This window comes from Oncorhynchus mykiss, chromosome 18, assembly GCF_057628025.1.
Source record: "Oncorhynchus mykiss isolate SJ-2025 chromosome 18, ASM5762802v1, whole genome shotgun sequence".
NCBI classification, from domain to species: domain Eukaryota; kingdom Metazoa; phylum Chordata; class Actinopteri; order Salmoniformes; family Salmonidae; genus Oncorhynchus; species Oncorhynchus mykiss.
Window position 1 is genome coordinate 32,832,762 of NC_143039.1, and position 288,358 is coordinate 33,121,119.

General features: G+C 42.7%; 12 protein-coding genes, 2 long non-coding RNA genes, 1 other non-coding gene and 2 pseudogenes across 36 annotated transcripts in view; 5 read left to right on the forward strand and 12 right to left on the reverse strand.

Moving 5' to 3' along the window:
* Positions 1-2,815: 2,815 nt before the first annotated feature.
* On the reverse strand, positions 2,816-6,107 carry LOC149975474 (uncharacterized). The gene is made up of 2 exons (XR_016488400.1): positions 6,004-6,107; positions 2,816-5,129 (listed from the first exon to the last, which is right to left on the reverse strand). It is a non-coding gene; the product is annotated as an uncharacterized LOC149975474 (long non-coding RNA).
* A 523-nt stretch (positions 6,108-6,630) lies between these two features.
* LOC149975475 (uncharacterized) lies at positions 6,631-8,515 on the reverse strand. Of its 4 annotated transcripts, none has more exons than XR_016488396.1 (4): positions 8,121-8,506; positions 7,531-7,862; positions 7,213-7,394; positions 6,631-6,869 (listed from the first exon to the last, which is right to left on the reverse strand). It is a non-coding gene; the product is annotated as an uncharacterized LOC149975475 (long non-coding RNA). The 4 variants fall into 4 exon arrangements; XR_016488397.1 differs by having other exon boundaries at positions 7,531-7,830; positions 8,121-8,441; XR_016488398.1 differs by having other exon boundaries at positions 6,707-6,869; positions 7,692-7,862; positions 8,121-8,515.
* Positions 8,516-8,809: 294 nt separating this feature from the next.
* On the reverse strand, positions 8,810-26,075 carry LOC110495898 (CD99 antigen-like protein 2). Of its 6 annotated transcripts, XM_036952406.2 has the most exons (13): positions 25,500-26,075; positions 20,706-20,735; positions 20,191-20,253; positions 19,811-19,849; positions 19,267-19,311; positions 18,989-19,045; positions 18,302-18,340; positions 17,654-17,704; positions 17,404-17,505; positions 14,803-14,835; positions 10,764-10,886; positions 10,504-10,557; positions 8,810-10,136 (listed from the first exon to the last, which is right to left on the reverse strand). In XM_036952406.2, the coding sequence occupies exons 1-13, from the start codon at positions 25,558-25,560 to the stop codon at positions 10,108-10,110; spliced, it is 726 nt and encodes a 241-aa protein (XP_036808301.2). In that variant the 5' UTR covers positions 25,561-26,075; the 3' UTR covers positions 8,810-10,107. The 6 variants fall into 6 exon arrangements, with proteins under 6 accessions (XP_036808301.2, XP_021427087.3, XP_021427088.3 ...); XM_021571412.3 differs by lacking the exon at positions 19,811-19,849 and having other exon boundaries at positions 25,500-25,867; XM_021571413.3 differs by lacking the exon at positions 19,267-19,311 and having other exon boundaries at positions 25,500-25,867.
* A 468-nt stretch (positions 26,076-26,543) lies between these two features.
* On the forward strand, positions 26,544-58,515 carry dhrsx (dehydrogenase/reductase X-linked). 2 transcript variants are annotated; one of them, XM_036952408.2, is made up of 7 exons: positions 26,544-26,928; positions 38,660-38,767; positions 39,219-39,287; positions 48,742-48,843; positions 50,189-50,396; positions 53,033-53,240; positions 56,063-58,515. In XM_036952408.2, exons 2-7 carry the CDS (start codon positions 38,713-38,715, stop codon positions 56,243-56,245), a joined length of 825 nt encoding a protein of 274 aa, XP_036808303.1. In that variant the 5' UTR covers positions 26,544-26,928; positions 38,660-38,712; the 3' UTR covers positions 56,246-58,515. The 2 variants fall into 2 exon arrangements, with proteins under 2 accessions (XP_036808303.1, XP_036808302.1); XM_036952407.2 differs by lacking the exon at positions 26,544-26,928 and adding an exon at positions 33,945-34,161.
* LOC110495899 (E3 SUMO-protein ligase ZBED1) lies at positions 33,942-37,886 on the forward strand. Its single transcript, XM_021571416.3, has 2 exons — positions 33,942-34,161; positions 35,420-37,886. The coding sequence occupies exon 2, from the start codon at positions 35,472-35,474 to the stop codon at positions 37,551-37,553; it is 2,082 nt and encodes a 693-aa protein (XP_021427091.1). The 5' UTR covers positions 33,942-34,161; positions 35,420-35,471; the 3' UTR covers positions 37,554-37,886.
* A 26,521-nt stretch (positions 58,516-85,036) lies between the features above and the next one.
* LOC110495901 (ankyrin repeat domain-containing protein SOWAHC) lies at positions 85,037-91,797 on the reverse strand. Its single transcript, XM_021571418.3, has one exon. It carries the CDS (start codon positions 90,841-90,843, stop codon positions 89,098-89,100), a length of 1,746 nt encoding a protein of 581 aa, XP_021427093.2. The 5' UTR covers positions 90,844-91,797; the 3' UTR covers positions 85,037-89,097.
* Positions 91,798-91,834: 37 nt separating this feature from the next.
* Positions 91,835-100,723, forward strand: LOC110495902 (septin-10). 6 transcript variants are annotated; one of them, XM_090208226.1, is made up of 11 exons: positions 91,835-91,897; positions 92,048-92,178; positions 93,433-93,547; positions 93,810-94,005; positions 94,294-94,480; positions 95,178-95,339; positions 96,331-96,427; positions 96,553-96,721; positions 96,871-97,003; positions 98,885-99,069; positions 99,650-100,723. In XM_090208226.1, exons 2-11 carry the CDS (start codon positions 92,092-92,094, stop codon positions 99,663-99,665), a joined length of 1,347 nt encoding a protein of 448 aa, XP_090064352.1. In that variant the 5' UTR covers positions 91,835-91,897; positions 92,048-92,091; the 3' UTR covers positions 99,666-100,723. The 6 variants fall into 6 exon arrangements, with proteins under 6 accessions (XP_090064352.1, XP_021427095.3, XP_021427094.2 ...); XM_021571420.3 differs by lacking the exon at positions 91,835-91,897 and having other exon boundaries at positions 92,115-92,178; XM_021571419.3 differs by lacking the exons at positions 91,835-91,897; positions 92,048-92,178 and adding an exon at positions 92,343-92,571.
* Positions 100,248-107,039, reverse strand: LOC110495903 (centrosomal protein of 70 kDa). The gene is made up of 15 exons (XM_090208227.1): positions 106,438-107,039; positions 106,199-106,298; positions 105,558-105,714; positions 104,230-104,410; positions 103,766-103,941; positions 103,572-103,631; positions 103,342-103,444; positions 103,076-103,230; positions 102,835-102,925; positions 102,562-102,731; positions 102,201-102,351; positions 101,838-102,006; positions 101,214-101,328; positions 101,035-101,114; positions 100,248-100,939 (listed from the first exon to the last, which is right to left on the reverse strand). Exons 1-15 carry the CDS (start codon positions 106,516-106,518, stop codon positions 100,878-100,880), a joined length of 1,851 nt encoding a protein of 616 aa, XP_090064353.1. The 5' UTR covers positions 106,519-107,039; the 3' UTR covers positions 100,248-100,877.
* Positions 107,040-113,851: 6,812 nt separating this feature from the next.
* On the reverse strand, positions 113,852-173,548 carry LOC110495905 (double-stranded RNA-specific editase 1). 5 transcript variants are annotated; one of them, XM_090208229.1, is made up of 13 exons: positions 173,253-173,548; positions 162,361-162,447; positions 147,496-147,545; positions 133,379-133,405; positions 123,811-123,885; positions 121,042-122,015; positions 119,874-119,988; positions 119,402-119,570; positions 119,075-119,229; positions 118,825-118,993; positions 117,721-117,902; positions 116,243-116,421; positions 113,852-116,048 (listed from the first exon to the last, which is right to left on the reverse strand). In XM_090208229.1, exons 4-13 carry the CDS (start codon positions 133,386-133,388, stop codon positions 115,872-115,874), a joined length of 2,205 nt encoding a protein of 734 aa, XP_090064355.1. In that variant the 5' UTR covers positions 133,389-133,405; positions 147,496-147,545; positions 162,361-162,447; positions 173,253-173,548; the 3' UTR covers positions 113,852-115,871. The 5 variants fall into 5 exon arrangements, with proteins under 5 accessions (XP_090064355.1, XP_090064356.1, XP_090064357.1 ...); XM_090208230.1 differs by lacking the exon at positions 133,379-133,405 and having other exon boundaries at positions 173,253-173,522; XM_090208231.1 differs by lacking the exons at positions 133,379-133,405; positions 147,496-147,545 and having other exon boundaries at positions 173,253-173,431.
* Positions 173,549-178,902: 5,354 nt separating this feature from the next.
* Positions 178,903-207,612, reverse strand: LOC110495906 (ribosome biogenesis protein SLX9 homolog). 2 transcript variants are annotated; one of them, XM_021571423.3, is made up of 6 exons: positions 207,274-207,612; positions 206,887-207,007; positions 193,581-193,649; positions 185,282-185,450; positions 179,845-179,913; positions 178,903-179,617 (listed from the first exon to the last, which is right to left on the reverse strand). In XM_021571423.3, the coding sequence occupies exons 1-6, from the start codon at positions 207,469-207,471 to the stop codon at positions 179,488-179,490; spliced, it is 756 nt and encodes a 251-aa protein (XP_021427098.1). In that variant the 5' UTR covers positions 207,472-207,612; the 3' UTR covers positions 178,903-179,487. The 2 variants fall into 2 exon arrangements, with proteins under 2 accessions (XP_021427098.1, XP_090064358.1); XM_090208232.1 differs by lacking the exons at positions 206,887-207,007; positions 207,274-207,612 and adding an exon at positions 203,671-203,957.
* A 782-nt stretch (positions 207,613-208,394) lies between these two features.
* Positions 208,395-221,438, reverse strand: LOC110497105 (1-phosphatidylinositol 4,5-bisphosphate phosphodiesterase delta-4-like; annotated as a pseudogene). Its single transcript, XR_016488177.1, has 13 exons — positions 221,434-221,438; positions 220,949-221,082; positions 216,992-217,150; positions 215,748-216,205; positions 215,307-215,508; positions 214,966-215,110; positions 211,857-211,867; positions 211,269-211,422; positions 210,851-211,130; positions 210,507-210,685; positions 210,228-210,360; positions 209,941-210,090; positions 208,395-209,180 (listed from the first exon to the last, which is right to left on the reverse strand). The product of XR_016488177.1 is annotated as a 1-phosphatidylinositol 4,5-bisphosphate phosphodiesterase delta-4-like (transcript).
* A 905-nt stretch (positions 221,439-222,343) lies between these two features.
* Positions 222,344-225,169, reverse strand: LOC110495907 (CCR4-NOT transcription complex subunit 9). Its single transcript, XM_021571427.3, has 8 exons — positions 225,036-225,169; positions 224,405-224,584; positions 224,172-224,287; positions 223,945-224,054; positions 223,654-223,763; positions 223,431-223,529; positions 223,247-223,338; positions 222,344-222,997 (listed from the first exon to the last, which is right to left on the reverse strand). Exons 1-8 carry the CDS (start codon positions 225,051-225,053, stop codon positions 222,829-222,831), a joined length of 894 nt encoding a protein of 297 aa, XP_021427102.1. The 5' UTR covers positions 225,054-225,169; the 3' UTR covers positions 222,344-222,828.
* Positions 225,170-226,511: 1,342 nt separating this feature from the next.
* LOC110495908 (formimidoyltransferase-cyclodeaminase) lies at positions 226,512-233,723 on the forward strand. Its single transcript, XM_021571428.3, has 13 exons — positions 226,512-228,243; positions 228,626-228,809; positions 229,199-229,327; positions 229,628-229,716; positions 230,041-230,220; positions 230,435-230,572; positions 230,726-230,919; positions 231,011-231,140; positions 231,270-231,431; positions 232,047-232,090; positions 232,626-232,764; positions 233,078-233,173; positions 233,373-233,723. The coding sequence occupies exons 1-13, from the start codon at positions 228,190-228,192 to the stop codon at positions 233,454-233,456; spliced, it is 1,623 nt and encodes a 540-aa protein (XP_021427103.2). The 5' UTR covers positions 226,512-228,189; the 3' UTR covers positions 233,457-233,723.
* A 1,906-nt stretch (positions 233,724-235,629) lies between these two features.
* LOC110495909 (uncharacterized) lies at positions 235,630-238,637 on the forward strand. The gene is made up of 3 exons (XR_016488401.1): positions 235,630-236,905; positions 237,009-237,136; positions 237,615-238,637. It is a non-coding gene; the product is annotated as an uncharacterized LOC110495909 (transcript).
* Positions 238,638-240,424: 1,787 nt separating this feature from the next.
* Positions 240,425-257,108, reverse strand: stat1-1 (signal transducer/activator of transcription; the record flags this gene model as incomplete). Its single annotated transcript, NM_001124707.1, is given in 21 exon segments — positions 240,425-240,545; positions 240,694-240,769; positions 241,216-241,404; positions 241,495-241,634; positions 245,600-245,691; positions 245,795-245,850; positions 245,973-246,108; positions 246,303-246,401; positions 250,244-250,327; positions 250,671-250,712; positions 250,834-250,945; positions 251,061-251,120; positions 251,225-251,317; positions 252,870-253,028; positions 253,149-253,300; positions 254,193-254,284; positions 254,386-254,464; positions 256,134-256,220; positions 256,373-256,468; positions 256,634-256,778; positions 256,981-257,108. Coding segments are annotated over 21 exon segments (2,238 nt in total), but the record flags the coding sequence as incomplete, so codon positions are not given.
* Positions 257,109-267,816: 10,708 nt separating this feature from the next.
* Positions 267,817-270,290, reverse strand: LOC110496923 (growth/differentiation factor 8; annotated as a pseudogene). The gene is made up of 3 exons (XR_002469620.3): positions 269,847-270,290; positions 269,369-269,688; positions 267,817-269,129 (listed from the first exon to the last, which is right to left on the reverse strand). The product of XR_002469620.3 is annotated as a growth/differentiation factor 8 (transcript).
* A 13,588-nt stretch (positions 270,291-283,878) lies between these two features.
* LOC110495910 (glutaminase kidney isoform, mitochondrial) overlaps positions 283,879-288,358 on the reverse strand; it is a 20,899-nt gene continuing 16,419 nt past the window's right edge. Inside the window, exons 12-17 of the mRNA XM_036952416.2 lie at positions 287,823-287,999; positions 287,354-287,485; positions 287,145-287,237; positions 286,847-286,908; positions 286,472-286,612; positions 283,879-286,106 (exon numbers count right to left, since the gene is read on the reverse strand). Of these exons, the coding sequence (XP_036808311.1) occupies positions 285,950-286,106; positions 286,472-286,612; positions 286,847-286,908; positions 287,145-287,237; positions 287,354-287,485; positions 287,823-287,999 (762 nt within the window). The 3' untranslated portion in view covers positions 283,879-285,949. The remainder of the gene's footprint in view (positions 286,107-286,471; positions 286,613-286,846; positions 286,909-287,144; positions 287,238-287,353; positions 287,486-287,822; positions 288,000-288,358) is intronic.

A 288,358-nucleotide genomic window follows, 5' to 3' on the forward strand; every position in this document is an offset into this window, starting at 1 on the left:
CATATGCTGATAATGTTGTTGATTATGACGTACAGCCACTATGCTGTCATAAATGCGTTAAACTCTACGGTCTGCGCATAAACTAAACTATGATTTTATAATAACTCAAACTGTATCGTACAGGCAGCATGTGTTATGCCGAGTTCCTGTGCTAGTCTTATCTAGGAAACCCGTACATTTCCGACAAGCTAACTGAATGCGGCACGTGTATAACTACAACCAGTTAGCAAGTCTGACATTTCAGAGTTGCCTAGTTTTGACCAGCAAATAATTATTACTAATTTATCGTTTTCACAGAGTGAGGTAAGCATACTGTAACTGAATGCACATGGATTTAACCCTTGTCCACTCTCTGATTGTGACCTCATCTGTGAAAACCTCATCCTAGAGCAGGGGTATTCAACCTGGAGCCTGCTGGCCCTCTAGTGGTCAGCGAAAATATATCAATACAGCAACAACAACAACAAACTCGATAAAAAAATGTTTTTATGAGTATTGCTAGCAACGACAGAATAAACACATTTTGAATTACATGCCTACAGTAGGAAATAGGACAATATCTTATTTCTAAGGATGTCAACTTTATTTCTCAGTTGCCAATTACATAGGGGAGAACTGGGACGAAAGTAACACTTTTGTTTTTGTTTCTAATTACTCAGAGATCGATAGAGCTAGAGACACCATACTGTATGACAAACAACGTATGTGTCCTCTACCATTAGCAACTGAAATTTCATTTCTATGGTAAATTAGTTTAAATTAAATAGGCCGAGAACAGAACTACCACAATGTTACTTTTGTACCTGCCGGTGGGGCGGGAGTAGCACAGCCTTGGGACAGAAGTAACAGTTGGCGAGAAGTGCACAATATTTGTCTCGTCTCCATGTTTCTGTGTTGTAATGCTCGTTAATTTCAACCAATGTACTATCAGCCATCATTTCATATTTGTGCCAATTTGAATAAGTAATGCTATAGGTTCGACATTTATGAAAATTAACCATGCGTCAACATCGTAATGTTGCGAAACCACAATAGTTTACCTTACAATATGAATCGGACTAAAATGGATCACATAATAGCTCTAATAATCATAATTTTCTAATCTCACTTGAATGAGAATGTAGTAGAATATGTTTTTCACCATTTTAATTACTAGTCCTGCTATGCTCCAGTTGTCCTTGTCATGCGCGCTCCTCGTGTCTTGATAGAATAAATGTCTTTATTCTCTTCTAAAATGTTCTTCCAAAAAACATTGGAACATTGCTGCAGGGACTTGCTTCCATTAGTGAGGTTGGGCACTGATGTTGGGCGATTAGGCCTTGCTCGCAGTCGGCATTCCAAATCATCCCAAAGGTGTTCGATGGGGTTGAGGTCAGGGTTCTCTGCAGGCCAGTCAAGTTCTTCCACACCGATCTCGACAAACCATTTCTGTATGGACCTCGCTTTGTGCATGGGGGTATTTTCATGCTGAAACAGGAAAGGGCCTTCCCCAAACTGTTGCAACAAAGTTGGAAGCACAGAATCGTTTAGAACGTCATTGTATGCTGTAGCGTTAAGATTTCCATTCACTAGAACTAAGGGGCCTAACCCGAACCATGACAAACAGACCCAGACCATTATTCCTCCTTCACCAAACTTTACAGTTGGCATTATGCATTGGTGCAGGTAGCGTTCTCCTGGCTTCTGCCAAACCCTGATTTTTCAGTCGAACTGCCAGATGGTAAAGTGATGGTAATTCATCACTCCAGAGAACTCGTTTCCACTGCTCCAGTCCAATGGTGGCGAGCTTCACCACTCCAGCCGACGCCGCTTGGCATTGCGCATGGTGATCTTAGGCTTGTGTGAGGCTGCTCAGCCATGGAAACCCATTTCATGACGCTCCTGACGAACAGTTATTGTGCTGACGTTGCTTCCAGAGGCAGTTTGGAACTCAGTAGGGAACTCAGTAGTGTTGCAACCGAGGATAGGCTATTTTTACGTGCTACGCACTTCAGCACTCGGCTGTCCTGTTCTGTGAGCTTGTGTGTCCTACCACTTTGCAGCTGAGCCATTGTTGCTCCTAGACGTTTCTACTTCACAATAACAGCACTTATAGTTGACTGGGGAAGGTCTAGCAGGGCAGACATTTGACGAACTGACTTGTTGGAAAGGTGGCACATTGAAAGTCACTGAGCTTTTCAGTAAGGCCATTCTACTGCCAACGTTTGTCAATGCAGATTGCTTGGTTGTGTGCTCGATTTCATACACCTGTCAGCAATGGGTGTGGCTGAAATAGCCAAAACCACTCATTTGAAGGGGTGTCCACATACTTTTGTACATATAGTGTATAATTTTGGGAGGTCAAAATAATGAAAAACTATCAACCAAATCTATTCATTCTAAAATGTTGATTACTTGTCCTTTACATTATCATTCACCTAACAAGATGTGGCATTTGTTTTTGCTAACGTATGATGGGGGTCCCTTGGTCGCTAATTTGCCTAGGAGGGGGTCTCTGGGCAAGGAAAGGTTGAAAACCCCTCTTATAGAGCCATCTATATGAAGCCATCTTCATAGAGGGTTCTGATTAATCAGATTGTCAAAGTCACTGATTATGATGTCACAGTAGCATTGAGTGCATTATGTTTATGGCGTAACAGTCCTTTATCCTGCCTTCCACAGGAGGAGATGGGAAACTGGGCCCCCTGTGCAAGGAGGCTGTCACTGCTGTGCAGAATGCATACTGAGATACACCCACACTCTACCAGGAGATTGGTCAAGGGGATGAATCTAGGCTAATCTTATAGTAAACCTGAAGAGAAACACAGCAAACAAATACTTTTGTATTTTTTTTATGACAAGCATTGCAGTACCATACAATAGTCTTCTCCAGCATTAAGTCAAGTGTTGTTGTATTTATTGCTCCATAATCTCGGGGACCCCGAATCAAATCTGGCGTGTATGCTGGTCATCTCAACAGTCTGACGTGAGAGACTGCAACATGTTAATTGCAACATGCAGTCATTATAGTTTCATATGGTTTTTATTTTATGGTGATTAACTGTGTTATAGTTAAAATATAATTGTCGGTATTACCTCAGACAATGTTGTGTCTGGTCCCTGTCTGAGAACGTACTTTAAAAAATCCATAGAATTCCCTTAACCTTTGGCATACTACCCTTCTTAGATCTGCTTCCTGTGGTCTCTCTCCTCATCTGAATATGATTACTTCTGCAATCTATTCTCAATTAGCCTTATGGGAGGGATTGTGCACTAATAGAATCATACCCTATCGGTCAAACCACAGATCAAATTAGCAGACCAAATTTGCACTGCTAGCAAAATCCAAATGGTCATGCAACCACTGCCACACAGTCACAGTCTGGATGTGTCCCAAATGGCACCCTATGCTCTATGTAGTGCACTATTAAGGGAATAGTGGGCCATTTAGGATGCTACCTCTGAGGTTAGGCTCAAAGTCAGCTTCAAAGTTAACCAAAAACATATGGAGGTGCTTCTAGGGGTTCACGGCACTTATCATATTTCATTTCAATGCAATCAAGGCGTCCCCCACACACACTCAAAACACACACATTTAAAAACAGTATGCCTTCTCTAGGCCTACGCGATTGTCCTCTAAACTTTATTAATGCTTTATTACTAAAAGCAGACAGCTTAGAGCACTTTCTTCTTGGGAGAATATCAGACAACCAAAAGAAAACCTTGTCCCCATCTCCTGAAAGAGCAGAGAGATGATAACCTCAGTTTCTTCCTGTGAGGCACTAGTTAATGCATCCCAAATGTCACCCTATTCCCTATATAGTGCGCTACTTTTGACCAGAGCCAGTAGAAGTAGTGCACTACAAAGTGAATAGGCTGCCATTCGGGACGAAGATGTGCCTCGCACTGAAATATATTTAAGGGAGCGTAAACAAATGGAAAAACTGAAATATATATGTTTCTCTCCTCACGCCTCCACCCTCTAAGTTATTGCCTGAAGCTCCTGTTTTTAACGGTGCATGCAGTTTGCTAGAGTTTCAACCTGGCTAGGTGGATAGCACAGTTAATGTACCTGACAGCAAAGCAATGGGATTCTGAGAAAACATCTGGGTGTCAAATGAAAGCAAATTGTCAAAGCAAATAGACTCAGGCAGTATTGAAACTCTTTAGGAGTGTTATTGTGATGTCAAAGCTATTGAATAACTGGTAGAGAATACAGCCAGCTGGCCACACTGATTAGTCCATTTTACTGCAGCCTTAAGTTATGTAAGGCTGCTGCTGTTCTCCAAATGGGAAGATGAAGGACTGGAACAGACTGGACAAGAGAGATAGTGAGCTGGAAGGCGGAATGGGAAGGTGGGCTTGTTCATGTGAGTAGCCTATATACGTTTTGGAAGAAGTTATTATTCTGTTAAGTTAGAGGTTGTGTTTAGTCTTTCAGGATAGCGTTAACAGTTCTGTACTGACCTTATATCTCCTTAGCCTTGGTAGGACTACACATCCCTTCCCAGACCCTCTCAGTGCGGTCTACCATTCTCTCATAGGACAATAGTGGTGTACAAGCCTATGGATGAATGTTGCTCCAACAACATCTATGAATAGGATCCCTGAGGCCAATACGACTTCTTCTTTCCCTAGCTTCCCTAGTCTCTGGAGTCTATGCAAAGACTGGCATGACCCCTATAGGGCTGCTGGAGTTGAGTGTGACTTTAACTTTGACCAGGAAAAGTGCGTTATTTAAAAAGCCACAGTACCCTCTAGTGGCAACATAAACACAATTTATTTAAAATCTTCCAGATATTTCCAGCGTAACATCAACATATGGAATGCATTTCAAGTTGAATTCAATGGACACATTTTTTTAATGAAATTGGAATCAAGTTTATTTTGATTTATTTTTACAACAAAAGGACAAACTTGATTCCAATTTCATTTTTTTAAACTATTAGAGTGGCCTACACTACATAAATAACACACATAAGCATGAACATGAGAATACAGTACTATTGCTACAATATCTTGCCACACAAAACATGCTTCTAATCTAAGAATCGGTTTTTTCGGGATGTTGTCGAAGGTGTCTTTGCCAAGGTAGTCCGCCTGGCCCTCCTCCCACAGCCAGCGCTGCTCCAGATCATCCTCCTCTGTCTCTGCAGCAGTCAACAAGGAAATAACCGAATGTTAAAAACCAAGATGATATAATAGATGAGGATCCAAGATGATAACAAAAATAGATTAGGCAGCCATTCCATTCACCATCAGTCGGAAGAGTAAAGAAAAATTAAAGATGGAGACATGAGGGACAATAAAATAAATCGCTAAGGAATGGTTACCAGGAGGCCTTGAAGCAATACCATGTGTGATATTTTGTTGTAAGGTCAAAGATGTTAATACTGTTGTGCACCGGCAGAGGGTGTTAGTACAGTAGAATGTGTATTTTGCCATCAATTTTTGTAATGTTGACCATTTAAACATGGAAGATAGATCGATCATTTCTTAAATCAGTTCCTAATAGTAGGTTTTAAATATACACTGAGTGTACAAAACATTCGGAACACCTTCCTAATATTGATTTGCAAAAACAACCTCAATTCATTGGGGCATGGACTCTACAAGTTGTTGGAAGAGTTCCACAGGGTTGTTGTCTCCAATGCTTCCCACAGTTGTGTCAAGTTGGCTGGATGTCCTCTAGGGCGTGGTCCATACTTGATACACATGTGAAACTGTTGAACGTCAAAAATCCAGCAGCGTTGCAGTTCTTGACACACGCAAACCAGTGCGTCAGACACTTATTACCATAGCCCGTTCAAAGGCACTTAAATCTTTTGTCTTGCCCACTCACCCTCTGAACGGCACACATACACAATCCATGTCTCAATTGTCTTTTACCTGTCTCCTCCCATTCATAACTGATTGAAGTGGATCATAGCTTTCACCTGGATTGACCTGGTCAATCTATGTCAAGAGCAGGTGTTCCTAATGTTTTGTACACTCAGCATATGTTAGTGTAGACAGGTGACGTACAGGTTCAGTGGCAGGATCCTCCATGGGGTTGAAGGCTGTGTCAGTGACCTCTGACTCCTCCTCACTGGGTCCACGTGGGTCTCCAGCTCCTCCCTTAGAGTGGGTAATTATTACCCACTAATTGGTTTACACCAGGTTACAAGTATTGACTAAAATGGCCTTAATCATATAGGTCCCTGATTTAGATTTCAATAGGGGTTGATAAAGCATTCTAGTCACCTTCTCACACTGTTCCTTCCTATGACGCATTGACATTGACAGGGCGTGCACAGCCTCTAGAATCACAACCTTAGTTGTGCCAGTGCGATAACCTTCATTTCTCTCAATTCTTACCCGTTGAGCAAAATCCCTGAAGCTGATCGGAATTCTTAACCAGGTTAAAGAGATATCAGAATTAACAACTAATACTTATCACTTCCAAAATCCCTCAGACACCTAAGTCATAACTACTTAATAATCATAATGAATAGATAATGCATAGGCAAAAGCTCAATATCACATTTTGTTAAATACTAACCATTTCTCCTGGCTTTGTGGGTAATCGGGCCTCTTCTCCCTTTCCTCTGTGAGCAGAGTGACTTCTCGGAGTAATGATTCTTTGAGGTTCTCTATCAACGACACTGTAGCTTCTCTAACCTTTGGCTTCTCCTCTCCCCTTTGGGTTTTCTTCTTCTCTCCCCTTTGGCTTTTCTTCTTCTCTCCCTTTTGGCTTTTCTTCTTCTCTCCCCTTTGGCTTTTCTTCTTCTCTCCCTTTTGGCTTTTCTTCTTCTCTCCCCTTTGGCTTTTCTTCTTCTCTTCCCTTTGGCTTCTCTTCTTCTCTCCCCTTTTTATTTCCCCTTTGCCTTCTCTTCTTCTCTCCCCTGGCTCTGTGAAAGAGAGTGTGTACTGTTGAGAACCACCTAAGGTACGTTGGTAGAGGTGTGTAGAGAGGAGAAGAGAGAGGGGACAAGAGTACTGGACTCTCGTCTCTCTCTCTGGTACTTTTGCGTAAGAACAACAGACATGGGAAAATACATATATTCTCTATAGGATGTACATTTGAAGTCCAACTATGCAGTTGGACTACTACTTTAAATCAAACATTAAAATGTATTTGCTGTTAAGGATCAAGTTTGCCATTGTAAGACTGGTTCCTTGGCTTTAAAACAAACTGATGATTGAGTGGGTGTTTATATCAGAGACAAGTGGTGTCTCGGGAGATTTCCGTACATTCACGAGTGTGTCTGCATCCAGGAACACACATTTGCTGTATTGGGTGAGGGTCCAACAGTGGAGCTTGGTGAAAGTGACCCCCCAGTTCTGGTTGTCCCAGCCAAGATAGATGTGCTTGGTCTCCACTGTCCAGCACGTCCACTACCAGGACCTGGTCAAACCCATGGCCCAGGGCAGCCCTATGGGGAGAGAACACAAGATTTCCTACAGCTACAATCAGATTTTACATGACTTCAATACACAAAAAATACACTAGGTCCGCAGTGCACTCAGGATTGCAAAAGACTCCATCCAGTGAATCTAATACCCCCTTACCGATGAGAGACAACATACTGCATTTGTCTGATTTTTCAAGGACCTCTGTCACAGACACAGAGTATAACTTTCATTCCAATTCGAATAGGTCATGCATCACTCTCCAATGATTCAGCGATATCATATTATATTTCTGTCCGAGATGCAGGGACTTCTCTCACCGTGCCTGGCTAGAGACACTAGTGGAGAGTATCACAACAGTCTGGCGTGTGGTCCTGTGTCGTCGTAAACACTGTCCTACCACCAGAGCCCCCATGCAGTAGCAGTCTGTGGTGGCCAGGAAGACAAAGGCCTGGTTCGCTGGTGGCACAGGAAGACAAAGGCCTGGTTCGCTGGTGGCACAGGAAGGAAGAGTGGGTGGTGTTGTTTATAGAAATAGATGACTAACACCCAGCAGGGGAGTTTCGCAGTTTTACAGTGCCATCAGCATTATGTTCTTTAAGAGTTAAAAGTAGTTCATTTCTCAAGTTCTTTTACAGAGAGTCAAGCACTTCCTTTTTTCCTCTTGCATTAAATTAGAGAGTGATGTCAATCAACTTGACACTGACAGGTTATATTAAAATGGTTATGATATAATGATGAGAACTTACCTGGCATGGGGTGTGACAGCGACTCCTCTAAATGAATGAACAACTTGAGGCAGAGGTAAAAGTGATAAATGGTAATAAAAGTGTCAAAGTGATCGATCAGGTCCCGCACCACTGGCAGAGAGGACTTGGCAGAAAATGCACTGGTTTCCCCTAATATGAAAGTCCAATATGTTGATGATACTGTAATCCGACAGTCCAGCGAGTCCAGTCGTAGTAACTGTCCCACAAACAATAGATACAGAATGATCAGTATAAAGTAATCCATTTGTATTTTTACAGCCATTTCGATTGGCTTTACAGCCGTTTCGATATTTGTAAATGCACTATGAGAGTTTATCTAAAGCCAGGGAGTTTAACCTCAAGCTGGTAGCTACACAAATACATCTGATGTTTTTAGAGCAAGAGCCAATCAGAGTGAGTCTATTTGAGTTCTCGGTCATGTGTCACTGGTCATTTGACTAAAATGAAAACCTGCAGGGTTTAAGCAGGACCTTCAACAACTGTACTCTAGAGTCTGCAGTAGTCCAACCCCTGGAACTAAGTGCATAGTACTATGTGCAGGTGCATTCAATTCACTGTAGAACCATTGGTCGATCTTCATGATATACAAATTAATGGTACTATGGACAACAACACTGATGTTGAAACCTGATGGAAAACAACATGAAATAAAAAAAAATACCAATCAATTGTAAAAAGTTAACTTTATTGATAACAATAATGTACATTATCGACAGCCCTCCATTGTCTTTCAGAGAAGGAATCAAGCTTCCTTCAAAACACACAAAACTAACTTACTACAATCAACTAAGTCAACAAATGATTTCCTGTATTGGTAAAGAATAAGCAGTAACACTTCTTCAGTTACAGTTACTTAAAAGGTTTTAATTACATGTGCTGAAAGTTAGAGAACAAAAATGGCAGATATCACACAGCAAAAAAATCAGCAGAGCTTTTATATGCATTCTTCATTAGCATTTACAGCACAAGTGACACGGTAGAACATTCTAGTTTACCAGTTTGGTATCAACCCCAGGTATCGATTTCTATTCTTATCTGTTTTGCATCAGAAATCAAGCAATCGTTCATAACAATCTTAAACAAGTATAACTTACAACATACTATAACCACTTCTCAGTATAAATGTTATTTTGTAAATAAACATGCACAATGCATTTAATTTAAAAAAATTGATATTTCTGTCTATTTACCATGTGCACTTATGTTATCTTTCCTCACATAAACACTAACGAGTGGCTTGCACCCCAAAACAATTAACTTACTAGAAGACAAAACGCGACGCAGCTAAAAGTTCAGCCTGAAACCAATCCTCATCCCAAATAGTACCCTACACACTCTTTTCATATCCGCCAAAAGAATACCTTTCTCTACGGCACTTTTTTTTTTCATCATACCTTAATCTATTCAAACATTTCTAAATCCTTTGGTAAAGGATTATATTTAAAAACAAGCGCTGTTATTTGATGAAAAGAGAGACCCTACTTCCAATCAGAATTTAATATATGTGGAGACAGTTAAAGTCAAACAAATAGGAAAGCTATGTGGAATGTAAACACAGTCAAATGTAAAAATGTAGTTGTGGATACTAGCTAGGCCTGCTAAAGTATGAAATGAAAATGAAATGAAAAGTGATGAAAAGTCAGCAAGTCGAAAGACAATTGTTTGGTACTGTACAATATACAATGAAAATGATTGACAGATCGTCAATGCAAAAAAACATGTATTCAAGTTGTATATCTATCTAAGTGTCTTTATACAGCTAGATAAGGCACACACAAAAATAAAACATATAACTAACATTCTCCCAAAGTTAAATTACAAATGAAAGACAAATGAAAAAAATATATAGAGATTTTGTTGTGTTTTTTTTGCCCACTGACGTCTCCAGCAGACAGTTGATACCGGCTGATGGAAGAAGGAGTTTCTTTGCTAAAGGTGAGGCTCCTCTACGATGACCTGATCGAAGTTAGAATGACCTCAGCAAGTTGCTCATCGCTGGAATCAGAGGAAGCACAGAAATAATGGTTATGTCAGGTTAACAAAAAAACAATACATTGGAATTTAAAAGAAGTTAAAACCCTTCTCGGCAGACCTTTTTGCGAGGGCTCCTTTGCCCTAATCTGTAGGAAAGAAAAGGAGGGCAGAGAGAAGTAAAGAAACAGAGGAGTAGCCAGACCCACCCAGAGAAAAGGCAGGAAAACAGAACAGGAATACTAGATGGAGATAGTAGGTAGGGAGTATTTAGGAAGGTAGTAGATAGTGTAAGGTAGTATATTGGAGTAGTGGGTAGTATATTGTAGGAGAAGGGAGAGAGAGAGAGAGAGAGAGACACTAGTGAGATCGTGTAATAGCTAGTGCTTACATTGGGGATCAGACCGAGCTCCACGTGCGTTCTTTCCACTTTCTGGGTCTACACCTGAATGGAGAAATACATAAGCATTTACATCGAAGAACATATGTGCCACAGACAACTTTATAGTGGGACCTCTAGACCCTTGTATCTCGCCCTGAGACATGGTTGTAGACTTGTATAAGATGCCATACAGGGATCGACAGCCAGGGCAACCTTTAATCCACTACTACACATACCGTACTGTACATATCCCAATCCCATTCACTCACCTCCCTGAATCTTGAAACACAGTTTCTTCTTCTGGTAGGCAAAGTAGCTGGAGGCAGCACCAAGGAGGGCCACTCCTATTGCACTCACTACGCCAGCGATCTGACCAGATCCAGCTTCTACATCTACACAACAAAAAATATCCATTGTCGTTGTTGTTTAGTTGATAAGGTTGTTTACTCTCTGATTGATTCTTATTAACCCTCTTGCTTTTTTCCGGTCGAATTTGACCGATTTAAATTTAATCTCTGAAAATTGTAGTTCATTTAATCTGATTGTAATAAGGTTCCATGACTTTGTCCACACAGGACATCTGAATACACAAAAAAAACATTTAGATGATTTTTGATGTTTTATTTAACTTTTGTACAGCTGTGGTATTCCTGGTCAAAAATTACCGGTCATTAGAAATTAATGGGTGAGACTACAATTAGTGTATAAAATTGAGTTCAGGCACATGCCCATTCATCAGATGGACACACTTCCTCTCCCAGACCCCCATATGCATGTGTGTTTGCACGCACACACACACACACACACACCTCACTCCCATTCTTGGCTTCCATGGCAAACCCCACAGGAACCTTTCCCCAACAGGAACCACACCTGTTGGCATTCTCGCAAACAATTGCAACACTGTTTCAATAATATATAGAACTTTTCTCGCAGCTCAGGTATATTACACTTTTTTGAGGCCTTTCTCACAATTCATTCCATGGCAGCACAATGACCAAACGATAACTGTCTGTGAGGCTCTTGATCATATCTTTTATCATGACACTGGTGAGGAGGAGAGAGTCCTTGTTAAACTTTGACACAAAGTAGTCCGTGATGAATAGCACAATATGTTTCATCTGACTATTCATCCATAATTAATCTGTAAATAATCCATACATTATGCTTTCTTTACTCAAAAACGAGTTGTAGGAGCTCAGGTCAATGAGGCCTACAGGCCATTAATAGCAAATAGAAGTTCAAAACGTGTCATGTTCACAAGAACTTAAGTTGATAAAAAGATCTAACACGACATTAGGTGATAATATATGTATTATTATGGATTTATAATCAGCTGTAATGGGGCGGTAATTTTGGACGGGGAACACAGAATTAATTAACATGAAACAGGAGGTTTAAAGTCTATTAAAGAAAGTGGGAGTGAGTGAGGCTATTATTCATGTTGCATAACGTGCCTTTTTTTCCCAAAAAAACATAAGGCTCTAGTCTAGTTGCACACCAACGGAAAACATTTTGGAACTAAACCATCATTCCACAAGGTGGTGGTCGAGAGCCCTTTTATGACGGCATCTGGTTGTAATGTGCTGGCAAAGTATTTCTGGGTAGAAAATAGCGCAACAACAGAACACTATGGGGGCTGAAACACAAATATTCCAGAGTTTCTCTTCAAAAACATCTTAAAACTATCAAAAACTATCGACAAAAAAAAACATGAAACCTCAGAGAAAGCCACCACCCAGTGATACAGTGAAGGACATAACACAAACCCAACTCCAAGGACACAGAAAGTAACAAAGAAAGAAATGCACAATGGGATTAAAGTGTACAAACACTTGAACTGTTGATGAATAAACCTTACATACAAGTAAAAACTGGTTTATCCCATAGAGAACCACTGTGAGTAATAGTGTATCAAGCATTGAAACAGGGCGGTGCCCAGGGTAAAAACTGGTTGACACCCCAACAAACGGTGACTTACTGCTGGAGAATGCAACCTACCGCCTGTGGCTACAATCGTACAGTTCAGTTCAATAACCTTCACTCACAGTCCCACATGCAAGCTATATTCTTCAAGAGCCGGGTGCATGGATTCCATCAACAGAAACCACGCTATGTGTTAAACCAGAACACCATAAATCAGAACACCGTTCAGCAGGCTTTATTAACATCTGAAGGGAAACAACAACAGACAAAGAGACGACAATATCAATGTGTTGATAGCTAACCTCTCTGCTGTAACACACACAAGAAAAAGAGGTAGCACTTCTAACATGGTAAGACACGTTGTAATGGAAACCATATTTTGTATTTGAATGCAAGTGGCCAAAGAAACATACCCCAATGAAAAAGACATCCGTCAACCTTACAGGAACATTCACCATGAGACATAAATCATTTGTAAACGCACAAGATTGTATAACCTCTTCTGGCTGAACAAATATATCCTTCAGTGTTTCAGAATAAGTCATTCATGTTGTCAATATTGGAATCTGAGAGAACCGCATGTCAGTTTGTTCTGGAACACATTAGCGCAAAAAAGTGTTGGATCTTTCAACCGAGTGCTGTGAAGTTTGGCTACGCTAGCAATGTGTGCTGACTAGGCCTCTGTGTGGGGCTGTTAATGCTAGGCTGCAAAAGCCTTCGTAAGTAACAGGCTTAGGGTATAGTAATGATGGGCATGTTATGACAGGATGCGACACAGGAAAAACATTTCAACAAAGACCTTCCGAGACAATGACCCATAATTGTCAAAAATTGTAAACATATCTTCATTATTTTTTTGCATTAATTGACATGTCATCCGGAAAGACTAATCACACAAGAAGGAACACACATATGAAACAACTACATGCAATGCATAAGAATGCCTCAAAAACCACACTAACCGTAGAAAACAGGGGGTGGGGGCAATAAATGGGGGGGGGGGCAATAAAAATAACCTTGATAATATCAGTAACCACTATCTTTAGGCTTATAGCTGTAACATTTTACAAAACAGAATCCCATAAGCTCAACACACAGGGATGATTCAGAGACTGTGACTTCAGAAAGTAAAGAGAAGGGTGGGGTGTCAAAGAGGGGATGGAGAGCACACCCACTCCTTAAGGGATAAAACCTCTGAACTTTGTACTAACCCTAGCTTTAACCCAGTGAAAACTGGAGCCTACACTCAGAAAAAAAAGATCTCTCTAGAACCTAAAAGAGTTATTCGGCTGTCCATTTGGAGAATCCTGTTTGGTTCCAGGTAGAACCAAAGAGAGTTCTACATGGACCCCAAAGGGGTTATCCTATAGGGACAGCCGAATAAACCTTTTGGAACCATTTTGTCTAAGTGTACAAACCATTGCTTTGTAAGACCAGCCCTGAGAGGTGTTTTAAAGCACCTCAAACCTTTAAGACCATGTAAACAACTATTAAGAACACGCCCTCATATCTGAGCACCAATCAGAACATAGGTGGATAGATGATTTCCTGATTCCTGAAAGTCACTGGAGGCTCATTCATTGGCCCACATCCAAAAGCTCCATGGCCTTCTCTAACAGAGGCAACACTGCTTGCTTTATGTTGGATATCCAAACATGGACGCCCTCTGGCATGTTAGCATCTAGCATCTTCAGGAATTGGCCCCACAGTAGGTCTAGATCTGCAACGACACAGAATCGTACCTGGGTTTTAGGCTATGGCCAATAGCGTGCACCCAATCAAGCCAATCAGAGTTAATTCCCCTTTGCATCCCAAACCAATAGTTCCCAATGTTGCCATCGTCAAGCATCCACTTGCACTATTTGATCAGGGAATCCTCTAAGCATTTTTCAACACATTTAGTTTGATAGACCTCATCCGCTCAGCGCAGCCCTTTCACTTTTTTTATTATTCATTCTCAATATCTGTGCTGTGTTTGGATTGAAACAGGGACTATAGAGCAACATAATCCGACCGTGAGGAGCACACAATAAAACCAGGGAAACAATCAGCCAAATTCCTGTGAGACAGGAAACGGATATGACTATAAAAGCACGGAGCTTAGTCCCTCAAGAGGTGTGGGAAGAATTCATTATGACTGAGATTCTTCATAGTGCAGGCCTTTGACACCATGGTAAAGATGAGTGGTAAGAGTTAAATGAAAGGACTGGGTGTGGGTACAGTGGGCGAATACAGACTCTAAAGATTCCACCTAAATCTGGTGCGAAATAGCCCGGGAAATAGCCGTTCAACTTGACAAACGGCACCCCATATAATTCCTCCTCTGAGACGCTTGATAATTAACATTATTTATTGTAGAAATAAATGGATTGATTGTTTTACCTTGAGGTTGATCTGCAGGAGCATTACCTCCTCCTGGAGACGGAAAAAGAGAGCGAGAAAGTAAGCATAAATCCTATAAATGGCGTACCATTGGGATCTGAGGGGGCTGGGTCAGCGGCACGTGCTATATATACAGTGCCTTGCGAAAGTATTCGGCCCCCTTGAACTTTGCGACCTTTTGCCACATTTCAGGCTTCAAACATAAAGATATAAAACTGTATTTTTTTGTGAAGAATCAACAACAAGTGGGACACAATCATGAAGTGGAACGACATTTATTGGATATTTCAAACTTTTTAACAAATCAAAAACTGAAAAATTGGGGCGTGCAAAATTATTCAGCCCCCTTAAGTTAATACTTTGTAGCGCCACCTTTTGCTGCGATTACAGCTGTAAGTCGCTTGGGGTATGTCTCTATCAGTTTTGCACATCGAGAGACTGACATTTTTTCCCATTCCTCCTTGCAAAACAGCTCGAGCTCAGTGAGGTTGGATGGAGAGCATTTGTGAACAGCAGTTTTCAGTTCTTTCCACAGATTCTCGATTGGATTTAGGTCTGGACTTTGACTTGGCCATTCTAACACCTGGATATGTTTATTTTTGAACCATTCCATTGTAGATTTTGCTTTATGTTTTGGATCATTGTCTTGTTGGAAGACAAATCTCCGTCCCAGTCTCAGGTCTTTTGCAGACTCCATCAGGTTTTCTTCCAGAATGGTCCTGCATTTGGCTCCATCCATCTTCCCATCAATTTTAACCATCTTCCCTGTCCCTGCTGAAGAAAAGCAGGCCCAAACCATGATGCTGCCACCACCATGTTTGACAGTGGGCATGGTGTGTTCAGGGTGGTGAGCTGTGTTGCTTTTACGCCAAACATAACGTTTTGCATTGTTGCCAAAAAGTTCCATTTTGGTTTCATCTGACCAGAGCACCTTCTTCCATATGTTTGGTGTGTCTCCCAGGTGGCTTGTGGCAAACTTTAAACAACACTTTTTATGGATATCTTTAAGAAATGGCTTTCTTCTTGCCACTCTTCCATAAAGGCCAGATTTGTGCAATATACGACTGATTGTTGTCCTATGGACAGAGTCTCCCACCTCAGCTGTAGATCTCTGCAGTTCATCCAGAGTGATCATGGGCCTCTTGGCTGCATCTCTGATCAGTCTTCTCCTTGTATGAGCTGAAAGTTTAGAGGGACGGCCAGGTCTTGGTAGATTTGCAGTGGTCTGATACTCCTTCCATTTCAATATTATCGCTTGCACAGTGCTCCTTGGGATGTTTAAAGCTTGGGAAATCTTTTTGTATCCAAATCCGGCTTTAAACTTCTTCACAACAGTATCTCGGACCTGCCTGGTGTGTTCCTTGTTCTTCATGATGCTCTCTGCGCTTTTAACGGACCTCTGAGACTAACACAGTGCAGGTGCATTTATACGGAGACTTGATTACACACAGGTGGATTGTATTTGTCATCATTAGTCATTTAGGTCAACATTGGATCATTCAGAGATCCTCACTGAACTTCTGGAGAGAGTTTGCTGCACTGAAAGTAAAAGGGCTGAATAATTTTGCACGCCCAATTTTTAAGTTTTTGATTTGTTAAAAAAGTTTGAAATATCCAATAAATGTCGTTCCACTTCATGATTGTGTCCCACTTGTTGTTGATTCTTCACAAAAAATACAGTTTTATATCTTTATGTTTGAAGCCTGAAATGTGGCAAAAGGTCGCAAAGTTCAAGGGGGCCGAATACTTTCGCAAGGCACTGTATATATATATATATTATTTATTTTTTTGAACAGAGCGAAGTGAGATGCACTTCTACTCCCTCGTAGAATCTGTAGTATATACTTCTAGACATACTGTACATAGAAGTAGCTAGATAGGCCTGTGTGTGCTATTTACATGTATGTGCAAATGTTCATGAAGACTTCAGAGATTTATTGTATAAAGACTTCCATAGAGTTGGTCAAATATTTCCAGATTCCTTTCAACATGTCGTCTTTAGCTTTCTGAAGCTCTCTTCCAAAGGGGCTCTAGTCATTAACTGTGAGGGCTGAAATCTTCCCCTTACATGGAGTTTAATGACAGGTTATTTCAGTTTGTTTCCAGCTCCTCTGGACTCTCCACAGTATCATGCAGGATAGCATCAGACTAACAGGCATATGGCACTAATTACATCGGTAACCATGAGGGGTTTTTCTATTCCCTATTTCTGCTTTTTTTTCTCTCTTTTGTAAAGAACAAGTAATTACTTCCATTCTAAGTGACTAAGAGGAAAAAGAGAAAGGAAATGCGTATACAGTTTTAAGACAGAACGGTTCTGTTTTAGCCCACAGTGAATTTAGCACTGCAATTCATTTTAATATGGCAACAATGGACCATTTCTGTCGGGTCCCCAGCCTCCCCGACATACTCTATTGTGTGTATTTTGGCGTACCTTAGTCTGAGTAGAAACTACTCTCCCTCAACAGTTTGCAGGCCTACTGTTGGAAGTCAAACCCATGAACTCATTTGTTTGAACAGCACCCTTTGTCTGGCCTGTGACACTGCTTCTAAACTTATTTCATAACAGAAATTCAATAATAAAAGCCCTAAATGTCCTACCTCCTCCTCCTCCTCCACCTCCACCTCCCTTGCCGGGATCAGGCTTGTAGCCACCGTTGTCGCTCACATCAAACAGGTCATTGTCTCCAAAGGACCCGCCACCTTCCAGATGAAAACAGTGTAGCAACAGTGAGTCAGTAGCACTTAGCATTGTTCTCCTGGGAGTCCATAATAACAATACACAGTAGCACACACATAGTATGTGATCATCAAACAGAGGAAATGAATGAATATATCCAATGCTTAGTACCGGTGCCTCCATCTTTAGGTGGAACAACAGCTGGTTTACCCGGTACGGGATCTATGGATGGTAGACATTACAGAACAAGGAAGAGGAGTCGGAAGTTATATTACATTAAAACACGTTATAATAACATTATAATATGTTTTCACACCGGGAAGCATGCCACTAGTCCCTCATACCATTTCCTCCGACATTAGATGTGAAAACATCAGCACCTACAATCACTTAAGCTCTTAAGTGAACGTGACAGTGTGATTTAGCAGGTTTTGAAGGCTCAAGAGGCCCAGCTTCTTATCAAGAGAGGTGAGAGTGTGAGAGTCACTGGACGCAAAGCAGGGGGAATCTCCTTTACATACGCAGCTATCCCCATGTCTCAAGACATCTCAAGACATCTCAAGACGTCTCAAGACAAAAGGTGATTGCTGGGTATGTAAAGGCTGCTGAAGAAAAGCTTAATCATAGAGAGCAGTGGGTATGATTCATCACAAGCCTGGTTGATTGCTTGATTGAATGATTGATTAATTGTTTGTTTGTTTGATTGATTAATAAACAGGGAGGGAGGGAGGGACAAAGAGAGAATCCCCAATATAGACCTGCACCAAATAGAAAGACTTCTTCCCTAGACTGAGAACCTAACAATAACTCTGGCTTTACCTGGACCCAAGGCATCAGACAGGTCAAAACCCATCCCATCTATGAAGAGAAAATAGAACAGAAAACATTCTATGATTGTATCATTTACAATATCATTTACAATGGATGACATCTCCCATCTTGAGGTCAATACTAGGTTTGCTTTAGGAATCAGAACCAGGGCCTAAAATGAACTGTTTGGTCTGCAGCCACTGTGGTACTCGCCACTCTAATTTTTTACCAGCAAAAACATTATTTTTTTTAAATAATAAAACATTTGACCTTGCGTTGTAATGTTTCTAAAACAAGAAATGTATTAGTAAGAAGTAATGTGGTATATTGGGATATAGGATTCATATTTCATTGTGCGATTAGCAGCTATGAAACAAAACAGCAGAAAGACTTTGAAGACAGCTACTGCATCATTTTTCTACAATAAATTGCCACTTGTACTTTTGACTATATTATTCACAAATGTAACGCTCGCACTGTAGAGACCTGCAAATTGAACACTGTGGCAGGTGAAATAGACAGTCCTACCTGCCAATACCTAAATCTACCAGCATTTAGTGGATGTTAATTTTATGCACTGATCAGAAAGTCTTCCTGTGTTCAATAATCTGATAGCTAGAATCCTGATCAAATAGGATGGATACTGTAATTACAAGTGATGGGTGTCACTTCAGCTAGTTGAGTTCATTTACTTACCATCAGCTGGTTTTTTGGGATCTACAGGTGCGGGAGGTGGAGGGGCAGGTTTGGGATCTGGAAAGGGCATGAAGTATATCTACTATAAGAGCATTGTATTCCACATTGGGGAAATGATTGGACAAATGATTGGAGAACATATTTAGTTAAGATCACATTAAATAAACACATTGACGTATCCATGAAATCTAAATCATCCGAGAACAGAAAGAGAATCTTAGCTGAAATACATGTGAGCTATCCATTCATTTGACATTTGTTTGCCGTAGATGCCTTACTAGTTCCACCTTCTTTAGGAGGGATCCCAGCTGGTTTATCAGGCTCTAAGAAGAGGAAAGGTGAATCAAGGAAGATGGATTTCAAAAGCCTCAACTTTAAACCATAATTCCCAGGATTTTCACCTTTGAGTTTAACCATTTTAAAGCCAGGAAAGGAACATTTATTAGAAATATAGCATAATAAAAGAAGGCGATCCAGGCTGCGATTTGCTGAAAGGGATGGGTGTTTCATTTAGCCAGTTATTACTGGTTGAATATAACTGAATACTACAACAGTATAACTATACAATTTGATGCAGTTATAAATCTATCACCCAAATCGCAAACTGGATGAACCCTTAAAGCACATCAGTGAAAAATAAATCAGAGCCAAGAAATGATCCAATCTTATTATCCCAGCACCAACGAGCTGATGAGAGTAAGTCTGTTGAATGGGAAGGGCAACCAAATGTAAGTCTGATATATAGAAAAGTTTGAGAGGAAAACCAACACCAACTTAGACGAAGAGGGAGCTATCTACACCTATTATTGTGTCCCTTTTTACCTTCTGGACCAAGAGCATCGAATAGATCAAGTCCTCCTCCTGGAGATGAAGAAATATAATGACGTTTATTTATGCTTATAGCATGATTATAACACTGTCAACACATAAGAATCTGGTCATGTAGAGGGGTATTTGAAGAAGTGTGACAACACAAAAGGAAATCCTTGCATAAGAGTCCCCTTCGGGGGCTGGGCCACCCTGCAGTCACATGCTGTGCTCATATTCTGTTCCTTCAAAGTGGTTATTGATGTGGTTCATGTTGAGTCATAGGAGTTGTGACTAATGAGATATCTATCTTCCCTTGCTAGTGACTTCTTGTTGACTTCCAGAGTTTGTTTCATCCCACAGTCAGTGTTATATTATGTGATAGGTTTCCCTACCTGGACTGGGATCCTTTGCAGGTTTCTTTGGCTGTTTTGGAATATCAGTGGCCTCAGTGGCCTCTAAACAAAGAGAGAGAGGTTTTTTTTGCCTTTCATAAAATCATTAATCACATTATATCTATAAATCTATATAAATCTATAAGGCTGGAAATGTTAAAAAAACAAACATCTGTATTATAATAACAGGATCATCATGTGTTATGAGTATTAAGAATTATAATTGTAATTTCTAATCATATATAAAAGATTTTCTGAAGGCCTACATTATATTTGGACCTGAAATCCTGTTCAGTAATAACTAACCAATTTGCATTATGCAAAATGCATTCAACTGGTTCAGAGCCAGACAGCGCTGTGAGCAGTGCTACAGATAGGCAGAGGAGGAAGACATACCACCTGAACATGGTGAGGAACAGCCATTACACCTGTTTCATCAATATGAACTACATCTACAGTTGGCTTACCTATCAACAGACATTCAAAAAAAAAATGTAAAAGATCAAGAAACTTACCAAAATCTAAGGCATCAGCAAGATCAAAGTCTGTGGGACAAAGATGAAATACTATTGGTCAGCCACAATTTCCAAGACAACGCCAACACACCCACAACACTGGCTGTCTACGCATCTTAGTTAGCACCCCTTTCTACTCAACTAACTCAACTAGCTTTTTCAACTGTGTCCTAAATAAGTTCCAAGGAACCACCAGTTGCTATGTGCGTGACTTTGATATTGTGACAGTGTTTGTGCTACTTAACAGCAGGTAGTACATCATGTATTGGTTGCCTGGTGAGGTTTTGTAATGAGGGAACTGGCCTTGCTTGGCATGCAGTCTGTTGCGACTACAGTCAGTTATAGTTTGAAGGTTTGGATGACTCATAGGCAGCTGAAACCGGAGAGCTGTCTTCTTGAACACTCTACTTTCTCTACTCTGCCTTGGCTGTAGTTAAACCTTTAGGAATTAACCAGGCCAAGGGTGAACTAGCACACTAACTAATTAACTAATTACCAAATTAGCCAACCCACTTAAAATAGAGGCCTCCCAGTTTGAATACATGTGCTTACTGCGTCGGAACCTTCGACTGTATAAGAATAAGGTTGCAAGTGAAACTGAGCAAAAAAGTCAGATAGTTGCTTCTTACACTGTAAAACCAAGTGTTAATGATCTGAACACATATCTAAACTAACACTTTTCTGAGACCGTTTTTTAACTGCGCATCAAGGTATTTAGAATTGAAATGAAAACACATCACAGTGTTTAGATTGTAACCACACCAGGACATGTTTATTCATTGTAACACTTTTTAACCACATGAACACGTTTATTTAGCACAAGGCGTTTAGGTTTTAAAAACTAAGCACTGGGGGTGTTGCTTTAACACTGCAGGGAGTAAAGCCGTATTTTCATATTCCCAGCATGCCTCTCGAGTGAATGTGAGCAATGCCAACCCATGACTGTGTTGGTTAGTGACAGAGACATGGTTGTTGCAATAAGTTCAGTCCAAGTAACTACCTAAATTAATCTGTAACCCTTATTGACCACATATTATACATTGAGTGTATAAACATTAGGAACGCCTGCTCTTTCCATGACAGACTGACCAGGTGAAAGATATGATCCCTTATTGATGTCACTTCTTAAATTCACTTCAATCAGTGTAGATGAAAGGGAGGAAGGAGTATGGTTAAAAGGTTTTTAAGCCTTCAAACAATTGAGACATGGATTGTGTTTGTGTGCCATTGTAACAGTATAACTTTAGACCATCCCCTCGCCCATACCCGGGCGAGAACCAGGGACCCTCTGCACACGTCAACAACAGTCACCCACGAAGCATCGGCCCTTGCAGAGCAAGGGGAACCACTACTTCAAGGTCTCAGAGCAAGTGACGTCACCGATTGAAACGCTATTTAGCGCGCACCACCGCTAACTAGCTAGCCGTTTCACATCCGTTACACCATTCAGAGGTTGAATAGGCAAGACAAAATATTAAGGTGCCTTTGAATGGGGTATGGTAGTAGGTGAACTGCAACACTGCTGGGTTTTTGCCGCTCAACAGTTTCCCGTGTGTATCAAGAATGGTCCACCACCTAAAGGACATCCAGCCAACTTGACACAACTGTGGGAAGCATTAGAGTCATCATGGGGGAGCATCCCTGTAGAATGCTTTCGAGACGTTGTAGAGCCCATGCCCCAACAAATGAAGGCTGTTCTGAGGGGAAAAGGGGGTGCAACTCAATAGTAGGAAGGTGCTCCTAATGTTTTGTACACTCAGTATACATTTCATAAGGCCTCGACATTGTAGTCTGAAAATCTTGGTTTATGTGCCACATCAGACCTGCAAGTCACAGGACGCTGGTTTATGATGTGATTAGTAATTCCTATCAGAATCCAGCCAGAGGGAGGATATCCAAGAACTTGAAAATTGTATCACCCACAACCTGCAGACAGAATGACTGCTATGGTGAATGACTTAATAAACAAGACAACCTGAACCTGTGGTTCCCAACCAGGGGTACTAGGACCCCCGAGGCTACTTGGCCTAGCCACAAGGGGTACTTGAGAATACTCATGAGACCATAGGCCTACTAATAAAATACTCATGAGGAGGTAAATCAGGGGTAGTCTGGCAGAGCAAATTCTGTTGGTGGTACAGTAACTGCAAAAGACTGCGAACCACTGACCTAAACCATCTAAACTAAAACAACCATCTCAGTAACAGATGCAATAAGTCCAACCCCTCACAGATTGGATTAGTTTTTTTGTTTTATTAAGTTATTTATCTTTGTATAGTATAACATCAATTAATCAGTCAATGTGTATGAGGAAACATAGATTTTAAAACAAACTATTCTAAAAATTAACCTGCAAAAGCATGCTGGGAAATATGATAATGAGGGCCCCTCCCATGTCTTTTTCACTCAGAAAGTTACCAGAAATGAACTCAACACAGCCAAGTAACAACAACACCATGCGATTAAAAAGATTTCTTGAATCAAATGTCCTGTCCAGTAAGGTGACAGACATTCCTAACACTGATCTGAATAAGGCATGGGAAGTCACATCAATTTCTAATAACTAAATGCACTCTAAACAGGATGATGGGAAAGTAAACAGTAGTGTTTAAAAACGGAATACTTAAGAGATATATGCGTTCTCCTGGTTGGAAACTGACTGGAAAAAGCTGACTATCATGTTTAATCTTGCAATCTAAATGCACTTGATTAAGATGATAAGCTTTATTGGCTAATCTAAATGCCTAATGTTTAAGATTTAAACACTGACATTTGGGTTATAAACGTGTCACATGTTTCATGGTTTTACAGTGTACTTTCAGAAGAAAGACCAACAAGCTATTAACTGTATCAACTAACTAAATATAACCCACTTGTACTAATTATTTCACTGTGTACTGGACACTTGAGGCAATGATGGGGTAGTATGAAACAGTCTTTCTTCAGTTCAGTCTGGCTTTTAAATCTAGGCATCACATGTGTCATCATGAAGACAGCGTGCCCATCTAGGTAGGGGTTTGGGGCTGCATGCCTGTTGTCAACTCTAGCTAATCCTGGAGCAGCCTCACACAGGAAGCCAAGAGACAGCCATTCACAGGGTGGGAAATATATTTTGAATGTTACATTCATTGGGTGCTGAGTATAACTCACAGAGGAGCTATAAGTCTGAAAAGTCTTTCAAAGTCCAATATCTTACAGGCCTACAGATGTAAATCTTCCTGCAACAGGGTGATCAAATTAAGATCCTAAACCTTTATTTTTTTTACAAACATTGCATTGTGGGAAAGAGGATCTGAAACATTGGGTTGAGGCAACAGTATCTGATAGTATCTGATTAAAAACGATCAACTAGCAAATGTATTGCCAACTAAGTTTGTTGGAGCTACTGTTTATCTGGATATTTTTCAACTGACACACAAGCTCAGAGAGCCTACAAAAAAAACAAGGTTGGCTGAGCGGGCCTTGGCTTGAAAGTGTCTTGAAAGAAGATAAAACTTCAGTGAGAGTTGTTAGTATGCAGTACAGGGAACTGTTCTGCAAACCTCCCTTACCTTTCAGTAATTAAATCCTGCTAGAAAACAAAAAACACTCTCTCCTGTGCCTTAGACTTGTTTTTCAAAGTTGTGCCCAGTCATGCCAGTTAGCATTGCACGCACATGTGCTTCCCTATGAGCCAAAGACACTACCCTGATTATAAAGGGGAGACTAGACACACCCTTGAGTCATATACTACCACATTAAGATGAGTCAGAACTCTTCTGAGAGCAAGGATTATAACACTGTACAAGAAGTACACAAGTGTTGTAGTAGCCTACACGTTTGTAAGTGTTATACTGCCTTGCTGTTAAAAACTTATTCAGGATCAGAAGGTCCCCTGTGGGACGGTTGAGCTAACGTAGGCTAATGCGATTAGCATGAGGTTGTAAGTAACAAGACAATTTCCCAGAAATTGACAGAAAGCTTACCATATTGGCAGAAAGCTTATTCGTGTTGATCTAACTCTGAAAAAAGTTCTTAATTAACAAATTAGGCACATTTTGGCAGTCTTGATACAAGATTTTTAACAGAAATACAATGGTTCATTGGATCAGTCTAAAACTTTACACATACACTGCTGCCACATAGTTGCCAAAATCTTAATTGCACCTGGTCTGGTATAATACATTATGGCCTTTCTCTTGCATTTCAAAGATGATGGTACAAAAAAACTGTTTTTTTTCTTTGCATTATCTTTTTAACCAAATCTAATGTGTTGTATTCTCCTACATTCCTTTTGCATTTCCACAAACTTCAAAGTGTTTCCAATTAAATGGAACCAAGACAATGCATATCCTTGCTTCAGGGCCTGAGCTACAGGCAGTTAGATTTGGGTATGTCATTTTAGTCAAAAATTTGAAAAAAGGGGCCGATCCTTATTAAGGGAAATGCATGTTATTCTTAGCTGTTCAACTAAAAACTGCATGGGTGAGTGGCGTGCGAAACAAATGCATGCAACAGGCCCGTGCCCTAACACACACATGGAATTTCCCAGTCTATTTTCTTGCCTAAATCTATAAACGTATTTCTACTACTTCTAGGCCAATCTTGTATGTACCTTGTCCAAAGAATAGGCCTAAGGAAGACTTTAAATAGGCCTACGTTACCATCAACATAACAACAAAACAACAAGTAAACAACAACAATAATAGCAATGATCATCATTATCATCATATTATTATCATTATCATAATAGCTATTCATAATAGGCCTAATAATGGTTTAGTTATGTATCCTGGGTGGGGGAAAAAAACGTACCTTGTGTTTTCGTCCCTATAGCAAGAGTTACAAACAACGCAATCCATAAGCAAGATTTCATGTCTGCTGAATAGGAAAGAAAACAAAAGTTTTCCTGAATTATCCGATGCAGGATCGATTTGACTATTTTAACTAATTCCTTGCTCGGAGTTCTTTGTCAAAATAAATCGGTAACTTTAGGGTGTGTCAACGTGCCTACTAGCACTCGAGTGTTCTCCAGTTACAGATTGGCAGTCAACTTTCCAACAGAATGAAAGAGCAGTCGGGGTGGGTGTGCTGCGGTAACTTCATAAAATAAAGGCGTTACCCTGGCCGCGCATCAGGTCACAAGCTGAGAGAAGTGAGGGGCATACGCCTAAATTGACATTACTCTTGTTGTCTATCACCATCAATTGATTGAAAATAAATGTAATTATCCTGACTCAAACGCTATATGAACTGTCTCTATTCAAGGGAAATTATTATTTTCTCAGCATATGCGTATAGGTTACACAAAATCTATTTTGCATCAATTTCATGTTTATGATGTTAAAAAAAATAGAACACTGCAGACACCTACGTTAAATTATGTCCCAAATACTCCTCAGCAGATCCAAATGTGTGGTACTCCCATTACACATTGGCTATTTGAACGGGGCGATTGTGCCATCTAGCGAGATGTCATGGTTTTCACTTTAATTTGTAACGTGCCTTTCCATACCTTGCGGTGTGCGTAAAAGCAAAGAAAATGTGGCAACTGGCCATGGTGAAAATGGTAATGAGAAATAATGTAATTGGCAGCTATGCTACAAACTCTCATCTTGTAAAATAGTGTGTAGTAGGCTATGGCCTAATCGATGTAATGCATAGTCTATAATAGGAAAATGGCCAACATCGAATAACAGAGCACGATATTGAAATAATGTTTGCCTTATTATTTTAAAAATATATAATAATGAAATTTGAAATCGTCTCTGTTTATCAACATCTGAGGATGGTCAGTGTTGTCTATATGTAATGATTTATAATCATATTTGTGTTGCTTCAGTGAATGTTGAGGTCTCTAAAGACAAATGTATAGGCCAGTGGATGCCAGCGAGTCTGACTCTTCAAGTTGGCACGCATCAATGCAGATTCCAAGGAGGACTAGTTCGGGTGTTGTAGAGTGCAGATAACGTGTCCATCATTTCATTCATAAGAGCCGGAGCAACAGAGCCCGCTTATTCGTCCTCGTTTTCTTCGCTGCTGACATGCAGTCTTTCTTGTCTCCATTTAACAAGGCGATCTTAGTGGCTTTGTTTATTTTTGCCATCTTACTCATTCTTTATGTAATACTATGGTATATATGCCGAGACGTGGATTGCGACCACGGTATCTGACGCTTGTCGTGAGAAAAGCAGACGATACCCTGACTTTGGCTTATACGGAGACGCGCCAGGGTGACCCTTTGGTAAGTCCACAGGCGCGTCTTGACCGCTCTGACCATGAGCTCAAGGTGCATCATTTAACCAACGGTAACATGGAATTCGTTTGTATATCTTGGTGATGTTGAGTGCAATATGTGCAGTTCCTTTTATGTGTATCGTGTAGGCTGAATACCCTATTCAATTTGATCTCCAACGTGTTGCGCCACATTCGTGTTAGCATGAGGTAGGCTATTGCAAAGCTGGGGAAATGTTTCCCTTAATTACTATTGGTATTCATAGTAATATTTTATAATTCAGTAAAACGTATATTAGTGGAAAAGCTGCTATCGTGTGACAAAGAAGGCGGGAAGGCGGTTCTGGCTACACGTTTTTGAAGCATCTGTGTCACCCTTTTCCCCCTCGCTCGCAAATGTCCCGTTATTGGTCATCCAACAAAAACACCGTTGACAATTCATAGAGACATGAGGAGGCACCAATAACATTTAAAATTATATTTAATCATTCTGGTTCTGATTCTGATTTTGCTTCATCCACAATTGGAAAGTGTGATGGGGATAGATGGGATTGATTTTATTCTATGAATATTTCAATTCTGCGGAATGTCCTGTAAATGCTTACCTTTAAAACAGCTCTGCTTTTTTTTTTTTTTCATTTGACCTTATACCGTGTCCTGTGTATCCAACATTAGATGTATTAACATTGCAATAACAAAATCCCAACCATCTCTATAAATATTTGCATTGAAATCAAAGATAAGCTTTTTGATGCAGACACTCGGCATATAGCCTATTCATATTGTTGGATAACAATTTAGGCCTACTGCCCCCAGTAGTCTATTCTACAATACATCAAAAATATTATTTAGTAATCCCACTCAGTCTGAACTTCCCACTCATGCTGAAAAAAACAAGGTTCTTAAATGGTTCTTCCTCAGCTTTTAAGGTTCCTTGGATAACTCTTGCATGGATAAAGAACAGTTTACTTAAGCATGGGGTTCTTGATGTGGATCTACTGTTCTTCATAATTCTAAAATCTTCTTGAAATAAATGGAAGCCTGCATACATTTAAATGAGAGTTAAATGAACACTCAGTTGTGTAAAATAACCCCAGTGCTGGTGTTAATAACCAGAGTTTAACCAAAACCATGCAATACAGGACAAAAAGTATGTGGACTCCTTCTCGTCAAACATCCCCCCCCCCCTTTTTTTTTTGCTGCCCCAACAGCCTTCACTCTTTTCCACTAGATGTTGGAACATTGCTGCAGGGACTTGCTTCCATTCAGTCACAAGAGCATTAGGGAGGTCGGGCACTGATGTTGGGTGATTAGGCCTGGCTCGCAGTTGGCATTCTAATTCATCCCAAAGGTGTTTGACAGGGTTGAGGTCAGGGCTCAGTGCAGGCCAGTCAAGTTCTTCCACACTGATCTTGATTAAACCATTTCTGTATGGACCTCGCGTTGTGCACAGGGGCATTGTCATGCTGAAACAGGAAAGGGCCTTCCCCAAACTGTTGATTTTTTTGCATATATTACTTTCAGTTTTGTACAGCAGCTTCAAACAGCTGTAAATACAATATTTTGGTTATGAAAACTATATTTCACAGCTGTTTAGATAGTATAATGATTCTCTACACTATACTTGCTTGTTTTGTCACTTAAATTAGGCGAACTATTTGAATTTTAGCAACCAGGAAATGGCGGTGACATTTCTGCATAGCGCATCTTTAAGGTATTTAATTTTAATGACAAGATATTCACTTAGGATCTCACTTTATGAAGGCCACAGGACTTAATATGAAAGAATGCAACAACTACGTCTCTGTCATTAGCAAAAAAAATCGCTTGAAAGGCACCATTGGAAATATGCAGATCAGGCTTAAAACCATACAGCAGGGCTATTCAATTACGGTCCTGGAGGGCCGAGACATTTCTGTTTTTTTTCTTCAAAGAACCTTCTCATTTATGGTTCTTCAAAGACCCTAAAATGGTTTTCTCATGGCTTCGCTCTCAAGAACCTTATTTGGTTCCAACTTGCACCTTTTATTTTTAATGGTGCAGTCTGAACTGACTGGGTACATCCGAAATGGCACCCTATTCCCTATGTAGTGCACTACTTTTGACTAGAGCTTTATGTAGGGAATAGGGTGCAATTTGGGACGCAGAGGAGAGGAGACCTCTAAAAAGGAGACCTCTAAATAGAGAGAAATGTGTTTGCATAACACTTTAAAGTTGGAGCTTACCCACCTGCTCTGTTCTAGCCTAGCCTACTGCTCTATAATTCCAGTAAAGGTAAACCTGAAGTTTGTCAATCCCTCAGGGGGCCTTCATGGAATGAGCTCCCTGCTGTTTGACAGAACACAAAGACGGTGCACTTTCCTGACAGTGTAAACAACATCATCGAAACACACAACAATGGGTTGACTTGATTTGACTGTAGACTGTCTGCCAGTGATGCTGTCTTGTAACTTTTCAAGGACCGTGTTTAATAACCAAAATCTGAAGCATTCTATCACTATGACACCGGCGAGTCAGTCACTCTAAAATGCTATTTGGAGAACAGTAAAAACAAGCAAAAATGGCCCCAGCCATTATCACCGTGGCTGCTGTAGCTTCATTCAGTCGATCTACAAATACATAGTCTATTAGCTATACAATTAGCCCCTACACATTAACTCACATTAACTCAGCACCGGGATTAAAAACTATAATTTAATACAGAAGGATCTCTTAGCAAAAAAAAAGTATTTAATAAACAAAAGGTTAACAAATTCCTTTGCTTTACAGAAAAAAAGTTTGTACAGTTGTACAGCTAATTTCCTGCAATTCTACACATTTTGCCATTATTTATGCCATGTTAATATGTTATCTGAGTGAAAGTAACTAACAAAATCAGTTGGGGCCCCCTGGAGGTCAGAGGTCCGGGGCAAGTGCTCCCGAGTGGCGCAGCAGTCAAAGGCACTGCATCTCAGTTCTAGAGGTGCCACTACAGACCCTGGTTCAATTCCAGGCTGTATCACAACTGGCTGTGATTGGGAGTCCCATAGGGCAGTGCACAATTGGCCCAGCCTCGTTCGGGTCCGTCATTGTAAGTAAGAATTTGTTCTTAACTGACTTGCCTACTTAAATAAAGGTTAAATAAAACAAGTGTGCCCGGTCAGAATTACGCCATAATTACTACAAGTTTAGATAGCTGACTAGACTATTTAACTACTCAAAAACAATTACTGGTATTGGCTAATTGAGTGAAGGTCATGGCTAATTGAGTGACTGTCAGTGAGTAACAAGTAACAACAACTCATGATACACAACCAATTTTCGAAATTGCACCTTGTGTATTCTATTATTCTAACTCTCAACACTAAGACCTTGAGCGAGTTCCTAAAATAAAATAAAAATGACAGATGTCCAGACCTCTTATGACCTCTATGGCAATGGTTCTCGTGTTTTAATGAGCTGGCTAGCTAGCTAATGGTAGACAGCTACCAAGCTAGCAACAAACCAACACATTGTCTTGAAAGTATATTTTAGTTACATGGCTTGCTACTAAGATATTCTCAATACATTTTTAAACATGTTTATTTTGGTGCAAAAAAAATGTACAGGTAACGTTGCTATTTGGACCAGGCTGTTGCGATGTCATGCAGACTGCCGTTTTTGTGTTTCTAGATTGAATGCGTGCCAAAGACAGTAAGATGAAAAGCAACATTTATACTGAGGACTTTTAAATACATTACGGCAATCCAGTAGCGGTGCATTGGTAAATCACTGCCATATTACAATCTATGTGTTAATTGCATTGTTTGCTCTATAACCTTTTAGTTCATATGCCTTGTGATATATAGGCCTAAGGCCAAAACATATTGCATGTAACAAACCTACATGACCTACAGCCTGGTCAAGCAAGGTAATGTTTCCAACATTTTCAGACCACAAAACAACTGTTTCTTTAGAACCACAGAGAGTCGCAAAGAAAACAGGAGCTGCCTCCACTATTCCAGCACCATTTCAACATCATATAATAATCACCTATGCTTAGTCTAATACAGTGACAACTAAAATATACCAAAAGTGATTTAGTCCAAACAACGTAAGCTAAATATGATGTGGCTATCCATGGTATTGATTTCTGTGTGTGTGTGTGTGTGTGTGTGTGTGTGTGTGTGTGTGCGTGCGTGTGTGCGTGCGTGTCAAGTAGAAAAGAACATGTTGACTCAGCCCACTTGTAGAGAAATGCCAATACCATCCTCCTCTTTCATGTTGTCTGAACAGTCTATGACTCTTGTTATGTATTTCACGCTTTTAGTTTTTGTTGTCCTACGCTAGCTGGCTAAGATACGTGCTCACTAGCCCAACTTCCTTTCATGGGCAACGATACGCCAGTCCAGCTAGGTAACATTAGCATACTACATCTAGCTATATGTTGAACTTCCATTCTCTCAGGCCAGGGGCACAATATATTAATTTATGGTTGGATCAGAACCACCGTTATAATCATTGACCAGTACGGAGAAATAATCCTTGGATAATTTAAGAAAGGGACAATTTTAGCTAGCTAGCTAGCCACCAGAGGACAACAACACAACGAGATGCAACAATTCATGTTTTCTCTGTCAGGAATGATGTTTGGCTTGTGATGTGATTAGCCTTGACACTTTTTTTGTTGGTGCACCAGGACCATTCACAGCTGTACTCACTCAGTTTAGCTCAACACTGATTGGCTATGATTTTATTTGTCACATGCGTCGAATACAACAGGTACAATAGACCTCACAGTGAAATGCTTACTTACAAGCCCTTAACCAACAATGCAGTTTTAACAAAATACCTAAAAAAGTAAGACATTTAAGTAACAAATAATTAAAGAGCAGCAGTAAAATAACAATAGCGAGGCTATATACAGGGGGTACAGGTACAGAGTCAATGTGCGGGGGCACCAGTTAGTCGAGGTAATTGAGGTAATATGTACATGTAGGTAGAGTAATTAAAGTTACTATGCATAATGCTCGCTGACTTCCCTTGCATTCAATGCTATGGGCGGCAACAACGTCATACTCTTTCTGACCTTACAGCAGCCGACAGATACTCTGCACATACTGAGAAAGAGGGACGCTGTTTAATTCGCCCGAATGCTTTCTCCGGTGAGATACATTCAGCCTCTTGTGAATTGAAAGAAATCTATGAAGCACAGAGAGACGAATATTAAATTATTTTGTATGTTTTGTTAGCCTCGCTTCACTTGGCGTCCATGCATACACGCCACTGCCGCAATCATCACTAGGTCAGTAGGCGGAAAGAAAAGTTGGTGGAATGCTACAGTTTGCGGGTTTTTGTCTCTACTGAAAGGGATAAACTAGAGGTACCCAAACATTTTGGGCCCATGACCCCATTTTGATATCAAAATGTTTTCACGACCCACCATGTAAAAAAAAGTGATGTAATCAACGGCCAATGTAATCAACGGCCAATGTAATCAACGGCCAATGTAATCAACGGTCTATTACAAATCAGTTTGACTATACTTTTGACATGACTTCAATCTGAAGGAAGTATGGGGTTGAAGTGACTGAAATGCATCAGAATGGTATTGGGAAGTTCAGAAGACAATTATTTTGTATGACCTTCTTTGTAGAAAAGGACATCATCATTGATAAATTACTTTTTTCCCCAGTCTGATTTGGTGCCTGGTCTTGTCCACTCTGTTCTAATTAGTCCTGCTCGGATTGTGGGCATTGTAGAGGGAAACAGAAGACACATAAGATAGAGCCACATTTGTACTGTAGGAAGAAAGCAGAAACCGCTCTGTTTATTACAACTGCATCTAGTGGCTACCAGAGGTTACTGACGTAACCCTGGTTCTATGAACCATGCGCAATGATTAAAAAACGTATTTTAGAGTTTCTCTCGCAACCCCATTTTCAAATCAGGCAAATCGCGACCCTTAGTTTGGGAAACGCTGGGATAAACTGATAGACTCCTGTGTGATCTCGGCACCAATGTAGGCAAACCGACAGGGTCTATCAGTCCAGGTGGTTTGCTTGACTCAAGACTTTGTTGGACTGAGCAAAAGCCTAAATCTTGGCGTTGCCACAACGCCTTGGGCCTTAGGCAATATTATGTACATGAAACCTTCCTTCGATGATAGTGTGGTAAATTGAGCCATTTTTTGCATTCAGCATCACACCGCCAAGGGAAACATAGTATTCTTTCTAACAAAGATATCTACATATATTTCAGGATGTTATGTATCACTGGATACACCTAACACCTAACAAACACTTTGTACTTTTTTAAAAACACTTTCAACATAGGCCAAGCCCTGTTGTTACCTCATATCCCAGTGATAATGCCTTGCATTACGCTTAGGAAGAAAGCACTTCAATTTGCTCAACTTGCCATTGGCTCAACCATTGGCTCAACCATTGGCTCATTTAGACTATATTAGCCCACACATCTACAAAGATGCACTTTCATGTTAGGTTTAGGACCTCATATAGAAGCTTATAGAGACCCCACCTGATGTATATAACAATCTTAAAGTATCTAATTTGGTTTAGATACAGTACAAGCATCATGAAACCTCTAACACAATACATTCATTTGACATTTGAAAAAAAAAGTTTAATGTGGTTAATTCCTTCGCAGACTCCGTGAAATTATGACCTCTTCCTTAATATTTGGTCAAATGATTAATTTTGTGTATGGTTTCCTTGAAGCAAGGGTGGGTCAATTTACCCATTTGGCTCAATTTACCCCACTCTCCCCTATAACAGAAGTGAACCTCAAGTATTTTCGACTAGTCAAAGCCTTACAATCAAAGCCAATGCTTCATTTTAAAAATGATTTATAAAAATGTATCGGGCTAATATTGTATAACTGGATTTGTGAAGTAAGAAGTCTAAAAAAAATCAATACTGACGATGTTATATTTGATGCACTGTACAGACCGTGAGATGAGATTAATAAGGGTAGGCCTTTTTTTTCTCTCTCCGCCAGTTGCGTGCCCTACTCGTGATACAGATTTGAGGGGGCAGAACTAATGTCAAGGGTCGGAGCGCGCTTCGGCGCACTCACAGAGCAGGAGGAACTTAAGCGAAGCACAAGTGTGCAGAGTAGCACGGAATCCAAGGACTGAAACACACGAAGAGACCTGGCACAGATATGTGGCTACTGTCTTTCATTTTACCAATTTTGAGGCTGTATTTAGTGGGAGTTAAAGTTCTTCTGTATCAACTGTTCAACAAGTCATTTACGTTACCAGGTTAGACTTTTCTGTTCATCCCCGTATTCATTACAGATATTGAATGCAGCTGTGATTATCACTTCTCCTAGCCTATAACGTTAGCTGCTGGCTAGCGCTGCCTGTTAACGTTAGCTACTTAGCTAGCTAGTGAAGGCTTTCAACAACAATAGCCAATTTGACTGAGAATTGACTAGCAAACGAATTAATATCAAAATGCAACCACTGTTTAACAAATTGTTAAGGAATTGAAATAACTGTCATAAAATTAAGCTGTAAGTGTTATGCGATAGTTGACTGCTACTGTAATTTACCTATAGCCTTTATGTTGTTAGGATATATGATCTGCTTTCCATAACCAGTATTTTCCAGCACAAAATATTAATTATATATCAGCATTCCATTTCACAAATGCACACAACCCCAGACCTAGGCTACTTTAATCATACATTTGAGTATAGTGTTTGCATGCTCACGGATTCTCCCACAATAGTAGCCTATGTCTGTAATGGGAATGGGTTTTTGATATTTTCCTATGCACATTTTCAAAATTCATAGTGTGCCATAATACCATGCCTTGTAAAGTGAATCACACGTCATGATAATCTCACTACATGTCTTCATTGCCTTGTGTGAACTATAGTGCTTTTGGAAGGATAGGGGTAATCAATGACCTTTAGCCCAGATTCCCCCTTATTCACATCACATCAGAATGTCGCAATCCTCTCATGTGAACTTGTAGCTTAGCCTGTACTGACACAATAGCAGTGTTGTATTATGTCTTGTTATAGAAAAGACCAATTAGCCTAAACCTCTCAAACATACCTAAGCATGCAAAGAATCCAGTTGCCTCATTTAGGTCCTAAGCTGTACTGAAGTTAGTTTTAGCCTTGGCAAAAGATGCTTGTGTAATTGGACCCTAGGCTTTATGGTGAGAGACTGGGTCAGGCAATTTTCAGTATCCCAATCAAGATAAGACCGGCTAGTAATTAGAGAGATGATTGGATCAACAAAATTGTCAATACTCAAAGCAGATTGCATTGTGTCCCCTAGATTTATGTTTAAGGTGACGCAATGTTCTCCACAGCAGTGGAGAGGCAAGCTCATTCTGTACTGGCTCTTAGAATATTTTATTTAGAGAATAGGTTGAATTACAAATAAGAAAAAACGTAGTTATAGCCTATTAATTACTGAGGTAAAAGCCACTATCTGACATTTTCTTTTCCTGTTGTTGACCTTTTGTTATCTCATGCTACCTTTATCTCACTGCCTTTGTTAGGTACTCAGTAATGAGTGAAGGCACCTAAAAGGATCATTGTCAAAGGAACAAAATGGAGGCCAAAGGTGCTTCCTCATCTAATCTCCACCTTGTTGCACATCCAAGGGCAAAAAGTAAAGTATGGAGGTATTTTGGCTTTGACACCGATGCAGACGGGTGTATACTACACTGGAGGAGGATCTACTGTCGCATATGTATGACTCAGATAGCATATTCCGGGAACACCTCCAATCTCTCGTACCACCTGGAGAAGAACCACCCAGTTGAGTTCTGTGAGTTTGTGAAGAGCAACACGGAGCAGATGCGTGAGGCGGTCGCAACGGCCTACTCCAAGATAAAGACTGAACCTATGCAGCAGCAATGTCAGGAAGCCATCCTGAAGCAGAGCCCAGCGTTTGAAAATATCAACCGACGGCATAATGATCTGACGTCTGCGATCATCAGCTTTGTCTGTGAAGGGATGTACCCTGTGTCTGTGGTGGAAGAACCCACCTTTCAGGCCCTCTTAAGGACTGCAGATCCAAGATACTTGCCCCCTAGCAGAATCGACGTAGCAATGAAGGCCCTACCACAGAGGTACAATCAGATCCGAGATGCAGTGCTGGGTGAGGTGGCAGGGGTGGTGAACTGTGGTGTCTCAACTGACCTTTGGCAAAGCCAAACCCAGAACAGGACCTACATCTCCCTGTCCATGCACTCTCTGAACCAAAACGGACTAGGTTCTGGTTTCTCCATGAGTACCAAATGCCTGAAAACTTTTGAAGTTCCAGAGGACAATACCGCTGAGAATATTACCAGAGCATTGTACGAAGCATTTGTCGAATGGGGGATAACTCACAAAGTCAACGGTGCCACCACTAACGGGTCATTGGACATTGTGAAAGCTTGCTCTCTTCTGGATCTATCCGTGCAGATGCCTTGCCTTGGCCACACTATAAATCGAGGGATGGATGAGGCCTTTCAGCTGCCCAGAATTGACTGCTTTTTGGGACGTTGCCGCAAACTTGTTGATTATTTCCAACAGTCCGTGATGGCTATGTATTTGCTGCGAGAGAAGCAGAGGCAGCAAGGCTTAGCCCAGTGTGTCCTCATCAGAGACAGGGTCCGATCCTGGGTGACCACACTGACTATGCTCCAGCGCCTGAAAGAGCAGCAGGCCATTATCAGTGTGGTACTCATGGAGGACAGTGACAACCATCAGCTGAGTTTCAAGGACAGTGAATGGAACATGGTTGAGGGCTTGATTGGAGTTCTGCAACCTTTCAAACTGGTAGCTGACATGATAACAGACTGTAGGTATCCGACCATTAGTATGGTGAGGCCTGTCCTTCACATGCTGCTGAACACAACCCTCAAGGCCAAAGAAGGGGACGCAAAAGAGGTTGGCATGGCCAAAGAGGTAATCTCCAAGGTGTTGTCCAGCACCTACCCGCAGACGTCTGAGATTGCAATGTTTCTCAACGTTGCCACTTTCCTGGATCCCCGTTACAAGAGGCTTCCTTTCCTGTCCCCCCACGACCGCTCCCAAGTGGAGAGTAAAGTCATTGAGGAGGCCAAAGCCATTCTTGAGAAACAGAGGAATGAGAATGTGGTCACAGATGAATTGGCTCCTCTTTCTGATGAGCCACCCAACAAAAAACAGACTCTTGACAAACACTCTCCTTCATGTAGCAATGCAGGCAACCCTTTGGCTGTGATATTTTGCCAGTCAGGCAATGACGAGAACCAAGAAGAGCTACACGCTCAGGTCGTGGAAGAGCTGAGCAACTTCAAATCCCAGAAGATCCTGGGTCTCAACGAAGACCCTCTCCATTGGTGGTCGGACCGTATGGGCTTATTCCCTACTCTCCCCAAGGTGCTCCAGAAGTACTGGTGTGTCCCCGCCACTAGTGTCCCCTCCCACAGACTGTTCAGTTCCTCAGGGACTTTCTTCTGTGGGAAGAGGAACCGCCTCACCCCGGCACATGTAGACCAACAGGTGTTTCTCTATGAAAACTCACGGCGCTGCAATGAGGCTGAACCTATTGAGGATGACTCAGGGGAATGGGGCTTGGGACTGGAGCAGGACTCTGGGTCAGACCATGGAATAACTGGGCAGGCCACTGCCCACTACCAAACAGTTACAATACCCTAATCCTAAAGGAAATACTTATCAAAATAATATATACTGAGGGCATTTAGTTGTTTACTAGTAAAAAAGGATTTATGTGAGTGTAACATCTGGTCAATTTTCTATTTCTGATCATGCTGCAATTTTATTTAATTAACTATTTGATGTAGGGCTAAATGGCTTTTTTTTGTCCCAATGTTCAAGTAATTTCTGAGTCATTGTTTGCTTTGCTCTTTGAAGTCCTTGGACTGTTTTAGATGTCTTTACAGTACGTTTGAGATTAGCTTTGATGTGCCAAGCTTTGTTATCTGTACTGAACTCTCAGAAGAACATAAAGTATATCCTATATAACTTGAATCTCTGCTTGCTCGTGTTCATTTTGTGTTCAATGTGTCCAATACAACTTCCTCAGATGAGTCCTGATGGTACTACGAAGGTATCAACTTGCATTTATAGGCTTCTCCTCAGTGTTACAGTTTTTTGGAAACTAAATGAGCAACGAACTGCTCATTTAACCACTCACCAGCCGCCACAGCAAATGTGATACAAATCTGATTGGCAGAAATGTAATAGAGTTGAAATCTCAACCGTCCTGTTTACCCTCGGTGCATAGATAAGCACTGTGGCTCTAATTTTAGTAATGCTAAGCTGTCTGGCCGCGTGCAAGCTGTGCTTTGTGTGCTTGTTGCACAAAGTCATTTTATCTTCAGGGGCAGGAACTGTTGTTGTCAAGCAAAATGGATCTATGTGTCATCGATAATGAAGAGCTCTTCCTTCTCCCTTCATGTTTCAGGACTAGAGGTCGTTACGGACTTATTTACCAGTGACTCACTCAACTTCAGTCCGACTCCACACCGTACACTTTGATAACTGCAGATTATAGCCCAATGTAATCTCTGACCCAACACAAATTGCCCCGAAATGGAAGTACTGTGTGTTTTTTTATAATGGGCAAAACAAAATGGAGTCAGCAGAATTATGTTTTGATTGCCCGTAATTGTGTTGTTCTCAGTGATATGTTGGACTGGATGGAATAAATACGCCTGTTTGTATCATCCCATAGATGTTCCATTGTGTTGCAAGGCGATGGCAACATATGGACCTTAGTTTTCTTTCTCTTCCTCACACAGTTTTGCCCAAACAAAATGGAAGGGTTGCCATAGTGACGGGGGGTGCCCGAGGAATGGGTTATGAGACTGCAAGACACCTGGCAAGCCTTGGCATGCATGTGGTTATAGGTATTGTACACACACCCTTTGGTCATGACTCCGTAATCTCCCAAATCATTCTAAATTGCTCAATCCAACATAGTTGAAGCCTGTGTGCTAACATCCTTAGGTTAATGTTTTGTTGAATTGTAGCCTAAGTATAGTTGCACTGATTTTCACTACAGTACATAGGGAATCTTTGATACGTTGTGAACACATTCCTGCCTAAGGCAGTTATTTCCTAACCTAATCAAATTTGACTCCTCAATCAAATTTAATAGGGTTTTGCAAAGAAATCATTATTGACATAATAGTGGCACTGCTTCAATGAAACCCAAATCAGTAGTATAGGTTTAGTCTTTCACTCTGCTCTCCCTGGTCTCTATGATGAGGGAAGGATACTTGCTGCTCCAGAGTACCCCATTCATTCATCCCTCCATCCATCCTATTTTTTTCCCCTAATCATTCCCCTCTCCTCCAGCTGGGAACTCTGAAGAGGAAGGCCTGCAAGCTGTGAAGAAGATCCACGAAGAGGGCAGCGAGGGGAAAGGTAATTTTCTCATGACTGTTTCCCTTATAGCCTCTCTCTCCCGCTCTATCTCTCTCCCTCTGTCTCTCTATCGTTTCCACACAGCCATTGCAGAATAAATAGGCTACCTCTCAAATAGGTCTGCTCGTATATACACAGGGAGTAAGCTATTCAGACATAGGCCAATGTACATGAGTGCCCTGACTTTTAACTGTGTTTTCCGGGGTAAAAAAATTGGGTTCGTGCTGGTAAGAGTAAACCACTTCTCCTGCTTTGTAACAGAGGGAGGATGTCTGTTCACCTGCACCTTGTCTGAGGCGGCTTGGACGCCAGAGTCCATTCCAAAAGCAATTATCTAAAGGTAGCAGGTTTTCTCTTCAATTCCCATTTTTATTCCCCCGTCCCTCCTTCCCTTAAATGTACTTTTTACATTTATTTTGATAAAAGCAAAGCCGTGTCTCGAGTGGGAGCAGGGGAAAGGCGAGGGAGATGTTTGTCTGTGCTTGTGTTTGATGAGTACGAGGAGGAAAGCAAACTGCTGCCAACCAGTCTCAGTTTCATTGTCATGCAGATGTGATTTAAAGAGGCTGTTTGGAAAGAAGGGAAGGCAGCATCTTTTGATCCCAAGCAGGCAGCTTCTCTCTTCCCTTCCTCTCTGGTGCTGAAATGACTGATCATAGCACAGCTCCAGTCAGCCAGGGTAACATCACTGTTATGTACGCCCTGCTACACAGAGTAATGATGACAGACGTGGGAATGAGAAATGGGCCTGTTTGTATTAAGAACAGGAAATGTCGCCCTGGTGCATTGAATCCGCCCCAGCCCTGGCATGCACTGTCAGGCAAGCGGTGTTTAGCAAGCCTCTTAACAAGTTGTGTGGGAGGCAAAATGGTTAGAGTTCCGACATAAACAGGATATCTGATTGTCTTATATAGTGTGTACTGGTAGGCCTGAGAGCCAATAACAATGTCTGCCACAGAGATGCATTTCTGAGCTAATTTTTTTTGTATATGTGTATTTCATGCCCTCTCCATATCTGAGCACGTTTGGTATTAGCTCTATATGTCAGTTTGTCCTCGTCACCCAACATACAATCCATATCACTGTGTTTGCTGTCTAAGATTGGATGGTTGAGAAAATGTTTGTGTGGCATGTCACCAGGAATTCTCCTCTGACTTTTGTAGGGCCAGAATGTCTAACCTTGCTTCATCAGCAGCATACGGAGACAGTAGAACAGATTTGTGTGTTGTCAGAATGTGTTTGCTAAATCGCCAACCAGGCAAGACAATGCTTAGAGACAGTAGCTTCAGGTCCTATTAAGCCTAATTTATTCTGCCCCCTCAACAGTTTAACCCTGTTCCTTATTCAAGACTGTCTGCTTTAAAGACGTCTCTGCATAAGAGGGGAAACGCACCAGGGCCCGGTTTCCCGTAGTGATGGAACGTATTTAACCTTTATTTAGATAGGCGAGTCAGTTAAGAACAAATTCTTATTTACAATGACGGCCTACCCCCGGCCAAACCCGGACGACGCTGGCCCAATTGTGCGCCGCCCTATGGGACTCCCAATCATGGCCGGTTGTGATACAGCCTGGATTCGAACCAGGGCGCCTCCAGCTCTGAGATGCAGTGCCTTTAACCGCTGCTCCACTCGATGTAACATGTGTTTCCCAAAACCCCACGCAGAGAGAACGGTCTACTGATAGGATCAAATGAAAGGCAGCGCTGCTCTCGGATCAGTTTTCTCCCTTTCAAATCTTACCTTAATTGTAGAATTATTCCACAATACTGACAGTTGATCACAGCCTATGAAATACAACCTATAGCAGGGTTCCCCGACTGGCATTCGCACAGAGGGTGCTTTCATTTGTGAGCAAACAAATAAATAAATGACTAAAACCACCAGGAAATCAGCTCCAGGTGATTTTAATTTTAAAAATCTTTTCCCAAGTATTCCCACACATAATACAGAGCCATGGGATGTAAGCAAGGTTTGAAATTATTATGTTTAGTCAAATATATATGTTTGTCAATTTGCAGCATTCAAATGATTTGTAATTATGTTCTGGCCTACGACCATCCACTCAAGAAAAAATCTATTTGATCCCTGACCTATAGCTACAAATATTTAGCCGGCTTATTATAATGCTTACCCTATGTAATCTATGCAGAGATACTCCACCTCAAGAATTGCATTTGGCGACACACATACTCAGGCTGACTGGCTCTCGTTCAGGAAAATGAGAAATAAGTGCACTCACGCTATCCAGAAGGCCAAAGTTAGTTACTTTAAGGAGCAGTTCTCTCTGTGGGTCTAACCCCAAGAAGTTCTGGAAGACGGTTAAAGACCTGGAGAATAAACCCTCCTCCTCACAGCTGCCTGTGTCCTTTAAAGTTGATGTGGTTGTTACTGACAAGAAGCACATGGCTGAGCTCTTTAATCACCAATATATTAAGTCAGGATTCCTATTTGACTCAGCCATGCATCCTTGCCCTTCCAACATTTCCTGATCTACCACTACTTCTAATGCGACTAGCCCCAATGCTCAACCCTCTTTTTCCCCCGATACAAAGTTTTTCCCTGCAGACGGTCACTGAGTCCGAGGTGCTAAAGGGGCTCCTTAAACTTAACCCCCAAAAAACATCTGGGTCAGATGGTTTAGACCCTTTCTTATTTAAGGTTGCTGCCCCTATCCTCGCCAAGCCTGTCTGACCTTTTGAATCACTCTCTCTCCTCTCTGGGGAGGTTCCCATTGCTTGGAAGGCAGCCACGGTTTGTCCTTTATTTAACTTCTTGGAACTCTGGGGGCGGTATTTCATTATTGGATAAAAAACGTTCCCGTTTTAAGCGCAATATTTTGTCACGAAAAGATGCTCGACTATGCAGATAATTGACAGCTTTGGAAAAAAAACACTGACGTTTCCAAAACTGCAAAGATATTGTCTGTGAGTGCCACAGAACTGATGCTACAGGTGAAACCAAGATGACATTTCAAACAGGAAGTGCCCCAGATTTTGAAGGCGCTGTGTTCCAATGACTCCTTATATGGCTGTGAATGGGCCACGAATGAGCTTAGACTTTCTGTCGTTTCCCCATAGTGTCGACAGCATTGTGTGACGTATTTGTAGGCATATCATTGGAAGATTGACCATTTTACACTACATCTACCAGGTGCTCGCTTGGTGTCCTCCGTCGCAATTATTGCGTAATCTCCAGCTGCGTGTATTTTTCCGTTTGCTTCCGAGGAGAAACCCAACTGCCACAATGATTTATCATCGAATGGATATGTGAAAAACACCTTGAGGATTGATTCTAAACAACGTTTGCCATGTTTCTGTCGATATTATGGAGTTAATTTGGTAAAAGTTCGGCGTGGTAGAGACTGCATTTTCAGATTTTTTTCTTAGCCAAACGTGATGAACAAAACGGAGCGATTTCTCCTACAAAAATAATATTTTTGGAAAAAATGAACATTTGCTATCTAACTGAGAGTCTCGTCATTGAAAACATCCGAAGTTCTTCAAAGGTAAATTATTTTATTTGAATGCTTTTCTTGTTTTTGTAAAAATGTTGCCTGCTGAATGCTAGGCTTAATGCTATGCTAGGCTATCAATACTCTTACACAAATGCTTGTGTAGCTATGGTTGAAAAGCATATTTAGAAAATCTGAGATGACAGTGTTGTTAACAAAAGGCTAAGCTTGTGAGTGAATATATTTCTTTCATTTCATTTGCGATTTTCATGAATAGTTAATGGTAATGAGCTTGAGGCTATGATTACGCTCCCGGATACGGCTTTGCTTGACGCTAGAGGTTAAAGGGGGAGATCAAGCTGATCCCAACTGTTATAGGCATATTTCTATTTTGCCCTGTTTATCAAACGTGTTGGAAAAACTTGTCAATAATCAACTCACTGGCTTTCTTGATGTCTATAGTATTCTCTCTGGTATGCAAAGTTTCCGCTCAGGATATGGATGTGTCACTGCAACCTTAAAGGTCCTCAATGATGTCACCATTGCCCTTGATTCTAAGCAATGTTGGGCTGCTATATTTATTGACTTGGCCAAAGCTTTTGATAGGGTAGACCATTCCATTCTTATGGGACAGCTAAGGAGTATTGATGTCTCTGAGGGGTCTTTGGCATGGTTTGCTAACTACCTTTCTCAAAGAGTACAGTGTATAAAGTCAGAACATCTGCTGTCTCAGCCACTGCCTGTCACCAAGGGTGTACCCCAAGGCTCAATCCTAGGCCCCACGCTCTTCTCAATTTACATCAACAACATACAGTGGGGCAAAAAAGTATTTAGTCAGCCACCAATTGTGCAAGTTCTCCCACTTAAAAAGATGAGAGAGGCCTGTAATTTCCATCATAGGTACACTTCAACTATGACAGACAAAATGAGAAAAAAAATCCAGAAAATCACATTGTAGGATTTTTAATGAATTTATTAGCAAATTATGGTGGAAAATAAGTATTTGGTCACCTACAAACAAGCAAGATTTTCTGGCTCTCACAGACCTGTAACTTCTTCTTTAAGAGGCTCGTCTGTCCTCCACTCGTTACCTGTATTAATGACACCTGTTTGAACTTGTTATCGGTATAAAAGACACCTGTCCACAACCTCAAACAGTCACACTCCAAACTCCACTATGGCCAAGACCAAAGAGCTGTCAAAGGACACCAGAAACAAAATTGTAGACCTGCACCAGGCTGGGAAGACTGAATCTGCAATAGGTAAGCAGCTTGGTTTGAAGAAATCAACTGTGGGGGCAATTATTAGGAAATGGAAGACATACAAGACCACTGATAATCTCCCTCGATCTGGGGATCCACGCAAGATCTCACCCAGTGGGGTCAAAATGATCACAAGAACGGTGAGCAAAAATCCCAGAACCACACGGGGGGACCTAGTGAATGACCTGCAGAGAGCTGGGACCAAAGTAACAAAGCCTACCATCAGTAACACACTACGCCGCCAGGGACTCAAATCCTGCAGTGCCAGACGTGTCCCCCTGCTTAAGCCAGTACATGTCCAGGCCAGTCTGAAGTTTGCTAGAGAGCATTTGGATGATCCAGAAGAAGATTGGGAGAATGTTATATGGTCAGATGAAACCAAAATATAACTTTTTGATAAAAACTCAACTCGTCAAGTTTGGAGGACAAAGAATGCTGAGTTGCATCCAAAGGACACCATACCTACTGTGAAGCATGGGGGTGGAAACATCATGCTTTGGGGATGTTTTTCTGCGAAGGGACCAGGACGACTGATCCGTGTAAGGGAAAGAATGAATGGGGCCATGTATCGTGAGATTATGAGTGATAACCTCCTTCCATCAGCAAGGGCATTGAAATTGAAACGTGGCTGGGTCTTTCAGCATGACAATGATCCCAAACACACCGCCCGGGCAACGAAGGAGTGGCTTTGTAAGAAGCATTTCAAGGTCCTGGAGTGGCCTAGCCAGTCTCCAGATCTCAACCCCATAGAAAATCTTTGGAGGGAGTTGAAAGTCCGTGTTGCCCAGCAACAGCCCCAAAACATCACTGCTCTAGAGGAGATCTGCATGGAGGAATGGGCCAAAATACCAGCAACAGTGTGTGAAAACCTTGTGAAGACTTACAGAAAATGTTTGACCTCTGTCATTGCCAACAAAGGGTATATAACAAAGTATTGAGAAACTTTTGTTATTGACCAAATACTTATTTTCCACCATAATTTGCAAATAAATGAATTAAAAATCCTACAATGTGATTTTCTGGATTTTTTTTCTAATTTTGTCTGTCATAGTTGAAGTGTACATATGATGAAAATTACAGGCCTCGTTCATCTTTTTAAGTGGGAGAACTTGCACAATTGGTGGCTGACTAAATACTTTTTTGCCCCACTGTAGCTCAGGCAGTAGGAAGCTCTCTCATCCATTTATATGCAGATGATAGTCTTATACTCAGCAGGTCCCTCCTGGATTTTGTGTTAAACGCTCTACAACAAAGCTTTCTTAGTGTTCAACAAGCTTTCTCTTCCCTTAACCTTGTGCTGAACACCTCCAAAACAAAGGTAATGTGGTTTGGTAAGAAGAATGCCACTCTCCCCACAGGTGTGATTACTGAGGGTTTAGAGCTTGAGGTAGTCACCTCCATACAAATACTTGGGAGTATGGCTAGATGGTACACTGGCCTTCTCTCAGCTGCAGGCAAAGATTCAATCTAGACTTGGTTTTCTCCATTGTAATTCGCTCCTCTTTCACCCCAGCTGCCAAACTAACCCTGATTCAGATGACCTACCTACACATGCTAGATTACGGAGATGTAATTTATAGATCGGCAGGTAAGGGTGCTCCCGAGCGGTTCTTTACCATTCGGCTATTAGATTTACCACCAATGCTCCTTATAGGACACATCACTGCACTCTATACTCCTCTGTAAACTGGTTATCTCTGTACCCGTCGCAAGACCCACCGGTTGATGCTTATTTATAAAACCCTCTTAGGCCCCACTCCCCCCTGTCTAAGATATCTACTGCAGCCCTCATCCTCCACATACAACACCCATTCTGCAAGTCACATTCTGTTAAGGATCCCCAAAGCGCACACATCCCTGGGCCGCTCGTATTTTCAGTTCGCTGCAGCTAGCGACTGGAACGAGCTGCAACAAACACTCAAACGGGATAGTTTTACCTCAATCTCTTCATTCAAAGACTCGATCATGGACACTTACTGACAGTTGGGGCTGCTTTGCGTGATGTATTGTTGTCTCTACCTTCTTGCCCTTTGTGCTGTTGTCTGTTCCCAATAAATAACAAGCATTTTCAATGGCAAGTGTAGTGACGATGGATTTGTGAAACAGTCCCGAGATTTAAAGATGATCCGACAAAGTTCTAACAATGAATTTAACCTCAATGGTTTTGGGAAGCCGGGCCCAGAACTATGGACGGCCGCGTGCCTCTGACCAGAATATCAGCAGTCGATTTCCCGATGATTCTACAAAACGTCAAAAATAGCTCGTTGAGAACCCAGCAGGTGAGCGCGATAACACACCGCGATGTGGGCAAAAGACAGGACATCCACCGCTGCTTTTAGCTGTTTGTCGTCGCCGTGTCTGAGCCTTTGTCCATATGACACATTTTGGTGTGATACTGCTGGACCACAACCACTGTACAATCAACCTGTTGTTTACGGTCATCTAGAAACGTGCTGTATCTGCTGGTGTTTTATGATCATTGCCGTGTCACAGCAATAAAAGTTGGTGACTTTTTTTTTGAAAGTGTCAGAAAGCCCAGCGGTTTAGTTTGCGACACCAGTGGCTGCATCCATCTCCTTTAACAACTTCCTGACTTCCATACCTCCTTTCTGCAACGGAGAGTGAGAGACGAATCTCATGCCAATAGACATCCTGCTGATTTACCATCCAATCTGCCTTCTCCTCCTCCTCTTTCGGAGCAGCATCAATCTATCCTATAAGCTCCTATAAATAATTGTGGACGATCAATCTCTTATCAGAGTTGCAGCCGGACGGTCAAACTAGCAGCCAGCCTGTTTCCAGTCCTCTGTCCTGTTTATGTACAGCAGCAGTTGGAACTGGTCAGGGAGAGAATGTAATTCAGGAAGATGGCAGTATTTCAACACGTCTTTGGATGAGACGTCTTTGTTGATATTCCAGATGGCACGACGCCTTCTAGTCTGTGTCCTCCAGCTGGCTCTTTGGCACTGTGACTAGTCTAGAGGATACCCTACTTTCCTTCATGACAGGTCTGGCACCGTGACAAAGCTCTGGCACTAGAGATGGATTGGAAGAATATTTACTACAGTATGGCTATTTTTTCCAATGAATTATTGTAATCTATGCAAATATTGGTCAATATTGAACAGTGATTAGAATAGAGAGCGCTTATTGGGGATTCACACATTCTCAGTGAAGTTATTTTATTTTTTATGGATATGTTCATTTTCGGAGGATAAATTCACCGTAAAATCCTAAGAGCTTGATATTTTCGAGAGTTGAAGTGTTTGAGAGGAAGAAAGGACGGAGGAGAAAGGGAATAAATATGCATTTGTTGGGATATTTGTACGGTATTAGATTAATTGAAGCCTATAACCACCATATAGTTAGCTTACTCATACAAGGGACAAAGAACAGCCTCTCTGTAGAGCTAGCTTCAGTCATGACATTCTTGTTCCTGTCTCATTATAGCGATGACTTTTAAAATGCTTTGACTTCCTGTAATTAGGATTTAATGTGGCCCTTTTTATGATGGAGCCGTGGTCAAGAAGTGTATTTATTTCCCTTGCACTGTTATGCAGATGAGTAAAGTTCAGTCAAGCTCTCTGTCCACTCTGTCACTTCCTGTGGTGATAAATAAACACGCTATCATTTGGCCCATAAGAATGATTCCTGCATACACAATTAACTCTCCACCTTTTCTTGTAACAACGTTTTGGCGGTTATAGTTTCCATACCAGGGAATATTAGATATACATCTACCCGTGCTTTGTGCTCTTTTATTCAACTGCCGATGAGATCGTGTTTAATTCATGCCAGGTTACTGAGTGTATTGCCATAATGTAATCTACCTTGTGTTTTAGTTTTTGTCTCACGGTTTATAGTGTACTACTGAATGAGACCATAGCTTATCATACAGCTGCTTAATCCTTCAGGGGGAAAGGAAGTAAAAGATTAGGATTTGCATAATTAGGATTCCTGAGATATTAAAAGCCAGGAGAGGACTCTTTTTCCCCACTGCAAAGTTTTTCCCTGCAGACGGTCACTGAGTCCGAGGTGCTAAAGGAGCTCCTTAAACTTAACCCCCGAAAAACATCTGGGTCAGATGGTTTAGACCCTTTCTTCTTTAAGGTTGCTGCCCCTATTATCGCCAAGCCTGTCTCTGACCTTCTTAATCACTCTCTCTCCTCTCTGAGGAGGTTCCCATTGCTTGGAAGCCAGCCACAGTGCGTCCTTTATTTAAACGGGAGATCAAGCTGATACCAACTGTTATAGGCCTATTTCTATTTTGCCCTGTTTATCAAAAGTGTTGGAAAAACTTATCAATAATCAACTCACTGGCTTTCTTGATGCCTATAGTGTTCTCTCTGGTGTGCAATCTGGTTACCGCTCAGGTTATGGATGTGTCACTGCAACCTTAAAGGTCCTCAATGATGTCACCATTGCCCTTGATTCTAAGCAATGTTGTGCTGCTTTTTTAAAATGTACTTCTACTCATTGAAAGTCTTTGCAATAATCTGTCTTGCAGTTTATGGACTGGTATGATCACTTTACTGTCTGTCAATGGTTGATGTAAAACTAAATGAAAGGATGATGTCCTGACCTGTGTTAGTACTACTGTAGCTAACCAGACATAGCATTATTAGCATAGTTAAATTGTAATATTTGTTTGTGATTTGTTGATGCTATAAGTTAGATGCCGGTATATTTAGGAATAGAAGAATGTTAATGTTGTTTGTGTGTTTTTGGGTTCTGTTCACAGTGGAATTTCTGATCCTGGACCTGTGTTCCCTAAAGTCGGTACGGCAGTTTGTCCAAAGGTTTAAAGCCAGGGCTCTACCACTTCACGTCCTTGTGAACAATGGTACTTATACACCAAACAACCTCTTTATTCAATACACCACAATATTCACCTTTAAAGAGAATCGTAGCATAATTATTTCATCTGAAAAATCAAGCAAACACTGGTTGTCGTCAACCCTTGAAAATACAGTGTCTCATGGTCCTAGGGGGCCTCCGAAATGGCACCCTATTCCCTATGGCGCACCGCTTTTGATCATAGCACTATGAGGTAGTGCTCTGCTATAGGAATATGGTGCCATTTCAGGCGAAGCCCTATTGTGTAGTCCTCCAGGGCAGTTTGCTTGAACAAAATAGCTTTTATTGAGAGAAGGTCTTTGGAGACTCCGGTACTGACTGGCTTGGGGTAACAGTCAGCCGCTCTCTGCCCACAAACAGGCTGAATTAATAATTCACCAGTCTGCAAGATGCTCTCAGCAGCTAACATCACATATCACACCCGGCTGATAGATAATGGATAGTAGATGCCGAAGGTAGGACATAGGGCAGACGTTAGTGTCGTCCCATTGAGAGAGTAATGATAGGGAAAGGTCATCGCTACACAGACCCAGGATGGGTCCCAAACGGCACCCTATTCTCTATATAGTGTGCTACTTTTGACCGGGAACCGTAGGGCTCTGGTCAAATGTTCTGTACTAAATACAGAATACGGTGCCATTTGGGACGCAGGACCCTATAGCATTCTGATTTCCCTGAATTCCCCCCCCCCCCCCTCATCACGGTGTGAGTTTTCTCTGTCTATGCCCTAGGCTTTAGTAAGCTAAGCAAGGCCTAATGTCGCCTTGTCTCTCTTTCACTTTAGCCGTCTAATGGCATGTCCAATAGTGTTATTGACAAACACATCGTCGTAACCTCCATTACCATGTAGCCAATGGTGTTGAGGTTTGAGTAATGAGCTGTTTCAATCTGCATTAGGGGAAGCTTGAGAGACCATAGACTGATCTGCAGACAGGTCTTGTTGACCATCGTCTGTAAGTGTTACGGCACACCGAGAGGTCAGTCGTCTATAGAGGGACTGTTTTTAATGATCACGTAATAAGGGAATTTAGGCCTACACAAACTAAAAATGTATGCACTCACTGTACTGTAAGTCTTACTTGAATTGAGAATTGAACCCACGACCTTAGCGATTCCATGAATTTATCCATTCACAATCACTCAACAGAAGTATGTTACTGTATATCGGCATAGGCAGCTGTTATATCTTATTGACATACTGACTGAACATTCCTAGGAAGTTTATCCTAGCCACTCTGCTTCTGCCTCTGCATTGCTCACTCTTTGGGGTTTTTAGGCTGGGTATTTGTAAAGCACTTAGTTTGAAATGTCATATTGCTTGTCCTTCATAGCCGGCATCATGCTGGTTCCAGAGGGAAAGACCGAGGACGGTTTCGAGCTGCACTTTGGTCTGAACTACCTGGGACACTTCCTGTTGACAAACCTCCTCCTGGACAAACTGCAGAGGTCTGGGAGACACGACGCCTGCTCCCGTGTCGTCACCATGTCCTCCGCCACACACCACGTTGGAAGACTCAATATGGAAGACCTACAGGGCAGGTAGGGGACCAGGACCTGAGCCTGTATTCACAGAGCATCTCAGAATAATTTTAGATCAGCACTCCTACCCTGAGACGCTTTATGAATACAGACCCAGATTATTTGGTACAGGGCGTCCAACATTGATCTCAGGTGTCCAATTGAGTGCTGAAATTGAATCAATCTCTCTAAATCAAAATCCCGACATGGTATTGTAATCTCGTTGGTATTAGTCATGGTTGATGGACAGTCAAGAAGCACATTTAAAACCATTACCAATGGTAGTAGTGTTTATCTGGTGGCTACAGGTGAATGTCATTCTCAATTCAAGATACACGCCATATCCAATGAATCTCATTGACCGACAAAGCCTCTTGATTCCCATAACTTCCTTTTTTGATACTCTTAAAAGATTTACCTCAATAAAAAAATATTTACGTTTTCGGAAACGTTCTTACCAGGAAATAATTATTCCTTTTGATGACGGATAGTGTGATAAACCATTATTATACAATCTGTACTGAGAGGCTCCTTGCCTCAAGGGCAAGAACAGCGGTGTCTCTCTTTCTAACCTGCGAATTTAGATGTGATAGATGGCTTCGTCACATCTGGGAGAAATGAGTGGATGATGCTGCTGGCTACAACGTCTAGCTGCAACGGTGCCACCTAGAAACAATCTCACGCTGTAAGAAAAAGAAACCGGGGGGAAACGCATTATAGATTGGGTATTTCACAGTCTGATGCTCTTATGACCTTCACGGTGCGTTTGTACAGACAAGTTGATTTTGCTTTTGAACAGTGTTTATGGTGTTAACAATAAGTCTATCTATTCAGCACAATACAGACACTGTATAATAGTCATTGGGTTTAGTCATGCAGATAGCTTAGTAGGGGGCATTGTTTTGGGAACAACAGGGTCGTAGACAACATACTGAATACGTATGTTACAGTGGGGCAAAAAAGTATTTAGTCAGCCACCAATTGTGCAAGTTCTCCCACTTAAGAAGATGAGAGAGGCCTGTCATTATCTTCATAGATACACTTCAACTATGACAGACAAAATGAGAAAAAAAATCCAGAAAATCACATTGTAGGATTTTTAATGAATTTATTTGCAAATTATGGTGGAAAATAAGTATTTGGTCACCTACAAACAAGCAAGATTTTCTGGCTCTCACAGACCTGTAACTTCTTCTTTAAGAGGCTCGTCTGTCCTCCACTCGTTACCTGTATTAATGACACTTGTTTGAACTTGTTATCGGTATAAAAGACACCTGTCCACAACCTCAAACAGTCACACTCCAAACTCCACTATGGCCAAGACCAAAGAGCTGTCAAAGGACACCAGAAACAAAATTGTAGACCTGCACCAGGCTGGGAAGACTGAATCTGCAATAGGTAAGCAGCTTGGTTTGAAGAAATCAACTGTGGGAGCAATTATTAGGAAATGGAAGACATACAAGACCACTGATAATCTCCCTCGATCTGGGGCTCCACGCAAGATCTCACCCCGTGGGGTCAAAATGATCACAAGAACGGTGAGCAAAAATCCCAGAACCACACGGGGGGACCTAGTGAATGACCTGCAGAGAGCTGGGACCAAAGTAACAAAGCCTACCATCAGTAACACACTACGCCGCCAGGGACTCAAATCCTGCAGTGCCAGACGTGTCCCCCTGCTTAAGCCAGTACATGTCCAGGCCCGTCTGAGGTTTGCTAGAGAGCATTTGGATGATCCAAAGAAGGACAAAGAATGCTGAGTTGCATCCAAAGAACACCATACTTACTGTGAAGCATGGGGGTGGAAACATCATGCTTTGGGGCTGTTTTTCTGCAAAGGGACCAGGATGACTGATCCGTGTAAAGTAAAGGAAAGAATGAATGGGGCCATGTATCGTGAGATTTTGAGTGAAAACCTCCTTCCATCAGCAGGGGCATTGAAGATTAAACGTAGCTGGGTCTTTCAGCATGACAATGATCCCAAACACACCGCCCGGGCAACGAAGGAGTGGCTTCGTAAGAAGCATTTCATGGACCTGGAGTGGCCTAGCCAGTCTCCAGATCTCAACCCCATAGAAAATCATTGGAGGGAGTTGAAAGTCCGTGTTGCCCAGCAACAGCCCCAAAACATCACTGCTCTAGAGGAGATCTGCATGGAGGAATGGGCCAAAATACCAGTAACAGTGTGTGAAAACCTTGTGAAGACTTACAGAAAATGTTTGACCTCTGTCATTGCCAACAAAGGGTATATAACAAAGTATTGAGAAACTTTTGTTATTGACCAAATACTTATTTTCCACCATAATTTGCAAATAAATTCATTAAAAATCCTACAATGTGATTTTCTGGATTTTTTAAAATAATTTTGTCTGTCATAGTTGAAGTGTACCTATGATAAATTACAGGCCTCTCTCATCTTTTTAAGTGGGAGAACTTGCATAATTGGTTGCTGACTAAATACGTTTTTGCCCCACTGTATGTTTGTTAATTAGCTTAGGCTTTTTGGACAAACTAAACTGCCAAATTATCATATTATAAAGGATGACTTAACCCGAGATAAACGGTCTCTCTCTCTCTCTCTCTCTCTCGCCCTCCCCCTCTTTCTCCAATTCTCTCTCTCCCTCTCTCTCTCCATCCCACTCTCTCCCTCCCTCCAGGTCCTGCTACAGTGCGCATGGTGCCTACTCTCAGAGTAAACTGGCCCTGGTCCTCTTCACATACCATCTGCAGGAGAGGCTAACAGCAGCAGGGCTCCCAGTAACATCCAACGCAGTAGACCCAGGCATGGTGGACACTGACCTGTACAACAACCTCTGTATTCCAGCCCAGGCAGCAAAGAAACCTGTTGCCAAAATGCTGTTTAGGGTAAAGTAGAATCTTAATCTAGATTACCATTCAAATATTTAAAGGTCAGCTTAGGGTTAGGAACCTGAGACAAAATGCATGAAATATACTATAGATATGGGCCACGTGATGTGTCACTGTTAAAGTGTAGGTTTCGCCTTATTCCTTCACGAAACTAACAACAGTGTCATAATATTCCACCTAACAGACGTATACTTCACTATAGGGTAACGTAAACTATGCTGACAGTTCTGTAAGACTGTTCAGGGTACGGTGAACGACCTTTACAAGTACTTAGGAATTTGGCGTACTTGAGGGGGAAATAAATGCACCAAAGATAGATATGGTAATAGGAGAAGCTTCTACGCTTGACCAAAGCTTAACAGCGGTGATTGATGAGAATACTAATAAGGTGCAACACATGTGGAATGGTCCAGCCTTTTACTGCTCAGGCTTCATAATGACTTTTTCTGTTGATCATATTGCCGTGGAATCCATGTGTTTTAAAAAAAGGATTATAATTGCAATCTTTGGGTTCTGAGATAATAAAAGCATGTCAATTATAGTCACATCAAAGGGTGTGTTAAATGGGGTGGTCAATTTATTCATAACCACACGTGAGTGAGAGGCACAGGAGGTTGGTGGCACCGTAATTGCGGAGGACGGGCTCGTGGTAATGACTGGAGCAGAATAGGTGGAATAGTATCAAATGCATCAAACATGGTTACCAGGTGTTTGATGCCATTCCATTCCGCTCTGTTCCAGCCATTACTATGAGCCGTCCTCTCACCAGCCTCCACTGGTGAGCGGGTGTGTGTATTTCTGAAAACTACATCACAATTTGTGAGAAACCTGTGCAAATGGCACATAATAATTCTCATTCTAATTTGCAGGTTAGCGTTTCTCGTCATCAATCTTGTTCTGGAGTGGTCACTAGCTGGAACAAAATCATCAAATAATTTAAAACCGAACCCTAACCTTAACCACACTGCTAAACCTAATGCTTAACCTTAAATTGAGAACAAAAATAAACCATTTTGACTTTGCAACTGGACCATCTAGCAGAGATCGCTCAGTTCTGCCTTCAAGACAAGACTCGTTCCAATAAACTTCAACCTGCTTATAATTTTAGGGCAATCAACAGTTTAACTGCAAGCAAAATGCATGTGGCAGTAATGATTTTTTAAAATTATTTGTATTATTTAAATCACCCTTGAATCTGCATCTAAAATGTCACATTACATGGTCACAGATTCATTCTGTATTAGGACATTCTAATAGGGACAGTGTAGCCAATTAGCTTGTTTGCCTGAATAGTTTAAGATGACTGTGTCCTCTTTAACACAGAGAAATGTGCTGGGAGATTAAGCCTTACCTAGTTGGGCTTTAAGTGTTCAAAATAAATATACAGTATTTCAAGGGTGACAATATAAAGATAGCCTGACAAACATCTGAATTTCATTTCCTCAATACTCATATTCCACAAAGATAATGAGAGTTGATATTGTCAGATATTGATATTTATCTCAGTCATAATTTCCTTTTGGAGGTTTTTATCTTGGAACTGGGGTCTAGTGCCGAATCATATTTCATTATCGGTCTGATCGGGTTTTGTGTGTTTGGAAAGATGTCTCATATCCACTGAAGTTTGGATTGTAATTGCAGCATTTGTATTGCAGCATTTGTATTGCAGCATTTGTATTGCAGCATTTGTATTGCCAACAGACTGCATTATGGAGGGCAGCTATGTGATGCCCACTGTCCACAGATGGTTGCGCAATCCTATGTCCATATCGCAAGTGATGATCACCCTAAGAAATTTGAACATGCATGAAATATTGTTTTGTTCAATGTCAGTCACTTTTCCTTTCTCTACGAGTGTTTTATTTTATAAGTGAGACATCTATGTGTGCTGTCTAAGACATGTATACACATTTCCGGACTGGTGGTCGAAGGATTTCATTTGGGGCTATTTCAACATCTGCTGTTTCGAAAATCAAGCCGGCCTGTCTGCCAGTGTGTTCATTCACATTTTCCTTTCAAGGAACATCCTCAGTGTCTAATCACATTGACTCTGTTTTAGGCCATACAACAATTGGGATTACAAAAAACCTCACCTCTCGACCAAATATATTGTGGGGAGCAAATTCTTCTGAACTCTTCGAAGTTCCCATCAGCAAAGACATCAGCAAAGACATTCACAATCATTGTTGATTGTGTTTGTGTGTTTAAACGAGGGGCGTGAACTCAGATTCCCACGGGCAGCGAGTGTAGTGTTTAAATGCTCTGTGTTGCCATTTGTTTCACCTCCAGTGCAGTGGGCCCATTTAGGAGCCGCCATATGCGCCTTATATAAGCTCCAGGCTTTCCAGGGCAGTAGGCATGGCCTGCAATAGATCAGTCTGGCTCTGCTTCCTCCTCTCTAAACCTCTTTCACTTAACCTGCCTGCTGCTGCCCGGCCTGCTGCACATCACTCACCACAGGCTGCTGCTGCCAGACAGACGTGTTAGTTCACCTGAGAGCTCCCAGACGCCTTAGATTGCTGTAACAACTGTTTGTCGTGTATCTAAATAGCCTAATTCTAATCTCGTCCGCCCAGCCGCCTCTCCAGCAATTGAGCCTGGGTACGAGGTGTAACTGACTGAACCTGCTTAGCAAGTCAGATGTGAAATGTACTTGCATCCTGTTTATGAAAGCGTTAGTGTTGCCGTTTCAAATGATTGACAGAACTGGGCTTTCAGTTTACAATTTTGAAAATGGAACAGAGGACCACTATGTTTCTGAAGAACATGCCTGTCCCTGCCATTCTTTTTTTAACGTGTTATTTCTGTGTCATCTCCAGACCCCAGCCGAGGGAGCGTCTACAGCTATCCTGGCTGCCACTGCGTCGCAGCTGGAGGGGGTCGGAGGCTGCTACTTCTATAACGGGGAGAGAACTGAATCCGCTGACATTACTTACGATCACAACGTGAGGGCTGAGCTGTGGAAACAGAGCTGTGCGCTGGTTGGTCTTCAGGAGGCCTAGAGGAGGAACCAGGAACCATGATCTTAGAAATATGCCAAGATCAACGGCATGACACCTCCCTCCAGCGTCAACAACAACCAAGCTGCGTCCCAATTCTCAACCCTTCCCTTCGGCCCTAAGTGTGCGCTTGTTCCCTTCCCTTCATGGATCTAAAAACACTGCTATAGGAAATATGGTAGACCACTCCCTCTGGCCTGACACCAATCCAATGCTTTTAAATTCATGGGGAGGAGAGCACAAGTGCGTACTTTAGTAGTATCGGGATACAGCCCGAGTCAGCCCCAGCCAGCACTATATACAGCGACAGCCTGTGGACTTAGGCTTCCTGATTACTTAGCAACATCTAGCTACAGCACCAACTTTGGTTGTTGCCTCTACTGTAACTGTCCTCTCTTGACCTCTGTCCTCATAGTACTGCATAACACATCAGCATTGGAATCGACTCTTCGTCATATCTTCTCCTCCGCAAAGACAGTTCTGAGGACGTCCATTCTACCATTGCGACAAGCACTATTAAACACATGCTGAACGGCACATTGAGTGATGGAATTTGTTTGTTATATTGCAATACCAGTCCCGCTGCCAAATTGATGAAGCTTTAGTACTGTAGCTCCCTCTTCTGGAATCGCAGATAACAAAACATTGAAGGACGCAAGGAACAACATCAGAGCTAGTAGTGCCTCGGAGCTAGTAATATCGCTTCGAAACAGCACCATCTTTTTTTCTGCCTAAAATAGGACCCTCTGTCCATTCTTCTTTCTTCTACTTGGACTCTCATCAGGGGCGGACTGACCATGTGGCATTTTGTGTAAAGGCCAGATGGGCCGGTCCATGTTTAGTCTAGTGGGCCTATGTAACACATTTTTTCTTATCTGGTTAATAATGGGGGGCCTCAAGGAAAAAAAATAGTCTGTTGCGTTAGAATAATGCCAGAGGCAATTCCTGGTCCTAGTCCAACCCTGACTCCCATCAAGGACTGGACCATATATCTGTAGATGTGCCGCCTCATAGCTGTGATCAAAAATATCATGTCAAATATGCTTTGGTGAAGGGCTAACAATGACAAACATGAGACTCGAACTTGGTTAGCCTTATTCCCGCTTAATTTGCACTTGCCTCGTTTAATGCGTGTGTCCAATCCTTGTTGTTGTAATCATCAAGGACAAGAACTGACAGCAAGCTTCCTAATAGTACAGTAGATGCCTTTGCCTTGTTTGACTTACTGTGCCCAAAGGGGATGTTCTGCCCTGCTATCGCCACTTCACTGTGACTGATGTGAAATGTTGTCGTGATTTTTGATGTCTCTGTGCCATACTGTGATAACAAAACGATGCTCATCTTTAAATGTCTTTGGCATTTTCATCTGACTAGAAGATTCAGAATCTTTAAATGACTGTAAGTGGTTCTCATGATAAGAGGTTTCTAGTGTAGAGAGTTCTAACTTGGGGCGCTACCTGAAATGTGTGCTCGGGTTCGATGGCCGCTTGAATTACAAACACTTGCTATGACATCTTTTTAAGTAAGATGATCTAACTATTTAATTAAGATGATCTAACACCTCTTCTAGGTGTCGCCAATCCATTCTAAGTGTGCGTGTCAACATTCTCACACAGGATATCGGCAGTGTTTTGTCTAAAGTGTTTTGTGTTCAAGCACTGTATGCGTGCCTAAGCAGTGTAAGGTTCAGTTCTGTACATGGCCCAAGACAACAGTGCCAATACTCGAATGCTCCTTAGAATACTAATGAGGAAGGTTTGAAGAGAAGAGGACTCTTCTCCAAGCTTCCATCTGCTTTTGTTATAATACAACACGTGTTATGAGTCCTAATGCTGGATAAAGGCAGACATAAGAGACATCAAATGTTATTTGTCACATGTGTCGAATACAGTGAAACGCTTACTTGTCACAGCCCTTAATCAACAATGCAGTTAAGAAAATAACTATTTAAAAAGAAGAAAAGTAAGAGATAAGAATAACACGTAATAAACACCGTAAACATGAAATATAATACATCAAGGTGTAAACATTTCAGTAGGACGTTTAAATCTGAAGTACTTTGGTTGTTCATTGATTTACCACAATCACTGTGAACGATGCCTTGCTTTCCAAGTTCTCTTTTAGTTGTACTGTACTAATTCATTAAGTAGTTATTCATTTGCGTTTCTAGTCATTGTGTGATTCTTAGATGTGACTGTGTTGTCCTCACTCATAGCATAGAGAAGGATGTCCACATTGGACACAAGTCTAAATAAAAATCTATTGTAAATGAATTGCTATCCCCAGCTTTGTTTTGCCTATTATCTTAAATCTACTGTGTACAGTAATGCGTAATGGTTGACAAAATTGTATTATAATTTTCAACATATTGACAATAGTGTGTGGGGGGGGGGGGGGGTTCTGGTTCACATCAAACACAGGCACTGTCAATGATGGGAGATGATTCATTCAAGGATATTCATTCTGTGTATAGACGTTTAGGTAAGTAAGAAGGATCCAGTTACTCTCATAACCACGGACACACACACACACACAGAGTCGTGGACAGGCCATGACATTTATTATGTTACTGTGTGGAAGTAATACCCCTACAGCTTGCAAGCAGGGCCTCAGTCTTTTCGAAGCATCTGACAAACCAATCTGTCCTTCTTCAGGCTAGCGCGTCATACCTAATGTGTGTCAAAGAGGACGGCTTAGAACACTGTGCTCTTCAGGCACCATGAGTAGAGTTGGCCACACACACACATTGGGGAATGTTTTATTCACGAGTTACACAAGGATTTTTTTTTACCATGTCTCTGTTTCCATATTATTCCTGAGATTGGGTAAGGCTCTTCTATAAATCCATGCTGAGAGAGGAGAGTCTTAAAGCAGTGTGAATCTAAACTATACTGGGGCCGGCCTCAGCAGCAAAGCCCATGTCTCAATGGCCAGAGGATGAAGAGACAATTATCCTCATGTTTTTCCTTTATCTTCCTCTTTTTTTTTTTATGTATTTGGTTTTTTTTTTAAGAAAGAATTGCATCCGGTCTGAGCAAAAAAAAAGTCATTGTGATCCCATGCGTGTGTTACGGAGACACCGCTTCGACCCGTAGCTCTGCATCAGGTTGCGTCTTTTTCTGGCACTTTTATTTTGCGCCAATGCAATTTATTACAGTCTCAAACAGATAGCTAAAGAATTAAGAGCCGCAAGATCACTAACCCTGTGTTCAGATGTGTTTCTATGTTTATGTGTGATATATAGTGAGTGCTGAATAGCATTTCCTTGACTGCAGTGATTTGGGGGAAGTCAGCTATTTCTAGTTATATATGTACAGGACATCCTTATGTTCCCTGCGGTTGTTCCAGCAGACCTGTTAGTCAGCGTACATAAAACCGGGTCCTGGGGCACCTCAGCTAGGTAATAGCTCCATGTGGTCCCATGTGGCTCAGAGTGTGGCGTTAGCAACGCAAAAGGTTGTGGGTTCAAGTGCCGCAGGGATTATACACACATGTGGTATGTATCTGAATAACGATAAAATCCATATGAAACTAATTCAGAGACCAATCGTTTGGCCATAAAGAGTGTCCCCTAGTTAACTATTTAGCAGTCACAGAGTTAACTTGCCTCTGTGAACTGTACTGTAGAAGAGCTTTAAAATGTAAAAATGGGGTAAGTGACAGGGCTTAGGCACTGGGGGCAAGTTAGCATTAGCAATGTAGCCAGGGCCACAGGGAAGCACATCTGGCTCTGTCAGCTTCGTTCATATTGTGTGGTTGAAATAGCAGCCAACTCCAGAGGTATATGCGGGGGAAAGACAGATGTCTTATTAAGAATGCTGTTATTTTCTTATTTCACTTTTGGTGTAGGGCTAGAGTTAAGGTTGAGGGTTAGGGTTGAACCTGGATGTGGACATGGAGCTAGGGTTAGGGTTGAACCTGGATGTGGACATGGAGCTAGGGTTAGGGTTGAACCTGGATGTGGACATGGAGCTAGGGTTAGGGTTGAACATGGATGTGGACATGAAGCTAGGGTTAGAGTTGAACCTGGATGTGGACATGGAGCTAGGGTTAGGGTTGAACCTGGATGTGGACATGGAGCTAGGGTTAGGGTTGAACCTGGATGTGGACATGGAGCTAGGGTTAGGGTTGAACCTGGATGTGGACATGGAGTTAGGGGTGAACCTGGATGTGGACATGGAGCTAGGGTTAGAGTTGAACCTGGATGTGGACATGGAGCTAGGGTTAGAGTTGAACTGAGATATGGACATGGAGCTAGGGTTAGGGTTGAACCTGGATGTGGACATGGAGCTAAGGTTAGGGTTAGGGATGAACCTGGATGTGGACATGGAGCTAGGGTTAGAGGTGAACCTGGATGTGGACATGAAGCTAGGGTTAGATTTAACTGAGATGTGGACATGGAGCTATGGTTAGGGTTGAACCTGGATGTGGACATTAAGTTAGGGTTAGGGTTGAACCTGGATGTGGACATGGAGCTAGGGTTAGGGTTGAACCTGGATGTGGAAAGGAAGCTAGGATTAGGGTTGAACCTAGATGTGGACATGGAGCTAGGGTTAGGGTTGAACCTGGATGTGGACATGGAGCTAGGGTTAGAGGTGAACCTGGATGTGGACATGAAGCTAGGGTTAGGGTTGAACCTGGATGTGGACATGAAGCTAGGGTTAGGGTTGAACCTGGATGTGGACATGAAGCTAGGGTTAGATTTAACTGAGATGTGGACATGGAGCTAGGGTTAGGGTTGAACCTGGATGTGGACATGGAGTTAGGGGTGAACCTGGATGTGGACATGGAGCTAGGGTTAGAGTTGAACCTGGATGTGGACATGGAGCTAGGGTTAGAGTTGAACTGAGATATGGACATGGAGCTAGGGTTAGGGTTGAACCTGGATGTGGACATGGAGTTAGGGTTGAACCTGGATGTGGACAGGAAGCTAGGGTTAGGGTTGAACCTGGATGTGGACATGGAGCTAGGGTTAGGGATGAACCTGGATGTGGACATGGAGCTAGGGTTAGAGGTGAAACTGGATGTGGACATAGCTAGGGTTAGGGTTGAACCTGGATGTGGACATGAAGCTAGGGTTAGGGTTGAACCTGGATGTGGACATGAAGCTAGGGTTAGAGGTGAACCTGGATGTGGACATGGAGTTAGGGTTAGAGGTGAAACTGGATGTGGACATAGCTAGGGTTAGGGTTGAACCTGGATGTGGACATGAAGCTAGGGTTAGGGTTGAACCTGGATGTGGACATGAAGCTAGGGTTAGAGGTGAACCTGGATGTGGACATGGAGTTAGGGTTGAACCTGGATATGGACATTAAGTTAGGGTTAGGGTTGAACCTGGATGTGGACATGGAGCTAGGGTTAGGGTTAGGGATGAACCTGGATGTGGACATGGAGCTAGGGTTAGAGGTGAACCTGGATGTGGACATAAAGCTAGGGTTAGGGTTGAACCTGGATGTGGACATGAAGCTAGGGTTAGATTTAACTGAGATGTGGACATGGAGCTAGGGTTAGGGTTGAACCTGGATGTGGACATGAAGCTAGGGTTAGATTTAGCTGAGATGTGGACATGGAGCTAGGGTTAGGGTTGAACCTGGATATGGACATTAAGTTAGGGTTAGGGTTGAACCTGGATGTGGACATGGAGCTAGGGTTAGGGTTAGGGATGAACCTGGATGTGGACATGGAGCTAGGGTTAGAGGTGAACCTGGATGTGGACATAAAGCTAGGGTTAGGGTTGAACCTGGATGTGGACATGAAGCTAGGGTTAGATTTAACTGAGATGTGGACATGGAGCTAGGGTTAGGGTTGAACCTGGATGTGGACATTAAGTTAGGGTTAGGGTTGAACCTGGATGTGGACATGGAGCTAGGGTTAGGGTTGAACCTGGATGTGGGAAGGAAGCTAGGATTAGGGTTGAACCTAGATGTGGACATGGAGCTAGGGTTAGGGTTGAACCTGGATGTGGACATGGAGCTAGGGTTAGAGGTGAACCTGGATGTGGACATGAAGCTAGGGTTAGGGTTGAACCTGGATGTGGACATGAAGCTAGGGTTAGGGTTGAACCTGGATGTGGACATGAAGCTAGGGTTAGATTTAACTGAGATGTGGACATGGAGCTAGGGTTAGGGTTGAACCTGGATGTGGACATGGAGTTAGGGTTGAACCTGGATGTGGACATGGAGCTAGGGTTAGAGTTGAACCTGGATGTGGACATGGAGCTAGGGTTAGAGTTGAACTGAGATATGGACATGGAGCTAGGGTTAGGGTTGAACCTGGATGTGGACATGGAGTTAGGGTTGAACCTGGATGTGGACAGGAAGCTAGGGTTAGGGTTGAACCTGGATGTGGACATGGAGCTAGGGTTAGGGATGAACCTGGATGTGGACATGGAGCTAGGGTTAGAGGTGAACCTGGATGTGGACATAGCTAGGGTTAGGGTTGAACCTGGATGTGGACATGAAGCTAGGGTTAGGGTTGAACCTGGATGTGGACATGAAGCTAGGGTTAGAGGTGAACCTGGATGTGGACATGGAGTTAGGGTTGAACCTGGATATGGACATTAAGTTAGGGTTAGGGTTGAACATGGATGTGGACATGGAGCTAGGGTTAGGGTTAGGGATGAACCTGGATGTGGACATGGAGCTAGGGTTAGAGGTGAACCTGGATGTGGACATAAAGCTAGGGTTAGGGTTGAACCTGGATGTGGACATGAAGCTAGGGTTAGATTTAACTGAGATGTGGACATGGAGCTAGGGTTAGGGTTGAACCTGGATGTGGACATGAAGCTAGGGTTAGATTTAGCTGAGATGTGGACATGGAGCTAGGGTTAGGGTTGAACTGAGATGTGGAAATGGAGCTAGGGTTAGGGTTGAACCTGGATGTGGACATTAAGTTAGGGTTAGGGTTGAACCTGGATGTGGACATGGAGCTAGGGTTAGGGTTGAACCTGGATGTGGACATGGAGCTAGGGTTAGATTTAACTGAGATGTGGACATGGAGCTAGGGTTAGGGTTAAACTGAGATTTGGACATGGAGCTAGGGTTAAGGTTGAACCTGGATGTGGACATGGAGTTAGGGTTGAACCTGGATGTGGAAAGGAAGCTAGGATTAGGGTTGAACCTAGATGTGGACATGGAGCTAGGGTTAGGGTTGAACCTGGATGTGGACATGGAGCTAGGGTTAGAGGTGAACCTGGATGTGGACATGAAGCTAGGGTTAGGGTTGAACCTGGATGTGGACATGAAGCTAGGGTTAGGGTTGAACCTGGATGTGGATATGAAGCTAGGGTTAGATTTAACCGAGATGTGGACATGGAGCTAGGGTTAGGGTTGAACTGAGATGTGGACATGGAGCTAGGGTTAGGGTTGAACTGAGATGTGGACATGGAGCTAGGGTTAGTGTTGAACCTGGATGTGGACATTAAGTTAGGGTTAGGGTTGAACCTGGATGTGGACATGGAGCTAGGGTTACGGTTGAACCTGGATGTGGACATGGAGCTAGGATTAGAGGTGAACCTGGATGTGGACATGAAGCTAGGGTTAGGGTTGAACCTGGATGTGGACGTGAAGCTTGTGTTAGATTTAACTGAGATGTGGACATGGAGCTAGGGTTAGGGTTGAACCTGGATGTGGACATGAAGCTAGGGTTAGGGTTGAACCTGGATGTGGACATGAATTAGGGTTGAACCGAGATGTGGACATGAAGTTAGGGCTGAACCGAGATGTGGACATGAAGTTAGGGCTGAACCGGGATGTGGACATGAAGTTAGGGTTGAACCGGGATGTGGACATGAAGTTAGGGTTAGGGTTGAACCTGGATGTGGACATGGAGTTAGGGTTGAACCTGGATGTGGACATGGAGCTAGGGTTAGAGTTGAACCTGGATGTGGACATGGAGCTAGGGTTAGAGTTGAACTGAGATATGGACATGGAGCTAGGGTTAGGGTTGAACCTGGATGTGGACATGGAGTTAGGGTTGAACCTGGATGTGGACAGGAAGCTAGGGTTAGGGTTGAACCTGGATGTGGACATGGAGCTAGGGTTAGGGATGAACCTGGATGTGGACATGGAGCTAGGGTTAGAGGTGAACCTGGATGTGGACATAGCTAGGGTTAGGGTTGAACCTGGGTGTGGACATGAAGCTAGGGTTAGGGTTGAACCTGGATGTGGACATGAAGCTAGGGTTAGAGGTGAACCTGGATGTGGACATGGAGTTAGGGTTGAACCTGGATATGGACATTAAGTTAGGGTTAGGGTTGAACCTGGATGTGGACATGGAGCTAGGGTTAGGGTTAGGGATGAACCTGGATGTGGACATGGAGCTAGGGTTAGAGGTGAACCTGGATGTGGACATAAAGCTAGGGTTAGGGTTGAACCTGGATGTGGACATGAAGCTAGGGTTAGATTTAACTGAGATGTGGACATGGAGCTAGGGTTAGGGTTGAACCTGGATGTGGACATGAAGCTAGGGTTAGATTTAGCTGAGATGTGGACATGGAGCTAGGGTTAGGGTTGAACTGAGATGTGGAAATGGAGCTAGGGTTAGGGTTGAACCTGGTTGTGGACATTAAGTTAGGGTTAGGGTTGAACCTGGATGTGGACATGGAGCTAGGGTTAGGGTTGAACCTGGATGTGGACATGGAGCTAGGGTTAGATTTAACTGAGATGTGGACATGGAGCTAGGGTTAGGGTTAAACTGAGATTTGGACATGGAGCTAGGGTTAAGGTTGAACCTGGATGTGGACATGGAGTTAGGGTTGAACCTGGATGTGGAAAGGAAGCTAGGATTAGGGTTGAACCTAGATGTGGACATGGAGCTAGGGTTAGGGTTGAACCTGGATGTGGACATGGAGCTAGGGTTAGAGGTGAACCTGGATGTGGACATGAAGCTAGGGTTAGGGTTGAACCTGGATGTGGATATGAAGCTAGGGTTAGATTTAACCGAGATGTGGACATGGAGCTAGGGTTAGGGTTGAACTGAGATGTGGACATGGAGCTAGGGTTAGGGTTGAACTGAGATGTGGACATGGAGCTAGGGTTAGGGTTGAACCTGGATGTGGACAGGAAGCTAGGGTTAGGGTTGAACTGAGATGTGGACATGGAGCTAGGGTTAGTGTTGAACCTGGATGTGGACATTAAGTTAGGGTTAGGGTTGAACCTGGATGTGGACATGGAGCTAGGGTTACGGTTGAACCTGGATGTGGACATAAAGCTAGGGTTAGGGTTGAACCTGGATGTGGACATGAAGCTAGGGTTAGATTTAACTGAGATGTGGACATGGAGCTAGGGTTAGGGTTGAACCTGGATGTGGACATGAAGCTAGGGTTAGATTTAGCTGAGATGTGGACATGGAGCTAGGGTTAGGGTTGAACTGAGATGTGGAAATGGAGCTAGGGTTAGGGTTGAACCTGGTTGTGGACATTAAGTTAGGGTTAGGGTTGAACCTGGATGTGGACATGGAGCTAGGGTTAGGGTTGAACCTGGATGTGGACATGGAGCTAGGGTTAGATTTAACTGAGATGTGGACATGGAGCTAGGGTTAGGGTTAAACTGAGATTTGGACATGGAGCTAGGGTTAAGGTTGAACCTGGATGTGGACATGGAGTTAGGGTTGAACCTGGATGTGGAAAGGAAGCTAGGATTAGGGTTGAACCTAGATGTGGACATGGAGCTAGGGTTGAACCTGGATGTGGACATGGAGCTAGGGTTAGAGGTGAACCTGGATGTGGACATGAAGCTAGGGTTAGGGTTGAACCTGGATGTGGATATGAAGCTAGGGTTAGATTTAACCGAGATGTGGACATGGAGCTAGGGTTAGGGTTGAACTGAGATGTGGACATGGAGCTAGGGTTAGGGTTGAACTGAGATGTGGACATGGAGCTAGGGTTAGGGTTGAACCTGGATGTGGACAGGAAGCTAGGGTTAGGGTTGAACTGAGATGTGGACATGGAGCTAGGGTTAGTGTTGAACCTGGATGTGGACATTAAGTTAGGGTTAGGGTTGAACCTGGATGTGGACATGGAGCTAGGGTTACGGTTGAACCTGGATGTGGACATGGAGCTAGGATTAGAGGTGAACCTGGATGTGGACATGAAGCTAGGGTTAGGGTTGAACCTGGATGTGGACGTGAAGCTTGTGTTAGATTTAACTGAGATGTGGACATGGAGCTAGGGTTAGGGTTGAACCTGGATGTGGACATGAAGCTAGGGTTAGGGTTGAACCTGGATGTGGACATGAATTAGGGTTGAACCGAGATGTGGACATGAAGTTAGGGCTGAACCGAGATGTGGACATGAAGTTAGGGCTGAACCGGGATGTGGACATGAAGTTAGGGTTGAACCGGGATGTGGACAGGAAGTTAGGGTTAGGGTTAAACCGGGAAGTGGACAGGGAGCTAGGGTTAGGTTTAAGTTAGGAGAGGGATTCCATTTCCCTGTGCTTCTACCGGTTAGGTTTCTTGCACAAGGAAAGTCCAGGGAAAAAAAGGTGATGCATTGTCCATGTGGCTGGATTAGGGTAAGGGATATATAGTTTAAGGTTTAAGTGGTACAGTACATACCTGCAAAGAGTGTGGTGACTATCATGAATTACTCAACCTGTTAACCTTTCACTGCAGTGGGCTAAATCAGGGTCACCCAGAGTGTTTCTTGGTAGTCTTAAACAAATCTTTTTTGAAACAGAAGTATACACCTCACACACACGATTATGGGCTTAAAAACAAGAAGACACCTTTATCACGTCAGATATAGAGTTGAAAGGTATTTCATTTTGAGTTTGCATCCCAATATTACACTTTATATACATCACAGAAGCCTGAAATATAACAAAACCATTTGAAATAGAAACGCTGGATTTTGAGCATTTAAAAAAAAAAAAAAAAAAGAATAACATTTCACCCATGAGGCCACTAGGTCATTTGACTGCAGGAAAGGGGTACTGATGTATTGTGTGGCTGTTGGTTTAATGATTATTAAAATGGCTGTTGTGTCCAATTTAATGTTTTTAATTACAAAACAGCAAGAGCAAGGTTGTATTTGAGCCCTAGTGAGAGCATAGGACTGATTAAACCCTGTGCTATTCATTCAGGCTTTTTATTGATTCATTCCTCATATTTGTCCAAGAGTGAGATTAAAATCAAGCAGAAAATGAAGCAGAGTTGGGAGAAAGATCCCTGTGGGTTTTGAAGCTACCGTGATGTTCTTATTATTCAAACGAGCTTGTGCTAAAGGCTTCAATGATTATATTAATATTTTCTGTCATGGAAAAAAACCAAATCAAATAACCATCTTCTAGCTGCATCGCTCGTAGTACCCTAACTTGTTTTTTGATGACTGAACCTTTAATTTATCTATATTACGATTAATCCCATTTTAAAAAGGGCAACTAAGTACATTCTTGTGTTGGAGACAGCCTAGAGTCATAGGAACAGAATACAGGCCCTTTTAACAGGCTGTGAATGCTAAATTGATGAAAGCTGAAGTGTACCAAAACACTTCGGGGGGGGGGGGAGATTCAGATATAGTAATGTACTTGCTTGTAATGTACTTGTACTTGCTGGCAACAGCAAACCCTCCCACTTGCTGGCAACAGATTTTCTCATTAAGTTTTCATTGAATAGTGGTTCCAGTTCATTTATCTTAAGCCATCCCTTTAAATACGGTGTACCTTTTAGCTGGAATTTTGCCGACAGACTCACTAGAACATATCGAGAGAACGGGTTCAGAGTATGACAATGACAAAAAGCCATCTAAATATATGCATATTCGTCTTTGTTTCAGCACCAATTGTTAGAAGAAGAAAAAATACTCTTATCTTGTATATTATTTAGGTTCAGGAAAGTAATTATGAATCATAAAAAAACAAGTTCGGAGAGCCTTTACACACGAGAGCCTTTTTGATTCATTCTGAAAATGAATCATTTTTTTGCTACTTTCAGTTCGACCCAGGGTAATGTTTGAAAATTAGTGTAGAATTATAATAGCAAGAATATACCCTCGTTTACTGCCTGCACTTACAATGCAACTGTGTGATGACACCGCCATGCATCGGGTTTAAACCGTCATGGATTGGTCTTCGCTCCGCTTCATTTTCATTAGACTACATGTTGTTTTTTATACTATCAACTTTTACTAATAAACCTCATCTACAGTCACACGTCAGTGACCGCGTTTACAGAGGAAGCAAATGAATGTAGGCTATACCAGCTGAAGGGAACTAACAGTAAATTGGCAGTTGAATATGTTTGGTTATTAGGCCTACTGACGGTTGATACTGATGGTGGCTAATACACTGCATTGCGAAAGTATTCGGCCCCCTTGAACTTTGCGACCTTTTGCCACATTTCAGGCTTCAAACATAAAGATATAAAACTGTATTTTTTTTGTGAAGAATCAACAACAAGTTGGACACAATCATGAAGTGGAACGACATTTATTGGATATTTCAAACTTTTTTAACAAATCAAAAACTGAAAAATTGGGCGTGCAAAATTATTCAGCCCCCTTAAGTTAATACTTTGTAGCGCCACCTTTTGCTGCGATTACAGCTGTAAGTCGCTTGGGGTATGTCTCTATCAGTTTTGCACATCGAGAGACTGACATTTTTTTCCCATTCCTCCTTGCAAAACAGCTCGAGCTCAGTGAGGTTGGATGGAGAGCATTTGTGAACAGCAGTTTTCAGTTCTTTCCACAGATTCTCGATTGGATTTAGGTCTGGACTTTGACTTGGCCATTCTAACACCTGGATATGTTTATTTTTGAACCATTCCATTGTAGATTTTGCTTTATGTTTTGGATCATTGTCTTGTTGGAAGACAAATCTCCGTCCCAGTCTCAGGTCTTTTGCAGACTCCATCAGGTTTTCTTCCAGAATGGTCCTGTATTTGGCTCCATCCATCTTCCCATCTTCCCTGTCCCTGCTGAAGAAAAGCATGCCCAAACCATGATGCTGCCACCACCATGTTTGACAGTGGGGATGGTGTGTTCAGCTGTGTTGCTTTTACGCCAAACATAACGTTTTGCATTGTTGCCAAAAAGTTCAATTTTGGTTTCATCTGACCAGAGCACCTTCTTCCACATGTTTGGTGTGTCTCCCAGGTGGCTTGTGGCAAACTTTAAATGACACTTTATGGATATCTTTAAGAAATGGCTTTCTTCTTGCCACTCTTCCATAAAGGCCAGATTTGTGCAATATACGACTGATTGTTGTCCTATGGACAGAGTCTCCCACCTCAGCTGTAGATCTCTGCAGTTCATCCAGAGTGATCATGGGCCTCTTGGCTGCATCTCTGATCAGTCTTCTCCTTGTATGAGCTGAAAGTTTAGAGGGACGGCCAGGTCTTGGTAGATTTGCAGTGGTCTGATACTCCTTCCATTTCAATATTATCGCTTGCACAGTGCTCCTTGGAATGTTTAAAGCTTGGGAAATCTTTTTGTATCCAAATCCGGCTTTAAACTTCTTCACAACAGTATCTCGGACCTGCCTGGTGTGTTCCTTGTTCTTCATGATGCTCTCTGCGCTTTTAACGGACCTCTGAGACTATCACAGTGCAGGTGCATTTATACGGAGACTTGATTACACACAGGTGGATTGTATTTATCATCATTAGTCATTTAGGTCAACATTGGATCATTCAGAGATCCTCACTGAACTTCTGGAGAGAGTTTGCTGCACTTAAAGTAAAGGGGCTGAATAATTTTGCACGCCTAATTTTTCAGTTTTTGATTTGTAAAAAAAGTTTGAAATATCCAATAAATGTCGTTCCACTTCATGATTGTGTCCCACTTGTTGTTGATTCTTCACAAAAAAATACAGTTTTATATCTTTATGTTTGAAGCCTGAAATGTGGCAAAAGGTCACAAAGTTCAAGGGGGTCGAATACTTTCGCAATGCACTGTATATAATGGCGCAAGAGGGGATGGCTGCCGTTTTACGGGCTCCTAACCAAACATGCTTCAGTTTGCTGCCAATATGACTGTTTTCACATGTCAAATAGATCTAAAACAGTGTCATTTATATTTCCAATTCCCTTCTCCAAACAGATTACTAATTTACCTAGCTCTTATCAATAGGTCTTATCAAGTTGTAAATTACAGTGCATGGAGAATTATGTTATTTCTATTGGGGAAAATTAAGTAGATGCTTTTTCCCACTTGAAACGGATACGTTCGCTAGACCTTATTCATGGTTTCCTCACGCGTAAAGGTGGCAGAATTATTAGGGAATTAAGTCAAGGTCAGAATATAGCGTGTCTGTAGACACACCTCCGCCACGCCTTTATTTATTCATTCTCCACCCAAAAGGAAGAGCGGGTGAATAGCATGCATGCTATTCTCACGTTTAAATTCAAGGTCAGAATAAACAAAGGGAAGTATGTTCCATTTGCCTGCACTTAACTCGGGTTGGAATCGGCCCCAATGTGTTTAAAGAAGAGCATGTTAGAAGAGGCCTCTTCATCAATTCTAGTGAAATAAGTTATACCATTGCATGAACAATTATGCTTATATACAGTTGAAGTCAAACTCAGTTCCTCTTCACCCTTAGCCAAATACTTTTATACTCATTTTAACAATTCCTGACATTTAATCCTAGTAAAAATTCCCTGATTTAGGTCAGTTAGGATCACCACTTTATTTTAAGAATGTGAAATGTCAGAATGTCAGTTCTGCCCACAAATGTTCTATAGGATTGAGATCAGGGCTTTGTGATGGCCACTACAATACCTTGACTTTGTTGTCCTTAAAGCCAATTTGCCACAACTTTGGAATGTATGCTTGGTGTCATTGTCCATTTGCAACCAAGCTTTAACTTCCTGACTGATGTCTTGAGATGTTGCTTCAATATATCTACATAATTTCCCCCCCTCATGATGCCATCTATTTTGTCGATGTAGGACTCGTTTTACTGTGGATATAGATACTTTTGTACCGGTTTCCTCCAGCATATTCACAAGGTCCTTTGCTATTGTTCTGGGATTGATTTGCACTTTTCGCACCAAAGTGCGTTCATCTCTAGGAGACAGAACGCGTCTCCTTCCTGAGCGGCATGAGGGCTGCATGGTCCCATGGTGCTTATACTTGCATACTATTGTTTGTACAGATGAACGTGGTACCTTCAGGCGTTTGGAAATTGCTCCCAATGATGAACCAGACTTGTGGAGGTTTACAATTTGTTTTCTGAGGTCTTGGCTAATTTCTTTTGATTTCCCCATGATGTCAAGCAAAGAGGAACTGAGTTTGAAGGTAGGCCTTGAAATACATGCACATGTACCCCTCCAATTGACTCAAATGATGTCAATTAGCCTATCAGAAGCTTCTATAGCCATGACATTTTCTGGAATTTTCCAAGATGTTTAAAGGCACAGTCAACTTAATGTATGTAAACTTCTGACCCACTGGAATTGTGATACAGTGAATTATAAATGAAATAATCTGTAAACAATTGTTGGAAAAATTACTTGTGTCATGCACAAAGTAGATGTCCTAACCGACTTGCCAAAACGATAGTTTGTAAACAAGAAATGTGTGGTGGTTGAAAAACCTAAGTGTATGGAAACTTCCGACTTCAACTGTGTGTGTGTTTATGTTCAAACAGAAAACTCTGTCATATTTGTACAAGCACACTCACACAAACAGCATTCTTTCTCACTAATTACATCAACAATGCATTGTTTCCTATTGCAATTACTTACACACACTCTACCTTAATTGAAACAATCCAGACACAGCCATTCACATGCTTCCTTTCTCATTTATGCAATGTTCTCTTGAACCACTGGAGATTTACTTAACTATGTCAGCTCATGATTCAATTTAGCATACTTAGTCTGTGTAATATATACATCTAAGATGATCCATTATCCATCTGGGTAGAGGGTCTATTTAAAGTTAATTAGATGTGTAATGCAACAAGCAATTCATCTGCTCATGTAAATAATGGGTCTAGTCTATTCTGTGGCTGAAAGACTGTTCTTGGAAATCCCATCCACCACACACACACACACCACTCTCCCTTGTGATGCCTTTCAGAGGAAATGGATTGTGTCTCGGCAGATATTTCAATACGGCATGGCCAGACGGTAAAATAGGATTTCTCGTTATCCAGGGAATAGATGTACACATCATCTGTGACAGCCACAGCATTGTCTCTTCGTGAACATGCAGTACAGGCACATTGCGGGCTTTACGTGGTAAGTCAGCCTCAGAACCTTCTCAAGCCTAGAGGAAAGAAGCATCCGTCCTTCTCATAGCTCTGGTTTCTGCCAAAATCAGTGTAAGAGAACATTTCACAGATAATCCAATATGTCCGTTATGTTCACGACTAAGGTTAAGGGAAGGTCATGGTAGATGTACAGAAGTCTGTGCCAACGAATGATGCCTCTGAAGATACAGAATAATTAATGAACATGGGCAGGCCTGAACACAGAATTGGTCTCATTGTGGTTTGAGCAGAATGGACATACACAGAGCCTAGGTTAGACATTTATGGCCCCCACTGATACTAAACTCAGCAAAAAAAGAAACGTCCTCTCACTGTCAACTGCGTTTATTTTCAGCAAACTTAACGTGTAAATGTTTGTATGAACATAACAAGATTCAACAACTGAGACATAAACTGAACAAGTTCCACAGACATGTGACTAAGATAAATGGAATAATGTGTCCCTGAACAAAGGGGGGGGTCAAAATCAAAAGTAACAGTCAGTATCTGGTGTGGCCACCAGCTGCATTAAGTACTGCAGTGCATCTCATCATGGACTGCACCAGATTTGCAAGTTCTTGCTGTGAGATGTCACCCCACTTTTCCACCAAGGCACCTGCAAGTTCCGGGACATTTCTGGGGGGAATGGCCCTAGCCCTCACCCTCCGATCCAACAGCTCCCAGACGTGCTCAATGGGATTGAGATCCGGGGTCTTCGCTGGCCATGGCAGAACACTGACATTCCTGTCTTGCAGGATATCACGCACAGAACGAGCAGTCTGGCTGGTGGCATTGTCATGCTGGAGGGTCATGTTAGGATGAGCCTGCGGGAAGGGTACCACATGAGGGAGGAGGATGTCTTCCCTTTAACGCACAGCGTTGAGATTGTCTGCAATGACAACAACCTGAGTCCAATGATGCTGTGACACACCTCCCCAGACCATGACGGACCCTCCACCTCCAAATCGATCCCGCTCCAGAGTACAGGCCTCGGTGTAACGATCATTCCTTCGATGATAAACGCAAATCCGACCATCACCCCTGGTGAGACAACACCGCGACTCGTCAGTGAAGAGCACTTTTTACCAGTCCTGTCTGGTCCAGCAATGGTGGGTTTGTGCCCATAGGAGACATTGTTGTCGGTGATATCTGGTGACGACCTGCCTTATAACAGGCCTACACGCCCTCAGTCCAGCCTCTCAGCCTATTGCGGACAGTCTGAGCACTGATGGAGGGATTGTGCGTTCCTGGTGTAACTCGGGAGTTGTTGTTGCCATCCTATACCTGTCCCGCAGGGGTGATGTTCAGATGTACTGATCCTGTGCAGGTGTTGTTTCAATTGGTCTGCCACTGCGAGAACAATCAGCTGTCTGTCCTGTCTCCCTGTAGCGCTGTCTTAAGCATCTCACAGTACGGACATTGCAATTTATTGCCCTGGCCACATCTGCAGTCCTCATGCTTCCTTGCAGCATGCCTAAGGCACGTTCACACAGATGAGCAGAGACCCTGGGCATCTTTCTTTTGGTGTTTTTCAGAGTCAGTAGAAAGGCCTCTTTAGTGTCCAAAGTTTTCATACCTGTGACCTTAATTGCCTAACATATGTAAGCTGTTAGTGTCTTAATGACCGATCCACAGGTGCATGTTCATTAATTGTTTATCGTTCATTGAACAAGCATGGGAAACAGTGTTTAAGCCCTTTATTATCTTTGAAAGACAGAGTCCTGAAAAGGGGATGTTTCTTTTTTAGCTGAGTTTATGATGAATGGGCAGGGGTGGACTTAGTAATTTGGTAGCCCAGGCAGAGGCCAGTCTGAGCCCCCCCCCCCCCCCCCTAAAACAACTGAAAACATGTATTACCTTTGAATGTACCACAAGCACAGCCAGTCATGATGTTTTCATCTGATTGCCAAACAAATAATATCAAAAGTTACCTTCGCACGTTCAACCCAAATAAATCCAGCATCCGAACTGTGCACCCGCCAACTTTCTGTCAATTCGCAAGTGGCTGAAACTATCTCACCGGAGAAAGCATCTGAGCAAGCGAAACAGCACCCCAGTCTTACTATATGTGACCCATTTATTTGATGCTGTCTGGCCAAAAAGAGTGTGACATGCCATACTCTTTTTTGGCCAGACAGCATCAGCTACATGGGTTATACAGTTGAAGTTGGAAGTTTACATACACCTGGGCCAAATACATTTAAACTCAGTTTTTAACAATTCCTGACATTTAATCCTAGTAAGAATTCCCTGTCTTAGGTCAGTTAGGATCACCACTTTATTTTAAGAATGTGAAACGTCAGAATAATAGTAGAGAGAATGATTTGTTCAGCTATTACTTCTTTCATCACATTTACATACACTCAATTAGTGTTTGGTAGCATTGCCTTTAAATTGTTTAACTTGGGTCAAACGTTTTGGGTAGCCTTCCACAAGCTTCCCACAATAAGTTTGATGAATTTTGGCCCATTCCTCCTGACAGAGCTGGTGTAACTGAGTCAGGTTTGTAGGCCTCCTTGCTCGCACACACTTTTTCAGTTCTGCCCACACATTTTCTATAGGATTGAGGTCAGGGCTTTGTGATGGCCCCTCCAATACCTTGACTTTGTTGTCCTTAAACCATTTTGCCACAACTTTGGAAGTGTCACGTTCGTCGTAACGAGGAGACCAAGGCGCAGCATGATATGAATACATTCCTCTTTAATGAAAGAGAACACTGAACAAATTATACAAAACGACCGTGACGCTATACATAACGAGTGCTGACATGCAACTAACCATAGACAATAACCCACAAAACCAACATGGAAAATGGCAACCTAAACAGGATCCCCAATCAGAGACAACGACAAACAGCTGCCTCTGATTGGGAACCAATTCAGGCCACCATAGACCTATACAGTGGGGCAAAAAAGTATTTAGTCAGCCACCAATTGTGCAAGTTCTCCCACTTAAAACGATGAGAGAGGCCTGTAAATTTTCATCATAGGTACACTTCAACTATGACAGACAAAATTAGAAAAAAAATCCAGAAAATCACATTGTAAAAAATCACATTATTTGCAAATTATGGTGCAATAACACATATGGAATCATGTAGTAACCAAAAAACGGTTAAACAAATCCAAATATTTTTCATATTTTATATTCTTCAAAGTAGCCACCCATCTTGGCAATCTCTCAACCAGCTTCACCTGGAATTTTTTTCCAACAGTTGAAAGAGTTCCCACATATGCTGAGCACTTGTTGGCTGCTTTTCCTTCACTCTGCGGTCCAACTTATCCCAAACCATCTCAATTGGCTTGAGGTCGGGGGATTGTGGAGGCCAGGTCATCTGATGCAGCACTCCATCACTCATCTTCTTGGTCAAATAGCCCTTACACAGCCTGGAGGTGTGTTGGGTCATTGCCCTGTTGAAAAACAAAACATAGTCCCACTAAGTGCAAACCAGATGGGATGGCATATCGCTGCAGAATGCTGTGGTAGCCATGCTGGTTAAGTGTGCCTTGAATTCTAAATAAACAAAGCACCCCCACACCATCACACCTCCTCCTCCATGCTTCATGGTGGGAACCACACATCCAGAGATCATCCGTTCACCTACTCTGTGTCTCACAAAGACACGGAGGTTGGAACCAAAAATCGCAAATTTGGACTCATCAGACCAAAGGACAGATTTCCACCAGTCTAATATCCAAGCAAGTCTCCTTATTATTGGTGTCCTTTGGGAGTGGTTTCTTTGCAGCAATTCGACCATGAAGGCCTGATTAATGCAGTCTCCTCTGAACAGTTGATCTTGAGATGTGTCAGTTACTTGAACTCTGAAGTATTTATTTGGGCTGCAATTTCTGAAGCTGGTAACTCTAATGAACTTATCCTCTGCAGCAGATGTGACTTTGGGTCTTCCTTTCCTGTAGCGGTCCTCATGAGAGACAGTTTCATCATGCACTTGAAGAAACTTTCAAAGTTCTTGAAATTGTCTTGATTGACTGACCTTCATGTCTTAGAGTAATGATGGACTGTCGTTTCTCTTTGCTTATTTGAGCTGTTCTTGCCATCCTATGGACTTGGTCTTTTACCAAATAGGGCTATCTTCTGTATACCAATCCTACCTTGTCACAACACAACTGATTGGCTCAAATGCATTAAGAAGAAAAGAAATTCCACAAATGAACTTTTAACAAGGCACACCTGTTAATTGAAATGCATTCCAGGTGATTACCTCATGAAGCTGGTTGAGAGAATGCCAAGAATGTGCAAAACTGTCATCGAGGCGAAGGGTGGCTACTTTGAAGAATCTCAAATTTTAAATATATTTTGATTTGTTTAACACTTTTGGTTACTGTGTTCTTTCATAGTTTTGATATCTTCACTACTATTCTACAATGTAGAAAATAGTAAAAATAAAGAAAAACCCTTGAATGAGTAGGTGTGTCCAAATGTTTGACAGGTACTGTATATACAGTGCATTCGGAAAGTATTCAGACCCCACATTTTGGTATGTTACAGCCTTATTTTAAAATGGATTTAGAATAAGCCTTGTTTTTTCCCTCGTCAATCTACACACAATAACACATAATGATGAAGCAAAAACAGGTTTTTAGAAATGTTTGCAAATTTATTACAAATAAAATCTGAAATGTCACATTTACATAAGTATTCAGACCCTTTACTCAATACTTTGTTGAAGCACCTTTGGCAGCGATTACAGCCTCGAGTCTTTACAACATTACTCGCACCCCTCTTCATGCCACCCTGTTGTGGGGTGGCCAGGCCAAATCACTCCGGGTGCTCATTGACTCTGGGGCTGATGAGAACTCTATCAATACTACCATGGTGTCGGGGCTGGGCATCTCCTCTCAACTCCTCTCCATTCCCATAGACGTCAGAGTGCTGGATGGGCGCTCTATCGGCAGAGTCACCTGCACTAGGATTCCAATCGACCTACGAGTATCAGGAAATCACAGTGTGTGTATGCAGTTCCTGCTCATAGAATCTCCCCATGTCCCCATGGCTTTGGGGAATTTCATGGCTCCAGAAGCACAATCCCTTGATCGACTGGGCTACTGGTTCTATCGTGGATTGGAGCCCGTTCTGCCATGCTCATTGTTTTAGGTCGGCCCTGCCTGCCCCGGGACGTCTTCCTGCATGCTTGAGAAAAGCCACGGATCTCTCTGCCATTCACGCAGAATACCTGGACCTCCGGGAAGTCTTCAACAAGGCCCGCGCTACTTCTCCCCCTCCACATCGACCCTACGACTGCGCCATTGACCTTCTCCCGGGCACCACACCCTTTCGGGGGTGGCTTTCCTTCCTGTCGGGTCCGGTGACGAAGGCTATGGAGGAGTACATTGAGATCTCTCTCACTGCAGGGAGTATTCGTCCATCGGAATCTCCTGCCGGCGCAGGGTTCTTCTTTGTGGAGAAGAAGGACAAAACTCAGCAACCGTGTATCAACTACAAGGGCCTTAATGGCATCACGGTTAAAAACTGTTACCCTCTACCACTCATCTCCTTTGCTTTCAAACGTCTTCTGGGAATGACCATATTCTCTAAATTGGACCTTTGGAATGCCAACCATCTGGCTCAGATACGTGAGGAAGTTGAGTGGAAAACAGACTTTAACACGGCTAGCGGGCACTATGAGTACTTAGTTATGCCATTCGGACTGACCAATACTCCGCCGGTGTTCCAACCAGTTCTTGTTTGTCTACCTCTACGACCTCCTTGTCTTTTCCCTTTCAGTTCAAGTCCTTCAGTCCTCCTTCAGTCCTCCTTCAAGTCCTTCAGCGTCTCCTGGAGAACCAGCTTTTCATTAAAGCGGAGAAGTGTCAATTCCATCTCTCCTTCCTAGGATACGTCATCTCTGCAGGACATATACAGACCATCGGAATCTTGGTCACCTCCCTGACCAAGGCCCTTCTCCCTCGATTGATCAGTTTGGCCGGGAGGCCAGCTCTAGGAAGAGTCTTGGTGGTTCCAAACTTCTTCCATTTAAGAATGATGGAGGCCACTGTGTTCTTGGGGACCTTCAATGCTGCATACATTTTTTGGTACCCTTCCCCAGATCTGTGCCTCGACAGAATCCTGTCTCGGAGCTCTACGGACAATTCCTTCGAACTCATGGCTTGGTTTTTGCTCTGATATGCACTGTCAACTGTGGGACCTTAGACAGGTGTGTGCCTTTCCAAATCATGTCCAATCAATTGAATTTACCAGAGGTAAATTTACCACAATCATGTTGTAGAAACATCCCAAGGATGATCAATGGAAACAGGATGGACCTGAGCTCAATTTTCAGTCTCATAGCAAAGGGTCTGAATACTTTTTTTCTTCTGTTTTCACTTTGGAATGATGTGGTATTATGTGTAGATTGATGAGGGGAACAAATAAAAAAAAACATTTAAATTTTACCCCGTTTTCTCCCCAATTTCGTGGTATCCAATTGTTTAGTAGCTACTATCTTGTCTCATCGCTACAACTCCCGTACGGGCTCGGGAGAGACGAAGGTTGAAAGTCATGCGTCCTCCGATACACAACCCAACCAAGCCGCACTGCTTCTTAACACAGCGCGCATCCAACCCGGAAGCCAGCCGCACCAATGTGTCGGAGGAAACACTGTGCACCTGGCAACCTTGGTTAGCACGCACTGCGCCCGGCCCACCACAAGAGTCGCTGGTGCGTGATGAGAAAAGGATATCCCTACCGGCCAACCCCTCCCTAACCCGGAAGACGCCAGGCCAATTGTGCGTCGCCCCACGGACCTCCCGGTCGTGGCCGGTTACGACAGAGCCTGGGCGCGAACCTAGAGTCTCTGGTGGCACAGCTGGCACTGCAGTACAGCGCCCTTAACCACTGCGCCACCCGGGAGGCCGGGAACAAATAATTTAATCCATTTTAGACTTGATTAAGGCTTTAACGTAACAACGTGGAAAAAGTCAAGAGTCCTGAATACTTTCGAAATGCACTGTGTAAATATATATACAGTGCCTTGCGAAAGTATTCGGCCCCCTTGAACTTTGCGACCTTTTGCCACATTTCAGGCTTAAAACATAAAGATATAAAACTGTATTTTTTTGTGAAGAATCAACAACAAGTGGGACACAATCATGAAGTGGAACGACATTTATTGGATATTTCAAACTTTTTTAACAAATCAAAAACTGAAAAATTGGGCGTGCAAAATTATTCAGCCCCCTTAAGTTAATACTTTGTAGCGCCACCTTTTGCTGCGATTACAGCTGTAAGTCGCTTGGGGTATGTCTCTATCAGTTTTGCACATCGAGAGACTGACATTTTTTCCCATTCCTCCTTGCAAAACAGCTCGAGCTAAGTGAGGTTGGATGGAGAGCATTTGTGAACAGCAGTTTTCAGTTCTTTCCACAGATTCTCGATTGGATTCAGGTCTGGACTTTGACTTGGCCATTCTAACACCTGGATATGTTTATTTTTGAACCATTCCATTGTAGATTTTGCTTTATGTTTTGGATCATTGTCTTGTTGGAAGACAAATCTCCGTCCCAGTCTCAGGTCTTTTGCAGACTCCATCAGGTTTTCTTCCAGAATGGTCCTGTATTTGGCCCCATCCATCTTCCCATCAATTTTAACCATCTTCCCTGTCCCTGCTGAAGAAAAGCAGGCCCAAACCATGATGCTGCCACCACCATGTTTGACAGTGGGGATGGTGTGTTCAGCTGTGTTGCTTTTACGCAAACATAACGTTTTGCATTGTTGCCAAAAAGTTCAATTTTGGTTTCATCTGACCAGAGCACCTTCTTCCACATGTTTGGTGTGTCTCCCAGGTGGCTTGTGGCAAACTTTAAACGACACTTTTTATGGATATCTTTAAGAAATGGCTTTCTTCTTGCCACTCTTCCATAAAGGCCAGATTTGTGCAATATACGACTGATTGTTGTCCTATGGACAGAGTCTCCCACCTCAGCTGTAGATCTCTGCAGTTCATCCAGAGTGATCATGGGCCTCTTGGCTGCATCTCTGATCAGTTTTCTCCTTGTATGAGCTGAAAGTTTAGAGGGACGGCCAGGTCTTGGTAGATTTGCAGTGGTCTGATACTCCTTCCATTTCAATATTATCGCTTGCACAGTGCTCCTTGGGATGTTTAAAGCTTGGGAAATCTTTTTGTATCCAAATCCAGTTATAAACTTCTTCACAACAGTATCTCGGACCTGCCTGGTGTGTTCCTTGTTCTTCATGATGCTCTCTGCGCTTTTGACGGACCTCTGAGACTATCACAGTGCAGGTGCATTTATACGGAGACTTGATTACACACAGGTGGATTGTATTTATCATCATTAGTCATTTAGGTCAACATTGGATCATTCAGAGATCCTCACTGAACTTCTGGAGAGAGTTTGCTGCACTGAAAGTAAAGGGGCTGAATAATTTTGCACGCCCAATTTTTCAGTTTTTGATTTGTTAAAAAAGTTTGAAATATCCAATAAATGTCGTTCCACTTCATGATTGTGTCCCACTTGTTGTTGATTCTTCACAAAAAAATACAGTTTTATATCTTTATGTTTGAAGCCTGAAATGTGGCAAAAGGTCGCAAAGTTCAAGGGGGCACTGCATATATATATTTTTTATTATGTATTTATTTTTGTTCAGAAGACTTGGGGGGGGGGGGGGCAAATAAAATAAAAAACAAAATTCTGTAGTTGGGGAACCCTGCCGTAAAGTCTAAGGACCCTGAGGCTGGGTTTCTACTAAGCTAGCCTCTTCGAGTACCAGGCTTTCCTAATATGGGTAAGCCTGGGAACGTTCATGGCAGAAAAATAACCAGATAGGGGTGTAGACCCGGTGTAAATCAGTGACGCCTCGCAACACGTCAAACCAATCAAATTCCTTGCTTGTCCTGCGCTCTAATAGTGCTCACTAGATTAGTATCGTTGGTGCAACAGTGCGTGACGATTCATTTTACAGTCACAATTTTTTTTCACCCTTATTTAACCAGGTAGGCCAGATGAGAACAAGTTCTCATTTACAACTGCAACCTGGCCAAGATAAAGCAAAGCAGTGTGGCAAAAACAACACAGAGTTACACATGGAATAAACAAACGTACAGTCAATAAAACATAACACAATAGAAAAAAAACACAATAGAAAAATCTATAAATAGTGTGTGCAAATGTAGTAAGATTAGGGAGGTAAGGCAATAAATAGGCCATAGTAATAGGCCATCATTTAGCATTAACACTGGAGTGATAGACGTGCAGATGATGATGTGCAAGTAGAGATGCAAGTAGAGGTGCAATAGAGCAAAAATAAATAACAATTTGGGGAATGAGGTAGTTGGGTGGGCTATTTACAGATGGGCTATGTACAGGTACAGTGATCAGTAGACTGCTCTGACAGCTGGTGCTTAAAGTTAGTGAGGGAGATATGTGTCCAGCTTCAGTGATTTTTGCAATTTGTTCCAGTCATAGCAGCAGAGAACTGGAAGGAAAGGTAGGCAAAGGAGGAGTTGGCTTTGGGGATGACCAGTGAAATATACCTGCCGGAGCGCGTGCTACGGGTGGGTGTTGCTATGGTGACCCGTGAGCTGAGATAAGGTGGAGCTTTACCTAGCAAAGACTTATAGATGACCTGGAGCCAGTGGGTTTGGCGACGAATATGAAGCGAGGGCCAGCCAACGAGAGCATACAGGTCGTAGTGGTGGGTAGTATATGGGGCTTTGGTGACAAAACGGAAGGCACTGTGATAGACTATCTAATTTGCTGAGTAGAGTGTTGGAGGCTATTTTGTAAATGACATCGCCGAAGTCAAGGATCAGTAGAATAGTCAATTTTATGAGAGTATGTTTAGCAGCATGGGTGAAGGAGGCTTTGTTGCGAAATTGGAAGCCGATTCTAGATTTAATGTTGGATTGGAGATGCCTAATGTCAGTCTTGAAGGAGAGTTTAGTCTAACCAGACACCTAGGTATTTGTAGTTGTCCACATATTCTAAGTCAGAACCGTCCAGAGTAGTGATGCTAGTCAGGCTGGTGGCTGCGGGCAGTGATCGGTTGAAAAGCATGCATTTCGTTTTACTAGCATTTAAGAGCAGTTGGAGGCCACGGAAGGAGAGTTGTATGGCATTGAAGCTCGTCTGGAGGTTTGTTACCACAGTGTCCAAAGAAGGGCCAGAAGTATACAGAATGGAGTTGTCAGAGAATCACCAGCAGCAAGAGCGACATGTACAGTATGTGGAATGTGTGTTTCGAGCACACGGCTGACGAAACACAATTACGTTTTTCCTTCAGGTTTTCTTCAATTTTCTGCAATGTTGCAAACTAGCATCTGGACTAACTCTCTGCAAACTGTGTCCTTCCCAGTCTGACAACAATGACGAACATATCATAGCACCAACGGGCGTGTGTGGGGGAGGGTTCTTGAAATGTAACATCCAATCATAATCTTTGTACCATTCAAAGGCGTGAGAGCGAAGTGATTTTGGAGGTATGGCAACGTGAGACTACTAATAAGCTAACGTATGGAATTGTTTTAAGATGGCCATACCAAGGATCATTTTGCTATTTGATTTAGAATTGTAGAACCCCTGTAGATATTTTTTTTTAAAGAAATCATACAAAGAAGTATTTGACGAAACATTGAATTTGGCCTTACTGCTATTAGCCCATAGAAACACATTTAATAACAGATTCACACATGGAAAAACAGATAGTTAAACATGTCATCAAAAGGAAGTATGTTTTGAAGTGTTTATCCTATATTTGAGAGATATAAGAACATTCAGAAAAAAAGTACAATCATTTTTATCCTGGAATTACCTGTATACCTAAATGGCCTTTCACATCCATTCATTTTTCTGCCCAGGATTTTTTAAATGATTTGTTTATTATGCCTCGAGTGGATCATGGGGGAGCCTCAAGCGGAGAAATTATTTTATTTTATGCCCAGCTCAAGAGGCCCCTTGATGATGTGAGGCCTGAGGCAATTGCCTCGTCTGCCAAATGCTAAGTCTGCCATTTTGAATGGGACACATTGGTAGAAGGCAACAAATTAAATTGTATTTTTACCTCAGAGAGACTTGAATCCGATTAAATCAAATAAGGGCATATGGTATAGCTCAGTTAGTCTCCATTGTCTAGTCAGGGTCATAGTGAACATCCTAGATGGCACCCTATTCCCTATAGTGCACTACTTTTGACCAGAGCCCTCAAAAGTAGTGCAGTATATAGGGGATAGGGTGCCATTTGGGATGCAGATCCATCTAGCCAGAGCGGTTGATTCATGTAGCCCACATCCCATTTCAATCCCCAGCAGTGTCAGATTAAGTGTCCTCATTAACACAGCTAGCGACTGTACGTGACAATGTGAAGGCTAAGCCACATAGGATTTATTACACATCCCGCTGAATTTATGATACACTCTCATCTATGATATTAACCAGCGAGAAAGAGGGGATAGAGACAGACAGAGGGAGAGATAGGGGGAAGAGAGAGAGAGGAAAGAGGGGGTGGGAAGAAAGAAACCGAGTGAGAGGGGATAGAGAATGGTTTAGCCATTCAGTGCCATCTAGTGGACTTGCTAGGGCAGTTCAGTGTCTTACTCAGAATGCACCAATTCAAGGTCGGATTTATAACTCACTGTAAATGTCAACTATAACAGTTTCACTTGTAAAATAGGTCATAAAAACCTCTGAGCATAGTAACCTTGGACTGTGCAAAACGAAGGCTGTGAGGTCTTATGGACCACTTTATATGGTAAAGAGTGTTTCAGGGGTATAGAAAAGCAGATGGAAGTCTGTATTTGGAGGTAACCAAAACACATGGTTTGAGTCATGTAGGTGGAGTAGACTATTAAGGTAACGCCCAAACATCGTATTTAACGCATTGGACTGGTAATTCAAATGAGATGTGCAGGCTGAGGCTTGAACAGAGAGCAAACGTAAAATGACGTTCAACATATCAAGGACCTTCCACTGGATCCTGGCAGACCTTATCGGCCATTCAGTGCCAGACCTTATCGGTCTGACAGAATCCAGTGGAAAATGTTAGACATGGCTTAAAACCTGAATCATAAACAGATATGTGGAGAGAGGCTGTGTCACACTGACCCTGTTGGTTGGCCTGTGAGATAATCAGCCTTGAGCTAGGTAAACATACTTTGACAGACAGACATAGATAGTGAGAGAGAAAGAGACAGAAAGAGATAGAGAGGAATACAGAGATAGCAAGAGAGTAGCAAGGGCGCAGTGCCTCTGGTGACTCATTCTGATCCACATTCCACGTCAGCCGTTTCAACTTCAAACTCCCACTCTGTGCAATTCCACAAAGTCCTGTGTTCTCTGATGACCTCCAACTCTCTCTCTGCTGTCTGGGCTCTATCGCCTGGGATACGTCCCAAATGGAACCCTACTCCCTCCCGCTCCTCTTTCTATTCTGGTTAGGGCCAGTTTGCGCTGTTCTGTGAAGGGAGTAGTACACAGCATTGTATGAGATCTTCCGTTTCTTGGAAATTCCTCGCATGGAATAGCCTTCATTTCTCAGAACAAGAATAGACTGAAGAATTTGAGAAGAAAGAGTCTTTGTTTCTGGCCATTTTGAGCCTGTAATCAAACCCACAAATGCTGTTTGCTCCAGATACTCAACTAGTCTAAAGAAGGACCGTTTTATTGCTTCTTTAATCAGAACAACAGTTTCCAGCACAGACTAACATAACTATTACAAATAAAAAAACTGAAATAGCACATTTATGCTTTTACTCAGTACTTTGTTGAAGCACCTTTGTCAGCCTCGAGTCTTCTTGGGTATGACGCCACAAGCTTGCCACACCTGTATCCCATTCTTCTCTGCAAATCCTCTCAAGCTCTGTCAGGTTGGATGTGGAGTGTTGCTGCACAGCTATTTTCCGGTTTCCAAATGATAAAAATGCAAACTACACAATCTTTAGCTTTGCATACATTATTGAAGACAGAGTATTGAACATAGACACAAAATCTGACACCTCACAATCGTTTTATAGGTTAACATTATTTTGTTAGATAATCGAAAAGATTAGAGGGCTATAAAATAATATAATGTAATGTACAGACAGACAAGAGAAATTCGGTTCCAGCCCTTTGAATATCATAATTAGCAGCAGGTGGTTGATTTAAAAACATAAAGAAATTGCAGAATAAAAAAGGTAAGAGCTAATTTGGCAAGACTACAAAACTGTACAATAAAATCAAGTAGCAAAATCAGATGTAAACTATGTAGCATTACTGTAGGCTATTCAGTGATAAAAACCATTGACTGAGAAAACATATTCCCCCAAAACAGTCAATGCCATAAGTACTATGCCTTAAATCTAATCTAGACAAACAATTAGACTAGTACATGTGAGACAACGATTAGCTAAATATGTGAAAATATACACTCCAGTTACAGTAACTTGCGAAAGTATTCGGCCCCCTTGAACATTTCAATATTATCGCTTGTACAGTGCTCCTTGGGATGTTTAAAGCTTGGGAAATCTTTTTGTATCCAAATCCGGCTTTAAACTTCTTCACAACAGTATCTCGGACCTGCCTGGTGTGTTCCTTGTTCTTCATGATGCTCTCTGCGCTTTTAACGGACCTCTGAGACTATCACAGTGCAGGTGCATTTATACGGAGACTTGATTACACACAGGTGGATTGTATTTATCATCATTAGTCATTTAGGTCAACATTGGATCATTCAGAGATCCTCACTCAACTTCTGGAGAGAGTTTGCTGCACTGAAAGTAAAGGGGCTGAATAATTTTGCACGCCCAATTTTTCAGTTTTTGATTTGTTAAAAAAGTTTGAAATACCCAATAAATGTCGTTCCACTTCATGATTGTGTCCCACTTGTTGTTGATTCTTCACAAAAAATACAGTTTTATATCTTTATGTTTGAAGCCTGAAATGTGGCAAAAGGTCGCAAAGTTCAAGGGGGCCGAATACTTTCGCAAGGCACTGTATATTAGCAAAAAACAAAAGTGTTACAATTCAGTGCAACATTGCACAAAAACAAATATTGTTGCCTGCACTGGAGAAGGCTATATCAGTCTGCAAATATAGGACAATTAAAGGCCCAGTGCACTTCTGTGAAGAATACATTTTTCTTCCATTTTTTTATTATTATTTAAACATTTTATTCAGATTTTTTCAGGGGGTGCTGCAGCATCTTTACTTCCCATGGCTATTTATTTTATCTTTATTTAACTAGGTAAGTCAGTTAAGAACAAATTCTTATTTACAATGAAGGCCAAACCCTAACCCGGACGACGCTGGGCCAATTGTGCGCCGCCCTATGGGACTTCTAATCACGGCCGGTTGTGATACAGCCTGGAAACGAACCAGGGTCTGTAGTGACGCCTCTAGCACTGAGATGCTATGCTTGAAAATATGGAGAGTGGTACTCAGTAATGTTTCAGGCAAATCCAATAACACTTTGTATTCAGGACAAAATGTTAATTGCTTAGCCATTTTCTTTGCAGTATTACTTTAGTACCTTGTTATAAACAGGATGCATGTTTTGGAATAATTTTTATTCTGTACGGGCTTCCTTTTCAGACTATCAATTAGGTTAGTATTGTGGAGTAACTACAATGTTGTTGATCCGTGCTCAGTTTTCTCCTACCAACTCTTTAACCATTTTAAATTCACCCATTTGGCCTCATGGCGTAATCCCTGAGCGGTTTCCTTCCTCTCCGGCAACTGAGTAAGGAAGGACGCCTGTATCTTTGTAGCGACTGGGTGTATTGATACCCCATCCAAAGTGTAATTAATAACTTCACCATGCTCAAAGGGATATTCAATGTCTGCTGTTTAATTTTTACGCATCTACCAATAGGTTCCCTTATAGCCCTTAACGGAAAGGTTGCAAGTTCAAATCCCCGAGCTGACAAGGTTCAAACCTGTCGTTCTGCCCCTGAACAGGCAGTTAACCCACTGTTCCTAGGCCGTCATTGAAAATAAGAATTTGTTCTTAACTGACTTGCCTAGTTAAATAAAGGTTTAAAAAAAAAACTTGAGCACAAGGCCAAATCTAACCTGGAGTTGCTTACCAAGATGAGAGTGAATGTTCCAGAGTGGCCGAGTTACAGTTTTGACTTAAATCTACTTGAAAAACTATGGCAAGACCTGAAAATGGTTGTCTAGCAATGATCAACAACCAATTTGAACAGAGCTTGAATAATTTAGAAAATAATAAATGGGCAAATGTTGTACAATCCAGGTGTGGAAAGCTCTTTAGACATTTATCCAGAAAGACTCACAGCTGTAAACGCATCCAAAGGTGCTTCTACAAAGTATTGACCCAGGGGTGTGAATACTTTTGTCATTGAGATATTTATGCATTTAATTTTCAATATATTTGCAAACATTTCTAAAAACATTTTTTTCACATTCTTATTATTGTGTGTAGAGGCTCTCCTGGGTCAGCAAGCTGGAGCTTGATAGAAAACCACTGGTGCATAACAGATCAGAGGGTAGCCTACAACTTAACACCAGACAACTGCAGCCTTAGACAACTCAAAATAAGGAGCTATGATCAGAGGGTCATAAAGTGAGTATAACTGCATAGCGTAATTCAAGGTGGACTGAGAATTGTTATGAAACCTGATCTTTCGTCATAGCACTACACACAGCAGGCCTACCATACGCTCAACAAAAAGCGCACCTTGTGACACAGAAGGCTCCTCTACTGATCCCGATTACAGACTTAAAGGACCAGAGGCCTTTTCATTGGCCTCCAATCCTCCACTTGAAAACAAAGAGGAAGTAAATTCCCATCTCAAGTCTTTCAGCTGGACTGAATGGCATCCACCGCAGGAAAGCTGGATCAATAACGCTTTCAAATCAAAGTGCTTTAAAGCAACTTTAAATATAAAAGGGAGAATAAATTCATAGCATCACTAACAGTCTGACAGTAATAAGATAGAATTGCTCCCAAGCATTGTGAAATCAATTACATTGTTTCTACCATGTGGTCAAATAACTTGGAAGTTTAAACACTTCCCACTTGGCAAAAACAGGTTGAGTCAACCTTGTTTCCATGCCATTTCAACCCCCAAAAATGTAATATGAAGACGTCAAATCAACGTGGGAAACTGATTGGATATGAAAAAAAAAAATGTTTTGTTCTGATCTCCTTGGTTCTGATCTTCAATGGAAGATAATGTCATATTTAAAAAAAGAATATTTTTAAAATCACCCAAATTCTAACCCAAATCCAATGACATGGTGTCATTTTTTTGTCGATTTCACATTGAATTCACATTAGTTAAAAACTCAACGAAATGTAAATCAAAACTAGACGTTGAACTGACATCTTTGCCCAGTTGGTTGCAGGCAGCTTTACATGTACGTTAAGGGTTAAAGCAGACGAACTGTAAAACCTCCTTGGCTACTTCTGGCATGATAAGAGGATTAAGACAGAAATATTTAGCCTAACCAGGGGTAGCAATCTGGCCAGTTACTCAATAGATCATGTAATACCGTACTCTGTTAGTTCAGCATATTCATATAATGCCTGGGGTAAAAACCATTAAGTATGTGTAACAACAGACTTGGCCTATGCCACAAAAAAACAAAACACTTGTAACATCAGACTATACCGCATTGTGTCAGTCATTCTGCACTGTAGTAGTTGATTTGCTCTTTGTCGAGTGTACTTAAAGGCTATTCTTCAGCCAAACAGATTTGACATGGGTCTGGATTTAAATGAGCTTTTCCTGGACCCGTTAAGCTCCTCTGTCTCACAGTGTGCTGGGAACGAAGTGCTGTGAACTATCTGCGAAGATCTGAAGCGGATCTTCTGAAGTTTGGGCCTCATCTTGCTAAGGGATGATTTCCTTCGCAAGGGTTTCTGCCTGGCCTGCCCTGCTCCATCACCTGTGTCCTCCTCACTGTGATTGTGCAGTTTGAGGGGCATCAGATTAGACTGGAGAACTTTAGACAACCGCCAATGCCCCCCATCGTCTGTGTTCTCTGAGTCCGAGTCGGCGCCACCACCCGCCCCGATGATGTCACGGATATCAACGGCCACACTGTTCGTAAGATACTGACACGCCCTTTTCCCATTGTAATCTCTGGCCTCTACGTCTGCGTCATAGGCTCCTACCAGTAACTTCACCACTTCAACATGGTTGTGCATTGCTGCTAGATGTAGTGGTGTGTAGCCGGCACTTGACCGGGCATTGATGTTGATGGGTACTGTGTGTTTTTTGGCAAAGTTCATGATAAGTGCCAGCAGTTCTTGTTTGCCTTGCTTGGCAGCCCAGTGCAGGCAGGTGAACCCAGTCACAAAATCTTTCTTCATGGCAAGGTTCGGTTCACAGGAAAGGAGGCGGTGGAGACTCTCCCATTGGCCGTCGGATGCACACATCATCCATTCGTGTTCCAACGGGTCCAGAGTGACTGAAGCTCTGTCTTCGTCTGTAGTAGAAGAAAACACAGAGGCAGAGTCACTGTCGCTCCGGGCACAGTCCCTGTACTTTGTAGACAGGTAGACAGAGTTCCTCAACACCATGCTGCGTCGCACCTGGGGGGAGCTGTTCATCATGAGCTCAATAAAGTTGTTATGGCTACTTTTAGGTGTGTTGCTGTCACTCCCCGATTTGCTCAGTAGCAAATCATAATTATGGCCTTCGTCTGCCCCGTCCTCTGATGAAGGGTGACTGGACAGCAGGCTGTCCTGTGCATTAGTTGGGAATTGACGTCCTGGTAAGTGGAACATAGAGCCACCCGCGGCTGTAGGTAAAGGTGACCTCTCAATCACTGCAATTTGCGGTATGTCGTGCGGTTGCAATGTCTGAAGGTCCTCCTTGGTCAATTTCTGCTCTCCATTGCCACCAAGGCCTAACGCATTTCCCATAATGTCTGGTAAACTATTGTTCTGAACTACAGACCTTGTTGACGCAGCTCTTTCTAAAATGTTACCTTCCAATATAATTCCTGAAATGTCAGGCGGTCTCACTCCTGCGGCATTGTCAGTTCCGTAACCCGAGCCAGGTGAAATTTCTTGTTGTGCCTCCTCGTTTGCAGTGGTTTCACAAGAGCGCACACCCCCAGCAGAAGATGCTGACAGATGCAGTTGTGGTGCACAATCTTCTATCAAGTTCTTATATGATTTTGATAGGACAGGGGTGCTCCTATCTTGTTCCAAAAAGGTGCCGGTTTCGTTGCCATTGCACGCGCTGTCTTTTTCCACTCGATACTTATTTTTTAAACATACACATTTCACTCCATTCTCCAACTTTACAAATGCGACGTTGTCCACGTATCCCTTGAATTTCTCCCGAACAATTGCTTTCTGGTCAGGGTCTTCCGGGAAAACAGCTTTGAAATAGTCAACGAATTCCTGTTTTTTCACTCTCCCTCCTCGCTCGGTCAGAAATTGTACGACCGCTTCTTGGGTGCACTCGGTCGCCATTACGTTAGATTAGCTGGTTAAAACAAATACATACAAGTAGCCTTCGGCAAACCACTAATATACCTAAAAATTATCTTCCCTTTTATGTTTATAAATTTGCTGGAGTTGAATCAGCCCGTACATTTACGGTTTTCACCTGCCCTGGTTGGTGTTGTCCCATCACATCATCCTCACAGACCTTGTTGTGCTTCTTTGATACAGAATATAAATTAACAGAATCGTCACCCCACCCAGAGTTGAGTTGGGAAGGACCCTCTTTTGCAAGCAGACCTGTCTGTCCGTTTTATTTATACGGTCACAGCGATCCACCCCAGAGATGTTAGAGAAAGGAGGAGATAGGAATCATGTTGGGCAATGAATGGAGGAACGTATCACTAACCCAAAATAGACCAGAGCCTGTCGTTTCCAATGGGAGAAAATGAATCATGGTGGGCAGAACAAGCGAGGAGGTAGCATATATTTGCATATTTTCGTTAGAGAATTTTATACATCCGGTTTAATATTTGTCTCATTGTTCTGTGGTTTAATGCAGCCTTCAAGACACATGGGAACTCAGAAAAATACGCGATCAAATTGTTTTTTAAATTTAAATAGGCAAGTCAGTTAAGAACAAATTCTTATTTACAATGACGGCCTAGGAACAGTGGGTTAACTGCCTTGTACAGGGGCAGAATGACATTTTTACATTGTCAGCTCGGGGATTCGATCTAGCAACCTTTCGGTTACTGGCCCAAAGGCTATAACCACAAGGCTACCTGCCACGTCAAATCATGAAGTCAGTGATCTTAAGGTCGGAAAGTCAGAGCTCGGACAGAGCTGGAATTCCGAGTTCGATGGCTGTTTCAGATCAATTTTCCCAGTCGGAGCTTGTTTTTTCCCTCGAGTTCCCAGTTGCTTTGAAAGCGTCTAAATCAGTCGGATATTTCCGAGTTCCCAGTTGTCTTGAACGCGACATAACGCCCCAACAGCAGACTGTCAAACGACCGCGTTCACTTGTAATGCGGCATCACGTGGTTGCAAACTAATCTTCTCATAATCCCTTCACAAAATCAGGGTGAGTCGAGAAACCTGCCTATGTTCCTTAAAAGTACGTAATGTCACGATTCCAAAGCTTTACGATATTGCAGAGAACAAGATAATTCTCACATATCGGAAAATACTTATTGTTCACTAAATTCATGCTAATGTTGTGTTTTTGAGCTAGCGCCCAGTCGACTCCCATTCACTGTTTGTCCCAGAATCCCAGGAATGCACCGCGCGGCCCATAGTCGAAACATGGGCAACGTACACAATGAACGTTATACGATTCCAATGACGTTTTCCATCTCCTCAAAGGTATCTCTGTCCACGCCTCTTAGCAACCACTACGTTGGGAAACTGTGAACCTTGAAACGCCATTTTGGAATCTAAATTGGCGGCTCTTCAGTCAAAGTCGCGCAAAAAACCAAAATGTCTACTTAGTTTCACACTATGTATGTCCAACGAATTTCCGGAAAATTGGTTTATACCATTCATTCTATGGGGGTCGCTATATGGTAACAAACAATCTTGCAGTTCAAAATAACTACTATGTACTCAGAATTTGATAAATACATATTACTAAATCATAAACATGTAGTACCTCATATGTTTGTAAGATATATCGTTTCTATTGTTAAACACAAACTGTCAGTCGTCTATCCCCAGCCATGGAAAAAGTTTGCAAGCCTACATTCCTTTCATGGCTACGTAGGTAGTCGATTTTTCAAAGTTTTTAGTTGAGGCTATTTTCTGTACAACTTGCTAGTATTTGTAGGTATTAGCTCCTGTATTCCGAGATGACTACGTCGGATATTGCTCAGGGGGTAATGGTTGTTTAATTTAATCGCTAAATGATGTATATTTACAGTTGTAAAACTTACGGCACGTTTAGCTTGCTAGTTAGCATGGTTATGTTCCAGGTCGTCTTTATTGATGTCGCGCTGCGTAATCCTGAAAGGTAAAAACTTATCTTGGCGTTGTGAGATCTGACCGACTGCACAGCAGGATTGCAATAAGACGACCTGGAACGGATTCAGTAACTTTTTCACTATCCAGCTAGCTATGTGGCTAACAGCGTAGCTCCAACCAGAGTTTCTAAAAAGTAGGGTTTTACTGCCGGAGCTTTGTTTACTCCCTTTGAGCAAGAATGAATATATGAAATACATATAGACCACAATTAGCCATGATCTGTCTAGCTAGTTTGCCAACGCATGGGTTAGTTTGCCGATGTGGCAGCCAGTGAAAGTTAACTTTGTGGGCTAGCTACAAAATCTAGTCAGATGTATGCTGCTTAAACTGATCTGCCATCTATCTCCAGCCTTTCCAGGTCTATCCACAATCTGTGTCAGTAAAGAAAGGTACAGGTCAGGTAGGGTGTCATTCATAGAAATAGATAAATGTTTGTGTGTACTGTAGACACATTTAGCCTTGTATGGGTAAGTAGTGTACAGACAATGAAAACATAGGAATAGAAGATTATGTACCTAGTTAACCAGTTCAAGCTGTAGACAGTCAGATATCATCATATACTGAGTTGGTCTAATGTTAGGCTATGTCTCCCTATAACAGGACAAAAATGCCCGGCCCCTGTCCTTGTCTGGCCATGTTGGATTTGACAGCCTACCTCACCAGCTGGTCAACAAATCAACATGTCAAGGTTTCTGCTTCAATATCCTCTGTATTGGTGAGTATCGTTGTGATGTTACATTAAAAGTTCAGCCAGCAGACCAGTATGTATCCCTTTTTTAGATGGGTAAAAAAATGTTGGCCCATTTCCTCTAAATTCATTTCTAAAATTTATTCTGGACTTATGCCCAGAATCCTCAATGTCTTTGGAACTCTCTAAAATGTTGTTTTTTTTCTCTCATTTTCCTCAAGTTTGACCCTAATTTTACAAAGCAATGTTATCACTAAGATTAGCAAACAATATTTCCCTCACTATGCAGGCGAAACTGGTATTGGCAAATCCACCCTAATGGACACACTGTTCAACACTAACTTTGAGAACTTTGAGTCGTCTCACTTCGAGCCCAAGGTGAAGCTGCGAGCGCAGACCTATGACCTGCAGGAGAGCAACGTGCGACTCAAGCTGACCATCGTCAACACAGTGGGCTTTGGGGACCAGATGAACAAGCAGGAGAGGTGAGAGAAGTGCAGTCATGATATACCTGGGGTCGTATTCATTAGGCACCAAACCTAACAGCCTACCTGAACTTGTCCAATAACTTAATTAAGAAACCCTTGTTTTAGTGTTCCGTTTCAAACGTTTTGCTACGGTAGCCTATGCCCGAATGAATAATGACCCTGATGCTGAATGACAAAACAAAGCACATTATTATGTCTTTCTATCCACCACAAATCACTTGTTTTACCACATATGCTACACAACTTTTGATGGAATATGTCCTCTCTGAATGTTTCCTTTGGCAGCTACCAGCATGTTGTGGACTACATTGACACCCAGTTCGAGTCGTATCTACAGGAGGAGTTGAAGATCAAGCGGTCTCTTCACAACTACCACGACTCCCGTATCCATGCCTGTCTCTACTTCATCGCCCCTTCAGGACACTCTCTCAAGTCCCTAGACCTGGTCACCATGAAGAAACTGGACAGCAAGGTGAGGGCCTAAAACTAAAAGAAGCTGTCACTATTGCATTTTTTCTCTCTTTTGATTTTGTTTCTGGCACAGTTATACAGCATTAGTCTACAAATATACACTTTTTCATAATTGTTGTTGTGTTTAAATGTATAATTAAATAATTTTATTTAGTGTTATGGAGTATTTGGGCAGTTTAGGAAGTGTCATGGCTGTTGGTAAAAACTGGGATTTGCATGATGAGTAATTACTACTGTGTTAGTGTGGCAGGACTGAACAAGTCAGACAGAGCATAATGTTGACATTGGGCAATCACAGAAGTCTGTCCTGACTGTGCTTTAGTTGTATGTATTTTTTTTTTAACCTTTGTTAACTGACTTGCCTAGTTAAACTAATTCTTGACAGCCTACCCTGGGCAAACCCTAACGACGCTGGGCCAATTGTGCGCCTCCCTATGGGACTCCCAATCACGGCCGGTTGTGATACAGCCTGTTATCGAACCTGGGTCTGTAGGGATGGCTATAGCACTGAGATGCAGTGCCTTAGACCGCTGCGCCACTCGGGAGCCCCATAGTCGTGTTCTACAGTACTGTTCTTTCACAAAAGGGAATTTGTTTCTACTTGTAATATGAATTTTATGTCCTGTTTGATTCTTGAGGGAATGTCAATTTAGAAAGAAAATGTATTATTTATAAGACAAATTGTGTACTTTTTGTAGGTCAACATCATTCCTGTCATCGCCAAAGCAGACACCATCTCCAAGAGCGAGCTCCACAAGTTTAAGATCAAGATCATGAGTGAGTTGGTCAGTAACGGTGTCCAGATCTACCAGTTCCCTACCGACGACGAGACAGTCTCCAAGATCAACACTGCCATGAATGTGAGTTGTAGAACACTCCCTTGGTATCTTTCAGGATCTCTGCCCAATTCCATTCCTCACAGTGGTGAATTTGACTGTGCACCTCTGTGAGTATGGCTACATGCACACAGTAACACAATTATTGTGGATAGTTTGATGAAAACATTTACATGCTTTGCAAGAAGAACGATTTCCCTAATGGACTACCTGATAGGACTTTGATCAATACAGAATATATGCAATAAAAATAAATGTTCCACGACAGTGACGTGTTTTTTTTTCCCCTGAAAGAGTTCGGACTTCTAAAGTTTGTATGAGAACTACTTCAAATATTCCTACTTTCATTTTTTTCCCCAAACTCACTTCACTCACGCTAAAGAGGGAGGCTCAATCGGCTGGTGCTAGCACATGCGCAGATAACTTATTCATACCTCGCCTATTACTCTCTGATTTAGAAGATACTGTTGCACAAACTACATGCTGATTTAGGCCTACCACAGCACTGGTATCAGGGTGTATTAGCTAGCTATATTTTCTCTGACTCAGTACATTTATTAGCTAGCCAGCGGCTAACAAACATTTGCAGACAGTAATATATACAGACAAATAGTTGTCATTATAGAACGCTTGTGGATGTGACAAATTCAATTGTGTTATTTTGATTAATATTAAGAAGCAAAGTGGAAAGCAGCATCGTTATCATCGACATATTGATGAGAGGGAGGGAGAGTGACGAGTCGCATATCACATTTAACAAACCAAACATTGAAACAACGTTATAGAAGAAAGTAAACGGTCCATCCATCAATACCGGTATATAGTAAATTAGAATATACCGCCCAACCCTATTGTATGCTTCAATTTTGACCGTACTCCGATTTAAGATATGCAGAGTAAGGTGTTTACATGACTAATGCCATACTTATCCTACTGCCGAAATCTGTTTAATATTGAGTGTGCATATAAATGTACTCAGTGTCTTCTATGCCTATGATCTATTTGCTAATGTCAGGGTATCCTGCCTTTTGCTGTTGTGGGGAGCTCCGAGGAGGTGAAGATTGGAAATAAAATGGTCAAAGCTCGGCAGTATCCCTGGGGTGTGGTGCAAGGTAGATAAACCTGTTTGACCATGTAGGCTTCAGGCTTACAGCTGTCTTTCTTTGAAGTGAAGTGTCTATGGCTCTGCAGTACAAATGCCAGGGGGTAAAGGTATGTCTGCCTGTCCTTGTTTCAGTGGAGAATGAGAACCACTGTGACTTTGTGAAGCTGAGGGAGATGCTGATCTGTGTGAACATGGAGGACCTGAGGGAGCAGACCCACACGCGCCACTACGAGCTCTACCGCCGCTGCAAACTGGAGGAGATGGGATTCACGGACACAAACCCAGAGAGCAAGCCAGTCAGGTACGGGGAGAGCAGTGTGTGCGCGTACAGTTATCATTTTGGGGCTGTGATAACTAGATAAGCTGCATAGATTCAAAAGGTCTGTGAAAAAACATTTAACATTATACAGCGAGAGAAGGCTGTATATTTGTATTTAATTGTGTCTGCAGCCTGCAGGAGACCTATGAAGCCAAGCGTCACGAGTTCCTGGGAGACTTGCAGCGGAGAGAGGAGGAGATGAGGCAGATGTTTGTCCAGAGAGTCAAGGAAAAGGAGACTGAGCTGAAGGAAGCCGAGCGAGAGGTACTGAACACACACACAGTGTCCTACTGTGACAGCATGCTATACAGGTCAGCAAGAGACATACAGTGCCTTGCGAAAGTATTCGGCCCCCTTGAACTTTTCGACCTTTTGCCACATTTCAGGCTTCAAACATAAAGATATAAAACTGTATTTTTTTGTGAAGAATCAACAACAAGTGGGACACAATCATGAAGTGGAACGACATTTATTGGATATTTCAAACTTTTTTAACAAATCAAAAACTGAAAAATTGGGCGTGCAAAATTATTCAGCCCCTTTACTTTCAGTGCAGCAAACTCTCTCCAGAAGTTCAGTGAGGATCTCTGAATGATCCAATGTTGACCTAAATGACTAATGATGATAAATACAATCCACCTGTGTGTAATCAAGTCTCCGAATAAATGCACCTGCACTGTGATAGTCTCAGAGGTCCGTTAAAAGCGCAGAGAGCATCATGAAGAACAAGGAACACACCAGGCAGGTCCGAGATACTGTTGTGAAGAAGTTTAAAGCCGGATTTGGATACAAAAAAATTTCCCAAGCTTTAAACATCCCAAGGAGCACTGTGCAAGCGATAATATTGAAATGGAAGGAGTATCAGACCACTGCAAATCTACCAAGACCTGGCCGTCCCTCTAAACTTTCAGCTCATACAAGGAGAAGACTGATCAGAGATGCAGCCAAGAGGCCCATGATCACTCTGGATGAACTGCAGAGATCTACAGCTGAGGTGGGAGACTCTGTCCATAGGACAACTATCAGTCGTATATTGCACAAACCTTTATGGAAGAGTGGTAAGAAGAAAGCCATTTCTTAAAGATATCCATAAAAAGTGTTGTTTAAAGTTTGCCACAAGCCACCTGGGAGACACACCAAACATGTGGAAGAAGGTGCTCTGGTCAGATGAAACCAAAATTGAACTTTTTGGCAACAATGCAAAACGTTATGTTTGGCGTAAAAGCAACACAGCTGAACACACCATCCCCACTGTCAAACATGGTGGTGGCAGCATCATGGTTTGGGCCTGCTTTTCTTCAGCAGGGACAGGGAAGATGGTTAAAATTGATGGGAAGATGGATGGAGCCAAATACAGGACCATTCTGGAAGAAAACCTGATGGAGTCTGCAAAAGACCTGAGACTGGGACCGAGATTTGTCTTCCAACAAGACAACAATCCAAAACATAAAGCAAAATCTACAATGGAATGGTTCAAAAATAAACATATCCAGGTGTTAGAATGGCCAAGTCAAAGTCCAGACCTGAATCCAATCGAGAATCTGTGGAAAGAACTGAAAACTGCTGTTCACAAATGCTCTACATCCAACCTCACTGAGCTCGAGCTGTTTTGCAAGGAGGAATGGGAAAACATTTCAGTCTCTCGATGTGCAAAACTGATAGAGACATACCCCAAGCGACTTACAGCTGTAATCGCAGCAAAAGGTGGCGCTACAAAGTATTAACTTAAGGGGGCTGAATAATTTTACACGCCCAATTTTTCAGTTTTTGATTTGTTAAAAAAACTTTGAAATATCCAATAAATGTCGTTCCACTTCATGATTGTGTCCCACTTGTTGTTGATTCTTCACAAAAAAATACAGTTTTATATCTTTGTTTGAAGCCTGAAATGTGGCAAAAGGTCGCAAAGTTCAAGGGGGCCGAATACTTTCGCAAGGCACTGTATAGGCCTAGACGTGACATTCAGACTAATGATTTGTAACAAAAAAAATGTAGTGGAAGTCATCACAGAAAAACCATCTTCAATGATCTTTCATAATAAATGAATGTATTTTTGATTGAAGAGATCCATGTGAGAAGCGTCTTTGGGTTTTTAGAAAAGCACTAGAAATTTGAGGTATTAAAAACACTGACGTTTTCCCTCAGTTGCAAGGTAAGTTTGAGCAGCTGAAGAGACTGCACTCAGAGGAGAAGAGCAAGCTGGATGAGAAGAGAAGGTCTCTGGAGGACGAGATCAACACCTTCAGCAAGAAGAAAGCAGCTGCCGAGCTGCTCCAAGGCCAGTCCTTCAACACTAACGCCAACCTCAAGAAGGACAAAGACCGTAAAAAGTAAGATACAAGTTTTGATACTTAATCACACAGGCCTAAATGTTTGCAAAAAGAACAAAGACCGCAAGAAGTATGATATTGTAAAATACGTTTCAGGACGGCTGTTTAATTCCCGAAATGTTTTGGGACAGCTCAAAGGTCTATTACACATTGTCAATCCTAACTTATTTCCCCTTTCATTTTCTTGATGCATTTGCAGAGACTAACAAAAATGAATGTATACCAGAATGATATATTTTGTGTGTGGACTGCAGGCGTTATACAGCCATTTTAGTTAATCAGTGTGATTGCATTTCTGATTGACAGGAGTCCAGAAATGGAAGCTAAGGATGTTAACTTGACTTGTGACGAGGCTACTAACCAAAACCACAACTGTTGCTTCAGAAACCTGTGAAGTCAGTGAGACGATAGGGAGGGAGGGACATAGGGTATAAAGAAAATGTCAGTTTGTGTTTTTAGATAAGAGGAAACTATTGATTTGACAGTTGATAGGAAAGCTTAGTTAAGGAGTATAGATGTGTTGACACATTTCGCAAATGAGTGATTTTATATTTCCTCTTTCTTGTTGGGTCTCCTTTAGCTCTGGGTTCATGTGAAGAAATAAATGGACAAAGACCCCCTCACATCAGTCAGAAGACAAATAAATACAAAATGGAATACATTCACCGATAGTCGTCGTTGTTTGCCTTATTAGTCAAATCACAAATGTTAGTTAAAGTTAGTTAAGCCAGAGTATTTGATAAGGCTCTTTTTAAGAATGGTAACCCTTTTGTATTACTTTACTTTTCACTTCTACAGCTAGAGGGCGCCAAATGATCAAGGTCATCCTTTGAAAATACTGTCCTTTACACCAAACAGAAATACAATTTGTTTGACATTCAAGATGTATTTAATTGTCCAATCTCGGAATTGGTTTTCTTACCGGGTTGTCTTGAGTATTCACTTTAAATGTGATATCAGATAATGTTTTGTAAACCTTCATTTAATTCTGCAGATAGCAGAATATATATTTGCATGTATTTTTAAATATGCTATTCACCAGTAGTGTGTGTTTTATATAGCTTGATATTTATTCCATGCATTATTATTGTAGACTCGTGGGTTTCTGGATGGATTCCATGTTTAGAAATACCTAGCTCTGATCCAGGACATTAGTACACGTTCCTCACCTCACATTAGTGGAGGAACGCGTACCAACGACCCGGACCAGAGCTAAGTTATACCCACCGCACGTGTTACATTCCAATTACTGAGGTATTCTTGATATGACTTTTTAAAAACACTTATTTTATGCCTTTATGTGCCTTACTAGTATTTTATTCAAATGCTAAAGAATGAAGCAGCTGCTGACATGGGAATTAATTTTTGAAGAGTGAAACCATGTTTTTTTTGTTGCTCAATGATCTATCTAAATGGAACACTAGGTCAAGTGGTTTTGACTTTGTAAAGAACTGTCGTGCGTGTGGAATGATAATTACCAAACTCCCCCCCCCCCCCCCCCCCCCTCAGAATGGATAGCTTTGAAAATAACTTTTACCTGCAATATTTTTGTCAACAGCTTTTTTCTTAACTCTCATATGAACTGAGGTTTGTTCTTAGGTGTGGAGAAAGAAGGGTTATATCACTAAAAAATAAAACTTATGTTTTTTTCATACATGTCATGTTATTTCACTGTACTAATGAATTGAGATGTTGTTGGAAGAGGTATTAATTCATGTTAATTTACATATCAAAAGTAGAACGCCATAAAATCACTCCAAATTAAATACACAAAACATAAAGGCATTGTTAATTACAAAGCACCGGTGTTACTCTGCTCTTGACTTTAGTGACCTCAGAACAGGCATGATGTCATCCAGACGGTCAACATCTGTAAGATCAACCAAAATAGATGTACTAATAACCACATGATCAGTAAACGATTTCAAACAAATGCATTATTGGATGGTAATAACATTTCCCTACCTAGAGTCTGGAGCAGCTCCTGAACCAAAAAGTAGAATGCAGGGAAGAACACCGCATGTTCCTTTACCTTCAAAATAATACTGACCAACACACATATTTAACCCCAGGCAATAGGCACATTTTATGACATTAACACAACATTACTCAGAATAAAACAAAATCAATTCTGCAGCTTGTACCTGTCAATATCACTGGTTCCCAGGAGGACGTGGGGCTCGTGGCCGGACGTGGCCTCTGGGGAGTTGACCAGACTGGCTATCTGGTTTACCACCTCACTAAGGGGTGCTCTGTGATCTGAAATTAAATTGTTAGAAGTAGAAAGGAATTACATCCCTCAACCAAGTATACTGAACAAAAATATAAAACGCAATATGTCAAGGGTTGGTTTCATGAGCTGAAATAAAATATCCCAGAAATGTTCCATACACAAAATTCTTATTTCTCTCAAAATTTTGTGCGCACATTTGTTTACATCCCTGTTAGTGAGCATTTCTCCTTTGCCAAGATAATCCATCCACCTGACGGGTGTGGCATATCAAGAAGCTGATTAAACAGCATGATCATTATACAGGTGCACCTTAAAATGGGCAGTTATGCATCTGGTGGTCACAGATACCTTATCTATATTCCCAGTCATGTGAAATCCAGAGATTAAGGCCTAATTCATTTATTTCAATTGAATGATTTCGTTGCATTTTAATTTTTGTTCCGTGTTATGTTATGGAGAACACGAATTGACCAGTACAGTATGTGCCAATGGTGCTGTAGAATAGCTCAAATGAGTTGTAGACAGACAGTCCTACCCAGGGCCAGGATGTCCCTGAGGTTCCTCATAGCGTTGGTCATCTCCCCAAGCCTGGTGTAGACCTCGTTCATACGTGGATACACTCCGCTGAGGGAGGTTATATCAAACAGCTTCTGGAAGTGGGACACCATGGACTGGAGTGTGTTCCTAGTGGGGCTTCTCAGCACCTGGTTAGAGTTGGTTTCACATAGTTCGACTTTCACCTATACACAACTTTTCATACATTTTTTGTAAAGAAAAATAATTGGAGAATAACACTGTACATGAGAAATGATCTGAGGTATAATGTTTTGCCTCATCTAAAGTTGAGATGTAATTTCCATGGTTACTCCATCCACTGCTGTAAGCCAGGACTACCAACCGTATCCTCCCCAGAGTTGGTCTCCTCTAGCAGGCTGTCCACCAGTAGCATAAGGTCCTCCACTCGAACACTTTCCATAAGACTAGTAGCGCCAGCTGGCTGCCATGGTACCAGTCTCAGCATCAACTTACTCAGGCCACAGTGCAGGTCCAAAGCACACAGAGAGAGAGAGACAAGTAAATACTTAGGTCTCTAGACAATGATAAACAGACGTGGTTAAAGAAGCCTATTCTAGCCATACATATCGTAGATATGAATAGTTCTTAAACTCTGGCTTTCAATGACAGGGCAAGTTGACACTGGACCATTGGACCTGGCTGCATACATGTTCGATGCGCTTTATAGACAGTCAGCTCTCACCTTCAGTGAAGCCAGTTGGTCAGCCCACATCTCCAGAGTGGAGAGGAGTTCGTCAAACTCGACCATCTCTGAGGCCCTGTTGGACAGGGGATGGCTGGTTGATGGCCTCGCTCTATGGAGCCTCAGTGGAGCCCCGGAAGTAGTCAAAACCGCTCTGATGTCATTCAGAACCTGAAAGTCAGGTAAGATAAATAGTCCAGCAAAGTCTGAATCAAAAACGTAAAGTGAGTTGATACTCGCTCCCGCTTTAGACGAGGGGAGATAAACGGAGTACCTTCTCGTGTCTGGCAGCCAAGGCCCTTGCCTTCGCCACCTCCTGGTTACTCAGAGCGGCCCTCCCCTCTTCTTTAAACTCCTGAGCAGACCTGGGGTGGAGGTAAAGGAGATATGACTACCAATAGGACAGGCAGCATTCTAGGTTAAGGTAAGGAAGGGGTTAACTAGGAGGTTAAGCTGTGGTGCTCGTCATATCCAAGAAGAATGACAGTCATTTTTCCCCACTTCATGTTACTTACTGGTGAATAAGTCTGTCCATGCGTCTCAGTTGTTCTTTGTAGGACTTCAGCTCTTTCACTGTGGGTCTAGATTCCAAGTCTTGCTTCAACTGCTGAATTTCATTCCTAAGCTCCTCCCTCTGAGCTTTGGTGTCCATTAACTGTTCCTGATAGGACTATTGGGGAGAAGTAAGATTCAGAACTAAGATCATGGAATGAAGGGGAAGAGGAACAGTCGTTACGAAGAGTTCTGGTGTTCATCATGTTAGAAAAGTACAGGAAGTCACCTTCAGGAGAGCTTTGTGATTGGGGGAGACCCCGGTGGTGCTTCTCATGCTGCTCTGCAATTGGTCAGATGTTTGTGATCCCCCAGAATCTGCTTTGAGGGACAGGGGGGAAGAAGTAAAAGGTTGGTTAGTGACATCCGTCTACTTTTCTTTAGTCTTACAGTGAGAAAGGGTGTTGTCATAAAAATGATGCAAAACATTGAAAATAAGATTGTCTATACAATATTTACTTCACATCATCGCAGAGCTGTTCCATTTGGGCCTCATAGATGTCAATTACATCCAACACCCTGATGGAAAATAAAGGTATTTGAAATCCTATAACTTCTAGCCATAAATCTGTAATAAGTTAGTTAAGCAAGGGTAAAATGTTGTATTATGAATCCCAATCTATGGTCTTAACAACAGCAGCGGTTTATCTTACTGCTGGTCCACTAGTGAGTTGGGCCGAGCTGATCTCTTGTGGATCTGCCAAAACACCTGGTTCTGCCTAGCAACACGCCTCTCTTCCTCTGTCACAGTGAAGTAGAGCTTCCTCTGCAGCTGGGAAACCACATCTTTCTCCTCAGACAGCTTCTGCTCCAGGCCCTGGCACCGTTTCTACCAGCGGCAGAGCAGGCAAACAAAACAACAACAAGAAAAGACAAAACAAGAAAGTTACAGTATAATCAGGGGATATCATGTGCTGTCGGGAAAAAAAATATTAGTGGCCAGTTCCCTAGACACAGATTAAGCCTGGACTAAGCACAGACCTGGACTAAGCACAGACCTGGACTAAAAAGCATGGTGAATAGAGAATCTCAATTGAAAGTGCTTTTTAGTCCAGGACTAGACTTAATCTGTATCTGCCGGTAAACCAGCCCTGGCTGTTTCCAGGGCACCACCTACCTGTGCATCTCTCTTGTCCTGCTGAAGGTGGTGCACTTTGCTGTGCTGCTGCGTGGCCTTGCCAATGTAACTGTCTTCCAGGTCCTGCAGCTTGTTCTTCACCCCGTCCAGAACTCCCTCCAACTCGTTCACCCTCTGGGACTGACGGGCAGCGCGGCTAACGTGCTGCTGAGCCTCCTCTCTGGAACAAACACCGGTAACACTTTACTTAAAGCTGGCAGGTCTAATGGATTTTGATACAATACAGATAATTGTAAAGCAACACAAAGACAGAAATGTCACACTTCGATGCATTGCTACTACTCCTTTGGGACACACAATTAACCCTTACTAAATGCTAGACAGGATTATTAAATCCTATGTAATCCTACATTTACATTTGAACATTTTGCAGACGCTCTTATCCAGAGCGACTTACAGGACCAATTAGGGTTAAGTGCCTTGCACAAGGGCACAGACAGATTTTTCACCTAGTCAGCTCCGGATTCGAACCAGTGTCTTTTCAGTTACTGGCCCAACACTCTTAACCGCTAAGCTTGAGGGCCATATTGAACTAATTGGGATTAGTACATATCAAACAGAAGATCTTTCGCAGGAAATAATGGTTAAGAGAATATACATAATTATTCAAGTGATCAACTGGGCAATATGAAATATAAAATCCAACTTTCAATCATATATTGATTCGTCAGATATATCAATAACCTGTCCTAGAAAAACAGTCAAAAACCATCAATTATCTTTCCAGGAGAGAAGCTAAAGTGAGGTAGCCTGGAATCCGAACTGATGTTTTGGGAAAACATACCATATCAGATTGAATTCCAGGCTAAAGAGAGGGTCTCTGACAGACAGGCTTAACATGGTGATAGATTGATGTTCAGGCCAGGTGATCTCCCTCTATCACGCCCCAATGGTTAACACTTGCTGGCTGAGCAGCTGGTGTAAGCCGGCCCCATGTCTACCTCTTACCCCCCCTCTCTGTCTCACTGTATTAGGCTTACTACTCATGTCCACTAAGACTATTGTGTGACAACAGCTGGCAGGTACATGATCATGGGTCTATATTATTAGGTAGATGGATGAACAACAGACCTGCCAAAAACATATTTCTTTCTGACATGGAGATTATTCTAATAAATCATATAAGGTGATGGGTGTGATGGAGGAATGTTTTGAGAGGTTAGAAATAGGATCAAGTAACTGGGGGTTCAAAAAATATTAGGCTTCCAAGAAGTGAGGTTTCCTACATACTGGAAAAGCAATGTACTGCCTGTACGTGAGTGTCTAAAATGATAAATATAACTAATTAATATAAATTTTATAACTACTTAAGTTGGTTGTTGGACTCGATGAGCTCCTGAATCAAGGTCTGTCTCCTCTCTGTCTGTAAGCATCGCCCGCAGCATGTCTCCTCTCTGTCTGTAAGCATCGCTCGCAGCATAGTCCTGATGTCACAGGCCGACATCTTCTCCAGAAGAACCAAGTCTATGAGCAAGACGACACACATTAAAGTAGAATATCTTATTGTCCATTTTCCTTCCAGTTCTTTTTACTTATAGGCCTATATTGTTTGGGTACCATGACCACTGCCTCACTAAATAACATTGAGAAAACTAGCCAGAAACATTGAGACCCTGGCTGGCAGCCTACTGGAAATAGAAGTAAGTAGAATAGGAGCAATGCATGCGCCGAATGGTTTCCCTTTGGTAAAAGGCTCATCACACAGAGGGGTGAGTTTGAGTGCTAACTTAGACGAGACCATACACACCTAGAACCAATAATTATTCATTATTTGCACACACAGAAACACAAGACAGACAGTAGAATGTCCAGCAATCTAAAGCATTAACACTCCTCCTTATAGACTTGTTCAACATGATCCAAGAAGTGAGTTAAGACATTTAGCTAAGATATGCCAGTTCAGAATGTTACAGCAAGAAGATGATACAAAAACATACTAAACCATTACCTGCATGGTTCTTATTCGCGACGGGATCAGCAAAGTGAACCGGCTTGAACCCATGGTGCTGGAGGAGTCTGTTCACAGCATCCCACTCTGTCTGCTCCTGCTGATAGGTCCAAACACACAGCAAAACCACCACATCACACAGTCCATTACAATACAACACACAAAGGATGCATGCAGTATGATGCAAATTGTTCCCAATTATTTAAAAAAATTCATACAATGTTTAATATGAGATCTACCTGAAACTGGCTGTAGGTCCACAGAAACACGTATGTCTTGTCTCTTGAATGAAACACAGCATTTGTGTTCTCCCTATCCATTTCCTCAGTATGTTATTCACTTTAGGCTATACACACCACCCTGTCTGTTCCTGACGAGATAAAGAAATTCTAAGCGTTCCTCTGGCTCCATCTTCTATTTGACAGGAGACTGTCGGTGTGTCAGCCTCCTACTGTACCCTCCCCCCATTCAACGTTATATGGGGTTATCGAATTACTTGGTCCCCCTTTGAGACCACCATGACAACACACAAACACACATAGTTGTAATACCTGTGCCATCTCTTCTCCACCTGCAGGAGTGAAAATAGGTTACTTTACTAGCTAGCTGAGATAGCAGTGATGTTGAACACATAGGCTACCTAGATAACTATCTACTGTTAGCTAGCTAGCAATCTACGTTGCTAACTAGTTAGCCAAGTTTTGCATGTTCCACAAAACAAAAGATAGATTTTCTACAATAACGTTTGGCCATAACATATGCACCATATGCATTTTCTCCAAAAATGTCAGTTCCCAAATTTCAAACCAAACGCGCGGAAGTAAAGTAGTTTATTGTGGACGGTTCCAACCAATAAAATAAAGCAACATAGTTCATGTTGGATTTTGATTGGTGAAGACAGATTTTTCTCAGACATGGGCGAGTTTGGTTTCTGAGTTCCAGTAACCTAACACATCAACCTTAAAAATACGTTCCATATCATTTTATTGCAGTCGAATATGACAAAGAATAGTTTGTGAATTAAAGCTATTATGATTACTGAGATTTTTACTATTGAAAGCAAGATGCAATGAGCATCTTGACCCACGATATGTCAAACTTGCTGCTTCAGTTGAATAAAGCCATCTGCTATAAATCTCAATAACATTATCTCAAAATGATAAACGTCTGTACAGGAGGTTAGTGGCACCTTAATTGGGCAGGACAGGTTTGTGGTAATGACTGGAGCAGTATTATTGGAATGGCATCACCAATATAAATACAACATGCAACAATTTCAAAGATTTGACTGAGTTACAGTTCATTTAAGAAAACCAGTCAGTATCTGGTGTGACCACTGTTTTCCTCATGCAGCACAACACATCTCCTTCGCATAGAGTTGATCAGGCTGTTGATTGTGGTCTATGGAATGTTGTCCCACTCCTCTTCAATGGCTGTGCGAATTGGTGGAGATTGGCAGGAACTGGACAATGCTGTCGTACACGTATATCCAGAGCATCCCAAACAAACTCAATCGGTGACATGTCTGGTGAGTATGCAGGCCCTGGAAGAACTGGGACATTTTCAGCTTTCAGGAATTGTGCACATATTGTGCACAAATGAGGCCGTGTATTATCATGCTGAAACATGAGGTCATGGCAGCTGGTGAATGACAAGACATTCACCAGCTGATGGTGAATGTCTTGAGATAACATGATGTTGTCATGTTATCTCTGCCTTCAAATTGCCATCAATAAAATGCAATTATGTTTGTTGTCCGTAGTTTATGCCTGCCCATACCATAACACCACCATCACCATGGGGCACTCTGTTCACAACATTGACATCAGCAAACCACTCACTCACACAACGCCGTACACGTGGTCTGCGGTTGTGAGGTAGGTTGGACATACTGCCAAATTCTCAAAAATTACATTGGAGGAGGCTTATGGTAGAGTAATTAACATTCAATTACAGTGCATTAGGAAAGTATTCAGACCCCTTCCCTTTTTCCACATTTTGTTACGTTACAGCCTTATTCTAAAATGGATTAAATACATTTCTTCCCTCATCAAACTACACACAATACCCCACAAGGACAAAGCTAAAACAGGTTTTTAGAAATGTTAGCAAATGTATAAAAAATGTAAAACTGAAATTTACAAAAGTATTCAGACCCTTTGCTATGAGACTCGAAATTGAGCTCAGGTGCATCCTGTTTCCATTGATCATCCTTGAGGTTTTTATACAACTTGATTGGAGTCCACCTGTGGTAAATTCAATTGATTGGACATGATTTGGAAAGGCACACAACTGCCTATATGTAGTCCCATAGTTGACAGTGCATGTCAAAGTAAAAACCAAGCAATGAGGTTGAAAGAATTGTCCGTAGAGCTCCGAGATAGGATTGTGTCAAGGCACAGATCTGGGGAAGGGTACCAAAACATGTCTGCAGCATTGAAGGTCCCCAAGAACACAGTGGCCTCCATTCTTAAATGGAAGAAGTTTGGAACCACCAAGACTCTTCCTAGAGCTGGCTGCCTGGCCAAACTGAGCAATCAGGGGAGAATGGCCTTGGTCAGGGAGGAAGCCACTCCTCAATAAAAGGCACATGACAGCCCACTTGGAGTTTGCCAAAAGGCACCTAAAGGACTCTCAGGCCATGAGAAAGAAGATTCTCTGATAAAATGGAGCAAAATACAGAGAGATCATTGATGAAAACCTGCTCACAAGTGCTCAGGACCTCAGACTGGGGCGAAGGTTCACCTTCCAACAGGACAATGACCGTTAGGACACAGCCAAGACGATGCAGGAGTGGCTTCGGGACAAGTCTCTGAATGTCCTTGAGTGGCCCAGCCAGAGCCCAGACTTGAACCCGATCTAACATCTCTGGAGAGACCTGAAAATAGCTGTGCACCGACGCTCCCCATCCAACCTGACAGTGTTTGAGAGGATCTTCAGAGAAGAATGGGAGAAACTCCCCAAATACAGGTGTGTCATACCCAAGAAGACTTGAGGCTGTAATCGCTGCCAAAGGTTCTCCAACAAAGTACTGAGTAAAGGGTCTGAATACTTTGCTGAAATTTGTTAACATTTCTAAAAACCTGTTTTAGATTTTGTCATTATGGGTTACTGTGTGTAGATTGAGGAGGGGGGAAACGATTTAATCCATTTTAGAATACGGCTGTAACCTAACAAAATGTGAGAAAAGTCAAATACTTTGCAAATGTTTAAAGTGGCATTTTATTGTCCCCAGCACAAGGTGCACCTGTGTAATGGTAATGCTGTTTAATCAGCTTCTTGATATGCCACACCTGTCAGTTGAATGGATTATCTTGGCAAAGGAGAATTGCTCACTTACACTGATACAAACAAAATTTGTGCACACAATTTGAGAGAAATAAGCTTTGTATGCATATAGAACATTTCTAGGATCTTTTATTTCAGCTCATGAAACATGGGACCAACACCTTACATGTTGCATTTATATTTTTGTTCAAACACATGGTTTGATTCCATTCCATTCGCTCCTTTCCAGCCATTATTATGAGCCGTCCCCCTCTCAGCAGCCTCCAATGACTTCCAGATATGAATTTTACTCATCATTCCATAGACCTAAACACAGTATGGACATTTGAAAATCACTCTGCCCTAAGATAATAATGTTAGTAAGAAAGAGATTAAAAGGATATCTGTCAACCTCTTACACATGAGCAGGTGCAAGCTGGTGGCATTTGATGTCTTTCTCCTGTCACTGGACAGCCACACTGGAGAAAGGGCAAACCTGTAATTGTCTCAAGAAGGTCAAAATGCAAATCTTAGCCGCCACACTATCACCCATGCAGTATACTCGTGAATAAATAGACGGTCTGTTTTTTAATTATTCTGTCTGCTTCTTTTCAGACTTTTGGCCAGGCAAAAAAAAATATGAATGTTGTACATTACCTGATGTCTCCCTTATTGGCCAATGTGGTGTTGAAAAGAACAGTGGCCAGATACAGTAAACAACCACTTGAGACTATTGGACATAGCCGAACAATCTATGAAATCCCATATGTTATCCCTAGAGTATGTGTGAATGCTGTGAGGCTTTCAAATCCAGCTAGAGAATTTATGTAGGCCTTATTCATTCTAGGCATCACCTGCCTCCCTGTGGAAGGTAGACTGGAGTTCATACAGGTAGCCCAATCCTGTTGACATAAGGCTGTGTTTACACAGGCAGCCCAATTCTGATATTGTTGGAATAGAACCGAGCTGATCTGATTGATCAAAAGACAAATTAGTGAAAACAAATCTGAATTAGATCCGAATTGGGCTGCTGGTGTAAATGCAGCCTTAGATCAATGATTCATGGTAGATGGGTGGTCCCTATAGAATGATACCTATGAGCGAAGTGGATACTGGATATTGGATAACCACCATTACCAACAACCATATAAGAAGACATTGGGCCATATAAATAAATGTCTTCAAATTTCGAGAAAAACAATGTTGTCTCATTAAATATTTACTTTTACACTTCTAAAAGTGTAAGATATTTTGCAAAGAACTAGTTAATTAACCTCATGTTGTTATCTGAAATGTTGTTAAATGCCACGTAATGTCTCCAAACAATTACCTCCTGATTGCAAATGCCAAGAGCTGACATTCACATCACCTCATGCCAAGGTCAGCTCTGCAACGTAGAATTTGGCATCCTTCTTTGTAAAAAAAAATGACGTACTTGGGGATTGTATAATCTTTTTTTCAATGATGCAGGTTTTTTATTGTATTTTATTGTTTCTACTGCAAGTCGCCTATCTTCAGTTTGTGTCAGTTAATTAATCTAAAGAGCTTTTAATGCTGTCCTTGTATTTTAAATGAAACAGTTTAGTGGCATCTGTTCCACGTGGCCTGATGGTATAAATGTGTTTCTTTCTGCAGCCTCAGCAGAAAGCCTGGCATTGGCTGCGGTTCTTCAAGTCTCAGGAGACTTATTCTATGAAACAAACAACTAAGCAACGCGTAATGTGCCATCTGATATCTAATCTAAGGCTATTTGCATGGCACACTGGTTCGTTCTGTTGCGGCTTTCTCTTTTGCTGACCAATGACCAAAGTACTGTGTAGAAGTCAGCATTGTATCACCACTATTTGCAGTTGAGAATGAGATGCTCCCAAAACTAACATTAGGCCAACACAGCAGCATGGTTATAGTGCGGGTGGTATACTGCTGATGAGGATGTCCTTCTGCTCTTAGGAATGCTGCTATAGGAACTGAATGTTGTTAGGAACTCGAGTTTAGTTTTTATTGTGCAGGGCATGGGGCTGGGGCTAGGAAGGGAGGATAAACACTGCTGATGTAGGGTTCTGTCTGTTTCCTTACCATCTGTTAAGGACTAGTGCTGGATGTACGTTGGGTCCACCGCTCCATTAGGTGGGTAATGGAGGTTGATCATCATTGTCAGGGCAAATGAGCTGTGATAAATGAAAAAGATGTTCAAAAGGATGGACCACTACTGTATCCAAGTCAGGAGGTGGGAAATAAAGGGGGGAGGATGTTACAAAAGTATGCACCAGGTATAACAAATATAAATTGAAGCTATATGAACGTAAGTTTATGTCCATGTTGTATTATCAATGTCGTGCAATTGAATAGACACAATATTATTGGAAAGCCAAGAAAGTAGCTTCCATTTTGACCGTATTCTACAACCAAATAATACTGTATATTTACAGTTGTTAATTTAGAAGCCTTGTCTTTTACAATAATATAACTTGATGTATCGTTTTGGACTTTGGAGAATTGTCTCTACAATACCATGAACTGAAATAGACTGTCAAGGTCATGAAGGGAGAACCGTTTTATTTTTCACCTTTTAGAGACTTAACTTCCTGAAACATAATTTGCAGATACAACATGAAAGTGGGGAAAGTATGAAGAGCTCTCTCCACTAATCCCACTTCCCCTTGACACAGAGCCACTTCCCAGCATCATTCTTTCATTTGTCAATTTTCATTCATTCATTAATTTACAACTGTAATGGGCAAAAAACAAAACATATTTGCCACATTTCCATCTAACACACATTTACTTCTGAATTGGCAAGGAACCTGATTCTTGAGAAGGTCTCTCTCACTCTATTTTCTGTTTGTTTTGCTCCCTGTTGAGGCAGAAAGGACAGGTAATCCACGCGGAGATTATCTGGCTCTCATGTAAGCACAGGTGCAAGAGGCTGATATGACACAAAGTAGCACCCCAGCACCACCTCATGTGGAGATAGTGTTAGGGATCGTCCAGATAACATTTAAAGTCTCTGTCCAGCGTTCCAGATTTCTATGAAATATTTACCTAAAATTAAAGGTAGACTCAATGAAATGACGTTGCCACAAACAGCACTAGAGCTATTGAGATGAGCGAGATGCAACACTTCGCTCTCACACAGTATCTGCGCCTTTGCACGGGTCCGCTTCACATTGTGTAAAGCGTGGTAGCCACAGGACCAAAACAGCGGAGAAATTGAGCCTCGCGCTTCAACGCTCTCAGTTGTTGCAGAAATTGACCCACTATGCAGTTTACTTTCTGCATATATGTCATATCGCTGAGTCCACCTTTAATTAAAATATAAATTAAATAGATTATAAATAAGGATGTTAAAAAGCAGATTTCCTATGTGCCCCTGCTTGGCCTGAGTGGAAACAACAGAGTGGTTTTGGCAACAACAACAAAAAGCATACACTTGGATATAAAAGGTAGCTACAAAATCCACATGGGGCAGGGCTGCGCACAGCCTCACTTTACTATAACAGCAATAAATGCAGAATGATTTTTTTTACAAGCGTGAGTCGTATTTTTGTTTGTGGTTTCTAGGCGCTACTGTAAATTAGCTAACTAACTGCTGCTGCTACATATATCAGTCAATCACAGCTACCTAGGTTTCCTCTTGACATCCAACTTTTAACTACAAACCACAGGATTTAAAATAGAAGGGAACGGCGAGATGGTTGTTGTGTGGAGGATCTACTTTGGCTAGCTTTCTTGTTGGCTAGACAGCTAGCTAAATTAGTCTCGATAGCTAACGTTAGCTTACCGATTCTAAACAGCCAGCAGGCCAACTCTTACAAACCACAACATTTGAAATAGAAGTGACTGGCGAGATAGTTGTTGTATAGGCAGGCGTCTGTCCTGTTTGCTAACACTAGCCGCTTGTGCGCCCTCCCATAGAATTTGGGGGTTAAAAGGAAAAAGCTGCTGGACCAATCACAGACAGGCCTGTCCCGGCCAAGGAGGATGATGTCATTCTCCAAGCAAATTTCAAGCATTTTTTAAGATGGGGTTTAACTGAGTGGGTTTTCTCAAATGTATTATTTGTCCACAACTACAAGGACGAGTCAACAACATTATTTGGGTATGAGCAAACAGAATATAAGCTTTTAAATGTTGATTTTCACTGGATAGTTACTTTAATGCAAACAGAGCAGCTGCCTAGCGTCGTGTTAACACCATCGCTATTACACTATTTTCTATAAAATCATCATAGTGCCACTTTTTACTTTTCATACATTTGTCACATTTTTTAAAAGTATTGTATTGTCAATCTAATTTATTTTTTGTATTAAATAAGAAATGACTTAATGCAGTGAACTTGGTAGAAAATAGTGTATGAAATAAAGAAAGACAACTATATACAACATCTACCTATATTACCATTTATTATATTTCTCATTTATAGGTCTTTTCTCATTTTCTACATGTATGATTTTTGTTTATCTGGTTTGTTTTATTTGATTTTCCCTCATGCTTTATAGCGAGAGCTCATGCATTAGGGCCCTTATTCTAGAGACTACAGGGGACTGGGCACATCAATCAAACGGTGCATGAACCATTACAGGACGGCAAAAGACCCGGTCAAAGTTCACAGTCAACGCTCACAACTTGGTCAGAGAAAGCAAACATACGTAGAGCAGACCCCTCATAACACCCAAAGGTTGGGAGGGAGTGATCAAAAGTTATTCACAATGGTTGACCAGCCATTCACTTCTGATGCAGTTCAATTTTTTTTTTTTTTACATCACAAGTTGTGCTTGGTCCCCTTTCAAAAACTGCAATTGCCTTGATTCTTGTGGATTCTTTACAACTCTATTCAAAATAAACAAATAAGAAAACATGCCAAGTGCGGATGAGAAGTGTGACAACACAAAAGGGGAAAAAAATTACAAAATGGGCTTTTTCACGAGAGTTGTCTGATTCCAATGAGTATACTTAGATAAAGTACTGTACATGAACATTTCCGAGCCTGTTAGAAATACATTTTGGGTATATTTTCTTTTTTTGGTAACATGTTAATTGTTAAAAACGACACAGAACAGGTCAAAATGATCTACAGTTTCATACTTTTAAATTGCTACGTTAAACACAGAGATCCATTTCAATTCATTTCAAAATGAATAGTCCAAAAAGATGACATTGAGCAGTATAAAACACAGGAATCAAAATGAAGTGATCAAAAACTTAGTTAAAACAAACATTACAGATTAAAGAAACAAAAAGCAAATAAAAAATTGTCTTTGGTGAGGTAAGGCTTATGATGACAGACAAAGAAAATTTGCTCAAGTTACCTCAACACTCATGGCTAAATATGAGCTAAAATAATTTCAGTCGTTTTTTTTTTTTGTCAAGCTCCCAACAAATGCTACATGATGATAGCAAAATGTTGTCTGTGTGTTCAAATAAAAAAGCAGTACATAAAAGTCCACTGCATCTGTCTGGCAACCACAAGAGTGTGAGCCATTCTGCAATTGCATAGCAAATAACCGCACTGCAAGAATAGCCATAGAAATGTACGTCAAAGGCCATATGCACTTTAGTATAATTTACGTCATTCACTGTAAAGGGAAAAAGGAATCAAACATTTTTCAGAAGTTAATTAGGCCTACTTCAGATAGATAAAAACATGTCATTATCAGAGAGCATTCTCAATCAGATTTTTGGAATCAAAAGACACACGTATCTATCACTATTCAAAAACAAACGAGCATATCGTCCTCAGACAGTGCAATGCTTTTACATCTCACAGCGGAAACAAAGAAAAGACTGCACATGAAAAGTGCAAGAGAGGACATCAGCCTTCAAGACAAGAGGAACGGGCACAGCACTAATACTTAGGAAAAAGACAGCAAAATAGTTATTGTTATGACCACTACTGGGAGGTAAGCTTGAACGCTTTCTATATATTTGGCATAATCATACAGTGGGTGTAGACAAGGTTTGTCTGTAGATAGCCAACTGATTTCAGTTGATTTTTTGCATGTATTGATTTATAAAATGTAATCAACAAAATCCGTTTAAAAAATCCCAGGTTTCCAGTTGTACAGCTGTCGTATGTCACGTTAGGTTACTAGTGTAAGTGGAATGAACGACATTAAACTAACAAAACATCGATAACAATCATTCTGTTGACACGAACAATAATGAAAACAAGGCTTTTTACAGTAAGTCATTGAGAAAAACAACAAGACAAAATTCAATGTCTTAACGGTGAAAAGTGGAGTGATCAGGAGAGGGAACAAGGGTTGGGCGAGTGTCGTCCACACACAGAACAAATAAAGTCGAAACAGCTGGTAGGAGTAGTATCGTCATCTGAGCCTCCCTCTTCCTCCCGTGACAACAATTTTAGAACGACATAGTTATTCTATTTCTATGAAAAAAAATCCACTCAGGACTGGAGTGAGAACTGGTCCTGTTCGATAGGCTTCTTGACCCAGGCTCCCAGTCCTGCCTTGTGGAATTCCTTGGTCAGAGTCTGCTTGGCAGCATGGTACTCCAACGCTGCCTGTTTGGCGTCATGGTACAAGCTGGGTTTGGCACCTTTGATTCTCAGAGTCTGTGAAAGCTAAAAGGAAGAGAGAGGTTTTAATTGGACAAGAATAAAACACAGTAAGAAATGATTCAACGATCAAGTGAACAAACAGAATGTTAAACCATTTAAATTGAGTTATTGGAACATAATAAGTCCCAACTACCCAGCCATGCACAGCAACAGCTACATGAGAGTATATATGGTGTTGTGGGGGTTAAGTAGCCTACCTTGCAGTATAGGCGCACCCAGCGGCTGTAGAGGGCGTGCTTGCAGAGCCTCGAGGGCCGTCCCAAGTCGTCCTTGCCTGTCATGGCGTTGATAACCTCCAACCCCTGGTCTCCCACAGCCCAGTTCACACTGAAGTTAGGCGCTTTACCCGGTTGCCGTGCTTCTGCGTTGCTTATTCCTGCAAAGAAGAGAAAGTGACATAAAAAGATTCCTTTGTGAGATATACAGTACCTGTCAAAAGTTTGGACACACCTACTCATTCAAGGGTTATTCTTAATTTTTTTACATTGTAGAATAATAGTGAAGACATCAAAACTATGAAATAACACATGGAATCATGAGGTAATTTTATATTTGAGATTCTTCAAAGTAGCCACCATGTGCCTTGATGACAGCTTTGCACACTTTTGGCATTCTCTCAACCAGCTTCTTGAGGTAGTCAACAGTAATGCATTTCAATTAACATGTGTGCCTTGGTAAAAGTTATTTTGTGGAATTTCTTTCCTTCTTGATGTGTTTGAACCAATCAGTTGTGTTGTAACAAGGTAGGGGTGGTATACAGAAGATAACCATATTTGGTGAAAGACCAAGTCAATATTATGGCAAGAACAGCTCAAATAAACAAAGAGAAACAACAGTCCATCATTACTTTAAGACATGAAGGTCAGTCAATGTGGAAAATTTCAGTGCAGTCGCAAAAACCCTCAAGCGCTATGATGAAACTGGCTCTCATGAGGGCCGCCACAGGAAAGGACGACCCAGAGTTACCTCTGCTGCAGAGGATAAGTTCATTAGAGTTACCAGCCTCAGAAATGGCAGCCCAAACAAATGCTTCACAGACTTTTAGTAACAGACACATCTCAACATCAACTGTTCAGAGGAGACTGCATGAATCAGGCCTTCATAGACGAATTGCTGCAAAGAAACCACTACTAAAGGACACCAAAAAGAAGAAGAGACTTGCTTGGGCCAAGAAACACGAGCAATGGACCACCTTCTTTGTGAGACACAGAGTAGGTGAACGGATGATCTCTGCATGTGTACAGTAGTTCCCACCGTGTACCACGGAGGAGGTGTGATGGTGCTTTGCTGGTGACACTGTTAGTGATTTATTTAGGATTCAAGGCACACTTAACCAGCATGGCTGCCACAGCATTCTGCAGCGATACGTCATCCCGTCTGGTTTGCGCTTAGTGAGACTATCATTTGTTTTCCAACAGGACAATGACCCAACACACCTCCAGGCAGTGTAAGGGCTATATGATTTCATGTGTGTTATTTCATAGGTTTGATGTCTTCACTATTATTCTACAATGTAGAAAATAGAACAAATTAAGAAAAACCCTTGAACGAGTAGGTGTGTCCAAACTTTTGACTGGCACTGTATGTTGTTCAGGACAGTCCAGGGGCTGTTGTCTGACATAAACTACGTAGGAGGAGGATGTAGGATGAGTAAGACGACAGCCAGACCCCTTACCGCTCAGAAGTGGCCGGTTGAGGTTGAACGTCTGAGGCAGGTCCTCAATGTCAGCGATCCTCTGGTACATGGCTCTGGAGAGGTGGTCTGCGTGGTACAGGCTGCCCAGGATAATGCTGGAGAAGTAGACGGGCTCTGTGAAGTAACACATCAGAGAGCCCTGGATCCCTACTACGTTCCACCTGAGAGAAGGGCGGCAGCGAGAAGTGGTGTTCATAGGGAGGCACTGCTTTTTTTTTTGAGTCACATGACCTTTTGAGTCACATGACCTTTTGAGTCTCACCACCACAAAGCACAGACGTTCCCGAGCGCAAGATATGACTAAGACCCAAGGCTAAGTTTAAAAACTCTTGACATTTCGGATTTTACCCTGAACATTTTGCTCAATCTGAACGTAGAGGTTGAATTTGAAAGTGTCTACTTGTACCAGGTTTTTCACCACCTGATAATGCATCCTGGGTTGAAGAAAATAATATGTAATAGCCTCTCAGTTGGACATTTTCTATTTTTCGAACATTAAGCTCCACTTTTAGTGATGAAGGGTGTTTATTGCCTGGAGTCAGATGCTATTCAAATGATTCTGATTAGTGCATTCCTCAGGCTAGCTACCCTCGCTCAAGTCCCAATCACTTGTGTATCATTCTGCCAACAGAGCAGTGCTACAGGTGTGATTATGCTAGAGCCGTGATTAGCCCTTTGATTAATCTCCACGGAAATGGCTTCCCTGCTGGGAGTGCCCTAGGAACTGTAACAGCTCGTCAAACTGCAGGTGTGTAATCATGAACAATATTGTTGATTACACACTTAAAATCTCAGTAAAGGTTGTTAGATTGTTCCTTCAAGGCTTGTTCTCTGGGCCTTTTTATCTCCATGTGATTTGCTCAAGCAAAAGCCTTTGCGGCTGTCTCTGACTTGTGAAAAGTCGGACAAAGTTCACAATAATGGCATAAATGGTAGATTTACATTGTTGGTGTTTTTATGAATATCACATGTAAATCTTCATTCCATGAAAATGACTAGACACCTTCTGTATGGTTACAGTTTGACTGGTTGTCGAACTGTAGACAAAGTAAAAAAGGAGGGGTGTCAAAGAGAGACACAGACCTGGCAATCTTGTCACTGCAGGACATGGTGAGCAGCCTCTCTCCCTGCAGTACTCCGTCCCAGGTCTGGATGGTGTTACTGACTTTCACAGGGATGGTCCCCTCCCCAGACTCTATCTTGGTCCTCAGCTGACCACGAGCCTTCCTGTTAGGGTGCCTGTCTCCCTGATCTGTGGATGAAATGGAAAGGGAATAAGAAGAAGCATGTTTAAAATGAAGAAGAAGAAGAGCCACCTAGGGAGAAGTCTTACCCTCGAAGGCAGCCTCGTGGGGTGAGAAGATGCGTGCGTCTCCGCAGGGCGACGTGCTGATGTACAGGTGGAACTGCACGTTGTCCTTCAGACGGAAGCCCTGCTTGTTCTCGCACCTCGTGAATATCGACTTCTGCTGCTCCTCTCTGTTGTTACTATGGCAGACGGACAGACAGACAGACAGACGGGACAGACGGACGCGTGGTAAGAAAAGGGTAACCGTTTCTCTACATTGGCATTTGTTTCTTCCGGTAAAAATATATTTTTTTGAGTCTTGTTGACCAGTCAGTTTCTACTAACCCAGTCTCCGTGGTTACAGTGACTTACCTGAGGAAGTGTTCCAGCTGTGCGTACAGGTACCTAAGGAGGGAACGACGAGCAATGATCTCAGCATGGCAGTCGTTCAAAGCCAGGCCGCGGTCGCTCATGTACTCGCCGTTTATACACTTGGTCCCCGTGGAAACACAGATCACTTGTGCCTCCTTGACATCGGTGCCTGGGTGAGATGTGTGGATTGTGAGACAAAAATGGTTTAAAATGGTATATCAACGACATTGTCTACTGAATACAGTGTATCATTTGTTCTTCTTGTTTCATGATGCAGTGATAAAATCAACTAGGAAATGTGAATTGATACCTAATCCACAATGTAAATTACACAAACATCTTTTGTGATCAGTCTCTAATGAAACCCCCCGTTGTGATCCATGCAGCACCAGCGGGGCTCTCTCGATTTGACAGAGAGTCAGAGATTAACAATCAGGTTGAAGTAAAAAAAAGAAAGTTATTCTAACAGTACCTGTTGTCATGACAATGCCTGCTAGGACTTTCCGTCGTGCGTGAGGGGATGTGAAGTTATCCGTCAGCTCACTGAACTTGTCAACTACCAGACCGGACACAGCATCAGCTAGAACCTGAAATAACCACCAAGCAGAGCATGAGATACCGAGGTTCTGCATCATAACATCAGAAGAAAAACCCAGGCCATAAAACCAGAGACTAAACCTCGACAGAATAGAAAAGTTTAAACGTTACGACGATCACCTTCTGGCTTATCATATAGCTCTGATGAAACATCTATGATCAATTGAAAATCTAACCACAACCTCCACACGAATGTGTACATTAGAAATCACAGAGGCAATGACAACCCATTGTACTCCTAAGAGACACTGCTTTCTCAAACTGAAGCTCAGGTAGCAGAACAGGAGACAGGCTAGTGCAGTATAATAGATTCGAGGTGCCTACTTCTTCAGGGATCAGACATACCTACTGTAGATAAAAGGGTTTAGATAGGGATGAGTGACAGACAAGACACCCGGGAGCTTAAACGCTGCAACGCAAATCATCCGTCCGCTTCATTGACTGATCTGTTCTTAAACAGGCCAACGGAGCAGGCAGCTTGTCTGATCAATAGGTATGTTTGAATAGCATTCGGGAGCTGATGTTAATTAAGATTGCAGTTTAATTTACCTTGCCTCGTCAGTCGCTATCTCAGGCAGGAGGGATTAGGGGTACGGGATTAAGTGACGTGTAAATAGATTTGAGTGTACACAATGCAACGTGGAACGCTCAAGGCTGTAATGCACCACTGTCTCTCAAAGCCTCGTCTCCCTTTTCAATTAAGCCCTGTCAGAGGCTTATAATGAGCTGGTTAAACCATTAGGTCAATTAAACTCAGAGTAGTTCATAGGAAGTGAACACTGAATACTGCCTGCAATGCAGGATGGACCAAACTGACATATGTGACCATTGCCCTTTTATTTCATGGGGTTAAACCACCCAGATAGAGTTAAGAAGAGTCTCTGCATACTACTACAATTGTTATACTGCTCCACAAGATGTTGGATGGGGAGAGGGAGTTTGTGCCATAGAGTCAAAGTAAAGCTTTTCAAATAACCATATGAAACAAGCATGTCATCCAACAGTCTCTGAGTGAACGTGATGTTGGGAGTAGTAGTTCTTACCTGTGGCAGGTGCAGTTGCAGGCCCTCTCTGGGTATGGGCTGTCTGGACGGTGTCTGGTCTAGTTGCATGTTAAAGAGGGCAGAGAGAGCAGCCTGCGCCGCACGGGCCTTGGCCAGCTTCTTATTGCGCCCTGAGCCTTGGAACGTCTGTGTGTCCACCACCACGGACATGGCAAAGTTCTTGGCGTGGCTCTCTCCACTCTCTGACACAAAGTCGTACTTCAGCCCGGGTCGTAGTTCGTTGAGGATCATGACAGGGTTCTTGGCAATAGCGGGGGAGACGAAGGCCGGGACGGAGGCGGTGAGTGGTAGGCCTAACGAGGACTGACTCAGGCCGGTAGCACCTGAGCTCCCTAGCAGGGGGTATTCTACTAGTCCCAGGGAGCTGAAGGAGCCATTGGTACCGTTAGAACCCAGGTAGAAGGACTCCTCCGGAGGGGCCGGGGTCTCAAACCCATTAAACAACATGTCCGGGAAGTCAGCCTGGTCGGAGGTAAAGTCTGTGTTGACCGTTAGCGTCCGACCCATTGCCATGTGCGCCTCAGAGGCGTTGGGGAACTGAACGAACGACCGCAGAGCCTTCTCAGCTGAGTTGAGCTTAGCCTTCTTCTTGGTGGGGCCGGAGCCCTCGAACAGCTGCCCATTGACCTCCACAGTCATGACGAACACGGGCGCGTGGACCGGACCGGTCTGAGACAGCAGCTTGTACTGCAGTCCAGGCTTGATCTCATTCAGCTGCATCAGGGCATTTTTGGGCAGAATGGGCCCGGGCATTTTCTTACGTTTCTTGGGCCTGTACTTGTTATTGTGATGCCCGTTATTACCCTCTTCTAAGGGACGCTTCCTGCCCCCTCCACAACCTGCACTGCCCCCATTAGGGAGGTGAGCTGCCCCCTCACCCCCCAACCCCTCCTTGGAGGAGGAGACCATGTTGTCCAGGTTGCGGTTTTCCTTAACGTCGGTGCTGCTGGAACCTGCGGTGCCCAGAAAGAGTAACTTACAACGCCTTCGTTGCAGGATCTTGTAAATGTAAAATTTATAGATTCCTTTATCTCTCTTTGTAACTGGACAAGTGATGTGTGTTCCTTTGTATGTTAGATTTTCAAAGCAGTCATTACAGAAAACAGTGTATGTTAAATACACAGTAATATTAGTATCAACATTAACCTTCAATACAATCCAAGGGGGGCCTGAAAAAAACTTGAGGAAAGGACAGATTTCTGAGGAAAATCTTCATAGTTTTTTTTCTGTATTTTTCAGAATAAGCACTACCAAAGACATGGGCAGCGTAAATACAAAAGTAGCCCCGCCAAAATGTCTAAACATTTCAGTGTTAATCTATTCATCTGTGTTATTGAAGAATGGGCTGAAAACATCTAGAAATGTCCCGTGAAGGGCTGCATGACCAATTTAACTGTAAGGCTTGTATTAATCATGGTATCAATAAATTAGGTGTAGCTGTGGTTGAGGGAACACATATCGCCACGTCCTGATTATAAAGCTGATGGAACTGGGTGTAAATTTTCATTTATAACATCCTCCAGCAAAAGCTCGATAGGTTACTCCTTTCGGCGCTCAGGGATTAAATACATCCTTGGACAAAATGCAGGAGGAGAGAAGAAGGTAGCGACAAAGGGCTTGGAAAGAAGAGGGACAACATAAGGATATCGCCACCTCCCCAAAATGGAGACAAACAAACAAGTGTTTTCTGGGATTTTCATGCACCACTGCAGTCAAAAATGTATTCAAATAATAATTGTATTTTCATTTTACTTAGCTCTGGATCAAGTTGCATATCATCATTTTCTAAAACAAAGTTTACAGAGTATATATATATATCAGATTGTTTTGTATGACTAGGCTGGTGGTTGTGGTAAAGTAAATAACAAGCATGCAAGAGAAAATATAAACTGTAAAAAACACAATGCGCAACAGGAGTGATTACAACCCCGTTGGGAAAGAGATTTTTAAACAACAGAGCATTGTGATTGATCACGCCACGACAACACTGTCCGTCGCCAACCATGCTCAGTTCTGACCCAGACACACATACACACAAACACATCCACCAGAAAGCCCTTGAGTAACCTTGGCAACGTATGCCCGTCGGCCTGCCAACAACCCTCCCTGCAGCGAGGACGTCCCTGACCAACACAGTAATCCAAGTGAGCCCCCGTCTGGGTTGGGCTTGGTGTAACAGGGAAGTGGGAGGATTAGGGTTGCCCTAACGCATAACATGTCCTAACATCATAACTGTCAAGTGTGTAATGGGATCCGCATGATGTTCCTGGGCCAAAGTACTGAATTCAACATCTGCTCCATACTGTGGGCATAGATACATAAAGCCCCTCACTCTCTCAGTACCTTACAACATGAGAAAGCCTCATTGGGCTTGGGGGAAAAAATGTTTTGTTGCCAAACCCTGTACTGCCAAACCCTGACTATGGAAAGAGCAACCTTTCCTCAATAACCCTCCCAGGCTTGTTGCAGGCAGTTTAAGGGTGAACTATAACTGCTCTCGGAACCTAAAGGAGGTACTCCTTCCAATCAGGAAGAGGAGATTTAATACATCTATAGGCCTACAATTCTCCTCCCTGGATTCCTTCCAATAATGTGGTGTTACTGGTAACAGTATCCAACTTGAAAACATATAACCAAGTAAATAATTTTGCACAACTAGGGATATTCGACTATTAGTATGTGTAAACACTTCACAAGCAAAACAACATTACGGCAAGCAGAGGGACCAGTGTAGTGAAATAAACTCACTCATGCTCTCTTCTTCATCTCCCTCCATGGTGAAGAACCTTGGCTGGTTACGGGGCTGCTTCACACCAGCTCGACCTGTAAGAGACACACACACACACACACACACACACACACACACATCAGAAAGGAATCAAGAGATATCCTGCTATACAGCGCATTCGGAAAGTATTCAGACCAATTGACTTTTTGTTCCACATTTTGTTACGTTCTGGACTTATTCTAAAATTGATTGATTTTTTTTCTTCCTCTCATCAATTTACACACAATACCCCATAATGACATAGCAAAAACAGGTTTAGATTTTTTTTGCAAATGTATTAAAAATAAAAACTGAAATATGACAGTACTTTGTTGAAGCAGCTTTGGCAGCGATTAGAGCCTTGAGTCTTCTTGGGTATGACGTTACAAGCTTGGCACACCTGCATTTGGGGAGTTTCTCCCATTCTTCACTTCAGATGCAATCAAGCTCTGTCAGGTTGGATGGGGAGAGTCACTGCACAGCTATTTTCAGATCTAACCAGAGATGTTCAATCGAGTTCAAGTCCAGGCACTGGCTGGGCCACTCAAGGACATTCAGAGACTTGTCCTGAAGCAACTGTGTTGTCTTGGCTGTGTGCTTAGGGTTGTTGTCCAGTTGGAAGGTGAACCTTCGCTACAGTCTAAGGTCCTGAGCGCTCTGGAGCAGGTTTTCATCAAGGATCTCTCTGCACTTTGCTCCGTTTATCTTTTCCTCGATCCTGACTAGTCTCCCAGTCCCTGCCGCTGAAAAACATCCCCACAACATGACGCTGCCACCACCATGCTTCACTGTAGGGATGGTGCCACATTTCCTCCAGATGTGATGGTTGGCATTCAGGCCAAAGAATTCAATCTTGGTTTCATCAGACCAGAAAATCTTGTTTCTCATGGTCTGAGTCCTTTAGGTGCCTTTTGGCAAGCTCCAAGCTGGCTGTCATGTGCCTTTACTGAGAAGTGGCTTCCGTCTGGCCACTCTACTATAAAAGCCTGATTGGTGGAGTGCTGCAGAGATGGTTGTCCTTCTGGAAGGTTCCCCCATCTCCACAGAGGAACTTTGGAGCTTTGTCAGACTGACCATCGGGTTCTTGGTCACCTCCCTGACCAAGGCCCTTCTCCCCCGATTGCTGTGTGGCTGGGCGGCCAGCTCTAGGAAGAGTCTTGGTGGTTCCAAACTTCTTCCATTTAAAAATGACGGAGCAACTGTCTTCTTGGGGACCACCAATGCCGCAGAAATGTTTTGGTACCCTTCCCCAGGTCTCATAGAAAAGTGTCGTTATACTTATGTAAATAAGGTATTTCTGTTTTTATTTACTCTTCCTTTAAGGTTAATCTTAGAGTATATATTATACATACAGTACCAGTTAAAAGGGTTTTTCTTTATTTGTACTATTTTCTACATTGTAGAATAATAGTGAAGACATCAAAACTATGAAATAACACATATGGAATCATGTAGTAACCAAAAAAGTGTTAAACATATTTTAGATTATTCAACAAAGTAGCCACCCTGTGCCTTGATGACAGCGTTGCACACTCTTGGCATTCTCTCAACCGGCTTCATGAGTAACGCTTTGCCAGCAGTCTTGAAGTTGTTTCCACATATGCTGAGCACTTGTTGGCTGCTTTTCCTTCACTCTGCGGTCCAACTCCTCCCAAACCATCTCTATTGGGTTGAGGTCGGGGGATAGTGGAGGCCAGGTTATTTGATGCAGCACTCCATAACTCTCATTGGTTAAATAGCCCTTACAGCCCTGCAGGTGTGTTTTGGGTCATTGTTCTGTTGAAAAAACAAATGATAGTGCCACTAAGCGCAAACCAGACGGGATGGCGTATCGCTGCAGAATGCTGTGGTAGCCATGCTGGTTAAGTATGCCTTGAATTAAAAAAAAATCACTAACAGTGTCACCAGCAAAGCACCCCCACACAATCACACCTCCTCCTCCATGCTTCACGGTGGGAACCACACATGTAGAGATCATCCTACTCTGTGTCTCACAAAGACACGGCGGTTGGAACCTAAAATCTCAAAGTTGGACTCATCAGACCAAAGGACAGATTTTCACCAGTCAATGTCCATTGCTCGTGTTTCTTGGGCCAAGCAAGTCTCTTTTGCTTATTGGTGTCCTTTAGTAGTGGTTTCTTTGCAGCAATTCAACTATGAAGGCCTGATTCACGCAGTCTCCTCTGAACAGTTGATGTTGAAATGTGTCTGTTACTTGAACTCTGTGAAGCATTTATTTGGGCTGCAAATTCTGAGGCTGGTAACTCTAATGAACTCATCCTCTACAGCAAAGGTAACTCTGGGTCTTCCTTTCCTGTAACGGTCCTCAGGAGAGCCAGTTTCATCATAGCGCATGATGTTTTTTTGTGTCTGCACTTGAAGAAACGTTCAAAGTTCTTGAAATCTTCCGCATTGACTGACCTTCATGTCTTAAAGTAATGATGGACTATCATTTCTATTTGCTTATTTGAGCTGTTCTTGGTCTTTTACCAAATAAGGCCATCTTCTGAATACCACCCCTACCTTGTCACAACACAACTGATTGGCTCAAACACATTAAGAAGGAAAGAAACTCCACAAATGAATGAGTAGGTGTGTCCAAACGTTTGACTGGTACTGTCCATATTCAGCATCTGGACTAATCCTGTCCATGCCGACTGACCATATAGGTCTGGGCAGTCTTTAGTGACTTTAATATCTGTTCCATTATCGCTTGGTTTTGACTAGCCCAGCGTTTCCCATACTGAAATAAAATAATTTATAAAATTTAAATGTAATAAAATCATTACATAACTTGGTGGGGAAACCCTGTTGGGGAAACCCTGAACTAGCTCTTCTGGAAAATGCTGCAGTTCACACACTACACAGTACAGTAGCCAATGTTGTTCATTTGAGAATACACAGGAAGTCCTCCAGAAATATAATACCTCAATTATATTTCCCCAGACAGCCATGAAAAAAAAATGTAATGTTAAAAATACAGTATCAATACTACAGTGTATAAGACTGAAACCCACTGACGGAATGGAGTATCGGATGTCTGAAAATAGTGTAACCCGAACAAATGTGCATGACAGTGATAGCAACTGTAGCAAGCAACGGGGCTGAGCGATATACCCCTGCCATCAGGAGGAAACTACCGGTGTTCATCTCAGATACTATATCAACCCACAAACAGACGGAGTGAATAAGTAACGGAGAGAGGGAGGAGGAGAGGAGAAAGGAGAGAGAGAGTAAATCAATATCATAATTGTAAAACAGAGAAACAGCCTCAAGCTAATCGAACTCACCTGTTAAATTTTACACGGGGCATTTCTCCAGCCAATCAACCCTACAGTCACAGAGCATTAATAAGGAAGCTGTTGCACATATTCGTTTGCCGAGGAAATCATATAACGAAATAGTGACTGAATCTACAGTTTTACACATCAGTCAATACAAGCTGTATTGTATCGGGCATACTGTCGTTTCCCCAATACTCATCTCCACAATCTATCTTGACCAAAACCAAGAAACGTGGAAAAGTAGTCGCCTGTTCTCTCTATTCCTCCCAGTGGGATTAAATAGGGTGTTAGATTTGTATTCTGCCCCCCCCCCCCCCGGGTCTGTGGTGTGGCGATAACAACATAACACTTCTGTAGAGGGAAGAGTAGCCAACAGAATGAGATGCAATAACTTCATAGGAACACTGAGCGGGGAAAAGCAATTGCATTGGCGGGCCACAGAAACTCAGTGTTGTCCACACAGCTCTTCTTCAGAAGAGAGGGGAGAGACCCTTGAAGGACAATTGCAAATAGGCCCGGGAAGAAGCAGAGATTTCTAATGCACATTTTCAGAGTTTCAGAGAGTGGATATATCCAACTAGGACCACGGCAGCACCTATTGCTCAAACATACCATTTCAAAACACTACTGGAGTAATCTCGACACACTTTATTTAATTTTTGGGGGGGGAATAAATGACTGAAGGTTTCAAATAGAAACAATAATATTTTGATATAAATACTTCACATAGACCGGGACAGTATAATTGGTGTCCCCTCTCTCAAAAGGAACCAAGTGCTAAGTCCTCCTGCAGATGAGAGAAAAGGGAGGGAATTGAATGAAGATGATCTGTGATTGCCGCAGAAGCATTTATTTGGTGCCGTTGCCTTGAAGCGGTTGCATTTGATAAGCATTCCCACAGAAAAGCAGCCTGCTAAATCTATCCAATCAGGCCAGCCACTACAGACGGAGTGATTGAGGAACACAGACTCCATATCCCTTCGGTAATGACACTTTCAAGAGGAAGCGGGTGCAGACACAACTAGATATAGAACACATCAAAATGTCCAACTGAAAAGTTTTTGCTTTTTTACAACTTTTCTCATTCAATGACAATGAGAAAAGACAATACTATTTGGGAGCAAACGGGCACGTTTGTTGTTGTCGTCAACCTGAAAGCAGAGTAGATAATAGTAGATAATAGAAACCGTTCACTTAGACAGCGCTTCTGCCACCTTATTGAGTCAAATCAAATCAAAGTTTATTTGTCACGTGCGCCAAATACAACAGGTATGTAGACCTTACAGTGAAATGTTTACTTACAGGACCTCACCAACAGTGCAATTTGTAAGATACAAATAGGTATGAGGTGAACAAAAATAAAAGTAAAGAAATAAAAAACAACAGTAAAAAGACAGTGAAAAATAACAGTAGCGAGGCTATATACAGGCACCGGTTAGTCAGGCTGATTGAGGTAGTATGTACATGTAGGTATGGTTAAAGTGACTATGCATATATGATAAACAGAGAGTAGCAGTAGTGTAAAAGAGTGGTTGGCGGGGGGGGGGGGGGGGGGGGTAGCCATTTGATTACCTGTTCAGGAGTCTTATAGCTTGGGGGTAAAAACTGTTGAGAAGCCTTTTGTTCCTAGACTTGGCGCTCCGGTACCGCTTGCCATGCGGTAGTAGAGAGAACAGTCTATGACTGGGGTGGCTGGAGTCTTTGACAAGTTTTAGGGCCTTCCTTTGACACCGCCTGGTGTAGAGGTCCTGGATGGCAGGAAACTTAGCCCCAGTGATGTACTGGGCCGTACGCACTACCCTCTGTAGTGCCTTGCAGTCGGAGGCCGAGCAGTTTCCGTACCAGGCAGTGATGCAACCATGCTTTCGATGTTGCAGCTGTAGAACCTTTTGAGGATCTGAGGACCCATGCCAAATCTTTTTAGTTTCCTGAGGGGGAATAGGTTTTGCCCTCTTCACCACTGTCTTGGTGTGTTTGGACCATTCTAGTTTGTTGGTGATGTGGACACCAAGGAACTTGAAGCTCTCAAACTGCTCCACTACAGCCGCGTCGATGAGAATGGAGGCGTGCTCGGTCCTCCTTTTCCTGTAGTCCACAATCATCATACGTTGAGGGATATGTTGTTATTCTGGCACCACCCGGCCAAGTCTCTGTCCTCTTCCCGATAGGCTGTCTCGTCGTTGTCGGTGATTAGGTCTACCACTGTTGTGTCGTCTGCAAACTTAATGATGGTGTTGGAGTCGTGTCTGGTCACGCAGTCGTGGGTGAACAGGGAGTACAGGAGGGGACCGAACACACACCCCTGAGGGGATCCAGTGTTGAGGATCAGGGTGGCAGATCTGTTGCTACCTACCCTCACTACCCGGGGGCGGCCCGTCAGGAAGTCCCGGATCCAGTTGCAGAGGGAGGTGTTTTGTGCCAGGATCTTAGTGATGAGCTTTGAGGGCACTATGGTGTTGAACGCTGAGCTGTAGTCAATGAAGGGAAGTGAGTCTAAGCTATTAAATGACATCGCTCACATTTCTTCCTATACCCCTTTTGCCTACCCCTTCCTGCCTGCCTGTCAGAGAGCCATCACTTCCCTAGCAACCCCCCCCCCCCCCCCCCCCCCTCCCGTCTTAAGCTGTAGCGCTCACCGTGAGACAGCAGCGCTCGCCTTCCAGGACGATAAGGGACGCGACGCTGCTGTTATTCACATTAGGTTAATCACCAAACTGCCACTCTACATGTCATCCAGCAGGCAGGAAACGTATGAATGAATGAATGACCAGATAATTATCATCGCTGCTTTCTGGGCTGAAACAAACGTTGACGGGAAGGTTTTACTGTGACACTCTTAGCTAGGGATTAGGGACCTTGCTTTCCTGGCTGTAGGGGGCGGTGACTGAACGGTCACTTCCTGGAGAGTGGCCTTTCCATGACAGGTGTCCGAGGTCAAGGGAGAGGAAGTGTCATATTTGCATCACTGAAGATTAATGGAGGTCTGGGTTAAGTTACAGTCTTACTCATTACTTTGTATAAATGTCATCTTTGTTTGGTTTGCTCTCACTTTCAAGTGGACAAATGCTGAATGAAGCACCAGGTCTATGATGTTTCATATTGCCTTGACCCTGCATGAACAGATCAGTTTAGCTGAGTGATGAAGCATGTGTCAGCGCCAAAATGAGCTCTCGCTGAAACAAGGTGTCTGTAGCTAGTGATATCCAACCTTGCTATAATGGTATCATCCATCCAGACCCCATACAGCCACCCAGCTGCACCACGTCCTATTCCACTAACATGGTGCTGGAGGCAACTGCGTGGCTGTTGGCTCAACATGTGTCAGATTCATAATGGCCAGGCACAGGGAGCCAGATGGGTATTAAAGAAAGGGCAGCGGCCATGGCTGCCATAGCCTCCAGAATAGGTTTCATTAGGAATATAGTAGCTCTTTGTCAGCAGTCAGCACCATGGACAGCGCTAGTGCTGCACAGCTCCTAGCACAGCAGGCCACTGAATTGGCCAGAACCATAGCAATAAGCATATGGTGTGGTAATGTGCCCATTGCTATATTTCTCCTAGGCCACATACATAGCTGTAGACTGCTAGGGGCCACAGCTGAGCTAATATTCAATGTAGGGGAACAACAACAACCAGAATCAGCAGGGTGGTCAATGCACATTCCAGGAAGGGAAATCAGCAGGATATGAATGTTGCTCTTAGTGCTAGGCGCTGGTGGACAGGGCTGAGAAGAGGGTCTTTACCTTCCTTTCTTTGACACATATGGTATTGCACAGTGCTACATACAGAGTGGTTTTGTTAACCATATGCCTCCTATATTCTTTATGGCAGTCAGCTTTCCCAGGGTTTTTTCTAAGAGCCTGGTTTTAGAGTCTTAGTAGGACGACACACAAGAATTATACACACAACAGTGAACGGTGCACACCATAGTAAGTAAATCACATAAGTGAACCAAGTAGAACCAAGAAAGCCTTGTTGTTAAGTGGCTTTGGTTGTACGAAGACCAGAGCTGGCTTTTGTGTTAACCAAACCAGCCTCTCTCTCAGCCTGAACAGTGTAATCTCGTCTCTCCGCGTGACAAGAAGTGGCCTTGCACCCCCGCCGCCACTCAACTCCTTCCTCCCGAACATTAGCGCTGACAATGTTATCAGGCCGCCGAGCCCTGGCGCCTCGCTGGAAATGACTGCTGCGTGCTTTGTGTGTGCTGGATTGACGGAGACCAAGGATTAGGTTGTCATTCGCTCACAAAGATAATGGGCGACAGAATTTAGCTAGGGCGGGAATGAGAAAATGTCAACAAATGTAGTTATCTGTGAGTGAGTTTGTGGACACGCGTTTGAAGAAAAAGGAAGTAGGGAGACAGACTTCAAGGATTTGGAGTGGCATTCTGTTCACTGTCAAAGATCACAGATATCAACACTGGATTGTATCCACAGCCTGTATAGCCTCTGTTAGCCATTCATGTTAAAAGGTTTCACATTAAAACACGATTCAAGTTAGCTAGCATACCGTTGAAGTCGGAAGTTGACATACACCTTAGCCAAATACATTTAAACTCAGTTTTTCACAATTTCACAATTTAATCCTAGTAAAAAATCCCTGTTTTAGGTCAGTTAGGATCACCACCTTATTTTAAGAATGTGAAATGTCAAAATAATAGTAGAGAGAATTATTTATTTTAGCTTTAATTTCTTTCATCACATTCCCAGCGGGTCAGAAGTTTAGTATTTGGTAGAATTGCCTTTAAATTGTTTAACTTGGGTCAAACGTTTCAGATAGCCTTCCACAAGCTTCCCACAATAAATTGGGTGAATTTTGTCCCATTCCTCCTGACAGAGGTGGTGTAACTGAGTCAGGTTTGTAGGCCTCCTTGCTCGCACACGCTTTTTCAGTTCTGCCCACACGTTTTTAGACTTTGCTGTCCTTAAGCTATTTTGCCACAACTTTGGAAGTATGCTTGGGGTCATTGTCCATTTGGAAGACCCATTTGCGACAAAGCTTGAACTTCCTGACTGATGTCTTGAGATGTTGCTTCAATATATCCACATAATCTTACTGCTTCATGATGCCATCTATTTTGTGAAGTGAACCAGTCCCTCCTGCAGCAAAGCACCCTCACAACATGATGCTGCCACCGCCGTGCTTCACGGGTTGGGATGGTGCTCTTCAGCTTGCAAGCCTCCCCCGTCCACAATTAATTTCTGAGGTCTTGGCTGATTTATTTTGATTTTCAAATGATGTCAAGCAAAGAGGAACTGAGTTTGAAGGTAGGCCTTGAAATACATCCACAGGTACACCTCCAATTGACTCTAATTATGTCAATTAGCCTATCAGAAGCTTCTAAAGCCCATTACATAATTTTCTTGGATTTTCCAAGCTGTTTAAAGGCACAGTCAACTTAGTGTATGTAAACTTCTGACCCACTGGACTTGTGATACAGTGAATTATAAGTGAAATAATCTGTCTGTAAACAATTGCTAGAAAAATTGCTTGTGTCATGCACAAAGTAGATGTCCTAACCGACTTACCAGAACTATACTTTGTTAACAAGAAATTTGTGGAGTGGTTGAAAAACTAGTTTTAATGACTCCAACCTAAGTGTATGTAAACGTCCGACTTCAACTGTATGTTTACAAGGATATGTAGCATCAACACATCTGAGCATATTGCTATCCACATTCCCTATCCCTCAAGTTATCAATGTTGGGAGTCTTAGGACTATGAATATCAACCAATCAATGCGAGCACACTATTTCATCCTAAAGACCAACATGTCAAAGCCATAAAGGATTGATACAGCCATATTTACATTGCTGATCCACCATCAAATATGTGGTTCTCCAGTACCGTATCAATAGCAGCGTATGCCGTCTGTGTTGTGTAGACATGTGTTTAATAGGGAATCCAGGAGAGTCTGGAGCTGTATGTCTGATACATAGATCTGTATGAAGCCTGTCATTCACGTCCTACGGAGAAACAGACAGTATCTCACACAGCCTGGGCCCCAGAGTCCAACACCTAGTTACCATGTCGGCCAATGTCGTTCGCCTTCAAAGAATACACTCGTGTCTCCGACATACATAGACATTCACACATCACCGCACACAAGTCGGAACATATCTTACAACTCTTGTTATGTGCTCATAGTATCCTGTACACACAAGCAGGCTTGCACGTGAGCGCACACACACACATGCGGTGAAATGGCAGGACCACATTCAAGTGTGTTGAAGGGGCATAGAACGAGACAATATGAGCAACATACCTTCTGTCATTGCTTTGCTGACAACACCTATGAAAATAAGAGAAAATAAGAATATTATTATTATTATTATGGAAATATAAAAACGATATTTCCTAAAAACCTGAGGTATTGTCCCCTGATAAGATAGGATAAACCCATTCCATGCTTTCTGGTGATGAAAAAGAACTTGATTTTTTTTGCGAGGGAAAATGTGGAAATATGAAATGTAATGTTATGAAGTTCACCACAATATGTCTTTAACCACCTGGTACCCTGCTCTCAATCAGCAGTCAACCATCATCAACCCTTGTCAAGAGCCAGTTACACACTCCATAAACCGCTGACTCAAATCCAATCAGAGAGGAAAATAATGCTAAACTCATGATGAGGATGATGGGACACGCTGTGAGGAAGACACCAGCCAGAGGTGTCAGAGCTAACCAGACAACCCATGAGGAGACACTGATGAATGTAAAGTTGGGGAAAGTTCTGGTTCTAGAAGTGGAATAGTACCACAGCTGGAGGGGAATTCTGAAACCAACTGTCAGAGCCACCCCTCGGTGGTCTAATGCAGATGGATCGATCCACAGGGTTTGGGCGGACTGGGGGGAAATAAGGTGTCGCTGCCGGCACAAAAAGCTTCCTTGAACATTGCCGGCAGCAGCGGCAGCATATATTTCTCTCTCACACCCTCCATTTTCTCTCCGTGAAATATCATTTTAGACACGCTGGATAGGACCCTCGACCAGGCACCGTCAAGCCACAGGCGTGACTTATCGATGTGCCATGGTGAGGTGATGAGATGAGATGGTGGAAGGGAGACGGAGGCATGTGAGAGCGGAAAGGAACAGACTCTGTTAAAAACAAAAAAAAATGTAACCTTGATTTAACTAGGCAAGTCAGTTAAGAACAAATTATTATTTACAATGACGGCCTACACTGGCCAAACCCTAACCCGGACGATGCTGGGCCAAATCTGCGGCGCCCTATTGGACTCCCAATCACGGCCAGTTGTGATACAGCCTGGAATCGAACCTTGACACCTCTAGCACTGAGATGCAGTACCTTAGACAACTGCGCCACTCGGGAGCTGTCTGTACCTCACTACTTTTTATTTGCCTTCCTACAACAGGTTGAGAGAGACAATCCAAACATAAGATGTATCAAACTAGAAGACCAAACCTCCAACCAAATCATCAGAGTTCCTACTGTACATAGCACCTGTTCCTAGAGTTTCTACTGTACATAGTACCTGTTCCTAGAGTTCCTACTGTACATAGTGCCTGTTCCTAGAGTTCCTACTGTACATAGTACCTGTTCCTAGAGTTCCTACTGTACATAGTGCCTGTTCCTAGAGTTCCTACTGTACATAGTACCTGTTCCTAGAGTTCCTACTGTAAATAGTACCTGTCCCTAGAGTTCCTACTGTACATAGTACCTGTTCCTAGAGTTCATACTGTACATAGTGCCTGTTCCTAGAGTTCCTACTGTACATAGTACCTGTCCCTAGAGTTCCTACTGTACATAGTACCTGTTCCTAGAGTTCCTACTGTACATAGTGCCTGTCCCTAGAGTTCCTACTGTACATAGTACCTGTCCCTAGAGTTCCTACTGTACATAGCACCTGTTCCTAGAGTTCCTACTGTACATAGTGCCTGTTCCTAGAGTTCCTACTGTACATAGCACCTGTTCCTAGAGTTTCTACTGTACATAGTACCTGTTCCTAGAGTTCCTACTGTACATAGTGCCTGTTCCTAGAGTTCATACTGTACATAGTGCCTGTTCCTAGAGTTCCTACTGTACATAGCGCCTGTTCCTAGAGTTCCTACTGTACATAGTACCTGTTCCTAGAGTTCCTACTGTAAATAGTACCTGTCCCTAGAGTTCCTACTGTACATAGTGCCTGTTCCTAGAGTTCCTACTGTACATAGTACCTGTTCCTAGAGTTTCTACTGTACATAGTACCTGTTCCTAGAGTTCCTACTGTACATAGTGCCTGTTCCTAGAGTTCCTACTGTACATAGTGCCTGTTCCTAGAGTTCCTACTGTACATAGTGCCTGTTCCTAGAGTTCCTACTGTACATAGTGCCTGTTCCTAGAGTTCCTACTGTACATAGCACCTGTTCCTAGAGTTCCTACTGTACATAGTGCCTGTTCCTAGAGTTCCTACTGTACATAGCACCTGTTCCTAGAGTTCCTACTGTACATAGTGCCTGTTCCTAGAGTTCCTACTGTACATAGCACCTGTTCCTAGAGTTCCTACTGTACATAGCACCTGTTCCTAGAGTTCCTACTGTACATAGTGCCTGTTCCTAGAGTTCCTACTGTACATAGCACCTGTTCCTAGAGTTCCTACTGTACATAGCACCTGTTCCTAGAGTTCCTACTGTACATAGCACCTGTTCCTAGAGTTCCTACTGTACATAGTGCCTGTTCCTAGAGTTCCTACTGTACATAGCACCTGTTCCTAGAGTTCCTACTGTACATAGCACCTGTTCCTAGAGTTCCTACTGTACATAGCACCTGTTCCTAGAGTTTCTACTGTACATAGTACCTGTTCCTAGAGTTCCTACTGTACATAGCACCTGTTCCTAGAGTTCCTACTGTACATAGCACCTGTTCCTAGAGTTCCTACTGTACATAGCACCTGTTCCTAGAGTTCCTACTGTACATAGCACCTGTTCCTAGAGTTCCTACTGTACATAGTGCCTGTTCCTAGAGTTCCTACTGTACATAGTGCCTGTTCCTAGAGTTCCTACTGTACATAGCACCTGTCCCTAGAGTTCCTACTGTAAATAGTACCTGTTCCTAGAGTTCCTACTGTACATAGCACCTGTTCCTAGAGTTCCTACTGTACATAGTGCCTGTTCCTAGAGTTCCTACTGTACATAGTACCTGTTCCTAGAGTTCCTACTGTACATAGTGCCTGTTCCTAGAGTTCCTACTGTACATAGTGCCTGTTCCTAGAGTTCCTACTGTACATAGTACCTGTTCCTAGAGTTCCTACTGTACATAGTACCTGTTCCTAGAGTTCCTACTGTACATAGTACCTGTTCCTAGAGTTCCTACTGTAAATAGTACCTGTTCCTAGAGTTCCTACTGTACATAGTACCTGTTCCTAGAGTTCCTACTGTACATAGTACCTGTCCCTAGAGTTCCTACTGTACATAGTACCTGTTCCTAGAGTTCATACTGTACATAGTGCCTGTTCCTAGAGTTCCTACTGTACATAGTACCTGTCCCTAGAGTTCCTACTGTACATAGTACCTGTTCCTAGAGTTCCTACTGTACATAGTACCTGTCCCTAGAGTTCCTACTGTACATAGTACCTGTTCCTAGAGTTCCTACTGTACATAGTACCTGTTCCTAGAGTTCCTACTGTACATAGTACCTGTCCCTAGAGTTCCTACTGTACATAGTACCTGTTCCTAGAGTTCCTACTGTACATAGTACCTGTTCCTAGAGTTCCTACTGTACATAGTACCTGTTCCTAGAGTTCCTACTGTACATAGTACCTCATTGGCTATGAAATGAATCACAATCAACTACCAGATCAAGAGGGAACTGAGCAGTAGGCTAGTTCATAGCTTTTCCTCTTATTTTCTTCATCAGCAATAGTGTACAAACTGAGGGAGCTAATTGAAGATGTAACAATGACATGTTATTAAAATTCCACAATTGTTGACCTTATAATGCAATCGGGTAAATCAACCTTTTTGGTTGACCTTTTTCAGTTTGTCAGTTACAAATGTTGTGGCTATTAAACTGAAAGTTCCAAGGGGGGAAAAAAATCATTTTGCAGTAGTCGATGGAAATGTGACATTTAGGGCGTAGTCACATGAAAATCTCAAATGAAGAAAGTATACCTATCTAAACCTTGAAATGGGCTGAAACTGAACTGCAATAAATCAAAAAGCATTACAGTATATATCAATCTGTCTGATATACAGTACCAGTCAACATTTTGGACACACCTACTCATTCGATGGCTTTCCTCTATTTTTTACTATTTTCTACATTGTAGAATAATAGTGAAGACATCAAAACTATGAAATAACACACATGGTATCATGTAGTAACCAAAAAAGTGTTAAACAAATCAAAATATATGTTATATTTTAGATTGTTAAAAGTAGCCCCCCTATGCCTTGATGACAGCTTTGTACACTCTTGGCATTCTCTCAACCAGCTTCATGAGGTAGTCACCTGGAATACATTTGAGTTTTTTTCCCCCAACCTTCTTAGTAAGGGTGAGTCCTGTCCATTTTATTGTAAATGGTAGCCTTAGCTAATATAGATCAGTGCTCCCATTGCTGCACAGCTAATACAATCTCTCCTGGTCTTCAAGGACATTAAGTGACTTCAGTCCCTTTACCATTTTCCCCATAGGAACCAATTAAATCTTTGTGATGGCACAGGGGACAACAGGGAAGCTGTATATATTCTACATGCTAATCAGTGTCACTTAACAGACTAGGGTCAGGGGGAAGGGGGGGGGGGGGGTCAGCCTCCCTTGTGGGTCTTCTCCAATGGGAGAGAAGTCTCCAGATCTATGCTGATGACAGCCTGGCATTCATACGCAGTATTCAGTCACCTCTCTCTCTTAACTCGCGCACGCAGGCACAAACACACACTACACCATCACCTCTCACCTGAACTCTAAGGGCTAGGCAGAGCAGAGGGGTCTGTCACTGTCATGCTCAAGGGTAAACAAGGGTTAACAAGGGTTAACAAGGGTTAACCTTAGGCTTATATCTCTCAGCCTCTGGTCTGCAGGCCTGATGACGACAAAGGCAGAACGCACAATCATAATCACAAGTTGACATTATTGGATCTTTCTGGGAATACCAGGTCAGACTGGAAGCCAATATTCCTGTTAAATTCTTCTAGCTGCCCCGAGTCCTGAAACCTTGATGCAACCCACCGAAGCAGCCCCTCGTCCTTCCTAACCAGCTGGCTGACTGCCAGTTGGATCAAATCCATTTAACGCCATCACGGGTTGCCCTGTGGCCTCCAGTGCTGAAAATTGCTACTGTGTAAATTGCCCTGCATGTGACGGTCCAACTGTGTCACATGTAGCCAGTTACCTTCCTAGACTCAGGCAGGTGATTTTGTACTCTCTCCCACACCGTACATTGAGGAGGCACACCATTTTTTTTCAGGTGCTCAGCAGGTAGGTATACGACAGATGAGCGATTCCAGGTTCCTAGCTCTGCCTAGCTCTGCCTTAGCTCTCTTCCCATCCCCAGCCATTCTCTCCGCACCACTACCCCCGTAGCTCACAACAGATGACTATCGCTGTCTTCCCCCGCTGCCGCTGCCGTCAAGGCCGGGCCAGGTGCTCCTCTATCTCTGGGAGAGAAGGGAGGGAATGGAGAGAAGGGAAGGGTAAGATGTTGAATTTCACACCTCACGGCTCCTGGATTAACCAGGTCTGGAGGTAATGTTGACAGACAGGCCGACTACCCAGGAGAGGGGCGAGGTGGGGGATGGGGGAGGGAGAGGTGGCCCCTGTTTGAGAGGGTCAGCTGCATGTAACATTATAGTTAGTGGTGTAGTGGAGGTTATATACGCAGTGAGATGCGCTGAATGTATACCCATCTATTTTTCAGTGGGCATTGCGTATGCTCACTTCTTAAACCCCAGGATGCGTGTCATGGTAGCGTGGTGGAGGTATATGCCGTATCCATTAATAAGGCTGATAGATCAGAATGTTTAGCTTAAAATGTTGATAAACTACTATTTCTTCAACATTTGCAGAAAACACGTGTTCTAAAAGTGGTTCCATAGACGGAAATATCCATTCAAAATGTAGAAAGAGGGGAGATCTAAAGATGCAACAACTATCACGGGCTGCTAATATGACGAGGATAATGCCTTCTAGACAGCGAAAGAAGGTTTAAAGAAAACCAACAGAACAGGAGAACGCAAATGAGGCCGTCTTTCTAAAATAATTGCTTCCTCGTTTCTATGGTGGGATTTACGCTGTAGGCTACTTTGACGTAAGATGTCTTTGTAAGATAATCTGACGTAAAACGTCCAGGTTTCAAACAATTACGGAACAGGCAAAATAGCGACGCTAATGACAGGCCTAACCGTCTTCTGGTAGATGAAAATGTTTTCCCGAAAACCTTCTCAATTAAATGTGAACTACAAAGTAGCCTACGCCTGCCTACCTGGCAGAATGATATCCTGAGTATTTGCATTAATCCAGTGGCCATTTGTTTTGCAAACTCGATCTCATGTGCAACAGTGTTTCCGCTAACCAAACAGTGCGAGGTGCCTGCACACTTCAATTAAAGGGTAATGACACAAAAAAAATCTGACCTGATGTGGTTCAAGCATTGTTGTGGACTTTGAACATCCGCTTATGTTGTTTTTCTATTGAAACAGTGTGACACCGGCGTATATTCGGACTCAGTTGACAGCCTCATTTATCTATTTCAATAGCAGACCTACTAGTAGCCTACTTGCACAGTACAGCTTGGGTTGGCCTGACTGTTAGAGACCAATATGGGGTTGAGCAATTTAGGTCATTTAGTGCATGTCTCTGTATGCACTGTTTCTCATCGAATTCTTCACACAGGGTGCCTTTCCTTCGCTGGGTGGGCCAATTTATTTAGTGTGTGCAAAATCAGATTACCCACTGATTATAGTGGTCGGTGGTACCAAAGCTACAACCCCACCTAGGTTCATTAAATCATATACCTAGAACCACCTAGAATGGAATGCAAGCTATCTTAGGGTTCACTGGATACCAGGATCATCTGGATACAGCACGGCCACTTATCAAGTATCACTATCAACCCCCACCTATCAGAGAAGAGGATACTGCTACGTCTGACAGACAGACTGACAAGAGGCTCATGGCGTACGGCTCAGGCAGACGAGACAAACACATCCTTTAGCATCCCAGGGCAGCCAGGCAGCCGTGTGCTCCGTCCGTCCGCTTACCTCGTCTGGAATTCACTTTCCTCCCCAGTAGATTCCACTCACACTTCACCTCACCTCGCCGCACGCCAGTTAGCATCAAGGTTCAGCGGAAATGACGGAACGCATAGCTTCCCAGTGTGAAGGGTGTAAACAGTGGAAAAATCTTAGTAATATATATATATATTTTTTTTTTTAAACTATTTACAATGGATTAGAGCTACATTTATGTATTTTATACATGGGACAGAATGAGACCAAAGTAATTGCTGCGTTGCCTTTTGAGTGTTTCAAGAAGACAGGGAATCTGCATTCAAATATTATGTGAGGGTTGTGCTGAGTAAGCGTCAGAGTTATTTAATCCCCGAAATATTAGCAGCCATTGGCAATCGTGTCAAAAGCCAACGAAGCGAGAATATTACAAAAATGACTTCAGCAGGCAGCACAGCACATTACAGATAATGCGAGACAACAATATCTTCAGTCCCAAATATACTTACTAAATGTTCCACTACAATAGATTTGATTTACTCATTCAGTCACGGGAGGCGGCTTTATGCCAGAATATTAAACGTGTCTAATAATTAAAAGCTTCTGCTGAACTTCCCCTTTAATTCATTCATATGATTAATATGCCAAGGTGGCAGCTCATTGTTTACCTCTTGACAGACTATTATAGCAACAAAGCAATAATCCCTACTGGCGTCCTTCCTCGTAATGCATCAACAGATAGATGATTTTGTAGCTCTGAGGAATCAGACCAAGCACTTCCAAGAAATCATTGGAAGACTGGGGAAAACTCGATTCCTCTAGTTCCTTATAAAGTTAGACATTGTCTATAGCGCTCGCCAGCTTGTCGCCCTGAGCAAGGCAGTTAAACCCACTGTTCTACGGGCGCCGAAGACGTGGATGTTGATTATGGGAGCCCCCCCGCACCTCTCTGATTCTGAGGGGTTGGGTTAAATGCGCAAGACACATTTCAGTTGAAGGCATTCAGTTGTCCGACTGATGAGGTATCCCCCTTTCCCTTTCCTAAAAACGGAAACGAGTTACCTCTGGTTTGTTCAGCCATTCCTAAGGGGAAAATGAATGGCGAAAGAATGGGCTTTTGGCATAAACGCCAAAAATAAGGCCTGAGATTGACACAGCCTTATGAGATCTAATACGTTTTGTTCTATGAGACAATATCTGTCAGTTAACATTACTTTATGAATTATGAAGCCTTTATGTTCTTTACGTGCTTTTTAAAACAGAAATGCTTAAAAATTCACAAAAAGTAACATTAGCTGGTGAAGATTATCTCATAGAACAAAACATAGAAGATATCCTCAGCCTTTGTTTACCACAGACCTTATTTTTTAGCATTTATCCCCCCCAAAACACATTCATTTCCCCATAGGCTTTGACCAACGAGGCATGGCGGAGAGACACTACTGCTATTTCTCCCTATACCTTCCAGACTCTATACAGGGTGAACAACTGAAGAAACAAGTGCACAAGAGTTCCTCCACATCAGGAATATTATACGATTTGTATTTTTATTAATCAAACACATCAGATCATTTTTTTAAAACTTAACCATCACATTCCTCATCTCCTTTCAGATTCTCCTTTCTCTCGTAGAGCTTTGGCTCTCAAAGACTGTGTATGACGGGGACACGTTACAGTATGCAAAGAGACAAAACTGCCTATCACCATGGTGTATCCACGCTCCAGAGATTAAAGCCCAGGAGTGGAAGGAGGGTTTATACTTTCCGCATGGACACCTCTCTGAATTGAAACTCCTATCTGCTCGTCTTGCAATAGACTACCGGTTCCCCCATCGTTGCAGAAAGATAATATATCTGCCTATTGCCATCACCCAAAGCAAGGGGCTGAGCCTGTATCCTGTCATAGACAATGACAGAATACATAACCCGTACTGTATATGGTGTGTGAAGTCTGAGTGGCACTGACAGTACGGTTCAGAGTTGAATGTACGACAACTATAGTGCTGTTTAAAGGGGAAAAGCTAGATCCATAGAGAAAATGACAGATGTGGGGCCTGAGGCCGGGCCGGTCTGCCACCCTAGCATGACAGAAAACTGCAGCCGCTACTAGAATAGTCCAAGTAAGCAAGATTATATGTGACATAAACACAGTTCTTGATCCTTCTAACACAAATACCACAACACAAATAGATGTTTCTGTGGAAAATAAAGTAATACTATTCTACTACTGATACAGGTTTGCCTCAAAAACTTTTAACGTGCATTTGAGGCGCTCAACCACAACATTGTACATTTCTATGCCTGAATTCTCCACCATATTGTTATCACAAACTCAATGGCATATTTCCAATATCTGAAAACTGCCGGCATCATTCTCAGACACATGTGCAGTAATAACGCTCACAACTCCGTAAATACCAAATACACAAGCACACAAGAGCAATCCTTGCATTCGTAATTCAACCAATAGTACATCAATGTTACGTACAGTGACATAAAAAAAAATCACAGACCTACAGACACACAAGTCCACACGAGCACTCCCCTCCACACACACAATGCCTATCCCTCCGAGCTATCCTGGAGAGGAGTACCTTTGCGCTCGGAGCGTTTCTTGCGCCTCCTCTTGAACCTCCTCCGGATCAAGCAGTAATAGGCCCCCACGGTCCCCATGGCCTGGGAGCTATCCAGAAACAGAGCCATGCCAAACAGGGCTCTTCTGTTGCCTCTAAGCAGTCGTTTTGCCCCTTAGGCTGCCCTGTTGCCCCTAGGCTCTCTTTAGCCTGGAGAGTCTAGGAGGCACTGCACTTCCCCTCCCTCTCTCACTCCGCTAAGTACTGTACAGGCGCCAGGCGCAGACCCTCCCTTCTTCCCCTCACACTCAACTTTGGGAGGAGGAGGAAGGGTGAGGAATAAGTGGAGGAGGTGCAGTCAGGCTATGACAGTGGAGGAGGAGGAGGGTGATGTCTGGCATGTTGATCCAGCATGGTAAACAGCTGTCAAATGAATATAGCAAAATATGCCTCTCTTTCTTGCTCTCCTCTTTCTCTCTCTCTCTCTCCTGTCTGTCGTTCGCACCCTCAGATGTCATGAGCTTTGCCAGCCGGTACTTTTATATGAATGCTGTAAAACGAACCAACGTCACTCCAGTGGTGGCCAATGCTCGCCCTCTCCTTACGGAACCCCGTGATCTGAGGAGACACATGTCACAGTCACATATGTCACATTCAAAGGATCTATATTGTCCCATTGCTGTCATGGTGTCACAGTTACCCCAGTGTCACATTCAGGTATCGCCTGACACCTGTCCCCCATCCAGGCCTCTCTAATCCTGGGGGTAATTATTGTCCTGACATGCACCAGTGGCTCCCTGGCTGGGTCTCTGTAGAAGCGCCACACCACTTAGTGTCCATGTCTACTATCATTCAGGCATCAGCTAAATCTGGCCTGGGGTTATTATGAAACTCCTCGCCCTCATAAAGAGAGGGAGATGAGCTGTAATTGTATATTAATTACACATACAGTAAGAAAATCCAAGTAGTGCATTGTGGGTTTCGTGACAACACAAAAAAAGACGGTATAACTTACTAGTGGACCTCTGTCTCCCTAAAGTGAACAGTGAACGCGATCCAGATATTTTGGAACCAAAACCTGACATGGTATCACAGAGTTTCTAAACCCAAGAGGCACAACATCGCGAGACTTCCGGGAGCGCTTGCGAAACAGACCAAACAGACCAGGTTGGAGTTTTGGGTTTGAGAAGTCAATGAGAGAAGTGAGGAATTCTACCTGAGTTGTTACTTTTCTCGAAATCTAAAGGCACAACCTCGATTATAGCCAATGTCTTACATAGTTGAACATGCTATTACTCCAACCTCGTGAAAGTGACAAACTAACATGTTTTCATTTTCGACGAAAAACAACTTCATATCGAAGGAGTGCCTTTTATTTGATGGCCTGCACATGCACAGTTAGACGCGATGACGTGCATCTACTGATAGTATGCTGTACCAACGCCAGATGAGAAACAGGTTCTCAGGCCTACACTGCCCCCCTGTGGCATGTCTTGGAGTGGTGTAATCACCACAAATGAACCAAGCCCATTTTTGAACATCATAATAGACCTATTTCCCGGGCCGCGTCATGAAAAGGTGCACGCCGTTTAGAATCAGAAAGGGGCTTGTTTACATTGAAGGGAATATGAACACATACATAAACTGCATCTGAAGTTGTCAGTTAATATACTTGTACCTGTATACGGGTTGATAATGGCAGATTTGGGCATTAATAAGCGCCTGAATTGGAACACAGTGGCTGTACAGTAACATACTATCAATGACGTCTGATCTCATGCTCTGCGATTCACAGCATTGTATGGGTTTTGACTGACAGACATTCTAAACTTATGCACCCCATGAAGAATTTGCCCCCCCCCATCTCTTCCGCTAATTGGGCAACTTTTGCTAATGTTTTGTTGTCTGAGTGATGGAAATGCTGTATATTAAGAGGACTCGACGTCATTTAAAAGATGAGACGTTGACGATTATAATAAATACCGCTTTGACGTCATACAAGCAAGGTGCACTTCACATTTCCAAATCATGCAACTCATGTCAAATACAGTGTCAGCGTTCATGATCCGTATGTTTGATGTACAGTTACAAGATGACATGGCGTCATACCCTGGGTTGTTCTGAACAGAATGAGCCTGGGTTTGTCTATTGTGAAGAACACGCACCTGAATGCACTCATGGCTCCTTTCTATGCGCACCAAAATGACAATTTGTTTCTCTGAATTGCCTCGTGAAAAGCCTATCACTGTAAGATTATATTTTATAACTTAACTAGTCATGTTGGCAATAGAACAAGCTTTCCAATGATGCCCGCCTGAGCCAGATTGCGATTTGTAAAGGGCCGTTTTTCGATTGCGTGAACAACAAAAGTAATTGTGTGATTGGGGGGGGGGGGGGGGGGGGGGGCATGCAGGGTTGTCTTCCAAACAAAACAACTACAAGTGTGCTTGCTCTAGTTCCTCAACGGCACAGCTAGGAGTCCTCAAAAAAAAGCACCGAAAGACTATTCTTTGAGTCATAAAAGTGCATTGAAATGACATAGGAACTGTGCACACTTTGGTGAGGTGTGTGGCCACGTCTCACTAAAACCCTTTGTCTTCTCACTCAAACCCTTGTCATTTTTTGTTTTGGTTTGTTTTATGTTGCACCTACCCCACATTTCCCAGGAATATTCTTATCATGTTACTGAGTGTATCCAGAGCATTTTCAGATGTTGTTATCAACAACAAAAAATGCAGGCAAAAAGTACAGTCAATGTAAAACGCACATCAAATCAACAGTGTAATGTTTGCAATGAGTCTCATGTGTGTCCTCAACTTTGTCCTAATCATTTTCCCGTAATCTCCGAACGGTTCACTTTCTATTGTGTGCATGCTTATGCATTTCATAGTTCTTCTGTAAGAAACATTTCAATTTATCCCTATCCAGATAGGCCAATTCCAAGTCTAAAGGGTTAACAAATACGCAATAAGATGGTTATCCTCTACAAAATTGCAGATGACAACGGATGATTGATTACCCAGCAAGCCAAGGTAAAATATCACAAATAGCAATAGATAAAGCCAGAAGAAGAACATACTTGTTGAGCATTGCTAATCAGTCTTGTGCGTTTACACTGCAATCATTCACTCACTGCTAAGTTTGTCAATGTCCGGACATCAGCGTATAGCTATTCTGCTACAGGGCTTTTTGATGCAAGCATGCGCACGTATGTATCACTTAACATGACATTTGCTTGTAAACAAAACATTTCTCTATATAAGTTGGCTATACAATGCCAAAGTCGGGACACAAATACTTTTTTTAGAATCCATTTTGTATTTATATATATTTTTACCGCCTGCTATTTTGTTAATCCATAGAGAAAATGACAACAGGTGTGTGGCCTGAGGCAGGGACGGTCCTGGGCGTTCTGCCACCCTAGCAAGACAAAAAACTGCAGCCACTACTAGAATAGTCCAAGTAAGCAAAATTGCGTTGAAAAGACATAAAAAAAATATGGATTTTTCCAAACGTTGAAGTTAGGTTCAATTTAGGTTCTAAATGAAAGGTGAAAAGATGTATTTTCCCGGGCATTGAAACCAGGTTCATTTTCAGTTCTGAATGAAGTTGAAAAGACGTCATTTATAGACTTCTATGCTTGAGCCAAATCAAGGCTGGTCCAGACCGGACAAATAGACGTCTATGATTGGTTCAGATTTTATCTGGACTGGACCAAAAACCGACGTCCTTGGACGTGCAAATCAAGGTCGGTCTGGACTGCACCAAAAAAAGACATCCAAAAGGCGTCAGTGTCAGTCCGTGCTTACTGAGGTATAGCCTACAGTGTCGCCTGAAATGGAATTTTAGGAATGCCCATCTATGTGGTAGGCCTACCTTCTATAAAACACAACAACAAAAAAGGACGGCCGATCCGGTCAGGACCAAACAAAAGACATCTAAAAGACGGAGTGTAGTCTACCATATTGGCCACAGTGGAATTTTATGAATGCCCATCTATGTGGTAGGCCCACCGTTTGTAAAACAGGCCGTTGCCTTGGCTTTAATCAATTTGGCTATTTAAGCTCTGAACATCAGCTACATGAACATATTAGCGATGTGTTTACACAGCGGGAAATGTAGCAGTGTTTTTTTTTTCTCGCTATGATCAGCTCGTAAAAAAACTTGAAACTCCTGATCATGGCTATTTAGCCCACGGGATCAAACTCCTGGACATCAGTTGTGAGTAGCCTGCTTGTCCATTCCATATTGTCCATTTCACTTTGACCTGTCCTGTTTCTAGGATATACTGTTTGTTAACATGTCAGCGTAATTTCTTTATTTGATTGGGCGCCATTTTAGGTTCGGCAATTTGATCTGAGAAACCTACATGATGTTAACGTTTCTGTCTCATTACATTGTCATCCATTCTATCTCCAGCCTGTAGGCTACAGAAAAGGCCACATACTCTTTTTACCATATGCTTCACTTGATACATGATTTACGTTCCATTGTTTTTCTGGATGAAATGTTGGTGGAGCGCAGCAGCGATGCATCCTTCCAACAGCTGCCACAGGCAGTCGCCTAATCCTGCCTAACGAGCGGGCCGGCCCTGGGCCTGAAAATGAAATGAAAAGTCAATCAAATTAGAAAAAGGGTCACCCACCTGATTTATACCTGCTGAGGGCTCTGGGTGTAATTGGTGGATCCAGTGATCTGGAGAAAAAAAATATATAAAAATAGTAAGTAAACCACCTGTACAGTTCATTCTGCCAAGCCTTTGCAGTCCTCTGGCTGTGGTAACAGTGGACAATCATGTAGTAGCATCAAACACCCACTAGATGGAACTCTTGAACTACTCACATTTTAGCTTCTATGACATTTTGGTATATCACATTGAGCCACACAGGGCACATTCATTAATCATGCTCCTTGGTCAGCTGCAGTATGATGCTGAATCACACCGTTAATGCAGAGTTGGGGCTAGATCCCAACCTCTGACAACACAGCACGGAATAGCCCCACACGACAGTAGGGTCATTTCAGTGGCTGACCGATCCTGTCTGAGAACACACGGTAACAAACAGAGTGCACGTGAAGGTGTGTGATGATGATCAGAAATGGACGCACTAGGAGGGTGAGTGTATGGGACCCCGCTCGGTTTGTCAGTGTGCCACGGGGCCGGTCTGACTTGACAGCAGAGCTGCCTCTAACCTCAACCTGAAACTACAGGCCAGAAATGAACTAAGTACTGGACAGAATGACACTCTCCCCTTATCTAATATCAACACAGTTACAGCCTACTCTGGCAGCCCACAGAACTCAAAGTAACAGTTGCAGGTGCAGGGAGCCAGGGCCGGCCACATTCATCCGAAAACGAGAACAATTGAACATAGCATTGGTATCGCTACGGTAACGGGGTACCGTCACTCGTGTTCTGCGAAGAAGTCGAACGCAGTGTGTGCTCTTGTTACGCCCGCGAATCAAGCGCGCGCATCTTATTCACAACATCTGCAATTAACTCAAGGGTACAGATGCTGCCCGCTGGACGTTACAGAGAAGCACTTCCTTTGACACATCACCACTTCCTCTACAGACAGCTGCAGGCATTCACGGCTCCAGAAGAATGCTAACGAGGTCCTCCGTTCCTTCACAGGTCTACTGCATGCCCCATTCTAAAGCTGCAGCTTAATTTACGGCATCGTGGTTTGTGCCATGGTTCAGATGTTTAAGCAGGACGCACTCTCGTGTTCTCTTGGCCCTTTCAACCCTAACATGTATTAATTGCTTTACTTAAACAGCTCCGAATCTCTTGTTTGGCTCGATTTTCATCATAGACCACTCCAGGTCATTCCTCAAAACAGTTATTCATTATAAAGCCATGGAAGCATTCTGGGATGCATTGCACAGAAGGTAGGTAATCTGCAGATAAGTGGTGATGAAGAAAAGGCACTCTATAGCAAACGGCCTGCTCTTTCCCCTCCTTCACTATCCTATCTGCATGCAGGTTTCATCAATATCTTGACAGGTTAATCAGTTGCTGGTGTCAGCTGCATCATTTCTCTCCCCCTGCACATCAAAATGCTAGGGACTAGGGACAGGGGAGTAATCAGCCCATTCAACATCCAACCTGCTCCGAGGCTCTGGGCATGCGTCCCAAACGTCGCCTATCCTAATCCCTACCCAGTGCACTAGTTTTGGCGTAACACAGGTTTCTTGACCCCCCCGCAAGGTTAAAGCCCCCCCCTCCATAAAAAACAAATGTGGAATGCGTCAGCTAGACTTACATCGATGATAGTCTTTCTGTGGTACCAGGGCATGTAGCATTTAGCCTTGCTTTAGGCATTTTACATTTGAGTAATTTAGCAGACGCTATTATCCGGAGCACCTTACAGCATTTTCATACTTTAGCTAATGGATATATATCTATTGGTAGGCCTATTTGGTCATTATTTTCTCATGTTAAGCCAAACATTTCACGAAGCTATACATGGTGTCGCAAAGCTGCCATGATTTAATGAAATTAAACACAGCACACTAATCAGCAACCCATATTTTTTGGTTTGTTTAAGCCCTTGAAGAACTGTTCTCCACTAAAGATGATCTGTTTGCATTTGCCAATGAATTGCCTGTCCAGTATCCAGACTACATATCCCAGAGCGTCCTATACAGTTCATCTCTTTCCGTGATGTGTTGAGGCGGGAAAATAAGGGAGAATGCGCGAGGCTCAATTAAAGATGTTCCAGAACTGTTGCGTTTGAAGCACCACTCCCTTCTGCCCAGTTTCCCTGATGTTGCTACGGCAATCAAGTTTTCTTGTTTACCATTCTGTCACTTCTGCGGAGAGATCGTTTTCTAAACTAAAACTCTACCTAAGAACAATGCGTGAAACTCTCGGCCAGACATGTGCTTTTGAACCCGTGAGTAAGCGCCACTCATTCCACTGGCACCGTCGTAGTCTTTACCACGGCATTTGTTCACCGATATCCCATTTACTTTCAATCAATTATTTCTATTTCAAGGCCTGAGGCACTTTGATCAGTCACATTCTTGAAGCTCAAGAAACAAATGCTTAAGCTTCCTAGCGCATATGGAAATTAAAAATGTTTATGAATGACTTTGAGGATAAAAAAAAACAAATAGACATCGATGACAGGCACACGCCCCCCCCCCCCCCACACACCTTGCAGGGGCTGTCCTGTACGCCAGTAGCTCTGGTCAAAAGTGGTGCACTACATAGGGAATAGAGTGCCATTTGGGACACAAGGCTATGGGGTAGGTTACTCAGGCAGACCCACATGTGCTGAGGGTAATTTGGTGCACCAGTGATTCCATTTGATGCTTTATGGTGCCTGATGACTGTGGTCACGAGTGACAATGGTTTGAAAACTCAGTGTGTTTGACAGAGTATTGGTACAGTTTACAGAGTCCATGGTGCTTCTAATTGCCAAGGAAATATGACACAAAAAATAATAATTAGAGCACATTTTGTGGGAGCCACATGCAAATAGCACCTGCACTAGCTCGATTTAAAAAAAGACTGGATATCTCCTCACTGAACCATGCAGAGAAACCAAACATTCCCAAAGTCTGTTTGAGAGGGTCTCTTTCTGAAGGTGGCCCTCGTAAAGGGCTGATAGAGCTATCATTGTCCACAACCAGACCACAGAATGAGAGTGAATGAGAGGAGGAATACAATTTTGGCAGGTAGAAGGTTGCAGCTAACAACACACATGCACATAGTATTGTGTGACGATGTGCCCATGGATTTTTCCCCACCTTCTTCCTGAGGGGAGTTCACTTCCTCACTCGTCTGTTCCGACCCCTTGGCCTGTACGCCTCCTTCCCGGTCCAGTACACTTGTCCAAACTCTTCCAGTTGTATGCCTCTTGAATGAGCAGGGCAAGCCCATCCTCACAACTCATGTATGGAAATCAAAACCAATTCCTGTAGTACAGTAGTGAGACGGGAGCGTGGAGTAAGGAACCGGTGATGTTGACTCACTGTCAGAGTGCTTTGCTTTCGGACAGTCCTGATGATGAGCAGTCTGGGATGGCTCTTTTAAACATGTGGGTTTTAGTGTATATACGGCTATTTCATTACAGTTTCACTTAATGGAATTCATGTTACATTAATCTTACATTGACGCTACGTTGACGTTACATTGTGATGAGCGATTTTTTTTCTTCCACTTAAGTATTGCTGTGTGAAACTTATACAGTAGCCTATGTACGGTTAATTTACAAGCAGAGAGAAACATTAAAGGCATTCTCTCTGGTACTTTAGCGACTGAGAAAGCATTTTGTAAACCTCCCGCTTTGGGCTGGATGTGTCAATGTGTAGTTCATAAATGCATAATCTACGAGCATAATTACTGTCGTACCTCAATTAGCCACAAAATCCCTAGTTTGAAAGCGACCGTTTTCTTGAAGCTGTGCCATGCCATTTTCCCTACATTTCCCCCCACCTTGGCAAGCCCTCTAGCAATTTGAGTTCTATCCAATGAGGTTCAGCCCCTCGCATTTAAGCGACAGCTGGCAAGAGGTCTGCCCAGCGTTATCCAATGAGGAGAGAGAGAGAGAGAGATGATGTGGCACACATATATGATGTAGTACGCAATTGTCGGGGACCACTTTTGGCTCATGATTGCTATTTTCAGTACTACTGGCTAAAAAGTATACAATAATCTTTTTACGGGGAAATCTGCAGTTAAGCGGTCGCCCAACAGCTCTGATTTGGTAAACAAGATGAGGGATGGGACTGGAAAAATGTTACCCCTTTAAAATTCATAGACAGAGCTATGGATGAAAGGACTGCCCATCTGAGATGAATATGATAGTTTTAACCATGTTTTAAGGCTATACAGTGGCACAGTGGTCTAAGGCACTGCATCTCAGTGCTAGAGGTGTCACTACAGACACATGGTTAAAACTATCATATTCATCTCAGATGGGCAGTCCTTTCATCCATAGCTCTGAATCCAGGCTGTATCACAACCGGAGTCCCATAGGGCGGCGCACAATTGGACCAGCGTTGTCTGGGTTTGGCTGGTGTAGGCCGTCATTGTAAATAAGAATTTGCTCTTAACTGACTTGCTGAGTTAAATAAATACAAAAAATTAATATTTTTTTATTACTTTGGATTCTGGTTGGGTAAGACAACTGAACTAAGCTTATGAGGAATTTACAAGTTACAGTCTTCAAAAGTGTATTCTTCAAAAATATAGTGAATTTAAAAGTACAAAAACTGATGCAGCAATCACAGATTTCACCTTTAACAATCGGGTTTACGATACTGAGCTGATGCACAGGCTCCAATAAATCCTTGAGGTGACAGTCTCTACAGAGAATGACTCCCTTGTGACCATCAAACCAGTTTTACTGCTCTCAGCGGTGGAACGTACATGACTGAATGTTACGGATTTATTTCATGCACAAGAGTAAAATCCCTATTCATCTATTCACCGCCGGTAACGTCCCTTTGAAATGACGATGGCGTACTGATGGAGATATATGGCAATAAATATTCTGCATACCCGAAATATTTTGATGTTTTATTGCCACATACACTGGATAGGTGCAGTGAAATGTGTTGTTTCACCGGGTCAGCCATAGTAGTACAGCGCCCCTAGTGCCTTGTTCAAGGGCACGTCGACAGATTTTTCGGCTCGGGTATTCGAAACAAGCGACTTTTCGGTTACTGGCCCCACGCTCTAAAGCTTCTAGAACACCATTATATTGTCATTGATAATACACTACCACTGTGTGTGGTGTAATCATCATAGGACAGGCCTACATACATATCCGACTGTACACACGATACATGCCTAATCGATTGTTCATCCACTGTAACGGAAAACTGTCATTTATACAGTCATTTTGAGTATTGTCAACAGTAAAATACTCTGAAATGATTTACTGCAGCATACTGTAAATTATGGTGCATTGTGGGAAAAGGTTGTGGGCGGGGAAATAATTGCTGTATCTCCAATGGCACTGTAATCAACCCCACAGAATACAGTGTCCCGCACCATATCTTTCTTTGTAGAGCCAAAAACCTTTTGACCACTAGTAGTTGCATGGTTTGTTGTTTCTGGCTCATTATTAACATATTGTGAGGTGTGCCTTGTAAGAGGCTATATTTGTTGTACCCGTGAGTGAGAATTCTGTAACCAATTTAACTCGTGGTTATAGTGCCCCATCAATTTGTATAGGGGACAGAATGGGGTGGCAGCAAGTCTTAAACCTTAAATGGTTGAGCAAATTCCCATGTCCTTTTGTTCTGTTTTGCTCTGTAGTTGCTGCCAAGATGGAAGCCTTAAGGCCTCTAGAAGTGCCACTGAATATTCATTAATATGGTGTAATGTGTAAACACTTTACCTAGCAGCCAACCTGCTTGCACCAACTGCTTGTAATTACAGTAAAATATTGTGAAATACAAACCCTCAATGAATCGCATCCATTCATTCTGATTAAGGTAGCGTTGACTTTTTTACAGTATAATAGAGTACATTTTACGGTATTGCATTGTGTCATTACACAGTACTTGCTCTGATGCCGTATTTATATTACAGTAGGTGTACTGTAAAATGAAATACAGAATTCTACTTGCCACGAGCTGCCTGTAAGCTACTGTGAAAACCATGGTAACCCCTTTAGTGTAGGGATACATACATAACCGATTCAAGGCAACACAGTAAGGGTGATGCCTTCCCTGCACACTATATCTCTATAGTGCACAGATCAGCATGTTCCTATCAGGGTGGGGCCCACGGGGCCAGATGGCACTTCTCCTGGTTTCTCTGCATTTAATCTGTTTTCCAAAAATAATTTCCAAGAGAGGAGATTAAGATTCAGGGGATTATATTACTGGGCCTACTGTATGAAGGATGAGCACCTGCAGTGGGGGATGGCAAAATAAAATAATCCACACAGAAATAAATCATTTGCCCTTGAAGAAATAATAGAGAGATCCAGGAGAGGATGCCCGCCCCACTGTATCAGAATACTTTAACATCCTTTGTTGCTCATATTTAATTGATTATGTGGAAAAAGGTGTAGCCAATAGCCATCACTCCTAATCTGTGATAGCCGGAATAATGACCGTAGGAACTGAAGCATGGTTTATTAAACTTCCTAGAGCTTGTTTACACAACACCAGAAAAACCTCACAGACAGGCCTCTGAAATGATGTTAATGTCACCTTTCTGTGTTATTCCCTGTCTATTTCCTGAGTTCACTAACCATCAGGGAAAAAACAAGTCCTGTAGGGGCAGGGAGTACAGTACACATTCTTCTTCACCTCACAGGTGGTGGAGATTTTTCACCTTTAACCTTTTACTGCAGTGGGCTAAATCAGGGTCACACAGAGTGTTTCTTGGTACTCTTGAACAAATACTTTGAAACAAAAGTATAAACCTCACAGACGTGGGTATGAGTAAAAAGCCTGTACCATGTCAGATATAGAGTTGAACTGTATTACATTTTGAGTTTGCGTTGCAATATTACACTTTATATACATCACAGAAGACTGAAATATAACAAAACCGTTTGACATAGAAACACCAGATTTTCATCGTCATTTCTTTTTGTTTTGTTTTGTTTATTATTTATGAAATTATGAAAAATATGAATAACCTATTCCACGTATGAGGCCACTAGAGGGTGATTTGGTCATTTGACTGTAGGAAAAGGCTACTTTGTGAGACAAGGTACTGACTCCTATAGACCTATCTTCTGACAAACATCATGTATTATGGGAGGTCTGAGTTCTTGGTCTGTATTGACACTGTCTAAGGCTGCGTTTACACAGGCAGCTCAATTCTGATATGTTTTTTTTTCACTAATTGGTCTTTTGACCAATCAGATCAGCTCTGAAAAAGATCTGATGTGAAAAGATCTCATGTGATTGGTGAAAAGAGCAGATAGTGGGGAGAAAAAAAATCTGAATTGGGCTGCCTTTGTAAACGCAGCCTAAGAGTATAGCTGATCTAGGTCAGGTCTCCCCTGTCCAGATATTTGTATTAATTGTTATCTAAAAAGTCACCACTCCTACACTTTATAAATACCTTTAGACTTGTGCTCCTTCTCAAAACCAGAATCCAAAAGGCAGAAAAGTGTCCCTTTGGAGTCATTTGACTCACTTCTGTCAATACAAACAACAGTGCTTCCACTGAGACAGATGGTTTCTGATGCATTAAGAGACAACGCATCGAGCGGTCCCGGTCTCCATGTAACTCTACCGTACTCTGGGGACTCATTCACCTTTAGTGGCCGTAAAGAGAAAAGCTCAGAGAAATGAAAGCGAGATTTCGCCCTGTCTTGGGACCACGAAGAGCCAGGCCATGAAATCTGCCTTGCTACAGATGTAGGGTCTTAATTTGAGCCAGTTTGCTACAGCGGGAAAATTATCCTGCAGCGACAGGAAACGTGAATTATTATGTGGATTATAGTTAATTGACATTTTTTTTGTAGGGGTTGATACATTTTTCGTTAAGGGCAAATCAAATCTGAAACGTCAAAGTGGGAAATTACCAACTTTAGAAGCCTTTTTTTTTTTTTACTCTTAATACACTACAAATGTGCATTTCCTGAAAAGAGGGATCAAATTAAGGACACAAGCAGAGCCGTTAACTTTGAAAAACGTATGCCACTTAGCAGATACTTTCTTTATCCAAAAGCAACTTACAATAGAATAAGATTCTAGAAAATGATGTGCTCCCATTTCAGGGAGTGTTAAGCAATCATGCAAACATGGCCCTGGACCAAAAAACATAAATGTAACCTTTATTTAACTAGGCAAGTCAGTTAAGAACAATTTCTTATTTACAATGACGGCCTACCAGGGGAACAGTGGGTTAACTGTTCAGGGGCAGAACGACAGATTCTTACCTTGTCAGCTCGGGGATTCGATCCAGCAACATTTCGGTTACTGGCCCATCGTTCTAACCACTAGGCTACCTGCCGCCCCCAAAGACCCTATCCCTTTTTTGATTTAGCTTTTCTAGCAGGTCGGAATTCAATGTTCTTCTGGACAGACTTAAAAGCTGCTAAACACTCTCTCAAGGACACGCCTGTAGAAGCAGGCAGTACATTTGACTACCAAGCAGATCAGGAAAAGACCCCAGGGTGACACCACCACACCTCCAAGTTCAAAATGTCCTACAGCTGTGAAAATAGCACTTCATAAATATACAAACCATGCAGAGTGAGTGTAAAAAATCATGCTGAACCGATACCATGTGTGGTGTGTTATAAATCAGAAAGGGGTGGTGAATGGAGCAACAGAATCCCTGGCGGACAGAGAGATGTCTGGACAACATACACACCCGACACAAAGCAGCTCAGGCTGGAAGAAGAGGCTAACATCTGCTAACGTACTGCTTGAGACACTATTTACTATTTATGTCGTCTGTCTGTCTGTCTGCTGCCACGGCCCACATCTGCACTGTATTTCACGCACGCGCGCGCACGGACACATGCACGTACGCAAGCGCACACACACGCTGGAGGCGGATGATCGTGATCGACAGGGCAGCAGTGGGATGCAGTAGCTCACACCCTCGGAAGAGCTCCAGTCCCAGGTCTGTCTAGTCCACATTGCCTGCAGCCGATGGAGGCCGCAGACAAACAGGCCTCCGACACACTGACAGGGAGAGAGGGGAGCGAGACAGAGAATGGCTCTCCCCTCAGGTGGCGCAGTGAAGCAGAACCACCGTCAATCCCTGAGAGACAGGAGAGTGAGGTAGAGCGTGTTTTGTTTGTGAGGATTCAATCTGTTCTGTCAAAGCAGTCCAGCCATGTCCAGTCCAGCGTGCCACTGGACAAATGAAAGCTGACAGAGAGCAGTAAATAAAACGCTGGGAAAAAAGTGTTATTGTCACATGCACAAGTACAGTAAAAATGCCTAACCTGCGAGCCCTGCCCAACAGTACAGTATTCAATATCCAAATAGTATAAATATAAGAACATTTAAATAAATAAAAACACGAGAAATACACCATACTGAATATACAAAAATATGTGGACACTCCTTCAAATTAGTGGACTCGGCTATTTCAGCCACACCCGTTGCTGGCAGGTGTATAAAATCGAGCACACAGCCATGCAATCTCCATAGACAAACATTGGCAGTAGAATGGCTCAGTGACTTTCAACGTGGCACCGTCATAGAATGCCACCTTTTCCAACAAGTCAGTTCGTCAAATTGCTGCCCTGCTAGAGCTGCCCAGGTCAACTGTAAGTGTTTTTATAGTGAAGTGGAAACATCTAGGAGCGACGGTTGCAACATTCACATTCCCAAGTTCCGAACTGCCTCTAGAAGCACAAGAACTGTTCGTCGAGAGCTTAATGAAATGCCTTTCCGTGGCCGAGCAGCCTCACAAAAGCCTAAGATCATGCGCAATGCCAAGCATCGGGCTGGAGTGGTGTAAAGCTCGCCGCCATTGGACTCTGGAGCAGTGGAAACGCGTCCTCTGGAGTGATGAACCACGCTTCACCATCAGGCAGTTGTGTTTATATTGTTGTTCAGTATATATTCAGGGTTAGTTCCAACACCATATTTACAATGTGTAGGGATAATGGATCGATAGAAGTAGATACAGAGTAGCAACAGCTTGTATGTTAGTGTATGTTAGTGGGTGTGCTTGTGTGTAGAGTCAGTGTAAATGTATGTGCATATTACATGTGAGTGAGCAGGTGATGGAGTGAGTGAGTGTGTAAGCGTGTAGGGCCCTGTGAGTGTGCATAGAGACTAGAGGTCGACCGAATATGATTTTTCAACGCCGATACCGATTATTGGAGGACCAAAAAAGGCGATACCGATTAAATCGGCCAATTTAAAAATATTTTTATTTTATTTGTAATAATGACAATTACAACAATACTGAATGAACACTTATTTTAACTTAATACATAATATATAATATAATAATATAATATATTATAATATACATAATATATAATATAATAATATAATAATATATTATTTTAACTTATACATCAATAAAATCAATTTAGCCTCAAGTAAATAATGAAACATGTTCAATTTGGTTTAAATAATGCAAAAACAAGTGTTGAAGAAAAAAGTAAAAGTGCAATAAGTGCTATGTAAGAAAGCTAACGTTTCAGTTCCTTGCTCAGAACATGAGAACATATGAAAGCTGGTTGTTCCTTTTAACATGAGTCTTCAATATTCCCAGGTAAGATGTTTTAGGTTGCCTCCCGGGTGGCGGAGTGGTTAAGGGCGCTGTACTGCAGCGCCAGCTGTGCCACCAGAGACTCTGGGTTCGCGCCCAGGCTCTGTCGTAACTGGCCGCAACCGGGAGGTCCGTGGGGCGACGCACAATTGGCCTAGCGTCGTCCGGGTTAGGGAGGGGTTGGCCAGTAGGGATATCCTTGTCTCATCGCGCACCAGCGACTCCTGTGGCGGGCCGGGCGCAGTGCACACTAACCATCGTTCTGCCCCTGAACGAGGCAGTTAACCCACCGTTCCTAGGCCGTCATTGAAAATAAGAATGTGTTCTTAACTGACTTGCCTAGTATAAAAAATAAATGTAATTAAAATGTTTTTTGGAAAATCGGCGCCCAAAAATAACGATTTCCGATTGTTATGAAAACTTGAAATCGGCTCTAATTAAATCGGCCATTCCGATTAATCGTTTGACCTCTAATAGAAACAGTGCAAAAATACAAATAAACGGTCAACTCAGATGGTACGTGGAGCTATTTTGTTAGCTATTTATCAGTCTTATTACTTGGGGATAGACGCTGTTCAAGAGCCCGTTGGTTGTCAGACTTGATGCACCGGAAGCAGAGAGAATAGTCTATGGCTTTGGTGGTTGGAGTTTTTAACCATTTTCTGGGCCTTCCTTCCTTCCTGATATAGATGTCCTGGAGCTCTGGGAGCTCAGTCCCAGTGATGTACTGGCTCCAGTGAAATAAGAGAGGAACTATTTGATGTAGATATGCACACTACCGTTCAAACGTTTGGGGTCACTTAAGAGATTTCCTTGTTTTTGAAAGAAAAGCACTTTTTTTGTCCATTAAAATAACATCAAATTGATCAGAAATACAGTGTAGACATTGTTAATGTTGTAAATGGTTGTTGGAGCTGGAAACAGCAGATTTTTTTAATGGAACATATACATAGGCTAACAGAGGCCCATTATCAGCAACCATCACTCCTGTGTTCCAATGGCACGTTGTGTTAGCTAATCCAAGTTTATTATTTTAAAAGGCTAATTGATCATTAGAAAACCCTTTGCAATTATGTTAGCACAGCTGAAAACTGTTGTCCTGATTAAAGAAGCAATAAAACTGGCCTTCTTTAGACTAGTTGAGTATCTGGAGCATCAGCATTTGTGGGTTCGATCACAGGCTCAAAATGACCAGAAACAAATAACTTTCTTCTGAAACAGAGTTCCTCTTTCCAGTGTCTGTGTTCTTCAGTGTCTTAATCTTTTATTTTTATTGGCCAGTCTGAGATAAGGGTTTTTCTTTGCAAATCTGCCTAGAAGGCCAGCATCCCGGAGTCGCCTCTTCACTGTTGACGTTGAGACTGGTGTTTTGCAGGTACTATTTAATGAAGATGCCAGTTGGGGACTTGTGATGTGTCTGTTTCTCAAACTAGACACTCTAATGTACTTGTCCTCTTGCTCAGTTGTGCACCGGGGCCTCCCATTCCTCTTTCTATTCTGGTTAGAGACAGTTTGAGCTGTTCTGTGACGGGAGTAGTACACAGCGTTGTACGAGATCTTCCGTTTCTTTGCAATTTCTTGCATGGCAGAGCTTTCATTTCTCAGAAAAATAACACTTTTTTGGTAACTACATGATTCCATATGTGTTATTTCATAGTTTTGATGTCTTCACTATTATTCTACAATGTAAGTTGGGTGATGCAACAGGACAACGACCCAAAACACAGAAGTAAATCAACAACAGAATGGCTTCAGAAGAAGAAAGAAAGAAAGAATGAAAGAAAGAAAGAAAGAAAGAAAGAAAGAAAGAAAGAAAGAAAGAAAGAAAGAAAGAAAGAAGAAAATATGCCTTCTGGACAGGCCCAGTCAGAGTCCTGACCTCAACCTGATTGAGATGCTGTGACATGACCTTAAGAGAGCGGTTCACACCAGACATCCCAAGAACATTGCTGAACTGAAACAGTTTTGTAAAGAGGAATGGTCCAAAATTCCTCCTGACCGTTGTCCAGGTCTGATCCGCAACTACAGAAAACGTTTGGTTGAGGTTATTTTTTAATAATTTTTATAAATGTTATTATTTTTTTATACCCCTTTTCTCCCCAATTTCGTGGTATCCAATTGTTAGTAGCTACTATCTTGTCTCATCGCTACAACTCCCGTATGGGCTCGGGAGAGACGAAGGTTGAAAGTCATCCGTCCTCCGATACACAACCCAACCAAGCCGCACTGCTTCTTAACACAGCGCGCATCCAACCCGGAAGCCAGCCGCACCAATGTGTCAGAGGAAACACCGTGCACCTGGCAACCTTGGTTAGCGTGCACTGCGCTCGGCCCGGCACAGGAGTCGCTGGTGCGCGATGAGACAAGGATATCCCTACCGGCCAACCAGATCAAATTGTATGACCAATTTATGCAGAAGTCCAGGTAATTCCAAAGGGTTCACATTCTTTTTCTTGCCACTGAATGTGTGATGGTGACGAAGATAAAACTGTGAAGCATCCGTACTATTCTCGCCGGACAGCCTGTATTGAGTCAGGACCTTAACAATCAGCATTAAGTACTAGCGGGTGATGGCATCTGAAGCCAACCGCTCAGTTGAGCTCCTGCTAGCAGTTTTTTTCAATAACCAACCTGAATAGAAGGATAAACTAATGATTGTAGACAGCAGAGAACTTTATTACTAATGACTGTGTAGGCCTATATTAGTCATATTGGTCAGCCAATCAGTGGCTTTGACACAAGGATGCCTGAGGCACTTCCTGTTCTTACACCCAATAGCCTTGAGTTATTGTGACAGTAGCCTAATTCAAATGAGAATCCACACCTCGGAAGATGAAATACGTTTCATAGGCAGTTAAGCACAGCACTTAAGCTGTCGAGGTGTTTCACACTCATCACAATTCTCACCAGGAAGGGAGAAAAACGTGCAGTGAAGCAAAACCTGCTATGGATGGTTGCTGACTTGCTCTAATTTCTAGCCTCATACAGTTAAAGAAGGCTATCAACACTCTTAGAGGATGACTGTCAGGGACACCGAAATGTGCGGTAAGCAAATTGCTACTTTTGTAAAACAGTCTGTCTGAGCAACTCCGGTTACATTACTGCACTATAGAATTCAGTTATTAGTTTTAACTAGATGCTTTACCCGAAATGACATTCAGAGGACTCATAACTCACAGCCGCGTCATTAGGCTAAGTCCCTTTGTTGTACTGCAACGTTTTCAGCTGGGGGACAGAGCCAGCGGAAGAATGTGACCGGTCAGGTTAGCGTGTTGGTGGAGAATAATGACTCTACCCAGGCCACCACTGAGTAACGCCACACAGCGCACACGAAAACTCCTTCCCTCTCTCCCTTTCTCCTTCCCTTCCTCCCGCCAGAGGGCTAGGGGTGCGGCGCAATGACTCAGCGCCATCCAAATCGGGGCAGGGAGGTCGAGGGCAGGTGGACACGGGGAGTTTGACTCAGCAAGTCTAGCATTCTCCAACAGGGCAGAGCAGAGCTGCACGCTACCCCGTCACGTGTCTTATTCCCCCTCTCATCTGAGTCCCACTGGTCTGACTAAGGGGACCGGGATACGAGGCTGCTCTGGCCACTGGTAGCCCTCAAGGACCCTGTGTCTAAGTAGAGGAACCCTGGTCACGTGGGGGGGCCCTCGTGGTGCCTTCAGCCTGGTACTGAACCACAGTGGTACCAGATAAATGGCTATAGGAGGGTACAGAGCCACCCACGAAGATACGAGGCTGCTCTGGCCACTGGTAGCCCTCAAGGACCCTGTGTCTAAGTAGAGGAACCCTGGTCACGTGGGGGGGCCCTCGTGGTGCCTTCAGCCTGGTACTGAACCACAGTGGTACCAGATAAATGGCTATAGGAGGGTACAGAGCCACCCACGAAGATTTACTAAGAGGTGTAAACACTGAGAAACAGGGTATTTAGACTCTTCCAAATGTGCCATGTCTAAGGGGGCAAAGACAACAACGGATTTGTCTAAATAATCCATCACCAAAGTAACCCCTGTGTGACGGCACATTCTCATAAACCAAAAAGCAGGGATTTCTTCACTTCATCACAGGAAAGCGATCTCATTCAACAGATCCTCAACAATTATTCAATGAGTGTTGAATTACAATGGAATTACAGAACTCCATTCTGAAATGTATGCATTTGCCACAGACATTTACCTAGAACTAAGCAGCTCCAAGCAACCACCGTTCTCTTACTGCTACAGTATCTTACTCTCACAGTCTGAACCAGAGAAAATAACTGTCGGTTATGAATTCGATTTATATGGTCTGAAAAGCCTTCATAAAGCCACAGATGATATCTTAGCTACTCACAGTATATTGGAGAAGAGAAGCAGGAAGTAGATCAGGGTCAAGGGTCATCAATCAGTTTACTCACTGTTCTGCCAGTTCAGTTCATCCCTGTAAAAGAGCAACACAGCAATGTTAAGTTAACGGCGTTAGTAGCCAGCTAAACTAGAGCCTCTGACCTATACAAATGTAGGATCTTAATTTGAGCCAGTTTGCTACAGCAGGAAACTAATTCTGCAGAAACAGGAAATGTGAATTATTATGTGAATTATAGCAAATTGACATTTATTGTAGGGGTTGATAACATTTTTCGTTAGGGCAAGTTTGCATTTCCTGCTGCAGGAAAATTATCAGCAACAAAAGAGAAATCAAATTAAGATCCTACATCTGTATGAGAACTCAGAGAACAATGGGGTTGCTGGGTAGAACCTCCGTCGCCTGTAATGCCCTTAAGCATGGTGGCCAGGCTCACTCAGCTCAGTTTGTCAAAGAGGGTTTTAATACAGATTGGTAAAGTAGGGCATGGTAATGAGAGAATAGTGCCAGGCTAATACTCTGATAACTCTGCTGGCCACTTCACATCCCCCTCAAGGGAGGGACTAGGGAGAGTGCAGGTCTGTAGAGTGGGACTAAAATAACCACTTTAGACAGGATTGACACTCTCATGTCAATGTTCCCTCTAAATTTCTTCGGCACTGAGCATATTTCAGGTCTACTGAGCTCAAACTTGAACGTTGTGAAAATTCTGTGCAAATTCAGTGTGTGCTTACTGTGAACACTGAGGCTATACCCGCTTTTAAGTCACAGTTTTGACAGTGGCCAAGTTGGCTACTGTGGCTATCTGATCCTAATGTAGGCCTACCAGAGTGGCCTACCATCAAAAACAATGGAGAAAATCCCAAATCTTCCCATAACTTGGAAATAGCTAATCTATCATTCAGTCTACAGTAGCAGCCAATGTGTGGTGTTCAATGTAGGCCTACATTCCATGAGACTTTTGAAGAAAATAAAAAAAACATGGAGGGCTTGACATGAACCTGTTTATCCACTTGTCCTTCAGACAAGGAAGTGACTGAAAATATTGTTGTGCTGTTTGATTCAAGAAACCACGACCGTTTTTACAGAGAATCAGACATGATGCTACCCTCGTAGCTTATTCTCGCCTGCCTCAAAAGACAACGCGGCCCCTTTTAAGGCAAATAAAAGCGGTTTTCTGTTCTACCTGATAATGAAATTGCACTGAACCTGGTGTCCCAGGTCTAAATGAGTCCCCGATTAGAGGGGAAGAATGGGAAAAAAGCAGTGGAACTGGCTTCCAGGACAAGATTAGGATTTGATGGACATAACAGCAACCACAAAGACAGACACACAATCACCAAGTCCAGTGGGTCTACTACTCTCTTTGCCGACGTGATGCCCGGCACCGGTACAGCACTGACGGGTCAGACTAGCGGCAAACAAAAGACCGATGTTCTACCTTGTTGAGCAGCAAGCCCAATCAGAGACACATCTGTCTGGTAATGTGACCGTGACGAAACCCTGATGACGGCAGCTTCGCTGCCCAAACGTTGATTGTTGTTTATTATATCTACTGCGTCGGTTGCCAAATGAGAGGGTGTTGCCTAACTTTTCGGGTAGTGCTACTGTGTCAGTCATTCACCCTCTGTGGATATATGGTGGAGGTATGGGGTATCCTGGCTGATTCCCTCCCAGGAAACGGCACCGCCAGCTGAGCACTCAACCTGACCTGGCTCTGCACTGCACTGCACCTGACCTGCAGCGGTGACGACACTGCACCAGTCCCACGGTACAGTCCTGGTCACAGTGACCTACATCTCTGCACCGCTCTCTATTTGAGCAATGTGGATGTAGCCCTGCACTAGCACAGCGGCAGGCAAGGAAGAACTCCCTAGAAGGAAGAAACCTCAAGCGGAACCAGTCTCAGAGGTTCACTCTTAGAACAAAAGGTGCTATCTGGAACCTAAAAGGGTTCTTCGGCTGACCTCATAGGAGAACCATTTTGAAGAACTCTTTTGGTTCCATGTTGGACCCTTTGAACGGAGGGTTCTACGTGGAACCCAAAAGGGTTCTACCTGGAACCAAAAAGGGTTCTCCCTGGAACCAAAAATGGTTCTCCTACGGGGACAGCCGAAGAACCCTTTTGGAACCCTTTTTTCAAAGAGTGTAGACAGTGGTGTCTTATCAGCCATTCATCTCCCTGTAATTGGGATACATCAACCAACATGTCCTCTGATACCATACACTGTCTGTTTGAAACAGGGGGGCCAGACAAGCTGCCTGCCACAGACTCAAAGGCCTTATTAATACCAGCCCAACATAATATATAATTCATTGAGGCTGAATGGCTACAAGTGCAGGGGCAGCTGTGAGGGATCTGTACAGAACAGGAGGCCATCGCTCTCCCCGTGTCACAGAGGATCCGGCTGGGCTAGCCTATAATACTTAATCTTCTCAGTCAGCTCTACGGAGAGGTAGAGAGAGAAAGAGAGAGAGAGAGAGAGACAGGAGAGAGAGGAAGGGAGAGAGAGGAAGGGAGAGAGAGAGAGAGAGAGAGAGAGAGAGAGAGAGAGAGAGAGAGAGGAAGGGAGAGAGAAAGAGAGAGAGAAAGAGAGAGAGAGAGAGAGAGAGGATAGGGATGGAGACAGGAGAGAGAGAGGAAGGGAGAGAGAAATAGAAAAAGAGAGAGAGGCCAGACCAGAATGCTGAGACTGAATTATAGGGAGACCATACTGAGGATAATTTATTAACGGCTTTACACCACATATGATATACAGTATACAGATAGCAGGAATTTGCACATGCATGTATTCCATTGTTTGTTCTTATTCCCACTTCCATCACAAACAAACCCAATGGCATGCACGCACATACACAGACAGTGTGAGGAACACCTGCTGAGATGCTAGGGAATTACACCGTGTTGATCTGAGCGGTGTGTGGAGGATCTGTTTTAAGAGCACCGTGTCTCCTGGCCTGTTCCCCGCACTCACACACACACACACACACACACACAGTCTTCCGGCTTGTTCACTATCTCTATTAAAGAGACCGGTTATGAATCATTAACGGACCACAGCACCATATTACAGATGCGGGCACGACCCCTGTGTTAGAACAATAACACAGGGGGACAGACAGGAAGTGAGCAGCACCGGCTCTATGTTACAGGTGGGGAGGAGGGAAGAGGTGACGCAGGACACTCATTTGCTTGTCTCATTATATAAAAGGGGTTAAATTATGCATGCATGATATCGAAACGGAACATATTAGTCCCCCCCCCCCCCAAGACAAAAACGACAACGGCGTGAAAGGAATAACGTCGAGCCTATGTTCGCCCACTAAACGACTGTGACGACGTACTGACGTACTTGTTGTCTGTAGCAGGTGCTGGTTTGGTAATAACCGCGGTGGTCAAATGAGAGGTACAGGGGGATCCTGTCTATTGAAACAGCATTAAAGGCATCCTGTGGTTTCTTGGCTCTGGGCCAAGCATCTCCAGCAGGCAGGGATAACATTTAGGAGTCTAGTAATGAACCAGTGTCCTTTGTTCCCCGGGTTGATTCGAGTGTTGGAGAGAGATGAAGGCGGAATGGAGAGAGAGAGAGAGAGAGAGAGAGAGAGAGAGAACGGGAGGGAAGAGTGGGACCACAGCCGGTCTTCGGAGAGAGGCCTCCGAAACCCAAGCGAGCTGGTGACTGGCGGCAGTAACTCCAGTCCTCAACCAAGAGGAGAACAGTGGACAACAACGTACTACACAGTGACTTCTATTATTCAACTTTTCTCACCAGGCACTCACATAACGAGCACTCGCATAACGATCACTCACATAACGATCACTCACATAATCATCACTCACATAATCATCACTCACATAATGATCACTCACAATGATCACTCACATAACGATCACTCGCATAACGATCACTCACATAATCATCACTCACATAATGATCACTCACATAACGATCACTCACATAACGATCACTCGCATAACGATCACTCGCATAACGATCACTCGCATAACGATCACTCGCATAACGATCACTCACATAACGATCACTCACATAATCATCACTCACATAATGATCACTCGCATAATGATCACTCACATAACGATCACTCACATAACGATCACTCGCATAACGATCACTCACATAATCATCACTCACATAATGATCACTCGCATAACGATCACTCACATAACGATCACTCACATAATGATCACTCACATAATCATCACTCACATAACGATCACTCGCATAACGATCACTCGCATAACGATCACTCACATAACGATCACTCACATAATCATCACTCACATAATCATCACTCACATAATGATCACTCACAATGATCACTCACATAACGATCACTCACATAACGATCACTCACATAACGATCACTCACATAACGATCACTCACATAATGATCACTCACATAACGATCACTCACATAATGATCACTCACATAATGATCAAATCGCCCTTGTGGATCGAAGTGTTTTTCAGTCATTTCCGGTAGAATATTTTCAAGGTTACTTGAAATTCAAATTCTTTTTAAAATGACCCACGGGCTGTGTAGCCTGGCAGAGAATTACAGGATCAACTCAGCCGTCAGTCAGTCAGTCAGTCATTCCGTAGCTCTGCGCCTGCGTCATTCCTCTGTGTGATTGCCTCAAATAGAGAAGAGCCCTCGCTCCCTATTAGCAAGTTAATGAAGTCAAGGGTACCGGAATAGCGAAGCAGTTTGTTTGGAATATAAACTGAATATTACAAACAGGCATATTTGCATATTGGTTTAATTTTGCCTTTCAGTAATCTAGACGGTATGAAAAAAAAAAAAAGCATTTCACTACACCAGCAATAATATCTGCTAAATATGTGCGTGACCAATAACATTTGATTTGAAACATTTTGCCCATTGAGCACCCGTAGCTAGTACCCATAGCTAGTACCTGTAGCTAGTACCCATAGCCAGTACCCGTAGCTAGTACCCGTAGCTAGTACCCGTAGCTAGTACCCGTAGCCAGTACCCGTAGCTAGTACCCGTAGCCAGTACCCGTAGCTAGTACCCGTAGCTAGTACCCGTAGCTAGTACCCGTAGCTAGTGCCCGTAGCCAGTACTCGTAGCCAGTACCCGTAGCCAGTACCCGTAGCCAGTACCCGTAGCTAGTACCTATAGCTAGTACCCGTAGCTAGTACCAGTAGCTAGTACCCGTAGCTAGTACCCGTAGCTAGAACCCCTAGCTAGGCCTACATGTATGTGAAGAGGGACTTGAGTTAAACTAGAAAGGTGAGAGAGGACACTGGACAGAAGCTCAGGGAGGGATAAGAGTGAGAGGCTGTGTTATGTTGATGACAAGGCTGAGAGTCCAAGGGCTGGGAAGGGATAAAAGCACCTCTCTTTTCTTTGCTGCAATGGGGAGAAACTTTCTGGTGAAGGGCAAGAGGTTGGGAGGTCTACACTGCTCCTGTCCTGAGAGGGTTATATGATCACCCCGTCTCAAGCTCTGTCTAGTCCACCGTCCACAGCACTGATGATACATTGTTAGACTAGCCAGTTGGTCATTTTAGAAAAACCCTACTAAAATGTCACACAATGGGCATCTGTCAAATAAATCTTATTTGCCATTCGTTTACCCATCAATGTTGGTGTAACTTCCTCTCATAACCTGTTAACATGGCAGCCATATACGATCATAGATATTCCACAGATAGCAATAGAACAAAGTGGCCACTATCACGTTTAATAAGTGAAGTGATGGCATTCTCTCTTTGCAGTGGCAAGTGATGGTGTTTATTGGAGAAAAAGGAGAGGAGGATAGATAAAGAGAGAGAGCTTGGAGGATAGAGATAGAGAGAGAGAGAGGATAGATTTAGGATAGAACAAATTCTTATTTACAATGACGACCTACTGGGGACCAGTGGGTTAACTACCTTGTTCAGGAGCAGAACTAAATATGTTTTACCTTATCAGCTCAGGGATTTGATCCAGCAACATTTTGTGTTACTGGCCCAACACTCTAACCACTAGGCTACCTGCTGCCCCTACATAGCTAGCTAGAGAGAGAGAGAGATAGAGGGAGGGAGAGGGGGATAGATAGCTAGAGAGAGAGGAGGAGAGGGGGAGTAGAGAGAGACAGACAGAGGAGGAGAGAGAGAGGGGAGGAGAGAGAGAGGGGGGATAGATAGCTAGAGAGAGAGGAGGAGAGGGGGAGTAGAGAGAGAGAGGGGTAGATAGATGGAGAAATTAACCTGGAGAAGAGCCCCCTGAGCAAGCTGGTCCTGGGGCTCTGTTCACAAACACAAATAGACCCCACAAAGCCCCAGGACAGCAACACATTTAGACCCAACCAAATCATGAGAAAACAAAAATAAAATTACTTGACAAATTGGAAAGAATTTACAAAAAAAAACAGAGCAAACTAGAATGCTATTTGGCCCTAAACAGAGAGTACACTGTGGCAGAATACCTGACCACTGTGACTGACCCAAAATTAAGGAAATCTTTGACTATGTACAGACTCAGCGAGCATAGCCTTGCTATTGAGAAAGGCTGCCGAAGGCAGACCTGGCTCTCAAGTGAAGAGCCTTTTGTACTTTAACTATTTGCATTACAAACTGTATATATACACATAATATGACATTTGAAACGTCTTTATTCTTTTGGAACATTTGTAAGTGTAATGTTTACAGTAAATGTTTTATTATCTATTTCACTTGCTTTGGCAATGTAGACATTTGCTTGCCATGCCAATAAAGCCCTTAAATTGAATTGGCAAGACGGTATAATGGAGGGAGGCACATTTGATTCGCTATAGAAAGAGGCAGTGAGCCATGCTGTAGAACCGCACAGTACAGCCCTGCAGATAAGCAACTCTATTTGTACAATATTACGACTGTAAAACAAGGCAGACAGGCTAATATGCTAACAAGCGACACTAATCTTCATGAGGCTTAAATTGATTCCTTTACAACAGATCTGTTGTTGTCACCAACACTAACTCACACCCACCCACACACTCAAATCCCCAATTACAATCAAATGGAGAGAAAACAAGTCACCTTGATTCTAGTAGTATGAAATATTAAATTATTAACAGTGTACAATAATGAAAGAGTGAATGTTGCCTTAAATCCCTCCAAAACACAATGAGAAATGATTGGAAGAAGCCTACAACACTGTGGCCTGATGCTGAGAAACATGACCACATTGAAATTCATAGTCGTAGCCCTTGGCCTAGATCCCCCCCCCCCCCCCCAAAAAAAAAAAATTGATCCAAGTATTTTCCTTCGCACAAAACCCCAGCTCTTATCAGTAATTACAAAGGATTCACTGTTCTGTTCTCACAAATCATTTCCTGCCATTTAAATGTCACAACGAGTGACAGGGTGGAAAACAACACAGCTTTTCTTCATCACATTTTACTGCTCGCTGCTGTGTGTGTGTGTGTGTGTGTGTGTGTGTGTGTGTGTGTGTGTGTGTGTGTATGCGCGCGTGCGTGTCCGTCCATTAACGTGTGTCTGCCATGCCTGGCCTCACCCTCAAATCAGCAAGACTGTTGAAAGGTTACAATGAGCTGACTTGCCTAAATAAAAAAGCCCCAAGTCGCCTCACTCTCGACAGCTACAAATACATCAATGACTTCAGCAAAATGGTCCCAAGGACCGCATGAAAAACACACCCTGTTATCACTCCATGTGCTCACGCAATGCTTCAGCCGTTTGACCAGTAGTTGTGTTTTTTCTCCGGCACACAACACAGCCTTTATCCATTTGACATGAGAGGAGATCATGCCAGGACATAAAGAGGAAATCTACATTACGCCCAGAGAATTACAAATGCTGCAGTGCATTATAATCAGTTAATGGGGACTAGTGATGTGGGGGGGGGATCGATACAGTTACATATCGGGATATTCTTTTTGATGATGTATCTTATCATTTTGACAATACCTTAATGTCATTTTTTTTGCGCTAGTTTGCTGCACCTGCACCAAAACTCCAGCGTAGCTTGTTCCCCTTCTTCTTTCAAAATAGAGAGCCCATTTGTTTTCAGGACTTTTATTTCCATGACTGATCAAAACACATTTTCTCGTGGCTCTCTCTCTTGTCCCACTGCAGCAGACTTATGGTGAGCAATATGTTTGGAGCATCAAATCGCAATCAAATTACAACACGTAGAATCGTGAGAGTTGCGATACATATCTTATCGGCACATACTGTGAATATCGTGATAATATCGTATCGTGAGGTCCCTGGGTATTCCCAGCACTAATGGAGACTTAATGAATTTACTGTATAAAAGCCGGGGTCTATAAGCTGTAAATACCTACATGTGTTCTGCATTATCGGGGCGTCAACAAATAACACCATACATGACAAATGTATCGTTGTCTCCCTAACAATCGCACAATTGTCCAGCAACGTGAATAATAATTTCTTCTCCATAAAACAGTTTATACAGCACAGTAGCAGGTCCCCATATTGGGGATAGTCTCATAATAATGATGAGGACTAGAAATGGCTTACTATGGAGGTTAAAGTTCAGAGAGACACATTAACTGATGGAGAGGCTTCACAACAAGTTCCCCTCAAATCCATAACCTCTAGTTCTGACTACACTCTCCCCTCCCCTAATCCCTACTTGTCCAAAGCATCCTTCTCCTCTAAAATCACTCATTTGTTGCCACTAGTCTGCTTTGAAGGGGCTTATAGAATCATAGAAAAGGCCTCTCGAATGTAGGTGGTGGACTTTTAGCTGACCATGTCTGTGCCTATCGATGGAGAGCTTGAGCACTTTTCAAAACATGTTTTCAAACTACAACTACAAGTCTATATTCTCTAATATATATATATATATATATATATATATATATATATATATAAATATATATATATATATATATATATTTTTTTTTTTTTATCAAACGTTCAAATCTCCAAGTCTCTCAAAATTGTTATGAATTTGTGCCTCTAGTGTAATTCAAAAGGCTGATTGTGGGCCTTTTTAATGAAGAATTTGTTTGTTTTCTATGATTTGTGTTTTGCTTTTCGTGCATTGATGTGTATATTGATGTGTATAGTGTATATTGATGTGTATAGTGTATATTGATGTGTATAGTGTATATTGATGTGTATAATGTATATTGATGTGTATAGTGTATATTGATGTGTATATTGTATATTGATGTGTATTTTGATGTGTATAGAGGGCTCATCTGTAAAAGAGACCTTGGTCTCAGCATTACTCCCTATTAAAATAAAAAATATAAAATGAAATACAACTTCAATCTACAATAAACCAAGATTAATAAATTAAAGAATTTAAACAATTATTTTTTTTAAATATTGTTTATCACAAACATATTTGATGGCATTGTTTCCGGTGATCTGTGATCCCAGTACTATTCATCAAAAGATCATATTTTCGCTCAAAGTGAAAACTTTATAAAAGGTCTATGGACGTAAAACAAACAAAGATACATCTCATTACTGAAACGATAAAGAATCAAAGACGCAATTTAACAAAAGCAAGAATAAAAGCTATCTAACTAGTCTACACAACAACAACCAGAGATTCAAACCAGGTTTATAAACGCACAAAGTTTGCATAGAGCACTGACCTTGGTAACACATTGAAACACCAAATAAGTCAATTGAGGATGTTTGGAGCCCTAGGCATTAACCACTAACCATCAAAAGGCCAATAGGTTGACTGATTGAGAACACATACCATTTTTGTCCACTGGTGCTTTGTTTGGAGTGTGGCGCTGTGAAACTATTTACCGTATGTAATGTCTTCATTTCCTACTTTAAACCCGACCCAAGACGAGCCAATCATGTTTTTGAGGAAAGAAAATTGGAGAAAGTGTAATAGATTCATTTCAATGTACTAAACATTGAACTTAATAGGGAATGAAATCGAAAAAACATTTAAATAACAGACAAGAAAAGTGTTTGAATCAACAACAAAAACTCCTGGACCAAAGAGAAGAGGCATTCAGCAGAGTTATACATGCTATAGTCTACATTAGTAATAACACATTTGACATATGTTTGGTGATTCTTTCTAAAGGACAGCAATCACTTTCAGGCTACAGGGCGGCTTGTAGCCTAGCAGTTAGAGTGTTGGGCCAGTAACAGAAAGGTTGCTGGTTTGAATTCCCATTGCTACAAGGTGAAACATCTGCCGGTGTGCCCTTGAGCAAGGCACATAAACATAATATGCTCCAGGGGTGCCATACTACTATGGCTGACCTGTAAAACAACATATTTCACTGCACCTATTTGGTGTATTGCCATAGCGTCCTAGTCGTGGATGTATACAGCACTGTGGCCTATTTAGGAACATGTCAACTTGTATGCCCTTGTCCACACCTGCCCTTATGGAAAGTCAAACTACAAAACGCAATTGCCATTTAGCCTAATAATTGTGACCTCTTCTGGTATCAGAGAACTGTTATGTGGTGAAGAGGTGTAGCAAGGTTCCTTTCAAATCAAATTAAACCATCCCATGATTACAGAGATTTGACTGAAAGTTTCTAATAGGCCTAATATCAGTTATTTTATTTGGAATATAGGCATAATGATCACCATGGTGATGCTAGGGGATGCCATCTCTGTCGTGATGGGAATAACTACCTTAATTAACACTGCATGCGATGTGAAATCCAAAATACACACGTTTTTTTTTTTTTTGGGGGGGGGGGGGGGGGTTATGCAATTTATTAAAGGACATTAATATAAACAAAGCGTGTAGCCTAGGCTACTGCAATTCACCAGAATGGCTATTTGAACAGACATGTAGACGGTAAACTATAGCCTACGTAGGATAATATAATAAAACATGACTGATCTCGTATGCAATACATCATATAAGACGCCGGTACTTACAGTTTCTGGGGCAACCAGAAAGGAATTGTTCCTCACACAGCTTGCTCAATCTACAGACCCTCGTCCTCTGTCAAAACCCGCTCACTAGACACTTGACGGGTGATGTGTGTCCAGGCGCGCTTACACTGAATACCACTGAGCACAACAATGGTGATGGACCGCAACGAAACTTGGCAGGCAAAAAAAAAATCTACGCAGCCAGAAATAAAAATTAAGAGAAGCACCGACTTCATTGGATAAGGAAATGTTGGAGCGATGCTGTTGCTTCCTTATTGGACACAAGTCAGACGATGCGTGTCCCGATTGGATAGGAGAAAAGAGGTGGATACGAATAAATTGGACAAGATTGGTGAACTTTGACAAGTGAATTGCGCACGGCGATTGGACACAATCATCCTCATCACTGACTGTTTTCAAACGTGTAACTATTTAAATTATTCTGATATTAAATGTCTGTATAGATCATTGATAAAGGCTTTATGCACTATACATACATGTTTCGCAAATAATTTATCAGCAAAGTCATCATATATAAATCATTCATAAGAGCATAGACAATTACCTATGTATATTCTGAGGCATGCTATGGTTTATCAGAGCCAATTAGCCCAGAGCCTCATAAAAGGTTATAAAGGGTTTATGAATGCTTCATTAATAGGGACCATTATTCCCTGGCTGGAAAAAAAGTGGTAACAGACTGTTAAATAGTTAATAGTCAACGTCCTGAATTTTTGTATGAAGTCCTTCAATGTCAAGAACTTCCAAGGCACAAATATTTATTCCATTGCCATGGCTGTGTTAATCTTAATTACGGTTCAACATCATTCTTAAGTGAGGCATCCTCTCAATCATGTAGGCACATGCGCAAAATGGCAAAATTCCCTTCCCTCCTCCTAATCTCCCAAATACTGTATCTGTCATCCACTCAATGAATGGAACATTTAGTACTGTGAAGCAATAGTCTCCTAAACAGTGACACTGAATAAAACAGAGTTTTTGTCATTCAATTGATTTCAGTTTAATTTAAGTGAAACACTACACTTCTTTATAATAATTGACTATCTTTGAAGAGATCAGGCATAAATGATTGTATACTGAACAAAAATACGAAGGTATCAATTTGAAAGACTTTACAGAGTTACAGTTTATATAAAGGAAATCAGTCAATTGAAAAAAATGTATCTTATCTATGGATTTCACTTGACTGGGAATACAGATATGCATCTGTTGGACACAGATACACTATCATTGGAAAGTTTAGGATCACTTAGAAATGTCCTTGTTTTTGAAAGAAAACTAATTTTTTTGTCCATTAAAATATAATCAAATTAATCAGAAATACAGTGTATACATTGTTAATGTTGTAAATGACTATTGTAGCTGGAAACAGCAGATTTTTTTAATGGAATATCTACATAGGCGTACAGAGGCCCATTATCAGCAACCATCACTCCTGTGTTCCAATGGCACGTTGTGTTAGCTAATCCAAGTCTATCATTTTAAAAGGCTAATTGATCATTAGAAAACCCTTTGCAATTATGTTAGCACAGCTGAAAACTGTTGTCCTGTTTAAAGAAGCAATAAAACTGGCCTTCTTTAGACTAGTTGAGTATCTGGAGCATCAGCATTTGTGGGTTCGATTACAGGCTCAAAATGGCCAGAAACAAAGAACTTTCATCTGAAAATCGTCATTCTATTCTTGTTCTGTGAAATTAAGGCTATACAATGTGAGAAATTGGCAAGAAACTGAAGATCTCGTACAACTTTGTGTACCACTCCCTTCACAGAACAGCGCAAACTGGCTCTAACCAGAGGCTCGAACCAGCTATTTCTACCAGAGTAGAAAGAGGAGTAGGAGGCCCTGGTGCACAACTGAGCAAGAGGACAAGTAGAGTGTCTAGTCTGAGAAACAGATGCCTCACAAGTCCTCAACTGGCAGCTTCATTAAAAAGTACCAGCAAAACACCAGTCTCAACATCAACTGTGAAGAGGCGACTCCGGAATCCTGGCCTTCTAGGCAGAGTTGTAAAGAAAAAGCCATATCTTAGACTGGCCAATTAAAAGAAAAGATTAAGATGGGCAAAAGAACACAGACACTGGACAGAGGAAGTTTGGAAAAAAGTGTTATGGATAGACAAATCTAAGTTTGAGGTGTTCGGATCACAAAGAAGAACATTCTTGAGATGCAGAAAAAAGGAAAAGATGCTGGAAGAGGGCTTGATGCCATTTGTCAAGCATGGTGGAGGCAATGTGAAGGTCTGGGGGTGCTGTGGTGGTGGTAAAGTGGGAGATTTGAACAGGGGAAAAAGGGATCTTGAAGAAGGTCTATCACTCCATTTTGCAACGCCGTGTGGACGGCGCTTAATTGGAGACAATTTCCTCCTACAACAGGACAATGACCCAAAGCACAGCTCCAAACTATGCAGAACTATTTAGGGAAGAAGCATTCAGCTGGTATTCTGTCTATAATGGAGTGGCCAGCACAGTCACCGGATCTCAACCCTATTGAGCTGTTGTGGGAGCAGCTTGACCTTATGGTACGTGAGTGCATATCAAGCCAATCCAACTTGTGGGTGGTGCTTCAGGACGCATGGAGTGAAATCTCTTCAGATTACCTCAACAAATTGACAACTAGAATGCCAGAGGTCTGCAAGGCTGCAAATGTAGGATTCTTTGATGAAAGCTAAGTTTGAAGGACACTATTATTTCAATGAAACATCTTTATTTATAAACTTGTCAACATCTTTACTATATTTCCTATTAATTTTGCAACTCGTTTCATGTATGTTTTCATGGAAAAATAGGGCATTTCTAAGTGACCCCAAACTTTTTATCTTTAAAAAAAAAAAAAAGTAGGGGCATGGATCAGAAAACCAGTCAGTATCTGGTGTGAGCACCATTTACATCAAGCAAAACATCTCCTTCGCATAGAATTCATCTGTCACGCCCTGACCCTAGTTATCTTTGTTTTCTTTATTATTTTGGTTAGGTCAGGGTGTGACGAGGGTGGTTTGTTTAGTTTTTGTATTGTCTAGGGGTTTTTGTATGTCTAGGGGTTTTAGTAGTCTAGGTGTTTATGTCTATGGTTGCCTAGATTGGTTCTCAATCAGAGGCAGCTGTTTATCGTTGTCTCTGATTGGGGACCATAGGTAGCCATATTCCTTGGGTAGTTTGTGGGTTCTTATTCTATGTTTAGTTGCTTGTTCTGCACTTTTCATATTAGCTTCACGGTTCATTTTGTTGTTTTGTATAGTTTGTTCAGTGTTCTCTCTTTCATTAAAGAAGATGTACGCTTACCATGCTGCACCTTGGTCTCCTCTATACAACAAACGTGACATGATCAGGCAATCACAATATACCTTAAATGTGATACTTTTCTAGCTCTGCTATGTCATTCATTATAGACAGGTCTTCACTGCACTGAACAGTGAATGTACTCGGTGAATCCTGTTACGAAAAGCAGTAGGCCGATTTGCATGTTTCAATATTTACATTAAATCACTAAATAAAGGGCAGATAAATAAAGACTACAGAATAAGTGTGTGTGTGTCTAAGATTCACTGACTCACCTCACCTGCCTGGAGGGAGAACGACTTAGCGACTAGTCATGTCTGCAAACAGCCCTGAAGACGTTCCACAGGAGCCAGCCAGCCAAAACACTGATGAGCAAGGAAAATGTGTTCAAACCACACACACACACAACACCGCTGGCTTCCTGTATGAATCACATAATAGCTGCACTCTGGTGTATGGTGAGTCACTCCCCAATGTCCTGAAGACTGCAGTCGACAACAGAGCATTTGAGGCTAACAGTCACTTCTAGTTAGTTAACCATCAGATCCACTAAAGACATGGGGATATGGGAATACTGCAGTTTCTTTATCGCTGATGGAGTAAATCTGCATAGTGCTGTATTCAATAAAGCACAATTTCCTCATTAATGAGTAGGTTACTAGCAGATGATTGTGTAGCACATGAGCCTAATAAAACAGTCATGGATGGTACTGCAGATGCACAATAAAACTACAGTCTGGGTCATGTATGAGAAATAGGGCAGCTGGGCTTGAGGAACGGATACAGACAAAACAGACAGAATATACAACAGACAGACATTAAAACGTCCCCGGTTCTAGAAAAACATCTACAAACCACCCAAGGATATGTGTTCACGAAAATGAATAGACAAGACAACACATCACTCATGTAGAGTGGAGAGCAACAGATCATTATTTGCAGTTTAGTTGAAAAACATATCACACACTATGCTCTCCCACTGACATTGGCCATCACAGTAACAACAGCCTGCTACCCAGAGTACCAGTGGAAGCACTGCTCATTTAAAGCCCCTATACTGGACGGAAGACTAGAGCAATCACTCACAAGGCTGTCAGAGTAACCCTAACCTTACACCGAGAACCTCTGTTACAAGAGACTAGTGTAACCCTACTGACATGTACAGAGCAAAAATTCCATGTATCGTTTTGAAATAGGCAGTGGGGAACTGAACAGCTTTGCTTCTTGTTACAAGGTCATGCCCAGTATTTGAAATTAAAACAGGATGGATAGGTGGTGCTGAATGGTAGTGCAATTGCCTGCACTGTAATGATTAAAACATTAGCCTGTAACCGGGGGGTAATAGTGGACTGATATTTGCACTATAAACTGCATTAATGCTTCATTGAACGCCATAGAGGCTGACATGATTCATAATGGAGTAACCTAGACCTACTCCCTCCATCAACAGATCATAATGATAGAGGCTATTTATCAGACGCTTTTATCCAGAGACAGAGTCATGCGTGCATACATTTTACATACGGGTGGGTCTCGGGAACCAAACCCACTTTCCCGGCATTGCAAGTGCCATGCACTACCAACTGAGCTCCAGAGGACCACAGGATCAATCTACTGTAGGTCCACTGGCTATCAGTCTTCAACCTGTGTTGATATGAAGGACAGAATGTCCCTGTTACATGCAGAGTACTAAGCATGTATCGGTTACACAACTCTGATTAGGACTCACCCAGCACTATTGTCTATAGATATTCATATATTCATCCAATCATATCATGCATTACTAATGGATGCTAATGGCCTGTGCCAGCAATAAACATACCTTCTACTAATTGGCTATTTCTTCTTCTCTCAAACGTAATCAGATTGGTGCCTGAATGGGCAATGAACCTCTAGGCCCCCACCCCCCCACCCATCTCTGATCTCTTTCTTCGTTCCCTCTTAATCTTCTCCGTAGCCTCTGTCTGTATCCCAAATGGCATCCCATTCACTATAATGCACTATTCTTTTTGACCTGGGCCCAAAGTAGCGCAATGGTGAATAGAGGGCCATTTGGGATGTAACCTCTGCGGCTCTAACAGTCTGAAGTGTCCATCTACGTCCATGTTTATCATCAGTTCTAGGCTGAAGATGTTTCCTTTCTATTTCTGGACCTGCGTAGCACACCGCCGTTGCTACTTATGACAGGTTGGTTTCCATGGATATGCTGCTGTTCTGAGCCTCAGGCCTTGGGATTACAGATCGCAGTTTGAATATAATGAATTCAGAACATGACTTCCAATCTGATCTAAATTCATATTCATCAATATCACAACGACGTGACACATACATAGTGTTATACAAAATGAAAGGCAAGTTTTAATGTACCGTACTGCATTTTTAATATCGCCTAAAAGAAATGTGGAAGAGATACTGTACAAAAATTGAAAGGAGTCATTTTGATGACAGATCTAATCTCAACATTTACAACATCAGTTTATTTTTCCTCATTCACAAAAGTAACTATTCATTTTCAACTTCTCCAGAACTGGGGGCATGATCTAATTAGGTGTCGTAAACATCGCCGTTACTCAGACAACCTGTAAGTCCTCTGATGTTTTACTGGTATAGTGCACAATGACCAAAACCACTTCAATCAAAAGATCTCATTGATTTTGGCAGGTTTGGTAGATTGGGCACAGGGAACAGGGATGCAGGCATCAGGGTTGCCCTTAAATAAAAAAGGCAGGGGTTTTCTTGTGTCATGGCCGTGTTCGAAAGCATCAATTTTCTGACTGATCTACCAATTATAATAAGTAGTTATTTAGGGTGCAAGGTTATTTCTAGATCAGTCAGCTAGTCTGCAGTTGCAGACTGCAACGTAGTCGATCTCAAACACGATCCCTGTCTCTGGGTGGGGATGCTCAACTGCAGATCCAAATGGCGTCTCCAGTCGAACAGGTTAGCTAGGCCCCTGCTCCTCTTCCTGCTTCAGTCTCTTCCTCAGATGTTCACCAATAGCTGCCAGAGGGTTAGTCTTGCTGTGTGCCAGGTTCTTCACAGCTTCACTAAACCGGCTGGTCTCACTCTCCCTGAGATCAAAACAAAACACGTAGGTTGTAAGGTAATAAAAAAATAAAAAAATAGTAATAATAACGGTAAAAGTAAATAGCAGATGGGCAGTTTATTATCTTGGTTGCTCTGATAATCAGCAGGATAACATTTTTCATTTTAGCTTCATGTCATTTTCTCATGGAGAATAATAAGTTAGACATGTGATCATCAGTGGTGGTTTGGCCATGGTCGGGTGAGGTCTTACAGGAGTTTGCGTTTTTGTGCTGGCTTCATCAGGCTGAAGTCTGTTGGTTCTGGCTTCTTCTTCACTGGCCTGAGAGGGAAAGACAAAATGATAAAGATGGTCAAAAGGTGACTGATTTCATTTGGAATGATTATGGTTAAAACAAGATACAGGTAAAAAAAATTAATGGCAGTTAGGACCACAATGTGCTGTCCATGTGCGATCGTTCCAGGCAGTGCCATAGTTGGGACTTTCCTGTATGTGTTTAGTTATTTAGGATTGGGGCCAGACAGACGAGTACTTAATTTATTAACAACAGACAGAGATGGAGGCCGGCCAACTGAGCTGATCCCCCAATTATCCATTCTGGCCTTGTCCAACAATTAACCATGCCAAGTTGTGATGTACAGAAAAACCTTGTTTTCTATGGCAAAATGGATGTTGAGTTTACCAAACACATCAGCAAAGACATAACAAGAGCATGACTGGACAAAACATATGCTCTTGCGAGTTGAAACAAGTTTAACAGACAAGAGTGAAATGGGTAGACACGGATTTGCTTGCGAATTAAAACTAGTTCAATCTCAAGAAATGTGTTTTTCACCAGAGGGGTCATGGGAACTGCAGCTAGCTTGGAGGCAGTGGGGAAGCCAAAGGTCAAAGGTGAAAACAGCCTTGTGGAGTTACAGTAAACACAGTCTAGTCTAAAAGGTCCATCAAGGACAGCTACAAGAGTTCAACTAGGGAATGAATCAAATATTATCATAAATATCAACTCTGCCCATAATAACACAGACGGAACACAACTGAAAACTTGATATCTTTGGCAACTGAAGAGAGAATGTGTTGGCTGAATAGCTAGTTAGTCAATAATGCCTGAAGGCTTTGGTTTATAGCGGGGATGAGCAACTGGCGGCCCATGGGCCGTACCACTTTACTTTTGTAGGCCTGCGGACCAATTTAAACAAAAACAACTCAGTGGGGGTCTCAACTTATTGTTGAGAGTTAGAATAATAGAATACACAGGGTGCAATTTCAAAATTTGGTTGTGCATCAGCAGTCACTCAATTAGCCCATGTCAACCCCAAAAAAATTTGATTGGTAAATTAGTCTAGCGGCCAGCTATCTAAACTTGTAGCAAGCATGGTCGAATTACCGACCGGGTTGGGACCCATTCATCATCAGTTATGATATTTAAAACGGCAAACATTTGCACCCAACCTATGGCAAAATGTGTAGAATTGCAGGAAATTCGCTGTAAAATTGCATAATCTTATCTCCCACCCCATGTCAAAATGTGTAGGATTGCAGGAAATGCGCTGTAAAATTGCATAATCTTTGTTACATTTTTTTTCCTGGGAAGGAGAGGAGGACCAAAATGCAGCGTGGTTATGATTGAACATCTTTAATAAAGATGATAACGTGAACAATATACATATACAAAATAAGAAAACGTGAACACTATACAAAATAAGAAAACGTGAACACTATACAAAATAAGAAAACGTGTAAAAACCGAAACAGTCCTAACTGGTGCAAAACACAGAGACAGGAAACAATCACCCACAAAATACCCAAAGAATATGGCTGCCTAAATATGGTTCCCAATCAGAGACAACGATAAACACCTGCCTCTGATTGAGAACCACTCTAGGCAACCATAGACTTACCTAGAATACTATACTGAACACAACCCCATCAATCTACAAAAACCACTAGACAAGACAAACACATAATCACCCATGTCACACCCTGGCCTAACCACAATAATAAAGAAAACACAGAATACACATCAAAATGTGTAGAATTGCAGGAAGTTAACTTAAAACGGGAAAAATTATCTTCGCCGTCACGAGGGAGGCCACACAATTTTTATGCTCACAAGGCTTGTGTGAGGTAAATAATTAAAATATTGATCTATATTGCATGCTTAAAAAAATTGGGAAATTAGATTATTTTATACTAATACAATTGCACAGAGAAATAGATTTAGTTTAACAAGTAATACCCCCAGGACCAGTGGAAGAAAGCATCCCTATGACATCAAAGATCCACCTCCATATTATACGGTTGGTATGGGGCTCTTTTCTGCTCATACAGTCTCATTTCAAACCTCGGCTAACCGCCGTTTAGCAAACTCTAGGTGTCTACATTTTCTAGATGACATGAAAATATAGATCTTGGGTCACGCACACCTGTGGTAGGTTTGACTTCGAAATGAGAATGCATGAGCAGAAAAGAACCCCATACCTACTGTTAAATATGGTGGTGGATCTTTGATATTATTGGGCTATTTCGGTTCCACTGGTCCTGGGGCCTTTGTTAAGGTCAAAGGCATCATGCCCTTTACCCAGTACCAGGACATTTTTAGCCAAAAAACCTGGTTGCCTCTGCCAGGAGACTGACACTTGGATCTTCCAGCAAGACAATAACCCCAAGCACACATCAAAATCCACAAAGAAATTATTAATTGACCACAAAATCAACATTTTGCAAAGGCCATCTCAGTCTCCAGACTTGACACCCATTGAAATCTTGTGGTTTGAATTGAAGAGGGCCGTCCATAAGCGCAAACAAAAGATATCAAAGCTCTGGAAGGATTCTGTGTGGAGGAATGGTCTAAGAGCCACCCCAATGTGTTCTCCAACTCATAAAACATGTCATAAAAAGGATCAGTGCCGTTATCCTCGCAATGTGGGGCATTGAAAGGTATTGAAAAAAGGAGTGTCAATCATTTTGACCCCTACCTTCTTGAGAAAAAAATGATTACTTGTCATTTCTTTTTATTTGCCCCCTGTTTCTCCTCATTTCAAGTACGATCTTGTCTCATCGCTGCAACTCCCCTACGGACTCGGGAGAGGCGAAGGTCGAGTCATGCGTCCTCCGAAACATTACTTGCCAAACCGCACTTCTTAACACAAGCCCTCTTAACCCGGAAAACTAGCTGCACCAACGTGTTGGAGGAAACGCCGTTCAACTGACGACCAATGATCAGCCTGCAAGCGCCCGGCCCGCCAAAAAGATTCGCTAGAGCACAATGAGTAAAGTAATGTAAAGCCCCCCCAGCCAAGTACAGTAAACCCCCCAGCCAAATTGTCCCCAACCTGGACGACGCTGGGCCAATTGTGCGCCGCCCCTGTGACACAGCTTGGGATCGAACCCGGGCCTGTAGTGACGCCTCAAGCAATGCGGCGCAGTGCCTTAGACCGCTGCGCCACTCGGGCGACACCTTACTTGTTAAACAAAATCTCTTTGATTATTTTTTTTACACAGTCATTTTTGCTCATCTTTATCAAGGGTGTCAACAACTTCAGACCCCAGTGTACATACACATATTTTTCCTAACAAACATTCTATCTACCACATACACGGCAAGAGGGTCCAAGTTGTCATGGGTAGGCCAGCATGTATCGGCGCCATCTGCACTCTGAACCACACAACCCCCATCTTCTACTAGGAGGTGTCTGTCAGTGTCAAGAAGAACAACCTTCCTCTGGGGGTGAAAGTTCAGGTACAGTTCCCCTTTAATTCCATTTTTTTTTTAACATAACAAAGATGTTTGAGGATTTTGATAAAAAGGTGGAATTGAAGGAATATTAATCTGACATCAAGTCAAACAAATCATCAGAATGGAAAAAGCACAACTGTTCCATTCCATTAACATGATCTGCCTGGTACTGTTTTTATCCACTCTGGAGAATTCCACAATTCTAACTTCAGTCAGGGAGGATTTCCAGTGTCACACAGCCGGTGGTCATAAGTCTGTCTTGTTCACACTTCACACACACTTATAGTCATGGCCTTGGCTTATGTTAGGATCCCTGTTTTCACACTTTAAATAAATCCATATGTCAGCCTGAGAGACGAGTATTAAGCCTCACATGATTTCCTTGTATGAATATACAACAGGCATATCAAAAACGGGTACAAAAGCAATACTCTACATCCAGCTCCTGGTCTTCATCAAAAGACTGCCTTTCATCAACAAATAACCTTTCTCCGAGACTTGTTCTTGACCTTCTCTATAGTGCCTGCTACTTCGGACTCCTGGAAGAAGGAACTTGTGAGAAGTGAGCTAACCTCGCCACTGCCTAGCAACCATGTCTCCGTGGACTCTGACGGAAGGCTTTGTAAGAACCAAAAAGTTAATTACATGTATTGGAACAGTCTAAAGGGCCCTTTTATACGACCTTTAAGGTGCATTGCTTTTTTGAGTCTGATAGGGCTACCTCCTAACTGTAACAATGTGTGCTCAGCTGAGCTCGCCATCTTGGTTTACTTTATCTTTAAGCTGAAGAGAGAGCGAGAGAGAGAGAGAGAGAGAGAGAGAGAGAGGGATACAGATAGAAACAGACAGGAGAGAAAGAAAGAGAGCTTCAGTAGCGCATTAAAAAACAAAAGCAAGGCATTAAGTCATACAGACATTTATGAGTGAGTGAAAAACTGCCCATCACAATAAACAAGATCCACTGAGGCTTTCCTGAGCTGAATTTGACTGCAATAAATAACCCTGGAAGCATCCAGAAACCAAAGAGGAATGTTATAATGCACAATTGAAATGTCCTCAGAACAATTCCAGACTTCATTTACTTGCAGGATTGCCGTTGGAGGCGATTTCTTCCCCTCTTATTTAGTGCATTTTACGGCATAATCTAACCCATTGGTGTATTCATTAGTCGAATTCCATTGCAAAATGTTTGGTGTGTTTACCGTTTACGCTAGGAACCAAATGGAATGAAACAGGGAGGGACCTACCTGCATTTGTCTAATAGAAAGGTTTTGTTGCAAAACTTTTTCCGTTTTGAGTAAAGGGTTTCTGTTGCAAAATGTTTTGACCAAATGTTTTGCAATGGAATCCAACTAATGAATACACCCCAATTCTCTTCCTTCTTCCTGTTTTGAATGGAAGTCAATTGCTTCCTTAATATGTGCAACCCTGCCACAGAAGCTAAATCTGTCCTCTACACCTCAAAACGACTTACTAACGTCTGAATAACTCTGTGCTGAAGGCCATACTGTAGAGGTAGGGTAGTATTGTGTGCTGTGACACTCTGTCATAATGTACTGTGTGGAAAATATATGGGAATTTACATCCAGGTCTGTCCTGTAACATGGCTCATTAACCCCAGTGACAGCGCCTGAGACCAACCACTGGGACATTATGAGCTCACGTATTCCTCTGACAAAAATGCTAAGAAAGACCTAAAACAGAGGATTGAAATTCACTTGGATAAACTCAACTTGACAAAGGCAGAGGAAGGGTTGGACTGTGTGAGGAGACGACAGAGTGCCAAAAACGTAAACTATGACGGTAAAGAAAATGATGACCCATTTCATGGATGAAACAAGGCCTGCTAGACAAACCAACAGCTGTAAGAAGAGTCAGTGGGTGTGAGGAGAAAGAGGATGGTGTGAAATCATAGTATTGTTGGGGTGTTCCACAGGGATGTGTACTTACACCCTATTCTTTCTGGAGGCCTTTCTGGAGGTCCTGGTGGTGGCGGGGATGAGCTGGCAGAGTTCTGGCAGGGCGTCTGCCAGCGGCCTCATGTCACCCACAACGGGCATGGCCGCCCTCTTAGCCTGGGCCACTTGCTGCTCCTTGGCCAGCTTGATGGAGCTGATCTCTAAATATCACACAAAAAAATGCATATAAATCAAATCAAACGAATTGTCACGTGCAGTTCAAGAAGAGTTAACAAAATATTTACCAAATAAACAAAAGTAAAAAACATAATAGAAAGTTACACAATAACGAGGCTATAAACACAGGGTACCAACTCAGTGTGTGGGGATACAGGTTAGTTGAGGTCATTTGTACATGTCGGTAGGGTTGACTATGCATAGATAATAAACAGCGAGTAGCAGCAGTGTACAAAACAAATGGAGGGGTGGGGTCAATGTAATAGTCAGGTGGCCATTTGATTAATTGTTCAGCAGTTTTATGGCTTGAGGGTAGAAGCTATTACGAAGCATTTTGGTCCTAGACTTGGCACTCCGGTACCACTTGCTGTGCAGTAGCAGAGAAAAGAGTCTATGACTTGGGTGACTGGAGACTGACAATTTTATGGGCTTTCCTCTGACACCGCCAATTAACCGTCTTAGGTCAGTTAGGATCACCACCACAATAATAGTAGAGAGAATGATTAGTTTCAGCTATTATTTCTTTCATCACATTCCCAGTGGGTCAGAACGTCGATATAGCACTCGTTTTACATGGATATAGATACTTTTGTACCGGTTTCCTCCAGCATCTTCACATGGTCCTTTGCTGTTGTTCTGGGATATATTAGCACTTTTCGCACCAAAGTACATTCATCTCTAGGAGACAGAACACGTCTCCTTCCTGAGCGGTATGACGGCTGCGTGGTCCCATGGTGTTTATACTTGCGTACTATTGTTTGTACAGATGAACGTGGTACCTTCAGGTGGTTGGAAATTGCTCCCAAGGATGAACCAGACTTGTGGAGGTATAAAAAAAAAATCTGAGGTCTTGGCTGATATCTTTTGATTTTCCCATGTCGTCAAGCAAAGAGTTTAAAAGTAGGCCTTGAAATACATCCACATGTACACCTCCAATTGACTCAAATGATGTAATTTAGCCTATCAGAAGCTTCTAAAGACATGACATCATTTTCTGGAAATTTCCAAGCGGTTTAAAGGCACAGTCAACTTCTGACCCATTTGAATTGTGAAACAGTGATTTATAAGTGAAATAATCTGTCTGTAAACAATTACTTGTGTCATGCACAAAGTAGATGTCCAAATCAACTTGCCAAAACTATACTTAGTTAACAAGAAATTTGTGGAGTGGTTGAAAAATGAGTTTTAATGACTCCACCCTTAGTGTATGTAAACTTCAGACTTCAACTGTAGGTCCTGGATGGCAGGAAGCTTGGCCCCAGTGATGTACTGGGCCGTACGCACTACCCTCTGTAGCCCCTTATGGTCAGATGCCGAGCAGTTGCCATACCAGGTGGTGATGCAACAGGTCAGGATGCTCTCGATGGTGCAGCTGTAGAACTTTTTGAGGAACTGGGGACACATGCCAAATCTTTTCAGTCTCCTGAGGAGGAAAATGTTTTGTCGTACCCTCTTCACGACTGTCTTGGTGTGTTTGGACCATGATAGTTCGTTGGTGATGTGGACACCAAGGAACTTGAAACTCTCGACACGCTCCACTACAGCACCGTTGATGTTAATCTGGACAAGAGGAATACCTATGTGAGAATGCTGTTCATTGACTACAGCTCGGCATTCAACACCATAGTACCCTCCAAGCTCGTCATCAAGCTCGAGACCCTGGGTCTCGACCCCGCCCTGTGCAACTGGGTACTGGACTTCCTGACGGGCCGCCCCCAGGTGGTGAGGGTAGGCAACAACATCTCCTCCCCGCTGATCCTCAACACTGGGGCCCCACAAGGGTGCGTTCTGAGCCCTCTCCTGTACTCCCTGTTCACCCACGACTGCGTGGCCACGCACGCCTCCAACTCAATCATCAAGTTTGCGGACGACACAACAGTGGTAGGCTTGATTACCAACAACGACGAGACGGCCTACAGGGAGGAGGTGAGGGCCCTCGGAGTGTGGTGTCAGGAAAATAACCTCACACTCAACGTCAACAAAACTAAGGAGATGATTGTGGACTTCAGGAAACAGCAGAGGGAACACCCCCCTATCCACATCGATGGAACAGTAGTGGAGAGGGTAGTAAGTTTTAAGTTCCTCGGCGTACACATCACAGACAAACTGAATTGGTCCACCCACACAGACAGCATCGTGAAGAAGGTGCAGCAGCGCCTCTTCAACCTCAGGAGGCTGAAGAAATTCGGCTTGTCACCAAAAGCACTCAAACTTCTACAGATGCACAATCGAGAGCATCCTGTCGGGCTGTATCACCGCCTGGGACGGCAACTGCTCCGCCCACAACCATAAGGCTCTCCAGAGGGTAGTGAGGTCCGCACAACGCATCACCGGGGGCAAACTACCTGCCCTCCAGGACACCTACACCACCCGATGTTACAGAAAGGCCATAAAGATCATCAAGGACATCAACCACCCGAGCCACTGCCTGTTCACCCCGCTATCATCCAGAAGGCGAGGTCAGTACAGGTGCATCAAAGCTGGGACCGAGAGACTGAAAAACAGCTTCTATCTCAAGGCCATCAGACTGTTAAACAGCCACCACTAACACTGAGTGGCTGCTGCCAACACACTGACACTGACTCAACTCCAGCCACTTTAATAATGGGAATTGATGGGAAATGATGTAAATATATCACTAGCCACTTTAAACAATGCTACCTTATATAATGTTACTTACCCTACATTATTCATCTCATATGCATAAGTATATACTGTACTCTATATCATCGACTGTATCCTTATGTAATACATGTATCACTAGCCACTTTAACTATGCCACTTTGTTTACATACTCATCTCATATGTATATACTGTACTCGATACCATCTACTGTATCTTGCCTATGCTGCTCTGTACCATCACTCATTCATATATCCTTATGTACATATTCTTTATCCCCTTACACTGTGTACAAGACAGTAGTTTTGGAATTGTTAGTTAGATTACTTGTTGGTTATTACTGCATTGTCGGAACTAGAAGCACAAGCATTTCGCTACACTCGCATTAACATCTGCTAACCATGTGTTTGTGACAAATAAAATGTGATTTGATAATGGGGGCCTGTTCAGCCCACCTTTTCCTGAAGTCCACGATCAGCTCCTTTGTCTTGCTCACATTGACGGAGAGGTTGATGTCCTGGCACCCCAGTTCTCTAACCTCCTCCCTATAGGCTGTCTTATCGCTGTCGGTGATCAGGCCTACCACTGTTGTGTCGTCTGCAAACTCAATAATGGTGTTGGAGTCGTGTTTGGCCACGCAGTTGTGGGTGAACAGGGAGTACAGGAGTGGAGTAAGTACACATCCCTGAGGGGCCCCAATGTTGAGGATCAGCGTGGCCTACGTGTTGTTACCTACCCTTACCACCATGGGGCGGCCTGTCAGAAGTCCAGGATCCAGTTGCAGAGGGAGGTGTTAAGTCCCAGGGTTCTTAGCTTAGTGGGCACTATGGTGTTGAACGCTGAGCTGTAGCCAATGAACAGCATTCTCCCATAGGTGTTCCTTTTGTCCAGGTGGGAAAAGGCAGTGTGGAGTGTGATTAAGATTGCGTCACCTGTGGATCTGTTGGGGCGGTATGCGAATTGGAGTGGGTCTAGGGTATCCGGTAGGATGCTGTTGATGTGAGCCTTTCAAAGCACTTCATGGCTACCGATGTGAGTGCTACGGGGCGGTAATCATTTAGGCAGGTTATCTTCGCTTCCTTGGAGACAAGGACTACGGTGGTCTTCTGAAACATGCTGAAACATGTAGGTATTACAAACTCAGTCAGGGAGAGTTTGAAAATATCAGTGAAGACACTTGCTAGTTGGTCCGCGCATGCTTTGAGTAAAAGTCCTGGTAATCCATCTGGCCCCGCAGCTTTGTGATTGCAGACCTGTTTAAAGGTTTTGCTCACATCGGCTACCGAAAGCGTTATCACACAGTCATCCAGAACAGCTGGTGCTCCAGTGCATGCTTCAGCGTTGCTTGCCTCGAAGCAAGCATAAAAGGCATTTTGCTCGCCTGGTAAGCTCGTGTCACTGGGCAGCTCGCGCCATGGTTACCTTTTGTAGTCCGTAATAGTTTTCAAGCCCTGCCACATCTGACGAGCGTCAGAGCAGGTGTAGTAGGATTCCATTTTAATCCTGTATTGACGCTTTGCTTGTCTGATGGTTCAGGGAGGTTACTATGTTTCCATCATGGCACAAGCAGCAGAGACTTAATGTATGTCAACGATGTGCCTCCGCAACAATAAGTAGCCTTACCAAGATTACCTAAAACTCTTTGTAGAATGGCATTGATACACTACATGACAAAATATGTGGACACCAACACGAACATCTCATTCCAAAATCTTTGGGCATTAATATGGAGTTGGCCCCCCTTTGCTGCTATAAACAGCCTCTACTCTTCTGGGAAGGCTTTCCACTAGGTGTTGGAACATTGCTGCAGGGACTTGCTTCCATTTATCACAAGGGCATTAGTGAGGTCGGGCACTGAGGTTGGACAATTAGGCCTGGCTCGTAGTCGGAGGTAGCGTTCTCTGCCAAACCTAGATTTGTCCACTACAGAGAACGCTTTTCTACTGCTCCAGAGTCCAATGGCGGAGAGCGTTACACCACTCCAGCCGACGCTTGGCATTGCGCATGGTGATCTTAGGCTTTTGTGAGGCTGCTCAGATGGAAACCCACTTCACGAAGGTCCTGACGAACAGTTATTGAGCGGACGTTGATCCAGAGGCAGTTTGGAACTTGCAACAGCACTCGGCGGTCCCGTTCTGTGAGCTTGTGTGGCCCACCATGTCACGGCTGAGCCATTTTTGCTCCCAGACGTTGCCACTTCACAATAACAGCATTCACAGTTGACCGGGGCAGTTCTAGCAGGGCAGAAATTTGATGAACTGACTTGTTGGAAAGGTGGGATCCTATGACGGTGCCACGTTGAAAGTCACTGAGCTCTTCAGTAAAGCCATTCTACTGCCAATGTTTGTCTATGGAGATTGCGTGGCGGTGTGCTCGATTTTATACACCTGTCAGCAACAGGTGTGGCTGAAATAGTCAAATCCACTAATTTGAAGGGGTGTCCACATACACTATATACTATATACAAAAGTATAAGGAGAATCTCACTTGAGATCTAAAAAATATGGTTAAAAGCAATGGTGGTTTGGGCCTCTTGGCTTTCATCATAGAGTGGTGTTGATCCTATCCATTTCGGCCATGAGTTATGATGACTATGAGCCATATGGTTTCTTATGTGCAGACTTGCCCATGTAATTGACTGTGAGTATCAACTGGAGTATCATCAGCAAAACACTAAACCCTACATCACCACAGACTTGAATAAATACTGTGATCAGAGCCAGGGAGGAATATTCAAACCAGATGTCATCGGTACAGACGTACAGTTCGTGAACAGTTGAAAATTGAGGGTCATTAAACTTTATGGCTTTAAGTATAAATTCTGACTTTAGTGGATACGATCAGATCATAAACAGGATGTGTTGAAGTTATTAAAATGTCTACTGAAAGGTCCTCCCGGGGGGCACAGTGGTCTAAGGCACTGCATCGCAGTGCTAGCTGTGCCACCAGAGACTCTGGGTTCGCGCCCAGGCTCTGTCGCAGCCGGCCGCGACCGGGAGGTCCACGGGGCGACGCACAATTGGCCTAGCGTCCGGGTTAGGGAGAGTTTGGCCGGTAGAGATATCCTTGTCTCATCGCGCACTAGCGGGCCTGTGGCGGGCCGGGCGCAGTGCACGCTGACCAGGTTGCTAGGGGCACGGTGTTTCCTCCGACACATTGGTGCGGCTGGCATCCCGGTTGGATGCGCGCTGTGTTAAGAAGCAGTGCGGCTTGGTTGGGTTGTGTTTCGTAGGACGCATGACTCTCGACCTTCGTCTCTCCCGAGCCCGTACGGGAGTTGTAGTGATGAGACAAGATAGTAACTACTAAAAACAATTGGATACTACGAAATTGGGGCAAAAAAAGGGGGTAAAATGTAAATAAATATATGCCTGCTGAAAAATTATTCACTGTTCATGTCATTTAGGCTATTTCCAGATTGTGCAGAACTGTAGAATAGATACTCGTGCAATGTGGCTTTGATTGAATTGCCACCTCTGTCTCTTATTTAGGCTAAAGGAAGGAACACATTGGGCATTAAATCACCTCTGGAATATACAGTCTGAATAATAACCCTTATCCGTCAACACATATTTTGCACATCTTCATCAGTAGAGTTCCAGAGGACGCCACGCTGCAGATACAGACAGCCCTGCCTCTTCCTGGAATACAGTTGGTCTACGACAGAAAAGCAATTATCCAATTTTTTTTCTTTCTTCCTCCTTGTTAATTTCCGAAAACTGCAGAGGTCTGAGGCTCACAGCCTGTCTCTAATTTCAGATGGAGTCAAAAGGACCATTAGCGCCTAATGATATGCATAGAGGAGACATCTTGTGTTACACAGAGAATTGATTGGATCAGCAGATTGGGTTACTAAGTGATCACAATTCTAGAAGAGTAGGTGGTGGTGTTAAAAGCGCAATAAGGGATCTGAGAATCTGTTCAATGGTCATTTCAGAGGGCTGCTGGTTTTGCTGGATAACAAATGCCAGACTGTAGCTTTAAAAGGGGTTGTAATTACATAGACACAGCTAGCTCTGTCCCGGGCTGGACTGGCACAGCGCAGAAACCTCAGCTTCTCAGTAGAGATCAGTGGGGATGGGGCTCCTCATTGCACCAACCTAATGCTGTTATGTCCCGAAGGCATCTATGTCTTGCCTTTCAAACATTTTTGAACACAAAAGGCATAATCCTACATTTTATCAATACAAACGCTTTTGGGAGAGGGCACCAATGTCGGGATTAGGGAGTGTCGAAAGGTAAAAACATGAAGGTTGAAATTGTTAAAAGACTTCAGCTACCCAATTTATAGACTGTTCTCTCTGCTAGCGCATGGCAAGCGGAACCGATGCACCAAGTCTGGAAGCAACAGGACCCTGAACAGCTTCTACCCCCCAAGCTATAAGACTGCTAAATAGTTAGTTAAATAATTAACCAATAGCTACCCTGAATATCTGCATTGACCCTTTTTGCACAAACTCTTCTGACTCATCACATGCGCTGCTGTTACTGTTTATTATCTATCCTGTTACCTCGTCACACCTATTTGTACATATCAACCTTGTACCCTTGCACATTGACTCGGTACTGTTACCCTGTGTATATAGCCAAGTTATTGTTACTCTTTGTGTATTTATTACTTGAGTTATTATTTTTATTTCAATTTCTTACGCTCTTTCTAAGTAGGCATTTCACTATTCGTCTACACCGGATGTCTACGAAGCACGTGACAGATAAAAATTGATTTCCCCCGCCTGCGAGTCCTATCACTTAATGAAGCTCACTCCACCAGTCCCCAAACAGTTCCAGAGATCAGGGGGTCATGAACTGGCTCCCCAATCTCTCCTATTGACCTCTGTGACTAGGCCACTGATCGGTTGCTAGGGTCTGGTGGTTGCTATCTAACCGGACTCAGTCCCCTGGCCTGCTCAGAGCCTCCTCAGTCACTCTCCAAGTGGACATGTGTGATGGTGTATCTGTTTAGCCATTCATTATCATATGTTTATTATGTACATTATATTAATTCATTATCATGTTTATTATGTACAGTATATTAATTCATTATCATATGTTTATTATGTACAGTATATTCATTCATTATCATATGTTTATTATGTACAGTATATTCATTCATTATCATGTTTATTATGTACAGTATATTCATTCATTATCATATGTTTATTATGTACAGTATATTCATTCATTATCATATGTTTATTATGTACAGTATATTCATTCATTATCATATGTTTATTATGTACAGTATATTCATTCATTATCATATGTTTATTATGTACAGTAAATTCATTCATTATCATATGTTTATTATGTACAGTAAATTCATTCATCATCTCTCTTTGTACAGAACCAAATTAGTCATGTGTTCCTGCAAATAAAGTTCCCGATTATGTGTAACTCTCTGCGAGGGTGCCTTATTCCTGCTGACAATTAGGAGGGTCTCCCTCATAGAAACAGTACGAGTCAGATCTATGTTAAGTTGTGGTAATACTCACTGTTTAGCCACCTGTCTCGCCTCTCCTTCATCTTCTCTTTCTTCGTCTGCTGCTTCTTCTCCTCAGGGACTGGGAACAGACAGACAAGAGAGTGAGTGGATGTGTATCCACAATGTTGCACTGGTACTTCACACATTCAGTAGAGAAAACATGCATTGCGGCTTCTCCTCGTGGGTATGTGAAGAGGTCATCATCAACAATAGAAAATAACATTCAAAGCAATTCAATTCATCGACGTTCAAAGCAATTCATCGACATTCAAAGCAATTCAATTCATTAACGATAAAGGAAGAGTGACGACTTTTTATAATGCTTTGGAAATTGAAATGTGCCAGATGTTTATCCACAAGATAATTGGAACCAGTAAAATGTTTCCGATTGCCAAATAAATAATTCACAGTTGAATAGAATTATAATAATAGATTTGAGTTTGGGGTGTAAAAAAAAAATATATATATGGACATTTCCCAGCGAGAGCTTGACTTGACAGGAAAAATAAAAGCCTGTAACATGTTATCTTGAAAACAAACCATGGATAAAAACGTTACGCTCAAAAGGGAGAAAGTAATCACAGTAGTGTTGTGAGCGCCTCAGAAGAAGATATGGCTAAGATCAGGACACGTGGCTTGTCTTTCCTGGTTCAAAGGCATGGAGAAAGGGGAGACACACAGAGGGAGGGGGTTGAGAACAGAAAACACTACCCACTATATCTAGTTCTCCCTCTTTAGAAAAACATCCTGTCCTGAGATGGAATGTTTTCACGTTGAGGCCCCCTGTGCATAGGGTAGCCCCAGTGGTGTGTGTGTGTGTGTGTGTTTGTGATGTGTGTGTGTGTTTGTGATGTGTGTGTGATGTGTGTGTGTGTGTGAGCATTTGTTCCCATCTCTGCCCTTCCTGACAAAGAAAGAGTTGTCACTGACAATGGGCGATAAGAGCAGAGGTTATCACACAGTCAGTTTCTTCCTGTAGGACAATGACAATAACAGATGCTGGACAGTATGCGTATTATCACTGTCTACCATATCACTGGAGTGTCTAGTGGAAAATGTATACATTTTAGAGAGAGAAAATGAGATGGAGTTGGTAAAGAAAAGCAAATCACTCATTTAAAACTACAGTACGTATAACGGTTGAATTGCTTTGAACACAAAACACTACCTTGATATCTGAAAGGGCAGGTGACAGTATTTTGCGTTGCGTTTTTTAAATGTAAATTATTTTTTTAATCCCCCACTGTGATTTTACTCTCTGTTGACGAAATCGAGAGAAACAGGATCGATGCGCTGCTCCATGACTTTGGGAAAATTAAGTGTCAGTGTTGCAGCCTGGCCCTATATATAGCGAGCAGAGCCTACTGACGGAATTGGCTTTGTATTTAGCAATGCAGCAGTCCTTGACTGGCATGTCTGAGAGGAGGATAAAGTCAAACTGAATGGGACCCAAACGCTACAGCATCTTTAGTAGGGACTTTTCTTACTCTCATGTTCCTTATGTCAACACACAGTGCCACAACGGATTTTCTCTGAATAGGCTACATTGTAAACTGGGACAACATTTTCTGAGGATCCTACAGCACTTTGTGGTTGCCTATTCAGTGATATTATATTATTCCTGTCAAACTAAACAAGGGGATGTGTTTAGTTTGATAGATGTTGTTTTAGTCTGTAAATGACAATAACCATGATGATGGATCAATAACTAGGCCAATTCATCCAGGCTCTTTAAGATAAAACACATTACATCATCATTAGATGTAGTATCTACAGTTGAAGTCGGAAGTTTACATACACCTTAGCCAAATACATTTAAACTCAGTTTCGCAATTCCTAGTAAAAATTCCCTGTCTTAGGTCAGTTAGGATCACCACCTTATTTTAAGAATGTGTCATGTCAGAATAATAGTAGAGAGAATGATTTATTTCAGAATGTATTTCTTTCATCACATTCCCAGTGGGTCAGAAGTTTACATACACTCAATTAGTATTTGGTAGCATTGCCTGTAAATTGTTTAACTTGGGTCAAATGTTTCGGGTTGCCTTCTACAAGCTTCCCACAATAAATTGGGTGAGTTTTGGCCCATTCCTCCTGACAGAGCTGGTGTAACTGAGTTCGGCCCACAAACTTTCTACAGGATTGAGGTCAGGGCTTTGTGATGGCCACTCCAATACCTTGACATTGTTGTCCTTAAGCCAATTTGCCACAACTGTGGAAGAATGCTTGGGGTCAAGAATGCTTGGGGTCATTGTCCCATTTGCGACCAAGCTTGAACTTCCTGACTGATGTCTTGAGATGTTGCTTCGATATATCCACATCATTTTTCTCCTCATGATGCCATCTATTTTGTGACATGCACCAGTCCCTCCTACAGCATAGCACCCCCACAACATGATGCTGCCACCCCTGTGCTTCACGGTTGGGATGGTGTTCTTCGTCTTGCAAGCTTCCCCCTTTTTCCTCCAAACATAACGATGGTCATTATGGCCAAATAGTTCTAGATTTGTTTCATCAGGCCAGAGGACATTTCTCCAAAAAGTATGATCTTTGTCCCCATGTGCAGTTGCAAACTGTAGTCTGGCTTTTTTACGGCGGTTTTGGAGCAGTGGCTTCTTCCTTGCTGAGCGGCCTTTCAGGTTATGTTGATATAGGACTTGTTTTACTGGAGATATACAGTGCCTTGCGAAAGTATTCGGCCCCCTTGAACTTTGCGACCTTTTGCCACATTTCAGACTTCAAACATAAAGATATAAAACTGTATTTTTTTGTGAAGAATCAACAACAAGTGGGACACAATCATGAAGTGGAACGACATTTATTGGATATTTCAAACTTTTTTAACAAATCAAAAACTGAAAAATTGGGCGTGCAAAATTATTCAGCCCCCTTAAGTTAATACTTTGTAGCGCCACCTTTTGCTGCGATTACAGCTGTAAGTCGCTTGGGGTATGTCTCTATCAGTTTTGCACATCGAGAGACTGAATGACGGCTGCGTGGTCCCATGGTGTTTATACTTGCGTACTATTGTTTGTACAAATTAACGCGGTACCTTCAGCCGTTTGGAAATTGCTCCCAAGGATGAACCAAACTTGTGGAGGTCTACAATTTTTTTCCTGAGGTCTTGACTGATTTATTTTGATTTTCCCATGATGTCAAGCAAAGAGGCACTGCGTTTGAAAGTAGGCCTTGAAATACATCCACAGGTACACTTCCAATTGACTCAAATGATGTCAATTAGACTATCAGAAGCTTCTAAAGCCATGACATAATTTTCTGGAATTTTCCAAGCTGTTTAAAGGCACAGTCAACTTAGTGTATGTAAACTTCTGGCCCACTGGAATTGTGATACAGTGAATTATAAGTGAAATAATCTGTCTGAAAACAATTGTTGGAAAAATTACTTGTCATGCACAAAGTAGATGGCCTAACCAACTTGCCAAAACTATACTATGTTAACAAGAAATTTGTGGAGTGGTTGAAAAATTAGTTTTAATGACTCCACCCTTAGTGTATGTAAACTTCCGACTTCAACTGTATCATTAGTGTTCAATTAGAAACTTCCAATCATTGAATGGCAACTTGAGATTACAGCATTGTGCAGTGCAGAGACAGAGAGCCTAGAGATGTTGTTTAATGGGGCACCACTCCCTTCACCTCCCCGATCAATAGCATCTCATTTAAAGACGCAGATGAGCTTGGGTTAGATGAGCAGGCAGCAGGATAGAACACGGATGTTGGATAAAGCCTAAATAGAGGCCGACAGACAGGTGGTACGAGGCATTGAAAATGGGGTGCATCAGCAAAGTATTCTGTTAAAGCTAGAATCGTTCAATCAAAAAAATAACAAAGCTGCACCCCGCCTCTGTTTTGGTAAAACACTGAGGGATGGGCCTGGAGAAATGTAACCACTCTCAAACGCATAGACAGAGCTAGGGATGCAAGGGCTGACCATTCACTATCATTTTTCTTAGTTTGTTTTAACCATGTTTTGAGGCAATCCAGTGTTTGTTCATATTTACATTCTTTACAAACATTGGAGTAAACAAGCTTATATTTTGGGTTCTGATGGGGTACGATAGTTGAACTAAGCTCATAAGTTCTATTCTTCAATGGGTACAGCATTCATTATATTAAGTCCAAAAATGGATGTAGCAACTGAGGATTCTGGCTTTAAAAAGGTACTTCCAGTTGAAATGTAAGCTTTGAAAACACAGTCCTCGCGTTGCATTTCTGAAAACAGACATTTGGTACAACAGACAGACATTAGAAACACACGGGAATGTGCGTGTGTGCTGGAATTGGCCTTGGGGTCCTAATCACTGTACTGGGTTGAGTGTAGCTACTACATTACTGGCCATGACCCCACTCTCAAGAGAGTGTCTCAGCGTGAGTTGATCCCACCTAATTATTACTAATCATCTGTACTGTTCCTGTCCATCTCTGAATCTAGCTGCCTTGTAGAATGTATTTGACTAGGTACCGTAACGTGTTAAAAACAGATATGGCTTATCAAGAAAAGTGAAGGAGGAAAGAAGTAGTTTTAATACAATACAGTGTTTACACTGTAAAGGATTTTTTTGGGGGGGGGAATGACTCTCCTCTAATAATAGCAGGAAGGAAAAAACTAAAAGGAGAGGAGTGGGCAGCGTGGTTGGCAGGGAAAGCTGGCAGGGATGTCCGGGTTGTGGTGGTAGCTAATATCATTCTGCGGCAATGAAACTGTCAGTGTGGGACAGCGGGAGTCAGTCACACGTGAGGGAATTCATAGTGTATCTTTCCCCTGCCACCTCCTCGCCTATCCGCTGCTATTACAAACATCAGAGTACTTACTGAATTGAAATGGACCCCAACACTGGTATAGACTGTCCAATAATACCTTTCACAATAGTATTTAAAAATGTAAATTATGCCCAGGGGAATGATTCACTTTGACGAATAATCTACATCGAGGTAATGTCCTCCATATCCGAGTCATGCTTTAGCTAACATGGTTAAAAGTGCTCATGGTGGGTGAGTGCGTTGCTGCATAGGCCTGCGCTCTACTTTGTCCCTTATTGATCTCCTGCTGTCCCAGCCACAAGGTTGAAAGGTTAAACAACAGTCTGCCAACAAATAGAATTACAGCCAATTCAATGACCACGGTTGATGAGCAATGTGGATAAAACCATTGGGCCTGGCAAGCAGCAGTTATGTAAGGTATTGATCGGTAGAGTGACAATTGTACTCTGCTCTCATTGCTTCTTTACCCGGGAAGCAAATAGTTGACGGATCCCGACCAAAGCTCATCCTTAGGATAACAGCAGCAACTGGTTCACAAAGAGACAAGAGTTGTGTACTACAAATCTAGATAGTGAACTAACTTTGGACCACTTTTGAGTTCAACTCGTGACAGCCTAGCTGGAGACATGAAAGTGGGTCACCTTTTAGCCAGGTAAATTTCTATGGCAGCGAATCCAAATCAAATTTTAGTTGTCACATACACATGGTTAGCAGATGTTAATGCGAGTGTAGCGAAATGCTTGTGCTTCTAGTTCCGACAATGCAGTAATAACCAACGAGTAATCTAACCTAACAATTTCTCAACAACTACAGTGGGGCAAAAAAGTATTTAGTCAGCCACCAATTGTGCAAGATCTCCCACTTAAAAAGATGAGAGAGGCCTGTAATTTTCATCATAGGTACACTTCAACTATGACAGACAAAATGAGAAAGAAAAAAATCCAGAAAATCAAATTGTAGGATTTTTAATGAATTTATTTGCAAATTATGGTGGAAAATAAGTATTTGGTCAATAACAAAAGTTTCTTAATACTTTATATTCCCTTTGTTATATTCCCTTTGTTGGCAATGACAGAGGTCAAACGTTTTCTGTAAGTCTTCACAAGGTTTTCACACACTGTTGCTGGTATTTTGGCCCATTGCTGCATGCAGATCTCCTCTAGAGCAGTGATGTTTTGGGGCTGTTGCTGGGCAACACAAACTTTCAACTTCCTCCAAAGATTTTCTACGGGGTTGAGATCTGGAGACTGGCTAGGCCACTCCAGGACCTTGAAATGCTTCTTACGAAGCCACTCCTTCGTTGCCCGGGCGGTGTGTTTGGGATCATTGTCATGCTGAAAGACCCAGCTACGTTTCATCTTCAATGCCCTTGCTGATGGAAGGAGGTTTTCACTCAAAATCTCACGATACATGGCCCCATTCATTCTTTCCTTTACACGGATCAGTCGTCCTGGTCCCTTTGCAGAAAAACAGCCCCAAAGCATGATGTTTCCACCCCCATGCTTCACAGTAGGTATGTTGTTCTTTGGATGCAACTCAGCATTCTTTGTCCTCCAAACACGCCGAGTTGAGTTTTTACCAAAAAGTTATATTTTGGTTTCATCTGACCATACAACATTCTCCCAATCTTCTTCTGGATCATCCAAATGCTCTCTAGCAAACTTCAGACGGGCCTGGACATGTACTGGCTTAAGCAGGGGGACACGTCTGGCACTGCAGGATTTGAGTCCCTGGCGGCGTAGTGTGTTACTGATGGTAGGCTTTGTTACTTTGGTCCCAGCTCTCTGCAGGTCATTCACTAGGTCCCCCCGTGTGGTTCTGGAATTTTTGCTCACCGTTCTTGTGATCATTTTGACCCCACGGGGTGAGATCTTGCGTGGAGCCCCAGATTGAGGGAGATTGTCAGTGGTCTTGTATGTCTTCCATTTCCTAATAATTGATCCCACAGTTGATTTCTTCAAACCAAGCTGCTTACCTATTGCAGATTCAGTCTTCCCAGCCTGGTGCAGTTCTACAATTTTGTTTCTGGTGTCCTTTGACAGCTCTTTGGTCTTGGCCATAGTGGAGTTTGGAGTGTGACTGTTTGAGGCTGTGGACTGGTGTCTTTTATACTGATAACAAGTTCAAACAGGTGCCATTAATACAGGTAACGAGTGGAGGACAGAGGAGCCTCTTAAAGAAGAAGTTACAGGTCTGTGAGAGCCATAAATCTTGCTTGTGTGTAGGTGACCAAATACTTATTTTCCACCATAACTTGCAAATAAATTCATTAAAAATCCTATAATGTGATTTTCTGGATTTTTTACCCTCATTTTGTCTGTCATAGTTGAAGCGTACCTATGATGAAAATTACAGGCCTCTCTAGTCTTTTTAAGTGGGAGAACTTGCACAATTGGTGGCTGACTAAATACTTTTTTGCCCCACTGTACCTTATACACACAAGTGTAAAGGGATGAAGAATATGTACATAAAAATACCTGAATGAGTGATGGTACAGAACGGCATAGGCAAGATGCAGTTGATGGTATCGAGTACAGTATATACATATGAGATGAGTAATTCTTTCATTATTAAAGTGGCCGGAGTTGAGTCAGTATGTTGGCAGCAGCCACTCAATGTTAGTGGTGGCTGTTTAACAGTGATGGCCTTGAGATAGAAGCTGTTTTTCAGTCTCTCGGTCCCAGCTTTGATGCACCTGTACTAACCTAGCCTTCTGGATGATAGCGGGGTAAACAGGCAGTGGCTCAGGTGGTTGTTGTCTTGATGATCTTTATGGCCTTCCTGTGACGTCGGGTGATGTAGGTGTCCTAGAGGGCAGGTAGTTTGCCCCCGGTGATGCGTTGTGCAGACCTCACTACCCTCTGGAGAGCCTTACGGTTGTGGGCGGAGCAGTTGCCGTACCAGGCGGTGATACAGCCCGACAGAATGCTCTCGATTGCGCATCTGTAAAAGTTTATGAGTCTTTTTGGTGACAAGCCGTATTTCTTCAGCCTCCTTCAGAACTAACCTGCTGTGGGGCAGGCTAACTCCACTTACCCTGAATTAAGTGTTTGAGCTGTGAGTTGAGGACCAATGAAATTAGATTCCCTCTTGCAAAGAATGCATCATCATCATCATCCCTTCAATCCGTGGATGTCGATTAAGGCAGCGGGGGGCACCTCTCTGATTCAAAGGGGTGGGTTAAATGCGGAAGACACACTTCAGTTGTAAGACTGGGGCGGTAGGTAGCCTAGAGGTTAGAGCGATGGACTAGTAACCGAAAGGTTGCAAGATCGAATCCCTGAGCTGACAAGGTAAAAATCTGTCGTTCTGCCCCTGAACAATTCAGTCATTGAAAATAATAATTTGTTCTTAACTGACTTGCCTAGTTAAATAAAATAAAAAATAATAAAAGACTGATTAAATATTTTATTAATCTAATGTGTGTTCATTTTTTACATTTTATTTTCATATACATGACACATTTAGTAAATCCAGGATGAATTAGAAACTTCACGCATAGTAAAACCTTCGTATGACTATAAGAATTGTGAGGTTAAAAATCGATACGAGTGGGGGGAAAGGGGACTCGTGCATTCATAAGTACACCAAAGCACTTCTAAAAGGCCATTTCACAGAAAAGCTCTTATTGCTCCTGTAAATCGCTCTGGATTAGGGTTAAGTGCCTTGCTCAAGGGCACACCGGCATATTTTTCACCTAGTCGGCTCGGGAATCCGAACCAGCAACATTTTGGTTACTGTGCCAACGCTCTTAACCGCTAGGCTACCTGCCGCCCTATATTCCACACTGTAGTATCCCTTGATCATATGTAGTACTTACTATATAATTTTGTAGTATACTATACACTGTAGTATCCGTCAAATCTGTAATGCTTACTATAGAATTGTGTAGTATACTATAGAATACTATAGTAACGATTACAGTATTATCCACACAAAAAAACACTGTAGTAAATACGACAGTAAAACACTACACTAACTACAGTAATACTAAAACAGGATTTAATTTGCATATACCCCACCTATTCCCCTCCCCCAATTTGTGGCACCCATGATTGAGAAACCTACATGCCAAGTATGTTGTGTTCCCTACAGGTTATTGAAGAGCAGAAGCTCTGAACTATCCATTCAGACTCCAATCCTACCTACTTATAGGTTCTGAAAAATGTGTTCGTTTAGTATTTGTCTCGTAGGTTTCGTCAGTGAGAAAGAAGTGGTGGCTCTTTCAAAGATAAAACAAAAACACAATAGTAAATAATACAGTATTCACTGTAGTGTTTAGGGGACCGAAGACAAAAACAAAACAACAAAAAAACACTACAGCGAATACTATAATATATAAATGTAGTAACACTACAGTATTTATACTATCGTATTTTTTCATGTGGGTAACTCTACGTAGCAAAATAGCTGTTTTCATAAATCGATACTTGCGAGTCAAAGTATCGATACAATTATCATCCAAAATAATATACACATGCGACATGTAACTGTATAGATTTTTTCCCCCCATCACTACTACTTCGGAAGACAAAGTGTGACACTGACTCCAACTAACCTCATATACTGTATATATATGCCACTTAGCAGATGCTTTTATCCCATGACTTACAGTCATGTTCGCATATATTTTCCATATGGGCGGCCCCCAGCGGGAATGGAACCAACGATAATTGGCGGTCCAAGCACCACGCTCTACCAACTGAGCCACACCGAACATATACTGATGTTACTGACTCGCGTCTCACTGACAGGATAACCTCACCAATTCCCAGCCACCCACACTGCTGTTGCTGCTGCCATGGCGATAGACGGGCCAGGACAAGACCGCGCCACCACATCACAAATCAGGGTCATTCTTAACCCCTGGGGTGTATCACGGCAACTAATAAATCCTTGCAGAAAATGTGTCATCTCTAACCGTATATCGGAAACGGCTTCAATATCACAGTGTTTATCTCAAGCCAAAACATGGTGGCATAACATTAACTATCAAACCAAGCGAAAGTATTTTCATCGCTCTCTTTTCATTTCTACGTGCATCTTCAGCCCAGGCTCAGATACAGCTCTTCCAGCAGCAACACACACACCACCTTTCATCACAGGGCAGTTAGTTCCTTCCTGCCAGGTCCAATCTTTAATCTGCCACCGCGGTGTCAACAACATGGGTTGTCCTGCTGTAGCAGCAGAGGTACAGGGGCCAGATAGGCATCTCTACTCCTGCTGCATCCCCGTCCCTGACACCCCTGGCCCTGGACTGATGGGTGAAACCCAACCCGACCTGGGGCTGTTTGTGGTGGGGAGAGAGCCTTACTTACCACCTCCCTGGTCTTCCCTGTACCCCCAGAGAGGATCGGGTTCTCCGCACACAGTGAAATAGATAGCACCGATTAGATCGCAAGAAAGGCATTTCACTGTACTAGTGCACGTGACAAAAACGTGAAACTTGATTAGGCTTTATTATGAGTGGTTGGGAAAGTTCCATATTTCCTTTCCTGCTTGGGTTTGCCCCCGCTTAGCCTCTCCGCTTTCCCCTTTTCTCCGGGATAATTGACAGGCAGCTCTCTGGTAGGCGGAGGACAGGAGGTGTAGTGCCTTTCGGGAGCTGACAAAAAGATGAAGAGATGGTTTCAGAGGGTCCCAGCTCAGATACGGATATCCCCTATTAAAAAAATGCAGAGAGGGCTTTGTCAAAACAGAGGTGGTCCCTGAATGATCGATTGCCTTAGACATCACTTTGAACATCACGCAGTGGAATGGCAGCAAGGAGTTCTGCTCTTTGAAACAGAGTTTTCTGGTCAAGACTAATGTAGCACAGAACATGTGGAAGTGAACAGGGCTCTGCAGCGCGACCGTTTTTCTCGCATAATGAGCTTAAATATTTTGCTGTGCGACCTGGAATTTTAATTTAGGCGCACCAGTGTGACTAGAAAATAAAAATATCCCAGACAATTGTTGCAATGATTACTTCACTGTACCGCAGCTTTGGAGGATACACTGAGTGCTTGCACCACTACTACAAAGAAAAGAGCTTGTTGCTTTAAATATTTTTAATTGAGCTCCTAAATTGTTTAACTTAGGTGCACAAGGGCTCCTTGTAAAAAAATAAAAAAAATAAAAAAAAGTCAGTGTAGAGCCCTGGTGAAGACTATGAACTAAGGCAACTGAATATGAACTAAGGCAACTGAATAGGCCTAATAAAAAAATCAACTGCAGAGACTGATATTCAGTCAGCGGGATGGGGAATTATTTATTTTTATTTAACTAGGCAAAAGGCAAGCACAAACATGCACACACAAAGTGTGCATTTGCTGCCAATGAACATACCAAGCACCAACAGTAAGTGTGCATAATAATACTAATTAAATCAATCGAATTAAAAGTGGCAGATAAGAGTTTCTATCTGCTCGGATACAAGCCCCCAGGGGGGCCTTATACAAGAGGCAATGGATGAAAAGACATGACACACTCACAGAATTTGCTTGCTTCTTTCTCCTCTGGCTGAGAGAACAGAGTATTTTATAATTAACAGCATAGTAGAGTGGCTAGCTGTATAGACGCCTGAACAGAAACCAGAGGGCTTTAATCCCTGTGGGCAGAGACAAGACAGCGCCATGGACGGGGTGCTCGCGAAGACGAACCAAAAAAAATGCAATATTAATGTAGTAGATTCAGTGAAAGTGAATTTGGGATAATTCAGGTGAAATACCCCAATTAACACGACAAATTGTCAGCATTTAGCTGAAATGATAAGCTGTAGGCTAAAATAATTGCTCTCTATTGTTAATGTGTAGAAGGAGGCAGTGCTTTAATCACAGCAGCTTTCACAGCTAGAAGAGCCTACAGTTCTCAATGTCTGTCTGCTTAGATGAGATGGTAAAAATCCAATTCATACCATTTCCATGGACAGGATTTAAAAACAGCCTTCTTATTAAACCCTTACTTATATCGCTTCAATTTTATTTTCCCACTAACGTACTGTCAAATTAGATTTTGCTCTCCAGAACCTACCAACCATTTCACAAAGAGGTCAATATAATTGTCTACAGACACTGTTTTGGGAAAACAAGAGCACACTGACAAGCATTTCACCATGGCAACAGATGGAATACTGCATCTCATTGCCCTGTCCTTTTTTTTATTTCATAAATTTGTCAGCAGCCAGGAAAGCACTTGCTTTAATTAGTTAGCCTAATCAATAGACACAGCTAAATATACCCGTCGTTAATAGATCACACACATCCAACGTATTAAACACGCTTTTAGCTTCAATGCAAGAAAAGGCTGAAGAGTGAGTACTCATTAGCAGTGTGTGTGCGTCTGCAAGCGAGGACGAGAGAAAGAAGAGGAAAGAAACAGCAGGATGCAGAAACTGAAGCTATTTAAATACTTGCTCACTAGCTACAGGGAACAGCCAGGCACCATCTGCAGAGGTTGAGTGAGCGAGCCAGGGACCGGGCACCCCTGAACACCTCTCCCACCATGCACTACAGACAAAAGCCTAAACAAGCAAGAGACAACAAGACATTGGAACAACCTTGATGAGAAATCCAAACCGTAAAAGTGACACTCAATACATCTCTCCAACAGTCTTTCTGACAAAGAGTCAGGACAGACTACTACACACCGTGTATCGACATCATCACTGTTACACTGTAATTCACAAGGGACAGGACCACCTGATGCTTTCCCATGGGGCCGCAGCGAGGTACCCTACCAAGAGAACTACACCCTGCAGCACCAGCCTCCTCTGTGCGTCAGCGGTGCCACGACTCATCTAGTCAGGGAGAAACACTGATTCAGGGGAGCTTGGCGGCTGAACTGAACCTTGATTTCATGCATGAACTATTTATGCTGCAGAGAGACTATAAATAGAACCGGTTCTCTGTTGTCGAATAAGGAAGATGGGCTTCTTGCTGCAGCTCTGCCACTGCAGCTGGAGTAGCCACTCTGACTGACTAACATTGGGCTTAAACTTACTCGAAAGAGCCTAGGATTCAAGAGGGGAGAGGTTGGCAGGTGCATGTAGCATGGAAACATCAACGGAAAAATATACACTGTTAAAAACATGCCAGATTGAATAAGATTGAATAAACGAAATAGGGTTGTAATAAGCCTCCATATAAGCAATCATTTGGATGGTTAGTTTCTTATCTATAGGTTACCATCATACTTACTTTTCTTCATTACACCTTTTATACCAATGGTAAGCAATATACTGCATAGACTTGAGCTGTTGCCATCCTCACATCACAAGTCACTTTCTGTCGAGTGATCCCTTTGTATTTTCTGCCCTCTTGTGGTAGGAGAGAATGACATAATGTGTACAGAAAAATACTATGTGCCTGGTTGATTTTGCTGGAAATAAACAATGTCTCCGGGGCGTTTTGGGGAGCTAAAACGTCACGAAAATGAAATGCATGTACTTGAAGGTAGAATATGATTCGTTATTGAGACACACAGACAAGTACTCTCGTGCAGATTTCCACGGATTAACGAGGTAAATATTTGGTTGACAATCAAAGTGTATTTACCTTTCTGTGCAGGTGTATCAATGTCATTGGATGGTTCTTCACACTTCAGAGTTTGCACGAGGGCTTCAGGGCTGATTTGTGTGCCAGCAAAGATTCCACTTGGAAAGGAACTCAGTGGTTTCTGTTCGAAGAGAACATCCACATTGACACCCAACATAAATATAATGCAAAAAAATACACGCTTCATACTAATTTCTCTATAGCCAGCTAGATGTATACATTATGATCCTAACTAGCTGACAACTAACGTTAGCTAGCTAGTGAAATAGCTGACTGTTAGCTAGCTAACGTTAACTGTTCTAACAGCTTTAGCTATAACGTTAGCTAAACCATCTAAAAGAGACGGGAGTTGGCAAGCGAACGTTAAATTATGTGTTGATAAAATACCTTCGCGTTTTCATCCTTCTTTATGTGCAGCTGTGCATTGTTTGTCTTGTTTACATCGAAGATGAATGAACCACTTGTGATCACAGGAATAGGTGCCTTTTCTAAATCTGTGGATCTTGCGCCACCGGACGGGGGACTGTCAAGTTTAACCGCAGCCTGATGAAGCTTTTCACGGACCCGCTTTATCTTTCCAACCATACTGCCTTTTAGTTACTGAGTTAAATAAAGATACAATCTGTCTCCGAAACCACACTCATGCTCGAGCTAGCTAACAACGTGGAAAATCTTTTGACAACAACAAAATGTGCGTCCCTCTGATATGTGACCGGGGGAAACAATTTTGTGTAAACTATAGTTCCGCCTTATCCTCACAAAGTCCCGCAGTGACTGATGGAGTGACCCCCCAAAAATAGGCCTACAAGAAAACAAAATGGGTGAAGTAAATCAAGACCGTATATCTAAATTATTAAGATAAAATGTCATATGTACTTTATCTTTGTATATAGATCCATGATCTAATCTCACCAGCCTCTGAACTCCTTAGATAAATGAAAATCATATTTATTTGCAAATGGATATGGCAAATAACATGGCAAATAACTAACATGCATACATAGCTAAATACATATACACATAATACAGGTCTATGAAGTCTGAACTGGACAATAGTACAAAAAAATATTTAATAGATATGCTATAACACAATACAATTGGCTATATATCAAGGCTCTCCAACCCTTTTCCTGGAGAGCTACTGTCCTGTAGGTTTTCACTCCAACCCTAATCTAGCACACCCGATTCTAATAATTAGCTGATTGATAAAGCTGGTTGTTAGTTACAACTGGGAATGGAGAGAAAATCTACAGTATGGTAGCTCTCCAGGAACAGGGTTGGAGACCCCTGCTATAAATCACAAACACACACAGTGTGTGTACAAAAATATACAACTGTTAACCCAGCAGCAAATATTTAAATCTATAAAATTATCCAAAACAGATGATACGAGTTGAGGCATTTTTGAGTTTCGCTATAATTGCTATTTATACTAAACGGGTTGTTCCAAATATTGTTCATGGAAATGATAATATGCATTAGAGAGAGAGAGCGAGAGAGATGATGAATGGAGTATATTTGTTTTAATTGGCATCATAACCCATTTTAAACCAAAACTTGCCAATGGGAAAAAGAGGGAGGAAATGTGTCCTGCAGTAAGCCTAGGCAACTCTAACCAAACAGCCTCATCAATGTTACATTCTTGAGGAGCTTGGTTCATAGAAAATAATGTGGTGTGGATAAGAAGATTGACTGAAATTATGTTGAAATGTGTCATCACTCTTGACAAGTGGAGGCACACTTCTTCGCTACATATCATTGCAGAAAAACAAAAAATGATCTCAAATACAGTTGACTAGCATTTGATGACATAGAGTTGGAAAAACTGAATCATCCCAGAGCCAGTTCTTCAGTAATACATCTGATTGGGAATAGACACTATAAATATAGAATTGTAGATCACAAGTGAAAACCACACCAATCATACTTTCTAAAAGTACATTAATACCTACAAAAAACATTTGGCTTAGTATATGCACAACATTACATACTTTCTAGGAAGTAGCTACAGGAAGTATTCATTACATAGTTTGTGAAACTAGCTCTTGACTGTCAAAACTTTCTGGTAAAACTCGGAACGATGGCTTGTTCTCTTTTAGTCACGTCTTTCGCCTTCAGCGTCTTTCACCTTCAGTGTTTTCTATCTACAAGTTTTGTAAATGCCAGAAAGGTAAGCAGCGACTGGAATCTCTAACATTCAGCTCATACAAGGTTAGTGATTCTAACATGTACAAATAAGGAGGCGGGGGGAATACTGGTTCCGTCCTTAGACAGGAGGTGGATGTGACGGTATCCTGGAAAAGGGAGTAAAACAGCTGTAGTAGGTAATTGATCCCATTGTATTACATGCTATTATGTACACTACCGTTCAAAAGTTTGGGGTCACTAAGAAATGGCCTTGTTTTTGAAAGAAAAGCAACAAAAAAACAGAATAGAAATAGGAGTGGGAGGCCCCGGTGCACAACTGAGCAAGAGAACAAGTACATTAGAGTGTCTAGTTTGAGAAACAGACGCCTCACATGTCCTCAACTGACAGCTTCATTAAATAGTACCCGCAAAACGCCAGTCTCAACGTCAACAGTGAAGAGGCGACTCCGAGATGCTGGCCTTCTAAATAGTACCCGCAAAACGCCAGTTTTATTGCTTCTTTAATCAGGACAACTGTTTTCACCTGTGCTAACATGATTGCAAAAGGGTTTTCGAATGATCAATTAGCCTTTTAAAATGATAAACTTGGATTAATTAACACACCGTGCCATTGGAACACAGTAGTGTTGGTTGCTGATAATGGGCCTCTGTAACCCTATGTAGATATTCCATTAAAAAATCTGCAATTTCCAGCTACAATAGTCATTTACAACATTAACAATGTCTACACTGTATTTCTGATTAATTTGATTATATTTTAATGGACAGAAAAAATAATATTTTTCTTTCAAAAACAAGGACATTTCTCAGTGACCCCAAACTTTTGAACGGTAGTGTGTGACTGTCATATTAGGAGGTTATATATTGAGTTTGTACAAAATGCTTAAATACATGGATGAGTCTTACCTTGCTGAATACATGAGAAAGGCAAGGTATACTGTCTGATAAAATCATTCCTTGACGCCTTGTCGTAGTCCTCCACCACAAAGCGTGCCAGGGCCAGTTCAGGCACATGGATGGTGAACCGCAAAGTGTCATACCACACTGGATTGAACCCTGAGCAAACACAATTCATTAATATATAAAATAATAGAATATAATACTGTAATATACTGCTTTTTGTATCAGCATTTCTGTGAAAAGTTACATTATAATCATTTATGTGGTTGGGATTTAATGGGTCTATATATTACCATTGTTGTCTATGTATCTGGTCTCCTGCTTGGCCTGGTCTAGAGGAAGTCCATGGATCTCCACTCTCACAAACGGGTCCACAACGGAGCTCTCCTTGATATTCACTTTGGGAAGCTGCTGTGCACTGATCACCTTGAAAACACACACAAATATATACACACACACACAATGAGAGAGCTTGAGGTCAGATGGGTAGGTTAGCATTCCACTTGGTTGCTGTCATTTTTCTGTTGTAGCTCAGGTTGTGTCTTAGGTAGGTCTCAGTTTGTTATTTGTACCTGAAAGCAGAGACTGCGGGGTTGGTAGCCTTCCCGATTCTGTGGAACCTCAGGATCGAACCTCCTCTCTGACATCCTCATGACGTCAGGTTTGAGGACATAGCCACAGCGGCCATTTTGACTGAACAGTCCATCGTTGAGGTCCATCTCAACCCCTGCCGTCTGGAAATTCAACGCAACTGAGGTAGCAAGGAAAACAGAGACATTAACCAACTGATCCAAATGAACAGAAATATGAGCTTAACTTAACTAGCTTCAAAAAGTCATGTTGGGAAATTGGACATTTATATTTTGTTTAATCATTGTGTCGTGCCTTAGAACAATCTAAAATGGCCCTCACCTACCTATTTGAGTCCCTGTGTTCCACATCACCTGTGGGTTGAAGTTGGAGGAGTCTGTTCTGAGGCCACTGGGATAAACCCTGGTCAGCTGCCTGGCATTGTGATGCACAAACTCTTCCCCTGGGAGAAACAGGCAGTTAATCATACATGAGATGAGCTTGAGGAACCATGCAATTGAACAGTACACAGACAAAGCACTGTGTCTTCTAGTCGTTCTGCCTCTGTTTCGGTCCTTGCCACTGAATGAATAACTGACTAAATCCCACAAATCAGACAACATTTCCTTTTAGTAAATCAACGACTTTTGGCTTCTGTTTTGAGGTCCAAACAGAACGACACAAACTGTCCTGAGTGAGTTAGTGACTGGTTGACCCTGACTGATGATGTCATGAGTTACTGTAGGGATTCAAGCCCCACTTGCCTCTCTCAAGTGTTTGCGGGCTTTGGACTCTGTGAAGGAGTATATCTCGTAGAACTTGGAGTGAATGCGGGAGTGCTTGAAGCTGCTGAAGTGGACACTCTTGCAGTAAACCACGCAGTCCGACAGCTCCCTTGACAGACGCTGCTTCATTTTTCTGAAGAAAAGAAGGAGAGTTGAATTGAATAAGCTTGTTTGATCCACAGCGGGGAAATTGGAGTGTTGACCTTACTAAGCTACCTTCAATTCAACTACATATAAATTGAGCAATGGCTTGGGGCAGCTGCACTAGGAGGATTGGATATATACAGTAAAACCCTAGTTTTGACAATAGACAAGGCTGTGCGATAAGAGCAACGTGGCACTCGTAAAGTTCGAGAGAAGGAGTGGAGTGTAGCTAGCCATGGGTGAAAGCTGCAAGTGGACCAAGGCAACCCCAATATGGAGTAAGTGATACTTCACTATGAAGCCAACCACAGTAGGTCTGCCAGTGCCAATCAGGCTTCGATGACCGTAAGGTTGAGGTATGCAGGCGGGCACACGGCCAGACTAATTAGCAATGCAACCAGGCGTCCCAGTCCTAGTGCACACCTGGGCTGCCTCTGTATGAAAGCAGATCCGGGGCCGAACACAAACAGAGACTCTGAGCTACAGTCTGTGTTTAGGACAGGACAGCCATCATCAGAGTCAAGGTCCTCCCAGAGCTCACTGCTCCTGTAAACTACTGGCTTTACCCCTGATTGCCATATTGATCAAACCATGTCATCCCTAGTATGGCATTCTAATTTATGCCGTTCATTAAACATAGAGGTTGCCAATGTTAAATGATGTCTTAGACCCATGGACACCCATCTAATCTGTTAATGGCCACTACTTGTTATTGACCGATATCGTGAAAGAACCAAGAATAAAGTCAGAGGTGCTTCAGTGTTTAGCTACATAGGTGATCCCTGACTTCAATTTAAGTGTCTCATTTTAGAGGGCTCTCTACCTCTACCCGCAACCTTCCACCCAACAAACAAACAAACAAACAAACAAACAAACAGTCAGTCAGTCAGCCAGTCAGTCAGCCAGTCAGCCAGTCAGTCAGTCAGTCAGTCAGTCAGTCAGTCAGTCAGTCTTCTCTCTCAAGACAGTAGTACAGTCTTGAAAGAGTGTTGGTGCCGTCGGCTCCTTCGTCCTCTCTCTGTCTATGGCTATCTCTGGTGTTCGCATGGCACCATTAGGAGGCTCACTTGGTCTAGTCGCTGGCTTTAGCCCTATATCTTTCATGAGCGATGTCAGAGTTGAATGCAACTCTTGGACAATATCAGTCCTATAACAGTGTTATAACTTGGTTAAGTCAACACATCAGCAGATTCGGACTAAGATGATACACTTTTGCCCTGATGGAATTGAGGGACAATGGAGAAGTGAGTGACTGACGTCTTCTGCTAAGTGGATATGAGAGCGGGAGATGGAGTTGAGAAGGAGTGACTGAAATATATACAACTACATCATGGCAGGCCCAGAGTTTAGTGACAGGACTAGGATTGCAAAGCTACCGGTAGTTTACCAAAGTTACCGGAATCCTCAGTAATTTTGGTAATTAACAGAACATCTATGCCAATCTATCGTAACTTTGGTAATTTATACTTGAATAACTTAAAAGTATATATATTCATATATAGTATAAATTGTTTTTTGTTTTGCCTGTGTCCATATTGTCCTTGAGTTTCTAGTAGATAGACCACATGGTTCAAGAGAAAATAGACTAATTAATGAAAAAAAGCCCACCTTGGCTGCCACTGCGGAGGTTCTCTCCCCCCCCACACACACACACACACCCACACAGACACACCAGTAGCCTACTTTGGCCATGCGTCGGAGGCTGTTGCTATGGAGGCTGTCCTCATCGATGTCAGCCGCGTCGTCCTCAACGCTTCCCCTTGAGAAGAATCTTCCCCTTCAGCTCCTGTTAGTCAGAACAATGGATATTTTCATCACCAGGGAATAGATATCATGCTTCTGTACCAGGGCATGCTTCAGAAAGCCTCTCGACTGCACCTCTCTCTCAACCCATCTCTCTATTGCTTGTTGATAATGGAACATAATAGATATTTAGAGTCACCTGCACACTTAGTGATTGTGGGCACAGTATTCTACAATCACTGAGGCAGAACAAATATACATCATGCACAGACAGATCATAGTCTTTACATTGAGATACAGGGCATATAATGTCTTTGCATTCATTGTCCTACATGGACCTGCAGGTCACGCCCAATACAATGTCGAAAGACCAGGCTGAGAGAACAATCAATCGTATTCTATTCGGTGCTGAGGGAACAACACTGTGGCTTTTTAATAGTTCACGGTGCCAGTGTTGCACCTTACAGCACAGATCATATGGCCCGGGCAGTACTGACAGAAAGGTAGATAGCAAGACAGTCTCTACTCACTCTACAGCAGGGTTCCCAAACTCGGTCCTGACTCACTGCTGTACAACACCGCAGTGGTTCTCGGTGGACAGGATGACCGGGTATTCTGATACCTGGGAGGAAGGGGGGAGTGAATAATTCAACACTGGACTGCAGCATTCTCAGTGTGAGGAGAAAGGCTGTACCTGCTACCAGCAGCTTCTCCACTCAGGCAGACAGGACAGGGGTCGCATGGAGCAGCCCAGACCACCATCCAGTTGCAGACAGACAGAGAGTGTGTCCCAAACGGCACCCTCTATGTAGTCCATCCACTACATTCTGGGCTGTCCTGTATGAGTAGTGCATCCCAAATGGCACCTTATTCCCTATGCAGTGCACTACTTTTTACATTTTTTTTAATGTATTTTACCCCTTTTTCTCCCCAATTTCGTGGTATCCAATTGTTGTAGTAGCTACTATCTTGTCTCATTGCTACAACTCCCATACGGGCTCGGGAGAGACGAAGGCTGAATGTCATGCGTCCTCCGATACACAACCCAACCAGCCGTACTGCTTCTTAACACAGCACGCATCCAACCCCAACCCGGAAGGCAGCCGCACCAATGTGTCGGAGGCTACACCGTGCACCTGGCAACCTTGGCTAGCGCGCACTGCGCCCGGCCCGCCACAGGAGTCGCTGGTGCGCGATGAGACAAGGAGATCCCTACCGACCAATCCCTCCCTAACCCGGACGACGCTAGGCCAATTGTGCGTCGCCCCACGGACCTCCCGGTCGCGGCCGGTTACGACAGAGCCTGGGCGCGAACCCAGGGACTCTGATGGCACAGCTGGCGCTGCAGTACAGCAGTGCACTACATTTGACCAGGGCCCTGAAACCCTGACCCACAACATGAACCAGGCGGCACGGAGGACCGTTTTGGCACAGAACAGGATAAGTCTTTGACAGGCCGGTCATGTGCTGGTTTACTGTGTGAGAGCTCTGCTTTCTGAAAGGGCCGTGGCTTTGGGATATCATGACGGAATGATCCCCCTCCTGACTCATACACATATAATGAGGTGTTGAGTGAGGAGTGTATTGATACTGCAAGTTCTTGGATTCCTGTGTGTAAAGTACTGCACTGGTAAATGCACCATGAAAATGCTAAAAAAAAAAAAAACACCCCTGTATTCTGTACTGATATGTAAACATTATGTCATGATAGTGCAGAGAATACCTGTGAGGCATACCATGCAAAGAGGTTTAATCTTGTCATTACAATTTCTTCGGTTTAAATAAATACCTTGAAGGCATAGTTTCTCAGTGCGTTCACAACATCTTTGAAGAGGATCTTGGAGGTGAAAGTGTGTCCGTGGTAGACAATAGGCTCTCCATTGGGACCATCCCAACAGTCTACTTCTACACACCGACAGCCTCGCTTCAAAGCCCTAACGAGGAAGAAACAAGTTAGCATTTTTGGACTTTGTCCTAGAGTATATTCATTTGAATGGACAACGATCAATCCCTCAGATTCTGTCTTCCAAAAGTTGTGCCGTAATTCACCTCAAGACAGAGATCAAGATCGTCTCTCAAGAACGGCCTACTAAGCCTTCCCATCAGCCACCACTGGTGTAGAGTACATACCGTATGTATCCCTCGACACTGCTGTGTCCTCGAAGCTGGTCCTCCATCAGGTATGTGTTGTGTGAAGAGGAGATGAAGTAGTGGATGAGGGGCTGGATCATGTCCTGGCACAAGCTCTGTTGTCTGGGGTGGAAGATGGAGCCCTCAGCCGATGCCAGGTACATCAGGAAACTGTCGATAGACATACTGTAGCCTTCAGCATCTTGGCTATGGAACACAAAAATAAAAAAACAAAAATTGCAATCAGTTCAAACCATATATTTTTATTTTTCATTACATCCATCATGATATTCATTAAAATATATTTGTTCTTGGTTGAAATAACAAGAACTGCTTGACCATGATGTTGACCTGATGATATGGTTATTGACCTGATAATTCGTAGGGTGTGATTGTTCAGCTATAGCCACAAATCATGCCAGGGTCAGAGGTCAGTACTACCTGTGTCGGAGGGTTCGTAGCGCTCGATGAGCTCCATGGCCAGCTGCTGAACCCCGTCCACCTCCTCCAGTTGTTCATCTCTCAGGAACTCCTCCAGGTCCCGCAGAGACAGCTTCTGTAAGTCGCCAGAGTAGTCCTGGAACACCCTGAGAACGTCAGCATCTTGTGGAACAGAACAAATTCATCAGGGCTTTGTAAATACATTTGATTGATTGATTTAGCTTGTCAGAAAGGATACTGGTCAAGCTTCTCACTCTCGCCCATGTTCTCGATCAGCTTCCTCATGCCTTTGATCCAGGACTGGGCCTCATCCGCTGAGCCTGCCACCAGGTCCAGGTTGCCATGGCAACCACGGAACACCAGGGTGAAGCAGCGGCCAGAGGGAAACTCCTCTGCGATGCTTAGCAGAACCTCTGACTGGTGGCCCTCACGCACCGTCTCCACGTCACTCACAGAGACTGTTGAAAGGGAGAAGAGAAGCGGAATACTATCTACTTAGGTATCTCTTTAGGCTAAAGGGAATAAGTCAAGTCTTTAGGTACACGGTGAACCCTATAGCCCAATATTATCACTCACTTCAGTGATGATAAAACTAGAGCACTGCAACGACAAAATTACTCAAAGCAGTGTACAAAACATTAGGAACACATGCTTTTTCCATGACATAGACTGACCAGGTGAATCCAGGTGTCACTGACCAGGTATCACTTGTTAAATCCACTTCAATCAGTAGAGATGAAGGGTCGAGACAGGTTAAAGAAGGATTTTTAAGCCTTGAGACAATTGAGACATGGATTGTGTGTGTGCCATTCAGAGGGTGAATGAACTGGTTTGAGTGTGTCAAGAATTGCAACATTGCTGGGTTTTTCACACTCAACAGCTTCCAGTGTGTATCTAGAATGGTCCACGAACCAAAGGACATCCAGCCAACGTGACACAACTGTGGGAAGCACTGGAGTCAACATAGTGCAGCATCACTGTGGAACGATTTTGACGCCTTCTAGAGTCCATGCTCCGACGAATTGAGGCTGTTCTGAGGGCAAAAGGGGGTGCAACTCAACATAAGGAAGGTGTTCCTAATGTCTTGTACAGTCAGTATATAGCCTGCTGCCGAACATAATCTTGATGTGGACAATGATATAATATGTATCAAATGTAAGAAAATGTGTGTCTGTCAATAGGTGATGTTGTCTAAACGTTGTCTAAACATGGTCTAAGCATGTACTGTAAATGTCACTACTCACATGTGGAGTGGGTGTTCCCGGCCTTCTTGGACTTGTACCAGATGGGTATGCAGTCCTCCTGCAGCTTGAAGTAGCGCTGCTTCTTCCAGGTGCGAGACTTAATCTTCCTCATCACCGTGCCAACGATCATGGACTGGAGGTTGTCATCGCCCTGGATACCTGATCAGACACATTAGGGAAAGTAGGAGTCAGGGGCTGAAGTCGAGTAGGAGTCAAGGCCCAGATTACTGTCCTGTCCTGACATACATTATGGCAACCGCTCAATATCAGTCAACAGTAGCCTGGTCCCAGATCTGTTTGTGCCGTCTTGTCAACTCGTACAGATCTGGGATCAGTCTAAGTGAACGGGACATCCATCTCAGTCTCACACAGACCCAGAGATTCATACACACGGCCCACCGGGCATACACTGGTTCAATCAACGTTGTTGGAATGTCATTTGTCAACATATTGTGATGTGGAATCAACGTGGAAAACGTAGAAACATTACAAAATCATTTTCATTCAATATATATTGGGGTGGTTGAAATTACGTTGAATTTCATATTTGATAGACGGTATTTTACTTGACCTTGTTTCAATGTTGATAGTAAAATTTTATTTTTGAATCAACCTCAATCTTTTCAGCATCATGCCATCAACCTAAATGACGAGGTATGTCGAAATAAAATGTGAAGGCACAGTCCAACGATTCCTTCCTAAACAGTGACTCCTACTGGTATATGAGGGAGAAACACACTCCAGTGAGAACAAGTCAACAATCCAGATGGCTACATATAAACTCAGCAAAAAAAGAAATATCCCTTTTTCAGGACCCTGTCTTTCAAAGATAATTCGTAAAAATCCAAATAACTTCACAGATCTTCATTGTAAGTTTGTAAGTTTCCCACTGTTTCCCATGCTTGTTCAATGAACCATATACAATTAACGAACATGCAACTGTTGGACGGGCGTTAAGACACTAACAGCTTACAGATGGTAGGCAATTAAGGTCACAGTTATGAAAACATAGGATACTAAAGAGGCCTTTCTACTGACCCTGAAAAACACAAAAAGAAAGATGCCCAGGGTCTCTGCTCATCTGCATGAACGTGCCTTAGGATGCTACAAGGAGGCATGAGGACTGCAGATGTGGCCAGGGCAATAAATTGAAATGTCCGTATTGTGAGACGCCTAAGACAGCGCTACAGGGAGACAGCTGATCGTCCTCGCAGTGGCAGACCACGTGAAACAACACCTGCACAGGATCAGTACATCCAAACATCACACCTGCGGGACAGGTAAAGGGTGGCAACAACAACTGCCCGAGTTACCACAGGAACGCACAATCCCTCCATCAGTGCTCAGACTGTCCGCAATAGGCTGAGAGAGGCTGGACTGAGGACTTGTAGGCCTGTTGTAAGGCAGGTCCTCACCAGACCTCACCGGCAACAATGTCGCCTATAGGCACAAACCCACCGTTGCTGGACCAGACAGGACAGGCAAAAAGTGCTCTTCTCTGACAAGTCGCAGTTTTGTCTCACCAGGGGTGATGGTCGGATTCGCGTTTATCGTCAAAGAATGAGCGATACACCGAGGCCTGTACTCTGGAGCGGGATCGATTTGGAGGTGGAGGGTCCGTCATGGTCTGGGGCGGTGTGACACAGCATCATTGGACTCAGCTTGTTGTCATTGCAGGCAATCTCAACGCTGTGCGTTAAAGGGAAGACATCCTCCTCCCTCATGTGGTACCCTTCCTGCAGGCTCATCCTAACATGACCCTCCAGCATGACAATGCCACCAGCCAGACTGCTCGTTCTGTGCGTGATTTCCTGCAAGACGGGAATGTCAGTGTTCTGCCATGGCCAGCGAAGAGCTTGGATCTCAATCCCATTGAGCACGTCTGGGTCCTGTTGGATCGGAGGGTGAGGGCTAGGGCCATTCCCCCCAGAAATGTCCGGGAACTTGCAGGTGCCTTGGTGGAAGAGTGGGGTAACATCTCACAGCAAAATCGGGCAAATCTGGTGCAGTCCATGAGGAGGAGATGCACTGCAGTACTTAATGCAACTGGTGGCCACACCTGACTGTTACTTTTGATTTTGAGCCCCCCTTTGTTCAGGGCCACATAATTCCGTTTCTGTTAGTCACATGTCTGTGGATCTTGTTAAGTTTATGTCTCAGTTGTTGAATCTTGCTATGTTCATACTAATATTTAAGCATGTTAAGTTTGCTGAAAATAAACGCAGTTGACAGTGAGAGGACGTTTCTTTTTTTGCTGTGTTTATGGGCTGTACTTAGCTTAGGAAACAAGTAGTGTTCGTTTCAGTTGAGCTATTATGTCAACGCAGATTGACACTGATCAGCTTCCATACTCGTTTGCGTAGACTACCTACATAACCCTAGCCCTAACATCTCAGTCATTCATTTGTAGAGAAATTGGATATTGAATTGTGAACGCAATTGATATGTTGGATCCACATCTCCATCTCAACCAAAAATCTAAGTTGAAGAATAGCACTACATCAAATCAAACTTTAAATGAACTTCACATCAAGTTTGATTTGGTCCTACTCTTCAACTTAGATGTTTGGTTGAGATGGCGACATTAATCCAACATATTAATAATGTGTAGATTCAATTAGAAATCCATCAACCATCCTTCATATAAAAGACAATATCCAAAGGTAAAAGTGAATTATCAATATAATGAATTTGGCATCCTATTTATAGGGCTAATGGTAACTACTTCCAAAGATCCAATCAACCGTTGATGAATGATAGTATACCTAGCTACATGTTGAAATTATGGGCTGCATTTACACAGGCAACCCAATTCTGATATTGTTTCCACTAACTGGTATTTTTACCAATCACATCAGCTCTTTTTCAGAGCTAATCTAATTGGAAAAAAGACCAATTAGTGAGAATAAAATATCAGAATTGGTCTGCCTGTGTAAATGCAGCCAGTGTCCTTTGTTGGGCGAATCAGGTGTCAATGTTGCCTACATAAACTCAGCCTCACTCCGAATTGACTTTCACATACAGCTCGTGTTAGAAAAGTTAGAGGAGTTACTTTAAAAACTATTTAACGTTATTTAGGTAGTCAACACAAATGAGTATGAAAGTTGATCAATGTCAAAATCTGTTGAGATGAAAGCTCAGCTAAAACGAACACAGCCTGTTTCCAAAGCTAAACAGGGTACATAGAGGTAGGTCATCTGGATGGTGGACTTTTGCATTACCCCTCACATACCAGTAGGAGGCCCAGTTCAGGCAGAAATCGTTGGACTTCGTCTTCACATGTTATTTCAATATGCCTCTTCATTTAGGTTGAAACAATGACGTTTCTTCAAACATTCCATTTTACTACAACATTGAAACAAGGTGAAATAAAATATGACTAATCAAATCTAAAATTCAACAGAATTTCAATCACCCAATTGAATATACAATCCAAAATATTTTTTTGCGTTTCTATGTGGAATTTTCAACCCAATTTCAACATATACATACTTCTGATGATTATGAAATGTGATTGATGTAACAACCTGTTAGTCAGGTTAAGTCAGTGTATTTCAGTTTAAGTTTTAGCCTAATTTCTATGTTTACAAAGCTGGTTGAAATTAGATGACATTTTTCAAATTCAATGTACAGTATACACACACACACACATAAATTTTGTAGTCCAAACTATCCTCTCCACTGATTCCATTTCTTCTTCGTCTTCTAAATCTCTCTGTCAAACCGTCTGACCACACAATTTCACTGGGTTCAGAAAAACTAAAACAAAACCATTTATCACAAATAATTGAATTCATCCTCACCAAGAACTCCGCAACACATTTAAATGTTACAAATTGAGGCTTATATTACAGTCAAGTACATACAACAGTAAGTAGGCTAGCAAACGTGGAGGAATGAATGTATTTACAGACATAAAATGAAGGGACAGCAGGTAGAGCAAGGATAGCTACTGACTCACCCGATGGAGGGGCATCTCAGCTGGGTCCAGGTGGGTGTTGTGCCTGTTGTGGTTCTGGAGCTTCAGACAGGGAGGGGAGCTGGCCCTGTCTGTCTGGGTCAGCTCTGACTCTGCATGCCGCTGTAGAGCGCTGAGAGAGAGGCAGGCAGGGATAGCTGATCCTTACTGAGTCAACTCTGACACACCCTCTATCCCTCCCTCCCGCCATTCATCCAACCTCATCTTTTTTCTTTTTTTTTTCTCCATTCAAAGGGTCCTCTTTAGTTTTAAATGGCCAGTCAGTTTGAAATGTAATGAGATGTACAAAGATCAAGTACCTGAGCCAACAGCCAAGATGTTATTACTTTAAGCTTCAGGTACACATTTCAGGTCTTCTTTTGATAAATTAAAAAAGGCACTATTCATTCATAAATGAGGTGAAAGTTTATGTAGGTGCCCCAAACTGAACAACTGGGGTCATACTTTTCCATAAATGACTAACCCCATGTTACCAACATTACAGTATACCACACATCATTGTGCTTATTTTTTATACACACTGTTTAAGGACTTTTAAAACAGAACTTAACCATGTTAACGCTTTGAAATGATTTGAGATTTGTTCAAGACAAAGACAATTAAACCTGCTGCAATGAGCCCAAGTGAACCCACACGAAGAAGCTTCAAGCCTACAACAGAGGGGCCAAGTACATCCTCAAAGATGCTCATACATCAGGTCAGTGTTTTTAGAACAATGCATAAACCAAACGTGTGTCAGAGGAGATTTTAAAGAACAAAGACACATTACTCAATGTTTTTTTTAAACTTTATTTAACTAGGCAAGTCAGTTAAGAACAAATTCTTATTTACAATGACGACCTACCGGGAACTGTTCAGGGGCAGAACGACAGATTTCTACCATGTCAGCTCGGGGACTCGATCCAGCAACCTTTTGGTTACTGGCCCAACGCTCTAACCACGAGGCTACCTTCCACCCCAAGTTCACATGCTTTGCCACTGACAGTGAACAAGGTTGTGTTGAGGCCGGAGTTACCTCTACAGTTGAGCACTGAGAACATGAACTTATCTTTCTGACCGAGTCTCCACTCAGGATCCAGAGCATCAATAATGCACTGCAGCAGCTCAGGTTTCACATAGATAGACAGGGCCAAGGCTCAAATGGGGGGGGGGGGGTCCCTTAATCTGTCAACACTGAAGCACACCAACACGTTTACTTGGAACCTCTAATTTACACAATACAGAAGCAGCTTGATTTCAGTTCATTTCCATACACTAGCCTATTTGAGATGTGTATATCAATAACACATCCATGTAACTAGAAAGCAGTTACTTTGTAATATGTTATTACAATTAATTATTACACAAGAGAAAGTATGCCACATATCACTATGTCAAGGTGTAACATTTTATTGTGCCGTCTACTTCAATTTCAGAACACTTAGTGAAGTGAAGACTCCAAATGTCCTTGAGAAAAAAATATATATAACTAATAGTTTGAGACCAAGTGAAAACGCATTCATACACTTCTGGAGATCGGGCAGGCAGTTTGATCTGAATGAAAGATACTGTAAGAAAACGGCTGAGTATAGAGCTTCCATTCAATACAGTCTTTCTTCACAAAATAAGTGCCACTTTATGAGTCCGTTCGTCATTCAAACTGGTGGCTTTTTCCTGTTTCTGGAAGCTGGGTCCTTGCTGGTGGGTGTCACTCAGTGCAGCTGCATGGTACGTAGGGTTGCAAAATTCCAGTAACTTTGGCAAAATTCCCAGGTTTTAAATAAATCTAATTTGGAAAATTCCCAGGAAAATCTAGGTAAACGTGGGAATTATGGGAAAGTTACCATATTGTGCAAGGCTGCTGAAAAGGTAAGGGGAGCTACTGTGTGGGCAAAGGGATGCCTCTGGGGTCTGTGACTTGGCCTTCCTGTAGGTTCTTCACCAGCTGTGCCAACCAGCGTTTGGTGGTGGTATCGTCCTTCAGGACTTGGGCAAACGTGGTGTCTTTAAGCTGGTCTGGTAGACACTGACGGAGGGCCTCTCGGGCTCTGGTGTGGGGGCAGAGGTGAGAAAAACAAAGTCATGTTAGTTATGATAGTGAGTAAGCCACTTTCAGCAGAATCAATTATCTATCAAGATAAGACCATGACCACATCCACTGTTTTCAGAGTTCCCAACATCACTTCCCCAATATGTTTTTGTTTAGTAATTCCTGAAAAATTGCTTCAAAACACTGAAGGATTGAACACAGACTAAATGAGATAAGCAACAGCGGGTCGAAGAGTTGATTTCAATACCTGGAGTTGTCTGACAGGCGTAGGTAACAGCGGACAACATGTTTCAAAAGACGAGCAGAGGGCTCTTTGGAGAGCTGAAGAACCATTTTGCCCTGAAAAAGACAGTTGTATAAAAAACAATTTAGGGGGCAACCAATGTCTAGAAAAGTATAATATTTTGAATATTGGTTAACCTTGTACTTACAAGTATCATGGCCACATGGGAGAAGCGTTCATACGTTTGGCAAATGTATGCCAGCCCTGTGTCATCAAGGAGTATTTTCTGTAGTATAAAAGTTGCTACCTGTGGAACAAAAAATGAGGGTTGAAATACATGTATCTTTAGAGAGAGAGCGGTACAGAGAGCGAGAGAGAGATGCAGAGAGCGAGATGCAGAGAGCGAGATGCAGAGAGCGAGAGATATGTACCGTTTTGGAAAGCTCACTGCCAGACTCCATTATGCGAAGGCACAGGGGAATGATTTCTGTTGTCAACAGGAAGTTGATCACTTCCTGCTCATCTGTTTTGACCAAGGCACCTGCCAAATCAAACAGGAACAAGTTATAGAGAAACATACATGACACATACTGTATAGTCAAAGTAATTGGATCATTTCATTACTTAGGCAATGACAACATCAGAGAGTGAGAGAGAGAGAAGAAAATACAGAGAAGGCCTCATAGCAATAGAACCACAAAAATGATATAAAGGATATTTACCGATGACTCCTAGGCTGGTGAGTCGGAGGTACTCAAATGGTCGTGTTTTGCTGACAGTGTGTAAGAAGGGGTACAGGAATAGAGGAATGTGTGCTGCCAGAAATGCCGATCTGTGAAAGACAACAGTAAATAAGTTAGACATTTCACATCATATAGAAGAAAACAGACTGTTTTTGTTAATTTCACTGCAAAATTCAATCATGATGATAGAAAATCAAGTGACCCACCTTGTCTCTGGATGAGAGGCTACACACTGCAGAAGTGCTAATGCGTTGCATACTCTGTTGGACTGGTGAGCGGTGAGGGTTGGGGGGTTTATTGAGGGGTAGATGTTGACAATTTCCTATTTGTGAAAGAATAAGAAGAGGGTCATCGTTAAGTTTAGAGCCACACTCACAGAGAGGAAAACCATACTACATCCAGTTAGAGACTAGCCAGTGAGTGATATCCACAATCTTACCTGCAGGAGAGCAGCTATAGTTCCACAGGAGTGCCATAGCATTGGAGCCAAATCTGGCACGGACTCCCGTTTTTTACTGAGCTCAAGCAGGGCATTCTCGCGGGTCTCTGGGCTGGACAGCTCGTTGATCCACTGGTATATCTTTTCCCTATCCACTTGGGCCAGAGCCGTGGTTACAGCCTGTTTTACAGGAGAGGTGGACACCGTGAGCTAAACTGACATTGTGTTGGAATTATTCCGTTTACAAAAGGGTTAACAACGTGTTTCTTGCCACCTTAATGAATGAATGAGTTAGCTAGGTAGCTAGTGCTAGCTGGCTACCGAAACGGTAGCTAACGGTCAACAACAATATGTAAATTAACGTTCCTTTCGTGGATACGGTAACTTTCCCACAAATAGTAGTTAGCTACCTAAGCTAGTAGCTGGCTCATTTAAATGTGAATATTATCCAAACAATTTGCCACATGAGGGGTTCAAAACAGCTCTGTAACAAGTTCAGCATTACAGTTAGCTAGCAACTGTACTGCTGGCCAAATACAGGCCAGGGATTGGCCTTGTGCTAGCAAAAACAAAAGCTACTAACTATTGTTAACCTAGCTAGCTAACGCTAGCAACGATTTCGTGTACTTACTGCTCCTGTAGCCAGCATTCTATGCAGCGCTTGGATATTTTCGAAAAACGTCTAGTAAAATCTAAAAATGTGTTATGTTGTGAAAACAGAGAACGAAGCTCGCGAGAGCGCAACTGCGTTCCACCTTTGAACTCAGACCTGCCTCGTGTGACACGCCGGGAAAGTGACGTGACTATTTCCGTCTTTTTCTGTTTTTGACCACTTCAATATTGTTTCTTTTTTTTGTATTTTTTTTATTAACAACAAATCAATACATAAAGCACATGAGGGAACATAAGCATACATAGATGACAAACAATAGACAATCGAGCTAGGGGGTACAATATCACATTACAATTACACAAGGACCTTAAGGGACATGCATATACTTACAATTCTAACAGCTTTTTTGTTAGTAGAGCATTTAACCGTCTTAAAATACAGTTAAATTTATTTTTGTAGGGTACGAAAATGTGTTTTTTTGTTTGTAAATGTACATTTGTGTATATGAAATTTGGCCAAAAGAACAATGAAATTAATTACATAAAAATGTTTCCGCGTATTTCTATTGTATGTAAAGAATCCAAACAGTACATCTCTCCACAATAGTGTAAAATCTTCATAAATGTGTTCAATTATAAACCTACTTATGTCTTGCCACAGTTTTCTTACATGCATACAATGCCAAAAAAGATGCAAAACTGTTTCTGGGTGGTCATTACAAAAGGAGCCATTTGAGTTGATGTTTTCCTTAAACTTCTTCATATTTATGAATAATTATAAAGGAAACTTCCTTAATGACCACTTCAATATTATGCACATTGCAGCCGACCGACTGACAGATATACAAATAATTTAGCACCATAAATAACTACTCATTATTATTTGTAGATAATTCAGTCAGTCACCATTTACCTACAATGCGACATGGATTTGATGCTCTCCAACACGGCCAACATCATCCAGTTCATGAAAAAACGATATATGCTATATATGTATAATTATATAGGTATTTGTGGATTAATTTACATATACTGGTGTATTTCATGAAGGCATTCGTTTTTGCGAATTTTGAGTTTGGGGTCCATAAAAAAACGAGGTGTTGATCCACATGCTCTCAAATGACCTATAATATCCCATTACGACATGCCTAAATATTGTAATGAAACAGGCAGGGAGCAGATCTCGAACCTTCGACCTTCTACCCCTTGGTCCGGCGCGCTATCGACTGTGCCGCAAAAGCATGCTCGTGTGGCATAGTCGATTTTCGTGCGTATAAACCCATGGTCGTTACAATATAAACCTTAGCTACAAAAATATTTTTTAAATGTAACATTTATTGATCTAGGCAAGTCAGTTAAGAACAAATCCTTATTTGCAATTACAACCTACACCGGCCAAACTCAGACGACGCTGGGGTAATTGTGCACCCTGCCTTGTGGACTCCCAATCACAGCCGGTTGTGATACAGTCTGGATTCAAACCTCGTTGTAGGTAGTGACACTGAGATACAGTATCTTAGACCACTGAGCCACTTGGAAGCCCCAAAATAATAACAATAATGTCAGAGTGGTAATCTTTGATAATATTCTATTTTATTATACTCACATTTGTGATGTGTGTACATAACATGAACACCCTTTTCTGATGATCTGCGTCCCACACACAGAACAACTAAAGATTGGGTTGAGCACAGAGTGAAACAAAGAGTTAGACTTTTTCATTTTATTTAAACAATTATCTGTTTTTATTCATAGGCATTGAAGTTAATGCCATGTATAGTACCAATGTATGTCAATAGGACCAGGTAGCAGGAGGATTATTCCACTGCACCAACAAGCGCTAAAATATTTGTCTGTTAGTGCCCAGTTCTATAAATGCATCTCAGTCCATCCAGATCTCCTCTGTAGCATTACTCATTAACCAGCCCAGCCGACTGTGTTTGTTTTGGGCGGGATGATGTGATGCAACCATAGATGGGTGTTCATTAATTGATGTTAGTTAATCCTTCAACAGTTGGCTAGAACACAGTCCCTTGGCCAGAAAAAGTTTCAGAAACACTGGGCTAGATAGCACAGCCTACAGCCTCAGTGGTTGCATCTTCAGTGTATCAAGACCAAAGAAGTCGGCTACATCTTTGTATAAATATAAACTGGTCGAAATGTCAATGTGGATCTGTCAATTGGCAGGCCATCATTGTAAATAAGAATTTGTTCTTAACTGACTTGCCTAGTTAAATAAAGGTTCAATAAAATAAAAAAATAAAAACATAATAAGAATCGGCCAACTTGATTGCTACTTAGCTGAGTAATGCTTTGATCACCTAGCTCAATGCTGATTGCTGAGGATGTTTGACCATTCGAGACTGTTCAATCCTTTGGGACAAATGTCACAGAGGCTATAACAGAGCCACTACTGCCATAGCTAATAATAACCAACACGAAGCTCTTTGATTCAGATTTAAGAAATCCTATTGGTGATAGTGCATATTAGGTGTACTATTTATGAAACTGTGTTACTGGTCCCAAAATGTTCAGAAACTCTGCGTACCATAAACACAAGACATGAATACACAATGAATGCTATATGATAATGCAGCGGGGGGTCTAGATCTGTGCACTACTTCACATTTCAGTGATAATTATTGGAATTCTCATTCTCATCTCTGATCCTGAGATATCATCCAATAGGATTTAGCCAAGTGTTTACTATGGCTGTGGTGAGAAAGCAGAGGTAATAGCTAGAGTGGAGAGTTCACCAGCTATCTGTCTGTCAGCCTGGATACCTCCTTTGATCATACTAGATTCATTCCTTCACCATTTGCATCCGGTGCTCCAGTATTTAAGTCTAACCTACGGGGAATCAGGGATTAGTGTCTGCGAATGTTTCATGTGAGGCTGGCAACATCAGCGCCAGGTCCTGGTAAATATTAGACTAGAGCAGCCTGGGAATCAATGCCAGCTGACCTGGATAAGAGGACAGTGGAGCAAGTTAATGATTCAACCAGTGTTACAGAGGGACAGACTGCTTAAATGTCCCGTTTTGCGGGATGAAGAGACAGACTGGATGGGTTGGTGTGTGCTCGTGGAGCAGAGAGAAAGGGGGAATACACTTCTGCCTTAAATTGGTCTGAGTCCTTGTCTCGGACGACCCAACTCTGTGACTATTACGCATCATGGCTAAGCTGGTGGAGTGTGTGCCCAACTTCTCAGAGGGCCGGAACAAAAAGGTGTGTGGGCGTGGGAGATACAGAAAGTGGGTTACCTGTTGGCACAGCAGAAGGAAGCTGTTAGTAAATAGTCTGTGATGTGATTAACACAACACACATGATAGCTTTATATTGGTCATGTAAAAATACTTTCTGTCGGAAACATCGATCTTGATTACCAATGACATCATTTTTATTTGACATTTTTCTATATTTTACGAGATCAGTGTGTCTGGAATCAAGGGGGGCTCAAGGAGACTGTGAATACCTAAGCAAACAAACACTTTTACAGTATAATCTCAATCCTGAATATGATCTTGAGATACCAACTAAATGTTTTCTGAATAACTGTATGTGGACAGAAACAAGCTATAAGAGTCAATGTGACTTGCTCCCATTCCAGGTGATTGATGCCATAGCAGAGGCCATCTCCAGCACGGAGGGATGCAGTCTGCTCGACGTGGACCCTGGATCCTCCACCAACCGTACAGTCTACACCTTTGTAGGCTCGCCACAGGCTGTGGTGGAGGGTGCACTGAACGCTGCACGCACTGCCTTCCCACTCATTGATATGACCAAACACTCAGGTAGGAGATAGAGAGAGAGAGAGAGAGAGAGAGAGAGCTAAAAAGAGAGCCTCTCACATGACTTAGTCAAACAGTTATGTTCAAAGATCCCACATGACTTTTATTTTATTTATTTGACCTTTATTTAACTAGGCAAGTCAGTTAAGAGCACATTCTTATTTTCAATGACATCCTAGGAACAGTGGGTTAACTGCCTTGCTCAGGAAGACGTATTTTTACCTTGTCAGCTCGGGGATTCGATCTTGCATCCTTGCGGTTACAGGTCCAACGCTCTAACCACTAGGCTACCTGCTGCCCGACCTCACTTTTAAGTGCAAATAAAGGGTGGCTAAGTACTGTTCATAAGTTGTTTAGTGTGTTTATTGGAATAATATGTACGTTTGTTGTAGGGGAGCATCCACGGATGGGTGCCATGGACGTGTGTCCCTTCATCCCTGTCCAGAATGTCACTATGGAGGACTGTGTCAACTGTGCCAACATATTTGCCCAGCACTTAACAGATGTGCTGCATGTACCTGGTAGGTTTTCCTCTCTGACCTATTGACCTATAGTTTACATATTGGCCATTTACTTTGCTGTGGACAAAGCCATAGGGTCAGTTTCATTGCAGTGCACCTTGACTCTGTGTATTCTTTCTCATATGGTAATCATCCCTGGCTTACAATTGGCTCATTCATCCCCCTCCTCTCCCGTAACTATTCCCCAGGTCGCTGCTGTAAATGAGAATGTGTTCTCAGTCAACTTACCTGGTAAAATAATGGTATTGTTCTCAGAAAGCCACATAAAGGTGAATAAGACACATTGTTGTTTCTCCACAGTGTATCTTTATGGAGAAGCAGCGAGGAAGGAGAACAGGAGATCTCTTCCCTCTGTCCGGGCAGGGGAGTATGAGGCCTTGTCTGAGAAAGTGAGTTTGACCTAACTTCATTGTGTTCGTACCCTATGGGCAACATTTCCCTCGTTGTAAAAGAGCATAGATCTGTGAAAAATAAGCTAAAAATGAAAAGCGGTACTTTACTTTAGACGTTTTTTGTGAGAAGAACCATTTTCTGGATCCGCCCTTGTCTCACTAACACTGCTCTAGTTCAACTCCCAGGCTAATTGTTGGCATCGGCTGATGCAGAAGAAATAGACAAATCCAATGTAAAAAAACAAAGTCTGTAGCTCAAACACACAATGTTTAAGAGGGGTTGGAAGCACTAAATTATACTGATGTGTCTATTGTCCTCAGTTGAAGAGGACAGAGTGGTCTCCTGACTATGGCCCTGCCGCCTTCGTGCCCTCCTGGGGAGCTACAGTAGCAGGCGCTCGCAAATTCCTGGTTGCCTACAACATAAACCTACTCAGCACCAAGGAACAAGCCCATCGGATTGCACTAGATATCCGGGAACAGGGCAGAAGCAAAGACCAGGTAGGGTAGGCTCGCTACTGTACATCTTGATCGCCCAATGTCAGATATGAATGACACACAGCTACTTTGGCTTCGGAAGAGATTCCACTCATTTTTCTGAGACATCATTGTTTTCCTCATCTTTATAACTGATGCTGAACTAATAAAGGCCTATTTTTGAGTCATATGCCTTGTCTGCTTCCAAAGAGAGCAACATGATTGATTTGTATTGTAGCCGGGTCTGCTGAAGAAGGTGCAGGGAATGGGCTGGTACCTGGAAGAGGCGAACATAGCCCAGGTGTCCACCAACATCCTGGACTTTGAGCTGACGCCCGTCCACACTGTTTACGAAGAGATCTGCAGCGCTGCCAAGGTACAACAACAACCACAGTTGAAAACAGTACAGCATTATTGTACAAAACCCTCGCACTGATCTGGTAGTTTGAACCAGTGACATAAGGACAACTAATACTGTCAAAACGTTCAGCCAGTTTGACACCTCTCCTTCCTTCCTTCTTCCCCCCAGGACCTGAACCTGCCAGTGGTGGGCTCTCAGATTGTAGGCATCATGCCTCTGAGAGCCGTGCTGGACTGTGCCGACTTCTACATCCAGAGAGACAGGCTCTTCATTGTGGAGGAGGAGCACAAAGTCCGTCTGGTCATCAGTAAACTTGGGCTCGATTCACTTGGGCCTTTCGACCCCAAAGAGAGAATCATAGAGTGAGTACCAATGAGTGCACAATTTCCATGGTCTAAGGGACTTTTTCCCCATTCTAGTCATTCAAATATATTTCTATGGTTGTGACTCTAGGTACATGGTGGAGAGGACTGAGGAGGACAAGCGTCTGGTGTCTCTGTCTCTGCAGCAGTTTGTCCGCAGCGTGGGGGCCAGAACCGCTGCTCCGGGAGGAGGGTCAGTCTCTGCTGCCGTCGCTGCAATGGTACAACCATCTTTAATATCATGTAGATGACTATATTCCCCTTATGACCTTGCCCAGCACATAGGAATAAACCAATATAAAGTATGTACAATACAAGGAGTCAAAGGTGTGTGTGTGTGTGTGTTTCAGGGGGCTGCTCTGGGAGCCATGGTGGGTCAGATGACCTATGGGAAGAGGCAGTTTGACAGCCTGGACAGCATCATGCGGAGACTCATCCCTCCCTTTCATCAGGCCATGAATGAACTGCTGGTCATGGTGGACGCAGACTCCAAGGCGTTCAGTCGCTACATGGTGAGAGGAAAACATATCATGGAAACCTTCAGTCTGGGTTAACCGGGCTAGTGAAAGCAGGAACTATACAGGAAAAAGAGACTGAAATCCTAACTGAATATTTTTCACTATTGTTTCACTTTATTCTGTTTCAGAGCAAATTCAGATTGGATTCCAAACTGAGAAAAAAATACTTAGCTAAACTTATGCCTTGAAAAAAAAAAGAAGTTTTGTCACGTACACCGGATAGGTGCAGTGAAATGTGTTATTTTACAGGGTCAGCCATAGTAGTACGGAGCCCCTGGAACAAATTAGGTTTAAGTGCCCTTGCTCAAGGGCACAGACAGATTTTTCACCTTGTCGGTTCGGGCATTCAAACCAGCGACCTTTCGGATACTGCTCCAATGAGCCAACCGCTGGGCTACCTGCCGCTCGATGCGACCCTACCTGACGCAACCCTGCCTTTTAGCGAAGCGGAGAGTCGCACAAAATATGATGAATATTTCAGATGATAAAAGTTCAGGTGAAGAGCGAGTGATAGAAACTATGTTTTTGTTCCTTGTAAATGCTTACTTTGAAGGTTAGACCCAAGGTAAGATCTTGATGTTTTATAAGGTTGAACTTTCTCGTTTTCAGGCTGCATTGAAGATGCCAAGAAACACATCAGATGAAGTCAAAAGGTGATTGCCATGCTACCAACATGTGGCAGTTCTGTCGAATCCAAGATGTCAGAGAAGCATGTCATTAAAGTAGATGTGTAATTAGGCACACACACACACACACACACACACACCTTTAAACAGCACAGCATGTTGGAACTGTTTCAAACCATCTTTACTTCAGATTGACATCTATGGAAACTCATTACTGTACATTCTCCTGTATCCCGCCCTCACCTCATTTTACCTGGCAAGCAACCTGGCCTATCCCTGTAAACATGTAAAGCAGGCTTTCCCAAAAAAGACTGGTTGACTGTAGTTAATTTACTGTCAGCTCACCTGATCTAATAGTATGTAAGGTGTAGTCTTGTAGTCATGGTGTCGTCTTGTCATGCTCCAAATCTAATTTCTCTACTCTTCCTCTTTCCTATACCTTATACCTATCCCCACCCATAATCCTGCTTCCCATAATCCTGGTCTTGCTTTTGACCTGCCTCTTCCCCTATCCCTACCTAATCCTGCCTTACCATTACCCGTATCCCTGTTCCTGCCCCAGGAGGGAAGATGCCATGCAGGAGGGTCTGAAGCAAGCCGTGGCGGTCCCACTGTCTCTGGCTGAACGAGTCAACCTGCTGTGGCCTTGTCTAAAGGAAATGGTGCTCTACGGAAACGTGGCCTGCAAGTCTGACCTCCAGGTATCGTGACTGAAACCGTGAACAGAGTCCCTGTCTTGTCTATGGACTTTGCATTGCAAGCACACCTGAGTGGCATGCTTTAATGACATAACTGTGGAACATTCTGATTCCTGCCAACTGCTTATCTACACATACCATCTTACTGGCATACCGTAAAACAGCATCTCAAAACACCAGGACACCCATAAGTGTCTCTATTTAGTCTGGTTGCAAAATGTTTTCCTGACAGATGCCCCAGAGCTATGACATGCATTGTACTGTAGACAGCCTACAAAACATCTTCCTTATATGGTTATTATTTGTGGTGTTGCAGGTAGCAGCTAAAGCCCTGGAAACAGCAGTGTTTGGAGCCTACTACAACGTTGCGATTAACCTCAAGGATATCGCAGATGAGTCCTTCAAAGTGGCTGTAAGTTACAATGTAGCCTATAGGTCTTTCTCGCTCCAAAATGATGTAGCCTAGGTTACAACGTAGGTAATCTATCAATACTGGATAATGAATCAAAACAACAAAAACGGCTTGATTTTGATGAGAGCCAGTGGATTATTACATTGTTATACAGTTATTTCATAGTTACACTTATACACTCATGTTTTGTGTTTTGCAGACTCAAAAGAGAGCGTCAGCTCTGCTTACTGAGGCCAGGGAGAGTGCTAATGCAGTCCTGGATGCTGCAGAGAGAAAAGATTGAAGAAGTTACCACATTACCAAAGCATCACCCACTGCCTGCCTAAGCCTCAAACCAGGCTTTCAAAACCATCAATTCTCATAACACTTTACAAAATAAACTGGGTTCACTCAGATAAATGCTTGATCAACTACTCCTCAGTCGTACTCCTTTGCTTTGTTAGGAATTCAAGAAACACTTGCGTAATGTACCGTATTGCAGCAGCCGACACCAAGCCAAGATATCACAGTCAAAGTGTTCTAAATCACATTAAATACAATAGTACCACAATGTTTCGTGTTCTCTCTTCCACGTGAAGCTATGATGATAGAGTAGTATTATTTGCTTCTGAATGACAAAGTGATGCAAGGTGTGTCTCGGGACATGAACCCCGCCCATACCTCAGCTCCACCTGTGTAGCACAACAGGCAGGACGACATGACGGGAATTAAAGGGTGTAGTTTATCCAGTTCCTTTAAGTAAGAGAACATCCTTCACACAAGACAAAGGACAGAAATCGAGAGCTGCTTATACATACCAGTTACAGGCGTGTACACTCTTCATTTAATCTGGGTTCTATGTTAAAAATATGCATGATTTATTTGATCCTTCTGGCACATATTCAGTATTTGCATATCTCAAATGAGTATTCATTATTCTTTTGATTACATGTAATGTATTGGAATACCTTTAGGCTTTAAACAAGGAACTTTGGGCAGGTCAATCTGTTTTATAGCCTTATGTTAATATGATAAAACAGTGGTTAAAAAAAACGTAATCCTTTGTTGCAATTTTCTTATCAAAGTAACATATTTAATCGCCGGAAATGTTTGACAGCAGCTCAGGTAAAATACCCTCAATGTTTTGTCTGCTCGACATATAACATTTTATGAACATATTTTGCCTAGCTGTGTTTTAATGATCATTTTATTTTTGACTGCTTGTCTCATCTAGGGGGTCGTCACCCCTCAGGGTATGACTTAGATCAGCAGAAACAGCCTCATGGTGGTCCAGGGGGACCGGGGGGCTGTCCTCCTGGGGATAAGGACCACCACTCTGGGGGGGGACGAGACCATGGGCCTTCAGAGGGTCGCTACCCCTCCAGACCGCAGAGGCAGTGATGACCATGGAGGCAGACACAGCCCTGGTGGTAGACACAGCCCTGGTGGCAGACACAGTCCTGGTGGCAGAGGTGATGGTCACCATGGTTTCCATGGAGATCACCGCGGTTGCCATGGAGATCGTGGCGTTAAACACGGTAGCCCTGGTCGTAGAGACCATCACGGTCATGGTAGTGGTATGGAAAAGTGATAGCGATGGTGGTCATGGGCACGGTTGTTGAGGCCATGGGCGTCGCCACAAAAGGCACCAAAGAGTAATATAGTAAAACACTTTATAAGTGAAATTCAGCCATGATTTTCTGAATTACCTTGACCCAATAACACTATACATCATCCATGTACCCATTGTATCAACTTGCTTTCAATTGTATTTGAATAATCTTCAAAACTAATAAGCCATTGAAGCAAACTGTTTGGAAAATTGAATTTTCCTTTGAAGATTTACAAAAATTATGGTAACAACACAAGGAACTTTATCTTATGGTTAAAATATTGTGAGCTACCCTTATTTACTCAGTAGCCATGGAGCTAACACTGACATAACCCACGGTCCAAAATAACAAGATGCAGTCACCACCATGCTAAAAAATATGAACAGCGGTACTCAGTGATGTGTTGTGTTTGCCCCAAACATAACACTTTGTATTCAGGCCATAAAGTTAATTAGATGTATTTGCCATATTTATGCATGTTTTAGAATATTTTTTATTCTGTATGGGCTTCCTTCTTTTGACTGTCGTTTAGATTAGTATTGTGGAGTAACTACAATGTTGTTGATCCATCCTCAGTTTTCTCCTATGACAGCCATTACTCCGTTTTTAAATCACCATTGGCCTCATGATGAAATCCCTAAGCGGTTTCCTTCCTCTCCGGCAACTAAGTTAGGAAGGACATCTGTATCTTTGTAGTGACTGGGTGTATTGATACACCATCCAAAGTGTAATTAATAACTGCACCATGCTCAAAGGGATATTCAATGTCGTTGCTTTTTTAACCCATCTACCAATAGGTTGCCCTTCTTTGCGAGGTATTGGTAAACCTCCCTGGTCTTTGTGATTGAATCTGTGTTTGATATTCACTACTAGACTGAAGGACCTTACAGATAATTGTATGTGTGGGGTACAGACATGAGGTAGTCATTCAAAATGAATGTTTAACACTATTATTGCACACAGATTAAGTCCATGCAAGTTATTATGCGACTTGTTATGCACAGATTTACTCCGGAGCTTATTTAGGCGTGCCAAAACAAAGTGGTTGAATGCTTATTGACTCAAGACACTTCAGCTTTTCATTTGTACACATTTCTAAAAACATAATTCCACTTTGACATTATGGAGTATTGCGTGTAAGCCAGTGACACAAATTCTCAATTGAATCAATTTCATATTCAGGCTGCAACACATGTGGGAAAACTAAACTATAGTTAAGTGCTTTATGTTTTTACACATTATCGCCAAATTATTGTTTCCACTTCAGTAAAGTGAGTGTACTATAGAATGTATAGTTCTACTGTAATTGTATATCTTTCAAATTGACTCTATACAACAACAAAAAAGTCGACAGTGCATTTGGAAGGTATTCAGACCCCTTGACTTTTTCCCCACATTTTATTACGTTAGTTTTATTCTAAAACTGAATTCCATTCAAAAGCTGTGTTCATGCTGGCCTGGCTGACACACACAACAGGACTCCTGCTGAGATGACGCCACCCATTATGGATGAATCCTGTATTAATCCACTGGCATCAAAGCAGGTTTTATCACTTCAGATATCACCTATTCACAGCGTTTTGAATGAGGTTTCTGGACAGAGTCGTGCTTTAGGGGAAGGGGCACTTGGTACCTCGGAGAATGTGTGACTTCTGTTTGATCCATTGATGATCTAGCCATGTTTCTTTGAGTTTTACTCTTTCAAGCATCCCTTTTGTTCTGACCCATTCAACATTCAGATAAGCCGGTTCTTGCAAATGCTGTCGGAATCAGTGTCTGAGATCAACAGCACAATATGGCACTACTGAATAAGGAGCCTTCTACACTAATAACAACATCCGTGTTTGTATCCCTGTAACAGAAGTGTCAATGTCCTTCGAGAGTGGCTCCTCGGTGACCCTTACCTTCCAGATGCCTTTCCCAGTCATGCACAACAGAGACAGAGGTAGCCAGTCGTCTAGCCGTCAGCCAATCCATAGCCAGTCGTCTAGCCGTCAGCCAATCCATAGCCAGTCCTCAGCCATCTATGCCCACAACGGCGAGTCCAGAGAAAACGTTGCCTTCAGCTTTCTGACGACTCACACCCCTGCCATGTTACTCTGTGTCAGCACCTACCATCAACAGTACCTGGCTATCATCGGTAGCTATCTTTTTGCTATCTCCATCCATTATTCTCTCCGTCTTCATCTCTTAACAACATTGTACGATTAGAAGCTTTTTTCTGACTTTCTTAACTTTTGTAGGGAGTCTGCAGATCTGGTACCGTCTGAACTAGAGAGAAGAGATCTTTACGCCCAAAGTCTCCAGCCTAGCCGATGGGCAGCTCCACCGTGTCCAAGTACACCGGGAAGGCAAAGACATTTATGTCCAGGTCAGTGATCTCTATCGGTGTAACGGCATTCAGAGGAAGAAGGTGAGGACCAAGATGCAGCGTGGTACGTGTTCATATTTATTACATAGAACGGAGCACTTAAATACAAAGTAACAAAAGGAATAACCGAAACAGTTCTTAACGGCGATACAAACACTAAACAGAAAACTACCCACAAAACTCAGGTGGGAAAGACTACCTAAGTATGGTTCTCCGTCAGAGAACGATAGACAGCTGCCTCTGATTGAGAACCACACCCGGCCAAACAAGAAAAACATAGAAAACGAACATAGAATGGGCACCCAAGTCACACCCTGGCCTAACCAAAATAGAGAATAAAAGCCTCTCTATGGCCAGGGCGTGACAATCGGAATATATTTCAACATAGCAAAGCATTATGCTTACAGCATAGACAGTCAGCCCACCTTGATGGCATGTTGAACTGTATTTGGAAATGTTTCCTTTTTTCTTAAACCAGATTGACAAAGACATCGACCAAAAATACAACCCTTTTCTGGCATGAAGATGAACACACTACGATCTCTGACTTTAGGTAAAGTCACAGGTACATCAGCAGGACATGCTTGTTTGGATGAGGAAGTGCTTAGGGCAGGATCCAAGGGTTTCATTGGCTGCCTGTCGTCTGTCCAGTTCAATCATTTGACACCGCTGAAGACAGCCATTCTGAGTCGTGGAAGCTCATTGGTCCATGTTCTTGGCAATCTAGTTGAATCGAACTGTGGAGCCTCGGCTGATAGTACAACTTCACAATCAGCATCTGGTGAGTTTAATAGCATTGATGTGAATCATGTTCGGCTTCACAATATGGATTTTATTTATGCCATTTTATTAGCATACAGTGCATTCGGAAAGTATTGAGTTTTTCCACATTTTGTTACATTACAGCCTTATTCGAAGATGGATTAAATAGTTTTTTCCCCCTCATCAATCTACACACAATAGCCCATAATGACAAGGTGAAAACAGGTTTTTAGAAATTGTTGAACATTTATAATAATAAAAAATAAAAAAATACATTTGCATAAGTATTCAGACCCTTTGCTATGAGACTCGAAATTGAGCTCCAGTGCATCCTGTTTCCATTGATCATACTTCAGACGTTGCTACAACTTGATTGGAGTCCACCTGTGGTAAATTCAATTTATTTGACATGACTTGGAAAGGCACACACCTGTCTATATATAAGGTCCCACGGTTGACAGTGTATGTCAGAGCAAAAATCAAGCCATGAGGTCGAAGGAATTGTCCGTAAAGCTCAGACAGGATTGTGTTGAGGCATAGATCTGGGGAAGGGTACCAATACATTTCTGCAGTATTGGACTCCATCACCTGCCTGATTACCTTCCCTATATATATGTCACTTCCTTTGGATCCTTCTCCAGGGGTTATTGTTTCTGTTACAGATTCATGTCTGTGCGTTGTTCGTGTTTCTTGTTCTGTATTATGTTTTGTTTATTTATTAAATTATTCACTCCCTGAACCTGCTTCCCGACTCCCAGCGCACACATTAGACGGAAGCCACCTCTCAGTACAAGGCACATTACAGCCCGCTTGGAATTTGCCAAAAGGCACCTAAAGGACTCTCAGACTATGAGGATCAAGATTCTCTGGTCTGATGAAACCAAGATAAAACTCTTTGGCCTGAATGCCAAGTGTCACATCTGGAGGAAACCTGGCACCATTCCTACGGTGAAGCATGGTGGTGGCAGCATCATGCTGTGGTGATGTTTTACAGCGGGGGGGACTGTGAGACTAGTCAGGATCGAGGGAAAGATTAATGGAGCAAAGTACAGAGATCCTTGATGAAAACCTGCTCCAGAGCGCACAGGACCTCAGACTGGGGCGATGAAAAATATATGAGAAAACAGTGAGGTCCAGGCTCTGTCGCAACCGGCCGTGACCGGGAGGTCGGCCTAGCATCGTCCGGGTTAGGGTGGGTTTGGCCGGTAGGGATATCCTTGTCTCATCTCGCACCAGCGACTTCTGTGGCGGGCCGGGCGCAGTGCACGCTAACCAAGGTTGCCAGGTGCACGGTGTTTCCTCCGACACATTGGTGCGGCATAGTTTGTCTTCACTATTATTCTACAATGTAGAAAATAGTCAAAAATAAAGAAAAACCCTGGAATGTCCAAACTTTTGACTGGTACTGTATTTATTTCAATGATCAAACAATAAAGATATCATTTTAAAGATGGATGAGATCTCCCTTTATTCCTTTTTTGGAGTCATTTAGTAGACGCTCTTATCCAGAGTGAGTGCATACATTTTCACACTTTTAACTGGTCCCCCATGACAATCGATCCCATAGCCACGGCGTCGCAAGTTAACCACACGGGACTGTATGCTGTTGAATATTGGCATGGAAAGACATAGGAGTCCCTATTCATTCATTATACAAATGTTACAGTAGTTAGCTAAGTGCTTTATGTTCATGCACATTATCACCAAATTATTCATTGTGTAATATATATATATATATATATATATATATATATATATATCATTGTGTAATATATATATATCTCTAATAATTTATAAGTGTAATGTATATTTCTAAAACTGACTCAGTACAAACAAAAAGTGTATTTGTTCTGGAACGTGACTACTGAAGTTCAAGGAGGGTAAAGGATGGAAATGAAATAGGCTTCAGTATAAAACTAAAAGATCAGGTCCCACATGTCTGTTGGCTCAGTTGCGGTCCAAGTCAGGTGTGTTCTCAAACATCTACAGAGGGATGGATAAAATGTCAACATGAGCAAAATGTCTTTATGGATGCAAAACTACCATTGGTCAGAGGGACAAAATAAATGGCACCATGATGACATTGAATTTGCAATACACACACATTCATTCCAATCTCAAGGGATTGAAGGATTTTTAGAGGATGTTTGCGTACTGGTTAGGAAATGTAGCAGACTACAGACAATCATGCATACATGAGCCTCATGCTGAAAACACAAAACAATTGTACCGCAGGTTACTACAGTAGGTACCAGTGATTATTTGGCACTATTGAAACATCGCCCACAGCCTGTTATTACTAGCAAAGGCATGCTTATTCGGAGAAACCGGTACCATTCACAATACCTGAAAGTCTTCAGCTAAAAACTCTCCGAGATCAGACGTCTGAGTATGATAAAGAACAACAATGGACGAGAAATTCAAGGGACATATTCCCAAATTAATGCATTGTTCAATTCTTAGTGTTTGGCATCAGACTGCAATTGAATTGAATTGAATAAACACCAGAGGGGAAGTTTGACTCACCACAGCATCAATTTCCTTAGGACCAGTCCAACACTGGAACACTGGTGCAACGCTCCTCTTCAGCTCTCCGAACACGTCTGGCGACATGGGCATCATGTTGTCTTGCAGTCTAGATGGGTGACTAGAACACATTGTGAAAATAACAGTTAAATCAGATTATAAAATCATACTCAAACCAGACTATTGCAAATACAAATAAAGAATTTTATAGCATCTTTACCTTTTAACGAAATGAATATTGAGTATTATGAAGGATACTCGAGACTTACACTTCTGACACTGATATGAGTTCTGTCTTCATGTACCCTGTGCTGCTGGAGCTCTCCACATCCATGGGCTCCGATGCTGAAACATTTAAAATGGTGGACCAGTGATATAAAGACCACTTGTCCCAGATCTGTCTGTGATCTATAGCCAACTCCTATGGTCGTTCAATGCTATACAGAGAAAATAGATTGATAGAGAGGTTGGTCATAAAACACAACCCCGATGGTCTACCAAACAGACATCCGGGTCCTTACAGGGGCTTTGTGTAAATCAAAAATAACACTATCGCTACCAAGGTGAATGGTTGAGGAGCAAACTGAAGAGAGAAGAATTTTCAGCCACTCTTTGTGGGACAATGGAAGTGGATTTCAGTAATGCTTCTCTATTCTGGGACCACCCACACGTAAAATGTATACACGTATGACTAAGTCGCTTTGGATAAAAAAGTGTCTGCTAAATGGCATATATTATTTATTATAATATTCGCAGAGGATTGGAAAACAAAGTGGTCACTGGCTGCTTACCCTCTGAGGCCCTAGCGTAGTACTTTCCGAAGGACTTGTCTTTGGGGATGTCTGGGTAGAGGAAGCGGAGTGGGTTCTCTGGGATGTTCTCAGCTGCCATCACCTTGTAGGTGCGGATGATGTCAGGCAGAGAGACGGCAGACAGTTCCTTCTTGGTGTAGGGCTCCACTGCATGGAATACAGGCTTATCTGCAAAACACACACATCAAGATATATCAACCTTTTAATTGTAATTGGCTACAGGGCCGCTGTGTGTGGTGTGTGTTTTCACAGACTCACTGTATTGGTCGTGTTCCACCCAAGTGAATGTGATGGCTCCGTCTCTGCTACTCTCACTGAAGCGCAGCAAGAACGTGCCTGGACACTTCCCAGTCAGCAGGGCCTTCTCCCTCTCCTTACTCACAAAGCCCAGGATGCAACTGTGTGGGTGAGAAAAAGAAAATAAACATTTCTTAACCTCTACGTCTATTTGACAGGGGAAATTCACATTGTCCAAAAATTCTGTAAATGTACAGTGCATTTGGAAAGTATTCAGACCCCTTGACTTTTTCCACATTTTGTTATGTTAAAGCTTCATTCTAAAAGGGAATCAATTGTTTTTTTTACTCATCAATCTACCCCATTATGACAAAGCAGAAACAGGTTTTTAGAAATTATTACAAATAAAAAACTGAAATATCACATTTACATAAGTATTCAGACCCTTTGTTGAAGCTCCTTTGGAAGCGATTACAGCCTCAAGTTGTCTTGGGTATGATGCTACAAGCTTGGCACACCTGTATTTGGTGAGTTTCTCCCATTCTTCTAGGCAGATCCTCTCAAGCTCTGTCAGGTTGGATGGGGAGAGTCACTGCACAGCTATTTACAGGTCTCTGGTCTCTTCAGAGATGTTCGATTGGGTTCAAGTCTGGTTCAGGTCCTGAGCACTCTGGAGCAGGTTTTCATCAAGAATCTCTCTGTACTTTGCTCCGTTCATCTTTCCCTCGATCCTGACTAGTCTCCCAGTCCCTGCCGCTGAAAATCATACTCGCAGCATGATGCTGCCACCGCCATTCTTCACCGGTGCTAGGTTTCCTCCAGAAGTGACACCTAAATATTTTCAGTCTCCCGAGGGGGAATATGTTTTGTTGTGCCCTTTGTCTTGATCATGTTGAGGGAGAGGTTGTTGTCCTTGCCCCACGCGGTCAGGAGTCTGACCTCCTCCCTATAGGCTGTCTCATTGTTGTCGGTGATCAGGCCTACCACTGTTGTGTCATCGGCAAACTTAATGATGGTGTTGGAGTCGTGCCTGGCCATGAAGTCATGAGTGAACAGGGAGTACAGGAGGGGACTGAGCACGTACCCCTAAAAGCCCCCATGTTGAGGATCAGCGTGGCGGATGTGTTGTTACCTACCCTTACCACCTGGGGGCGGCCTGTCAGGAAGTCCAGGATCCAGTTGCAGAGGGAGGTGTTTAGTCCCAGGGTCCTTAGTTTAGTGATGAGCTTTGAGGACACTATGGTGTTGAACGCTGAGCTGTAGTCAATGAATAGCATTCTCACGTAGGTATTCCTTTCATCCAGGTGTGAAAGGGCAGAGTGCAGTGCAATAGAGATTGCATCATCTGTGGATCTGTTGGGTGGTATGCAAATTGGAGTGGGTCTAGGGTTTCTGGGATAATGGTGTTGATGTTAGCCATGACCAGCCTTTCAAAGCACTTCATGGCTACAGACGTGAGTGCTACGGGGCGGAAGACATTTAGACAGGTTACCTTGGTGTTCTTGGGCACAGGGACTATGATGGTCCCACATCGGCTGCAGAGAGGGTGATCACACAGTTGTTCGGAACAGCTGATGCTCTCATGCATGTTTCAGTGTTACTTGCCTCGAAGCAAGCATATAAGTTATTTAGCAGGCTCGTGCAGGCTAGCAGGCTTATTTGGTAGGCTCGTGACACTGGGCAGCTCTCGGCTGAGCTTCCCTTTGTAGTCTATAATAGTTTGCAAGCCCTGCCACATCCGACGAGCATCTGAGCCGGTGTAGTACGATCTTAGTTCTGTATTGACACTTCGCCTGTTTGATGGTTCGTTAGAGGGCATAGCGGGATATCTTATAAGTTTCTGGGTTAGAGTCCCGCTCCTTGAAAGTGGCAGCTCTACCCTTTAGCTCAGTACCGATGTTGCCTGTAATCCATGGCTTCTGGTTGGGGTATGTACGTACAGTCAATGTGGGGACTACGTCATCAATACACTTATTGATGAAGCCAGTGACTGATGTGGTGTAATCCTCAATGCCATCAGAAGAATCCCGGAACATATTCCAGTCTGTGTTAGCAAAACAGTCCTGTATTTTAGCATCTGCTTCATCTGACCACTTTTTTATTGACCGAGTCACTGGTGCGTCCTGCTTTAATTTTTGCTTGTAAGCAGGAATCAGGATAGAATTATTGTCACATTTGCCAAATGGAGGGCGAGGGAGAGCTTTGTACGCATCTGTGTGTGGAGTAAAGTTGGTCTAAAGTTCTTTTCCCCTCTGGCTGCACATTTAACATGCTGAAAGAAATTAGGTAAAACTGATTTAAGTTTCCCTGCATTAAAGTCCCCGGCCACTAGGAGCGCCGCCTCTGGATGAGCATTTTCCTGTTTGCTTATGGTGGTATACAGCTCATTGCGTCGGTCTGTGGTGGTATGTAGACAGTTACGAAAAATACAAATAAACTCTCTAGGTAGATAGTGTGGTCGACAGCTTATCATGAGATACTCTACCTCAGGCGAGGAAAACCTTGAGACTTCCTTTAGATACCGTGCACCAGCTGTTGTTTACAAATATACATAGACCGCTACGCCTTGTCTTACGGGGATGAGGGCCTGTTCGGGTGTCTGGAGTAAATCCTTCTCGCCCAACTCATAAATGAACCAATTCAAGGTTAGTAGTCGCTGTTATGATGTCCAGAAGCTCTTTTCGGTCATAAGAGAAGGTAGCAGCAACATTAGGTAAGATTTTTTTTTAATACAATGTGAAAAAAAAAAAAATGGCACGGATGGTTAAGATCCAATAAAGTGGCAGCCATCCTCTCTGGCGCCATCTTGTTTCTCATGGTCTGCGAGTCCTTTAGTTGCTTTTTGAAAAACTCCAAGCAGACTGTCATTTGCATTTTACTGAAGAGTGGCTTCCATCTGGCCACTCTACCATAAAGGCTTGATTGGTGGAGTGCAGCAGAGATAGTAGTCCTTCTGGAAGGTTTTCCCATCTCCACAGAGGAACTCTGAAGCTCTGTCAACGTGACCATTGGTTTCTTGGTCACCTCCCTGACGAAGGCCCTTCTCCCTCGATTTCTCAGTTTGGCCGGGCGGCCAGCTCTTGCAAGAGTCTTGGTGGTTCCAAACTTCTTCCATTTAAGAATGATGGAGGCCAATCTGTTCTTGGGGACCTTCAATGCTGCAGACATTTTTTGGTACTCTTCCCCAGATCTGTACCTCATCACAATCCTGTCTAGGAGCTTTACGGACAATTCCTTCGACCTCTTGGCTTGGTTTTTGCTCTGACATGCACTGTCAACTGTGGGACCTTATATAGACAGGTGTGTGCCTTTCCAAGTCATGTCAAATAAATTGAATTTACCACAGGTGGACTCCAATCAAGTTGTAGCAACATCTGAAGGATGATCACCGGAAACAGGATGCACCTGAGCTCAATTTCGAGTCTCATAGCAAAGGGTCTGAATACTTATGTTTTTATTTTTAATACATTTCTAAAAACCTGTTTTCGCTTGGTCATTATGGGGTACTGTGATTGATTAGGATTTTTGTTGAATCCATTTTAGAATAAGTCTGTAAAGTAAGAACATGTGGAAAAGGGGCCCTTCCCAGAATACTTTCCGAATGCACTGTACCTGATTCAGCCATGTGTGGTCCCTGGTAGTCCATTAGAGCTAGCAAGAGGAACGCGCAACTCAGTTCTCTTATATCGAGGCGGAGTTGAGTTTTAATAACTGGTCGCGGGATTTGCTAGCAACAACATTGAGTCACCATCAATTGATTGTCGTAAAAATGTAAATTCTGAAAAAGCTTACCTGTACCTATGTTTGTCATATACAACTGCGTTCCTTCAGCGGTGTGCTGAAATTCATACTTTCAATACAAACCTTTATCGAATACAAACACCGACTTTTTCCATTTTTACAAGAATCGACTGATTGTGACTCAATGCTGTTGCTACCAAATTCCTCAACCAGTTATCAAAACAACTCTGCCTCGATATAAGAGAACCGAATTGAGGGTTCCTCAGCTTACTAGAGCTTAACAGTGTAGTTGTTTGCTTTTGTGCTGAGAAATTGCAGCTATGGATACCATTCTGCTAACGCAGATAATGATAATGTTCAACCGACTGATAAAGAACTAACTCACCCATCGTTCCACAGGGACAGCAGGTGTCTCTTGATGAGGTCCAGGATAGCTTCGATCCACAGCCAGAAGGGAAAGCTCTTCTCATTGAGACTCTACAGTAGACAATGTGTCTTCAGATGTCTAGATGGATTACTAGGTCCTTCTATATTACAACTGTAAAGATGTTGTATTCTGTATATTGTAGTCATGACCTACCTTACAGAACTTGGTCCAGGGGATAAGGCCCTCAGGATTCCTCTGTGCTTTCTGGCCTGTTAGAAAATGTATCTAGGTTAACCTCATCATGAAGTATCGGGAGTTTGTAAATCAACCAGCAACGTTATTAGAAGTATGGTAACATAACAAAAGCCAATCCCCCCCCATCATGACTCACCCAGTAGTTTGTCGGCCAGCATGCCTAGCTGCTCTTCATTGAGTCCCCTCTTGGTGACAGAGGAGAACTGCCAGCTCAGCACCTCAGACAGCTGACCCCAGGATGCTGCAGGAGGGCTCAGGAAGAACTTCAGGTTCTGGGACAGACCAGGGAAAACGAGCGAGACAGAAAAGGAGAGCAGTGCGTTTGTGTACTGTCAATTTTTTAAAATCTGATTTAGACTGGCTAATGCGTTGGCCTTCTGAACAGGTCTCTCTTGCAATGAGATTTGATCTCAATGCAAATTACATGTATACATAAAGGTTAAATTGAATGAATGCACTGTTCTACCTTGGGTTCGCTGGTCAGCATGTTGTACCACAGGATGGAGGCCCAGCCACTGGGCAACTGGCTGACGTTGGAGATGACCACGATGGGCAGGGAGATGGTCTAAGAAGGACCAGAGGCCAGAGAAAGTCAAATTAAATAAGGTCAGAGTGCTGTTGGACCTTATGAAAATGGGAGTGTAGGCCTAATATAAATAGAAGCCAGTTCAGATAGGGAACCTGAGTCCCCGCCTCAGCTGTGATTGCTAGTATGCGTTTGCTTCTTTTGCAGCATTGACGCTGCTGCTGTAACTAGCCGCTTCTCACTATGCTGCGTTTTTCTGATTTGAACCTCATTCAATATGCTCATGTGGCATGTCTGGCTGCGAGGATCAATCCACGTCGCTGCTCTGCTGTTGTCAATAGCGGCTACAACTAGCTAGCTCGTAGATTTGTCTCGGGAGTATTGTATACTTTATTTGTTTTTTATTTCCAATGCCAGTATCGGGCAGGGTCTGTGCGCTCGGTTAACACCCCATCACATAGAAATTGACTCGCCTATACAGGAGGAAGTAGCCTACACTAGTCTTTATGCGTCGATATACAGCGAGTACCAATGTTTTCTTGATGACACGAGCAGGTTGGTGCTTATCACGCCGATTTGATAGTATTTGGTCTCATGCGGCCGCAAATTTGTTTAGGGCAGTCTAGATAGTAGCCTATTATGTGTCGCGCGGGACACCAGACCGCTGCAAGACACTATAGTATCAGCTATACATTTACGGTGTCTTCCAGTCACATTTATAATTCCGTACATATTCTGACTGTAGGTTAATCATTCTGGGACCTTCCCTTATACATTTAGCTAAAAACACTCAATTTAACGTGCAGGTCTGAAATAGTGTGCAATTATAGCTATACTTGCCGCTTCTGTTCTGAGCTAACTAATATGCAGGCATATTTCAGTATCTATTTGGTCTATTTCTTCTTGTTATCAGGTCATCATCTATCTTCTCTCAGACTATATTGTAGACCTAGGTTTTAGATGATCATGTCACTCTCCCTTTGCACACTCGTGCATGCACCTGCATGTTGTTTTATGCTATGTGCGCAGCCTAATCAGGATCAACCTTTCCGCTACTCTCATGGCCTTAGGAAAAGCCTCTCTCTCTCTCGCTCTCTCTCAGTAGCACAAGTTTGAGTCCAAGTTGAGGCAAAAGTGTTGTAGTTGCATTGCACTTTTCCAAAGGCGGGCCCGTATGATGGCTTTATGGGTTCCTCAGTCTGAGATACACTAAGTGCTCCTTCCCTTTAATCTTGCATTATCTCTTAAGTACTGTTTGCATTATGGACACTCACATTTTAACATCTAGGGGTCAAGGGGTCTGAATACTTTCTGAAGGCACCGTAGCTGCAGGTGGTAGACTGGCTCATATTGCTTACGTTTGCTTGTTAGATAAAAATATCTCCTTATGCTGACCCGTCAGATGATTACTTATTTAGTTTCAGTGTGAGCACCCGGCGGTGCGTCTCCAGGGTGGTTGGGTCCGTACTGCTTACGGTTGCTAGTTAGATAGTATATTTGTCCTAAGATAACAGCTCACCTTGCCTCAAGCAAGGGTCACCAGTGTCATATGAGAACTATAGTGGCTTGTGAAAGTATCCCCCCCCCGGCATTTTTCCTATTTTGTTGCCTTACAACCTGGAATTAAAATGGATTTTTGGGGGGATTTGTGTCATTTGATTTACACAACATTTTGAAGATGCAAAATATTTTTTATTGTGAAACAAACAAGACAAAAAAAAAACAGAACTTGAGCATGCATAACAATTCACCCCCCCAACCAAAGTCAATACTTTGTAGAGACACATTTTGCAGCAATTACAGCTGCAAGCCTTGGGGGTATGTCTCTATAAGCTTGGCACATCTTGCCACTGGGATTTTTTTCCCATTCTTCAAGGCAAAACTGCTCCAGCTCCTTCAAGTTGGATGGGTTCCGGTGGTGTACAGCAATCTTTAAGTCATACCACAGATTCTCAATTGGATTGAGGTCTGGGCTTTGACTAGGCCTTTCCAATACATTTAAATGTTTTCCCGTAAACCACTCAAGTGTTGTTTTAGCAGTATGCTTAGGGTCATTGTCCTGCTGGAAGGTGAGCCTCCGTCCCAGTCTCTGGAAGACTGAAACAGGTTTCCCTCAAGAATTTCCCTGTATTTAGCACCATCCATTATTCCTTCAATTCTGACCAGTTTCCCTGTCCCTGCCGATGAAAAATATCCCCACAGCATGATGCTGCCACCACCATGCTTCACTGTGGGGATGTTGTTCTCTGGGTAATGAGAGGTGTTGGGTTTGCGCCAGACAGCGCTTTCCTTGGACAAAAAGCGAAATTTTAGTCTCATCTGACCAGAGTACCTTCTTCCATATGTTTGTGGAGTCTCCCACTTTTGGCGAACAACAAACGTGTATGCTTATTTTTTTCATTAAGCAATATATTTTTTCTGGACACTCTTCGGTAAAGCCCAGCTCTGTGGAGTGTACTAAGTGGTCCTATGGACAGATACTCCAATCTCCGCGGTGGAGCTTTGCAGCTCCTTCAGGGTTATCGTTTGTCTCTTTGTTACCTCTCTGATTAATGCCCTCCTTGCCTGGTCTGTAAGTTTTGGTGGGCGGCTCGCTCTTGACAGGTTTGTTATGGTGCCATATTCTTTCCATTTTTTAATAATGGATTGAATGGCGCTCCGTGGGATGTATTTGATACACTGCCGAATTTGCAGGTTTTCCTACTTACAAAGCATGTAGAGGTCTGTCATTTTTATCATAGGTACACTTCAACTGTGAGAGACGGAATCTAAAACAAAAATCCAGAAAATCACATTGTATGATTTTTAAGTAATTAATTTGCATTTTATTGCATGACATAAGTATTTGATCACCTACCAACCAGTAAGAATTCCGGCTCTCACAGACCTGTTCGTTTTTTCTTTAAGAAGCCCTCCTGTTCTCCACTCATTACCTGTATTAACTGCACCTGTTTGAACTCGGCTTCATAACAAAGGGGTGAATACATATGCACGCACCACTTTTCAGTTTTTTATTTTGTATAATTTCTTGAAACAAGTTATTTTTTTTATTTCACTTCACCAATTTGGACTATTTTGTTTATGTCCATTACATGAAATCCAAATAAAAATCTATTTAAATTACAGCTTGTAATGCAACAAAATAGGAAAAACGCCAAGGGGGATGAATGCTTTTGCAAGGCACTGTACAAGACATACGTTGCACAGCGCATTCTACACATGGTTCATATTCACACATTGTATAGTCTTGTAATGGTAGGATGACCTAGCTGGTCTATTTGATCATGTCTCAATGGCACTTTCTGCAGTAGTGACACATAGTGTGTATGGTTCTGCTGATTTGGGGGATTGGTATAGCATGTAGGTAATTTTATATATTAACGCTTTGCTTGTTGCAGTGAGCTCCCCTGATGTAACAGAGCCTATATCGCCAAGACTTGAAATCTTCATTATTTAATAAATGGTTAAACATATTTCTATGTGGTGTTTGTTTTCTGAAATATAGCGAAGCCAGTTCAGAAAAGGAAGCCGAGTGCCCGCTTCAGCATCAGCTGAGATGGCACCAATTAGATGCTAGTAACGATCCCCTTCACCTTATTTGGCGTTCTATTTAAGATGACTGATTCTGCTAACACATCCTGCTAGTATCCGTTTGCTTCTTTACTCCCACCATCACCCCAGCCTCGACCTGTTAGGTTCTGTTTTCCTGCTTGTAGGTCATTTTAGATATTGATGCTTTGCATGGGCAGTGAGCTACCCTGAAGGAGTAGAGCCTATATCGCCACGACTTGCATTATTCATTCTTAAATCAATTGTAAAAAAAAATATTTAAAAAATTCTACTTGGTGTTTCCTTTCTGAACTATATTTCAGATCACTTACCTCTAGCTTGAGCTCCAGACCTGACTGGTTGAGTTCAGACTCAAAGCAGATGCAGTGCAGCTCCTCTGTCACAATGAGAGGCCCCTGGAATAACACGGTCAGACAGCAACACATTAGGGGCTATGTCCCAATTGTCTTGCCTTCCTCCAAAAGTCTGCACTTGTTCACTTCCCTGATTTGAAAGGAAAATGACTGGTATGAGAAATATGATGGAAACTCCCTCCGAACCATACCAATTCAATGCTTTAACATATGTGGGAAGTGGTGAACGAGTGCACTCTTCAGGAGAAAAGAGATATCATTGTGACCCACCCTAGGACTCAGTGCCACGCTGTGCTTAGCACTTCTCATATCTATCGGAATGAATTGACTGTAACTGATCACCTTGTCATTATAGGGCAGTCATATAACCCAGGTAATCTCTCACCTCATTTGTTCTGTTGCCGGCTACTTTCTGCTCTTTCAGTTGCTGTGTTGAGACCAGAGAATAAACTGTAAGGAGTGATGACAGTGCAGGTCCAAATGGAAAATCGGGACAACTCGTTCAGGTGTAATGCCCTGTATGCCAGTTGTAAATGGTGCCAGCTTACCAAATGGCGAAACTCTGCAGCCAGGCTTCCATTTGACTCCTCCATATTCAGAACTTTTGTGTTGGTGCCCAATATGTTGAACTTACGAAACCCTTTCTTTTCTGTAACGTCCCTGGAGGGAAAACGCAATGTGCATTCCTTCTTTAGTTATGTATTCACGTCACAAATTCAAGAGCAGGGCATAACAACGGACAAACACATATATTCTACCACACTCATCCACTTACTTGTCAAACAAAGCTTTCACTTTGAGTTGATAATTGAATTCCTGGAGCTTCACAAGAAATCTAGAGAGAAAATGCTAATCAAAACTCAACCAGGTCTGGACAGATTCATAGGAACTACTGACGGGAGGAACTACAGACGGGAGGTGCTGTTGTGTTGTGCTTACCGGAGCTTGACAGTGAACTGCACCTGTGTCTTCAGCACCAGAGGTCTCTGTGGATGTGTGGGCATACAGGGCTGTCTCTCCACCACCAAGGAACTGAGAAACACCATAGACACAAGGAATTTAGAGGGGATATATTGTATAGAGGCATTAAGATATTCTTCAAGAACAAATGGGTAGAATATACAGTATATATACACTACCGTTCAAAAGTTTGGGGTCACTTAGAAATGTCCTTGTTTTTGAAAGAAAAGCACATTTTTTGTCCATTAAAATAACATCAAATTGATCAGAAATAATGTGCAGACATTGTAAATGTTATAAATGTCTATTGTAGCTGGAAACAGCAGATGTTTTATGGAATATCTACATAGGCGTACAGAAGCCCATTATCAGCAACCATCACTCCTGTGTTCCAATGGCATGTTGTGTTAGCTAATCCAAGTTCATCATTTTAAAAGGCTAATTTCTCATTCGAAAACCATTTTGCAATTATGTTAGCACAGCTGAAAACTGTTGATCTGATTAAAGAAGCAATAAAACTGGCCTTCCTTAGACTAGTTGAGTATCTGGAGCATCAGCATTTGTGGGTTCAATTATAGGCTCAAAATGGCCAGAAACAAATAACTTTCTTCTGAAACTCGTCAGTCTATTCTTGTTCTGAGAAATGATGGCAATTCCATGCGAGAAATTGCCAAGAAACTGATCTCGTACAACGCTGTGTACTACTCCCTTCACAGAACAGTGCAAACTGTCTAACCAGAATAGAAAGAGAAGTGGGAGGCCCCAGTGCACAACTGAGCAAGAGGTCAAGTACATTAGAGTGTCTAGCTTGAGAAAAATACACCTCACAAGTCCTCAACTGGCAACTTCATTAAATAGTACCCGTAAAACACCAGTCTCAACGTCAACAGTGAAGAGGCGACTCCGGGAAGCTGGCCTTCTAGGCAGATTTGCAAAGAAAAAGACATATCTCAGACTGGCCAATAAAAATACAAGTTTAAGATGGGCAAAAGAACACAGACACTGGACAGAGGAACTCTACCTAGAAGGCCAGCATCCAGAGTTGCCTCTTCACTGTTGATGTTGAGTCTGGTGGTTTCCATAAATGTGGAAAAAGTCAAGGGGTCTGAATACTTTCAGAGGTCTAAGGCACTGCATAGCAGTGCTAGAGGCGCCACTATAGACCCAGGTTCGACCCCAGGCTATGTCACAGCCGGCTGAGACCCATGCGGCGGCGCACAATTGGCCAAGTGTCCTCCGGGTTAGGGGAGGGTTTGGCCTGCCGGGATGTCCTTGTCCCATCACTGTCTAGCGATTCCTTGTTGCGGCCGGGAGCATGCACACTGACTGCGATCGGCAGTTGTACGGTGTTTCCTCCAACACATTGGTGCGGCTAGCTTCTGGGTTAAGCGAGCACTGTGTCAAGAAGCAGTGAGCCTTGGCAATGTCGTGTTTCAGAGGACGCATGGCTCTCGACCTTCGCCTCTCCCGAGTCCGTACGGGAATTGCAGCGACGGGACAAGACTGTAAACTACCAATTGGATACCACAAAATTGGGGAAAAAAAACAATAAAATAATCACAAACACCAGCGAAAAACACAGAATGGTCCTTTAACATTGGAATACAAATGTGGTGTCACTCACTGTTCTAGGAGGTTCCGGAACAGTGTCAGGGCCCGCCCCTCCAGGAAGCCTTTCTGCTGTTTGATTGGGTCGTTGTCGTATGTGTACTTCTGCTCTAGTTCCTGGAGCTCCTTCAGCTGCTGCCTCACCTGCTGCAGGCTTTCCGCCACCGCTGTGAACCTACAGGGGAAGAAGAAGATGAAGCCGAATAAGAAGATTACTTTATTTGTTGGGTTCCTAAATTCATATTTTTGCTTGATCAGACAAGAGATGCCCGAAAGAATGAACTAGCCTCCTCACCAGTTCTGCAGTTGGTCCAGACATGCGTTGGGTGGTCCTCCGATACAGGAGATCTGCTGCCTCTTCTTCCACTCCGCCAGCTCCTCTGAGATCAGGTCTGACTGGACCGCCTCGGCCATGTTGAGCACCTCCGCCAACTGGCCAACCACTTCCTGTGGGGGAAATTAAGTAAAGTCCCATGCACACAAAGAACAGTTATTATCTACTCTTCAACGTTAGTAGGCTGGTTATTGCTGGATAATACACTAAGGGCGTTTTCACATATAGTTTTGAGATATAGTTCTAATCTATTTGTTAACATTGTCTTTTCCCTCCTATTTGATCCGATTGGTTTCACATTTCCAAATGTCAAACGAACAAAAAATTCCTCAACAAAACCATGTATCCATAAAAGTCATTTGTTTAAATGCTCACGTTAAATCCATCTCTGATTATTCTAAAGCATCACTTGTGTGTCCCGATCTTCATATTACTTTCGCTTTGGTCTTCCAACAACACGAAGGAGGAAACGTAGCGCAATAGCCGCTCTAACTGCAAGGTGAATAGGCTATATTCAGCTATACCCCCGGTATAGCCCCCCGGTATAACCCCCCGGCTCCCCTAACCTGCATTGGATGCACTCACGAATGCGTTGCTACTCACAAAATGTTTCAGAGACCTCAAGTGATGATGCTGCGAGCATTAAATAAAATGCTGTCAAACAATCAAAAATAATGCGCAACCTCTTTTCCTGTGTTTTGGCTGACTGCATTCTCACCTTCAGCGAACCGCAGCAGTTGTACGAATTGAATTGAACCAAGACCACCCTTTTTGAGTGAACCCCTGTGCATTGTTTAGTGCCCTCCCAAGTGCGGATATAATGTTCACACCAGTCCAAATGCACCAAACCAATTTGGTGTGAAAGCACCCTTAGTCGCAACTGTTCTGAATGACTAAAATACATGTAGTTTTAGTGGTGATTGAGGCGTAAACAAATCGGTTAAAATTCACAGTACAATGTCATGATAAAACGTCACCGTTTAACCTCATCCTGACCCCTCTTACCCCTCTCTTGATCTTCAGCTTCAAACACATCTCTGCAATCAGCAGCTTCTCGTGTTCCAGCTGTTTCGGTGTCAGCCCGTTCATTTCATGTTCTAAAGTGGGAGAAGGAAAAACATCATCTTACTGACTATACTTGAAACGCAGATTCCTGTAAATAGATGATCTACTACAGATAGAGAATAAAACACCTCACCTCTGTTCTTAAGAGTATTTTCCTTAAAGTCATGCTCATCTTGAAGGTATTCCAGAGACTTTACATTCTGATCCGCTTCCTAGCAAGTGAGATAAACGCGTTGGATCAGATAGATGGCAAACCTGACATGCATGAACACGTACTGCAAATCACTGACGGAATCAACATATACACTGCTCAAAAAAATAAAGGGAACACTTAAACAACACAATGTAACTCCAAGTCAATCACACTTCTGTGAAATCAAACTGTCCACTTAGGAAGCAACACTGATTGACAATAAATTTCACATGCTGTTGTGCAAATGGAATAGACAACAGGTGGACATTATAGGCAATTAGCAAGACACCCCCAATAAAGGAGTGGTTCTCCACAGACCACTTCTCAGTTCCTATGCTTCCTGGCTGATGTTTTGGTCACTTTTGAATGCTGGCGGTGCTTTCACTCTAGTGGTAGCATGAGACGGAGTCTACAACCGTGGCTCAGGTAGTGCAGCTCATCCAGGATGGCACATCAATGCGAGCTGTGGCAAGAAGGTTTGCTGTGTCTGTCAGCATAGTGTCCAGAGCATGGAGGCGCTACCAGGACACAGGCCAGTACATCAGGAGATGTGGAAGAGGCCGTAGGAGGGCAACAACCCAGCAGCAGGACGACTACCTCCGCCTTTGTGCAAGGAGGAGCAGGAGGAGCACTGCCAGAGCCCTGCAAAATGACCTCCAGCAGGCCACAAATGTGCATGTGTCTGCTCAAACGGTCAGAAACAGACTCCATGAGGGTGGTATGAGGGCCCGACGTCCACAGGTGGGGGTTGTGCTTACAGCCCAACACCGTGCAGGACGTTTGGCATTTGCCAGAGAACACCAAGATTGGCAAATTCGCCACTGGCGCCCTGTGCTCTTCACGGATAAAAACAGGTTCACACTGAGCACATGTGACAGAGTCTGGAGACGCCGTGGAGAACGTTCTGCTGCCTGCAACATCCTCCAGCATGACCGGTTTGGCGGTGGGTCAGTCATGGTGTGGGGTGGCATTTCTTTGGGGGGCCGCACAGCCCTCCATGTGCTCGCCAGAGGTAGCCTGACTGCCATTAGGTACCGAGATGAGATCCTCAGACCCCTTGTGAGACCATATGCTGGTGCGGTTGGCCCTGGGTTCCTCCTAATGCAAGACAATGCTAGACCTCATGTGGCTGGAGTGTGTCAGCAGTTCCTGCAAGAGGAAGGCATTGATGCTATGGACTGGCCCGTCCGTTCCCCAGACCTGAATCCAATTGAGCACATCTGGGACATCATGTCTCGCTCCATCCACCAACGCCACGTTGCACCACTGTCCAGGAGTTGGCGGATGCTTTAGTCCAGGTCTGGGAGGAGATCCCTCAGGAGACCATCCGCCACCTCATAGGAGCATGCCCAGGCATTGTAGGGAGGTCATACAGGCACGTGGAGGCCACACACACTACTGAGCCACATTTTGACTTGTTTTAAGGACATTACATCAAAGTTGGATCAACCTGTAGTGTGGTTTTCCACTTTAATTTTGAGTGTGACTCCAAATCCAGACCTCCATGGGTTGATAAATTTGATTTCCATTGATAATTTTTGTGTGATTTTGTTGTCAGAACATTCAACTATGTAAAGAAAAAAGTATTTAATAAGAATATTTCATTCATTCAGATCTAGGATGTGTTATTTTAGTGTTCCCTTTATTTCTTTGAGCAGTGTAGTATAATGATGGAAACGATCACTCACCTGAACCTTGTTTTTCATGTCTTTGACTTTGTTGTCCAGTTTTTGTTTCTCCAGAACCATGCTAGTCTGTGTGTTTTCTCTGTTGGTCTGAGAAGAAAATACTGTTCATTTAACCTCACAGTTAAAGCATGTAAACGCTCCAATATACAGTTATGTATCACCTACAATATCTGAAAGCGTGGATAGTGTGGTGATTTTGTTAATTACAATGCATGTCAATAAAAGTCAATGTAGGGGACCTCTATGCTTTTGGCAGCAGCCAGGATCTTCTGCTCCTCCTTCAGGTTTCTGGAGATGATCATGGCCATGTGAACGGGGTCCTCCTGAAAGTGGTCCTGTGAAAGTGTGTACTTTATTACTATAAATCCCAAAAACCATTCAGACACTGGGGTCATAACCAGAATAATACTAAAAACAGTTATTATAGATCATTACTGTAGCATACAAGCAATACAGTATGGAAGGCCACTGGCACAGACGTGACTGAGCTCATACTATACCTGGAGGTTTCTCTTGATCTTGCGGATGTTGTGTTGTAGCAGGAAGTTGTTTTCCAGGGCGAAGCGGCTGTGTTGATCATCCAGCTGGGCTAGGAGGTCATGGAAACGTACTGTTGCTAAGGAGTCCTGAACAGCCACATTTTCCCTACAGGGTTTCAATCACAGGGGAAGAGATCGGATGAAGTTATGTGAATAGATAACAGTAGCGATATTAGAGCTTTATAGATCCATTATACAGCAGCGTCTCAGCATCACTAAAATAGAATGGCATAGATCCAAATATAGTAGAATAGAATCTATATGTATCTATTAAATACAGCAGACTCTCTCCTCCCGTCACTGCTTACCAGTCGATGCTCTCAATCCATTTGCTGAGGTACTGTCTGATGTCCATGGGGAAGGAGTCATCGTAGAGCTGGTCGACCTGCTCCAGGTATTTAGACTCCAGTAGTTGCAGCTGGCACCACTGGGCCATCTGATCAAGGAGGAGTAACAGTGAGTTATGAAATGAGGCAATGAAATAAATGAAGATATTCATATTGTCTAAGATTGAGACAGGAACTACTATAACATGGATCAATGCACCTGGTAGCAATAACCGTTAGATTTGAGACGTGTATTTGGTTACAATATGGCCTGTATCAGCTTGCTGTTCTAGGTAAAGGTCCTTCTGGACCCCTTTAGGTGATGGCCCGTAGCAAGCGACAGAATCTGCTTAAGTTTTCGAGATGATCAATCTCTGTCGAGGGAGGAGCTGGTTTTTACATAGTGTTTTTTTTCTCTTCTGAACACAAACATTTAAACACATACCTTTTATGTTCGCTAGAGTACTAAACTCAAAACGTGTGTACTATTCATGGTACTCTCTCTGCTGATCACGTCTGCCAGTCACAGTGTCCGTATCTAAGGTAGTAGACAGCTGGTGACATCTCGAGAGCAATCTTCGTCCGACAAAACTGCTATCGGGTATCAAGTCTATTTATTTTGAACTATTTAGTTATAGAAACATGAGACCGTCAATGCAAGCTGTAAAACGACTCCCAACTTAGAACACAGCAACCTTAGCAATATAGCTAACTTGCTAATAAGAAGATATGTTGCTAGCTAGCAGGAGCAGATACTGTAGGTTTATCATTAGCTAGCATGTCATTCCGGGAGTAATAATTCAAGGCCACAAAAATCTATTGGACAAGTAGTGTACATCTAATACAGTCATCAAGGCAGGCCCCACTCATTTAATTCATACTGACAAATACGAAATGCCACATTATCCCTGTCAATAGCTGGACTAGGATGATTGCAGAGCACCCTGCCTCAGACTGTCAGAATGTTCATTTTCTAGCTCACAAAATACATTCCTTTGCTGTGATGATGGATTTGATTCATTCTGGTCTCTCACTTTATCTATTCAGCTCTCATGAGTCCTGCTCCCAGAGATCAACCAAGTGCTATTCACCAAGCTTTGTCTGATTCACGGACCTGTGAGGAGAACCATCCTACTGCAGTTTGAACTCGCCCTGCTGTCTCTATTTAGACATTGGGACCACATATGCCTGTTGTCTTTTCTTTGTGGATTTTGTCTTGGACAGTCTAGGGCATTTTAGAGTTGAAGAACACCCACCACAGATACATGTGCTTGTTTGAGCATCTTTATTAATTGTCGTCTCTCACTTTTATCTCCTTTGATCTATTCACCAAGTGCTGCCATTTGAACTCGCCCTGCCGTCAGTCACTATTTAGACATTGAGACCACATGTGTATATTTGCCTGTTGTCTTTTCTTTGTGGGTTGTCTTACACAGTCCAAGTACATTTTGGAGTTGAAGAACACCAACGACAGATGCATCTGGTTGTTTGAACATTTCAAAGACTAAATTCAATGTAGAATCAGTTTAACACATGACAAAACAGACCATTTTACTATTGTAACATGCAATGGGGAGAATTATATTGTTGTCGTCAGCAGCCCAGGCTTTTGCCATAGATGGTAGAGCTCTCGTCTCTAGACCACACAAGCTTTAGATTGCATTCTGCTAAGGTTGTCTCTCTCTACATCGGTTATCTACATTAGTGACCAGGGTGGGGTGGGGTCTTTGATACGCCTATGGGGCCTGGGCACACAAATGCTCCTAGAGAAGGGGTAATACCGAATCATGCATTGACGACAGTTCAAGTCTCTAGCAGAGGTTCGGGTTTCTGGCATAGATGGTAAAGCGCTCATGTATGGACGGCAACATTGTAAGATTGTTCCCTCCACGGTACTTAATATAGACTACATTGATTGGTAAGTTACACTATATTTAGATACTTCAAATACTCCCTAAGCCACATTCGCTACTTGTCTCCATAGTCAATAAATGGTGAAAAACTATTTGTGATGATGTGCTTTGTTCAAATGTATATACATGAAACAAACATTACCGGAAACATGTCTCACACTAGATTTTGGCATCGTCAACTTTTAGAAGGTTAGTGGGAAGGTTAATATATTAAACCACCTAAATATTATATTCCAATGCATCCAACATTATGCAGCTCAGCGTTCAACACCACAGTGCCCTCAAAGCCCATCACTAAGCTAAGCACCCTGGGACTAAACACCTCCCTCTGCAACTGGAGCCTGGACATCCTGATAGGCCGCCCCCAGGTGGTAAGGGTAGGTAACAACACATCTACCACACTGATCCTCAACACAGGGGCACCTCAGGGGTGTGTGCAAAGTCCCCTCCTGTACTCTTTGTTCACTCATGACTGCATAGCCAAGCACGACTCCAACACCATCATTAGGTTTGCCAACGACACAACGGTGGTAGGCCTGATCACCGACACGACAGCCTATAGGGAGGAGGTCAGAGACCTGGCAGTGTGGTGCAAGGACAACAACCTCTCCCCCGACGTGATCAAGACAAAGGTGATGATTGTGGACTACAGGAAAAGGTGGGCCGAGCACGCCCCCATTCTCATCGATGAGGTTGTAGTGGAGCAGGTTGAAAGCTTCAAGTTCCTCGGTGTCCACATCACCAAACACACCAAGACAGTCGTGAAGAGGGCACGACAACGCTTATTTCCCCTCAGGAGACCGAAAAGATTTGGCATGGCCCTCAGATCCTCAAACTAGTTGTCGATTTAATTAGGGCCGAATTCAAGTTTTCATAACAATCGAAAATCTGTATTTTTGGACACCAATTTGGCCATTTTTTTTAACACCTTTATTTAATCTTTATTTAACTAGGCAACACATTCTTATTTTCAATGACGGCCTGGGAACGGTGGGTTAACTGCCTCGTTCAGGGGCAGACCGACAGACTTTCACCTTGTCAGCTCGGGGAACCAATCTTGCAACCTTACAGTTAACTAGTCCAACGCTATAACTATCTGCCTCTTGTTGCACTCCACAAGGAGACTGACTGCCTGTTACACGAATGCAGTAAGCCAAGGTAAGTTGCTAGCTAGCATTAAACTTATCTTATAAAAAACAATCCATCAATCATAATCACTAGTTAACTACACATAGTTGGTGATATTACTAGTTTGTCTAGCATGTCCTGCATTGCATATAATCTGGCTGAGCATACAAGCATACAAGTATCTGACTGAGCGGTGGTAAGCAGCAGCAGGCTTGTAAGCATTCATTCAAATAGCACTTTTGTGCGTTTTGCCTGTAGCTCTTCGTTGTGCGTCAAGCATTGCGCAGTTTATGACTTCAAGCCTATCAACTCCCGAGATGAGGCTGGTGTAACCAATGTGAAATGGCTAGCTAGTCAGCGGGGTGCGCGCTAATAGCGTTTCAAACGTCACTCGCTCTGAGACTTGTAGTGGTTGTTCCCCTTGCTCTGCATGGGTAACGCTGCTTCGAGGGTGGCTGTTGTCGTTGTGTTCCTGGTTCGAGCCCAGGGAGGAGCGAGGAGAGGGACGGAAGCTATACTGTTACACTGGCAATACTAAAGTGCCTATAAGAACATCCAATAATCAAAGGTTAATGAAATACAAATGGTATAGAGGGAAATAGTCCTATAATTCCTATAATAACTACAACCTAAAACTTCTTACCTGGGAATATTGAAGACTCATGTTAAAAGGAACCACCAGCTTTCATATGTTCTCATGTTCTGAGCAAGAAACTTAAACATTAGCTTTCTTACATGGCACATATTGCACTTTTACTTTCTTCTGCCAAAACTATAGTTTGTTAACAAGACATTTGTGGAGTGGTTGAAAAACGAGTTAATGACTCCAACCTAAGTGTATGTAAACTTCCGACTTCAACTGTGTAATATATATATACATATATAAATAAATAAAATACTAACCTTTTTCAGGGCCCTGTCTTTCAAAGATAATTTGTCAAAATCCAAATAACTTCATAGATCTTCATTGTAAAAGGTTTAAACACTGTTTCCCATGCTTGTTCAATGAACCATAAACAATTAATGAACATGCACCTGTGGAACGGTTGACACTAACAGCTTACATATGGTAGGCAATTAAGGACACAGTTATGAAAACTTAGGACACTAAAGAGGCCTTTCCACTGACTCTGAATTGATCATTAGAAAACCCTTTTGCAATTATGTTAGCATGACTGAAAACTGTTGTGCTGATTAAAGATGCAACTAGCCTTCTTTAGACTAGTTGAGTATCTGGAGCATCAGCATTTGTGGGTTCGATTACAGGCTCAAAAACAAAGGACTTTCTTCTGAAACTCGTTATTCCATTCTTGTTCTGTGAAATTAAGGCTACAAAACGTGAGAAATTGCCAAGAAACTGAAGATCTCGTACAACGATGTTTACTACTCACTTCACAGAACAGTGCAAACTGGTTCTAACTAGAATAGAAAGAGTGGGTGCACAACTGAGCAAGAAGACAACTACATTAGTGTCTAGTTTGAGAAACAAATGCCTCAAGTCCTCAACTGGCAGCTTAATTAAATAGTGCCCTCAAAACACCAGTCTCAATGTCAACAGTGGAGAGGCGACTCCGGGATGCTGGCCTTCTAGGCAGAGTTACTAAGAAAGAGCCATATCTCAGACTGGCCAATAAAAATAAAATATTTAAGATGGGCAAAAGAACACAGACACTGGACAGAGGAACTCTGCCTAGAAGGCCAGCATCCCAGAGTCACCTCTTCACTGTTGGTTGAGACTGGTGTTTTGAGGGCACTATTTAATTAAGCTGCCAGTTGAGGACTTGAGGCATTTGTTTCTCAAACTAGACACTAGTTAACCCACTGTTCCTAGGCCGTCATTGAAAATAAGAATTTGTTCTTAACCGACTTGCCTAGTTAAATCAAGTTTTTAAAAAAAACGACGGTTCCACGTTAAAAGTCACTGAACTCTTTAGTTAGTCCATTCTACTGCCGATGTTTGTATATGTGCTCGATTTTATACACCAACGGGTGTTGCTGAAATATCCGAAACCACTCATTTGAAGTGGTATCCACATACTTTTGGTGATGTGTATTTATCCTGTTTCAGTCTTTGGGAGATAGTTATATCTGTTCAAGGCAGCAGCTTGAGGTTGGCACAAGAGGATGTGTTTACATCGAAAATAGAAGCAGGCCATTGGCTGCCTTCATCACGAGGGAAATTTATGGGAGTTGTGATTGGTTCCAGGTTTAGCAGTTCGGCAAATTTGCCTGCGCAGACTGTTGAAATATTTTTTTTTTTATGCGAAAATGTGCAAGAATGGAAGGTGCCAACACATTGTATTGTCACCATAAGCATGTTTTACCGTCATATACAAAACATCAGCTCCTCCCTCGACGGGGATCGCGCAACGTCACGTTTTTTAGCTTCAGACCACCACCTAATTTCCCCGTTCTCAACAAAAAAGGTTCTTCCTCGTTTCAAAACACAGATTGCAAGTAGTTGATTTCCTTCTAATTTCTAATGAGATGATATAGAGGCTGTCATCAACACTGTTATAAATTATAGATCGCCTTACCTTTTACTTTGCCTATGGACAACAAATCACGAACTAAAGACTTGAAGAGATGATGGTTTCCTGTTGCAGATCCGCTACAAAAGTACAATCAGGTCACTTACAACAAACAGCGTAACCAAATATATATTTTAAAACGAATCTTATGGTTTTATCTGTAGCATTATAGTCTGATGATGACGCCCATATGCAGAAGAATGTCTTCTCCAATAGGAGTTTCGCATATGATCAGGGTTACTCAGACTCTTTTTCGATAGCCAATCAAGACGCAGACTTTGCTGCCAGACAAAACCGGACAGGGCTGTTCCGATAGATTAACAACCTCCCATGATGTCCTTCGCCGTCCATCTGAAGTATTTTCGTGGATATTAGAAGACAATGATCAAATTCAGTTTTCATTAACTGTAATCAAAGATAGATTACATGTTTGTATTTGTTGACGCGTCGCAAATTTCCCCAAAACATTAGCAAACCATCTAAAGCAAATACTATATTATCTGCTGCCGTTCAGAAGGAGGAGGACACTGATCAGAACAGCCAAGTGTTTACCACGTGTTTTCAGGGAAAGTGAAAGTAGCTGGAGCCTCTGCTGAAACTGGGGAAATGGGCATGGCCCGATTTATAAATCATAGTTTTTATATATATATAATGATTGTCTACTTTGACACTGACAAACTGAGATCAATAAAAACGATTTGGTCTGCATTCAAAGAATAGCCCAGCTCAATGAAGTGAGAACACATAAAAAAAATCTAATCAAATGTATTTGTCATTGACACATGGTTAGCAGATGTTAATGCGATTGTAGCGAAATGCTTGTGCTTCTAGTTCTGACAGGAGGAAATATATATACTGAACAAAAATATAAACGCAACATTTTCAAAGATTTTACTGAGTTTCTGTCAATGTAAAACAATCTGTCAATTTAAATTAATTAATTAGGCCCTAATCTATGGATTTCTCATGATTGGGCAGGGGTGCAGCCATGGGTGGGCATAGGCCCACACACTTGGGAGCCAGGTCCACATACTGGGGAGCCATGTCCAGCCAATCTGAATGAGTTTTTCCACACAAAAGGGCTTCACTAAAGACAGAAATACTCATCAGTTTTTGAGAAAAATAAGCTTTTTGGAAAATGTATGGACAAATTTTGGGATCTTTTATTGCAGCTCATGAAAAATGTGGCCAACACTTTACACGTTGCATTCATATTTTTGTTCAGTATATATATTATAGGTTACAGTAGGCTACTAAATAAACTTTCCAGTGGCACACTGACTCACCCAATGATGAAGATACTGTAAGTAGGCCTATACAGTGCTGCTGTTGGGATTTGTGAGAGAAAAATATGTTTTCCCCGCAATTGTATTTAGAAATGTGTAAAAGGCAAACTGACAGCGGCAACAAACCATATAAATATAATCCATAGATCACAGTTCCTATTCAAGTCAGGACTGGCAGCCATTACTAGCGTACCATGAGTTTAACAGTCAAATTGCCATAGTAAGAGGTTCCAAAACCCTTCTATAGGTTTTAAGGCAATGCAACAAGCTGTTCTATATTAGGCTAGCATGCTTCCCAAATGGTTGGAATACAGGTAACTACCAAAATAAAGAAAACACTTGAGTAAATGAGGCATAGAAACTATTTGTTTTGGTGTGGGGTAGATCTTCCTGGCATGGTTTGGGTCCACTTGTAGAATATATGCCAAGGCGCACTGAAGCTGTTCTGATAGCTTGTGGTGGCCCAACACCCTATTAAGATCCTTTATGTTGGTGTTTCCTTTATTTTGGCAGTTACATGTATGTGCTTTTGATCTAACTTAATCCACAGTTATTCTGAAACGAGTGATCCTCTGTGGGTAAATTATGCTCTCTGGTGTATTTTGAACATTGAGAGCGGGCTCCTATGTTTTTTTTGTTCTGTTTTGCCTTTCGGGCCCCCTACGGGCTTGGGCCCAGGGGCATCCCCAGCCGCGCCGTCAGAGCATTCGCAGACCAGCTGGCTGGTGTGTTTACGGACATATTCAATCAATCCCTATCCCAGTCTGCTGTTTCCACATGCTTCAAGAGGGCCACCATTGTTCCTGTTCCCAAGAAAGCTAAGGTAACTGAGCGAAACGACTACTGCCCCGTAGCACTCACTTCCGTCATCATGAAGTGCTTTGAGAGACTAGTCAAGGACCATATCACCTCCACCCTACCTGACACCCTAGACCCACTCCAATTTGCTTACCGCCCAAATAGGTCCACAGACGATGCAATCTCAACCACACTGCACACTGCCCTAACCCATCTGGACAAGAGGAATACCTATGTGAGAATGCTGCTCATTGACTACAGCTCAGCATTTAACACCATAGTACCCTCCAAACTCGTCATCAAGCTCGAGACCCTGGGTCTCGACCCCGCCCTATGCAACTGGGTACCGGACTTCCTGACGGGCCGCCCCCAGGTGGTGAGGGTAGGTAACAACATCTCCACCCCGCTGATCCTCAACACTGGGGCCCCACAAGGGTGCGTTCTGAGCCCTCTCCTGTACTCCCTGTTCACCCACGACTGCGTGGCCACGCACGCCTCCAACTCAATCATCAAGTTTGCGGACGACACAACAGTGGTAGGCTTGATTACCAACAACGACGAGACGGCCTACAGGGAGGAGGTGAGGGCCCTCGGAGTGTGGTGTCAGGAAAATAACCTCACACTCAACGTCAACAAAACTAAGGAGATGATTGTGGACTTCAGGAAACAGCAGAGGGAACACCCCCCTATCCACATCGATGGAACAGTAGTGGAGAGGGTAGTAAGTTTTAAGTTCCTCGGCGTACACATCACAGACAAACTGAATTGGTCCACCCACACAGACAGCATCGTGAAGAAGGTGCAGCAGCGCCTCTTCAACCTCAGGAGGCTGAAGAAATTTGGCTTGTCACCAAAAGCACTCAAACTTCTACAGATGCACAATCGAGAGCATCCTGTCGGGCTGTATCACCGCCTGGGACGGCAACTGCTCCGCCCACAACCATAAGGCTCTCCAGAGGGTAGTGAGGTCCGCACAACGCATCACCGGGGGCAAACTACCTGCCCTCCAGGACACCTACACCACCCGATGTCACAGGAAGGCCATAAAGATCATCAATGACAACAACCACCCGAGCCACTGCCTGTTCACCCCGCTATCATCCAGAAGGCGAGGTCAGTACAGGTGCATCAAAGCTGGGACCGAGAGACTGAAAAACAGCTTCTATCTCAAGGCCATCAGACTGTTAAACAGCCACCACTAACATTGAGTGGCTGCTGCCCACACACTGACTCAACTCCAGCCACTTTAATAATGGGAATTGATGTAAAATATATCACTAGCCACTTTAAACAATGCTACTTAAAATAATGTTTACATACCCTACATTATTCATCTCATATGTCTACGTATATACTGTACTCTATATCATCTACTGCATCTTTATGTAATACATGTATCACTAGCCACTTTAAACTATGCCACTTTGTTTACATACTCATCTCATATGTATATACTGTACTCGATACCATCTACTGCATCTTGCCTATGCCGTTCTGTACCATCACTCATTCACATATCTTTATCTACATATTCTTTATCCCTTTACACGTGTGTATAAGGTAGTAGTTTTGGAATTGTTAGTTAGATTACTCGTTGGTTATTACTGCATTGTCGGAACTAGAAGCACAAGCATTTCGCTACACTCGCATTAACATCTGCTAACCATGTGTATGTGACAAATAACATTTGATTTGATTTGACTTTAGAGCGTTGGGCCAGTAACCGAAAGGTTGCTAGATTGAATCCCCGAGCTAGTGTAGCCGATGTGAAATGGCTAGCTAGTTAGCGCTAGTGGTGTTTCAATCGGTGATGTCACTTGCTCTGAGACCTTGAAGTAGTGGTTCCCCTTGCTCTGCAAGGGCCGCGGCTTTTGTGGAGTGATGGGTAACGATGCTTCGAGGGTGACTGTTGACGTGTGCAGAGCGTCCCTGGTTCGCGCCCAGGTCGGGGCGAGGGGACGGACATAAAGTCTATACTGTTACATTGATGCTGTTGACCCGGATCACTGGTTGCTGCGGAAAGAGGGAGGAGGTCAAAAGGGGGGTGAGTGTAGCCGATGTGAAATGGCAAGATGCAGTTAGCGCTAGTGGTGTAAGCTAGTGGCGTAGCTACCACCTACAAGGAACGGGACACATACATGGACGCATACAAGAAAGCATGCTACAACCTCCGACAAGACATCAAACATGTAAAAGGACAAGGAGGGAGGTGGAATCCTATTACACTGGCTCCGACGTTCGTCTTATGTATGAGTTGTATGAGTTGCCCAGCAATGCAGAACTCCCATACGAGCTAAATGCCTGTTTTCAAGGAATATAAGACTGTGCCTTGTGTGATCTTTCTCTCCATGGCCGATGTGAGCAATACGTTTAACAGGTTATCAATCAACAAGGCAGCCGGACCAGAGAGAATACCAAGGTGCTTTCTCAAAGCATGCGCAGCTGGCAAGTATTTTCACTGACATTTTCAAACTCTCCTTGTCCCAGTCTGCATAGCCGCAGGAAGTAGTTTGGGGGTGGTGCTGCAATTTTTTTTTTAAATCCACCAACCGGGGGGTGTAATAAAAAAGTGTAATAAAAAAGTATATATATGCTGCAGCACCCCTACGGCTATGCCAGTCTGTAATCCAAACATGTTTCAAGCCGACCACCATTGTCCCTGTTCCCAAAAGATCTAAGCTAACCTGCCTAAATTACTTACCTGCCTAAAGCACTCACATGTGTAATTATGAAGGGCTTTGAAAGGCTGGACATGACACACATGAACACCATCACCGGTGACATTGACTCTGTACCGGCACCCCCTATATAAAGCCTAGCTACTGTTATTTTACTGCTGCTGTTTAATTATTTGTTACTTTTATTTCTTATTTTTTTAGGTATTTTTAGGTATTTTTCTTAAAACTGCATTGTTGGTTAAGGGCTTGTAGGTAAGCATTTCATTGCAAGGTCTACACCAGTTATATTCAGCACATGTGACAAATACAATTTTATTTGATTTAAATAGTAAATTAATAGTACACAAACTATCTGCACTGACCCTATCTTGCATTGACCCTATGCACACTCACTTGACTATATATGCACACCATATACACACACACTCACACACAATACATTGACACTCCCACACAAAACCCATACACATAAACATTCACTACATACGCACACACACATACCAAAACAACACAAACACACAAACATTATTATCTATCCTGATGCCTACCCTGCCTTCATGTACATATCTACCTGAAATACTTTGTACATCTGCACATTAATCTGGTACTGGTACTCCCTTTTTTACAAGGTTTAAAATGTTTCTTTCTCCATATGATATGGTAAATACTGTATATCCAATGCAAAAAAATCTACATTTAAATGGTATTAATATTAATTAAAAAATATTTCTGTTAATTCCCATATATTTCTGTTAATTCCCACAGAAAGTTTCCACCTCTGAAAAATCCCCAAAATGTGCAACCTTAATTATTGGTCACATACAAATATTTAGCAGTTGTTATTGTTTTCCTAGCTCCACCAGTGCAATAATATTTGACCGTGTGCCAAATATGAATTGATTTGAGTTGATATGGTACTAGGAAAGCTCTAATGCCTAGCATAATCTGTAGGCTAAACTGATCACAATATAATATGACTATAGGCCTGAAACATTTAGCTACATAAGGAACATACCATTTTTGGTTTCAATTCATGTAGGCTATTAGAGTAGCTCTGTATGTGACACTGTGTTCTGAGGACCACCAAGCTGTTCCAAAATCCTGTGATCCACAATATCGGGGACATCTGTTTCAGTGCAGGTTTTGCACTCCTATGACAATTGTGTTATGTGTCCTTAAATATTTCTAGCAGTTCCAGCCACATTGCGGGACGAACCTTGGGGGGAGAGTATGGGCAGTTCATGTCCTCACTCAGAGCAAAAGGTTCATGTTTTTCAAACTTCACATGTCTCCTGTAGCCGTTTATGCAAAAATATTATGGATTCTTGTAAGAGGGTTCACTTTGGGATAACTTTTTTAACTCATTACACAACACAATGTGCGTGTGTGTTTTGTCCTGTCCTCTCATCCTCCCGCTCAGGAGCAGCCACAGTGGTCCACCACCATAGATGGTATCTTCCCATAAATGATCTGCTCCATGCGGTTGAAGTAGAGCATGTTGATGGAGGACATCTTAGTTGGAGTACAACAGGGCCCTGTGGTACCCCGGGCGCTAGCCTTGTTCACCAGGTGAGTGTGGGGGTACTTCTGGAGGTGCATGTACTCACACTCTCCAGAACAGTAGTTGGCCTTGTAGCGTTTGGGGGCAATGATCCAGTCCCAGCCAAAGGCCTCAAAGTCGACGGTGAGGGGGTAGCGGCAACACAGCGTCTCTGAGGACTCCTCATCACAGTCCAGGGCTGAGTCCCTCCGGGAACGCTTTAGGTTCTCCGATATCTTCACCTCCATGAAGGGTTGCTGTGAATTGAATGTCAATAAGAAGGTAATCCAAAACAAAACAGCACTACAAACATCTGGTGGCATAACTCTGATGGAATGAAATCTCCTCTGTGGATTGATTTATGTTTATACATGGTTATTAATATTAATATATTTTATTAAACCTTGTAACCAACATATTATGATGACTAAAGGCAAAACCACATTCCAAATCATTAAGATATAATTACATTAATACACTGTAGGCCTGTACTTACCAGTCCCTCTTCTCCCAACTCTGCTACTGTGACAGCTAAATCCTGCCTTTTCGAATCATAAGCTTTGATCTCGAGACCATAATGAGTTTCGGGCTGATGAAGCCAGGTTTTGAGTAATTGATTTATGTCTACACTTTGCCAAGAGCTTGCACCAGAAGCCACATCGATTTTCAGGGAGAGGATCCGTATGCGCGAGTTTCCCTCAGCCGGCCGCAGGTTCACCCAAAGTTGTGCATGTAAAATGTTGTTAGGTCGAATCTTCGGACTGAGATTGAAGAAACAACAAGATGGTATTCCGTCTTGTTGTGACATTGGTCCAGCTAAAAAGATAAGAGTTAGAATAAGTCCCAGTTTTGTCCATTTGGAACCCAATTACGCACCCCACACTGGTGAATTTAAGCACACACTTTTCTGGTTCCATGGCGCATGGCAGGCATAAACTACCCACTTTGGTATGAGAAAATAAGTAATTACTTACGTGTTGCCATGGATATGATCGTTTCAGTTGGGGCACGCTCCTCACCCTCCACACGATGCTCATACTGGTCTGTAAATTGTGAAAGGATGGGAGCTTTTGGTAAGAGCTGCCTGATCATTTATCTGCTGATGTTTGTTTGGAGCCTGCTCGAGCCTCAGAATGCTGAGAATTTGGGATCTGATGTTGCGAGTCTCATTAGTCTGTTCTGTTCTCTGAACTCGCAGGTTGAGCATTGCTGTACTTCTCCATCCACTGTTGTTACGTTGGTTTGGTGCCTTGTGGTTTCATTCACCCCCATGGTGGTGCCAAGTGCACCTATGAGTTTAAGGTAAAGCATACATTGCATCCTGTCACTTGTCTTTTTAACCCCACTTTGTACAGAATAGCATATTCCAGGTCTATATAACACAGTGACAAGTATTTGAATGACAATTTTTTAAATAATCTCCCCTTTTATGATTCTGATTGGCTGCATTAGAGTTGAATGTTTTGATTCAGTTTTAAAGAGGCTGTTTTAAAATGCTATAGTACATGCTTCCAGTAATTGGCCTATGTTTCCATCCTATTGGCAACAGATTTCATGGGAATATTGTAGAATCCACATAAAGAAAATATTATGTTCCATTGGGTGTGTTTCCACCAAAATGACTTGTTGTGAATACAAATCAGTGCCTGATGACATAGTGCACACAAAATGTACGCCTACTTTTTCACGCACGTTTTTTTATGTACAGAATAAAAATCTAAAGTCCATTGTGGTTCCATCTCATTTTCAACTCTACCGTAATTTTGTCACAAAAACTGTTGCATTAAATAGCAAATGTTCTGTGGCAATTTTAGCATGGAAATCTTGTTGGGGCAAAAAAAAAAAAAAAATGTGGGATGCATGCCAGCAAAGCTACTACACAATACTAAACAATTCATTAATTGCACTATAATGGTGACAAACGGTCCCCACAAACTGATAGGGGCTACATAAATCTGTCCTAACAGCAGTCCCCAACACCTTACCACTGCTACACCTAGCTATCAGCGGAGCCTTGTCTGGCAGCAGAACAGTTCATTCAGCCTCATTTACTGCCTTTTAAAAAATCATCGCTGATATGGCTGACTTGCTTAAACAAATGTGGTTTCTAATGACAATTGAGATGTACATAAGGGATGACAAGGGATGACAAGTGGCATAAGGGATGACAAGTGGATTAGAGGTAATCCATAATTTCGATTAAGACATTAATGAGTGAGCTAGGATGGACGTAGTCCATATAACTATTTGTTTAGCACTTTTAAAATGTACAGCAACAAAATTCAGAACATGAGCCGTTCTTACAGTATTCTCCCTGTACACCAAGTCACAACCGTAGAATAAATAATGAAAGCTCTTACAATATTGGATGATTACATTTCTCAAATACAGGTTATAGGCTACGTGTGTACCACCAAGTCAGAACATTAGGTGAAATTAAGAGGTGAAAATACACCAAATTATTAGGGTGAGGCACATGGGCTACTAACATTTTACTACACAACATACACTTAGTATTACTTTCTTAGCTACAGTATACATACAGTTGAAGTCGTAAGTTAATTAACATACACTTAGGTTGGAGTGGAGTCATTAAAACTTGTAGAAGTAGAAGGACCATCACACACCATATCATCGCATGACTCCAAGTTTACTTTAATATGATGGTTATTATATCAATATTTGCACATAAAGGCGTTTCCACCAACATTTATCGCATTATTCATTTGACTGACACAAAAAGATCCCACTATGCAATCGAACAAATGATCTGTCGGGATTTATAAAATTGTCCCGAAAATTCCTGTTTCCATCACAGCTGTCATTATATATTTTTTCAATGCATGACTGCACTCGCATAAAACTGTGGATGGAAAAGTGGTTAGTGTGGGTGTTTACCGAGGCATGATGCAGCGTTCATATATTAGCCGGAACAAGGAAAACCGGAAGTTGTAGTTATACACGAGTCGTGTTCAATCAGTTAGCAAGTCAGACATTTCCTAGTTTCGACTAGCATGTGAATGCTGCATAAAACCTGGGAAAATACTGATGAAATTCCCAGATGGAATTTTAAACACAGATTGGATAATACTTATTTCCACATGCAGGTTTCACTGCCTTCCAGACTTTTGCCCTTGTGATTTTTGTAGCCTACATTTTAACAGAGAAGTCTGTTCTCTGTGATTTATTTTCCCTCATCAAAGGTAAGGCAATACATTTTTTTATAGCAGTGGTGTTACAGCCTTTTATAGCAACACTTCACAAAGGAGAGGGATATTATGTTTAAACTTCATGCATATGAATTACCTGACTCATGAAACAAGTCATGGCCGAGCTATGGAAACATGAAATACTCGTAAAATTGTATAAATGTCGACCAGACAATTTGTTCGTTCGACATGGTGGGACGTTTTTTTGTGAGTCAAATTAATTATGTGAGAAATAATCTTTATGCGCAAATAGGCTATTGATATAGTTAATAACCATCATATGGAAGTACATTTGTAGTCATGATATGTTGTGTGTCCTCCCACTACAACTTGGGAAAGCATACAGTTTATTAGGCTACAGGTTAAATACATTATGATGAACATCACAGGGTGAGGGTCTGAATGTGCAAGGTGATGAACTTGACGTAACTTTCCAATGAATATCGAGAGTCTTATTCTGGTGACATGATGATCGATGCCATGGCTGCTGTTTGACAAATAAAATAATACCGCTCTTATCCATAACAATCTCTGTCACACCCTGATCTGTATCACATGTCCTTGTGATTGTCTCCTCCCCCCTCCACGGGTCATCCATCTTCCCCATTATCCCCTGTGTATTCATACCTGTGTTCTCTGTTTGTCTGTAGCCAGTTTGGCTTGTTTGTCAAGTCAACCAGAATTTTTTTGTATCCGGTCCTGCTTTTCCCCAGCCTCTCTTTTCTCGTCCTCCTGGTTTAGACCTTTGCCTGTCCTGACCCTGAGCCCGCCCGCCTGACCACTCTGCCTGACCCTGATCCTGAGCCTGCCAGCTGTCGTGGACCTTTGCCCCACCTCTGAATTACCGACCTCTGCCTGACCTGACCCTGAGCCTGCCTGCCGTTCTGTACCTTTGCCCCTGTTGCTGTAATAAAGATTGTTTCTTCGACACTGTCTGCATCTGGGTCTTACCTTTGTCCTGATAATCTCATAATGTTGGTTGCCTACCCGCACTGTGTCTGCAAGCTGTTGGCTAGAGCACATGTGCCAAAACCAGAGTGGGCACATTTGCTATATAAAGCTAACGCAGCAGTTTTTGTGACAAAACCATCAGTAGAGTTGAAAATGCGATGGAAACCCATTTAATTTGTATTTTTCTTTCTGTACATGGGAATTAACTTCAAAGTGATTAAAAAAAAATGTACACCAAGTCATAAGCACAGCCTTTTATCCACAAAAAAGTATGTTTGTTGGAAACACATCCCTAAGAGGAAATGCATATATTGTTTTGTGCAGATTATAGAATATTTGCTTGATAATCTGTCGCAAATTGGATGAAAACCTAGCTACTGTTTGGAAATGGGGCAGAACTGTTGTGTTGAGATGGGGGTAATGGGGCAGGGAGGACAACAAGCTGCTACATGCCAGACATATGAAGGTGAATTATTATTCATGTTGTTGTCGGGTTCCTGTTCTGATCAGAGACATACAGTTGAAGTCGGAAATTGACATACACTTAGGTAAGTAATTAAAAGTAATTAAGTAATTAAAACTTGTTTTTCAACCACTCCACAAATGTCTTGTTCACAAACTATAGTTTTGGCAAGTCGGTTAGGACATCTACTTTGTGCATGACACAAGCAATTTTTCCAGCAATTTTTTTTACAGACAGATTATTTCACTTATATGTATCACAATTCCAGTGGGTCAGAAGTTTACATGCACTAAGTTGACTGGGCCTTTAAACAATTTGGTAAATTCCAGAAAATGATGTCATGGCTTTAGAAGCTTCTAATAGGCTAATTGACATAATTTGAGTCAATTGGAGGTGTACCTGTGGATGTATTTCAAGGCCTACCTTCAATCTCAGTGCCTCTTTGCTTGACATCATGGGAAAATCAAAATAAATCATCCAAGACCTCAGATTTTTTTTTAGGACCTCCACAAGTCTGGTTCATCCTTGGGAGCAATTTCCAAACACCTGAAGTTAGCACGTTCATCTGTACAAACAATAGTATGCAAATATAAACACCATGGGACCACTCATCCGTCATACTGCTTAGGAAGGAGACGCATTCTGTCTCCTAGAGATGAATGTACTTTGGTGTGAAATGTGCAAATCAATCCCAGAACAACAGCAAAGGAACTTGTGAAGATTCTGGAGGAAACAGGTACAAAAGTATATATATTGTTGGAGCGAACCATTGAGGAAAGCTCAGCATTGCAAGGAGATAGGTTTGGCTGCTGGGCTGAAGTAGCAAGGACATGCACATTAAGAGAAGATGATATCCAGGCCATATGACACCCAGACCATACTCTATTTTTGAAAGAATACATTAACCAAGACCATACGTGCATTCATGACAGCTGAACGTGCTATGGTCAGCAGGATACTGGAAGAAAGATGTAGGCAAGATAACTGATGACTAACACGTAAAACATAAGCATGCAGTACATACATTATTTTTAGAACATGGAAAGAGTTCTGCCATCGTTGTAACCAAAAGCAGATACTAAGGGGGAGTAACTTTATTTACATATGTGATGTACACAAATACTATGTATGTATAAAAGCAGAGCCAGTGCTAAGAAGCGGCGGCTATTCCGCGGACCAGCACGGCTCTTAATAACTTGTATTAAAGTCTACATTGAATTCACAAAGTTCTTCTGAGAGTATTATATTTCTATAGACAGTATTATATTTCTGAAACAATTATCTACGACAGTATCCACAGTAAAACAAGTCCTATATCGACACAACCTGAAAGGCCGCTCAGCAAGGAAGAAGCCACTGCTCATAAACCGCCATAAAAAAAGCCAGACTACGGTTTGCAACTGCACATGGGGACAAAGATCATACTTTTTGGAGAAATGTCCTCTGGTCTGATGAGACAAAAATAGAACTGTTTGGCCATAAAGACCATCGTTATGTTTGGAGGAAAAAGGGGGAGGCTTGCAAGCCAAAGAACACCATCCCAACCGTGAAGCACGGGGGTGGCAGCATCATGTTGTGTGGGTGCTTTGCTGCAGGAGGGACTGGTGCACTTCACAAAATAGATGGCATCATGAGGAAGGGAAATTATGTGCATATATTGAAGCAACAGCTCAAGACAACAGTCAGGAAGTTAAAGCTTGGTCGCAAATGGGTCTTCCAAATGAACAATGACTCTAAGCATACTTCCAAAGTTGTGGCAAAATGGCTTAAGGACAACAAAATCAAGGTATTGGAGTGGCCATCACAAAGCGCTGACCTCAATCCTATAGAAAATGTGTGGGCAGAACTGAAAAAGTGTGTGCGAGCAAGGAGGCCCACAAACCTGACTCAGTTATACCAGCTCTGTCAGGAGGAATGGAGTAAAAATCACCCTACTTATTGTGGGAAGTTTGTTGAAGGCTTCCCGAAACGTTTGACCTAAGTTAAACAATTTAAAGGCAATGCTACCAAATACTAATTGAGTGTATGTAAACTTCTGACCCACTGGGAATATGATGAAAGAAATAAAAGCTTAAATAAATAATTCTTCCTACTATTATTCTGACATTTCACATTCTTAAAATAAAGTGGTGATCCTAACTGACCTAAGACAGATCATTTTTACTAATATCAAATGTCAGGAATTGTGAAAAACTGAGCTTAAATGTATTTGGCTAAGGTGTATGTAAACTTCTGACTTCAACTGTACATTGTCATAATACCTTTACTTTTATTGATCTCTGGTCTTGATGGCCCATTGGTGCCAGCTGAAACTACTGGACCCTAAATTCCAGGAGCATTCCCCTTGGACATCAGACGATACCTCAGCAAGTGGATTGAGAGCGTCGACTGGTAAGCAAGCAGGGATGAAGACTGCAGAGAAGCTGCTGTAAAATGGATATACAAAGATCTATTCTATTTGACCGGTATTCTACTATACTCTACTCTGTTCTATTATATCAGTATTTTATTGTATTTCATCTCTTTCATCCAATTTGATATACAGTATGTCAATGATCCAATCCATATGGATAATGTGGCTGTTGAAGAATCGCTGGCCACTGTCCGCTTCCACGATCTCCTAGCCCAGCTTGATGACCAACACAGCCGCTTCGCCCTGGAGAAAGACCTCCTGCGACAACACAACATCCGCAAGTTCAAAGGAAACCTCCAGGTGTAGTATGATCTCAGGCCTTACTGCCAATGGCCTTCCATACTTTATTGCTTGTACAGTCGTGGCCAAAAGTTTTGAGAATGACACAAATATGAATTTTGCTGCCTCAGTTTGTATGATGGCAATTAGCATATACTGCAGAATGTTATGAAGAGTGATCAGATGAATTGCAATTAATTGCAAAGTCCCTCTGCCATGCAAATGAACTGAATCCCATAAAACATTTCCACCGCATTTCAGCCCTGCCACAAAAGGACCTGCTGACATCATGTCAGTGATTCTCTCGTTACTAACACAGGTGTGAGTGTTGGAGATCACTCTGTCATGCTGATTGAGTTTGAATAACAGACTGGAAGCTTCAAAAGGTGGGTGGTGCTTGGAATCATTGTTCTTCCTCTGTCAACCATGGTTACCTGCAAGGAAACACATGCCGTCATCATGGCTTTGCACAAAAAGGGCTTCACAGGCAAGGATATTGCTGCCAGTAAGATTGCACCTAAATCAACCATTTATCGGATCATCAAGAACTTCAAGGAGAGTGGTTCAATTGTTGTGAAGAAGGCTTCAGGGCGCCCAAGAAAGTCCAGCAAGCGCCAGGACCATCTCCTGAAGTTGATTCAGTTGCGGGATCTGGGCACCACCAGTACAGAGCTTGCTCAGGAATGGCAGCAGGCCATTTAACTGTGGAGTTAAATGAACAGTATTTTCTTCTCAGTCCGACAGAGAAAACACACAGACTAGCATTGGTTCTGGAGAAACAAAAGCTGGACAGCAAAGTCAAAGACATGAAAAACAAGGTTCAGGTGAGTGATCGTTTCCATCATATACTATATGTTGATTGTTTCCTGGTGGAACAGTTCCATCAGTGATTTGCAGTACATGTTCCTGCATGTCAGGTTTTTCATCTATCTGATCCAGCACGTTTATCTCACTTGCTAGTGACATGACTTGGGAACACCTCTCGGAACCTGGGGCCTAAAGGGGAAGACTGGGTGAAAGCACGAGGAAGCTTTTTAGAGCTTTCATTTTTGTGGAAACGCCGCAGGAAAGTATCCGGGAGTCATGTGAAGAGAGAGTGGGAATTGTCAGGGTCTCAGACTTTGGTTTTCATGCATGTAAAATGATGCATAGCTTATCACATTGTTAATACTGTAATGTTTTATGTTTTGTTGTTGCTTTCCAAGTCTTGTGCTATTACTCTCTTAGGAACCAGAAGGGGGAAGTAGAGAAACTAAAAGCTGCTCCATCTGGCATAGAACAAGACAGCAGATTCAGCTGGAATGGCATTTTGTTGTGTGATGGTAGATGGAAATCACATTGTGTGATCATAGTACAGAGGCCATAAGTCTCTGAATTTGTAATCCTCGCGGTGAATGTTTGTTCATAGTTTGTTCCATTTGTTAGTTTGTTTAATAATCATTTGTTCGTTGTTTTATTCATATTTTATTATCGTTGTTGATCTGTTTAGTCATTTCCAAGTTTATATAAATTGAACATTAGGATGCTCTTGTTCAAGAGCAGGGACTGTTGGATTCGACATTTTGAACATTGAGATATTAAAGACATGATAGATCAGACGCATAAGTACATTAAGGAGTGAGATCTGTAGAAAGACAGAGTGGCTGTGGATTGTGCTGGGTGGACGGGAGGAGCTCAAAGGATTGATATAGGGAGACAGATGGACATCTGTGGACTAGCCGAAGGAGGGGTTGAGGTCAGGAGGTGAGGTCAGATCCCCTGAAGGGAGTAATAAGGGTTTAGTATTCCATTACTCTTTTCCTGTAGAACCAAGATGTAAGGATTGGAGAGAAGGAGGAGTGTCTTAAGTGGGATATATATATCTGTGATGGGAGAAATGTTGGGTTGTCTGAATTACAGCTGTACAGACCCTTTGGGCAGAATTAAACTTGGTTAAAGCTTCTCTAGAGTCTGTGAGTTACTTACTCTAAAAAATAAGAATCTAACCCTAGGAAGCAGATCATAATATAAAGTCTCTGGAATACCTTCAAGACAAGAATTACTTTAAGGAAAATACTCTTAAAAACAGAGGTGAGGTGTTTTATTCTCCATCTGTAATAGATAATCTATTTACAGGTCTGTGTTTCAAGTATAGTCAGTAAGTGAATGTTTTTCCTTCTCCCACTTTAGAACATGAAATGAACGGGCTGACACCGAAACAGCTGGAACATGAGGAACATGAGGGTTTTTCTTTATTTGTACTATTTTCTACATTGTAGTACAATAGTGAAGACATCAAAAATATGGAATCGTATTATCCCAAAAATATATTTTAGATTCTTCAAAGTAACCCCCCTTTGCCTTGATGACAGCTTTGCTCACTCTTGGCATTCTCTCAACTAGCTTCACAAGGAATGTTTTTCCAACAGTCTTGAAGGAGTTCCCACATATGCTGAGCACTTGTTGGCTGGTTTTACTTCGCTCTGCAGTCCAACTCATCGCAAACCATCTCAATTGGGTTGAGGTGATTGTGGAGGCCAGGTCATCTGATGCAGCACTCCACCACTCTCCTTCTTGGTCAAATAGCCAAAACACAGCCTGGAAGTGTATTTCAAATCAAACTGTAATTGTCACATGCAAAGAATACATTCTAAGACAAATCAATGCATATGCCGAAGCACAGCATCTAGGAAACTCTCCCTAGAAGTCATAAGCCTAGGATTTAAACTAGGGAGGAACCATGCCATATCTCTGAGAGAGAGAGAGAGTTTACATACAGTACTCAGGTCTGACCTGGTAGGAAGTCAGAAAGTATACATTTTACCACATAATTATTACTAATTATAGAGCGGGTGCCACTGAGAGGACTGTGTTCATTATAACTTCCTGGTCAGAATGAGAGATTGCATTCAATGTAAATTACATTTTTAAAATCTTTAGTACCGAAATGCATACATATTACACATGATTACTGAACAATCCTACATATACATGTTTTATAAGTAATTATTTTCTTAGAGAAAAGGGCATTGGGAATGATATATTGTAAACCACCACCACCATCCATCTCTAAATCCCCATCGTCAAGATGACCGGTTCAGTCACTGTCTCTTCCCCCCTTAATCTCCAGCGCCTTCCAGGTTTCGTATGTTTTATTTTCCATGATATATCAACCTTCTTGTCTTTAGGCCCAGGTTCTGTCTTGAAGACAGAAGTACCCATCAACGCAAATGTTCACGATGTTGGAAAAGAGTTTACAAAAGTTTGATCATTTCAAGGACTTTTAAGTAATCTCCCCACCTAAAGCTAAAGACAGGCACAAAATAGTTGACCTCTGTGCAGACTTTTGAAAATACATACGAGCTAACTCATTTGCTGGCATTTAAACTATTGAATTCGGCACAACCTAAAATTGTCACTTTGGAGTCCGGACTATATGCCACTGAAGAGATTATGGCTTTCAAATCACCTCGCCCGCAGACGTCGTCTTCCAATGCATACCCAGGCAGGGGTGTTCCACGGAGGGCCTGTTCGATCTGACATAGAGCAAGTCTTATCTTAAGCCATTCTCTCATCCGCAACGTAGGAGAAAATGTAAGGGTTTTCCTCCTCCAAGGTTCGGACCAAAACGCAGCATGGTAAGTGTCCATATCGTTTTTAATAACAAAAACACTGAACACTATGAAATACAAAAACAATAAATGAATACGGGAAATGACAAAACCGAAACAGTACCGTGTGGTGAAAAACACAGACACGGAAACAATCACCCACAAAACAACAGTGAAACCCAGGCTACCTAAGTATGATTCTCAAATCAGAGACAACTAAGGACACCTGCCTCTGATTGAGAACCATACTAGGCCGAACACAGAAGACCAACCCAGAAACACAAAACATAGAACGCCACTCAACTCACTTCCGGCTCTGGCGCTGGACGTGGACCCCACTCCACCATAGTCTTAGTCCGCCTCTGTGGCCTCATAGGAACGGCGACCCTTGCCACAGACCCTGACCTGGGAACCCTAAGAAATAGGCCCACAGGACTGAGGGACACCTCCGGACTTAACAAACTGCTCCGGACTGAGGGGCAGCTCCGGACTGAGGGGCAGCTCAGGACTGAGGGGCAGCTCCGGACTGAGGGGCAGCTCAGGACTGAGAGGTAGCTCAGGCTGGTTGACGGCTCTGGCAGCTTCTGGCTGACTGACGGCTCTGGCATCTCCTGGCTGACTGGCGACTCTGGCAGCTCCTGGCTGACTGGCGACTCTGGCAGCTCCTGGCTGACTGGCGACTCTGGCAGCTCCGGGCTGACTGGCGACTCTGGCAGCTCCGGGCTGACTGGCGACTCTGGCAGCTCCGGGCTGACTGGCGACTCTGGCAGCTCCGGGCTGACTGGCGACTCTGGCAGCTCCGGGCTGACTGGCGACTCTGGCAGCTCCGGGCTGACTGGCGACTCTGGCAGCTCCGGGCTGACTGGCGACTCTGGCAGCTCCGGGCTGACTGGCGACTCTGGCAGCTCCGGGCTGACTGGCGACTCTGGCAGCTCCGGGCTGACTGGCGACTCTGGCAGCTCCGGGCTGACTGGCGACTCTGGTAGCTCCTGGCTGACTGGCGACTCTAGCAGCTGACTGGCAACTCTGGCAGCTGACTGGCGACTCTGGCAGCTGACTGGCGACTCTGGCAGCTGACTGGCGACTCTGGCAGCTGACTGGCGACTCTGGCAGCTGACTGGCGACTGGCAGCTGACTGGCGACTCTGGCAGCTGACTGGCGACTCTGGCATCTGACTGGCTGACTGGCGACTCTGGCAGCTCCTGGCTGACTGGTGACTCTGGCAGCTCCTGGCTGACTGGCGACTCTGGCAGCTCCTGGCTGACTGGCGACTCTGGCAGCTGACTGGCGACTCTGGCAGCTGACTGGCGACTCTGGCAGCTGACTGGCTGACTGGCGACTCTGGCAGCTGATTGGCTGACTGGCGACTCTGGCAGCTGACTGGCGGCTTCTGGCTGACTGGCGGCTCCATGCTGACTGGCGGCTCTAGCTGCTCAGGACAGCCGGGAGACTCTGGCGGCTCTGGACAGACGGGAGACTCTGGCGGCTCTGGACAGACGGGAGACTCTGGCGGCTCTGGACAGACGGGAGACTCTGGCGGCTCTGGACAGACGGGAGACTCTGGGGGCTCTGGACAGACGGGAGACTCTGGGGGCTCTGGACAGACGGGAGACTCTGGGGGCTCTGGACAGACGGGAGACTCTGGCGGCTCTGGACAGACGGGAGACTCTGGCGGCTCTGGACAGACGGGAGACTCTGGCGGCTCTGGACAGACGGGAGACTCTGGCGGCTCTGGACAGACGGGAGACTCTAGCGGCTCTGGACAGACGGGAGACTCTAGCAGCTCTGGACAGAGGGGAGCACCTGTAAGGAGGAGACAGAGAGACAGCCTGGTGCGTGGGGCTGCCACGGGACCCACCAGGCTGGGGAGACCTCCAGGAGGCTTGGTGTTAGGAGGAGGCACCTGAAGGATCGGGCTGTAGGGGAGCACTGGAGCTCTGGTGAGCAGTCTTGGCACCACTCCCCCAGGCTGGATAACTACTCTAGCCCGGACCCTCCAGAGTGCAGGCACAGGTTGAACCCGGGCTGTGGGTAAGCACTGGAGATCTAGTGCCTACTACGTGCACCTCTCCCTTAGGCTCCACTCGCACATTTGCCCGGCACGAGCAGAGCGCAGGCATAGGAGGCACTGCACCAGACACGCTGAGCAGGCACCATACGCCCTGGCTGGATGCCCACACTCACACGCATGACACTTTCGGGGGGCTGCCCTATAGCGCACCGGGCTATGGGCACGTACTGGCGACACCGTGTGCTTAACCGCATAACACGGTGCCTTACCAGTAACGCGCTGTTTATAATAAGCACGAGGAGTGAGCTCAGGTCTGCTACCTGGCTTAGCCACACTCCTCGTGTTGGGGGGGGGGGGGGCTGCCTCTCGTACCTGTCGCGCTGCCGTGCTGCCTCCTCATATCGCCGCCGCTCAGCTTTCGCTGCCTCCAGCTCTGCTTTGGTGCGGCGATATTCCCCAGCCTGTTCCCAGGGTCCTTCTCTGTTCAAAATCTCCTCCCATGTCCAGGAGTCTTGTGATGCTGGCCGCTGCTGCTGCCGCTGTCTGTTATCACGCCGCTAGGTCCTAGGTTGGTGGGTGATTCTGTAAGGGTTTTCCTCCTCTTCGTCTGAAGAGGAGGTGTAGTAGGGATCGGACCAAAACGCAGCGTGGTAAGTGTCCATATCGTTTTTAATAACAAAAACACTGAACACTATGAAATACAAAAACAATAAACTAATACGTGAAATGACAAAACCGAAACAGTACCGTGTGGTGAACAGACATGGAAACAATCACCAACAAAACAACAGTGAAACCCAGGATACCTAAGTATGATTCTCAATCAGAGACAACTAACGACACCTGCCTCTGATTGAGAACCATACTAGGCCGAACACAGAAAACCAACCTAGAAACACAAAACATAGGATGCCCACCCAACTCACGTCCTGACCAACTAAAACAAACAAATAACACAAGAACTAGGGTCAGAATGTGACAGAAAAACTCCCCGTTTTTGGTTGAAAATGGGTGTTGAGGCAGCTGTTTGTGAAAATCTTCACTGTTGAATCGTCTGGTTGGAAAATGTAACCCATATGTCCGTCACTGATATCCACTCCACCATTAAAACAATCAGGAGCCTCACAAAGAATGGCTTTGATGGCTTTGTCATTGTGTTCATGACACGAAGGACACAATACATCGATAGTTGGTCATGTTTTATTTCTTTCTTCTTTAGAGTCTTCTGTGGTTAATCTCTTGAGGTTTCTTGTCGCACGTAGTGTTCACAGCTCTTTTACTTATACTGACCATGTACAAGATCATTAAACAGCAGAGACATAAGCTCACTAGAACATTGCCATACTCTTTCAAATGTGAAAACACATTCCACAGTTCAACAATACATCAATCACCAGGACAGCCTTAATGCAAACACATGCTTTACCCTTAACAGGTTACATAGGCATTCACTCCATAGCGTGAGAACATCAGGACCGGATGTACATAAATTAGCATAACTACGTGACACATAAAATAAGTCATCAATCACTTTTGAACACAAACCTTCAACTGAATTCCCTTTGAGGTTCACAAACTCATTCCAAGCTTGATGAAAACTCTGAAAAGGGCGTTCCTTTCAGTCATTATATACTGCTACACAAACAAGTCATATAAGCATGATTTACATTATTCATTATTAACGCTGGTTCCTGCATGTGACTGACAAGGCTTCTTCTCTCAAGGCTCGGAACTTGAAACTGAGATACTCCTTTTGGTTCCCAGAGCAATGTTCTGGGCGTACTGTCAATTGGTCTGAGGAGATCACAGCCACCTGCAAGAACCAAGATAGAGTGAGGGAGATGCTGTGTACAATTCAAGGCTATCTCTTTAGACAATACAATTCTCTCAGACACAAGTTTTAAATATATGAAATTATAAACTGCCGCTGTAAATAAAATGACAGTAGGAACTGTGCTGGAAACAATTCATACTTTGGTGTAAATTTGGTGATGATTTGTAACATTTATGGAATTAATTAATGAAGATACCCAAGTCTTCACATGCCTTTATTCAAGAATATAGAGTGGGAGTAAAGGGAGATATCCATATTTAAAGTTATATATTTATTCATTGTTTGATCATTGAAATAAATATTTCTCCCTTGCCTGCAACACTCAGCTGAAGCGGATACACTTGAATGAAAACAAACAAACTGATGACATCAGTATACACCTGTGGTACATTCAAAATAATTAGCTAATGTTGAAGATGACCTGCACCTACACAGGTGAACAATAAACACTCATACGCACGGCTTCCTGTGCAACAGGGACTGGGGAGACCAAGTCAAGTCAAATCCAATGAATGCAACACTGAACACTTGAGATGAGTTAGTCAATAAAAATATATCCGTTCATCAAATCACAGGTTGCCTTGGTACTTTTAGCACAATTGAGTAGGGATTTTGATGGCAATTGAGATTTTGATGGCAATGTCCTCTGTCATTACCAGATTTGTCGTCTGTCCCTCCCATAGTCAATGACACAAACAAATACACACAGACTAGTTCTCACCAAACTAACCTGATTTGTCAAGTATACCCTTACGTTATTTTACACTTTTACACTCTAAACAGTTAAACAATCAATATGCGCATCTCTGCATAAAAAGTGCTCCATTAGCTGTGTGTAGGATCGTCTTAGTGTTCTGCTTTCATATAGGCCCATAAGGATAACTATTTTATCTCTACCCAAACGAGGCATTTGGGTGAGTATGGCGAGATTTAAAGTCCACCTTTGTGGAGTTGTTCTGAACCAAAAACATTCATTAAAGTGTAATGCACTGTCTATAACTGATGATAAAATCAATGTAAAAAAATACATCTGACAAATAAATAAAACGTGTAACAAATCATAATAGTAACACCATTCACACGGCTGTATCCATGAAGTGATAAATCAATGTTTTCGAAGGGTTTTATGTTTTGCCCTAAAATTTGACTTAGCACAGGTGGGAAACATGTCTGGCTGCTGGTTGAATTGTATTGTATTGCTCCTGAGGCGTGTGATATCCTCTCTTTTTTTAAGTCGCCGACTAGACTTTATTATCAGTAAAGCTTTGGCTGAAACCTAAATAAATAACCCCCTTTCTACTCCAAATTAAAATAAGATTATAGAACAATCAATAAAAAAATGTTGTTGTTGTTATTGTGGAGAAAAAGGTGCAAAAATGTCTAGCTATCGAATAGCAAACCAACAAAACCAAACTCATTCCACATAATGCCATACTTTGAATTCATATGAAGCTCCTGTGCCTAAATCAAAAGACCAGCGGTCTTAAATCACAGATAACCTGGTCCCAGATCTCTCTGGCCTGTATAGCCAACTGAATAGCCAGTGTCATATACAGCACAAACAGATTTGCAACCAGGCTCCCTAGATCTGTGAACATGTGGAATAGTTTATGTCATGCATTCTGACTCATCAATGGAGACAAACTTAAGCCTAATGCACAGTGTGTGGACCCATTTTTACCCATTAACTTCAAAACCTGTGCCAGTGAGAGTCACTTGTTTTCACTACAGATAAAATAGTATTTACACTAAATCCATCTACCTCTGATATTATATTAATTTCAGGGATATACACAATACATAAATGTACACGTTATGTTATGCATACGTTCAGGTTTTACACACTGTTGTACATAAAGAGAAATGTTTTGTGCACTTAAATGTAGAAAATACATTCCACATAGTGCCGACACACACTGAGGGAGAATTGCGCAGTACGACATAAAAAAAGCGAAGCGAAAGGAAACAACCCAAAAAACTAAAAACATCTGGGAAAAAGTCAAAGGTCAATATATATATATATTTTAAACACATTGTCGTCTTTCAAATGACAGAAATACAATACTTTTATACAAAATCAAAAATACAGTACTATCGACAGTATACGTGACCTACCACTGACGTGACCTACCACTGACGTGACCTACCACTGACGTGACAAATGGACCACACACTTACAGTAAGTCTTCCAGATAGTTAATGGGGCCATAGAAATAGAATGACTGGAAAGAACCAAGCCACTCAGATCACATGTATATATATAATTTCAATGGGAACGTCCGTTCTAGTTATTTCATTTCTATGGATAGATAAGAGTATTAATTGGCTCATAGTAGGCCGTCAATGTTCTTCTCCGATATCTCCTTCTCTTTGTCCTCAGTGGCGCCCCCCGGTGGACTGTACTTGTTGTTGTAGTCCTGGAGCATGGTCACAACGTCGTGGTGTCCAAAGTGCACAGCCTCTTCCATCGGTGTGTTACCCCACCTTGATGGAACAGACAAGAGACATTGTAAACACGGCTCTTAAATGGACACGTTTTACATGAGCTACGTTTCCATCCAATTGGCGACAGATTTTCATACAAATATTCTCAAATCTGCATAAATAAAATGTGTGCATTTTTTGGTTTGTTGACATTTGTAAAGCTTCCTGACACATTTGCTGTCTTCATTCGGGCTGTCGTGACATTTCTTATCCGACATGTACTCTCATAAAAAAAGTGGGATGGAAAACTGGTAACAGACAAGACACTGGTTGTAAATACGTCTTCTCGTCCATTGGAGACATTGAACCTCAGCTACATTGACAGACACTGGGTGGTCTTTGGGGGCCATTGAATCTAAACTCACCTGTCTTTGGGAACAGGGTTGACCCTGCATGCCTCCAACAGGAACTTGACCACCTCCACATGTCCCTCTGCTGCAGCCACATGGAGGGCTGTCCTGGAGTCATAGTCCCTCTGCTCCATGTCCATGGAAGACAGAGCAAACCTGGCCACATTCCACAGAAGGACAGTGATGAGCACAGTACAGCAGCCAAAATAGCGCACACACCACCTCTAGTCCCCAAGTAGACACACAGGGAAACCTCACAAGGTCTCGGTCTGACACAGGGACAGATTTGGAATTTACTCTCCAAAGATGTCAAAACATGACATATTTCCTTTCATGGCTTATTTTCAAGGCCTTGTTGGCCAACATGGAGATAATGCAGTGCTTGTGTACCTCCTCAGTGCAGACACATCGCCAGTGTACGCAGCAAAGAGAAGATTGATGACCGACTTCACCTGAAAGACAACAGAGAGGAGGCTGGGGTCAGTTTGCACGTCAACCACTTTCCTTTAGCACTATCAGCATCTTCCAGTGGATGGCACTGTTGCTTTAAAAAATAAACACTCAGTCCAACGACAGCCTTTTCAAGGGAATACGTGGGCTGCATGTACATGGAGGCACCTTGGTGAACGTAGGGAAGTAGAAAAAGAGCGGAGAAGGAGCGAGAGGCTCCCAGTAAAACTCGACTCACCCTTTGGTCTCCGCCCTCCCTGCGAGGATCCAGCTTCTTGACAAAGTGCTTCAGGTTGTCGTAGTTGTGGAAGTTGCAAAGGGACACCAGATCCTGGAACCAGAGCAAATCCCTGTCAGGCTTTCTGCTGGTTTTCTAATCATCAATCAATCAATGAATTAGATCACTGACAGAGAGACAACAGAGTGAAAACTGTCAGTTTCTCGTACCGTGCAGAACTGGATTCCTCGTACACTGTTACCCAGCTTGTCCAGTGGCGGGGACCAGCACATGATACCCATGACGTTGGGCACCACCAGCAGGATTCCCCCTGCCACGCCCGACTTAGCTGGAAGTCCAACCTGCCAGACAGCATAGAGGAAGAGGTTAACAGGGAGTGCAGACAACAGTGTCAAAACAGACAGCAATAAATTAACAGCAGTGGATGGACAAACATCATGGAGTAGGAACTGCAGTGTAATGTGTAATGCTTAAACGATGGCAGACTGGAGAGACAGTGGGAACAACGACAAAGAGCAGCAGGCCAAACAGACAGTAGGAAACCATGCTAAACTAGGGGGGGGGCTAGGAAAATAAGGGGACTGGAAATGGTGCAAAGTCTGGTGCAAAGTCTGTTGTACATGGTCCCTGTCGAATCAACAAATACAAGTATTGAAGGGAGGAACTTGGGAGACTCACGTGGAAAGCGAACTGTCCCGAGAAGTCGTACATGCCGCATGAGTGCATGAGGCTCAGGGTGTTCCGTACCGCCTCCGGGCCCAGCACGCGCTCGCCTGTGATTGGACAGAAACCGCCGTTGGCCAGGGTGGCCGCCATGACGCTAGCGCTTTCACAGGTCACCTCGATGGAGCACAGCTAGAGTAGAATAGAAAACTGTTAATATACCATCGGGAATAACAGCTGACAGAGTGAGAAAAACACAAACAGGATGTTTCTCCATTGAAATGATACAGCTTCAAACTTGAACCATGCTCAGAAAAAACTGCTCACTCGATTCCCACACCAATTCACCATACATACATACACTGTCATCACAGCCAGTGTTGTCTATGTATACAGATGACTCAACACTACACACGTCAGCTACTAAAGCGAGTGAAATCACTGCAACACTTAACAATGAGCTGCAGTTAGTTTCAGAATGGGTGGCAAGGAATAAGTTAGTCCTAAATATTTCAAAAACTATAAGCATTGTATTTGGGACAAATCATTCA

What these genes read in the sequence shown, in the direction of transcription:
- LOC110495898 (XM_036952406.2), bottom strand. Translation starts at nt 25,560, where the DNA reads ATGAAATCTTGCTTATGGATTGCGTTGTTTGTAACTCTTGCTATAGGG. An exon ending in TGCTGATGCCTTAGATTTTG is followed by an intron (nt 20,254 to 20,705) that starts GTAAGTTTCTTG and finishes CTCTTTGTTTAG; the next exon opens with AGGCCACTGAGGCCACTGAT. An exon ending in AGCTCGGTCTGATCCCCAAT is followed by an intron (nt 10,137 to 10,503) that starts GTAAGCACTAGC and finishes CTCTGATTCCAG; the next exon opens with CGATGAGCAACTTGCTGAGG.
- dhrsx (XM_036952407.2), top strand. Translation starts at nt 34,062, where the DNA reads ATGTGGCTACTGTCTTTCATTTTACCAATTTTGAGGCTGTATTTAGTG. An exon ending in TGGCATGCATGTGGTTATAG is followed by an intron (nt 38,768 to 39,218) that starts GTATTGTACACA and finishes CCTCTCCTCCAG; the next exon opens with CTGGGAACTCTGAAGAGGAA. An exon ending in ATGGAAGACCTACAGGGCAG is followed by an intron (nt 50,397 to 53,032) that starts GTAGGGGACCAG and finishes CCCTCCCTCCAG; the next exon opens with GTCCTGCTACAGTGCGCATG.
- LOC110495899 (XM_021571416.3), top strand. Translation starts at nt 35,472, where the DNA reads ATGGAGGCCAAAGGTGCTTCCTCATCTAATCTCCACCTTGTTGCACAT.
- LOC110495901 (XM_021571418.3), bottom strand. Translation starts at nt 90,843, where the DNA reads ATGGCGACCGAGTGCACCCAAGAAGCGGTCGTACAATTTCTGACCGAG.
- LOC110495902 (XM_021571419.3), top strand. Translation starts at nt 92,413, where the DNA reads ATGTACTCAGAATTTGATAAATACATATTACTAAATCATAAACATGTA. An exon ending in CAGATGAACAAGCAGGAGAG is followed by an intron (nt 94,006 to 94,293) that starts GTGAGAGAAGTG and finishes TTCCTTTGGCAG; the next exon opens with CTACCAGCATGTTGTGGACT. An exon ending in AGATCAACACTGCCATGAAT is followed by an intron (nt 95,340 to 96,330) that starts GTGAGTTGTAGA and finishes TGCTAATGTCAG; the next exon opens with GGTATCCTGCCTTTTGCTGT.
- LOC110495903 (XM_090208227.1), bottom strand. Translation starts at nt 106,518, where the DNA reads ATGGATAGGGAGAACACAAATGCTGTGTTTCATTCAAGAGACAAGACA. An exon ending in CAGCTCTGCGATGATGTGAA is followed by an intron (nt 103,445 to 103,571) that starts GTAAATATTGTA and finishes TTCTTCCCCCCT; the next exon opens with GTCCCTCAAAGCAGATTCTG. An exon ending in GACCAACTGGCTTCACTGAA is followed by an intron (nt 102,352 to 102,561) that starts GGTGAGAGCTGA and finishes TCTGTGTGCTTT; the next exon opens with GGACCTGCACTGTGGCCTGA.
- LOC110495905 (XM_021571422.3), bottom strand. Translation starts at nt 142,980, where the DNA reads ATGGCTCTGTTTCTGGATAGCTCCCAGGCCATGGGGACCGTGGGGGCC. An exon ending in TGCAACTGCACCTGCCACAG is followed by an intron (nt 119,989 to 121,041) that starts GTAAGAACTACT and finishes TGGTTATTTCAG; the next exon opens with GTTCTAGCTGATGCTGTGTC. An exon ending in GGGTGCGCCTATACTGCAAG is followed by an intron (nt 116,049 to 116,242) that starts GTAGGCTACTTA and finishes TCTTCCTTTTAG; the next exon opens with CTTTCACAGACTCTGAGAAT.
- LOC110495906 (XM_021571423.3), bottom strand. Translation starts at nt 207,471, where the DNA reads ATGGTTGGAAAGATAAAGCGGGTCCGTGAAAAGCTTCATCAGGCTGCG. An exon ending in TGATACACCTGCACAGAAAG is followed by an intron (nt 193,650 to 206,886) that starts GTAAATACACTT and finishes GTCTGTTCCCAG; the next exon opens with TCCCTGAGGAGAAGAAGCAG. An exon ending in GCGAGACAGGTGGCTAAACA is followed by an intron (nt 185,451 to 193,580) that starts GTGAGTATTACC and finishes TGTGATATTTAG; the next exon opens with AGATCAGCTCCATCAAGCTG.
- LOC110495907 (XM_021571427.3), bottom strand. An exon ending in CTATAGCTGCTCTCCTGCAG is followed by an intron (nt 224,288 to 224,404) that starts GTAAGATTGTGG and finishes TTTCACAAATAG; the next exon opens with GAAATTGTCAACATCTACCC. An exon ending in CACCAGCCTAGGAGTCATCG is followed by an intron (nt 223,764 to 223,944) that starts GTAAATATCCTT and finishes TTGATTTGGCAG; the next exon opens with GTGCCTTGGTCAAAACAGAT.
- LOC110495908 (XM_021571428.3), top strand. Translation starts at nt 228,190, where the DNA reads ATGGCTAAGCTGGTGGAGTGTGTGCCCAACTTCTCAGAGGGCCGGAAC. An exon ending in CAGAGGGCCGGAACAAAAAG is followed by an intron (nt 228,244 to 228,625) that starts GTGTGTGGGCGT and finishes CTCCCATTCCAG; the next exon opens with GTGATTGATGCCATAGCAGA. An exon ending in ACATCAGATGAAGTCAAAAG is followed by an intron (nt 232,091 to 232,625) that starts GTGATTGCCATG and finishes TTCCTGCCCCAG; the next exon opens with GAGGGAAGATGCCATGCAGG.